A 288,358-nucleotide genomic window follows, 5' to 3' on the forward strand; every position below is an offset into this window, starting at 1 on the left:
CCACTGGCCCGCTTCGTTCCACATGGAATGAGAGTGTGAGTTTTTATTGTATTCATTATTCACACTCACAGACATGGAGATTAGTCCACTTGGAGAGTGTATGCTGCTGAATTTTTAATATCTGAGGAACATGAAAATCCGGCGAAGGTGGATTGGTGACTAAGACGGGCTTATACTCCATTTTCTCTTGCTGACGGTCTGAGCAGAACTTCATATCCTGTGGTTCTGACTCTCCTCATACTTACAACGGGCATTCTCAAATAGGGGTACTTGAAGGTACTTGATTTTTAGATATATCTTTAAAAGTAGTTAAAGCACAGTTACAGTACTTATAGTATACTTGGCGGAACATTTTAGGGTCAGAGTTCTTTCAATTCCCACTATTTTTAACCTCTTTTACTAGGAATTATGAGCTAGATTATTTTTCTATTTTTCCATGAATAAGCAAAATTAGCTAAGAACTGATAGATAATTTTGTTTCTTTTAAGTCTCGGTATTGTCATTTCTACAGAAGCAGATATTGTACTTAAAATGAATTTTCTGCTAATAGGATTAAAATTACGTTTTGCAGTGAGAAGTCATAGATCATATTTAAAGTACTACTTGAGGGGTACTTGTCTAAAGGTGTATTTCTCCAGAGCTAAATAACCGAAAACGGTTGAGAAGCATTGACTTTGAATACTCGCCAAATATACTACCCCACCCCTTTTTTATATAGGTTAGTGGTACTTTGTCTCTACTAGCCACATAAACACCAGCATGTGCACTAGTGTATGCGCACGAAGCTCCGTCCCCCTCCGTCTAAATTCCTTCTTCACTGCCCATCCCCCCTTTCCCACATATATGACGAAAATGCCAACATGGTGGCACTTGCCTTTTTGTCTGTTGACACATCAGCACATTCCTGATAAACATACATGCCAAACCAAACAAGTCATATAACAATCGAGTGAACCATTATTTTTGGTTATATTACGTAATATGAGGTAACTACACATCTCCTCTGCCCTTTGTCTGTCATTGCTGACTGAAACTCCGCCCCTTTGTCCAGGAAAAGACAATTCAATGTTATCTTGAAAGCAATTCAATTGAAAAAGCAGGTCTGTATTTTGGACACAGAAAGATACAGTGCAGGTTTTAAGGCAAACAGAGTTCGAGCAGATGAGCCCTTTATCGTACAACTCTAAGACAATTTGGATTTTTACCTGTGTCAAATAAAATTCACTGCTTTTTCATAGAATTTTCAGTCATACAGTATTATCCACAAAGACTGTGTTCATTTCAATATAAAGGCAATGATAGTTGTATGTATACAATAGATGGACAAGTATCACCAGCTCTATACTCAGGGGCAGTTATGTGCAGTCAAAGGAGGCAGGTGAGACTGTGACTCAACTGTCATAATGAAAATATACAACTTAGAATATATTAAATTGATATATTTATTAACTGGTTAAGTTCTTTCTCATATGACTTTACAATTTGGGGATTTTTCTTTTTCAAAATTGCTATTTTTTCTTATTTTATAATACATACAATTCATATGTAACATACAGTGCATCCGGAAAGTATTCACAGCGCTTCACTTTTTCCACATTTTGTTATGTTACAGCCTCATTCCAAATTGTATTAATTTATTCTCTTATCTCAAAATTCTACACAAAATACTCCATTATGACAATGTGAAAAAGTTTTTTTTAAAATTTTTTGGAATTTATTAAAACTAGAAAACTAAGAAATCACATTTACATAAGTATTCACAGCCTTTGCCATGAAGCTCAAAAATCTTTGGGTCCCAACAGAGATCTATGGGTCCCCAAAATTTAGTGTTATCGAGGTTGAAATTGTAAATCGGCGACAAATATATAATATAAATCTATATATTCATTCAGTTTTAATCATCACAGTTTATTGGTAATACAAATCAGTTATCACTTCAAGATTTTTCAGTTCACAACAATATTTTACATTATACGAAATAATATTGCTAAAATAATTATATTAATCTATATTCTTTTGTTTATTTTCTTTCATCAAATCGTTGGCTTCAACACACTAGTTTTCCTTGCCTCCGCGATCTTCCGAAGAATTTATCTGCCGTTTTTTCCTGTCGAAATTATTGCCGTTGTTATCACTTACTGCATTATGTTTTGACTTATTATTGACACTGAAGAAATTACCAATTTTGTGTTGATTTTCACCTAATACTAACTGTTTTTTTGGGAGGCATACTCATACCTGTCAACCTCCACGGCTACATGCACTTACAAACTGTCATATTTTCCCTTTCAAAATAAAAAAAAATCTTACACCATATTTTTTTTCAAACGTGTTTATGTAGTTTAACATGTTATATTGTTCATGTGTTTCCTTATATCATATATTGTTGATGAACATTTTGAGTTGCTCGACCTGAATGAGGTTTATTATTAAAAAAAGTTCAAAATGAAGTAGCTTAGATGTTCACTGTAGAATGAAAAAAGTATAACAATACATTTTCTTATTCAAATTATTAATTCATTTTCTGCATTAAATTATTGTTGGTAATATACTGATTGAAGGGATAACCACAAACCTGTCTTTTTTTCATTTTCTCCTTTTATACTTCCTTTTTTTCTTAACTTATTTATACAACATCATAATTCGTAATATAATGCATCAAAGCAAGTGAGCCGTTTGAGAGCCGGCTCTCTTGAATGAGTTGAGCCGAAAAAGGCGGTTCTTCCACCACAACAATGACGTAATCTTGTTTTCCGAGATCGGCGTGCAGACGAAAATTCGAACCGCGAGACCAAAACAACAATGGCGTATCTGCCTGACGAAAAGTCAAGTGCGGTAAATCTTTGTTAAAAAAAAGTATCAGGTAATACTGACAATTTTGTGTCAAAAAAGTTGCGTCCCGGAAACGCACGTTGATTTGACACAATGCGTCCCCAGCAAAAATGATGCGTCCAGGACGCAGGGACGCGGGCAAACGAGAACACTGTAAAGATGAACAATTTCTTTCTATGCTACAGTTTAAATATTACTTTCTTGCTCTGCCAATTAAATGATGAATATCATGTGGGTTCTTTCCTTTGTAAATCTGTCTGTGCCTTACCAGACAGAAATCTCACTGCACATTACTGACTCAGGGCTATTAAACCACACACAAAACATATTTTACTCAAATACTATATATTATTTTTCTTCTCAATATTACTCTAATGTGCTGTTTTCGGGTGTTGGGAGGGCGTCACCTGCCAGAAATGCTCCCTCAGGGCACCTGCTAACCTTTAGAGGCGACTTTAAAGTGTCCATCCTGTGGGTAATTGGCAGCGCTATTAGGTCGTTTACTGCCCAAGGAGGCGGCTTCAGGAAAGCGACAAATGCATCAAGTTGTTTATGGCTCCACAAAAAAAAACATTGTCAAAAGGTCATATTTTTCACAGCAAGTATGTGCTTTTCGCATTTTTTTTTCCAAAGAGGACGGCAATATTTCTGATGATTGTCATTGATAATGTCCATGGTAGGATTTAGATCAATTAGACCATGGCAGACGTGCACCATCATGTTGGACCCGCGGGCCCTTTGGGACAGAATTCGATTGTGCTGCACAAATAATAGCATTAGTGTGCATCAAAACGGACAAATTGTGAAGGGAGGAGTCTCTTAAAAAGCACAGATTGGGAGCAGAGAGGAATGATATTCACAACAAGTTGGAGACGCTGTTGAGCTTCCATCACCCGCAAGGACCATTTTAAAGTGAGATACTTTTATAGGAACTTGAAAAAATCTCACAAGTGTTTTTTTTTTGGGGCCATGAGGGTTTTCAGGAAAGAATTCCGCCTTCAGGACGTCACCGTCATGTACTTCACCGCCCTGGCAGCCCTGATGGTCATCCTGGTGGCGTCCTACCAGGCCCCCTCAAACGTGGCGGTGGTGGAGCTGTCCAGGGCCAACGCCGGGTCCTCGGAACTGCGACCCCGGGCTCTGCCCATGCCTTTTCGTGTGCCGCTGGACCCCTTAGGCCGGCTGCGGCTGGCTTGGAACATCAGCTATGCCCGTAAGGAGGTCTACATGGAGCTGGAGCTGGCCGAACTCAAGCACGGCGTGGTCCTGGGGATGTCCGACCGAGGGGAGCTGACCAGAGCCGACCTGGTGCTGCTCTGGGACTCGGGAAGGAAAAGTTACTTTGGGGTGAGGCAATGGACTTACTTACTGTAAAATTTCAATGTGAGTAGTTGAGCTAATTGATATTATTCCTGTTACATTACTGATGTTCTTTCATAGAAACCTGGAGGAACTCCTGCCCATTTTTTAACATGCTAAAATTAAAACTAGTGTTCCAGACATAGATTGAGCAAAACTGAAGAACTAAGTAAATTAAGTTTTGGGTGGTTTGTTTCTGTCAGGGAAAAAAATCCACAGCAAAATGATGTAAAATAACGAATAATCAAAAATTTTAGTCTAAAAATAATCATCTTCTCATACAAATGAAAGAAATAATGGTATTCTAATTTTGAATGTTGTATGAGTATCCCAAAAACTTTTGGTCTCTATTCAAATTATTTTTTTCTTCATATTCAATTACTAACGGTCAAATTATTGTAACATCAGAATTATTATTCTACTATTTTAGTTAATTTAATCATTGTGTTATCTAAACAACGACCTTGTGCATATTTACAGGCTTTCGATTATTTTTAGGAAGCCCGGATATAAAAAAAATAAAAAAAATTTAATTTGCCCATTTAATTTAGTTACGGTCGACTCAGTAAAAATAGATTACGAATGTTCATAGCCATGAATGGTTGTGAATCAGTCAAATAACCATGGATGCAAATCATAATTTTATTTTATAAAAGCAATAATTTTTGTAATCTCCTAAACTTAATGAAAAACAATTGCATTTTCTGTTTGAAAAATAAAGTAAATTAAAAGTGCTGATTCTAGTTTGCAAATGTGATCACTGTGTTTTAATAAATAAATAATTGGGGGTACCAAACTTTCCTAATGTTCCCAAATGTAAAATGCTCACTAAACAGGTCTCTGACTGGAAGATAATGTCATTTCTTCAACAGTGCTCGACCTTAGAACAGAGAGCGTGTTGGATTTGGTAAGCTGAAAATGTGTGAGGGCCAAATATTCAGCTTGGCATTCTTTAAACAGTCTCTAAAAAAATTCACCCTCCATACAAGGTTTGCAGTGCTTGGCGATCAGCTTTGCAACCTCCTAGCTTGCCTTTGTAGCACTTTCTGTTGACTCACAGCTTCCTACGAAAAAGCGCTGATGTGCCAATGAAACAGCTTCCAGTTGCTTCACCTTTTCCCAGCATTCTCTTCCAGTTAGCTTTTTGTAGTCAGCATGTTTCATCTGGCAGTGCCTCTTAATATCAAAAACAGCCACAGTCTCTTGAGCAATTTGGTCGGATTTGGTTGGATTTCAGTGAAAAAATAATCCAACTTCCACTTGTCTTGGAAGCAGCGGCCCTCACAGTCAATTTTCCTTTTTTATTTACAGTTGCCATGTCAGAAATGGGGTACGGCTAAAATTAGCACAAAAAACAAGGGGGTTTATTCTTTTTTTTTTTTTGGTTTGAACAAATTTATTGACACTAATAACAGAAAAGAATCATGACAATCTCAACAGCAATTAAGCACATTCACAATATTATATTTCAATATGACGTTTTTAACAGCAAACAAGTCGCAAAAAAGCTACTGCCATCATCTGGTGAAATGTTTGGTTTTTTTTGTACAAATTTATTTCATACTGCGGTCAACATTATTGGCGGGCCACATATTGATAATGTTATGACAGAGGTCTTGGCCAGTAAAGATTTGATCACAGGTCATAACTGGATCCCGGGCCAGACTGAAATGAAATGAAATGAAATGATCTACATTTATATAGCGCTTTTCAAGTCAATGACTTCCCAAAGCGCTTTACCATGTGCTCCACATTTCCCAATAGCGGCCTTGCAGCCATGTAAGGCGCTAACCTGCTTATTGGGGGTATTAGGGGTTCAGTGTCTTACCCAAGGACACTTCGACATGTAACACGGACGAGCCGGGATTCGAACTGGGATCCCTTGATCCCAAGACGAGCGCTCTACCTCCTGAGCTACTGCCGCCCAAAGACTTTGGACATGCTGCCTTAAAACTTTGTTATTCAGTTATTCTGGTTTTAATACAATGTTTTTAAGTTATGACTAATACTTCATGTATTGGTGTTTTACCTTGCTAATTTGTTGGCTTTCTTGCTATTTATCAAGTAGAAAAAACAAAAACTATATTAATGTAAAGTATTGCAAGGGCTGGAAATGAGAGAGGGGCCATTGGCTAAATGTTCTCCATCCACTGAAATGAGCAGTACATGAAAAAGACTGTCAGGTGGTGGACATCTATCAGGCTCCACGTAACAGTTTGAGATAAATCCATGGCAGAAGGTGCACATGTGGCCTGGCGGCTCGTCACAGGGAGTGCACAGAAATGTGATCTCAACGCCACAGGAGATCTGAGAGCACGGATGGTAGAGAAAAAGGAGCACATCAAGCTCAACAAAATGCTACTGACACTTGTTTATTGTTGACAATGGTGCCGACATGTTTAAGAATGATCCGGTTGCTGGGACTTAACACATCTTCGGTCAGTACGGTAATAAATCTGAAGTTGAATAAGCTTCATTCTTCTAGTGTGTTGGAATCAATCCCCTCAAAAGAGGCGGACTACACGCATGACTGGTTACTGGTTGACGATCATATAATGTGGCCCTAGACCAGAGGGGGGTAATTATCTGGAGTGGTGGGCCGCAATGGGTTGAACAAAATGGCAGGGGGGCAGGCCTGGAGACCTTAAATTTGTTTTTTTAATGGATTAGTTTGATCAGATTGGTTTTGAGATGCTCACATTTGAAGCAAAACAATGTACAGTGGAACCTCGGTTTTCGAACGCTTCTCAGTTCGAACAAATCGGAGTCCAACCAAAAATTCAAATTCTTTCTTCGCTGTTCGGTCAAAAAATCGGAGTTCGAACGCCGGTAATGCGTGAGTGCGTACGCTAGGGTGCGATGCTGAGCGACATACGGGTGTAGATCGCTCTTTTCGTGACCAAATGTTATCGTTGCGGACGTGCTTCGTTTTGCTTTCGCTTTTAATATAGGTGTACGAAGTGTTTTAGCCCCTAATTATGCCTCCGAAGAAAGTCAGTGCAAGTAGCAAAGATGCTACAGGTGAAAAAAGAAAAGTAGTGCGTACAACTATTGCATTTAAGAAAGAAATAATAGCAAAATATGAAGGAGTTGTGCGAGTGTCTGATCTTGCCTGCGCCTTCTGCTGACCACCACAAAGGTAAGAAATCCTATTCATAATTCTTTTCTTTATCCTTTTTTTTTTATTTTTACACGTTCATGTTAGCGTAATCTTTCGTACGGAAGATTACGATAACGCGAACGCACGATTAGCCTGGGTTAGCTTTATGTTTACGCTAAACATCCAAGGTAAACATTTAGGGTGTTGTAACGGAGCCCAACATTGAGGGTGTTGGAACGGAGCCCCCTTTCCAATGAACTGCTTACCACTTGTTGAGGAGACCCGGGTGCTAAATGACTTGTAAACGACCTGATTTTTTTATTTTTACACGTTCATGTTAGCGTAATCTTTCGTACAGAAGATTACGCTAACGCGAACGTACGATTAGCCTGGGTTAGCTTTATGTTTACGTTAAACATTCAAGGTAAACATTCAGGGTGTTGGAACGGATTAAAACGATTTACATTATTTTTAATAGGAAAAATGATTTCGGTGATCGAACAATTCGGTTTTCGAACAGGGTTCTGGAACGGATTATGGTCGAGAACCGAGGTTCCACTGTATTCAATATCAGGTCCCAGATATTTAGTTTTGTAGTGTTACTGCACTATTTCCAAAGTATTTTTTTTTCTTTTCAGAATTCAAGCAAAATAATATATGAAGTCCGTGATTTTGAGAAATATATTTGTAATTGAATTTTGCAGTATTTTCGTTATAGCGATATTATTGTCACCCTGGCACCGCCAGCTTGTACCTGCCCAAGACACACCATGGTAAGTGGTGTCCCTACGACACAGGTGGTTAAGGGATCTGTAAACTGTGTAACTTTTAATGTAGACACACAAAGAGACAACAGGGATATATATTATGTATAACATTTTGAGCACCCACTTTTTCGTTTTTTTTATTTGTTAAAAAAGTTTAAAATATCCAATGAAGTGTGTTCCACTTCATGATTGTGTCCCACTTATTGTTAATGCTTCACAAGAAATTACAGTTATATATCTTTATGTCTGAAATGTGGCAAAAAGTCACAAAGTTCGAAGGGGGCCAAATAGTTTCACAAGCCGCAGGCTGCAGTTTTCCCACCCACCAGGCAACTTTTAACGCAGATATCCAATGCTAAAGTCATGACATTTTTTTAGTCCATTTGGAAATGATCACATTTTTTGCTTCACTGGTTACATTTTACAGTATCTGAGGGTTATTTTTCACATCCTTTTCCTCCCTTATTCTCAAACAAGAATATAAAATGTAAAACCTGAGACATTTTGTCATGTAATTTTGAATTGGGATTGGATGTGATTGAACCAAAAGGGTGAGCTTCTAATTTAGAAAGTTTCAAAACCATGAGTCAGATGTGCGGGAGATTTTTTGCTACTGGAAGATATTTGTGATTCTTGTTGAACATTGGTCTTAGGGAATGTAATGTTTTGCTTTTTTTAGGAGTTTTAGAATTTACATTTTTGTTGTTTGTGACTTAAATAAAAAATAAAACTACCTGTTTTTTCTATTGAAGTCAGAACATCTCTCTTGATATCCCATGAAGCAAAATAAAATTTGGAAACTAAAATGTCAAAAATGTACCTCACTGGAAACAACCCTCACCACATATCATCTTTTACATATTCTTCCTCATGCCATGAGGCTCTTTAACTCCACCCGGCGGAGTAAAGGCCCACATTAAACCACAACCCCTACATTGCATATTACCGTACTTTTATTGCAGTGTGTATTTTATGTAGCACTATTTAAATACTCTATACAACACGCTACAGTGGGTATTAGCACGTCACATTGGGTATTTGTATATTGTATTCCTTTTGCTTTATTATTGTATTGTTCTCAGCGAAGGGATGCTGCTGGAAATGTGAATTCTGCGGGGATGAATAAAGTATCTATCTATCTATCTATCTATCTATCTATCTATCTATCTATCTATCTATCTATCTATCTATCTATATCACTGGTTTTGATATCCAATCATGCCAAATATGATTTTGAAAACATAATGGTAATCAAGTGAGCATTGTGGGTTCAACCCCTCTCAAATTGTACCAATGCGTGGTACTTGATGGAATCTTCTTATCAAGTCAAGTCAAGTCACATTTATTTATATAGCCCTTAATCACAAAAATGTCTCAAAGGACTGCACAGGATTACAATTACACAATTGCACAATTACCTGATCTTAAACTTAAACTTATCTTACTGTTTATTTTCCTCTTCAACTGTGTCAAAAAAAAACGGAACCAATCATCTAACATGATACAGAACAGTAAATCGTTCTTGACAACCTGAAATAGAGCAGTCGATATATGACTAGCGCAAACTGGTTCCTTGTGCGTACATATTTGAGATGGACATAAAAGTGAGATGTGTGCGCGCTTATGTAAGAGGAGCACAGACGAGTATAGCAATAGATCTTGGCTGCTATTCCGGGCTAAAATGCGAAGACAAATGTGAGAAAGATAACACGGGCGGATGGATGCAACTGCTGTAAAGCAAACAAGGCTGTGAGCTGACAATGAGAATCCAGAGACCCCTCGCTACTTAGCCCTTCGGTTATCGCTGGTTCACTCCTTTGCAGATTTTAAATTGAATTATTTTTATTGTCATTGATGTCATTGTATCGTGTATTGTGTTCTGATGGACAGCAGACAACTGGGACAGATTAGGGAGGGCGCTCTGTGTTGGTAGGTGTGACTGTGTGCACGACTGTGATGGGCTTGTGCATGCTGTCAAACAATTGGCGGGCGCTGCCTCCCAAAACAAACTGTGAAATATAGAGACCTCTAGCTTTAAGCAGCTTGTTACATGGAAAACAAATTCATCAATTTAATCATACTTTGATAAAAGTCAGATAAGCGCGAAAAAATGGCGATCACCAGTCGGGTTCGAGAAACGACAAAAGCGGTGCTGCTGGCCCGGCATCCTGCTACAGCTAAGCTACATAGCAACCCTTACAAGGTCCTCCCACGGAGCCTGTATTTCACCAACGCAAGATCCATTACCCATGAAATGGATGACCTGGAGATACAACACTTGGGAAACTGCTATATTCAGGACTTTTGTATTTTAATCATTGCGGAGACCTGGCACAATCCGAGGACACCCAATTCCAGTGCAGTTAGCCAGCCGCTCTCTAAATTGCTTTCTTACACTGAAAGCGAATCCCTCCAATTTAGTTTTGTTTAATGACAATAAAACCATTAAATCTACTTCTATTAAGTGTTGTGTATTATCATTTGTAGATCTATAGTTGTTAGTTGGTTACAGTTGAATACTCTTAGTTGGTAAGGAGGTCATTTCGAAGTTTGCCCCTTGGGGGCTTTTATGAAAGTGCAACCCTGTCAAGACCAGAACGGAAACAGGACTCAATTGTCTCAGTTTTATTAAAGGAAGGAGGAAGGGCTGCGCCCATGATCCGGCGTTCGCTAGGTGTGGGAAGCAAGTCGCTCACGTACACAGTTTCTGATCCGAACACGGAAGTGGATCTTCCGTAGCGAGCTATGGCGGTGTCAAGGACGGAAGAAACCGGTCGATAGCTGGGACAGGATGAGCAAAACCGTGGTGTGGTCAGAAACGGGTCGTAAGCTGGGACGGGAGAGCAGACGTGGTCAGGATAAAAAACGGGTCGTAATTCGGGACGGGTGAGCAGACGTGATCAGAATCAAAACAGGTTGTAGCCGGAGACAGACGGGAGCAAAAACGGGACAGGTGGGAGTCAGGGTCGATAAAAAGCTTGCCAAGTATACACTGAGGTTCGCAGACGGACTGACATCAGGTGACAGATAGGAGTGGGTTTAAATAGGGACAGAATGCCAATCAGAGTCCGAGGCAGTTGGCGTCAAAGGAGCGGGCACAGGTGATTCCACTCAGCAATCATGACAAACGCTACATTTGATAGATGGTTCTGGTCCCTATTACCTGGGATCTCTGTAATGCAGTAACTATGCCGCTTTTCATCAAAATGCTTAAAATAATTCTGACTAAAATAATTCACATACACCATATGTTCTACCCGTTTGCGGATTTTGCCTTCAGGACGCTTGGAGCGACAGCGAGGGCAAAGTGACACTGGACAGCCAGCAGGACTACGAGCTGATCGAAGCCAAATGGAGGTCTGGAGGCTTCTACTTGTTCTTCAAGAGATCCTTTAACACCTGTGACCCCAGAGACTACCTCATTGAGGTGAATAAAACGGATTGGTTGCATTTTACAGTTAAAGGGACAGTGTGTATTAATCAGCGCCTTTTAGTGGTAAAAAAGATTAATCAATATTGGTTAAAATGGAGGAAAATTTTCTAAAAAGGAATATTATAAAGGATTCTTTTTGTTATTTCACCCGAAAAAATATCTAAAAAAATAAATTAAACTTAGGTTGGATGGTAGAAGAGATCATTTAGATCATATTAAGATATTTTTGTTAATTCACATGAAGTATTTCTATTTTACTAGTACATAAACACATTGTATGCCTAAAGAAGTATTTTAAGGATCATTTTTCTTACGTAAACAGAAAAAGAAATTAAAGGTGCAGTGTGATTTATTTAGCGCCTCCTCGTGGTAAAAAAAAAGCAACTTGTTAAAATAACAATATTGATTTTAATAAAAAGAAAATAATTCATAAACTATCTCATTTAGGGCATTTTTAAAATTAATCATAGGTTGAAAAATTTGCATTTATTTGTTATAACATGGGCCTCACCCAAGGGGCTGATATAATTGTCTATTATCTTGCTGCTAAGGGTTCCTAAAAACCCCTAAACCTGGCAAAAGGCTTGAGAAGTTAAATAAGAAGAAAAATGGTGCGGTTTTGTCACTTTGAGTCTCCGTAGTTTGCATCCTTCCTATTTAGCCCACGTTTTCGTTTGCATGGCGCAATACAGTCACATATGGTGGTCAAATAAAGCACACTGTCCCTTTAGGAAGTTCTATAACATATACCACATTAGTAAAACAATTAAGCGGAAGTTAATTTACAGGGGAAGGTATTGATCCGAAAACAAACCATGTAAATGTCAGGACCAGAACAGAGACAGGACCCACTTGTGTACGTTTCTCTCAGTTTTATTGGGACGAAGGGAAAGGATTGCACGCACGATCCGGTGATCGCTGGTCGTGGGAAACAGGTCGCTCTGAACGCGGAAATGGCACTTCCGTGGCAAGCGATGGCGGTGTCGGGAGTGGAAGAAATAGGGCAGTAGCCAGGGCAGAAGAGCAAAAACCTGGTCAGGATCAGCAACGAGTCGAAAGCCAGGAAGGAGAGTAGACGTGGTCAAGATAAAAAAAACGGTCGAAGCCGGTTAACAGACGGGAGCCAAAACAGGAGTGAGTCAGGGTCGAAAAGATTGCTTAGAGTAAACTGAGGTTTGAAGACGGACTGACAACAGGTGACAGATAGACGAGGGTTTAAATAGTGACCGGGAGCCAATCAGAGTCCGAGGCAGTTGGCGCCAAAGGAGCGGGCACAGATGAAGCATATCGGTTATCATGACAGTCAACCCTCATAAGATCATGGTAAAAACAAAAATTATAAATATGTTTCTGGTTAGGACAATGTAGGTAATTAGGCACTCGGCTAAATACTTACAATCAAATTATTTAGTTTGTTAATTCATTAACTAAAGCAAAGCAGGTAACACCCATTTTAATGAATAATAAAAATAAATTCAAAAAGTACCAGTATTTAAAGGTAGGGTGCATTGTTTGAGGTGTTCTTGCAAGGTTGCCCAATTGAGTTCAAACAGCTCTTGTACTTTTTTTCCCCCCACCGGGCCTATCTGTTTTTATCTTATTTTTAGCAACGCTGTTCAAGCAGAACATATTGGGTAGGAAGAATGATGAATAAGGGTGGTAATAGAGTGACTTAATGCTTGTCTGCGCATAATTTATTACTTTCTGTTTGTTAGTGTTGTATGAAAATGTTGAAAGAAGGAAGAGGCCTGTTTAAAGTGCAGTCCAAATGCCAACCCAAAACCCTAGAAAGATGAAAAAATAAGATTTGAATTAGGTGAGTCTCAGAATTGCATCAACTTCCATGCACATCGCAAACAAGCGGACTAAGGCTGCAATGATAACACAAGCCAGGAGATGGAGGCCAAAAGAAAAAGGTTCCAAATTCCGTACAGCTGCTTTAAAAAGCGGAACAATTGAATCTGGTATTACTGTATACAATTTCCTTGACACCACAATGTCCAAAATTGACAATTAACATTGCAGCTAACAGACAAAACTCTCATTTTTGGTCCCCTTGTTTTTACTTCGGTCAGGAGGGAACAGTTCACATCATTTATGGCCTCCTGGAGGAGCCACTTTCCTCACCGGAGCAGCTCAACCTGTCCCGCATCCACACGGGCCTTCAGCGCATCTTGATGCTGCGGCCCGACACGCCGGCCCCGGCGCTACCCCCCGACGTCCAAACGCTGGACGTTCTAGCGCCCGACGTCATCATCCCCTCTCAGGAGACCACCTACTGGTGTTCCATCCACAAGCTGCCCCCAAACATGGCCAAGAACCACATCGTCATGGTAGGAGGGAGTGTCGAGGGGTGGGTACGGTGCTCGGGCTGCAATTATTGTGCCTTTTTTGCTCGCATCTGGAGGAAGCAAACAACAGATGGACTGTCATGCTTGGCAGAAGGAAGCATGCATCAGGGCAAATGCACCGACACTGCAAATTTCGTTCCTGCACAAATCGGTCTGGTTGTGCATTGAGTACAGTGCCTTGTAAAAGTATAGGCCGCCTAAGAACTTCTGTACACATTGCCACATTTCAGGCTTCAAACGAATAGAAAATAAATAAAATACTTAAAATAATCTCTAAGAATCAACAACATGTGAGACACAATCATTTAGAGAAATCTAATGCATTTAATACTTTATATCGTAATAAATAAAATGTGTAAACCGGGGTTGTTGAAAAAATATTGAATCCATTTTGAGTTAATACGTTGGGGTAAAGGTAACATCTTGGGCCCAGGCCCGAATCCGAAATTCGAGCTGGGTTCGGGCTTGTCAAGTCAAGTCAAGTCAAGTCATTTTTATTTGTATAGCCCTTAATCACAATAAGTCTCTAAGGGCTTCACAGATTAGTACACTATGTTACACAGACTATTTTTCAGCCGACAAGAAGAGTAGGTTATTATTCATATGCAATGGAGTAGAAGTGAGTTTTAAGTTTAGATTTAAACATTTCCACTGAGGTTGCAGATCGGATCTCAGGGGGAAGAGCATTCCACAGCACCGGTGCCCGAATGGAGAACGCTCTCGAACCAAGTCAAGTCAAGTCATTTTTATATGTACAGCCCTTAATCACAAAGACTCGAAGGTTCACAGGTTATTACACAGACTATTTTTTCAGACTATTATTACACCATCCCCTGATCTGGAACCAACGTGAGGGCAAGGAAAAACATGAGGAAAATGAAGAAACCTTGAGAAGGGACCGCACATGTGGTATCCCCCTTCCAGGATTACCAGACAGCAAAGTATGTTGCAATCACAAATAATACACAGATATTGTCCACGAAAAGTATAGGTTATTCATATGCTATAGAGTAGAAGTGAGTTTTAAGCTTAGATTTAAACATTTCCACTGAGGTTGCAGATCGGATCTCAAGGGGGAAGAGCATTCCACAGCACCGGTGCCCGGATAGAGAACGCTCTCGAACCAGCGGAACACTTCTTGGCTCTTGGGATCACCAGAGGACCGGCGCTATCAGAACGAAGGCTTCGGACCGGAACATAGGGGGAAATCAGATCTGAAAGATATGAGGGAGCAAGTCCATGAATGATTTTGTATAATACTAAGATAACCTTGAAATCACATCTTAGGCTAACAGGGAGCCAATGCAGGTTAGCCAAAATCGGGGTGATGTGATCGGACTTTTTTGTCCTAGTTAAAAGCCTGGCTGCGGCATTTTGTACCAGCTGAAGACTCTTGATTCTGGACTTTGGGAGACCGCAGAGTAGTGCATAACAGTAATCGAGACGGGAGGTAACAAACGCGTAAATTATCACCCCCGCATCCGACTGAGACAGTATAGGACAAATTTTAGCAATGTTCCGAAGATGGAAGAAAGCGGTTCTAGTAATTTTCTTCACATGTGTTTGAAAGGACAAATCGGGGTCAAATATGACACCTAAATTTTTAACTGAGTCACTCTGTGTGATGTGACATGTGTCAATGTTCACAGCAGTTTTGAGAATAAGTCGCGGCATTTAGATGGACCAATAACTAACATTTCGGTCTTTTCAGAGTTAAGACGCAAGAAATTGAGTGACATCCACTCTTTTATATCAGTGAGGCAGGCCTCCATATTTCCACAATTTAGTGTGGCAGATTCCTCCAACGGAAGATTTATGCATTGCAAAAAACACTTGATTTGAGGGACTCATGACGTTACTTTGGACCTTTCCCGGAAAAGCTGGAAAGGTATCCTGTTTAGCTAAAGCTAAGCTGTGGATATAACAACTACTTTCATTCACCACACATTAATTCTAATATGAAATGTTTTTTGTACCTATCAGTATGAGTCAGTGATATCACCAGGAAACGAGGCCATTGTGCATCACATCGAGGTGTTCGAATGCTCGCCGGACGACGGGGACGTTCCGCAATACAGTGGCTCGTGCGACAACAAAATGGTACCAGCGACGCTCAACTACTGTCGCCACGTGTTGGCTGCCTGGGCTATGGGTGCTGAGGTATGATAGACAATGCATACATCAAGATAAATGTTGTTATTCTGTCAATTTAAAGAGAGAAAATAGGTATTGTGTATCACCTAGGCTGTTAGAGAGAGAAGAAAAGCTAGTGGATGGTTCTAGGTTTGATGAGAGGTAAAATAAATAGAGGAAACACCGGAGTCAAAATCAATTTGAACAAAATCCGGCAATTTTAACGAACAATGGACAATACAATGGACATTTAACAAATATTTTAGTAAAAGAACGCTCTCACTTCCTCTAAATTTCGTTAATCTTTGTTAAATAACCCTGTTTTACTTTGGTTTTATACCAGCTCGGTGGCCTTGGGGGTATGGCACCCGCCCCGAGACTGGGAGGTTGTGGTTCAAGCCTTGGCCGAGTCATACCTAAGACTTACACATTGGTACCCGTTGCCTCCCTGATTGGTGTTCAGCATTAGGGGTTGGAATTGGGGGGTTTGGTCACCTAATAACTCCCAACACAGCAGTTGGGTTGAGAGAGGGGGCTGGGAATCCTCTCCTCTGAATCTCCCAAAAAGAGTCAGAAATGACTCTAGCCACCTCCCACTAGGGGGATATGGCTGTTGTATATATAATAGTGACCAGTCATCTACTCTAATTTTGGTTGATGAACCCATTAGTAGTCGCTAAATGTATTTTTATGGGTACCGATAGGATTTTAGAATCAACCTAAATCTGTTTTTGTGTCAGAATTTAAATACACATAAAATTTAACTGGCAGTTCAAATGAATGACAAGAAGGTTCATCAAATGAGCAAAGACAACACCATTTTGATGTTCTCCAATACAGGAAATCCCAAATCTCTAAATATGTTCTATGTACACACTTTGATGGCCAAAGTTAAGCTGTACACATTCAAGACCAAAGAAATAATCTACTCCCTCCCGCGATCATGATGTGAAGCTCTGTGATGGATTGAATTCCTGGGCCTGGGTAGCTCGCCACAGGGATCACCAAGATTTCCAATGGATCCAATTTCCAATGGATCCAATTTCCAAGGGATCGATACATTTTCCCAGGAGGTAATAAACCTGGTTTAAACTTGTCTAGATTGTGTTCTTTGTTCTTTGTGAATCACGCCATCACCGGGTGGAGTCAAAATTAAGAAACAAGGTACTTTGTTTTCCAATTCCAAGCAATGTTTTGCTATTGAATGCTATGATAAAAGTCAGTAGTCTACGCTGGCGTGCATGTTCTGTCCGCAGCGAGCAATGACGAAAGACGTGCTATCGGTTTTTTCTATTTCTTTTTTCTGCAAGGGAATAACAAATCATGGTTGTTTGCTAATAAAAGTAATTCATTTAATTTGATAATTACGTTATGTGATCAAATAATTACTACTATGTGTTCCCTGTCAAATTCCAATATTTTATTTAAATATCAAATTATCCTTTTTTTAATTTTAATTTCTAACCCACATTTTAACAAGGGTTACAATTTATTATTGTACCACGGCTTTGTAATGGCTCTCCATTGATCAAATGAAGTCCTAAATGCAACGATAGAACACAGTCAAAAAACATGTTTGATTGGAGGAGAACTTGGCACAGAGTTATTTTATTTTATTTATTTTTTGCTGCAATCCTCGACTCTATTCATCAGAGACTGACTCCTACTCAAATAATGTGAAAGCCTGGAATTTCTAAAATGGGTGCGCAGCCAGTCGGTATGTGGGAAGACAATTCACATGCAAGCAGTCACACACAAAAAAGCCAGAAGAAGAAAAAACTGAGAAAAAAACCCTCATAGTGGCCTTAAAAAGGGCATTTAACTGGACCCAAGTGTGAAAGAAGTAAACAATACACGATTGATAAAGAACATCTGAAGTATTATCGGTGGGTGTAAGTCAAATCATGTTTATTTGTATAGCCCTTAATCACAAAGAGTCTCAAAGGGCTGCACAGACCATAGATTATTGCTAACCACAGACTATTATGACACCATCCCTGATCTAAAACCTACATGAGGGCAAGGAAAAACTCAAAAACCTCAACATGAGGAAAATGTAGAAACCTTGAGAAGTGTTAGGGTCTGGTGAGCCTTTATCTACCCAAGGGTGCCTAATCGTATGTAAATGGGACAAGGTGTGTCCGAGGACACCAGACCTGCCTAAACCTTCATAAGGACATTTTGGACAGTACCCATAGTCGGGTCATATTGTTAAGGTTTTGTGGTGGACCCATTAGCAGGAAGCAGAAAGCCAAGCAAGATGCTCAAAAAGATGGCATTTAATAACAAAATCAAGTAATGTAACAAACAAATGTTCAAAATCAACAACAAAACTGTCTGAAGCAGAAAACACAAATCAAACTTCAGAAAGCAGGATGGACCGGAAAAAAGATGATGATGGAAAATGAATGTGGGAAATGAAAATGACCCAACAACAGGTGCCGTTCAAAATGTCCCTATGAAACCTCAGGCTTATTAGGGTCAGGTATGGGTGATTGGACCCAATAACTTAATACAATTAGGCGCCCTCTTGGTAGACGGAGGCGCACCAGACTCGAACATGTAGAATTACTTTATTATTCAAGTTTGAATTTAAAATCCTTACTAAGCTTGTTCTGCCACATTTGTTGGATTCTTAGATTTGCTGTGACACTCATTTATGTTGGTATTTTGCATTTGTCTTTTTCAGCGTTTTGCTCGCGTATTCCACGGATAGAAAATAGTACCAGATACAGTAATCCCTTGGTTATCACCGTTATGGGGACCAGAACCCCCCTGCGAAAAGTTAAAATTCGCAGTTCTCACACCTTCATAAGGCCCCAAGGGTCAAACTTACCCTAAGATAATGTCCTTACTTACTGAGTATAAATTGTCTTTATTGTCATTATAAAAAACAACAACAAAATTGGAGGGCTTTTCCTTTCAGAGTGAAAAAGCAGGTTAGAGTGCAGCTGGCTAACTGCACGCTAGTATCCTGGAATTAAGACAGGTCTCCACGATAATAGAAGTACAACCAACCCTAATATAGAAGTTTCCCACAAGTTGTAGCTCAGGGTCATCCGTTTTGTGGGTAATGAATCTGGCGTTGATTAGATACATGCTCGGCAGGGGTGGCTTGTTATGTAGCCAAAGCAGTTGGCTAAACCTGCAGCCTTGCTAATAGCTTCTCTCCGGATGTTGCATCAGTCGCTTCCCGAATCCGATAACAATCCATGGAGCACCTGCTTGCGATCAACATTTCTATGCGTTCTTCAGGGTCTGTTAGAACTGATGAATGTCTTTTTCAATGTAACGAGCCACTAAAATCTGGCGCAATGCTCTGCACTTTTTTCTGCCACTTTTGTGCCTGTTGTTTGGCTGACCGCATACACCAGCCTATCACAGTCGCGCATACAGGCAGTATACAAAGCCCTCCCTAACTTGCTCCTATGAAAGCATTTGCTGTCTGCTGTCTATGTTATGATTTGACGGCAGGGATGATGAACCCATGTGGGGGTGGCAGCAGGAACTGCAGGCAGAGGTGCTGTAAACAAAGTCGGTATTTATTAAAATCAGGACCAAAGTACCAAAACAACTAACACAATGCCCAAACAAAAACTGCAGGTAGCAAAGTAACAACGATACCTGAAATAAACAAACCTGATGTGGTGGTAAAAGTAACACAAGGAGCATGACAGGAGAACTCAAAATTACTCGACAGTGTTTCCTTAACAAAAATGTCCTTTTAAAGGGTTCAGGACAATTGGGCATAGGTATGTGATAATTTGACTTACCTGTGCTCAGTTCAAAACGCCAGTTGGGGCCCTCTGGTGGTAGTATGTATGCTCGATACTAACAGTCTGCTCAAAACACAATGTTGATATCAATGACATTAAAGACAATTTATTTCGATTCTAAATCCAGGAAGCAGTGAACCAGTGATTAACCAAAGCACAAAGTAACAAAGTGTCTCTGCATATGTAATGGTATTATTTTGCTGTGACACTCATTTCTATTGCTGAATCCTGGCAAAGGTTTTACTGGACGGAAATTTAGTTAACTTGAACAATACTTGCCAACGAGAGATTTTTAGGTTAAAGAAAAAGTGCAGTTTAGCACACTGGCGAGCTGCCATGTTTTGTCTTGCAAGGTTTTCAAGGCATCCAAGATTAGCTGAGGTCTCATAAGATTTGCTGAGGCACATAAATACATTTGCTTTGATGCCAAGTCTTGTTGCAGTCTCATAATTTGCCAGGATCTTAGAAGAAATTAATGGTAATATTCTTGAAAGATCTCATTGGATATCATTTGCTGTGGCTATTGTAAGATTTAAAATGGTCCAGGTAAAATTTCAGAAATGTCATGTTTCATATGATCTGAGACATTCTTGAGCATTAAAATTTGTCTAAATCTCGAGTTCGTTTGGGAATCTGGAATTCATTTGAGTTTGTGAAATTTCTAATACTGATTCAAAAATTTTTACACTTCAATGAAACAAAAAAACCAAAAAACTCATCTTAACCCATTTTAAAAGAGCATGATTTATTTTAGTATAATTATTAAAATGTTGAGACATTTCGACTTTTTCTGTGGAAATAACAGTGACATGCAGCCAGGGTCATATCTGCTGAGGCAGTCGGTTGACAATAAATAAACCTACATCTTATTCATCATTTGATTGGCAGAGCAAGAAAGCAGTATATAAACATAAAAACGTAAGCATTTTATTGTCTTACCTTCACTCATGAACGGGGTCTATGCGCGGCTCCTTTTGAATAAAAGCATTAATAAGTAGTTAATTCTCCATTATGAAAAAAGTCCATGCAACAAGAAACTTGATCTTAGCTTGCTAATACTATCACTTATTCCAGGGGTCACCAACCTTTTTGAAACTGAGAGCTACTTCACGGTTACTGAATCATACGAAGGGCTACCAGTTTGATACGCTCTTCTGAAATAACAAATTTGCTCAGTTTGCCTTTAGTTATACATTATTTATAATGATTAGTAATACTCACCTATGTAAAGACACTGATCATGTTAATGATTTCTAACAATGATTATCAAAAATGACAACAAGGTGGGAAACAGATATCAATATTCAACACTTTATCTCTATTAATCACAGTATTTGTTACATTTTCAGATGATCACTTACATCACTACATTTTAGCAAAAAATATCCCATTTGCACAAGCCACTGACATGCCCTGTTAACAAATCATGAACTATGTTGCAACATGTTTCAAAAAGTTAACAATTATGTAATGTTAAACAAAATCAACTTACATATTTTTAAATATGTAATACATTTTTTATTTCACATTTTGAACTAATGGCCAAGTCTGTGTTATGTTTAACAAAATTATAACTTTTAAATGTCATGAACACACTTTTAAATTGAACACAATTCTTCAATATTTTAATTCAACTTTGCCATGGCACTACCATGTTGTCACTGACTACATCTGGTATCCGTCCTTGGTTAGTGGGAAGACTGGCATTGCATGCTGTTCACCAGTGTGTTGTAATCTGGTGTGTAACTTGACACTGCAACTGTGAGTGAGTCTCTCAGATGTGCATCAGTGAGGCGTGTTCTGTGTTTGTTTTTGATGAAGTTCATGTCAGAAAATGCTGATTCACAGAGATAGGTTGAGCCAAACAGGCTGGCAACCTTCATGGCTGCTGTGCATACTCCACTGTACTTCTCTGTGTCAACAAGGCGCCAAAAGTTTGGTGCAGCCTGGTAGGCTTTGAGATGGAGATCATTTTGCAATGTTATAATTTCAATCTCCACCTGTCCAGCATCCAAGTTGAACGTTGCACTTAACTGCTCAGCAAAGCATGTTGTGTCCCCATTCATGAAAGGGTTGGAAATGAAGAACACACATGGTTCAAGCTGATGAAGGTCACAAAACCTATTCTCAAACTCTTGCCCAAGTCTGTTTATTACTTCAATGTACTTTTCTGCCACTTTTTCAAATGTCTCAGATGCAGAAGCATTGTCTTTCAGCACTGACTGCACAGAGGGAAAGTGCAGAACTTTTTTTCTCTGTAAATCTGCAGAGAATGCATTCATTTTGGCTTTAAATGCATTTAAAGCACTTATCATATCGACAACAGTCTTACCTTTGCCTTGCAGCTGGCAGTTCAGGAGGTTTAATTTCCCAGTAATGTCCACCAAAAATGCAAGGTCAAGTGTCCACTCTGTGTCCTCTAGCAGTGAGACATCTTCGCCTTTGGACTGCATGAACTCTTTGATTTCACGCAAAAGAGACAAAAAACGATGCAAAACTCGTCCTCTGCTGAGCCATCTGATTTCTGTGTGTAGCAGTAGGTCCCCATATTCTGCTGACATCTCCTCTAATAGTACCTTGAAAATCCTGTGCTGCTTTGCTTTGGAGCGGATGTTGTTTATGATTTTCACAACGGGAGTCATCACGTGCCCAAAGCCGATCACTTTCGCACACAACGCCTGCTGGTGAATGATGCAATGGTAATGCAGAAATTTGGGGAAGTCTGGGTCACGTTTACAGTGAGCGATGAAACCTGTCTGTCGGCCGACCATAGCAGGAGCCCCGTCTGTTGTCACCGCTACCAGCTTTTCCAATGGCACCTTTTTCTGCACGAAAAACTCCTTCACCGTGTTATAAATGTCAACTCCTCTCGTAGTTGTCTTTAAGGGCAGTAGTGTCAGGAGTTCTTCTTTTGTGGAGAAATCATTAAACACCATCCGGATAAAAACCAATAACTGCGCTGTACTGCTGCTGTCCACGGACTCATCGCACTGGAGGCTAAACCACTTGCACTTCGCCAGATCCTGCTCCAACTGATCGACCAAGTTACTGGACATAGCTGATACTCGTCTTGCCATCGTAGATGCCCCCAGTTGGACGTCGGAAAGAGTGGAGATTAGGTCGCTTCCATTTTTCTCGTCTTTAAATACAGTGTTAGCAATTAATAACATCGCTTCTTTGACAACTTCTCCATCTGTAAATGCCTTTTTTTTCTTGATCAGAAAATGTGTAGCTCTAAACGAGGCTTCGGTTGCTTTTTGTGAGTTTTTGGCCGGCCTCGTAAAAAAAGACTGTTGCTTACCCAGAGCGGTCTTTAGCTCACGGGCTTTTTCTGCCCGTAGGGCGCTTGCAGGTGGATATTTATCATGGTAGCTTTTGTGACACGTATTGAAATGTCTCTCCACATTGTGCCGTTTTGCTGTCGCCACGGTCGTCCCGCAAATCAGACACACGCAGGTTTCTTTTACAGTCGTAAAAAAGAACTCCTCTTCCCATTCACTGTGAAAGAGATACGTTTTCTTTCTTTTTTCTGCCATGTTTTTGGGGTACGAAAGTGCATACAGCGCCCGCTAGCTTACTCTCCACATCCCACAAGCTCTACTTTACTGCCCATAGGTAAATATTGTGCGCGTTAACCTTAAAGTATTTTTAAGATAGTATTTTTTAAATCTATATACATACAAGTGTGATTAAAAAAATAATAGCAACAGAACAAAATTAATTTTTAGACGCAGCTCTCTATGAGATGTGCTATTTTTGGAACAGGCCCGCGGGCGACTCATGTGGTCCTTGCGGGCGACCGGGTGCCCGCGGGCACCGTGTTGGTGACACCTGCTATTGTTTTGGGCTGATGTGTGCGCCTAGTCAGAATCCTTGGTCTCACTATTTCCTTCTGTCATGAGGCAATGGAATAGGATGCCTCACTCTGCATGTGCAGACACTCATAACCGTAATACATTACATACTTATTGTGTTAACGGTAAAATTATTCATAATATAATGTGAACATTCAGGCAATTTTTCAAAAGAAAAGTGATTTTAAAAGAGAAAGAACTTTAAAACTGAACACATGGAACCATTTAATATATTTCATTTATATTTATATATATTAATAACATGTACACTTGAAAACAGCTAAGCTAGATAAACGTCAATCATTTTGTTAGTTTTAAGTATTTTAAGTATTTTCTGAAAATAAGCAATATCTACTTAGCATTTTGATCTCATTGAATAAATTATAACAAAATATACAAGGAAAATATACATAAAATGGGCATATTTTCCGCTAATTGAGTACATTTTTTTGCAGTGCAAGACAAGTAAAGGTTTTTGAATTCTAATATCTTTTGAAATATGTTCAGGACATTTTTAAACCAATGCACAAATTCTAAATCTTGAACGTTTTGCAACGATTGGCTGAGCTCTTGTGAAATTAGTCCGAGATTTGTTATGCCAGATCAGAAACTTTTCATCCAAGACTTTAAAATTCTTTAATTGATTTTAATTTCTTTACTAGTTAAAAAATAAGCCTTTTCTCATGAAATGAGACTATGCAAATAGCTTACAAGTGCTGCAGCAGACCAATCTTAACTATCAAACAGTCTGTTAGATAGCTATGAAGTCGTGTAAGTGGACCAAGCACTTGCGGGTGTCTCACAAAACAAAAAGGACAGAGGACCAGGGAGCTTGTCACCATATTTCTGCGCTCTCCACTCTCTGATTGGATTACGTGTCAGCCCAAAAACAACAACTCAGTGGCCTCCCTTGCATTGTGTGAGCCGCCGAGACAAGATGAGGTGGGAAATATTCAGGCCCCCTTCATCACCTCGTAATAGCATTGTTCAATTCTCCCCGGCAGCAGCATACAAAGAATTGCGACCTTGCAGAAATTAACCCAAACTTGTGTGTCTTTCCGTGTGCGTGCGTGCAAAGGAGACAGCAAGTCTTCACATGTTTTTTTGTTTTGTTTGGTCGATAAGGCCAGTAACATGATCAAATATATAAAAATAACACCCCTCAATTGGATCAGCGGAAGGGATCTGGGCTTGCATCTGGTGCAAGATGAAATGATGAATTTAGATGGAATCAAGATCTATTGCTGATAGTGAGTAGATAGCCCAAAGGCTTGTAAAATCATGGAAGATGGCAGAGAACTCTTCCGCATCACCAAAATAGAGCTCACTGTTTTCAGAAAAATAGCTTTCTGTAGGCCACTTTCGCAAGCTAAGCAACATTTCCTCCCACAGTATTTAGTCAGAAAATATCAAACACTGCGTTCTTAGACACTGGTTCTTAATTGGTCTGACTTGAGGAGCCACCATTCCACCCTAATCACAAGATGTGACCCATATCACAAATAAATCCACTTCTAAACTGTATCTGATGAAAGGATTGTGCAGTTCAAAGCAGAGATAGGATAATATACCTTTCTTCCTAAACCAAAATGATTTCGAATACTGTATATGCTCTCATGTCGGCAGCCCCCTAAAACTGCTTCCCCCTACTACAAGAAAAGCTAAATAATAATGAATCGTGTACCTAAAGATAATTAACTATTTCACCATGTAATTGAAGATTAATATACCAATAAAAAGCTAAAATTATAACATTTTTCATTTTCTGTGCCTGCCATTGAAGGCAGACACTTTTTTTGTATTTCTCTATCACTTTTTGTTGTTGTTGTTACTGTTTTATACTTTTCCTGCCCCTTATCAATAGCTTTCTCTGGGACCCATTTGTCACGAGGTGGAGTGGAAGGGGGCTGTCACGAGGCGTGGTGGGTGGAAGGGGTGACCGGACCGGAACGGAGGCAGGAGGCAGGAAGGGAGAACTCAATTGCGTAACGATCCAAAACTTTTATTCACCAAAATAAAAGTTGTCCAAAACTCTGGGACATGACAAAACAAACAGTTGTTTCTTCCAACTCAACTAAACAGGACAAGGCATAACAGAACGGACAATGTTTTAAACTAAAACAGGACAAGGCATAACAGACCGGGGAATCTGTATATATAATGAGCCAGCACCCGCAAAGCCCACAATCCAGCCTTAAATAGCAGACACGCAATTAGTTGAACTGCTTCAGCTGGTGCCCAGGGGGCGGGGCAGACCGGTCGCCAAGGCGACCATGACACCCATTATTATGAGAAGAAAAATGAAATTTATCTATCTATCTACCTACCCTGGTCGTATCCCTAGAGAGGGGTGACCGACAGCAAGACAAACACATAAAATAACAACGAAAATAAAAAAAGGGAAAAAGTAGCAAAAACACACACAAATTTTTTTGGACCATGGCCAACCCAAATGCCCAAACACCCAAACAAGTTAAGCACCTCGGCACCCAAGTTGATCATGCTTTCGTCCCTCCAGATGAAACGGGACACAAGAAAGCGGCCATGTCACTCGGGTCAGGGTGACACAACACACTCTTCCATTCAACAGCAGGGCCTGACAGCTTTAACTGGTTTACCCCTGCCGCATCATATGGGTGCCCTGCCCATCCATTAGAACACGTCTAAACATCCCACTATTCTTTTACAACACCTCTCCATTCATTCCTATCACCAACAAAAACGAAATAAAACCAAGAAAATCACAACAAAATGAGATGTGGTCCTTCTCAAATGTGCTGATTGAGTGAAAAGGTAGAAGAGATTGAGCAGGGCATTATAGCCATCTACTGTTAAGGAGTGTAATCGACTCTCTGTTTTTTCTTATTCATAGCATTTTTATTATATTAGGTTTTACCAGCTCAGTAGCCTAGATGGTAGTGTGCCCGCTTTGAGACTGGGAGGTCGCTGGTTCGCGCCTCGGCCGAGACATACCTAATTGGTATAATGGCGGCGCCCTCTGGCTGCGGCTGCATCGACTCGCTACAACGGGTCAGGTGTATCGACATTTCGTTCTGTGTACATTGTTACAAAGAATGACAATACAAAGGAAATTATTATTATTATTATTATTATTATTATATTGGGGGGGAGGAGAGTGATTCCATGCGCGTCGTCGCCGCTTTCTTTTTTTCTACGATAAAAATGGTGAAAAGGAATAATAGAGTCCAAATGCCAACCCAAACCCTCAAAAAGATGAAAAGGGAAGAGTTTATTTGAGCCTGTATAAGAATTTCCCATACTTGCAAGCGGACAAAAAATAGCTGCATGGATGATTTCAGCCAGAAGATGGCGTTAGCAAGTACATTATTTCCAATGTACAGACACCATCTTTATAGACTCAAAACACAAACAGGTAACATCCGACTTATGACCAGGATCGATTCCGACCTCCCAAAGATAAATCCATTACAATAGCACCGGTATCTAGTCACTGTGCGTAGTTGTAGATTGCTTTGCGCCTGCCAAAATGGTCTTACTTGTTCCCAGGCTGCTACGCACTCCGGTGCCAGAGATTGAATTTAAAAAATGCCCATCTGCTGGAAAAAATGAGCATCTGCTGGCCCTAATTAAATATAAGTACTGCTGGTGGTAAGCTGAGCAAGTCATAAGTCGGATGTTACTGTTTGTGCTGTAAATAAATGGATACCGGGTAATGTATGAACGCACATAATCCTACATCACATATAAGCCGAGCCTCTAAAAACGAAGGCAGATATTCATGCATCATTTTCGTATTTCACAATTTTGACTTTAATTTTATCATTGTTGTCTCTGTTTTTCACATTTCTCTCCTCTTATCAGTAACATTCTTGGGACCAATGTTCCCTCTAAGCTGCGCGCGTGCGCAATCGCGCACTGCCTGCACATTCTCAGCGCACAAGAAAATCTAGCCAGCTCACAAAATTCAGGGCTCGAATTTGCCAATTAAGAAGCAAATTAAGTCAAAGTCACAGTGCATGAAGGTAAAAATACACAGGTTCCCCTGACGCTGTTTTCTAAAAGCGGTATTTTGAAGTCAATGTCGAACGAAGTTGAAAAGTAGAGTCAGTAGAGTTTTTCGGGAACCGGTTTCTTCGGCTCGGCTCGCTAAGGAGAACCGGCTCTTTCGGGTCCCAAACGGCTCTTCAGGTTGTTTTTGCTTCTTTAATCCCTACACGTCCAAATATTATGTAAAATTGTGAACAAAATGACTTAAAGGAAGGGGGGAAATAGAAAAAAAAAGAAAAAAATACCAAAATGAAAAAGTAGTGAAAAGCTGAGAAAAAAAAGAAAAAAAGGAAGAGAAAAAAGAAGGAAAAATTCAGAAAAAAAGCCAGAAAAAAGGAAAAGAAAGAAACAAAGGAAAAGTAAATAGAGAACAAAAAGAAAAAAAGTAACAGCTAGGAAAAAATAAACACAATGACATTTTTTTAAAGGAATTAAAAAAAAATAGAAAAAAAGACAGGGAAAAAGAATACAAAGTTTGTGTTGCATTCAAATAATTTCCAATTATACCAAGTCAATCGTGTTGCCAACATTGTACTTCCACTAAAAAAATGTGATTAAATACAGTTCTGTATCTTGCAACCGACTAAATAAGCCCCCAAAAATGTTAGTCAAGTCAGGTCAAGTCATTTTTTTTGTATAGCCCTTAATCACAAAGAGTCTCAAAGGGCTGCACAGGTTATTGCACAGACTATTATTTCAGACTATTATTAGACCATCCCCTGATCTGAAACCAACATGCGTCAAAAGATACCAGGAAAAAAAAAATGAAAATCTTGTGAAAGAATTGTTGTAAAAACAAATGACATTTGTAGGCTGTAAAACCTTTGCAATAATACAATAGTCAATTCATTCAAAAAATAAATTTGCATTGCCGGAAACTCAGCAAAATGTAACTTGATGTCAAGTTTTGGACATGCTTAATAATGATTTAGTTGCCACACTTGGGATTGCCGTGGCTCGCTGTTGTTTCAAGCGTTGCCCACCGATTTTGGGTGAACGCTCAGACCTGTGGAAAATTAGAGGTAACATTGCTCGGGACCCATTAATATAGGAAGAATAGTCATTAAATCACAATAAAATGAGATGGGTTCCCTCTCATACAGAATCGGCACGGTGCCAAATGAACAGGAAGGCAGTTTGGGGGGGCATGAGTTCACAGCTCGGCTATGGGCGATTGGGTGGCTTGGGTGACTATGCCTGTCAAACACCCCCTTGTGTTCATTTTATTTTATACTTGTATGTTTCAGGCGTTTTACTACCCTCCAGATGCAGGCCTCCCATTGGGCGGCCCGGGATCCTCCAGGTTCCTTCGCCTAGAAGTCCATTACCACAACCCTCTCCTCCTATCTGGTACACTCATACCTTCACACACACATGCACGCACACTCCTCAGCAAGCAGCAGGCGAGCGTTCCAAAGAAGCTGCGGGCACATTTCCAGCAGAGCAATTCATTCTAAATGCTCCAGATGACGCTTTTCCTCTTGCCCCCCCGTCAGCGCAATGTCTACACAAGGCCATGTTTACATCATGCATTTGGTCTTTCGTGTTTGAAGACGGCTAGTGTATTCCACAGATAGTAGCATAGAGGAGATCTATGAAGTTCTATGGTTAAAATGAAGGGTACACATGATTTAATAATGTGCTGTAAGATGGTGGCAAACTCCATCAGGGTGGCCTCAACAACCGCTCCGTGGAGTGTGGAACGATGTTGACAAACAAGCAATCATTTCGTGCGGTGGAGATAATTGACTCTCTGCTCTTCCAGCGGAGGAGAATGTCAATCAGCCCAGTGAAGGACTCATTGAGTTCCCACCATGCAAACGCATCTCTAAGGTCCAATTATACCGTTACCGCATGTATTTCCTATGAAACACACAGTTCAATTTCATGCTAGTTCGTTTGAGTAATTTTAGATAAATTTTTTTCAAGTCAAGTCAAGTCATTTTTATTTGTATAGCCCTAAATCACGAAGAGTCTCAAAGGGCTTCACAGATTGTTACACTATATTACACAAACTATTTTCAACCGACAAGAGGAGTAGGTTATTCGTATGCAATGGAGTAGAAGTGAGTTTTAAGTTTAGATTTAAACATTTCCACTGAGGTTGCAGATCGAATCTCAGGGGGAAGAGCATTCCACAGCACCGGTGCCCGGATGGAGAACGCTCTCGAACCAGCAGAAGACTTCTTTGCTCTCGGGATCATCAGAAGACCAGCACTCTCAGATCGTAGGCTTCGGCCCGGGACATAGTGGCAGATCAGATCTGAAAGATAAGAGGGAGCAAGTCCATGTATGATTTTGTACAATACTAAGAGAACTTTGAAGTCACATCTTTGGCTAACTGGGAGCCAATGCAGGTTAGCCAAAATCGGTGTTATGTGATCGTACTTTTTTGTCCTGGTTAAGAGCCTCGCTGCGGCATTTTGTACTAGCTGAAGAGACTTGATTCTGGACTTCGGGAGACCGGAGAGTAGTGCATTGCAGTAATCGAGACGGGAGGTAACAAATGCATGAATTAATGTTTCCGCATCAGACTGAGACAGTATTGAACGGATTTTAGCAATGTTGCGAAGATGGAAGAAGGCAGTTCTAGTAATTTGTTTTACATGCATCTCAAAGGATAGTTCAGGGTCAAATATGACACCTAAATTTTTAACTGAGTCACTCTGTGTGATGTGACATTTGTCAATGTTCACAGCAGTTTTTGAGAATAAGTCCCGGCATTTAGAAGGACCAATGACTAACATTTCAGTCTTTTCAGAGTTAAGACGCAAGAAGTTGAGTGACATCCACTCTTTTATCTCAGTGAGACAGGCCTCCAAATTTCCACAGTTTAGTGTGGAAGATTCCTCCAACGGAAGATATAGTTGAGTGTCGTCTGCATAGCAATGGAAGCTGATATTGTACTTGCGAATAATATCACCTAACGGAAGCATGTAAATGTTGAAAAGTAGGGGGCCGAGCACTGAACCCTGCGGAACACCGCAGGTAACATTAAAGGGCTCAGATGTCGTTTCACCATATTTAACACAGTGTGTCCTATCTGAGAGGTAGGATTTGAACCACGAGAGGACAGCTCCTGAGAGACCAATCCATTTTTCCAACCGTTCTAGTAGGATATTGTGGCGCACTGTGTCAAAAGCAGCACTAAGATCCAGCAGCAGCAAAAGTGATGAAGCGCCAGAATCCATTGACATTAGGAGATCATTTGTTACCTTGATCAGAGCTGTCTCAGTAGAGTGGTTAGCCCTGAATCCTGATTGCATGGATTCAAAAAGGTTATTCTCCGATATGAAAGCATTCAGCTGCTGTGCCACTACTCTTTCGAGTACTTTAGAGAGGAAAGGTAGGTTTGACACAGGTCTGTAATTACTTAATATTTCTGGATCAAGGTTGGGTCGTTTCAGTGTGGGTTTAATAACGGCGGACTTAAAAGCTGCTGGAACTACACCTGAGGAGAGTGATGTATTTATAATATTTAGAACTGAAGGCCCAAGGACGCTAAAAAGACTTTTAATAAGTGAACCTGGGAGCGGGTCGAACTGGCAAGTTGTCGGTTTGGCCGCATTCACCACTTGTTTGAGATCATCAAGTGACAGTTCACTAAAACCGGCCATTTTCCCAGGGCAGCCACCCTGTCGTGCATCTGTAAATTTCAGTCCTTTAATACGTGTGGTACTAACAATATCTTTTGCAATTTCTTCCTGTATGCATTGAATCTTCTTAGTGAAGAAGACCATTAAGTCCTGAGCAGAGTGTGTCGAACTGTCTGCGATAGGCTGTTGCCTTGTAAGCGATGCTACAGTGTCAAAAAGGGCTTTGGGGTTGTTCTTTTGAGACGCAATCACCTTCGAAAGGTAGGCCGATTTTGCAGAGGCAAGGGCCGCTTTATACTTTAACAAGCTGTCACACCAGGTTTGATGGAAAACCTCAAGCTTGGTAGCGCGCCATTTTCTCTCCCATTTCCTGCATTCTTTTTTAAGGGTTCTAGTTTCCTCAGTAAACCAAGGTGTGCGTCTTTTAGGACGTGATTTTAGTTTTATGGGCGCTATTGAATCCAGCACACTAGTCAGGGTGGTATTGAACTCATTCATGAGTGAGTCAATCGAGCCATTGTATTTAGGAAATACATAAGATAAATAAGTGCTCAGTTCAGGATGACGACAGCCCAAATTCAAAGAAATATACTATGTTAAATAAGAAGAAAAAAAAGAGTTATTTGCAGTGCATTTAGTTTTCCAATGTTTTAATTGCGCAACACTAGATGTAAATGCTAGTTGTCAATGCTAAAGGCTAATGCTAGTACATCTAGTAACAGCATTTCTGGTGTCAGCTGCTCAAGCAAAGCCAGTTGCTAATGTTGTGTTAGACGCAGCTAGCGCCCTCCTAAAGCATTCACAATACAGATACTTAAGCTAACGGCTAAAACTAAATCTGTTTTCACCACTTTAAGTAATTATTTTAGTGGTGGATAATTTCCCAAAATGTTTTAATCCGTTCGATTTATCCTAGAAGGTGTCTCAGCGATGATAGTCGCTAGTAATAAATGCTAGTTGTCAATGCCAAAGGCTAATGCTAGTGCATCTAGTTACAGCATTTCTGGTGTCAGCTGCTCAAGCAAAGCCAGTTGCTAATGTTGTGTCAGTCGCAGAAAGCGCCCTCCTAAGGCAATCACAATACAGATACTTAAGCTAACGGCTAAAACTAAATCTGTTTTTACTACTTTAAGTAATTATTTTAGTTGTGGACAATTTCCCAAAATGTTTTAATCCATTCGATTTATCCTAGAAGGTGTTGTCAGCGATGATAGTCGCTAGTAATAAATGCTAGTTGTCAATGCTAAAGGCTAATGCTAGTACATCTAGTTACAACATCTGTGGTGTCAGCTGCTCAAGCAAAGCCAGTTGCTAATGTTGTGTTAGACGCAGCTACCGCCCTCCTAAAGCATTCACAATACAGATACTTAAGCTAACAGCTAATGCTAAATCTGTCTTCACTACTTTAAGTAATTATTTTAGTGGTGTATTATATGTGTTCATTTTCAATTTCCCAAAATGTTTCAATCCATTCGATTTATTCTAGAACGTGTCTCAGCGATGATAGTCGCCAGTATTCAGGGACCATTAGTAGCCTAATGTTTTTATAGAATGGAATAGAATAGAATAGAATAGAATAGAATAGAATAGAATAGACCTTTATTATCATTGTTACAAAATGGGTTGAACATATTTTGACAACGAAATTGGACGTGGCACTCCAGTTACACATTTATCTTAACAAAAGTTGGTGTACAAAGAAAAAAATTGAGGCAATTTCCTTTTATTGGTAAAATGGCGGCGCCCTCTGTTGGCTGCGGCTGCATCGGCTCGCTACAACGGTTCAGGTGTATCGACATTTCGTTCTGTGTACATTGTTACAAAGAATGACAATACAAAGGAAATTATTATTATTATTATTATTATTTATTCACTCAACTGAAATATTTCTTAAAACATCATTGATGTGAGGCCCTTGTGTACTAACGTCACCATCAGGGGGCGCCAGGGTTATTTTTTACCTGATTAGGCAGAACTGGTGCTCATTAGAACTCTAGTGTATATAAGGACAGGTCTGACTAACTTTTAACGTCGATCTCCAAAAAGCTTTTAACGCCTTCTATATTAAGTAATAATAGTAATAATAATAATAATACATTCTACTTCAAAGCGCCTTTCAGACCACCCAAGGTCACTGTGCACAGAGTACAAAACAACAATGTAGCAAGAATAAAAAAAGAATAAAACAAGCAAGTAATACATAGCAGATAAAAACACAGTAGAGTTAAAGGGAGGTAGATGATTATGAAAAGGCAAGTCTGAAGAGGTGGTTTTGAGTCCAGATTTGAAGGTGGACAGTGTGGTGGAATTCCGGAGGTTAGGCAACAATGATTTACAGAGTAGTAAGACTTTGCGTTTATTCAGCCTTCCCTTTATGGACTGTTTTGTTACTCGTTATTCCGTTCCCTTTATCTACGGAGCACCTTTTGTTACATCCCTTGACCCCATTAAAGACTGTCAAACTGACACGTGTTTCCACATTTGGATACTCTCCGCCAATTGGATTGAAAAATAATAAGTGATAAATACATGATACAAGAATCCCTCAAAATCATCTCAGGGGCCATAGAAAAGCTTGTGTCACATTTGGTCTGTGGCTATTTGACAGTCATTTTATTATACTGGGCTTGACTGCCCACCAGTGTTGTGAAGCAGAATTTGAAATGATGTCGTTGTCTTCAACGCTCCGACCCGGTCAAAGACATCCGGCCACTCCTTCCTGAACGTCCTTCAAATAACCCACAAGAGACAAAAAACAACCATCTTAAATCATTCGCCTGTGCACCGCTTAAGAAATTCAAAGCATATTGACAATGCGACCGTGTTTGCGGGCAGGCAAACGTGACTCATCGGGGATCAGGTTGCACTACACCCCAAGTCTGAGGCGCTACGATGCAGGCATCATGGAGCTGGGCTTGGTCTACACGCCCATCATGGCCGTCCCGCCCGGGCAACACGCCTTCCACCTCAGCGGCTACTGCACCTCCGAGTGTACGCGCACTGTAAGCTTGATTCGATCGTTTTTCAAAGAAATCTTTAAGCAGGGTGTCAATTATACTGCCCGCGGGCCTGGTCAGGCCCCACATCAGATTTCATATGGCCTGCGAGACATATCTGAGAGAAGCACAAGAGAAAAATGAGCGACATCACATCAAACAATGACCTAAAGTGAAATAAGCCCACTGAATGTCACCAAAGCCAGGCACCACCCCCAGAGCAAATCATTCACTCTAGCTGTATTTGCTGACGAGTACTACTACCGTTAAATTTGGACTATGGAGCGCACCTGATTATAAGCCGCATGCACTACATTTTACGGGCATTATTGGTTTTGTCCTTACACAGGCCGCACCTGTATTTGCCTGGCATGTGCCTACAATAAAGTCAAAAGCTTATCCCAAGTTTGGCTAAGTGCTGCGTTTGTAAATATAAATATAGTATAATCCATATACCACAATCGGCAACATGAACGGAATATGATACCTGTAATTAGAATTGAATGCAGACCTTTAAAGTCCGGGTCCCGTTGAAAGTAATCCAATGAAAAAAATCTATATTTCCAAAGTTAAAGGTGGGAAAAATATATACCGGTATCCACTATGGTCCGCTGCAACAACAAAGAGATTTAACTCAGCTTCACCCCACTTTCCGTCAGCCCGCGTTTGCTCCGCCCCTTCTTTTTGATTTGCTCGTAGAAAACATATCACAATAAGTCTCTGAAATAAATACATTACAAAAATATACAGTTGCAAATACATATTATACATGGTTACACATATTTACAAAGAAAGACGGTACACCGAGAAAGTTTTCAAAGCTTTGATAATAATAATATAATTTTCATCCCAAACTGTCCCTGTGAAAGGTACCAACGCGCTACTAATAACACGCTCGCAACGCATCATGCATATATGTTTAAAAAAGCCATACCGCAAATGCAAAATTCACGGTTAACCGTCCTCATCTTTCTTCTTATAACTGCTGCCATCAAGGGCGACTTTCTCATTATCGGAAAGAACCTTTGTCAGACTGACAATTCGTACGCTAACTAAGAGGATGCCGAGGTTATTCCACTGGTCTAAATCTTACCTTTTGTTCTCGAGTGCCGCTGGTGGCAGTTAGAAAAATTACATAAATTGGCCGCTTCGCTGAATAAGCCGCAGGGCTGAACATTTGGGGAAAAGAAGTAGCGGCTTACAGTCCGGAATTTATGGTATTTATCAATCAGAGAATATTTGAGAAAACAAAAGATCGTAATATTATTTGACTCAAAAAAGACCAGAGTTTGACACCCGTGCTTTGACCTATTCACTGCTGATGACATTTTAAGCCGACAGCGACAGTAAATGAATCAATCAAAATCTGGTACAGCCGTCAATTGCAATCCATGAGATTGAAATCTATTGGGTTTTTTTCAGGCTTTGCCCAAGGGCGGCATCTTTATATTTGCATCCCAGCTGCACACGCACTTGGCGGGCCGTGGGGTGCGCACCGTGCTGGTGAGGAAGGGCCACGAGATGGAGGTTGTGCAGGAGGACCAACACTTCAGCACACACTACCAGGTGAGCCATAAACAACTCCTGTACTTGTGACGCACTCCAGCCTGGGTGAATAGCATTAAGTCTTGCAGGGAAATGTATCGTGAATTCCGGACTATGGAGCGGAACTAGTATATTTTTAAAGAATAAAACATTTTGTACATACAGTACATAAGCCGCACCTGACTATAAGCCGCATGTGCCCACATTGAAACATGATACCACATATCATTGGAAAGCGTATACTCTAAGGATTCAAGGTACAATGATCATTTTAAAATATTCTCATCAGAGAAACATCACAATCAGTCTGAAACAATATACCTTAAAATCCGGACTATGGAGCGCACCTGATTATAAGCCGCACCCACCACATTTTAAGAGGATAACCGCTTTTGTACTTACACAAGCCGCACCTGTATATAAGCCGCATGCGCCCACTTTAAAACATGTAACACAATCACAAAATTAACCCGAACCCAACTTTGAGTCCCGCAACTGTAACTGAATATAAAGTACACAGTCCAAAATCCACAGCCGGCAAATTGAACGGAAAATGATACCGGTACTTAAGGTTTGATGCAGACCTGCAGAGTCCGGGTACCCGTTGAAACTAATCCAAAAAAAAAGTCTATATTTCCAAAGGTAAGGGTGGGAAAAATATATTTCCACTATTGTCCGCCGCGACATCAGGTCTCACTCACCTTTACCCCACTTCCCGTCAGCCCGCGTTTGCTCCGCCCCTCTTTTTTAATTCGCAAAACATATCAGAATAAGTGTCTCAAATAAATACATTACAAAAATATACAGTTGCAAATACATATTATACATGGTTACACATATTTACAAAGAAAGACGGTACACCGAGAGCGTTTTCAAAGCTTTAATAATAATATTATAACTTTCATCCCAAACCGTGCTTGTGAAGGGTAGCAAAACGCTACTAGGAACATGCTCGCAACACATTTAACAGCTTTGTTAAAAAAACATACCGTACTTGTAGTCATCACAGTAAATCATCCTCATCTTCTTCCTTATAACTGACGTCATCAAAGTCGTCTTCCCCAGTATGGGAAAGAGGCTTTGTCAAATAGACGTCGTTCCACACTCCCTTATTAAAAAAACCGCTAGCAACATGCTCACAAAGTGATGTTTGCGTACAGTAGCTCTGTTTCCTTCTTTATCGGACTGCTCGTTTGCTTTTAGCTTGAAAGCTACGTCATGTGTCTTTCTTTTAGTAATTTGCATGATGAGGATATGTCTACGCTAGTTTAATTTGTGCACAAGCTAAGAAGTTGCAGTCTTCCTCGGCGCATATATTCCACCGGTCTAAATCTTACCTTTTGTACTCGAGCACCGCTGGCGGCTGTTAGAAAAATTATATAAATTAAATCACTGAATAAGCCGCAGGGTTGAACGTTTGGGAAAAAAGTAGCGGCTTATAGTCCGGAATTTACAGTAACCGAAAACCATAAAGCTGGCATAACTCACCACTACGTCCCCTGTCAGTCTTCAACTTCTTCGAATGTCTGCAAAAGCTTCATTCGATCAAGAACAATTCATAGAATCCAAGCGTGTAAAATATGTACTCCAAAACACACGATGATGCTGACAGATAAATAGTGATATGCCTTCTGTTTCGTTGGACGTTGCGTCTTCTTATCTGTTCGTTTCACCACATTATTTACGTTTACAAATGAAAAGACTCGTAAAATTATTCCCAATGCGGTAGTTAGCACTCACTTTCGATTTGACACCTTCTCCATAAGGAGGGTCTGTTCATGGTTGTTTTATTCATGCACAAAGCGCAGTCTACACGTATATTTAACTGGTCTCACTCTCACCTTTATTCCTCAGGCGCCCCTGGTGGCTGTAAAAAATGCATAGATTAGCCGCATCATTGCATAAGCCGCAGGGTTGAAAGCTTGTGATAAAAGTCACGGCTTATAGTCCAAAATTTGTGGTCATTATATTATTTCCTGGTGGTATGTCAGATGCCTGACTCCTGAATTCTTACTGATACTCCCAAAAAACACTACTACTTTCACCATTTTCATCCTAGAACAAAAGAAAAACACTGAGGAAGCACGTAAAATCATTTGTAGCACACTCAATACATGGAAGTTTCAAATTTTTACTTTACATTAACAAATTCCACTGCACAAGATATTTTTAATGAATAACAAAACGCATCTATTTTTTGGCAAAATCATTGATTTTGTGGCGTTCATTTTTGACACAACTACATAACCAAGCATGGATCCCTATTCCTATTCTTTTTTTCTTTTAGACTATCCGAGTTCTAAGAAAGATGGTCAACGTTTTACCCGTGAGTATAAATATTTGCTTTAAAAATCCTGCAGCTATTCAGCATCTTAAAAAAAAACAACAACAAAAAATGTTACATTTTTTCACTCGAATATTTACAAACAATTATTATTTTTTTTATCATGTTTTCTGTTGCATTAAACACTAATGAAAAATAAATATTGTGTTTTTCTTTATACAGGGTGATGTCCTCATAACAAAGTGTACTTATAACACAGAAGATAGAAACAAGCCCACAGTGGTGAGAAGCAATTATACACATACATTTATTTCATATGTCACAGTCTAATGAGTTTGAAATCAACCCTGTAATCCTATCTACCTTAAAAATTGCAGTATCTTATCTTTGTTAGTAATCGGGTAAATATATTATATAATATGCAACTGTATATGTGATTTACAGTGCTGTAGATTTATTCAATATATGAATAAAGATATATGTGATGGACTAAAATAATGTTTTTCTTTGACAGGAGGGAATATTTAGTTTTCCACAAACTATCTTCCAACTGAGTCATTACAGGACAACAAGGGTCAATTATTGAAAAATAACCCAAAAACTATAGACTGAGGGGTGGATATGTTAACGGTAAACCCAAAATTTGACAGTATTTACCTTATTTATACATAATCTACATGACAAAAGACAAAACATCATTGTTTTGATACAGTAGCTCCATTATTGTGGTTACGCCATGTTGCAATAAAAGTAAATGTTTAAATTATTAAAAAATATATTTTTAATTCAAACAAATCTCAATCGTATGCGTTCACATTTTTAAGACTTTGGAAAATTGGATTTAAGACATTTTAATGCCTATTAACGCATATTTTTTAGAATAATTGAATACCTTTTAAGACTTTTCAAATATCCATGGGAACACTCATTATACTCCACAAAGAAAACAGTATTTATGATATATTTTTTCATATACAAGGTGCACTGGACCATAAGGCGCACATATATTAAAACTACAGTAAAAGCTAGGGTTCCATAAAAAAATCGATACATTTTAATTAAGAACATAAATCAACATTTGAAATCTTGTTTCACCACAAAAATTATTTTAGCATCGAACAATTAACATGTTAACCAAAAGAGGCCACTCAAAGACCGTTCAATATGCTTGTCAAAAGCAGAGCAGTTACTGTTGTGGATTAACTGCAAGTCGGCTTGATGGAAAACATCTGGATGTTATGAAACAATGTGAATACAGGAAATACCATGGGGTTGACTGAGCCAAGTCGGGGCGGGAAAGACACTGTCGGTTCGAAAAAAACACGTCACCGTTGACCGATGTTTTTGATCACAGTATAAAAACCCAGCGTCTGAGGAACGTGGATAAAAGTATGGATGAAATAAACAACGTTCCCTGTCAGTCATATCCCGGCTCTGTTTATGTTTTGGGGAGACGCCCAACGACGTCCTTACCAAAATTACCATATACAGTGTAATTTAAACTATGCATTTTCAATTTTATCCAATGTGTTTTCAAGGTATATAAGGCGCACCAGGTTATGAGGCGCACTTTCAAATATCTGGGTGATTATGTTTTTTTTTTGTGTCCCTAATAGTCCGGTATGTCCAAATGGTAGCCCTTTCCGCCAATCAGTAACAGATAGTGGCTCTCAGCTTTAAAAAGGGTTGTGACCTCTTTGCTAAAGAATCTTTTTATTTAAATTTTTGTTGAGTTTTGCTGTAATTTCGACTATTGCATAATCAAGCAATGACAGATCATTTTATTTTATATAAAAAAAATGTCTGTGTCCTTAGGGCGGTTTTGGCATCATGGAAGAAATGTGTGTCAACTATGTCCACTACTACCCACGCACTCAGCTGGAACTTTGCAAGAGTCACGTGGACCTGGATCACCTCCAAAAATACTTCAGTTTCATTAACCGGTATGTGTGTGTGATCATCCACCCATCAATACTTACATAGAAGTCAAATTTTGCCGTTATTGTCAGATTCCAAGGCCAGGATCAGTGCGTTTGTAGCAACGACGGTGTGACGGAGCAGTACTCCAGACTGCAGTGGGACGGCTTCGCCACACAAGTGCTGGACTCGCTTTATAACACGGCACCTATCTCCATGCACTGCAACCAATCCACTGCACGTCTCTTCCCTGTGAGTCTCAAAAGACACTCATTAACATTAGTGATGTGCAGTCAGGGGAGGCTGTTCCATCATGGAAAAATAATGATAATATTTCTATCTATCTATCTATCTATCTATCTATCTATCTATCTACCTTGGTTATATCCCTCAAGAGGGGTGACCGATAGCAAGTCAAACACATACAATAACAAATAAAATAAAAAGGGGAAAAAAAATAGCACAAAACACACACAAAGATTTTAGGACTATGGCCAACCCAAAATGCCCAAACACACAAGCAAGTTAGGCACCTCTGCACCTAAGTTGGTCATGCTTTCGTCCATCCAGATGAAACGGGACACAAGAAAGCGGCCATGTCACTCGGGTCAGGGTGACACAACACACTCTTTTGTTCAACAGCAGGGCCTGACAGCTTTCACTGGTTTACCCCTGCTGCATCATACAGGTGCCCTGCCCATCCCTTAAAACGCGTCTAAACATCCTACTATCCTTTAACAACACCTCTCCACTCTTTCCTACCACCAACAAGAGCTTTAGCTTCCACTATATTTAAACCTCTTTCCTGCAGTGCACCCATAACATCATCCATCCACGTCAATCGCGGCCTTCCTCTTGGTCTCCTTCCATTGACTTCTGCTCTGTAGATCCTCTTCAACATTCGCTCCTCATCCATCCTCTCCATGTGTCCAAACCAACCGAGTACTCTCTTATTCACATGCTTGCTCAGTTCCGCTACTACTCCAGTTCTGTCTCTCACAGTTTCATTTCTCAATCTATCCAATCTTGTCACTCCTAACATACTCCTCAAACACTTCATCTCAAATACATTTAATGATAATATCAATAATAGTAATAATAATAAATTCTACTTCAAAGCACCTTTCAGGACACCGAAGATTGCTGTACGCAGAATACCAAACAACAATAAAGCAAGAATAAAACAAGAATAAAACAAGCAAGTAATACATAGTAATAAAAAAGTAGAGTTAAAGGCGGCGGTATGTGAGGCAGATGATCATGAAAAGGGAAGTCTGAAAAGGTGAGTTTTGAGTCCAGGTTTGAAGTTGGACAGGGTGGCGGATTTCCAGAGGTCAGGCGGCAATGAGTTCCAAAACTGGGGGGCAGAGCAGCTGAAAGCTTTGCTCCCCATGGAGCTGAGTGGGATGGCGTGGGAGTGTGAAGGAGGTCGGAGATGTCGAGAGGGGCAACGTTATTAATTGAATAATAATTCAAATGTTGATACAGTAGGTATTCAGTGTTAAAGTTCTTCGCCATTTTTTGTAAATCACTGAATTTTCACATTGTATTATGATTATTGATGCAGTTAATCTGTAATGTATTATTGCTGAACATCAGCAAATGCAAAGTGAGGCATGCAATTCTCTTGCCTCATGGCAGAGGGTGATAGTGAAACCAAGTATTCTGACTTGGTGCACACCTCAGCCCCAAAGAATAGTATTAGTGATGGTATTATCAGGTTGACAGCAAAACAAGCCATCCAGTATTTTATTTTGTTGCAGGACTTTTTTAATAATGTAGGATTTTACAGATGATCTATTGATGCATTTATTCAAAAGGAGCAGTATGCGATGTACTACTGTGCTGAGCGTCTACAGATGAAGAGTGAGGCGCACAAGAGGGGGATAATAAGACTAAGAACTCTGATTTGGCGCACACCTCAGCCCCAAACAATAAAAATAGTATTACTATCAGTTAGCTAATGGCAAGTCAGGACATTCAGTATTTCATTTCTGTTGCATGGATTTTTTTTCATAATGGAAGATTATCTATATATTGATGCTGTTTTTCCTTTCTCTTCCAAAAGGAGCAGTGCATTTATAAGACAATAAATGTGATATATTTTTTTTCTATGCCACAGTTCATATATTCTCTTTCTCTGGCAATCAAATGACGCATTAGATGTCATTTTTTGTGAATCTGACTGTGCTTCATCAGACATGAACCTAACGGCACATCACTGATTAACCTAAACAATATTTTCAATTTCGGTTTCCATCATACAAAGTAAAAGCATACAACAATGAAATACGACTGGTCCTAAGATTGAGCCTTGGGGAACCCCATATGTATTTGCGGAAGACATCATGAGAACATACACATCTTTATCTTATCTTTTATTATGTCACTTTTTTTTCCAGGGAAAATGGTCCAAACAAACTTTACCAGTGGTAACCTCCACTCTCAAGAAGTCTCCTTACCCATGTGAACTTGGCAGGCACTCCAGCAGTGGCCCTGATGTACCTCCAATCTGAGAAAAGAAGGACGGCCCCCTACACCTGCCCAGGGCAGTTATCATGTTCGAAATCAATTTGGAGCACTATGCTATGTTAAAAAAAAGAAATCTAAGTTTGTTTAATTTTCAAACATATATTTTCATGGCAGTGATGTGTGTTGCTTAATCTTTACTTTTATACAATATCAAAGTTGTTTCACATATTCCAAAGCATGAATATATTTAAGGTTATAAATAAACATTAAAAGAAAAAAAGGAAACTGCTGCGTTTTGATGTATTGTATTTCTATTATCCATAGCACAATGAAATTCATAAAATTTAAAAACTAAATACCCAGAGTGAAAATGTGTAATATTTGACTCCTAGATGTTAAAAACAAGTGTTAAAAAGCACAAAGATGAATACAAACTACGGAGTGTCAAAGTGACCCAAAAGCACCATTTTTATTTTCTTTCGCCCAGCCTTTTGCAAGAATTATCTTGTTTGTTTTAGGTACCCGTAGCAGCAAGATGACAGACAATGATACCAGAATCCTCTAATGTTATGTAAAATTAAGGCAAAATTCTTTTTCATTTTCCACAATAGCATTGTTCATGTCTTTTTCCTTGTTTTATATTTATTTTACACAATGCATGTCAGTGTATATTATTTGTGAGTGTGGAAACACCATTTATGACAATTTTTTTGACTTCCAACAACAATTTATTCATACAGATAGGTTTTTCATTTAGTAAGGGCTTAATTAGTTTTAAAAGAGTAAAAAAGTTATGACAAAAGTTTTTGACTACATGTGATATTTTGAGCGGGACAAATGCAGTTTCCCCCAAAAACTCACAAGTCATGTCACGGTTGCCATGGCGCACAATTGGCCCCGCCCATGTGGTGCCAGCTGCGGCTTGTTGACGGATTGGCTTTCCTTCTATTCAAGCTCAGTGCTCTCACTCGCCTTTTGTCAGTCCGTCAACGGACCTCTGCCCCGCAAGACGTGGGTTTTGACTTGGCCCTATTTCCTGTTGGTATTTCCTGTCCGGTATTGTTCCTGTTTATTTTGTCCTGTTTAATATCCGTTTCCAGTCTCGTTCTCGACTAGTTTGTCCCGTTTAATTTTGATATCAAACCTGTCTGTCCCGTCCTGTATCGACCCCTTCTGTACGATATCTGCTCGGGGAATTGGTATCAATCTCGTCGCCCCCTGGCTTCCTATCATTCCACGCCAGACTGCTGCCTAACATGCATGACTCCCCATTTCCCGTAAAATAAAAGGCTTGTGTGAGAAACGTCACACATTTGGGTCCTGTTTCGGTTCCTGTCAGTGGTTTGCTGGTAAAACTATTATTTGGGCTCTGGCGCCAACAGCTGGTGTAGTGGTATTAGCCCTCAACTTTTTTTTTTACTTTGCATACAAATAACTCCATGACAATGAAGAGAAACATACAATGCATTGAAAAACAACAGGTTTATGATGTGTGTATAGTATGTGGTTGGCTCTTAAATGCACTAAGATATAAATTACAGCACAATACCATTTTGAACATGTACATGTTTACAAAAGCTGGGGAAAATTTGAGCTGTTTACTTTCCAATGCTTTCTTTTATTGAAAATATTTTTGAAAAATCTACATAATCTGTACATGCAGGCTTAATAATACACCTTTTCCCTTTTAACGTTCACATTAAGGCAGGGTCCTCACACTATTATTTCATGGGCCACAATTGGCCCCCAAACCTCAAGTTTGAGAACGCTGCTTTAAGCCTTTCCCTTGACGACTACCGGGCATTTTACAAAAGGGTTTGTACGGGTGCTTGAAGTCCTAGGAAAAATGTTGAATATTAATATTGTGTTTTCAAAGATTGAAAGGTGCTTACAATTTTGGTGACGGCTTGTAAATGCTTTCAATTGTTGCCATGTTTGCCAACAAGTCTGCTTGAAAATGTCACGGACACTGCTCTCTGGTAGCTTCGCTTTGCCATTGCATTTCTTCTTCTCTCGTTATTAACAGTAGCTGGCATTAGTTAGTACAGTGTTGTCCTATGAAGTGTCTCAAAAACAAATACATTTGCAATTTACTCAAGATCTAAAAAACTTATGTCCTGATAAATGCACACGCAAAATAAAAATTCAAATATGTAAATCCCAGATATAATTGGAGCTCTGCAAAATACATGATTCACACTCAATTTCATTTATTTAAATGGTACTGGAGGAATTGGTAAATTGGCTTTGAAAGTCCTTGAAAATTGCTTGAATTTGGCTATGGAAAAGGTATAAACGAACCCTGTATTTTAGGGGTCTCCAACGTGGTACCTGAGGTGAAAAAATCTCACTAGTGCTGGGTCATTGTGATTTTCCAGTAAAATTATATTTCTTTAGTAGTTGACATAGTCTTCTTAACCCTAGTTCCAATTATTTACCTGGTAATAACATAGTAATAACATTGTAATAACACAATAAGTTATTTTAGAAATCTATATTGAACTGAGGGCCTTTTGGGCTAATTAGTATAAAATAAATAGTAGCTCTCAGCTTGATAAACCCTTGCTGTGTATGAATATTTCTTCTCAATGTCAGTGAAATCGGAGTGAGGATTTTTCTCTTTCTCTTTCCATGACGTCACGATTCTCATTATAGACATCAGTCATCGGTAATGCGAGTTGAAGTGCCTGCAGGGATTGTGATGTGTCACTGGAGATTGTAATACCATAAGAAAGCACAAAATGAGCCCGAAACAAGGTTACGTTCAACCGTTTTGAAGTATCCGGGCGCAAGGAGAAAAACCAACACTTGACTGAGAACAGAGATCGCCCTCAACTTCTAAATTGAAAATGTAAAGCAACAAGCTGTCCGACTTTTAGCTTCGTGATTGAATTTGGAAGAGAGGGCTACATCTTGCAATGGCTTCTTTTTATTCAATTAGTAGATGCCGCCAACAAAGCAGTAGTATTGAGCTATTACGCAAAATTCAGCTCTTATTAGTGTCTCAAGAAATGCATGGTCCCAGTTGACTTTTCCAGTGTTTACCGCACTGTCTTAAGATCTTAAAACAATTCATTTTAAACGTCTTCAAAAAAATCAGTGGTTCTCAAATGAGTACTGTACTTAAAAGTCAGTGGGTATAATTTGATCATCAGATGTCACTGTATTGTGTCATCCAACCAAAAACAACTGCTAACAAGCACAAAGAAGAATACAAACTACCGAGACTCAAAGTGACTAAAAAGCACGATTTTTCTTGACCTTTTTTTTCGTGTAGCCTTTTGCAATTTTTAGCAGCAAGATGGCAATTTTTTCAGCTCCCATTATGTGAGTCTTTCGATATTTAAAATAAATGTACATTTTCAACTTAGGGGCATGGCTAAAAATGCATGTTTATATGATAGTTCATGTATGTTTGACTATTATACAATCAACATTTTCTTTACCACTAGGAGGCGTCCCTCTAAAGCCAGTTCAAAGTGTATTTTTTGATGGTAAACTATAGAAAGGTTCCATCAATGCAAAGACAGAGCATTTGTTTCCAGTTCCCAACACTGCAAAAAAAGTCAAATTTGCACAAAATGTGATCATTTTTAGCATTATTAATTGTTTTGGGATACCGTAGTGAATTTTTTTGTAAAAACAAGAAAAGATACATCAGCAAATTGATTATGCGCACTTTAGGGATTATTTTCCTTTAAAAAAATAATTAAAATTATTTTACTAGGAAAATAAGCAAAAACAATGCTACATAAGTTTTTTTAATATGTGTATGTATATGACTTATTGACACACACAAAAAAAAATTATATGTCGAAGTCTCCTTGGGCAAGACACTGAATCCCTAATGCCCCCAATAAGCAGGTAGGCGCCTTGCATGGCTGACTCCCTATTGGTGTGTGAGTGTGTGTGTGTGAATGGGTAAGTGTGAAGCACATTGTAAAGCAGTTACAATTGGAAGGTCTTCATACTTGAAAAGCACTATATAAATGCAGACCATTTACTTAAAAAAGCCAGACTAATTGTTAGCTATATTTGAGGATTATTCTTGTTTTTTATATTTAACTTTTTTTTACTAGTTCAAACAATTCTGTTAAGTATGTTCTTTTATTAGAAATGTGTTTCACACATTAAATATAGAAAAGGTAAAAGGAAAGAACACTTGCAAATGAGTGTTTTATTTTGTTGAAAAATAAAGTAAAATAATACAATATCAGAAAAGCAATTTAAAAAAAGAGAAAAGAAAAAAATAAAGAGAATCCAATTTTTGGGGGGCCGTAAATGTCAAAGACTTTACCTTACAGTTTGCACCATTGTTTCATTAATCAACTTTGAGACATCCCCCTCTGCCTCCCCAAGCGGGACTCCCCAGGTTTGAAAAAACTCATTTATGTCTGCGCACAAGGAAAACTTCTCATTGACATATTACCCGTTTGATATGTCCAAAAAAAAACAAACCCAAATGAAGAAACAATGTCAGAGGACGTGTATTGAATCCTATGCTTTAATTCAACTATTTTTAGTGATAGAATTGTATTCTGTTTCCACAACTGTGTGAAGGTTGATCCAAAGTCATCTCTCATTTGTGAAACAAAGGACATTCAGGGTTTGCATTGGAAACCCTCCCCATAGGAGACCAAAAAGAGTAGTGTGAGCTTGGCTGCTCCATACCCCTAAAGTTCAGTTCTGAATGAGCACGCGGCCAGACGAGTTCTGATCCAGCAAGCCCTGCTTAGCCAGCACCCGCCTAAGTTCTGTCTGATCCAGCGACCTCAAAGATCTAACCTGCACGTTCCTTCACTATTAGGCCTAAATGTAGCGTAGTGATGCTAACCTGGCAGAAAGCGCCTCTCGAAACCAAGTAAGGACCCACCTTACTTCGGCTTCGAAGCACAGCATCCAGTGATTCTGGTCCCGACCGGGCCTCCAAGCTTGAGGACACCGCACTGCAGACCTACTGAACCGGGCTCGAACCATCACCACATCAACGCACTGAAACCAAACTTCATCCAAATGGTTCCAGGTATGGATATGTGTAAATAAAGAGGAATTTCATCAAATTACAATCACGTCCAACTGCCTAAAGTTCAATCTAGCTTAAAATTAAGCTAACTATGTTGTTTTTCTATCCTAATGGTGACAGCCAAGCGCTTAGCCCAGCTTTGTATTTTTTCATATTTGTGTTCTATTCAAACTTCCTTTGTAGATGATTCGTAAATAAAAAAAGTGTGTGTCTTGATTAAAGTATGTTAAACTTTCAAAAACGGTGAAAATAATTCACCTAAAAACGTATAAAGTTCTTCTATCCGATTTCCAGGGTTGGGTAGGGTTACTTTAACTGGATTACTTTCCATTACTTTTGGATTACTCCAATACCAAATATGCTAATAAAATACAAAAGAAACTAAATATGAATAAAATGATGACTCACAACGCGTGGTAAGCTTTCTCTCCTGGCTTTGATCTCTTTGATCTCCGGCAAAACTAACATAAAATGCCACAGAAACAAAATGAAAATAAATCCAAACAGCTTGCCAACATTTTTGCCGTTCCATGTATTCCGTTACTCTGCAAGCCTGCACAAAATGTAGTCATTTTATTCATATTTCGTTTCTTTTGTCTTTTATTAGCATATTTGGTATTGGAGTAATCCAAAAGTAATTGAAAGTAATCCAGTTAAAGTAACCCTAACCAACCCTGACGATTTCCTGATCTTAAAACGTATGTGGGCCGAGACGGGTTTAAAAGACTAAACTAGCCTCTTCAATTTAATCGATCAATCGACTATTTTTTTTCAAATAATTTATTGACAAAATTCATGCACTCCTAATTTGATCACTCTAAACCAATTCCATCAAGTTGCAGGTTTATTGATTTTGAAATATTATTCCCAATAATTTAATAAGTAACCCGCTTTTTAACCACAGAGGGCACACAGAGGACCATCGGCGCTACTCCCTCCCCAACAAATGTCGGAGGCTTTCTGTTTAAGTGATCGCCGAATCCATCACACCCGCATCTGCTCGAAAAAAGTTCAATTTCCTGAGACGAATGAAAGCAGCGTTTTGCCTCCGGCAACATCAATGGTAGATGCCCTTCACGCGCTTGTTTTCGGGGTCAAACGCGGATCGGAGGTGGGCCGTAGCTTTGTACGTCACTCCCATCCTCTCGAGAGTGAACTCGCCACTTTTGATGAAATCGGCGCTCACCTTAAGACATAAACAGGAATCAAGAATTGTTTTCCTCGTCGTTAAAAAAGCCTAATTACCGTTCCTCCGTCGGGATGTCGGACGTATCCGTAACCGATGGTCTTGTCGATGTAGAATCCGTAATCGGCGCGGCGCAGGTGACCAACAGGGACGCCGTTCCGGAAAATCGCCTCTAGGCCGAACATTGGTACTTTTCTGCATTTGGGGAAAAAAAAGGAAAATAATTATTCCTTGGTTGTCTGTACAAAAAAAACAAGATTGTGAGTGAAAAACGAGGTTTATTTGTTTGGAGGACCAGTCCTGCCATCTGTAAAACTAGAAAATACCAAAATATATGACAAATAGTAGTTTATTCATATATTTATCAATCCATCCATTATATGCACTGCTTATCCCCAGTAGGGTCGCGGGGGTGCTGGAGCCCATCCCAGCTATCTTCGGGGGACACCCTGAACTGGTTGCCAGGAAGTAAAGCTTGGGATTTAGAGGTTTCAGGTTCGATTCCCGGCTCCTCCGTATTATATGTCGAAGTGTCCTTGGGCAAGACACTGAATCGCTAATGCCCCGGATAAGCAGTTAGTTTCCTTGAATGGCTGACACCGCTATCGGTCTGTGAGTGTGTGTAGATGGGTAAGTGTGAAGCACATTGTAAAGCGCTTTGGGAGATCTTCAGTGATTTAAAAAGCGTTATATAAATGCAGACCATTTACATTTACTTGCTCATTCACACCTAAGGATAATTTGGACCGGCCAATTAACCTGACATGCATGTTTTTGGAACGTGGGAGGAAACCGGAGTGCCCGGGGGAACACACGCAGGCACGGGGAGAACATGCAAACTCCACACGGGGAGGCTGCGGTAGCTAGACTTGATCCCATGACCCAAGAACTGTTCCGCAGATGCGCTAACCACTCAGCAGCCATGCTGTCCGCATATACCATGCATTTTGCTATTTATTTATGGTATTTGACTATATTGTCAGGTATCTTTTCGTGTATAAAGTCATGTATACTATCACGTATGTTGTATATTGTATTGTTGTGTATTTTGTTGAGTATATTGTCATGTTTACTGTCGTGCATTTTGTCAAATAAATTGTTGTGTATTGTTCGTCGTATATTCAGTTGAGTATACTGTCAAGTGTATAGTGGTGTACATTTTTTTCATATATGTAGGTGAGTATATTGTCGCGTATTTTGTTGAGTATTTAGTCGAGTATATTGTCGTATACTTTTTCTCGTATATTTAGGTTAGTATATTGTCGAGTATATTTAGTTGAGTATATTGTCGAGGATATTGTTGAGTATATTGTCGCGTATTTTGTTGAGTATTTAGTCGAGTATATTGTCGTATACTTTTTCTCGTATATTTAGGTTAGTATATTGTCGAGTATATTTAGTTGAGTATATTGTCGAGGATATTGTTGAGTATATTTTCGTGTATATTGTTGAGCATTTAGTTGAATATATTGTTGATTATATCGTCAGGTATACTGTCATGTATAGTTTTGTGTATTTTGGCAATTATTGTGTAAATTATATAGTTGAGTATATTGTTGAGTATATTGTCATGTATTATGTTGTGTATATTGTGTATTTTGTCGTGTATTTTTTGTACAATAGGCTTCACTTATCGGTGTATCAACATGCAACAGCCGATTTATTCATTAGTGATCAACCAATCGGCATAAATATCAGAACTGCATCCATGCATCCATTACACATTTTCTTCTACAATGGCAGGATAGGCCCTCCATAGAATTCCTTCGTTTACTGACTCGTCGATAGTGAAGGAAACGATGCGCCTCCTGAGGCCCTCCTCCTTCTGCTTCTCCAACCGATGTCGACCCTGAAAGGGGATGGAGGTCTTCAACTTGCAAGTGAAGGCAAGCCCCGCCTCCAGGGGCGTGTCATCTGGACGCAGGTCGGCGTGCCAATGGCGGTAGCCTGGCAAAACAAACAACACACACAAATCTTTTGTAGCAAAAAATCAATTTGCTTTTACTTTTACAGTTAATTGTTTCAGTCACTTTCTCTCAGCTGCTAACGCTTAACCAATAACAACACTGTATTGAGTAGTGCAACCAAAACGAATGCTAAAAACCACAAGGAAGAATATATAACTACCATGACACAAAGTGACCAAAACACACATTTTTACTTCTAATTTTTTGTCCATCCTTATGCCGATTTTGTAGCAGCAAGATGCCGGATAATTATGTCACGTCTCTTTATGTGAGGCTCATAAACGTAAAATAAATATTAATTTCTCAAGTATTTGTATAAATGCATATATTTTATGAAATTTTATGTATTTTGGATTATTATTTAAATAAAAATTGTTCATTAGTTTTTTTCAGGTTTTTATTTTACTTGGAGTTAATACATGATACACACTGTCACTTTAACAATTTGCTTGTGATATGTAAAATTTCATATGGTGTGTATAAGTAAATACCTCCAAAAGTTATATCAAATTATATTAGTATGGGTTGGTCTGGATTGTCCATGTTAAAGTTGTGTGCGACATTTAGGATAAGATACTACCAACACAATTACTCATCGATATCAAGTAATTTATTTGATTTAGAGGCGGCAGTACCTCAGGAGGTAGAGCGCTCGTCTTGGGATCAAGGGATCCCAGTTCGAATCCCGGCTCGTCCGTGTTACATGTCGAAGTGTCCTTGGGTAAGACGCTGAACCCCTAATACCCCCAATAAGCAGGTTAGCGCCTTACATGGCTGCAAGGCCGCTATTGGGAAATGTGGAGCACATTGTAAAGCGCTTTGGGAAGTCATTGACTTGAAAAGCGCTATATAAATGCAGATCATTTCATTTAAAGGGACAGTGTGTATTATTTAGCCCATCCAATTGGTATTTTTTTAAAAAACAATATTGATTTAAATAATAACTAAAAATATATGAACTATTATAAAAATGTGCATTTTCTTAATATAGGAGAGACGTTTGGAGACATAATATAGGAGAGAAATTTGCAGACATAATAGCCTGCCATCTTGCAGCTACGGGTATCCCCAAAACCCTTGAGAAAAGGCTGGGCAGAATAATGAGAAAGAAATTATGAGGTTTAGTCACTTTGAGACTCCTTTAATTTGTAATTTTCCTTGTGATTTTTGGCACTCGTTTTCAGTAGCACGATGCAACACAGCGGCATCTAGTGGTCAACTTATTACAGAGTTCCTTTAGCAATTTGCTGGTAATATTGACATTTCTTATGGTGTGAATGAGTATGAGCCATGTGAAAGTTGTGTGAGCAAGTGTAACAGTTATGCCAGGGATCGGGAAGCTTTTAGACACAAAAAGCCATAATAGCAAACATATTTTGATTTATTTTTAGAGAGCCACACCATTTTTTTTAACAAAATATTCAACTTCACTTTCTGATGCTTGACAAATTGGTAAAATCGATGAAATAAGAATAATTCCAGAGCTGGTGTTCCATATTAGTTTAAATATAACATCTGAAATTCATCTCCCTCCCGCAGTTACTCAAGAGTGTTGAGGCTCTCTCTGACACTAGATAGATAGATAGATAGATAGATAGATAGATAGATAGATAGATAGATAGATAGATAGATAGATAGATAGATAGATAGATACTTTATTCATCCCCTAAGGGAAATTCACATTTACAGCAGCATCCCTGAGCTGAGAACAGTACAATAGATATATCCGGTGACATAATCACACGATGTCGGTCACCATGGCAATTGCGTCCATCATCTTAGAAAAAATAAAAAAAATAAAAATTAACTAAAAACCTCTGTGAAGCGTAAAATGTCTGTACTTTTCCACATCTTCGCTTTCATCACCACACTTTTTCATTGCGCTTCCGCGACATATGGGGCCCCCTCCACGGTTCAATTACTGGATACTGGAAGCAACACTAGGAAGTGGGGATTTTCTGATCAAAGCCACTCCTGCCATATAATGGTGATTTTTAAACTGAAATAATTTGTAGAGGCTTGATATATATACTGACGAGAGGTGCTAAACCCTTTATAACAGTTTTTTTTAATAATGAAACAAGAAATATGTATTTTTACATTTTGGCACTCCGGGACAATGCTTCTGAAAACATTTATATACATTATGGAACCAAATAATAATAATAATAATAATAATTTCCTTTGTATTGTCATTCTTTGTAACAATGTACACAGAACGAAATGTCGATACACCTGACCCGTTGTAGCGAGCCGATGCAGCCGCAGCCAACAGAGGGCAAATGAGTTTGAGAGTGAGATTTCTAAGTGGTTCTTACCCAGGGTTATTTCCACAAGTGTCTCGCAAATGTCATTAATACCCCATAAATGTGGCACAATTGATATTGTCAAGCCTAGAATTAGCTTGATTTTTTTGTTTTTGTTTTTTGATTCCTGTACACCAATGTCCCAAATGATTTTTCAAAACGAAATGCGAAATATGTAATTTATACTTGCGTAGTAAACTATTGGATGTTTGTAGAAATTGGTAGCACTACAATTACTTTACCATACTTTACTTTACTTTTTGCACTACTGGCAGTTCTTTATAGCTTGCCACTCCTTGCACATTTGCTCTCTGCACTATTGTACTTACAGCGTTATTGTTACAGTGTTAATGTTACTGTTTACCTGACTTGTTAACCTGACTGCCCATTTTGCACATCTGGTTAGCTACTCCTCTTGCACTATCGGCACTATGGTAAAATACTATACGTAGCCATAATACAATACAACTTTTATTTATATCTGTACATTCAAGGAAACTGTGCGGGTCAGATGTATCGACATTTCGTTCTGTATACACGTGTACTAGAATGACAATAAAGTAGATCTGAATCTGAATCTGAATAAATCCTTTTTTGAGTCTAAATTTCTCAGAATTCTGGTTCTACTTACCTTTCTCAATACTAAGTGAGTCAATGGCCCTGTAGCCCGAGTTGATGATACCGTGTTTAGCGCCGGCGGCCATGACGGCAGCGTAGACGGGAAGGCACGCGTCTTTGGGAATGTGAAGTTCCCAACCCAGTTCGCCGACAAATGACAGACGCATTGCTCGTACCTGCAAGAGAGAGGAAGACGCCGGGCTTAGAAAGGATGCGGGGAACACACAAACACACATTTTAATCTCCAGGCTCCACATTTTCCTGCATTTGAAAAGCAAAATTGCAGGGGAAAGAAGCCAGGAAGCCGAAAAGGCAAAATGAACCGTAAAAAATCCAAAGCGCAGCAAACCAGCAGGAAAGATGCAATTATTATTTTTATTTTTAGAAATGACGTGTCCTAAAAAGCTCCCAAGGGACATTTAAAAACACGTCAAAATGATAGAGAAACCGAGAGGAAATAACACAAATGAGCTTGAGGCATAAAAAAGCAAAGAGGATAAAGAATTAAAGAGGAAATATAATTTTTACTAGAAAACAGAGCACCTGAAATGTGGCTCTTCCCTCTGTTATCATCATTCTCATCTTGCAATCTGTTGCAGAGATTGCAAGAGTCCCAAAACGCAACGAGGACCCGAGACAAAAATCTCAAAAGCTCTCCATTTGAAAACAGATGCTTCTATGTGGTGCAGTCATTAACACAGAAAACATGAGAGTCTCTCCTATCTAAAGTGCAAAAATGTGAACTGTAAAAACCCAGATGTCGTTTACCACGTCAGCCACCACTGTCACCATAAACTGCAATCTTACTTTTAAAGGGACAGTTTTTAAGGACAGCTGTTAAGTCAAGTCAAGTCATTTTTATTTGTATAGCCCTAAATCACGAAGAGTCTCAAAGGGCTTCACAGATTGTTACACTATATTACACAAACTATTTTCAACCGACAAGAGGAGTAGGTTATTCGTATGCAATGGAGTAGAAGTGAGTTTTAAGTTTAGATTTAAACATTTCCACTGAGGTTGCAGATCGAATCTCAGGGGGAAGAGCATTCCACAGCACCGGTGCCCGGATGGAGAACGCTCTCGAACCAGCAGAAGACTTCTTTGCTCTCGGGATCACCAGAAGACCAGCACTCCCAGATCGTAGGCTTCGGACCGGGACATAGGGGCAAATCAGATCTGAAAGATAAGAGGGAGCAAGTCCATGTATGATTTTGTACAATACTAAGAGAACTTTGAAGTCACATCTTTGGCTAACTGGGAGCCAATGCAGGTTAGCCAAAATCGGTGTTATGTGATCGTACTTTTTTGTCCTAGTTAAAAGCCTCGCTGCGGCATTTTGTACTAGCTGAAGAGACTTGATTCTGGACTTCGGGAGACCGGAGAGTAGTGCATTGCAGTAATCGAGACGGGAGGTAACAAATGCATGAATTATTGTTTCCGCATCAGACTGAGACAGTATTGAACGGATTTTAGCAATGTTGCGAAGATGGAAGAAGGCAGTTCTAGTAATTTGCTTTACATGCATCTCAAAGGATAGATCAGGGTCAAATATGACACCTAAATTTTTAACTGAGTCACTCTGTGTGATGTGACATTTGTCAATGTTCACAGCAGTTTTTGCGAATAAGTCCCGGCATTTAGAAGGACCAATGACTAACATTTCGGTCTTTTCAGAGTTAAGACGCAAGAAATTGAGTGACATCCACTCTTTTATCTCAGTGAGACAGGCCTCCAAATTTCCACAGTTTAGTGTGGAAGATTCCTCCAACGGAAGATATAGTTGAGTGTCGTCTGCGTAGCAGTGGAAGCTGATATTGTACTTGCGAATAATATCACCTAATGGAAGCATGTAAATGTTGAAAAGTAGGGGGCCGAGCACTGAACCCTGCGGAACACCGCAGGTAACATTAAAGGGCTCAGATGTCGTTTCACCATATTTAACACAGTGCGTCCTATCTGAGAGGTAAGATTTGAACCACGAGAGGACGGCTCCTGAGAGACCAATCCATTTTTCCAACCGTTCTAGTAGGATATTGTGGCGCACTGTGTCAAAAGCAGCACTAAGATCCAGTAGCAGCAAAAGTGATGAAGCGCCAGAATCCATTGACATTAGGAGATCATTTGTTACCTTGATCAGAGCTGTCTCAGTAGAGTGGTTAGCCCTGAATCCAGATTGCATGGATTCAAAAAGGTTATTCTCCGATATGAAAGCATTCAGCTGCTGTGCCACTACTCTTTCGAGTACTTTAGAGAGGAAAGGTAGGTTTGACACAGGTCTGTAATTACTTAATATTTCTGGATCAAGGTTGGGTCGTTTCAGTGTGGGTTTAATAACGGCGGACTTAAAAGCTGCTGGAACTACACCTGAGGAGAGTGATGTATTTATAATATTTAGAACTGAAGGCCCAAGGACGCTAAAAAGACTTTTAATAAGTGAACCTGGGAGAGGGTCGAACTGGCAAGTTGTCGGTTTGGCCGCATTCACCACTTGTTTGAGATCATCAAGTGACAGTTCACTAAAACCGGCCATTTTCCCAGGGCAGCCACCCTGTCGTGCATCTGTAAATTTCAGTCCTTTAATACGTGTGGTACTAACAATATCTTTTGCAATTTCTTCCTGTATGCATTGAATCTTCTTAGTGAAGAAGACCATTAAGTCCTGAGCAGAGTGTGTCGAACTGTCTGCGATAGCCTGTTGCCTTGTAAGCGATGCTACAGTGTCAAAAAGGGCTTTGGGGTTGTTCTTTTGAGACGCAATCACCTTCGAAAGGTAGGCCGATTTTGCAGAGGCAAGGGCCACTTTATACTTTAACAAGCTGTCACACCAGGTTTGATGGAAAACCTCAAGCTTGGTAGCGCGCCATTTTCTCTCCCATTTCCTGCATTCTTTTTTAAGGGCTCTAGTTTCATCAGTAAACCAAGGTGTGCGTCTTTTAGGACGTGATTTTAGTTTTATGGGCGCTATTGAATCCAGCACACTAGTCAGGGTGGTATTGAACTCATTCATGAGTGAGTCAATCGAGCCATTGTATTTAGGAAAGAACTGCTCCAGGAAGGAGTTCAAAGAGCTCAGAAACTGTGCCAGTGCTTATATTGCGTCCGCTAAATCCCTCAGCTATATTAAGTCTACATTTAGTTAGCACCTCAAATGTCACTAAATAATGATCAGAGATAACAGTAGTACACGGTAGAACCATAATGTTTGAGGTTAAAACTCCTCGAGTCAGAATCAAATCTAGCGTGTTCCCATTTTTATGGGTTGGCAAGTCAACCAGTTGAGTAAAACCAAATGCATCAATTAGAGAACTAAACGCAATAGTAAGTGAACTGTGTGGGGAGTTCATATGAATGTTAAAGTCTCCCATAATTATAATTTTGTCTGCATAGGTTACTAGTTCAGACAAAAGTTCAGCAAATTCGTCTAAGAAAGTTGTGTATGGCCCAGGTGCACGATAGATAGTTATTACATCAATTGACAATTGAGGGGACCGCATCACAAGAGCCTCAAACGTTTTGTAATTATTAGAGGTACGTGTATTAAATTTGAGCGATTTTTCAGAGATTAGCGCAACACCACCACCTCTTTTCAGCGTGCGTGCTATATGACTACTCTCGTAGTCTGGGGGAGAGGCATAATTTAGAGCTAAGTGCTCATCCGGGCGTAACCACGTTTCACAAAGACCCATACAGTTAAGTTTATAATCACGAATAATGTTATCAACAAGTAAAGCTTTTGGAGCAAGCGATCTAATATTTAACAGACCAAATTTCAGCTTTGCTGAATCATTTGACTTAGCTGAACTCTTTGTAGTCTTTGTCGAGATCTTCAAAAGCTCCCGGCGTTGTGGCCGCTCGTGAGCGCTGAGTTTAAAGCGTCGGTTGTCCGGCGAGGAATGAATGGTGGAATTAGTTACATCCTCGCGTCCATCCTCGCGTCCATCTTGCTGCTTGGACTTCACACGTTTCACACATCTACCTGCACGGCAACCACGCTTCTTTGTCCTTTCTTTACGGCGCCGTCGGCGACGTTTATTAAGAGGAATAGTTGTCCACAAGGATGCCGGGTCTCTTTGAAGTTCGCTCGGTATATCATGGGCGGTATAAAAAGTGCCCGAAAAATCGAAATTTAGACGCCCACCCAACCGAATAAGTTCGTCCCTACTGTAAGTGTTTTTGGCCACACATGTGTCCAAAAGTGAAAGCAAAAAAGACAAGAGAACGGCAATAAATAGAAGATTAGCTGGAGAGCTAGCCGCAAGCATGTATCCATGCGCAGCCGCCATCTTGATCGCATCGATCTGTTCAGATTAATGCAGGCACACAAAATAACTTGACATTTTATGGTAAGGCAGCACACTGCGGCTGAGTGGTTAGCGCATCTGCGGCAAAGATCTGAGGTCACGGAGTCAACTCCAGCTACCAGCCTTTCTGTGCGAGGTTTGCATGTTCTCCCTCGTGCCTTCTTAGGTGTCTTCGAGGCACTCTGTTTTCCTCCCACATTCCAAAAACATGAATGGTAGGTTAGTTGGTGCCTCCGAATTGTCCCTAGGTATGAGTGAGCGTATGAGTGGTTGTGTTTCTGTGCGCCCTGTGACTGACTAGCAACTAGTTCACAGTGTCCCCTGCCTACTCCCCTGAGATGGCTGCGTTGGCTCCAGCACCCTCGATGCCCTAGTGAGTATAAGTGGTGCAGATAATGGATGAATGGATGTATGATAAGACACCAGCTAGGATTAAATCATAAGTAAATAACAGAACCCTAAAAGCTACAAAGGGTAAAAACATAGCATTCCTACTATTAGAGTTGGCAAGCATAATAGACAGTATGGTTGCTAATGATAATAGCCAGCAGCACTCAGGAGGTCGCAGCACGGTAAATAACTAAAGCTGCTAATGTGGCCGGGCATATTGGCGGCTAGACTCACTGATGTCAGCAGCAGGTGGCACTCAGTAGATTTGAGGGCCATATACGACTGCAGCTCAACTGCCTCTACTGCTAATGTGACCGGAGTTTTAAGAGAAATTGCTTTCCTTCCTCTGCAAGTCAGTTTTCATATCTGGGTTATGAGATGATATGTTGGTCAAAATAAGAGCTAAAGATGAGCAGTTCTGTAAAGGTTTTATTACAGAATATTCTGGGCACAAATGAGCTGCAGGTGATGGTTGTAGAACTTCACAACTGTCAACTGAGGTGGTTTACCATCATTCCTACACAAGAAGTGTAATCCATAAGTGGATTGTAAATCTATTACAAATATGAATAATAAACATCGAATAAATTGTACAGTTAGATGGAGCACTGCCCTGATGAGGATTGCCTCATCATCTTTGGGGAAATTCGCTCAAACTGCTCGACATTTGCCTGAGAATATCGATTATATTTTGTTAACAGGGATGAAAGCTGGACTTTTTTGGGGGTCTAACTCAGTCCTAACCAAAAGAAAGGAGTATCGCTCAATATAGTTAATACAACATCCTAACAAACATTATATGCATCAATAACCACATATACCCAATGTAATCTGAGACATCATTTACTTCATTTTGTAACATTGAAATGGGTCCCTGGAGACCTTAACACCACACAAGGGTTAATATTATACCCTGTCCTTTTGCGCATACTATATGAAGATGAATGGATGTATGGACTGATGGTTAGTATGAGAATGCAATGTTGGGAAGGAAAACATATATTTATGTAAATAAACTTAAATAGATTTCCAATTTGTCACTGTTAACTTAAAAAAAATACATACAGTATTGATGTTTAAATCAACTATACGCTGAACTCATAACAAAAAGAAAATCTGACGTCATACACTTTGCCTTATGGGAAATTAATATGAACAAATCTGTGGTCAACCAGCATCCTAAGATAGATTGTGTTTGTCCTTGGAGGTTCGAATGCATTAGAATAATGCTTTGATAAGAAGGCAATGTTCAGGAGAAAGATAGTGGAAGTACGCAAACAAGTGTGAAGTGAGGAGAGAAACGAATGTCTCCGACAGTTTCCCCAGTGGGCGCTGTGACAGCCGGGCCATCTGGAGCGCCGCGGTTCACCCCGGCCCCATATGCACATGTCGCCGTGCACACTCACTAAACCGCAGACATGTGGGACGTGCATCGATCTCATGCTGCATATCAGTTTGCATAGCATTTTCAGACAATGAAATGCAACGCAAACTGCTGTACAAAAATGTTCAATCTCACGGTTCACAGTTCACCTTAACCGCCTGAGTCGGCAGGGAACCACAGAGGATGCAACTCTGGACGGCTACATCCACTGCTTATGGTTCCTGGCCTGGATTAGAGCCTGTCCATTTCTTAATGTTGTTGGCTCTGTTCATTTTCCATTTTGCCCTTCTTCTGTGCCCTGGAGAATTATTTTAGCCAATCCTGATGATCTTGTGACGTGACCATACCACTGCAGTTTTTGTCTACCCACAGTTGACAACAGTTCTTTGTGAGGTCCAATGTGCTCTCTGATGTTGTTGTGCACCTTTCATTTGCCACATGGACCATGCAGCGCAGGGGTGTCAAACTCATTTTAACTCGGGGGCCACACGATAGAACAAACATTCTGTTGGGGGCCGGACTAGTAGATTAAAGAGAAAGAAATCCAAAGATAAAGAAATAAGAGAAAGAGGGAGGGAAAAGGAGAGAGGGCTGGACAAAGAAAGAGAGCATGAGAACCAAAAGATAAAAAGAAGTCGTGAGAGAGGGGGAAAGAAAGGGAGAGGAAGAAAGAATTCCAAAGAGAAATAGAAAGACAGAAGGAGAGAAAAGAAAGCGCGAAGGGTAGGAAGTGAGAAATAGAAAAGAGAGAATAGGAAAAAAGGAAGTTAGAGCAAAAGACGTAAAAAAGACACAGAGAGAGAAAGAGACAAAGAGTAACAAAGGAAGAGAAAAAGAGAGACACAGAGAGTGAAAGAGACAGAGACAGAGAATGGGAGAAAAGGGAGAGAAAAAGGAGAGAGAGAGAGAGAGAGATACACAAGTACAGTGTCTTTATGAGAGGCACCTGGCTTTGGCAACATCCAGTTGACATATTTCAACCTGCAGCTTGTTTTTCTCTTGCACTTCTCTGAGTGGTGTCTCGCGGGCCGGATTCAATCCCTTAGTGGGGGCCTGATCTGGCCCGCGGGCAGCCTGTTTGACACCTGTGATGTAGCAGATGCCTTATAGTTCTCTGTAGCAACACATCTCCATAGCCTAGATTTTCCTTTCCAGGTTTGGTGCAAAAGTCCATATCTTGCTAGCATAAAGGAAGATGGAAGTTATCAGCGCTTGCAAAAGTACATTTTTTTTTTATTTTCAATGAGATGTTTTCATCCGTCCAGATGCGTTTAAAGGAGCTGTACGGAATTTGGCACTTTTTTAAATTGCTGCAGTCATCTCATGGCTTGTATCATCATTTCAGCCTCTTACCGGCGCCTTATGTTGCGCGTACAAGTACATGCATTTCTTAGATGGGCTTGGATAAACTATTTTTGGGGTTTTGGTTGGTGTTGGAACTGGAGTTGGAAGAGGCCTTTTCTTACTTTCACCGTTTTAATTTGATATTTACAAATAAAAACAAAAAAAACCTAGGGATGAGGATGATGAATCTAAGCTCTTGTTGGCTGATGGTGAAGTTTGTGGAGATACCTTGGGTGTTGTTGGTCATTACCTTTTTATCTGTGCAGATTTTCATCATATAGAGGGTTTAAAAAATTTACAGGCAATTGACTAGAAGTCTGAGTACCTGTTCTTCTCCTGCCAGTGCAGCAATATCATTGGCAAACCAGAGTTTATGAAGTTATGTGCCCCAATGCTGACTGTACTTTCATCTAAATCTAGTTTCTCAATCATGATCCTCTCCAGGAAGCCATAGATAACATTAAGAATATTTTCTCCTTTGTTTTTCTACTCAAACACCCATAATGCCAAATGCAAAGACACAATGCGCAAATTGGGCAAGGCACGGACTGTGAGGAAAGAGACTTAAGGGAAGCTCATCCATCCTGATTTGGCAGCAGGCGGCCACAGGAAAGAGTGTAAAGCCAGGCTCCAATAACCCAGCTAACCAGACACTACCAGTGCGGTGAACCCTAGGTGGGGAAACACTGAAATATAAAAAAACTAGAGAACAGCAAGATAAGAGTCAAATATTCAAGTCAAATGCAATACAGCGAACATTTAGAAGTAAAAAAAACAAAGTAAACAAAGACAATCAATTAAAAGCCATATCAGAAATGTGTCTTGAAGCTCCTCTTAAAAATATCAAGGGTTCCCTCAAACCTGATGTCCTCCGGAAGACTGTTCCATAGGCAGGGTTGGGTAGGGTTACTTTAACTGGCTTACTTTCAATTACTTTTGGATTACTCCAATACCAAATATGCTAATAAAAGACAAAAGAAACTAAATATGAATACAATTACTAAATTTTGTGCAGGCTTGGGGAGTAACGGAATACATGGAACGGCAAAAATGATGTTGGCAAGCTGTTTGGATTTATTTTCATTTTGTTTCTGTCGCATTTTATGTTCGTTTTGCCGGAGATCAAAGAGATCAAAGCCAGGAGAGAAAGCTTACCACGTGTTGTGAGTCATAATTTTATTCATATTTAGTTTCTTTTGTCTTTTATTAGCATATTTGGTATTGGAGTAATCCAAAAGTAATTGAAAGTAATCCAGTTAAAGTAACCCTACCCAACCCTGTCCATAGGCTGAATGCAGTTAACAAACCGCTGCTAGAGAATTTCAAGGCCTGCAATGGCTGATTTAGTAAAAGCAGATCAGACAAATCAGACAGCCCAAGACCATTTTGAAACTAGTAGAGGAACCATAATAATCAATCCTGAAACACACGTGGAGCCAACGCAGCGATTTTAAAACAAGTATAATGTGAGCAGCCCTAATCACACGTTCTGCGGAATTTTGAAACAGCTGCAGGTTTGTGATACCCCATTTTGGGAGACTGGCGAACAGCGAATGACAATAATTTTAACAAGAGGAAATAAAAGCATTAGTCATATTTGTGATATGTGGAAAAAAAAATCGCTCAGAGTGAAAATCAAGCCTTGAGAGATTGTGAGTGTCTAAAATTTTTCAGAAGAATTCAAATGTAACACCAGGCCGAACAACACATTTTAGAAGCGAAGGCAGGCGGTATTGTGTTCTCGCAACACTGCATCCATTAAAATGTCACCCGGACGAAACGAGTAAGCAGCACCATCACTGCACAAGCGACACACTGGCGGTTCAGCGCAGGCGCTGCAGGAGAGATGCCGTCTGCGGTCACTTGTGCCTTGAATAATTCACGCAAGAGCAACTAAGACAGAGGGCTCGGGCATGTGTTGCTCGCCGCATGAGCCGGAACGACACGCTTGCTTTGGTCGCGGGCCAGTGATCGTGTTGGACAGGCTCAAAAAACAGAGTTGCCGTCATTCTCACACTTGTTAAAAGAATACAGAGCAGTTGCAGCTGGGAGTTTAGCACAAACACAAAAAAATTAAAGAATATGTATGTACATATGTATTTTTATATATATATACAGTGGGACCTCGCTACTTCGCGGTTCAACGTTTGCGGATTCAGAGCTTCGCGGTCTGTAATGGTTAAAAAAAAAAAAAAAAAAAGGGGGCGTCGCTACTTTGCAGATTTTCAGATTTTCACTTTTTGCAGGAATCCCCCTCGGCCGACGACCCTAGCACGGCGCGCCGTTCTCGTTTCCCGGCACGTGGTTTCGGTGCGGCTTCCGCTTCACCGCCCCCCCCTAACTCCACAGGCCCCCCCAGCTACCCCTTACCCCTGCGGCCGCCCGTCCGTCCGCCGGAGCCATCGAGGGCCGTGTAGCGCCATGTAGAGCCATCGCGGCCCGGGCGGGAGACGCCGGGCGCCGGCCTCCGCGCCAAGCGCCCGACCCGCTCGGCTTGTCGCGGTGTCGTGCGTATCGCGCCTGAAAGTACCCGCGCCGCGGGTTAGGGGCTCGCTCGCGGGAGCGACCGAACGGCACCCGCGGTGCGGCGCAAGTACAAACCCTGTCGTGAATTTGTCTCCAATCGTCCCGGGCGGACGTAAAATCACCCAGCTGTACGACTCTTAGCGGTGGATCACTCGGCTCGTGCGTCGATGAAGAATGCAGCTAGCTGCAAGAACTAATGTGATTTGCAGCAGCGATTGGCTGGCAACCAGTTCAGGGTGTCCCCTGCCCACTACCCGGAGATGGCTGAGATGGGCTCCAGCCCCCCGCGACCCTAATAAGGATAAGTGGTGCAGATAATGAGATGAGATTTTTATTTTTTTTGAAGGGGCGTAGCTACTTCGCAGATTTTCACTTTTTGCGGGTGGTTTTGCTTCCAATTAACCGGGTCTAAAAAAATAATACAAAACAAAAAAAACTTCTTTTTTTTTTTTTTGTGGAACGTGTGCCGCTACTTCGCGGATTTTCACTTTTTGGTCCCCATTAACCGCGATAACCGAGGTCCTACTGTATATTCAGTAATTAGTATTAAAACATTTGCATTTGCTCAACAACTAAGACAATTCTTTATCACAGTTGTGGGGGGACCACTTCCTGAGGTGTGTTTTGGGCAATTACGCCTGGCACCGCCCATCCCTCTCCAGGCTGTTTTTTTACTGGTAGGGGTTTGCTCCTCCTCATGCTCCTGATCTCACTCACATACAACACCTTCATCATCTTGTCACCAATGGTTTTCGGTGTAAAGCCTCATCCCGCTCTTAGTTACATAGATTCATTACATTTTCAATTGCAGTAAATTCTTCCAATTACAATTTACCACTGGGAAACACTACCTTGCATCGCCCATTATCAATGTCCATTATTGATATGTAAAACTTGCACTAATACAAATTTCATAGTGCCCTGTTTACAGGGTCCCTACAGCTCAAGGCAGGTTAAACTCGAGACTTTTAAATACTTTTTTAATACCTTCAAATTTAAGACCAAGTCGACAAAAACACCCGCGAATAAACAAAAAAAAACACAAATATGTCTTACACTCAATACATCGTGCCTCTTACACATTAACTGGCATAACAAACTCTTAGCCATGGAGAAAAACATTGGTTGGACAGACACTTCTCATTGAATGTTCACTTACCAGGCATGATCCAAAGTCCAAGGTTGCTATGTGTTTTGTGCATATACCAAAGACATGCCCATGCTCTGAAAGGCCCGACTGAAACCAAATCACCATTTTGACAGTTCTGTTGTTGTGGTTACACAATGTTGCCACAAAAGTAAATCGTGAATTATTAAAAAAGACAATTGATAAACGTCACTAAATCACTTTAGCTCAAACAAATACAAATCTTATTATTGTGTTCATAGTTTTAAGACTTTTGAAAATTGGATTCAAGACATTTTAATACCAATTAAGGCCTTACTTTTAGAATAATAAATTCAATGCTTTTTAAGACCTTTCAAGGATCCGCGGGAACCCTGTGCTTAGGGGGCGATGACGCTTCATAGGGCAGTGCCATACAAACTGATGCCAGATCCCGGTAATCATAAAGGAAGAAGAAACGCAATAGCAAAGCAAAGCCACCAGAGAGCTGTGTCTGCACCATGTTTCAGCAAACTTGTTAAAAACATGGCAACAATTTCAACCATTTGCACACACTACACCCAAAATTAAAGAACTTTTCAATCTTTGAAAACACAACTTCAAAATTCAAGCATTTTGAAGGATATCAATCACCCGTACAAACTCTAATAAGAAAAAAAGTGCTGCCACTTACTGATATGGACTGCTTCTCTCCACTAATTATATTTTTCATTTCAGTCAAGCCACTGGGATTGCTTAAAGTTTAAATGAAGGCCTCCAATTACAAAGTCAAGCAACAGAAAGTATGTAAAGTGAGTGTGTGGAGTCCACTTCAGGTGTGTGTTCTCACCTGATGACCGGCAGCCTTGACAACTTTATGGGTGGAGAAGGGGAACGCTTCGTTGCTGAGGTCTGTGTCCAACACCTCCTGTAGCACCTCCCGACTGCACAGGACCACAAAGCAAGTAAAATAATATTTCAGAACAACAGTATGTTTAGAACTAGAAAATATGGAAATAAAGGGGTCGGCTTGTATGTGCATAAAACAAAATCAATTACAAGGGGGTGAGGAGGACAGGCAGAGCCACCTGAGCCGTAAAATGGCCCAGGGCCGTGCCGTGTCCTAGAGTTCCCCTCTCATCTGAGCTCCTCTCCCTGTTGATTCAATTTGTGCCATCCTGATTATGTTTGATAGGGAACACATCTAATTTTGTTGTGACTGAGTGTGTTTTATTACACGTTTTGCCCTGGGTCCTCAGAAAGTTAGTGATAAGAGGAAGAAAAAGGCGAAAGCAGCGACAACAACAATCTAGTCGAAGCAAATTATTGCGAAATATGAAAATGGAGTAAGAGTGTCTTTTAACGAAGCACTGTTAGAGGTAAAATTGTGTTTTTTTAATCTTTACAAGTAGTATTACTTCATTTACTAGTGTATTAATCTTTATTATCTACAAATTTCAACAATTTTTGTTTTATAGGTACACATTTTTAATATTTTGGGTATTGCTTTTAGTATGTCACCGTTTTAAAGCAGTTTTAGGAGGTCAGCTTATATGGGACATAGGCTTATATTCGAGTATATTCAGCAATTAGATATTTATTATAAAAAAAAGAAGAAAAGTCATACTTACATGACCAATTTCAAATATCAATGTGAAATCAAATAACAAGTGTTGTTATTCTTTGTTACAGAAATTGTAGTTTGTTGGAAGATTTGTTTCTTATGTTTCTATCATCCCCCTGCAAAATTGGAGAAAATCGGCAATTTTTAACATAATCCATACAATGTTCCACCTGCCACGTAATAGTTTTTCTCATTTTATCTATTTTTGCCAAATAAAAATAGAAACATTAGTAGCTAACAATAAACAAGATAACAAATAGATTAAAGTTGATTACTTTGACCTCTAATCAACACAGTTCCTACCTACCATCTAATAGTTTTGTTCATATTAACAATTTTTTTTAATCCTTTCAAAACGAAATAAACAAAAACAAAATAAAGAATAATGTAAGATAAATACTCAAATTACAAAAATGATGGAAATCATTTTTTAAGATTGTATTCTCTTAAAAATATAAACAAACAATTGCTGGAATCATGACAGAAGATTGCCTTAGTAAAGAACATCAATATTTCATTAATGGGAACCTGCTGGGCACAATAGTATGTTTCAAATACAGATGTTATATTTTTAAACCACAAAATCTAACAGCTATAAGGCTTGATTTTTCTGGTCCCTATATTGAGAGCAGAGACACGTCATGGACTCTTTGGCTTCTTGAGAAGCTGCCATGAAAAGGATTTGCACAAAATGTTCAGATAGTAATATAAAAAGCGGCTTTTAGGGCCACCACATTGTGCTACACTTCCTGCTTCCTTAGAAGATGTATTACACCAAGATAGATGAGATAAGAAGACTACAGATTTAAAAAAAGCTCATTGCTCACAAGAAATCTAAAAAGGTGCCTCTGAGATAACCTCTCCCACAAGCGTGCACAATCGATATTACATAAAAATGAGTCAGCAAGGGAAAAAGCGCCAAGTTAAGCTTACTTTTGCTTCTTGTACTGTACACTTATAAGGGTATCAGCACCGTTAGAACTTCGCAAGGATATTTCGCAGGGGCAAAAACACAACTCAGGAAGGAACAAGTGAAATTCAGCAAACATTTTCTTTATTTTTCTCACGCAATCAATATATTTGCCGTCTTTCGTCCTCCTACGAGACAAGCTTTGTTCTTCAACTCGAGTAAAATATGTTTTACTCTAACCTTACAGAAAGCTAGTTTGTTTTCTGTATGTGGCCTTTAGGATAAAAGGTCTTCCCCCAAGTGTTTTTACTTGATCTTAAAATATCCAACTCAAATCACTATCTATCTACCCTGGTTGTATCCCTAGAGAGGGGTGACCAACAACAAGACAACACATACAAAAAAAATAAAATAAAAGGGAAAAAGTAGCAAAAAAACACACACAAAATTTTTTGGACCATGGCCAACCAAAATGCCCAAACAAGTTAAGCACCTCTGCACCCAAGTCAGTCATACTTTCGTCCCTCCAGATGAAACGGGACACAAGAGAGTGTCACTCGGGTCAGGGTGACACAACACACTTCTGTTCAACAGCAGGGCCCGACAGCTTTCACTGGTTTACCCCTGCCGCATCATACGGGTGCCCTGCCCATCCCTTAGAAAGCGTCCAAGCATCCCACTATCCTTTCACAACCCCTCTCCACTCATTCCTCAAAGACTACTCAAATCACAACAATGAAAAATCTGAATATAGTTCCAAGGCCAAATTTTGCTTAAAAGGTCAGGTATATTATTTAGTGCCTCCTAGTGAAAAGAAAAGATATAGAACAATAAAATTGTCAAAGTTCTTAGCGCGAATGTTTACACATGAACTAGGAATAGGAAGCGGATTTCTACTTCAGGATGGATGGTGGGTGACCTATCACAGCGCCACCACATGCCGGTAGTGGCGGAAAGAAACACTACAGTACTTTCCTGTACTCAGAAAAGGTGCACACAATACAAAACCGATCTTACAGTAATGTCTGTGTATTTTTCGAAATCCCGATTTCGTAAGTCGAATGGTCGTAAGTAGGGGAGGGTCTGTATTTACAGCAATGTCCCTATTGGCCACTCATGTTGCTGTTCTTTGTTCTTCAGACCCCTTAGGACTGATCATCTTTTTGTACCATTGCAGATTTTTTTTTAAAAAAAGGGCTCAGGGGAAGGCTTTTAGAACAGGTTGCACTTTCTTATCTTAAGGTGTTTCTCCTTACTTTGAGTCTCCACTAAAGTTTAAACTTAACAGCATGGCTTTGAGAAAAATATATACCGTGTACATATTTTTTTTTACGTGATTCCATTCTATTAGATGTACAATACTGTATGTACATAGATCAAATTAGTCCAATTCCCTTGATGACCGTAAAGACCAAAAACCTGCACAGTAAGGTTCACTAGTATTATTAATAGGCCAATTCCAACAGAACTTACTACTTCGCTCTGCCCCCTTCCCAAATCTCGAGAGACTCGATCAGAACTGATTGAAGGCGGCCCGGCAGAATTCCAGGAATTGCAAGTACTGAAATGTTCTCTCACTGGATTTTAAGTGTGCCTTAATTAGCTCGTGTGGTCAGAGGAACCAAGAACCACTCAATTATCCCTACAATCAGCATCCAATTAGTGCGTGAGTGTTCAGGATGAAACTAGCACACACACTTATGTTTAGTGTAATAGGCTCCCTGAGCTAGTGACGCACTCCAAACTTCTTTGACGCAAGCGTTCACAGTGAGAAGAGAAGGAGGCGGGAGCTTGGGAGGGGAGAAGATTCTAAGAGTTGGTTGAGGATGAAAGAAAATGAGGATAAAAGAAACGTGTCGGGGAATAAGTTCGATACCAATTATTACTCAAAATGGATATGTCAACCTCAAACTGTATTTTCCGGACTATAAGGCATATTCAAAAATCCCAAATTGGTCAGAAATGTTAACTCACGCCTTATACATGCGGACAAAATTGAAAATGCGTAACAATATTTGTGCAATTATTTATCAGTTGATACATTTATTGCATAACAATGGTGGCAACGGGTATGGAACCGGATAGCAATGGTAAGGACACCAAATCCTAACCACCAGGCTGCTAGGGACATGGATGGTTGTTCACAAATGTATAACATTGAATCCAACGGGAATCAAACCCGGATCGTGGAGGGAGATCTTGACCACTAGGGTTACAGACCACATATAGAAAAGCATGAGCTCTAATCTTATTATGGCACTATTTTTAATAATGCTACCAGATAAGTTAGAGAAATGAGGAAAAAAAAGGGATTTAAAATCAATACATCATTATGTTTCATTTTTTTCTCAGCTCAAACAAAGCCTTTTTGTACAAGCAAATTATATCCCACAATGCCTTTCTCTTCATTCAGTTCAGATTATTGTTCACAAATGCATCACATTGGATCCAACGGGAATCAAACCCAGACTGTGGAGAGAGTTCTTGACGACTGGACCACTAAGGTTACAGACCACATATTAAAAGGTATTAGATCTAATCTTATTACACTATTTTTAGTAACAAACCAGATAAGTTAAAGAAATGAGAAAACCGAAAGTAAATTAAAATTGGTATACCATTTTGTTTCACTTTTTCTCAACTCGAACTAAGCATTTTTGTACGAATGAATTATACCCCACAATGCCTTTCCCTTCATTCTGTTCAGAATGTTGTGTGCTTTGTAAAGACTTTGTGGGTGTGCAATAGAGTACTGTATTTTAATGGTCCTCAAGTTTTTCTGTACTTAAGACTGATTTTATGTCCGACAATATTCTCGCAGCATGGCCCGATAATAACGTCAACAATTTGGTACTGTGACTAAAAATAGTGTGATGATGAAATAAAAACCAATTTCTTTTCATGTGTCATCTGTATCCCAAGTGGTCTAGTAGATAGGATCCAGCACGCTCCCCGCCGCAATCCGGGCTCGTTTCCCATTGCATCCAATGTTTTGCAACCGTAATCAGTTATTTATCTTAACTGATGAATCAAATCAAAACTATGACACTTTTTTAGTTTTTGTTCAACCTAGCCCTCATTAAGGTTTTAATTTCGTGTGTCTTCTAGTCCAAGTGTGCCTTATATATGAAAAAATACTTTAAAAGACAATTTTTATGGGGTGTGCCTTATACGTTGCATTCAAAATACGTGGCATTCAATGTGAATCATGGAAAATGATGGAGGCCTTAGAACTGTATGTATATTTTGAACACAACCCAAAGGCTGAATTATGTTTCTGTCAGACGTACCTCTTCGGCCCCTGGATGCTGATCATGCCCATGTCCTCAGAGTGGTCCGTTAGCTGGCAACGGAAGCCCTGGTCCTGGAGCGTTGTGCGAATGTGGTTCCAATTGTGCTCAGCGACACCGCCTCCAATGGCCAGATAGTAAGCGTCACCTCGAGTCAAACAGTGAGAATACCATTAACTACAACACAAAATTATTTCAATCAGGAGCAGGTTCAGCAAGATAAAAACTGCAAATAAACAGTCAACAATTTGAAAACAACGATTATGATTTAAAGGGACACTGTGTAATATTTGAGCACAAGATGTTGCTGTATTGTGTGGTGCAAACGAAAATGATTACTACAAACCACAAGGAAGAATACAAACTATGTTGTTGTTTTGTTTTGGGTATAGCCGTAGCAGCAAGTTAAGGCACAATCGAGTCAGCTCCTTATAGGTCAGGGGTCAGAAATGTATGGCTTGTGAGCAAGTTATGTCTTTCTTTAGGAGTACATCTGGCTTGGAGATAAAGTACTGACACGCTCATCTTCTCTATATGAGACCAATTTTGGCATATGCGAAGCCAAAACAACACATCAATTCCAGGATAAACAGGGCAGAGTCCCAACTATGGTTTACAGTCCTTACACCAACAGACCCCGTTTTGGCTGTATGTCTACATGGAACCTCATCGAACGATGTACAGTATGTCACAAAAGTGAGCAAGCCCCTCACATTTCTGCAGAGATTTCATCAATATGTTTAATTAAACAACATTGAAAAAACATGGCTTTGACACAATGAAAGATAGTATGTGTAAAGCTTATAAAAAACTCAAAATATAGCCATTAGTGGGGATCCCTCCTTGCTCCAGTATTTCACAGTACATGCTTGAGTACATGTTTTCCTCAATGAAATGCAACTCCCCAACTCCAGTTGCACTCATGCAGCCCCAAACCATGACATTCCCAACACCGTGCTTGATTTTAGGCACGACACAAACATGTTTGTACTCCTCACCTGTTTGCCACCACACATACTTCACACCATCTTAGCTGAAAAAAATTAATCTTTTTCTTTTCAGACCAGAGGATATTTTTCCAGTAAGCCATGGTCTTTGTTAACAGACTTCATTGTGTCAAAGCGATGTATCTTTATTGATGTCCTATAAAACATTATAATAAAATTTCTGCAGAAATGTAAGGGGTGAACTCACATACTGCATGTGCTCACTTTTGAGACAGTTTATGAGAAATGTAAACGCTCTAGTTTGAAGTTTTTGTGACATTTTTTTACAAAAGAACTCTGCTGGCACCTTGTTTTAAAACCATTATTAACGACAAAAACGACTGTCAAAATGAGCCTCAATGATCTTAAGTAACTGCAGGACAGACAAATTATAAGTGGTAAATTTGTTGATATGGGACACGAGCTCTGGTATTATTTCATAGATTTGATTGAATCATCAAATGTCACACAGCGAAATCAAATGCGCTGAAGAATTAGCTTTTGTCTGGTGAGCCTTAGGCGGTTTCGTTGAACAGTCTGTTGTGGCTCTGGAAAAAAAAAAGGAAAAACAAATTGCTTTCGTGGATGGCTCTTTGAGTCAAAAAGGTTCCCAACCCCTGCTCAAGGTGAACCTCATCTCTCTCTAGGTCAGGGGTTTTGAAGCTATTGCTCTGCGAGGGAGGTTTGGCTCTTTTCATAAGTACACCTGGCTCACTGAAAGAAAAAAAAATCACTAGTTTAACGCAGTTAGGCCAGGAGTGCAATATCGTATTTCTACCACTAAAGGCAGTAGCACTATTCTACCTTTTAAGCAGAGTGTGACATGTGAGTGTGACATCCACCGTCTATCATTTCCTTGCCATTTTTTCCAATCGTAGAATTTGCGCATGAAGACTTAAAATAAATGGTTGTAGATTTCAAAATGTCGAACATTTGCATCGATAAAACAAAATGGAGGTTAAAATAATGACAACCAGATTCAACAAGTTTTATTTTTTTAAATGCACATTTATATGATGTTACTGTATTTTTGTTTATTATTCAAGTCAAGTTTGTTCTTTTTTTTAATAATTGAAGACTTTCTTTACAGCTAAGAGGTGCTAAATAACACACAACATCCCTTTAAAGTACGTAGCAACTTGCATCACAATTGCATGTAGAAATATGACATTCAGGAAAATAAAAATATTCACATTAAAACAACTAAAGGATGCAAAAAGTGGAAGACAAAATTGACTTGTTTTAATAGCTCGGGGCCTGCAAACATTGTTGATGCATGTCGATTTTCAAAATATATTTAGAAATCATATTCATTGAGATTACTATCATACATTTTAATACTGAATTGAATTTGCCTAACCCACAGAACCTCATATATATATATATATATATATATATATATATATATATATTTGTTTGTCTGTTTATTTCTCTGTACCTAAGGGCAAAGGATGAAGGAGGTTCGATATGACCACCATATATCACAGACAGTCAGGTAGGTTACCCTAGATGTGAAAAATGCCCAAAAAGTTGACTTAGCACTTTTGTTTTTTTTTTGATCCAGCATTTCTCCTAGAAATTCATTCCACTTTCCGAGGCCAGGACGACATTCAATATCAACACCAGGGAGTCAGTCTCAAACCGAACGTTGCTCTAATGGTGCACAGCCATTCTGGCTTATGTATGTATTTATCTGATAAAGGTACACACTGCTGCTCACCATTGGATTCTGGGGCCAGCGGGAGGTTGGCAGCTCCAGCCTCCAGTCTGCTCACCGTTAGATCAGCTTCCGTGCCTCCTCTTGTATTCAGCATGCAGGTGTATACAGTGGAACCTAAAACACGCCAACACACTCAGAAATAACCATATAAAATGATGGGCAAGACAGCAATTTATTCAAAGAGCTGAGTCAAATCCCAAAGGAGAACACACAAGATGTGCCCCGTTTTGGTTCCTTTCGCTGTACACGCTCTTGAAGTTTACTAGCAGCAGCGTTTGCCAGGCTGTCGGAAGATATACCAACACGTAAACGTGAACCCCATTAAAAGTAAAATGTCAAACGGGCGCATGACTGGCAGAAACAGTCACCACCGGACCGCTGGCGACGTGGTGTCGGATGGCATCTGTGTACGATTTCAAGGGATGGAAAACCGGAAACGTGTCTGTTCCCCGGTTGGCCAGGGGACATAGGAAACTGCGGCTGTCCTTCAGTCGTCACACAAGGCAACCGATGATTGACATGAGACATCGGTATGAAAGCATCCTTAGTCTATGTGTTAACAGATATTTTTTATGTGTGTCTTTGCATGATGGGCAGCTACATCTCTTGGCCTTTAACAATTTTAAACAAGGACAGATGGAATTGTCATTTGGTCCACTTGAATTTATCGCTACAATAAAATCTCAACTGATTCAATTACTTACAATAGAGCAAGCACTAAGTACTAGAGTTAAGTATTTGCATTTTTATGTAACATTACCATGTCAAAAGGATTGGAGAGTAAAAAAAAAAAAGCTAGAATGCGATTAAATACTTAGCCAAGGTCAATTTGTATTCAGTTGAGTAGATATCAAATTAAAGGATTGAAACTAAAACACAATACAAATGAATTCACGTCAATACATCATCATGTCAAGGGCATTACCATAATAAAACAGGCTCAGTAGTATCTATCGACGATAGGAACACTTTAAAGAACTAACAAGACAAGATACGAAATGTAAAATCCCATACTCGCCGTTAACATTTGGGCTAGTCAAAATTCTGTTGGTATGATATCAGTTAGTCAATGTCTGATATTGGTATTGATCAAAAATCAGCCCCCCAAAAACAAGGATCTTATTTTATCGGATTCTGTCTAAAATCCATGATATGGGCTTTGATATTGATGTACAAGCAGTCCATTCATCCAATTAGCGTCGGCAGTGTAAGAACACATATTCGTAACTAAAATTAATGTTGAGATTACTGATCCATGATCGTTCAAATTCAAACAGCGTTGTGCACATTTTGGATTTAGAAAAACAACCTAGAACTCATTTTTTTTCTAAAATTAGATAATTTTATAATAGGGCTATTTGACGGCACAAAAGGCTGCAATATCGGTATTGAGTAGTGGGTGAAAAACGAGTATCTGAAAATTTCTAATATTAGTGAGCAACAATTTGTTACAGAGGTGTGTGTGATAACAAATTTCATAATGTTAACACATTTGTTCTGTTTTAAATCGTTGTTGGTGTTCAATTTCTGATGAGTATTTTTAGAAGAGGTCCAAACACTACTCATATTATCCCTGGGGGCAAAAAAAGTACCCTCTGGAATATTCTTTTTTTATAGCTGCAAGTGAACGCTAGTTTTGGACAGTCTCCAGTGATGTTGCGACAGAAAAACATGAACTAAGCTGAACTTCAGATTACGAGATCGATTACGATATTTTTCATCTGTTCTCATGATAAAACTATATTAAAAAACAGATGTGATCCCTCGAGAGACGAGAGGATCTTAGTAGAAATAGTAAACTTGTCCCTCTGTATTAATTCCGCAATAATTAATCATAAAAATAAATCAGTTATTCAAATAGATTTTGATCCCTAAAGTTGCTACAAAGTCGATGTGTCTTTGGTTGGCAAATGTCAAGAAAACGTCTTTCAAATGTCTGGTGAACATTAGCGACTCTGAATAAAACCTGACAGGGGATTTGTGAGTACCAGAGTGTTGAGTTAGGTCTGGATGAATCATACGTCTGATTAAAAAAAATTGCCAACACAATATTTGTTACAAATACAATCACCATTGTGCCAAAGGTAAAACAGTTTGTCATTATAATTATTATATCATTAGTAGCTGTATTATTGTAAGAAGAATAGGAACAACAAGACAAATATCAAGAAGAAAAACAAGAGGAAAGACCAGATAAAGAAGAACAAGAACAAAAAGAACAAGAAGAACAACAAGTAGAAGACCAAGAAGAAGAGGAAGAACAACAACCAAAAGAAGACTAAAAAGAACAATCGAAAGAGAAAGTCTTTACCTTTTTGTAAATACATGTTTTATTTTATTGTGTTTAAACTTCTTTTATAAACACTGTACACACAATAAAGACAATCTTAAATCTTGAAGAAGAACATGGCAAAATGGCAGGAGGAACCAGAAGAAAAACAAAAAAACACGGAGAAAAACAACAAAAGAAAAAAGAATACAAAGAAGAATGAGAACAAAAACAACAAGGACAAAAAGAAAACAAAGGAGATCAAAGATAACAAAAGCAAGAAAAGTAACGAGAACAAGGAGAAGAAGGACGAGAAGAACAAGAAGAACAACGAGTAGAAGACCAACAAGAAGAGGAAGAACAACAAAAAGAAGACCAAAAAGAACAATTGAAAGAGAAAGTCTTTACCTTTTTCTATATACAAATTGTATTTTATAGTCTCCTGTTTCAAACTTCTTTTATAAGCACTGTACACTGGGGTTGCAATGTAAAGGTTATTAGAATTCTCTTTTAATGACAATAAAGACAATCTTAAATGTTGAAAAAGAACAAGAACAAAAATATAGAGTAAAATGAGAAAAACAACAAAGGAAAAAGAAGAAAAAGAAAAAAAGAACAATGACAAAAAGAAGAACATGAAGAAGAAACAGAATAACAAAAACTAGAAAAGCAAGGAGAACAAGGAGAAGGACAAGAAGAACAAGAAGGACAACAACAAGGACATTAACAAAGACAAGAAGAAGAGTAGAAAAGCCTCATGTATTGAATAAATACCTAAAAGTGATCCTATTTTGTGTCAAGGGTATATAACTTTCAAATTATTGTGCTGGTATGTGTTTTTACTGGACAACACAATTCTAAATCATTAAAATTTATGTGCAACTTTATGACCCATTCTCTTTTGGCAGTGAAGAATCGACAACACTTGCCAAAATAAGAAATCCGACAACACAAAGCCAGCATCCAACTGTTGGCCACAATCCCTGTCTTGTATCTCTTGCCGTCATTACGGATAATAAAACATAAAGTGAGGAAGCTTCATTCCCAAAAACGCGTTATCGTAGCTGACAAAATTCGCCGCTCGTTTCAAAGTCTCTCATCTCATCCGGCATTCCTTCGACTAACTGTCAATCATTTTCCGCCATTGCTGTATGCATGCAAATTTGAACTTGGGCGGCATTCGCACTGACCTGGCTTCTTGTTAACGTCAGCGGTGAACAGCCAATCAGCGGCTTTCTTGGCATCTGGGCCAGAGAGATAAAACTTTCCAAAGTAAGACATGTCGAACACGGCCACGCCGTGCCTGCATGACAGGCATTCGCTCTTTATCTGCATCGAAAATAAAAAATAATCATCTAATAACCATCCAGAACACTCATTCACAGCCAGTGTTGGAAAGAACGTGTTACGAAAGAACCAATTTTCTTGGTAACGAGTACTAAAACGTGTGATTAATAAAATTTTGTAAATCAACTGTCGTTAAAACAGAGTGCGTTACTCTGCTACTTACGATATATTTGATATACATTTCTTCCTCATGCCCTGAGGCTCTTTAACTCTACCCGGGGAGTAAAAGCCCGCATTAAACCCCACATTTGCATATTACCCTATTTTCATTAAAATGTGTATTTCCGTAGCACTATTCAAATACTCTATATCAACACGTTATATTGGGTATTTTGGTATTCTATATCTTTTGTTTTATTATTTCATTTTTCAACACAAGGATACTGCTGGAAGTATGAATTTTCCTATGGGGATGAATAAAGTATCTATCTATCTATCTATCTATCTACAAAGTTCTCCATTTGCTAGCTATCCCACCTTGGCTCCTTTATGTAACATACAACTGTCAATCCACCAGCAACACATGTTTATATTTACCTACAAAGTACTACTGAATACAGTTCTGGTGGTCTCAAGGGCAGAGTACAAGAACGCTGAATTTCTCCTCATGGAGATATTCTCCCTATATATACTCGCATCAACGCCTTATTTACAACAATAAAGTAAAATGAAGTCAATTTATGTGCGCAAATTTGGTTGTATGTCACCAGTAGCAAATGGAAGGCAGCGCGTGGGGAGGGGCTCTGGGTTATAGAGGAATAACAAGCCAGAGCAATCATTAAGTCAAACATGAGGACAGAATTTATGGTAAAAGTGTACTGGATTTTAGTCTTTTTATTTGTAAAACTATTTTTTACCATACACCATGCCGAGAGGAAAAAGAAAACGTTTTGATCAGTACCTAGAAATGGATGATGAATTCTTCAAAATCCTTGAAATGGATATGGAGTCTATTGGCTGCTTTAATTAGCAAGATTTCAAGTTTGCACAAGCCAAGAAAGGGTTCACTGCTTCCACAGGTAGGTGGACACCAGGGGTCTCCAACCTTTTTCAAGCTGAGAGCTCCTTTTTGTTACCAATTAGCTTAAAGCGCACCCAGTTTTATATGCAATTCTACAATAAGAATGTCTCCTGTTACTGCTTTGTTGTTAGTATGTTATTACCAGGTTTATATTGTTTTTTATAAGTGTGGTTAAATTGACCTAGTCAACCATTAAAACATATTTTACTTAAAAATCACAATGACCAAGCAATGGTGCACTGTTTTCAAGACAGGACCCATTTCAGCTGCCCTTGGTGGGTACATTGGAGACCCCTGGTGTACACATTTTCATCTATTTAGTGATTGTTTTGAAGAAGTTTTAGGAGGTTGGCTTCAATGCGAGTATACACAGTAATTTGTAACTAAATAGTTATTTTAGAGTAACGTGCTACTTTTGGGTTCAGTCATCTAGGGTGTAACGGAATTACTTCTTAAATGAACTATTAACCGCAACTAGTAACTATTATTCAGTAACACGCCCAACACTGACCACAGCAGGCATTTTGGTGTGGTCAACCCTTACCATGTCATGATGTGGCGGGAAATCAAAGGTGTACTCTTTGCCCAGCAGCTCATTGTATTTGTACTGGTGATTCTTCTTGATGTCGTAAGCTCCATAATAATCATAGTCTTTAACCTTTGCCATAACACACACAGAAAGCAAATGAGTTTTTCTTCCTTTAACATTTTCGATTTTGCAGTGCAAGTGCACTTAAAGAAGTGGTTTATGCATGCGTCTCACGGGAGCCTGTCCGTCCTTGGTGAACCAGCCTGGTCTCTCCCAGCCGTGTCTCTCCTGAAATACGCAGCCCTGCTCTGTCAGCGCCTACAAAACGCACAAGGAAAAGGCGTTTGGAGATATCAGACGTTTACATTACAACCATTAGACAAGGAAAATAAATGAAATCCCCCGAAATGTCCTTATAATACTCCAAATATGGTATTATGATTCATTTTTTAATTGATGAAATTCATGTCAAAGGTGGGGTGTGCGCGACACGGCGGATGGGTGGTTAGCGCGCAGCTCTTCGGTGCAGAGGTTCAGGGTTCAAGTCCAGCTACCGCAACCTCCCCATGTGGAGTTTGCATGTTCTGCCCGTGCCTGCGTGGGTAAATCTGACTGTGCCTCACTAGACACAAACCTCACCGTATGTCACTATGTATAATAAAGCAACAAAAAGTGTCTTTAAACATGCACTACGATTTAAACTAAAATGAATCTTTGACGGCTTTACCTGTCAATGGCAGCGAATGAGTAATTTCTTTTTCTGACGGAGCACATTGAAAAAAGATGCTTGGCCTCCCATCCTCCTCCCCCTAGATAGGATTGACAGTCGCCCACGGTTGCCACTGTAGGTACGCGCTTCGCTAGCTGACTCCTGCCAAACCTTCCCACACCAAGCTATATTTATCGGTATGTTCTACCAAGTAAAAGTGCGATTTGCCTCGTCAAAAAGGCCCCTCTGAGCATTGGAAAAGAAGATACGGGTTCCTTCTAAATATTAGTGCGTCCAATTAGTTTCAAAGGGACAAAAGAACCTCTCAGGCCAGGTTAAAAAAAACGACTTTAGTTTTCTAGTGCTGCGGCTAAAAACATTATGAAAAGCACTCTGTCGCCAGTTGCTAGGTGATCGTCCTTATTGAGTTGATATTGGAAACAAAAATCGAAAGAAGCCAGCCACGCAGGATAGTAATGTATTAGCTGAAAATAGATATATGCCTATTAGGGTGGAAAATAGCGTAACAGAATCTAAAATTCAATTACCTACTAAGCGGCATTAGTTATCAATGTTTTAAAACTATTGCGGCTGTATTTGTGTATAACGCACATTTTTTTAAAATCATACCAATAGCTTAATTTTTGAATGCTCATTATACATGAAGTTTTACGGAAGTATATCTTCGAATTTGTGCAATGATTAATCAGTCATAAATATCGCTGACCAAAATTGCGAGACATTGAATGCAATGGGAATTGAACCTGGGTCACGGCGGTGAGAGCACTGAATACTTAGCCATAGACCACCAGTGATAAAAATGAAATACGAAAAGGCGTTTGCGGACAACAGCGAGTTTCTCTTTTTTATCTTGAATGGACTAACTACAATACACCGTGGTGACGTCTGGAAACATTTATGATCCCTTTTGAGAGTAATTAGTCCATGTTTTTTGCCAACATTATTCATATTATACTTAACAAAAGTAAAACTGGAGATTTGACAGTACTTTACAAAAGAATCACTATATTTCAAGCACAAATCAAGTCTTTATACATCCGAATTGAACAACAATGGAAGTTATCAATCAAAAACACTCCACTTCTCTTTCCATATCATCAGTGTCAGGTCACTAGAATTTCCTTTAATTTTCAAGGAACGATGACAAGAGAATGCAATTTGGTTAATTACCGCGAAAACCACCAATGACAACACTACAAAAAGATATACATGGATACATATTTTTGGAAAGAGCAATTTGGCGTTTTGCAGTTATTTTCATGTACCACAGAAATGGGCAGTCAAAAAGTAAAAACATTACCAACTGCTTTTTAAAATAAACAGTTAAAAGTAAGAATTGTTAACGTTAACACAAATCCCTTGTGTGCATGAGCAAGGACGTGGCCCGTCAGACCGTGTGCCAAGTGAAATGAAGTCACAACAAGAAGAAGCAAGACTAAGTGGGCCATTAATGTTTAAATACGGCGGCGGGGACCCATTAGGAATTTGTGTCAGGCGTAAGGAAAAATTAAACGAGGTGCGAGACAAGGCGACCGGAGATAAGTGTATCATTTAGAGTCACGGCGGCAGGCGTAGCATTAATAAATGCAGTCGGCGGAGAGGAGTGACGCGGCTAACGGCCTTGCCATAGCCTCCATCGCTTATTTGACCGCATGAAGCGGCAGCAAAAAAGAAGGTTGGAGAAGCGACAATGACAAAAGTCTTAACCAGACGCCTGCAAGGCAATGAAAATAACTCGACATTGAAATGAGAGCACACATGGTTGCGCTTCAAACGTTTTCCCAATACAGTAACCCTCGCTAATTTGCGCTTCAGTTATTGATGGTTCACTCTTTTGTTTTGAGTTGAATTGTCTTTGTTTTCATTGATATCAACGTATCGTGCATTGTGTTCTGCAGCAGACAGTAAATTCTACCAGGAGGCAAGTTGTATGTGTGTGTGTTGGGTGGGCGTGATTGCCTGTGTGCGCGACTGTGAGAGGCTTGTGTATGCTGTCAGTCAAACAGCTGGGCGGGTGCACAAGTCAATGTGGCCACCAAAACAAACTACAAAGTAAGGCGACAGATAGCTTTTAGCATCTTGTTACATTGAGAATGAATTCATTAAATAAATTGGACTCTGAGGAGAGTCAGAACAGCGCAAAGAAATGGTGATCACCAACGGGTGCTCTGCGGATTATTATTGAGTTCGGGAAGCAACTGAGGCGTCGGGGATAGACGGAAATAAAAGTGCTGCAGGTCCGGCATACTGCTACGGCTACGTAACAAGCCATCCCTATTAAGCCTGTATCTCCTAACGCCAGATCCATTAATCAGGGAACCGATGACCTGAAGCTACAACTTGTGGGAAACTTCTACATTAAGGACGATTGTATTTTCGGACCAGACTATTTTGAGGGTACAGCTTTCGAAATCTCTTACACTATAAGGAGAAGCCGTACAATTTTGTTCAACTTTTTTATGATGACAATAAAGATTTTAGAAGTCGCTAAATGATGCACACTATCCCTTTAAAGGGATTACTGTAACAGACTCTCCTCGCAACTTCGCACTTCAGTTATCACTGGTTCACTGATTTGCAGATTTTGAAATGTCTGCATAGGTATGATATCAATGCATCATCCATTGTGTTCTGACAAAGCAAATGTGATCACTAAGGGCAGTTAAGAGAGGGATTTGTTTGTTGAGTGGGTGCGACAGTTGTGTGCGTGCCACTGTGATAGGCTGGTGTATGCTGTCAGTCAAACAGTGGGGCGGGCACACAAGTGGCTACCAAAACAAACAGCAGAGCATGGTGCCAGATTGCTCATTATATTGAAAAGCAATTCTTCAATCTAATCATACTCTGAGGAAAGTCTATAGGGCACAAGGAAATTTTGATAAACAGAAGGTGGTCCATGGATTATTATCTGGTTCGGGAAGCGACTGAGGCGGCGTCGGGAGAGAAGGCATTAGCTGCAGATCTGGCCTACTGCTACAGCTAGGTTAACAAATCTCTTATGCCAGCCCTGTGGAGCCTGTATCTCACCATCGACAGGTCCATTACCAATTAAATGGATGACCTGGAGCTACAACTCATAAAAAACACTACATTTGTGACCCCTTGTATTTGAATCATCACAAAGACCTGGATCAACTTGGGTATCCCCGCTGCTAGTGTGCAGCTAGGCATCCGCTCTCTACATTGTTTTCCAACACTGAAAGGAGAAGCCCTCCAAATGTATTGTACTTTTGTATAATGGAAATAAAACCATTCAGCCATCCATCCCTTATCTGCACCGCTTACCCTCAGTACGATTGCAGGGGTGATGGAGCCCATCTCAGCTACACAGACAGAAAACCATAAGCTCACACATACCTAGGGACAATTTGAAGTCACAGATTAACCTGCCATGCATGTTTTTAGGGAGGAACCCAGAGTGGAGGCACAGGAAGAACATGCAAACTCAGCACAGCAAGGCTGGTAGTTGGATTTGAAGCCATGACCTCAGAACTGTGCCACAGACGCGGTAACCACTTAGTCACCGCGCTGCAAAAAAACATTTATTCAACTGCAATTCTGTGTTCTGTGTTTTTATTTGTAGATCTATAGTTGTTATTTTGTTACAGTTGTATACTCTCAGTTAGCAAGGATGTCATCTTAAGCTAAGTTTGACCCTTTGAGGCTTTTATTAAGGTGCGACGTTTCATTTTTCACTGGTGGTTCTGGTCCCCATTAAACGCAATAACCGAGGGGTCTCTGACCTCAATTTTCCTGGTCATTTTGTTGAAAAAAAAAAAAACCTTTATGTATTCGACTATCGCTGGTTTGAACTGCACAATCTTTTCATTCAACACATATGAGAGGTGGATTATTTTTCATGATTTGGGTTGCGGCTTGTAATTTGGGTGGAAGGCTGGGTCCTCAATTCAAACGAGTTGAGAACCACTGCTTTGGAAAGCCCCAATCAAATCACCTGATGGAACGGATCCTTCCTCATGTTTCTGCTCGCCAATGGCTCATCGAACGGGAACACCACCGAGTAATTCTTGGCGTACGACTCGTGGCTGCGCTCTCTGATCCAGCGTTGATTTGCCGTCAGTGAGTGGTGGAAACGTCTGAGGTAGGAAGGTGAGACAATTCAGACGACTGTTGCACAATTTAGGGCTATTCATTTGTTTTCACAAGTCTTAGGACATTCTGGTTCTTAGACATACAGTGGCTTGTGAAACTATTTGGCCACATTTCAGACTTTGAACATAAAGATATAAAACTGTAATTTCTTGTGAAGCATCAACAATAAGTGGGACACAATCATGGAGTGGAACACACTTTATTGGATATTTTAAACTTTTTCAACAAATAAAAAATGAAAAAGTTGGTGTGCAAAATTATTCAGCCCCATTGAGTTTAAAGCTTGGGAAATCTTTTTGTATACAAATCCAGCTTTAAACCTCTACACAACAGTATCTAGGACCTGCCTTGTGTGTTCCTCGGTCTTCATGATGCTCTCTGCACTTTAAACAGAAATCTGGGACTATCACAGTGCAGGTGCATTTATACAGAGACTTGACTACACACAGGTGGATTCCATTTCACCCCCCTCCGGAGGAAAACAAAGCCTGCAACAAGGACAGTACAAACATCTTCTTCTTTGTTCCTTTATCTTCTTTGTTTTCTTTATCCTCACTGTAAAACGCGGACCTGGAGTGCCACGTCCAATTTCGTTGTCACAATATATTCAACCCATTTTGTAACAATGACAATAAAGGTATATTCTATTCTATTCATTTATCATCGTTAGTCATTTAGATCAACATTGAATCATTCAGAGATCCTCACTGAACTTTTGGACAGGGTTTGCTGCACTGAAAGTAAAGGGGCTGAATAATTTTGCACACCCACTTTTTGTTTTTTTATTTGTAAAAAATATCCAATAAAGTGTGTTCCACTTCATGATTGTGTCCCACTTATTGTTGATGCTTCACAAGAAATTACAGTTTTATATCTTGATGTTTGAAGTCTGAAATGTGGCAAAAAGTCACAAAGATCAAGGGGGCCAAATAGTTTCGCAAGCCACTGTAATTAAATAAATTCTCCAATGATCCACGCACCCCTCCAAGACATTAAGTAAAGTACATTTTTGTTGGCTATCAATTTTATTTAGCTAGATAATAATAGCTCTTTTGGATGCATCACACCGATAAAGATGGCGGTTTATTAAAAGGAAAAAAAACAAAGTACATAGTTATTAATTGCTACTTCAAAATAAAGTTGCGATTGTGACTTCCTGTTTCTTGTATTTTATCTGCTCGGTTGGGATTTAAAGGGACATTGTGTATCATTTAGCACCTCCCAGTGGTAAAAAAAAAGCTAATTTTATTAAAAAGAACATGATTCATTTTAATAATAAGCCACAATACATAAACGATCATTTCAACAGTCTTATTTTATTATGGCATTTTTACACAATTTCGTAATATTATTTTTATTCTAGTAACGCTTGTTCCCACTTTTTCTTAAAGCGACAGTGTGTATCATATAGCGTGTCCTAGTGGTGAAAAATAACTTTATTAAAAGAAAAAAAACAATATTGGTTAAAATAAACTTTAAACATACATGAAAGATTATATAGGTGTGATTTGTTTTTTTAAATCCTAATAGGTCGAGAGATTTTTTTTTAAAAATTGATTTTAAATCCTCACCTAGAGGAAGCTGTTGCTGCAAAAGTATTTCTCCCCATCACTTTGAGTCTCTATAGCTCGTATTCTTCCTGGTGCTTTGTAGCACTCATTTTCGGGTACATTACAAAATCCAGCGAAATCTAGTGGTCAACTATTAGACAGTGTTCCTTTGAGCAACACATCTGTTTAGTCGACATATTTGCTTTTTGATCGTCTTTGAGTCCAAAACAAAACTACAAAGTTCCCGAATATGGAACTGCCACAATAATAATAATAATAATAATTTCCTTGTATTGTCATTCTGTGTAACAATGTACACAGAACGAAATGTCGATTGCACCTGACCCGTTGTAGCAAGCCGATGCAGCCGCAGCCAACAGAGGGCGCCGCCGACCACTTTTTAAGTCTTAGGAATGACTCGGCCGGGGCGCGAACCACCGACCTCCCAGTCTCAAAGCGGGCGCCTTACCATCTAGGCTACTGAGCTGGTAACTATGTCAAGTCATGTTTATTTGTATAGCCCTTAATCACAGAGAGTCAAAGGGCTGCGCAGACTATGGCAAACCACAGACTATTATGACACCATCCCCTGATCTAAAACCAACATGATGGCAAGGAAAAACAAGAAAAAAATGTCATAAAAATGATTATATTTTATATGTTGATTTCAAAATCACCTTGCAGTGTAAGCACTAAGTCTCATCAGAGCACGTAACCCTCAAAGATCTAGGCTGTGTTCAATTATATTTTCTAACATGTACCTTATGTCGTATCCATACATGTCCTTCTCGGGACGTCCGTGGATAATCCAATGAGCGAGCTCGCGACCGCAGCCACCGCCCAGCATCATACCTGGAAAAAATAACAATGGCACAGCACATAAAAATAGAATTGCAATCAGATCTAAGTTTACAAAAGACTTTAAAGGAATTCCAACAATGTACTATGACAGCACTGTAAAAGTAAGCACAGATAATATCAAAGGAATAATTTAGGGTTGTCACAATACCAAATGGTCTAAATGGGCTAATGGTCTGCTTTTATATAGCGCTTTTCAAGTCAATGAAGACCTCCCAAAGCGCTTTACCATGTGCTTCACACTTACCCATTCACACACACACGCACACACCAATAGCAGCCATGCAGCCATGCAAGGCGCCCACCTGCTTATTGGGGGCATTAGGGACTCAGTGTCTTGCCCAAGGACACTTCGACATATAAGCCGGGAATCGAACCTGCGATCTCTTGATCCCAAGACGAGCGATCTACCTCCTAATGCCACCCAATACTTTCTGTTGGTTTACGCATCTGCATACCAGACTTTTGATGAGTTTTTCCATCAATTTTCTATTAATAATGAGATATGTCAATAACGGCAACATCTAGATCCCAAAATTGTCACAAAAATGATAAGCAAGAACAACTGTTAAAAAGACAATTAATAAAGTTCTGGTGACTAGTTCATTAGTACAGTTTATTCAATGTAGGACAGTTTGGCCACTGAGGGTTTGTAGAATTCTGATGAATCGATTATACCAGCAAAGATTTTTTTCAGAGAATATCCACTAAAAATAACTGTTCTACTGCCGAATATAGATCGGAGATGAGGAATGTCAAACTTAGATTGGCTATGGATCTAGACTTTTTGTTCTGAGGTGGGTGGGATTAGTAAAAGAATCACGACTCCAAATTTTTAGCTTTATTTTTCAGCATTATGCTTTATGATTCCGTCTACATTAGTAACCGATAGTAGCCAAACTGAGTACAACAATTCTTCAGATATAATTTTTTCAATCACGTTTAATCATGTTCCAGGATGAAAATGGTGAAAGTAAGAAAATGACCGTTTCAAATACAGTCCAAAAGCAAACCAAAACCCCAAATAAAATTAAAAAGTAGGGTTTAATCAAGCATATTTAAGACGTACATGCACGCGCCATTCAAGCAACTTGACAGCGGCTGCAATGATGATTTCAAATAGAAGATGGCGACAGCAATTAGAATACTTTCAAGTCAAGGACAACACCTTTAATGACACACAGATACACTCTCTGTTACTTTTAGTCATTTAGGTCACCATTGGATCATTCAAAAGTCTTTAGAGAACTTATAGAGTCAGTTGGCTGAGTTGAGAGAACAGGGGGTCAATATTGTTGCAACACCTACTATTCCATTTTTTGTGGTAAATATAATATAAAATGTTGAAATAATTCAGTTCCACGTCACAATTGTGTCTCTCATGTTGTTAATTCTTAGAACATATTTTATTTTTCATAGGTTTAAGTTTGAAGCCTAAAATATGGCAATGACAAAAAGTTCTTGTGGGTTTAGGGGTTAGTTGGGGTGCAGTAGGCACTGTAACACGCACATTTCAAATTTATCTTCTCCCCCTTGCTCATTGGGATCCTTTTTTTGAAAATTTGAATCCAGTGCGATCGAATGTGTCGCCACACATCATCAATATTCAGCGGCGCTACCATAGCGGCCTTGTATCGTTCGTTTTATCCAGCCATCACTCATACTCTCCATCTCCCATCATTTCACACATCGTCGGGCGTCGCATTCGTCGAGGGCCCGCCGGATGTGGACGTCTGAGTGGATGGATGAGAAGAAAAGCGGGTGTCCTGAGACATTTGGGCAAGGGAATGCTGGCAGACGCCGCTCCGGATAAAGGCGCAGACATGTGAAGGCATCTGCGTTTCCGATTAGCTTGTCGGTCTCCTTGCTACCACTTCCTCCTTTCCGCCGGCGCTATCTACTGTGAATTCTTACTGCACAAACATTTGTTACCCGTGTTTGCTGTCAAACCTCCCTCTCCTCCTTTCCCAGAATTAAATTGTTTTTTATAGCCCCAAAGCGCTTTAAAATGTGCTTCACACTTACCCATTCAAACACACTCATGCAAGGGTACCTGTAGGTACTGACCTGCTTATTGGGGGTTTAGTGTCTTGCCCAAGGACACTTTGACATACAAAAGAACCGGGAATCGAACCTAAGACTATCCATACAAGCGCTCAACCTCCGGAGCTACTGATGCCCCGAGGAGCATAACACCTTTTTCAGATTTACAGAAAGTAATCAAATTAGCGCAGACAATTATTGGCTGCTCTCTGCTCAGTCTGAAGGACATTGCTAGCTTGCAATACCGCAGCATAGCCAACAACATTATAAAGGACCTTTCCCAACACCTCTTTGACCAGCAGCCATATGGTAGGCACCGCGGGTCCCTTAAAACAAGGACTAACAGGTCATGAGACAATGTCTTTCCCAGTGCCATCACCGGTGTTGGGATTAATGCATGGTAAATTAATTTGGTGGAACGTTATTAATTTTGGCGGTAACAAGTACTGTAACGCGTAATTAATCAATGGTTGTGACTCAACTGTCGTTACAACAAGAAGCGCTACTCCGTTACTTAATAAAAAGCAGATCAAAGACTATTTTTCAGAGGGTGCGCCTTGTAATCCAATGCGCCTTATAGTGAGGAAAATATAGTAATTGGTTACTTCTTGGACGCAGGACGGCTGGGATGTTATCGGGAGCCCCACCGTGCAGAGGTTCAGGGTTAAGTGCAGCTATCGCAGCTTCCCTGTGTGGAGTTTGCATGTTCTCCCTCTGCCTGCGTGGGTTTCTTCCGGGCACTCCGGTTTCCTCTCACATTCCAATACCATGTATGTCAGGTTAATTGGCCGGTCTAAATTGTCCTTAGGTGTCAATGAGCGAGTGAGTTGTCCCTCCCTGAGTGCCCTGCGACTGTCTGGCAACCAGTTCAGGGTGTCCCCTGCCCACTGCCCGAGGACAGCTGGGATTGGCTCCAGCACCCCCGCGACCCTAATGAGGATAAGCGGGCCAGATAATGGATGTTTTTTTCTTATAGGGACAATTCATTCGCGATACAAACTTGATCCAGGAAGTTATGTATGTAGAGGGGCCACTGTATACACTTTCATGCTTTTCCCCTTAGTGAACTAAAATCTGTGTAATTACAGCTACACTAATGACTTTTTTTAGAACCGACTCATTGTATACTCCATTAAACACAGGCAATTTTTAGTCCAGTGCTAAATATCACCTCGATGAAGGTACCGATTATCGCGATTATGGAAAAGAGGCCAACTCGGCGTCTCCAAAAGCAATTATCGGCCTGCAATCATCGGAACAAACAAACACAGTTCAGGCTTCTGACTGATGTTCTGACATTGGGGAATGAACGTTGCCTGGCAACGATTGCAAAAAAACAAAAGGAAGCACTCATAACAATCGCACAACTTCAGCCCGGCGGTCTCACTTGAGCCGAGTGAGCTGCTGGGTGTCGTGAACGTGTTTTGAGCGATAAGAGATGAAAGATGAGACAGTGGCGGGAATAGTGGGGTAGGTGGGAGGCTAGGGGGGCATCACAGGGCCAAGGATTTTCTAACAATACTTCAGCTTTTAGGGGACACTTGATGTTTTTCACAGGAGGCTCAAGACCCACTTTTTAACTTTTTAAAACTTAAATTTTAAACCCAAAGAAATTTGATCTCAAATAACATTTTTTCTTATTTATTTAGGTTCCAGAAATTTACATTTATCCAAATCATCTTATTTTGTCTTCAACAATAATCCCAAAGCACAAAGTAATCAGGTGTATGGAGAACCAATCCTGCAATATGTAGAAATAAATGTATGAATAAATAAATACCGACAAATATATGCCATATGAATAAATAAATCACATATTACTTTCGTAAATGACATTAATGCAAGTTTTCGACCTATTGGTTGATTGATGAGAGCACGGATTGTTCATCACTGATCAACCAATGGATGAAAAGCTCAGCCAGTTTGACCCACCCCCTCATTTGAATAACAATGTATTGCGACAAAATACACGACAAAATTCACAAGATACACGACAAAATACATGAGAAAATAAATACCGGAATAAATAAATGACAAAATGCCTAACTAAAGTATTATTATTTTATATATATTTATGTGTTGCGTAATCTATTTACGTCAATTCTTTTATATGGAAAGCAAACAAAATGGCTCGGCGCGCGGGGTTGATAGAAGATTGGATTTAGCTGCTTGGAGTGGTCAGTGGTCTGGAGCTGCAGTACACCATTTGGCTGCCACGGCAACCCCGATAAAAAACAAAAGTATTTGTTTTAAATAAAACAAATACCCGATAAAAAACAAAAGTATTTGTTTTTTATCGGGTTTGCCTTTATTCAAAACCTAGCTAAAGACACTTCCGTAGTTGCCTTAGGTACAACTATGTGAATGTTTCTAAATATCGAATGAGCTATTTTGGAGCCTATAAACATACAAACACACAAACAGTTAAGTTTTGGATTGGGAAGGGGAGAGAGGGAGGCAGAGGGGGAGATATAGAGTATATAGATATATAGAGTATTTTATATAGAGATAGATAGACAAAGAGAAAGAAAGATAGAGGGAGGGATAGCCCGAGGGAGAGAAGGATGGATATAGTAATAGAGAGCTAGAGACAGAGTATATCATTTTTTTTAGGATATATAGGTATTTCTTCATTTACACATTTCTAAATATGGCAGGATCGGTCTGTCATATAGGTAAGGTTGCCAGGAAAGACACAAAAGATAAAATCTTGACCAAGAAAAATAAAAAAAACTTGATGACTTTAACATTTACACCTCCTCGCTATGTACATTATGAGACACTTAGATGCTGACATTTCTTTATGCCTTAAGTGAGGGGTGAACTCTGTCAGGTCAGTTAATGGAAAGAAATGTTGGATCTGAGGTACTTGACATCCTTTTTCGCCTGAGAGCATCTAGATTTGATAGTGAGGAAGGTCAACGGCCATTAGTTACGTAACGTGTACTCTTTAGGATTCTGTTGGGTTTATTTTGTACCACGCAAGGGTTAAAAGGTGAATGATAAATTGAAGGATATTTTAAGAAAACTATTCTTTTAAATATAATTTAAGATAATGTTACAATATAAAGATCCATGTATAAACAATTAAATAACAACAACAAAGATAAACATTTTTGGAAATAAAAAAATATACATGAATTATTTAGGATTAAACAAGCTCAAAGAAATTTCTCAATGTTTTACTGCAGCCACTGTGTCAAACTCCACCAAAAGACTTTATAGTGCACGTATGTCAAAGTCATGGCCCATAATCCCGATTTGGTCCGCAAGAAGGTTTTCTATAGCCTCTGAAATCCTCGATTCGTTATCATATCGTGCAACCAGGAATCGTTGTGTATTTATTTTTACTGTGAGTTACTTGAATAGACGTTGACTTTTTATTTTATTATTTTAGAAATGTTTCAGTGCAATGATAAAAAGATGCCATCATTTTTGAGGAAGTACATTTACAAAAACAGAAACCTCCATCTAATCGTGGTCTCTGAATTTTAAGCGCTTCTTATAAGTCAACTCAAGTTTATTCGTATAGCCCTTAATCACAAGAAGTCTCAAAGGGCTGTACAGACTACAGACTATTATGACACCATACCCTGATCTAAGACCTACATGAGGGCAAGGAAATAAATCAATGTTTCTACTTATATTAAGAAAGAACAGTCTGAGTCATTAGACCACTAGATATCACTATGTTGTGTAGTGAAACTGAAGCAGAGTGCTACAGAGCCAAGGAAGAATGCAAACTACGGGGGCTCAAAGTGACCAAACTGCACCATTTTTCTTCTCACGTTTTTGGGGTACACGTAGATGCAGGATGGCAGACAGTTGTGTCAGCTCCTGCTGGGTGAGGCTTATGTAATGTAAGATAAACCCAAATTTTTCAACCTATGATGACAAATGCACGTTTATTTCATGTATATTTGCTTGTTACCAGTTTTAAAATCAATAGTTTTTTTACAGGTACAAAGTGAAATATTTGACTCAATGGCAATGTATTGTCCAACACAAACAAAAACCAGTGCCAAATGCAAAGCGTAGGAGCAGGTGCCAGAGAAAACATGGCGGAGACTGCTAATGAATTCCGCAATGTAAAAGGAATCCAAATTTCTTAAACCATGAATATTTATAGAAATTAACATTGGTATGATAGTTCATGTATTTTTTGCCTGTAATTCAAATCAATTTGTTTTAACAAAGATTTACCGCACTCCAAACTTTTTCGTCAGGCAGATCCGGCAGATGTTGTTCTGGTATCGCGGTTCGAGTTTTCGTCTCCACGCCGATCTCGAGTTGTGTGGTGAAAAGTCCGTCTCTTTTTAGAGAACCGGCTTTTTTGGCTCAACTCATTCAAGAGAGCCGGCTCTTAAACGGCTCACTTGCTTTGATGCATTATATTACGAATTATTATGTTGCATAAAGAAGTTAAGAAAAAAAGGAAGCATAAAAGGAGAAAATGAAAAAAAGACGGGTTTGTGGTTATCCCTTGAATCGGTATATTACCAAGAGTAATTTGATGCAGAAAATGAATTAATAATTTGATGATAAAAACTGAATGAATATATAGGTTTTTATTATATATTTGTCACCGATTTACAATTTCAACCACGATAACATAAAATTTTGGGGACCCATAGATCTCTGTTGGGACCCATAGATTTTTGAGCATGCGAGTCCCCGGGACTCCTCATTTTTCAGAGGTAAATGAAAACACTGCCTTCTGACCGTTTGACTTTGACACGCTCGTTTTAGTGTGTTGGACCACAAAATTGTAAGCTGATCGGGGAGCTCGTGATCAGAAAATCTAAACATGTTCAGAAAATCTGTACAGTAGAACAATTCGAATTGGGATATAACTTACCAGCACTGTTGAAGCCGCAGCCCAAAAAGAAACCTCTGACCTCGGGGGCTTCTCCCATCAGCGGCTTGTGGTCAGCTGTGAAGGATTCTATGAGAGAAACAAAATAATTTCAAGCACAACAAAACAAGCGCTGATTCATTCTAAAAAAAAACTACCCTGTAAAAAAAATAGATCTAAACCCATTGGCATATGATGTCATTTTTAGAATAAGTCTTTTCTTGATCATCAAATAAAATAAGAAAAATCACCCATAAAATGAGCCAAATTATCTTATCTCGTGATGGTAGATCACCTTGCTCCTTTTAAAGCCCCAGTGTGTAACATTTGAACACTAAATGGCACTGTATAGTGTAATAGGAACAAAAATCAGTGCCACAGAGTACAGCAGAACAGCAAGCTGCCAGACAAACATGGCGGTGACCTTAGGTAGGGATTCCATGATGCAAAAGAAATCCACATTTCTCGACCTTTTTAATAAAAATGACCATTGTTATGATGGTTCCCCCAAAGGCGAAGTAGTCCGCGGTGTATGCTGGGATTTATATACCGGTGTTTCATTTCCTAACCAATGTGTCAATCATCATTTGAATCAGTCACTATTGGCTAAAGTTATTCGGAGGTAAAGGGGGCGGATCCTTTTTATCATTTACAGGCTCGCATAGGCTAAAGGGGCGAAACAAAGCCTGCAATTGTCCGAAAAAGACGAATGTGAATCACACGTTGGGTTGCACTACGGCATAGAGAAAACATTTTTTACTATTCTGTATTTGTAAATATTTTACTCTCCTGGGTTTACTACACTCATGGTTGTAAGAAGACCATGGTTATGTATCATTATTGAAAGTGATGGCTGCAAGAGAACTTAGGTGAGCTATGCGGCTTTATATTTTCCCGGTATCTTGTTTTAGAACGATCTTGATGTTTCTGTGATGAGTCTGTTTTTAAACTAAATTCAATTCAAAGTGTTTATTGTCATATGCACAGTAAAGAACCCCGTTTCCCTGCACAATAAAATTCTTACTTTGCTGTCCACACAGTTGCCAGCAAAAAATAAAACTAAGAAATGATATTTGGAATGATGCATTTGAGTGATTGGTGACATTGTACAGACACTGTTTCCGTACATGTCTGAGACACGTATTTGCTTCTTTGCAAGCTTTCGGAATGTTAAGGGGTTAATAAGTTTGACTGACCTATCTGACTGTTTTGTCGACGTTCCCATTGTAGCGCCCTATAACCCGGTGCGCCTTATGGTGCGGAAAATACGGTATTTTTGCCTAGTATTTTAATCAACCACCTCGGTGGCAGGGTGCCTGCCCCAAGTCTGGGAGGTTGCCGGTTCAAGCCTCGCCTGGGTCATTCCTAAGACTTGGTTGGCATTGGGGGTTTGAATTGGGCTTTTTGAACCCTGCTTCTCGTACATAACAATGACATTATAACATCTCGCTGCTACGCTTTGCTATTGCATTAGACAGTGCCATTTAGTGGTCAAATGTTACACACAGAGAAAAATAGCTGTGACGTATCGACATTGGCTAACTTTTCCCTTTGTATTTAAATCATCTGATGAGATATCAACGTGGACACAAAAAACTACCATCTACAAATTATGTTAAATAATTTAAATTGTACTACTTATGATTATTATTATGCAAAGACAATACAATGATAAAGATGAATAAGAAATCTTAACATTATATTTAATAGAAGACACAATACATTATGAAATTTGAGAACAATGAAATATAATCGGCTGCACAGTAGTTGAGTGGTTAGCATGTCCATGGCACAGTTCTGTTCTCCCTGTGCTTGCGTGGGTTTCCTCCCACATGTCAGGTTAATTGGCCAGTTAAAATTGTCCCTACGTGGGAATGAGCGAGTGACTGGATGTCTGTCTCTGTGTGCCCTGCAACTGGCTGGGAACCAGTTCAGGGTGTCCCCTGCCCACTGCCTGAAGATAGCTGGGATGGTCTCTAGCACCCCAGCAACCCTACTGAGGATAAGCGGCGCAGATAATGGATGGGAAGTTCCTCTTCCAGAAATACATTTCAAACCGGTAGCCCTTTGTGGTAATCAGTAACAAAAAAATTTGCTCTCATGTTCAAAAAAGTATGTGACCCCTGTCCTAAATGAACCAATGATGTACTCTTGTAACACATTGATCTGATTTCTTAAAGTCTGAGTACATGTGTGTAAGAGAGTGTGTGTACCTGGTCCACAGACAGTGGATTTAATACCAGTCTGCTCCAGAACTGGAACTCTGTTGATAGCGCCCTCTATATGTTGCATGAATACATCCCAGTCCAAGTCAAACAGGCTGAAGGCAAACTTATCAGAGACCTATAAACAACAACAAAAACACACATTTTGTAATAGCTTACAAGTGTCAGAACATGACAGCATCATCAGCAATATAACATTGAAGCTCTTCCCATACCAAAAATTCTGGACTGGAGGGCACCTCATAGCTGCATTAGCAGGTTAAAGATCGAAACTCAATTTTGTCTTTGTACAAGCCTAAACGGATTTTGAGCTGCAAGCTTAAAGTTAGAGTGCTTGATTTGAGGTGTTAGATTTGATATATATATATAAAAATACGGGCAGCATGGCGGCGCAGTGGTTAGCGCATGTGCGGCACAGTTCTAAGGTCTTGGTAACCTCCTGTGTGGGTTCAAATCCAGCTACCGGACTTCCTGTGCGGAGTTTGTATGTTCTCCCCGTGCTTGTGTGGGTTTCCTTCGGGCACTTTCCAAAAACATGCATTTCAGGTGGATTGGCCGGTCCAAATTGTCCCTAGGTGTGAATGAGCAAGCGAGTTGTCTGTCCCTGTGTGCCCTGCAATTGGCTGGCAACCAGTTCAGGGTGTCCCCTGCCCACTGCCCGATAATTGCTGGGATGGGCTCCAGCACCCCCGCGACCCTACTGAGGATAAGCGCTGCAGCTAATGAGATGAGATGAGATAAATAAATACTTGTTATCCTATTAAGTATGTAATAACAATGCCCAACTGAATTTTAACAGCCCTAATACTTTTTTTTCCACAGCGCCTATATGCTTTTATCTTACTTTTTGGAGGGACATTCGGGGCAAACTCATTAACTAGGAGGAATGAGGGATGGGGAAGTGGTATGTTTTAGTTGCACAGTTTTTCTCTTCCCGATCACAAAGGCGAGCATGAGAATGAGGGCTGCATCACAAGCGCGTTTTTTTTGGGGGGGGAGGTTGCTACGCTAATGGAAAAAATTGCATTTGCTTGACATCGTTCCACGTGGATTAAAGGAAACTCACGCAACCTGAAATTGACTTCGATAATACGGAGAGAGAAGTGTAGCCTGCTTAAGTAGATAACTTCCACTGCTGTTCAATTTAGATGTATAGATTAAGGACTTGCTATAAGGGTACAAAAGTTAAAATATTGTGAGCATTTTGTAAATATTGAATTCAAGTAGTGCATCACGGCGGCACAGTTCTGAGGTCACGAGATCGAACCTCCAGTGTGGAGTTTGCATGTTCTCCCCGTGCTTGCTTGGGTTTCCTCCGGGCACTACGATTTCCTCCCACATTCTAAAAACATGCATGTTGGGTTAATTGGCCGTCCAAAATTGTCCCTAGGTGTGAATGAGCGAGTGAATTGTCTGTCCCTGTGTGCCCTGCGACTGGCTGGCAACCAGTTCAGGGTGTACCCTGCCCACTGCCCGAAGACAGCTGAGATGGGCTCCAGCACCCCTGCGACCAGGGTTGGGTAGGGTTACTTTAACTGGATTACTTTCAATTACTTTTGGATTACTCCAATACCAAATATGCTCATAAAAGACAAAAGAAACTAAATATGAATAAAATTACTAAATTTTGTGCAGGCTTGGGGATTAACGGAATACATGGAACGGCAAAAATGATGTTGGCAAGCTGTTTGGATTTATTTTCATTTTGTTTCTGTCGCATTTTATGTTAGTTTTGCCGGAGATCAAAGAGATCAAAGCCAGGAGAGAAAGCTTACCACGCGTTATGAGTCATCATTTTATTCATATTTAGTTTCTTTTGTCTTTTATTAGTATATTCAGTATTGGAGTAATCAAAAAGTAATTGAAAGTAATCCAGTTTAAGTAACCCTACCCAACCCTGCCCGCGACCCTACTGAGGATAAGCGGTGCAGATAATGGATGGATGAATTCAAGTACCTACTGCCAAACCTCCAGTTTTGCCCCAATTATGTATTAAAAATAATGTTGGAAATTTTTTTTATCTCTGAGACTTGTTTTTACACGTCATCACAGTGTTTTTATGCGTATGTGTATGCTCGCCATTTTCATAAGTATTGCTCAGCTATTTACGAGAAAAGATATTACAGGTTAGGTTTTTTTCTTTTTCTTTAAAGAACAAGCTGCATCATATTTAAAGCCGCAGTGTTTAAAATGTAGGAAAAACGCGGCGACTTGTAGTCCAAAAATTACAGTAGTTCCACAGCACCGACAAGCAAGAAATAGGTTAATTTGAATACCATTCGAACATTTACAAAATGTTTAAGGTCACAGAGACTGTGTTAGAACTACAGACGCCCTAACTAGACATTCCAATTTAGCAAAGTCCTCCACATCCCTCCTAAGACGCCAATCCTTCTTATTCTGCCCTATCCTCCCCTCGCTCACTCGCTCTCCGCTTTTGACTAATTCTCATCTCTTCTTTCTCCTCCGATCAAAGCCGCCGTGCAACAAGGAGAATAGATCAAGGGGGTGGCTTCGCCGTGTCTGAATCATGTCAGAGCTGCGGAGACGCAAAGTCACGGACGCGTGAATGATGTCGTCCGAGCGTTTGATCGAGTCGTTGCTGAAACTTGACAACAGGAGCAAGGTCGTTTGCACGTTACGTAGACTTGCATAAATGCAATAGACAATCAGGTAGCAGGAAAAGACTGAGTTTCTTAAGCCTACCTTAGAACTAGAACTGCAGAATGAATAACATACCGTACTTATCGGTGTACAGAGATCCATTGAATTTTGCGCTTAATGGGGACAAGAAACGACCACGAAAATTGAAATTTCACAAAAAAGTGTCGCAACTTTTTTATTTCTTTTTGGGCGGCCTTCATTACAGTGACTTACCAAATGAGCAAGAAAACCAATAGAAAACAGTTTGATTTTCAAGTTATACAGTATTTTGAATTAGTCAATGTTTTTTGGGGGCATGCCTTCATTAAAGGGACTTGCAGAGAGAGAGAGAGAAAGAGAGAGAGAGAGAGAGAGAGAGAAAGAAAGAACAAATTAAAACCCAGTACGTATTTTGAATTAGTCGATGTTCTAGGGTTTTTCTAGGTTCTCTTGATCAAAGCACTGTCAATTGGCATAGTGAGAGAGAGAGAAAGAGCGAAAGAGCAAGAACAAAAGGTTTGGTGGATGCATCGGGTCGGTGGTGTGACAAAGGTGCGGGACACAAAATTCTCTCAGCCAGATGCATTGGAACGCAGAGCAGGTGTCTGGTCACAGTACAGTATAAAAGACGCTATAGTAATAATTGGCTAATCGGCATCAGAGATTTAAAGTCAAGAGGTAAATCTGTAGTCTGTACAGCCCTTTGAAACTTCCTGTGTTGAAGGGCTATACATATAAACATGATATGACTTTACTTGAGAAAAGGTGCTGGACAATCGGCATGAATCTGAAACGTTCCTCCGTGGTGCAGGAATCATTCGTTGTCTTGTTTTTTATGTTATACCCAATCAGCTTGAATCTTGGCTGCTCAAAACATTTCCCAATGATGCAGGAAGCATCCGTTGTTTTTTCCTGTTCGATATTTTTTCTTTTTCTTTTTTTTTTCTTTTTTGCGAAGTAGACAACCAGAAATTTTGAAAGCGTGAAGAAGTGAGGGATCTCTGTAGATCATGTGTGCAATGATTGAGCCGTCAAAAAATATCTCTGAACACAATCGCAAAAATGGAATGCAATAGGATTTGAATTTGAATCCTAACCATTGGAGCCCCAGAGATGTAGATGACATGCAAAAAGGCATTAGGTTTTATATCATTATCACTATTTTTAGTCACAGTACCAGAGAATGGAGAAAACAGAAAGTCATCCTGAAAGATAAATAAACACACACAAGCACGAGGTAAACATCTCTTTGATTAATCGAACTTTAGGACATTAAATAAAAACATTGTTAATTTTATGTTCGTATTGTGTTCACAGTTAACGTTGTCGATAAATTATTTCAATCGTGGCCACACATATGTCACTTACAATACTTCAGGCATGGAAATGGGTCAGGGCTTAAAAGGGTTAGAAGAAAAATACCATATTATAAAATACCTTATTTATTTGTGTATCACGCGCATCCTTAATTTATAATTAAAACTCGGTATAAAATTTTGTTTGACCTTTTCTCAGTTCAAAATAAGTATTGAAAGTGACTAACGTTGTTGAATACATGTGGCCATGATTCAAATCATTTATTGACAACTATAAACACAATACCAACATAAAATTTTGAAAATATGCATTTCATGTCTTCAAAGTCCGATTCATCATAAGGTACATCAAAGAGTTTATTTACATCTTTCAAGACGACTCTGTTTTCTGCAGTCTCCAACATTTGTCTCTGGTACCATAAATAAAGGTAGCTTGATGAGATCACATCTAAAGAGCGTAACACACGAATAAGTACACATACCTGCGCAAAGTACGCAGATTCTAATAAAATGCATCACTTTACACGCCTGATTCACTCTGGGAATTCTCACAATAACCCAACTCCACACCTCAAAAAAGTTCACAATTTCTTTTTGACTTCAAAATAATGAATTTCTCCTAAAGGTGACACTTTAATGCCTGTAGAATAGAATACAAAAATAAGATAGATTTGTCCTTGTTACATGTCAAATGCACAAACATTATGATATTGAATCTACTGCCTTTTTATATGTCATCTATACGACTGGTGGTCCTGTCGTAAGGTTTAGGGGCTCTCATCGCTGCCACACCAGTTTGATCCCTGTTGCATCCAACCTCAATGTTTCAGGAGTAAAAAGGTTTATACTGGTTTCTAACCCAAATGAATACACGAGTGCACGTCACCTACAAATAAATATTGTATAAAATCAAAAGAATGAGCTGCCTGATTTGCTTACTGGTACTTAGATCAAAAACCATTAGTGTAAATAGTCTCCCCTAAGTTTTTTGCAATTCCAAAATATTGACAAAATTGCATGGGGTATGCTAAAAGGTAAGCTTTGTATCAAATATATTGCACATATAACATCACTGCTCAAAGATTACTCAATCCAAGTCACGTTTATTTGTATAGCCCATAATCATGAAATGTCTTAAATAACTGACCCTGATTACAATGACACCATCCCCTGATCTTAAACCAACATACTTGCAAGGAAAAAGTCAAGACCCCAGCACGAGGAAAACAAAACACAAAGATGATATCATCAAACAGATAACAGTAACACAACCGGAGGCTTACCTCATCCCAAAAGATCGGATTTTGTTCGTAGCCGCCCACTGACAGGGCGTCGCCTTGCAGACGCAGGTACACGGATGCGTCGTGGTCTCTCACATTCGGCATATTCTGCAAAAAAAGGATGAAATACATCAACAGTGCTTATCTGGATAGTGACTGTGATTGGCTTCACACTCGGTATCCCTGATGTTATCATGGGAATCACCTTCCTGGCTGCAGGAACCAGTGTCCCAGACTGCATTGCCAGTGTTATAGTTGCAAGGCAGGGTATGAAATCAGAAATAAAATAGTCGTCCCCATCTTTTCCTTTTCTCTCTGATAAAAAAAAAACAATTGTGGTTCCCCTGTGGGGATATGTGTACTGTACTGTCCCATTGACTTTGGGCAGTGGTCAGCCATTTAAGTATTCTTATCAAAACGATTAAAACAATTACGAAATCTTCACATTTTTCTCTGAGAATATAAGTACTGTACATACAATGAATGTGTTGATTCTTTCAGTTAACAATTTCACTTTTATAATAGATAAATCACAGATAGATGGATAGAGATAGAGATAGAGATAGAGATAGGGATAGAGATAGACATACAGTATAGAGACAGACAGAAAGACAGACAGACTCCTGAACGGCCCAAAAAAGACACACACAAAGAACATTTGTCATCTTCCCTAAAGACAATTTTCTCTTTTTGGGTGAGATTTATTTTTTATGCTGCTAGAAAAATTGTTTTAAAATAGTTGATAAGTGCTGTGGAATGCTCTACTCTCTGAGATTTGATCTGCAACCTCAGTAGAACGGTTTAAATCTAGGCTTAAAACACACTTATATTCTATAGCTATATGTTTCATGTTATGATATCTGTGTACATCCATTGCAGCCTGGTCACTTTGGAAGGGGGATTACCTCATGTGCGCTCCCTTCGCAAGGTTTCTTCATTTTCCTCATGTTGAGGTTTTTGACTTTTTCCTTGCCCTCATGTAGGTTTTAGATCAGCGAATGGTGTAATAATTGTCTGTAGTCTGTACAGCCCTGGGATTAGCAAATTGGGTAAATTGTGATTAAGGGCTATACAAGTAAAAATGACTTGACTATCTTAAAATAATGGCTTGATATGACAAGCTCTGCATTCATGTAGCGCTTTTCAAGTCACTGAAGACTTCCCAAAAATATTAAAATTGCATCAAGTGTTTTTCCACAGCGGTGGCAACTAGTCACCTTGCTGCGTCCTCATTGAAGTGCGGGAACAAAACAGCTAATAAAGTGCATCTTGTTGTGCCTTCCTGAATTGCTCTGCGAGGTGCCTTTACTCCTTTTATCAAGACCGTTTGGATGACAGTGCTGGGACACCAAAGCCGGATAAAAACTTAATCAAGCATGGAAAACGTGTACAAAAAAGCGCTGTGCTACTTTCTGCTTTTGCATGACTTATTTACGCAGACAATTTTGCTACACTGTATTTGAAGTACCGTATTTTCCGCACTATAAGGTGCACCTCAAAGCATTCAATTTTTTCCAAAGCTGACCATGCGCCTTATATATAGAACGATATTGAGTTGCTAGAGGTGTTAAGATGTGTTAGGAAAATACTAATGCTTTACCTCGGAGAAAATTATAAGACAGACAAAGACAAAAATCGGTTTTTTAATCTATTAATAAAGTCTGACCTATCTGACTGTTTTGTTGATGATCCCTTTAGCGCAGCACCATATAATGCTTAACGTATTGTAACTGTAGTGCCTTATAGTGCGTTGCGTCTTATGTACGGAAATATATGACAGAAGACTATTTTTGGGGGTAATCCAGTGCGCCTTACAGTGCAGAAAATACGGTATTTGTTCTCATTTTACTCAGGGCTGTTGCTAGCCATTTGGGTGCCCTAAGCACAAATGCTTTATGGTCACCTTATCAATCGAAAACTTTCAATGACGGTCTGACACTGAATGAAAGCACGCCTCCTAGTGACACGTTTTACTGTCTGCCCAACACTATCAACCACTATCTAAATTTGAGGGCTTTGTTTCAGAAAATTTGATTATGAAACTGTTTGGTCACCACAATCAAATTTGGTTTTGTACCCGGTATTTGTTTTGGTATTAAACGCGGTTGCGTTAAACTCGCATCTAATAGGCCAGTGCGCCAAATGAGCCATCAACAAAATTATTCTAACCAAGGAGAGTGCGCCCTTTAAAACAGTGCGCCAAACTGGTGTGGAAATTACATTACATTAACATTTAAAATCGGCACGCGACGCATGAGCGTCATCTCGTTTCTTCTTGTTTTTTGTTTTCTCTGTATTGGACTCGTTGCCGTTTCCAAGCCATGCTCACCAAATTGCGAACCGGGCATAGTCGGACATACCACTGGGAGCTGAGGGGGCACCGTGAGACTGGAGATAGGCACATTCACCCTTTTTGGGTTTATGTTGCTTTTGTACTGTTTAACCATAGAAGTGCATATTATTAATACTTTTAAACACTTTACACTTTTTTTTTCCACAACCCTGATTTCCTTTGGTGCCCTCCTGGGCACTTGATGCCCTACGCAGTGCGTGTTATGTGCGTTTGCGGGGCTACGTGCCTGATTTTACTATATTTTTTCAACTTTTACAAGGGTTATAGCAGTTTGAAGCTTCAATGTGTGAGAAAAGTTAAATATGAAACAGTAGTTAGCACATTCCCATAATACGCGAAAGGTCCCCGGTTCAAGACTGGGTGGAAACATATGTTGGCATAGAGAGGCATGGGCGCCAACAGGCTTTACTTGCCCAAGACACACCACAGAAAACAGTGCCCGTGTGGTTAAGGGACCAAACCAAAACAACATGAGCAAACTGATCTGCCAACAAACAAAAACTTTGTTTTCTTACTTTAATACATTTTAAATGTATTATTGCTGGGCAGCATGGCGGCGCAGTGGTTAGCGCGTGTGTGGCACATTTCTGATGTTATGAGATCGAACCTCCTGTGTGGAGTTTGCATGTTCTCCCCGTGCTTGCGTGGGTTTCCTACGGGCACTCCGGTTTCCTCCCACATTCCAAAAACATGCATGTCAGGTTAACTGGCCGGTCCGAATTGTCCCTAGGTGTGGACGAGCGAGTGAGTGGTCTGTCCAGTGTGTGCCCTGCGACTGACTGGCAACCAGTTTAGGGTATCCCCTGCCCACTACCCGAAGATAGCTGGGCTCCAGCACCCCTGCGACCCTACTGAGGATAAGCGGTGCAGATAATGTATGGATTGATGGATGTATTATTGCTGTGTGGAAATGCAAAATTGAAGCCGAAAAACTTGCATTGGAAAGAAAAAAAACGTCTTCTTATTTCATCACATTTTTTTTAACCAAATATTTACTTTTTAAATTTAGATTTCCTTTTTCAATACTTTAAAAAAAAAACAATCAAATGGATGCTGCTGTGTGGAGATACAAGAATTCAGGAAAAAAAAACTTTATTTTAATAGAATATTATTTTGCCCATTTTATTATATTTTAAAAGATGTAAAAAGGTAAAAATCCTTAAAAATTGAGTTTGTTTTCTTTTATGACATCATTCTTTTATTTTTTTAATGAATGGATGACCAGACTGCAATGTTGCATTACAAACAATAAAATACTAGTTTTGAGGGACCTGTAACGCCTAACAGAAGACAACAGGTCAAACGGGTGGTGGACAGGATTGGAATTGTTTTTTATAATGTTTATGGTTCTGCTACAATATCGCAAGCCGGTTATGTCTTGTAAACTGGGCAGAGAGCAGCCTAGGATATTTTGGGCTGTGTTTATTACTCTCTGTATGCTTTTCCTGTCCGCTGCTGTGCTTCCAGCATGCTTTCCAATGTGGCTTTATATAAGCACACCAGCAACTTATGCTCCAGGTTGTTCCTCATGAAGACCCTTGAAGTGAAATTGCTGCTAAGCCTTCCCCACCACAGCCCTGGTGTTGGCAGACCAGGAGAGTCCCTCAGGCTGAGGTTTTTGAGTTTTTCCTTGCCTTAATGTCGCTTTTAGATCAAGGGATGGTGTAATAATAGTCTGTAGTTTGCAATAGTATGTGGTCTGTGCAGCCCTTTGAGATTCCTTGTGATTAAAGGCAATACAAATAAACAGGACTCTACTGTGTGACATTGAAAGCATAGAGACAAAAACACTTTCATGCATAACAGTTTTTATTGTACTTAATTTTTAAATACTTTTTAATTGTTTTTTTCTTATTTTACTTTTTTAAATTTTTTATAATTTCTTATGGGGATGAAAGAATTTAAAGAAGAAACAATCTTTACTTGGAAGAAATGTCAAATTAAGTTAAAAAAATATATATATATAATAAATATTATATAAACCAAGAAAAAAACTATTACAATGATCCACCATGAGAGGAATAAATCGTTTTAACTTTTTCTTTAAGAGGACTTTTTGCATTGCAGTCATAACACTTCAATGAGAGTCTAACACCACAATGCAGATGAGTAACATCAACACCCACACTTTAAAATGGCCTTGCTCTCTTGCATCCATCAAGTTTTGTTGAACGCAAGTGAAATCATCTCAGCAACAACTGGGAAGTAGAAATCAAAAGCTACAGGAACAGGTAAAAAGCATGTTGCAGATATTTTAAATTGCCGGGGGAGATTTTTGTAATGAAAGAACACTTGCTTTTCAGAAAGAATTCATAAAACTTATTTCAAGCGGATAATGCCCTATTTGAGTTTTCCCTTGCCCGCATACTGGTTTAAGATCGGGGGATGGTGTGAATGTAATCCTGTGCAGTCCTTTGAGACAGCTTGTGATTAAGGGCTATACAAATAAATGTGACTTGACTATTAACTTGTCAAAACTTGTTTGTAGTATTAAAATGGTTCACTGCATATAAAGTCATGATTTATAACTTCTTCATTCATTTAACAGAATTAATTAACTTCATTATCTTCAAACTCCGGGCGGCACGGCAGCGCAGTGGTTAGCGCGTGTGCGGCACAGTTCTGAGGTCGTGAGATCAAAACCCCCTGTGTGGAGTTTGCATGTTCTCCCCGTGCTTGCGTGGGTTTCCTGCGAGCACTCCGGTTTCCTCCCACATTCCAAAAACATGCTCGTCAGGTTAATTGGCAAGTCCAAATTGTCCCTGGGAGCGAATGAGCGAATGAGTTGTCTGTCCCTGTGTGCTCTGCGATTGGCTGGAAACCAGTTCAGGGTGTCCCCTGCCCACTGCCCGAAGATAGCTGGGATGGACTCCAGCACCCCCGCGACCCTACTGAGGATCTTCAAACTCCTTGAATAACAAGGCTAAATATGTAATCTGTGTGTGTCTGTATGTGACTTTTAGGCTCGAATACTGCGAAACCGATTTTCATCGAACATTTACACAGTTGTACTTTAGGCCTCTGCAAGTGTTTTTAGCTAGGTTTTGTGTCAAGGCACACCCATTAACTCATTCAATGCCAGACATTTTTTTAAATGGGAAGAGCTGGTGGCAGCTAGTTTTTGCCATTTTGAAAGAAAAATTTGATTGAAAAATTGTAGTTCAGTAGCTATATAAGCATAGGTAGATAGATAGATAGATAGATAGATAGATAGATAGATAGATACTTTATTCATCCCCTAAGGGAAATTCACATTTCCAGCAGCATCCCTGAGCTGAGAACAATACAATAATAAAGCCAAAAGAATACAATATACAAATACCCAGTGTGACGTGCAAATGCCCACTTTAGCATGTTATATAGAGTAACTAAATAGTGCTACACAGAATACATAATGCAGTAAGATTCGGTAATATCCAATGTAGGTGGTGTGGTTTAATGTGGGCCTTTACTCTGCCGGGTGGAGTTAAAGAGCCTCATGGCATGAGGAAGAAAAGATCTCTTCAGTCTGTCCGTAGTACAAGACAGTGACAGCAGTCTGCCACTGAAACTGCTCTTCTGTCCGGAGATAATGCTGTGAAGCGGATGCGATGGATTGTCCATGATTGACCTCAGCTTTTTCAGTGCCTGTCTCTCAGCTACTGTTGTTAGGCTGTCCAGCTCTTTGCCCACAACAGAGCTCGCTTTCCTAGCCAGTTTATTGAGACGAGAGGCATCCTTCTTCTTGACGCTGCCTCCCCAACACGCTGCCGCATAGAAGAGGGCGCTTGCCACTACTGTCTCATAGAATATTTTCAGGAGCTTTTTGCAGATGTTGAAGGAGGCCAGCCTTCTGAGGAAGTAAAGTCGGCTTTGCCCTTTCCTACATAGAGCTTCTGTGTTGGCAGTCCAGTCCAGTTTGTTGTCCAGCTGCACACCCAGGTATTTGTAGGTCTGGACAAATTCTACACATTCTCCCTTGATGGTTACAGGAACCGGGTGAGTTCTGGTTCTCCTGAAGTCCACCACCATCTCTCTGGTCTTGGTGGTGTTTAGGTGCAGGTGGTTTGCGTCGCTCCATCGGACAAAGTCCGGTCATATCAAAGTTTCAACCCTCAGCTTTCATAGGAAAAATTGATGTTTTTACCTTTTACCATTGTTGAGTAAACAACAGTTTAACGTTGCTAAGTTTCTTGAAGATACTCGTTTCCAAGAAAACTATTGAGAAAAACGGATTTTGGTGAAAAGATGCATTTCAAGCAGAACTTTCACTTTGGTGCTGTTTATTATATAGGGCACTTTGCTTGCAAAATAACATTTTATTGCAAGAACAGTGAACTTGTGCATGAACCTTTCAGCCCGCGATGTTTTCATCCCCCGATGAAGGTATCACATGATTCGGATTGCCATGCCAATCGCAAACGTGCACGAAACATCATACTTCTCTGCACTGACGATGACGAAGGGACTTTGTCATCTTTCTTTTTAGAAAAAATAAAGCGTTGAAGCATAAAATGTCTCTACTTATATCGTTGCTTTTCTCACCACACTGCGCCTGCTCACCAAATGGGCCACCTCCACTCTGTTATACGGTGTCATAATGTGGATACACAAAGCAAAACTAGGCAGTAGGTGTGTTGACAACGATCTGATGAAAACCATTCCTGCCATCTAGTGGTAATTTATCATCCTGAATTCATTCACCGAGACTTAATACTGATTGGCAGCGCGAAAGCCTTTATCATTTTTTTTTAAAATAAAACAAAAATGCTTTTTAAATTTGTTTTACTTTATGGCACTCAAGGACAAAGCTTATGATAACTTACGTATAAGTTATGGCACTGAATGGAGTAAATACCAACAAAATTGATAAACATCCTATTTTGTGTAGTCTTTCTAAGACCAGTTGGTGGCCAAACTAGGTACCACAGCTCCCTACAACCAACCACTCCAAGCAGTCGAATCCTATCCTCTACTGGAACTAACACCTTGATTAATACAATTGTTAATCATGCACAGGTTTCAACAAACCACGCCCCCAACAACGTCACCCAATTAAAAAGCCCGACCAATATGCCCGTGTTCCTATATTTTAATTGGAAGCTACACAAACTCTTCCCGATACAGCAAGGAAAGCCGCATTCATCATTTCCCTTTAAACCGCGACAGGATTTACAACTGATAATATGACAGACGACAAAACAATGTGTTGTGATTCAAACTATAAACTGACGAGGAAAACACTTACAACCCTCATCAATCAAGTGAGCGTCGCCAGCAAATAATTCTTCCCGGGCGGAATGGAATTGCTTGAGGCGCCCCCTCTTGGTCATTAGAACAAAAGCCAGTTCCGGTGATTGAGCCTTTCTCTCCTTACATCCCACACTAGAGGTGTGTTTGTGTGCAACATGGAGCAGTAACGCTACTTAAGCACCTCTTAAACTAAAGAAAAGAGACAAATTTTGGCTTAGCAAAAGAGTCAGCCTCTAGAGGATGAGCACGGCTGCACATGCGCCCACTGGCTGCGAGCACATTCACTAATTTGATTCACATGACGGAATTAAGTTGTGCCACTTAAGATAGGCCTTGCACATACTCAGGCAGCCTAATACAATTACAACAAAGACACTAAACCCACACACAGAAGCAGCTGAGCTGTTTGCAAGCTTGAGTTTAAACTCAAGGGTCACAGTGCCCCCTGCTGGTTACATTGAATGGGACTCATCGTTTCCCAACCTTTTTTGAGCCAATGCATATTTTGTTTCATCCAAAAATCCAGAGGATGACGGTCCGTCAAAAATGTTTAAAAAATTATTCCTGGCAACAGTTACATGTCGTTTTAAAACTCAGTCAATGCCAGGCGTTTGAGCTGGTGCCAGCCATTTTGACTCATTTTTAAAAGCCTACAGAAAATTATTCCAACAAGCACGCATCACAAACAAACGTTGGGCGCACACTTCAAATCATAAATTAGATACATTTAATTATTCATGGATTTTTTTTTAGGAGAAGCGTCTTTTGATGGCATTGAGGCTACAAAATAACAGTTAGCTGCAACTAATAAAATAACAAAATACCTTGACGATATAATAAGTAATATGAACTCCATAGCCCCCGCAACCCTACTGAGGATAAGCGGTGCAGATAATGGATGGATGGAACTCCACAGCAACAATTATAAGTGTTTAATTTATCATACATGATATGAAGAGCGCTGCAAACCCCAGCATTTTCAATGAGTGCCTCGGTCCAATCTTTTCGCTTTAATGCATTTAACTACAACTCTTCCTTCAAACGTTTTTTCTCCGATTCTGGCACCCAGTTTAACATCGCACTAGCAGAAACGAAAGCTTAATTTTTTCAATGTTTCCACCAGCGCAGAGTATTGTTTTGCCTCCAGCTTCAACTGTGACGTCAGACATGACATGACGCATGCTATGAAAGGATCTATAGAAGAAAGCAAAAGTACTAAACAATGGCATACTTTATTTGCTCAGACGAAATTGGGCCATTTATTTCATCACCCTATACAAGGTCTCACGGCACAGTGTGCCCACCACACTGGTTGAAAAACACTGTCTAGACGGTTGACTGACCTGAATGCCTTCGATCCTTTCTGTTACCACGTATGCGTGATGCATGGCGATGAGGGGCACCTTCACTCCAGCCATTTGCCCTAACTTGGTGGCCCACACACCTGCAGCAGGTGCACAACACAGCAACATTCTTATATATAGAAGGTAAACCTCTAGTCTGCATATGAACAAGATTGAGGCTAATAACCAAAAAAACAATACAAACGCTGCCCTACTTATGAAAGGAACGATTGTTCGTAAGTTGAATTTGTTCATAAGTTGCTTCAGTTCTATATTTTTTATGAATGTATGTTTAAGGTTTATATAAGTATGTTTTAGGCTTGTATAAGTAACCTATATTGTGTTGTACTAAAAAATAAACATTTCATAAAAAGATAAAATAAAGTTTAACATACTTTTGGAAGATGGGCTTCAAGAGGTCCTCCTGCGTGGTAAAAAGTTGCCAAAACAAAGCGTTCCGACCATTTTCTCAACCGCATCAAGCTTTCTTATTCCACTTTCATTTCAAAAGAAATGGCTCTCCTCTTCTTTACGCCAACCATAGTGAATGGATGCACGACATATTAAACTATAAAAATGAAAAAGTTCTTAGCGCGCCGGATATTTTTTGTTATTCCGAAAAAAATGTTCATACCCACTGTCGATTGGTCGTAACTAGGGGAGCGTCTGTATTGATTCAAATAATAAGCAAAAATACATGAACAATCATATAAACATGCATTCTTCGAAATGCTTGTAGGTTGAAAATTTTCGCTTTTATTATACATATAATGAGCCTCACCTAAAGGGGGCTGACATAATTGTCTGCCATCTTGATGGTATGGGTACCCAAAAACCTCAAAAAGTCTGGGCAAAGAAATAAACTGCAAAAAAGATGTGATTTGGTCACTTTAAGTCTCTGTAGTTTGTATTCTTTGTATGCTTTTTAGCACTCCTCTTTGGTTACACTACATAACACAATTACATCTAGTAGTCAAATATTATACAGTTTCCTTTTTAAATGCAAACATATATGTTTTTTAATCTTAGACAAATACAATCAAAATCTTATATCTTAAATGTTTTGAAGATCATTTTGCAAATTGTTTTTCTAAACCACTCAATTTTTACTTGTTTGCTGAGCATTTTATTGTTTTCTTATTTTGAATTATTCTCATTTTCAAATCAGAAAGAATTGCTAATAAGCATAATACCGTATTTTCCGCACTATAAGGCGCACCTAAAAGTCTTAATTTTTTTCAAAAGCTGACCATGCGCCTTATAATACAGTGCACCTTATATATGGCTCAATATTAAATTCGCAAGGTCTCGCAACTTACGCAACAGCCGCCGACTCGATTTCCCCCCGAACGTGGAGTAGTCCGTGGTGTATGCTGGGATTTATATACCTGCGTTTCATTGGCTAACTAATGCGTCAATCATCATTTGAATCGATCGCTATTGGCTAAAGTTATTCGGAGCCTCGGATTGGCTAGAGGGCCGAAACAAACCCTGCAATTGGCCGAAAAAAATGTGTCAATCATCCGTTAAATAGATCGCTATTGGCTGAAGTTATTCAGAGCCTTGGATACGCTAGAGGGCCAAAACAAACCCTGCAATTGGCCGAAAAAGATGTGTCAATCATCCGTTAAATCGATCGCTATTGGCTGAAGTTATTCGGAGCCTCGGATATGCTAGAGGGCCAAAACAAACCCTGCAATTGGCCGAAAAAGATGTGTCAATCATCCGTTACATCGATCGCTATTGGCTGAAGTTATTCGGAGCCTCGGATACACTAGAGGGCCAAAACAAACCCTGCAATTGGCCGAAAAAGATGACTGAATAGCAAGCTTGCTAAAGTACGCCATAAAGAAACATGTTTCATTAGTCTGTATTTGTAAATATTTTACTCTCCTGGATTTACTACACCCACGGTTGTAAGAAGACCATGATTGCGTATCATTATTGAACGTGAGAACTTAGGTGAGTTATGCGGCTTTATATTTTCCCGGTATCTTGTTTTAGAACGATCTTGATGTTGCTGTGATGAGTTGAGTGAATTAAACTCAATTCCAAGTGTTTATTGTCATATGCACAGTAAAGTTGCGAGCGAAAAAGAAAATAGAAAGTAAGGAATGGTTGGCATTTCTTGAATTCCAAGACTTTAACCTTCCGAATGATATTTGAAATGACGCATTTAAGTGACATCGTACGGACACCGCATCCGCACGTGTCTACGACACGTATTTGCTTCTTTGTAAGCTTTGGGAATGTTAAGGGGGTAATCAGTTTGACTGAATCATCTGATTGTTTTGTCCACGTTCCCATTGTAGCGCCTTATAATCCGGTGCGCCTTATTTATTGAAGATATAGGACCAAAAACTATTTTTTGGGGGTGCGCCCTATAACCTGGTGCGCCCTATAGTGCGGAAAATACGGTACTTTATTTTGACTATGCAGTAATCCCGCGGTTTACTTTTCACAGCTTCGCTACTTCACGGATTTACAGCGAGCATTGTGTTCTGCCTTCTGATTGGATAGAACCTCTCTACGCATTTTATTATTTGATGGTAATGTAGTCAATGGAAATAAATGCATAAATGAATAAACATTGTTAAGGTAAAAGGGAAGCAACTTCTCCAGGGGTACAATTACTAGTACAGGACTGGTATCTATACAGATACCTCGTCTGATTTCCAGCACATTCCTTTCAGTAATGTTGAAAACAATAACAATAAGAACAATGATAACAACAATAATATTTTTTCATAAACATTAGTAGTAAGTTAGCTTATTTGTTCAATAGATGATAGATCACGAAACAAAGGATGCAACGGGAATCTGACCAGAGTAGCCGTGGTGAGAGCGCCAAATCCAAACCACAAGGCCACCAGTGATACAGATGATATATGAAAAGGCATTTGCTTTTATCTCATTATTACACTCTCTATATTCATGGTACCAGAGACGAATGTTGGAGAAGGAAGAAAACATAAAGTCGCCCTCAGAGATAAACGCAAAAGAGCACGACGAGGGAAACAACTATGGTTTTGAAGGACATTAAATAAAGGTATTGTAAATTGTTTGCTAGTTTGTTTTTTCAAAAAATATTTTAATCACGGCTGCACATATTTCACAACATTTTCCACTCACAATGCTTAGTTTGAGCAGAGAAAAAGTGAAATAAAATTGTTTGCCAATTTCTTAAAGAATGAGGGGTGTAATTATGGTATTAAAAAGGAACATTTACATAGATTCACTTTTAAAATCTTTTGTGTTATTGGTATTTTCCCTGACCTGCACAGTTGACCACACAAGGAGTCTCAATGGTGCCGTGCGGGGTCTCCACCGCCTTGACCCTCTTCACTCCGAGGTCATCCGTCCTCACTTTGATACCAGTAACAGGGCAGTTCTCGATTACCTGTTCGACAAGTAGATATTTAATCAATTATGCTTAGACAAGAATCTGATATCAAAATTTCATGTAAGTATGGTAAATAATACCGTAGCTCCCCTGGCAGTGGCCGCTCTGCTCAGAGTTGTGCAGGTGCCCGCAGGATCCATGGTGCCGTCTTTAGGTACGTAAAGAGTCCCATATAGGTCGTCGACGTTCATCAGAGGGTAAAGATCTTTTGTCTCGGCGGGTGACAGCACATGGGACTCGATACCGTAAACCTTACCCAGCTGGAAAAGAGCAGCAGTTCTGGGTTTCAATGTTTCCCATACATAGGAAGATCCTGCCGGATTGCCAGGTTTTGATTGTTTTCCGCCAGAGTCTCATAAACTTGCATTGTAATCAAAATTGTCAGGTTCAAAGAGATGTCAGGTTGAAATAAGAGACTCTTTTTGAGTCACAAAACAGCACTTATTTATGAAAGAAAAGTGAGCATAAAACACAAGACCATTGCACTCTTAGATTACCATAAAACAAATCCCACGGAAAGAAGCATGAGCGCCTTTCTTATTCTGTTAGCAGGACTCTGATGGGAGGATAAAATAAATCATGTGCAGGTAAGAGGCATTCTGATTGGACACTGCTGACCACTAGAGGGCACTCTAACTTAATAATAAGCATGGAAAAAAAGAGAGTACACTCCTCCACTAGGAGACAAGCGTACATAACAATGTACATCGAAGGCTGTATCCTTTAACCCAGATATATAGCTGGCGGATCACAGACTTCCTTTGTCTGTTCCTTTCCTAGGAGTGAGAAAAGAAAAATGGTTTATGTGATAGGCTAGCATGAGAAGCCTTGGACACCAAAGTAGTTCATTGTTTGATAAGCACCCGGAATTTCCTTTTAACAATAAGCTAGCACGAGGAGTAACCTTAGGAAACTGTTGGTGGCCTTTCAAGTTTTAGCTTTTTAATGGAAGACACATAGTTGTTGTCTACGAATTAATCTTTTGACCTCTGAACACAACTCAAATTCGTAAAACCACACACTTAATGAGTATACTATAAAAGTATAAATGTATAAAGATATAAGCGTACAAGAGTATAAGAATATATAAAAGTATAAGAGTACAAAAGTATAAAAGGCCCATTGAGACCATAATTTCCCTTACTAAAATAACTTTTACATTTCTCATTAAATAAATGATCGCAAACGCCATAGAATGTATTTGTGTTATGTATTTCTGTCAGTCAGAAGGAATCTTGGTCAGTCAGTCTCTGCCTCCGTGCTAAAACATGCTCTCTCACAGACAAGGATAATCTGATATGAGCTGTATTCATTTTTCTTCCATTATTTCTTTGGCTGTTGCTCCAGACTTGCAAGGATGACATTTGGTTGTTGTGACATTTGTCCCGCCTTGCCTGCACAGTGATTAGCAAGCTAGGTAAGTTGTGACATTGACGAGCATCCCATTTTCCATAAATTGAAAATTCTTCAACTCTCTGTAACTGGAGAAAATGGTTCAGCGCGGGAAAAACCTGCCCGGCGCCTCGTCGCACTGATGCATTTTCAAAAGAGGATAAACGCAGCGCTGCCATTTCAAGAAATTAGAAAATTTCGCTTAGAGAAAGAAAAAGCTTTGGAGCACACTGGACATAACTGTAGCTCAAGTTGTGCGTTACAATAACCTCCTGTAAACCATCAAAGAAGAAATGTCATCCTGTCAATCACAAAAGTAGCCGTACTGCTGTTTAATAGTAAGTTCCACAGATTCGAGTATCAAATTTAATTAAATTGAAAATTCAGTGATTTGGTACCTTAACGTAATACAGCTTAAGAATCGTAACAACACTAGTTTTTTGGCATTAAACTGCTGTGTCGTTTACCATCCTTTGTTGGTGTGACTTGTTTGATCTGTCATTGCCTTTTATAACTAGTGTATTTACGATTCAATAGATTACAAGGGTACACAATCATCATAAATCTAGCTTCTTGATTTTGCTCTTAAAATGCACCAGATGTAAATGTAAATGCGCTTTTCAAGTCACTGAAGACCTCCCAAAGCGCTTTTCATTGTGCTTCACACTTACTCATTCACACACACTCACACATCGATAGCAGAGTCAGCCATGCAAGGCAACTACTTGCTAATCGGGGGCATTAGGGATACAGTATCTTGCCCATGGACACTTCAACATTTAACACAGAGGAGCTGGGAATCGAACCTGCGATTTCTTGATCCCAAGACGAGTGCTTTACCACCCCAAATCTATGGATTTGATTTTAAAACATCCAACATTTTCTTTGGGGCCTTGCTTTCCAGACCCCTAATAGACTCATCTCATTAGCTGCACTGCTTATCCTCAGTAGGGTCGCTGGGGTGCTGGAGCCCATCCCAGCAATCATCGGGCAGTGGGCAGGGGACACCCTGAACTGGTTGCCAGCCAATCGCAGGGCACACAGGGACAGACAACTCGCTCGCTCAGTCACACCTAGGGACAATTTGGACCGGCCAATCCACCTGAAATGCATGTCTTTGGAATGTCGGAGGAAGCCCACGCAAGCACGGGGAGAACATACAAACTCAGCACAGGAAGTCTGGTAGCTGGATTTGAACCCAAACAGGAGGTTCCCAAGACCTTAGAACTGTGCCGCACACGCGCTAACCACTGCGCCGCCGTGCTGCCCAATAGACTGTCGCACAAAATTTTATGGGAAACCCTGGGTTAAGTATTAGTGATCTGGACAATCCAAACAAACATTTCTAACATCTAGTGTTTCTTTGGTGGAAGTGACTTGACACTTGGCAATCAGATAACTAAAGTCAACACGGAGCAGACTGGCCTATGACCAGGGTTGGGTAGGGTTACTTTAACTGGATTACTTTCAATTAATTTTAGATTACTCAATACCAAATATGATAATAAAAGACAAAATAAACTAAATATGAATAAAATTACTAAATTTTGTGCAGGCTTGGGGAGTAACGGAATACATGGAACGGCAAAAATGATGTTGGCAAGCTGTTTGGATTTATTTTCATTTTGTTTCTGTCGCATTTTATGTTAGTTTTGCCGGAGATCAAAGAGATCAAAGCCAGGAGAGAAAGCTTACCACGTGTTGTGAGTCATCATTTTATTCATATTTAGTTTATTTTGTCTTTCATTAGCATATTTGGTATTGGAGTAATCCAAAAGTAATTGAAAGTAATCCAGTTAAAGTAACCCTACCCAACCCTGCCTATGACCATATTAAGTAAACTAGACAGGAAAGACTGAAATTTCAAGTCAATGCTCGTTCAGTGCATAAAATATAAATATTTTAGTGTCCTATTGGTAGATAACGTGCATTAAGAGTCCTATTTTAAAATTATTTAAAACTTTTTTTCACAGTAAATGAGAAATAAAAACTACGAATTGGCAAAATTGCTCAATATGGAAATATACAGATAAATATACTCCATTTAAGCATATTTTATATCTATTGTTAAAATAATGAATACAAGTTATCTATATTATAAAATATATATCCTGTTTTCAGGTGGAAAAAAAACGTATCACTTGGAGAAGGTATTTTTTTTTAAATATTTTTTTTTAGTTTAAGATGGACAGATTTAGAACCAATTACAAAACAATCAAATAATGAACGTACAAAATTTGGGATATTTTTTTTCTCACATGACAGAAATAAATACAAGTAGTTAACTTTGCTCGTTTTTAAGTGTTTTATTCATGTGATTTTACTATATTTTTTACTAAATGAAATACAAAATATATTGTTTGAATGAGCTAAATTACTTGCTATCTGTCACTTCAGATAATGTAAATTGCCTTGCATGGCTGTCGCTGCTATCGGTGTGTGAGTGTGTATGTAAATGGGTAAGTGTGAAGCACATTGTAAAGCGCTTTGGGAGGTCTTTAGTTACTTGAAAAGCGCCATATGAATGCAGACCATTTACCGTTTATCTTATGAAAAAGGAGGAAAAATATAATTATGAAAAACAATTAGAATAAATAAAATAGAATAAGGTAGAACAAAATAAAATAGAATAAAATAAATAAAGTAGAATAAAATAAAATCAAATAAAATAGGATAAAATAAAATAAAAATAAAAAACTACAACCCCAAAAAAATCAAAATAAAATAATTATTTTTTCCTATTTATTGGAAAAAAGTAACAAAACAAAATAAAAATAATCAATGCAGTAAATAAAAATCAGCATTTGCTGTCTTATTTCATAAGGAAAACAAGTAAAAAATATAGTAAAAGTAAAAATGATACTTAAAGTTATTAAAGGTTCTCAATAGGGGGAGATTTTTGGTGTGTGTTGCTAATCAGAAATTTTAAAAAAAGGATTGTAATGACTTCTACTATTCACTATCCCTGTGAAAAACATGATTTTTGTCTGCCCTCCAGAGGCTAAGAGAAGCATCGCATCATCACGTTGCAATAAGGTTGGCTTCTTACCGACATGAGACGCTTGTACTCATCCAGTCGCTGCTTGTTGGAGGCTATGAAGAGTCCCCCGTTTTGGATCCAGCCGGTGTGGAGGCCCGTTTCCTCCTCCAGGTCTTTGCTGATCACGTTCCGAGTGTGGGCCAGGAGCTCCACCTCCACGTCGCTGGGCCGTAGTTGCCACAGGAGACCTGAAAGGGAATAAGAAAAGCTTTACAAGCTTTCAATGTACCGTGCATTCCGGATTAAAAAAACATACTTGCTTGAATTTCAAAACGAAGCTCGATTTTGTATTCATGTGAGCTTCACCTGATTTAAAGCCCCAAGCCAAAAAAAGCCATAAGAATAAAGTCATTCACATCCGTTTCTTACATGTCAAGCCCGGCGCATTCCTAGAACCAACCGCATGGGGGATTTGGCTGCAGAATGCCATTGGCGCAGAACCCCTAAACACCTGAGGCAGTTTTCAGCTGTGAGGGTTTTTCAGTTCTGCTCAATGTTGTTTACATCACGTGTTTTCAGATCATGTGACCATTCAAGATGACAATAACAAAGAAAACGCAAAAATGTAAGCCCTATCTTTCTAGACGACAGTGCCAGGGCAACCGTACTGTGGAGAATAGTGCCAGATTGCAAGACAGATGTGTCTTTTCGTGTTGTTATCAATGTTGGTTGCCAAGGTAATGGACCAAATTGCCTTCACTTGTTATCGTTCCTCAAATATTAAAAGAAACTACAGCGACCTGACATACGCCGATAATTCGAAAATAGAGGTGTAGCGTTTTTGATAGATAACATCCACTGATGTTGATTTTGGAGGCATAAATTCAGGACCTAATTTGTAAATAATGTAAATATTAAATAACGTACAGGCATGAAAATGGATCAGGACTATAAAAAGTGTATTTGCGTGTTATTATCATTCCTACTTTGGGTTCAAAAATCAGTATACATTTTCCGTTACATTTTTTTAGCTCAAACTAGCCATTGAGTCGGACAACCCTTGTTAAATACATGCGACCATAATTCGACAATCAAAAGAAAGTTCTTTAAAGCTCAATAATGTATTTAATATAACAATGTCCTAGAAAACCCTCATAGTTTTCTTTTCTTTTCAATATTTGATACAATAAGAAACAAAACATTAAATTTTTTATCATTGAAGTAATATTATTCAGTGTTGGTTTTCAGTTTAATTTGGAAACTTTTTATTTAAGATATTCCAATATATTTGTGAGTGAATAATTATATAATTGATTTTGATCAGTTTCGATATGAAATAATAATAATTTTGAATAAATTGCATAGTCAATGACCTGCGATGTATGAAGATGGAGATTTTTCGTTTTCCGTAGTTCCGTTTAGCGGAGTGGATCGTCACACGCTAAGCCGGGAATCGGAGAGGAGGTTAGCTCCGGTAGCTACCGGTTGCTCCAGTTAGCTACACGTTAGCGTCCGAGATGCTACACGTGAGCCACGTTTCCGTAAAACACAGCAAACTGCACTCCCTGTGCACTTTGATGTTTTTACCAGCACAGCCAGTTCGTCGGTCTCATTTGGTAAAGAGTTCACATTTACCATGATTACGGACTGTACAGAAGACTTATAACGCCGCTAGCTGCTTAGCCTTAGCTCCAGCACTGCATCCACGATAGGGCCCCCTCATCACGCCGGCGCGAGAATACTTCAGGGCAAGGAGTTGATTCCTCGGATAAACGCATTTTTGTGCGTTAAACCCCATAACGATATGATAGAAAGTAATCCAAAGTGTACGGACGGCACGGGAGACTTATAAAACAAAAAACTTAGTTTTTGTGACCCAACCGTAATACCGTAGCGGGTTCAAGAAAACCATACTCATTACGGCAAAACTGTCGTATTTGGCAGGTATGCTGATACACCCTGGAAAACCTCACAATGCCCCCTTTCAACCTCAAAACATTTTCTCCTCAGATCTATACAATTCACGTAGGTCACCATGTTTTACTTCAGAACGATGAATTAAATGAGGATCTTATGGTTCAGATCCTTCCTCTCACTGTGTTAAATATGGTGAAATGACCTCTGAGCCCTTTAGTGTTACCTGTGGTGTTCCGCAGGGTTCAGTGTTTGGCCCCCTCCTTTTCAGCATTGACATGGTTTCATTAGGTGATGTTATTCCCCATCATGGTAATAATAATAATAAGAAGAAGAAGAAGAATATCACTAGAACAGCTTGTTTCCATCTTCGCAAAAAATTTGCTAAAATTCGCCCTATGCTGTCCTAGTCGGATGCAGAGATTATAGTTCGTGCGTTTGTTACCTCCAGTCTCGATTATTGTAATGCACTACTCTCCGGTCTCCCGAAGTCCAAAATCAAGAGCCTGCAGCTGGTTCAAAATGCTGCAGCAAGGCTTTTAACACATACAAGAAAGTTTGATCACATTACCCCGATTTTAGCTAACCTGCATTGGCTCCCTGTTAGCTTAAGATGTGATTTTAAGATTCTGTTGGTAATATACAAAATGGACTTGCTCCTTCTCAAGGTTTCTTCATTTTTCTCATGTTGAGGTTTTTAAGTTTTTACTTGCCCTCATGTAGGTTTCAGGTCAGGGGATGGTGTAATAATAGTCTTTAGTTTGCAATCATCTGTGGTCTGTGCAGCCCTTTAAGACTCCTTGTGATTAAGGACTTCACAAATAAACATGACTTGTCTTGACTTGACTTAAAAGGTGAGAGCTTGTCCCGCCTGATAAGGTACTTTTAAACCTCCCATTTTTCTCCTGTGGAGTATTATATCTGAATAATAATGGAGAAAACATTGACTAATTTCTCTCGAAGGGCTTCATAAATGTCTCCAGACGTCAACATGGTGTTTTGTATTTAGAGCGCATGCGTTGCAGAAAAGAGCAGCTCGACGTTTTCCTTGTTACTGCCAAAAAAAAAAAGAAGAAGAAGAAGTAGCCGCACTGAAATTGAAGCTGAAATGTTTGTAGTCAGGAATTAAGGTTATGTCAGACGATCGCGTAGTTTAGATTCCAAATTCTTCTTTTGCGTCACCAGTTCTGGAACCTGACCAACATACTTCATCCGACCTTTCTTATGCAGTACCTGCTGTGTGCCAAGTGGTCCCGGCCGTGAGTCGGTCCCTCTCCAGCAGAACCACATTGGTCATGCCCATTTTAGCGAGGTGGTAGACGGTCTGACATCCCAGGCTGCCTCCACCAATCACCACCACGTCTGCGGACCTAAACCAGGAGGTTAATGCCACTGTCGTCATGGTGATTCAACATCGGACAAAAGCACTACGGTGGACCCAATCTGACATATGTAGAAATAAATGGACAAATAAATACCTATCCTGTAAATGTATGTCATAAATAAATGAATACATTAATAAATCACATAATACCTGCATATATGACATAAATGAAGTGTATTCATATATTTATGCATTTTGTAAATTATTTCGGTATTCGTTTTGTCATTTAGTTTGTTGTGTTCTTTTTCATGCATTTTGTCGTGAATTTCGTGGTGCATTTTGTCATTTATTAATTTCAATATTTAAGAGGGTATTTATTTTGTGGAGTATTCTCTCATGTACTTTGTCGTGTATTTTCTCGTGCATTTTGTCATGCGGTTTGTCGTGTCTTTTGAAAGGTATTTTGTCATCCATTTATTTTGGTATTTGTCATGTACGTTTTGGTGTACTTTGTTGCTTACTTTGTCATGTATTTTGTTGTGTATTCTGTCGTGTATTCTGTCGTGTATTCTGTCGTGTATTCTGTCGTGTATTCTGTCGTGTATTTCGTCGTGTATTTCGTCGTTACTTCGTCGTTACTTCGTCGTTACTTCGTCGTTACTTCGTCGTTACTTCGTCGTTACTTTGTCAATAATTCTGGCTGTATTTTGTCATTAATTCTGCGTGTATTTTGTCGTTAATTCTGTGTGTATTTCGGCATGTATTTCGGCGTGTATTTTGTCGTGTATTTTGTCGTATATTTTGCCATGTATTTTGACGTGTATTTTGTCGTGTATTTCGTGGTATATATCGTTGTGTGTATTGTCGTGTACATCGTCGTTGATTCTGCGTCTATTTCGTCGTTAATTCTGCGTCTATTTCGTCGTTATTTGGCCGCTATTTGGGCGTTATTTCTGCATGTATTTTATTGTGTATTTCGTCGTGTATTTCGTCGTGTATTTCGTCGTGTATTTCGTCGTGTATTTCGTCGTTAATTCTGCGTGTATTTCAGCATGTATTTCGGCGTGCATTTCGGCGTTAATTCTGCATGTATTTTGTCGTGTATTTCGTCATGTATTTCGTCGTTATTTGGCGTTACGTGCCGTTATTTCATCGTTATTTCATCGTTATTTCGGCGTGTATTTTATTGTACATTTCATCGTGTATTTTGTCGTGTATTTCAGCGTATATTTTGTCGTTATTTCGTCATTAATTCGTCGTGTATATCGTCGTGTATTTCTTCATGTATTTTATCGTTATTTCGTCGTGTATTTTGTCACTAAAAATGTTATTCAAAAAAGGAGGTAAGGCAGTTGAATAACTTTTTCACCTACCTTTTGATCATTGATGAACTAAATGGCTGTTGCCAGGTGAAAAGCTCAGCCAGTTCGACACACCCTCTCATTTGAATAACATTTTGTTGGGACAAAATAATAATATAATAATAATAATAATAATGAAGTTAAAAAACTAGAAAAGCATACATAATGAAAACGTTGCATTCACTTCATATATTTAAGTATTCATTAATCAATGTATGCGTTAATTTATTTATATGACATATATTCATAGTAATTTATTTATTTATACCTTGATTTCTACATATGGCAAGATCAATAGTCCATAAAGCAAAACCTGTTAAAATACGTTCGAGACCAGACAAAATTGGACCTGGGCTTTATCATCATCTAACCTCGGCAAAGGTTTGGTCGGGCCAGATGTGGCCGCATCGTCCTGCTTGAGCGTCTTTTCGTAGGGGACATTCTTCTCTGTAGTGGGCTCCGAACTGTAAGCCCGGGAGCTTACCCGGCATGGTGGGGCGCATAGCAGGCGCCGTGCCGCCAATCGTCTGACCACGCTCCCGAAGAAGGCCATGGCCCCTGGAAAAGAAACATTTGACGCGCTGCTTATCAGAGGCTCAAAATAATAAAATAAAAAATACATATTTTACTGAAGAAAAGAAACAATTAAAGGGACAATGTGTACTACTGGATGAATAAATGTCACAGGATAGACCGCTTTCCACCCTATGATATTAGCATATTATAACCCAAAACAATGAGAGTAGAAGTACGAGTTTGAATAGAGCAAGGGAAGATTCTTATGTTGAGTTGTGTTTTCAGAGTCACAATTTACAAAAACGACATGCCCGGTTGTGTGTGCCAGTGCACAAATCGCAGTTTTAAGAACACAAGTTTATGGAAATTCCCAAAAGCACAGGAAGATCCTGTGGCTGCGAGCAGTTAAAAGAACTGACTGTACCGAAGACATTATTGGGAATGTCTGCATTTGCCCTGCCCATTTCATATCTGTTATTGTAGAGATCTGGTTTGATTCACTTCAAAGCAGAATGCCTTAATAAGAGTAAGTAGGATAAGTGTTGGGAAATTGTGTTTGCAACCAATCCATACGATAGACTCTTTTGCTACTACTGGTGCTAGCCAGTGTTGGAAATAACGCCCTTACTTAACAGTGTTATTTTTCAGGAACGGGGTAATCTAACTTAATTTTTTTCAGTATTTATTTTACATAACTTGAGGCTCACCTAGAGGGGCCACTGCTACCCCCAAATACCGATAACATTGGCAAAGGCTTGACAAAAGAATGAGAAGAAAAATAGTGCTTAGAAGACTTATACAGCATACTTTTTCTAAAATTAAAATTAACTGTAAGAGTCATGGAATATATTTGGTTCCCTCCAATTTAGCAAGTTCACTATACAGTATAGATGAAATAAATAGTGATATCAATTACCTTTTTGGAGGTGGGGTAGATAAAAGGTATGTGTTTTACACCTTGCTTATGGACCAAGGTCCAAAGAGTGGTTTGAAAACACTATAAAAACTCAAAATATGACAAATACAAAGACAGACAACTTCTCTTGGGGGCATACTCACATTTGTTGCCAAAATCGAAGCATTTAATGAAAGCCAGTATTTCAAGTTCTTCGGAGGGCATGATCATTTAAACGATTAATTATCGGCTTAGTTTGCATTGTTTCAAAGTGAATTATTCTCAGAAATGTTCGGGACTGTACTAAACCAAACAACTAAAACAAACTAAATGGCCTGACTAAAACAAATACGATAAGAAGTTAAATGCAAAACGACTCGGGACATGTATCCGGGGGGGGGGGTAATGGGGGCAATGCCTCACCTCTCGTCATGGAATATAAAATGAATATATTAAATCAGGGGCAAACACGCAGCCCGTGGGCAAACTGCGGCCCACAGGATAACAGTTTGTGGCTCCCGTCTGAAAAAATGACAGTGCCCTGAAAAAGTATTTGCTTCCTGAATTCCGTGTTGTTTGCATACGTATCAATTACAAAGGTTTCATATCAACAAACCAATTTAGATATCACAGAGAGACACCCCAAGGAAATACAAAAAGCAGTTTTTAAATCCTGATTCCATTTAATTAGGCACAAAAAAATGTAATCTATCCTGTCCTATGTGGAAAAAGAACCCCTGTTCCCCCTTGTTTAAAACAAACGTGACCACAGTTTTAGGAAAGCTGAGCAACACCTAAAATCAAAGCCACAAGCTGTATTGAATCAAGAAAAGAGAATCAAATCACTTAAATTGAATCTGTTAGACAAAGTGAAAAAGGCTACAAACTCTCAAGAAAATTGACATGCCACAATACAAAACAATCCACAAGATAATAAGAAAAAAGTGATTGAAATCCATGAGTCCAGGAAAGGTCAAAAGGCTGTATGGCTTTAGTGAACCACTGGTAGAGCCATTATCCACAAATAGAGAAATATGGGAACAGAGGCAAACATTCCCAGGTGTGGCCAACCAAGTAAGATTTCTCTAAGAGTGCAATGACAGTCTATCCAGGAGGTCACAAAAGAACTTCAGAAAACATCAAAGGAACTGCAGGCCTCGCTGGCCTAGGTTAAGGTCAGTGTTCATGACTCCACTATAACAAAGACACTGACCAAAAATGGCAACTGTGGGAGAGTTCCCAGGTGAAAACCACTGCTGTCACCAAAGAACACAAAGAGTTGTCTCATATTTGCCAAAAAGCATTTGTATTATCCTCAGGACTTTTGTAGAAATATTCTGTGAACTCGTGAGTCAAAATGTGAACTCTTTGGAAGGTGTGTTATATCTGGCGTAAAAAAGACACATCATTTGAAAAAAAGAACATGTCGCAAACAGTAACACATGGTAGTTTGCTGCCTCAGGAACAGGACAATGAATTCTGGTGTTTACCAGACTCAAGCAAACTCAAGCATTCATGGATCATGCGGCAGGACAACGATACAAAACACACCAGAAAGTCCAACTCTGAATTGCTCAAAAAGCAAAAATGATGGTTCTGGAGTCAAATTCCGGATTTCAACCCAATTGTGATGCTGTAGTGTGAACTAAATCGGGCAGTTAATAGTAGAAAATCATCCAATACGGCAGATTTGGAACAGTTTTGCGAAGGAGAGTGGGCCAAAAATCCTTTACAGCAAAACACCCATTACCAATTATTGTAAACGTTTGATTTCTGTTATCACTGCCAAAGGTGGTCCTACTCGCCATTACGTTCAGGGGGCAATAGGTTTTGATTTTTTGAATCAACTTTACAATTTCTTTGGTACCATTAAAAGACATTTTTTTTGGGTGTGAAACCTTTCCTTTTCAGAGCCACAAATGTATCTGCAATTTACATACGTGATGTTGCGCGTGAATTTATCAAGACATACGATTTTTGAAGTAAATCACGAATATGTTTGTTTTTGAGACAACACTCTCCCCATTAAGTTCTAGGGTAAAAATGACAGTAATACACAGGTTATATTTTCAGTTGCAGGAAGGGATTACAATTACAATTTATCACTGCAAAGCGCTACCTTATTTTTGTATATATTTTTTTTTAAATTCATCACATCCACTACACAGCATTATATCCAGACAGAAGAGCAGCTTTAGCGACAGACTGCTGTCACTGTCTTGTACCACGGACAGACTGAAGAGATATTTTCTTCCTCATGCCGTGAGGCTCTTTAACTACACCCGGCAGAGTATAGGCCCACATTAAACCACACCCCCTATATTGCATTCTGTGTAGCACTATCTAGATACTCTATAGAACACGCTACAGTGGGTATAAGCACGTCACATTGGGTATTTGTATATTGTATTCTTTTTGCTTTATTATTGTATTGTTTTCTCAGCATAGGGATGCTGCTGGAAATGTAAATTTCTCTGCGGGGATGAATAAAGTATCTATCTATCTATCTCTCTATCTATAGCCCATATTAGATGTCCATAGTGCATATGTAATCCTGAACAGCGGAAAAGGTCATTAGTTGAGCCAAATCACCCATGTCACAGCCTCTTCAAAATCCTGCAAAGTCCAGAACCAGCAGGCTCAAGAACAGTTACCTCCATAAGGCTGTTTGGAGTGAATTCTCGACCATTCAAATGATAAATACGATGTAGTCATTATTAGGAAATCAGTCTGCCTCACCAGACACGAACCGCATCGCACGTCACTTACTTGGAAATTGCAATGCCAATTTTTTTCGGACTTTTAGTTTTATTTTTTTTTAAAAACAGACACGAAGAAAAGCTGTCCGTGAGACGCTATGACGTCATCACTATTTTTGACACTCGACAGTAAACATACGGAGAGTTATGTTCTGCGTTATTGCTCACTTAATCCCTCCAGAAACGGGTTTAAATCATTCTCAGTGGATTGTTAATCATTAGGCGAGATTTGCAAAAAAGGAATGTTGATTAGTAGAACGCGTACTGCAACTGCAGCACAAACAAGCGAGAGGGTATTTATGTTGCTTCAAAACTAGCAGTAGCCATGGTATTAACATTTACCGGAATTTTCCCCCAAAATAAGAGAAGCGGTTCCGACGAATTCCGGTAGCGGTAAGGGGTCCAAAAGAAGTATGTTCCAAAGCAAAATATCCGAAACTTCCTGACAAGTCAAATGGACATTTGAACACAACGTGGAGCTGAGTTCTCATTGGCCACGCCCCTTACAGCCCGCGAAAGAGCCTGTGTTCAGCCTGTGGCCGGCGGACCCATACCGTCTCGTCTGACCCGGTGCATTTAGACTTTTGATGTTGTGTTTTCTACGTTTTTTGGACGATTTAAAAATATTTTATGCCATATAATTATTGTAAAAATGAAAATATACTGTTATGTTGAATAAGCAACACTAAATTTACTGCAAGTGGAGAAAGAATTAAGAAAGATGTTGAAATAATTGTGTTGCTTGTTTTTATCTTATCTTATATTATCTTTTTTATTCTACATAGTATCATAGCAGTATTTTTCTTACTGTTTTCATAGTACAGTGGAACCTCGGTTTTCGAACGCCTCTCAGTTCGGACAAATCGGTGGTGTTCGACCAAAAATTTCGAGAAATTCTTGCTTTGCTGTTCGGTCAAAAAATCGGAGTTCGAACGCCGGTACACTAGGGTGCGATGCTGAGCGGCGTACGGGTGTTTTAGCCCCTAACTATGCCTCCGAGGAAGGTCGGTGCAAGCAGGACAGGTAAAAAAAGACAAGTTGTTCGTAAAACTATTGCTTTTAAGAAAGACATAAAGGCTAAATATGAAAGAGGTGTGTGAATTTCCGATCTTGCTAGTGAATACAGCATGGCTAAATCTACTATCAGTGGGGGTTTTTAAGGGTTATTGATCTATCTTCGTTATTCATTATCCATTATCCGTTACCGGTCAGTTCATAATACGCTACAAAGCCTAGGAGCCGGATCACTTACTCTCAGCCAAAAGGCCAAGCTAAGGTCCTAGCCCTAAAGCCTTGCTGCAATCATTGCGAATGCACCGTTCCCGGAGGTACTGCAATACCGGGCCGATGCGTGGAGTGGACAGAGCAAGCTCATATTCCATCTCCAAAATGCAAAAATCAAAGAGGTCAGGCTGACAACGGAACTACAAAGATGTCGGCATTTTGTAGTACGATAGTAAAGAATAAGGAGGCTGTGAAATCGAGTGATGCGGCTAAGGAGATTAGCGCTATAAGCAAGCAACTGCCGCAGGTTTTGGAAGAGGTTGAAAAACTTTTGATGATTTTTCTCTCCCTGCCGTCCACCACAAAGGTAAGAAATCCTATTCATAATCCTTTTTTTTATTTTTACACGTTCATGTTAGCGTAATCTTTCGTACGGAAGATTACGCTAACGCGAACGTACGATTAGCCTGGGTTAGCTTCATGTTTACGTTCATGGTAAACATTCAGGGTGTTGGAACGGATTAAAACGATTTTACATTACTTTTAATGGGAAAAACGATTTTGGTGATTGAACAAATCGGTTTTCGAACAGGGCTCTGGAACGGATTATGGTCGAGAACCGAGGTTCCACTGTAGTAGTTTTGTAGTGTATCTGTAGTATTGTTGGAGTATGTTTGCAGTATTCTTGTCGTATTTTTACAGTTTTTCCGTGTAAGGATTCTTGTAGTATTTCTACAGTGGTATTTTTGTAGTATTCTTGTAGTATCTCTGCAGTTGTACATTTGTAGTATTTCTACAGTAGTATTTTTGTATTGTATTATATTTCAGTAGTAAAGAACTAAGAAAGATGTTGAATGTGTTGTTTGTTTTGTTTACTTGGTGAATCAACTTGTTTACAAAAATAACTTTTTTTATTCTATACAGTCTCTCTTACTGTGAATAAATAGGTGCCGCGTTGTGTTTGTAAGGTTTATTATCGTTTAACAAGGGGAATTACAAGCATTAATAGTGTAGACGTTTTCATATTCTTGTTGTGTGTCTGTTGCAGTATTTTTAGCAGGATGTTTGTAGTATTTTTGTAGTATTTCCATAATCAAATATTTTAGTAGTATTGTTGTATTTCTTCTGCAGTTGTATTTCTTGGTATTTCTGCATTAGTATTTTTGTAATATGAATTTTAATAGTATTTTTGTAGTATTTCTGTTGTAGGATATTTTAGTATTATTTTTGTCGTATTCTTGTAGTATTTTTAAAGTATTTTTTAGCATATATCTTGTATTATTTCCACAGTAACATATGTTGGCCTGGAGAGGGACGGGCGACTCCAGGCCGTACTTGCCCAAGACACACCACAGCAAATGGTGCCCCTATGACCCTAGTGGTTAAGGGATCCAACCAATATTTTTGCAGTATTGTTGTTGTATTTTCGCAGTAGTATTTTTGTAGTATTCTTGTCTTTTTTCTGCGGCTGTATATTTGCAGTATTTTCATAGTAAACAACGTAAAAATAATTGTTTATGTTGTTTACTCAGTAAATAAACTTGTTTACAAAAAATGATCTTAGTTTTTATTTTACAAGGTCTCTCTCGCTGTGAGTAAATAGGTGCTGTGTTGTGTTTGTAAGGTATTTTATTGCTTAGTAATAGGAGTTGCAATCTTTAATAAGGGGAGCAATTGGGTCAGGTTGACAGCAATGAAAACTAATAAACAATCTCTAAAAAGGAATTCTCACTGAGGATGACCTCAAAGCTCTGCCATTTTTATGAATCAGATCAATAACGGCGCCTTTGATTTGACCAGTAGTTACTAAGGTTATTTCTTTCCAATTGGCAGATAGTTTTGCCTCATTTTAAAGATTTTAGTTTTAAATATGTATTTATTTTTTCTCATTCAAAAGTATAATGAGCAAACTTGAGCAAGTTTATAGGTCATACACAAAACTGTTAAAGGAATTGTGTGTAATATCTGACCACTATGTCAGGACCAGAACGGAAACAGGACCCAATTGCGTTGCGTTTCTCACAAGTTTTATTGAAGGAAAGAGGAATGGCTGCGCCCTCGATCTGGTGTCCACTGGACGCAGGAGGCAAATCTCTTTCGTACTCTGATTGTGATCCGAGGACGGAAGTGGATCTTCCGTAGCGAGCGATGGCGGTGTCAGGGGCGGAAAAACGGGTCGGTAGCCGGGACTGGGAGAGCAAGGCGTGGTTGGGGTCAAAAACGAGTCGGAAGCCAGAACGGGAGAGTAGACGTAGTCGGGGACAAAAGAGGACGTAAGCCGGGACGGGAGAGCAGACGTGGTCGGGATCAAAACAGGTCGTAGCTGGAGACAGACGGGAACAAGAACTGGACAGGTGGGAGTCAGGGTCGAAAAAGGCTTGCCGAGTATACAATGAGGTTCGCAGATTATATTTTTATTATATTATTATTTCGCTTTAGTAGTCTGGCCCGCATGAGACTGCGTTTGTGTGTGTGGCCTCTGATTTAAATGAATTGACAACGCTGCACTGAAAGTTGATTCCAGAAACATTTTATAAAATAAAAGTCAGTGAACACCCAGTTTTGTAAGCCCCATAAAAGTATGCCAGGAGGCTAAATGTAGTCAAACTCTGCCTCCAAACCCGTAAGCCAATAAGGAGCCTCCTTTAGGAAACCTCCTCCAGAAAGAGCTTCTTTTTTTCCTTCCATTGCTGCCTTAGACAACAGCAGGAGAATCTCACAATCATTGGCCGCATTTACACCTTGGAACCTTGTGAAAATTAACCCGAACGAGGAACCTTTGAACGGGAAATCCGTTGAATTCAGGCCATGGTCTTGGATAATGGAATCTGATCTAGCTGGACTATAGTCAGGGTTGCGTAGGGTTACTTTAACTTGATTACTTTCAATTACTTTTGGATTACTCCAATACCAAATATGCTAATAAAAGACAAAAGAAACTAAATATGGATAAAATTACTACATTTTGTGCAGGCTTGGGGAGTAACGGAATACATGGAACGGCAAAAATGATGTTGGCAAGCTGTTTGGATTTATTTTTATTTTTTTTCTGTCGCATTTTATGTTAGTTTTGCCGGCGATCAAAGAAATCAAAGCCAGGAGAGAAAGCTTACCACGTGTTGTGAGTCATAATTTCATTCATATTTAGTTTCTTTTGTCTTTTATTAGCATATTTGGTATTGGAGTAATCCAAAAGTAATTGAAAGTAATCAAGTTAAAGTAACCCTACCCAACCCTGACTATAGAAGATCAAGCATGCTGCAAGTGGAGAAAAAAAAACAATTCAGATCTTTGAGTTTGATAAATCATTTAGCAGTTTCAACAAAACAGCGGAACATTTTGTGCAACTTTATCCTGGAAATAGAAACTGTTACTGAGACTAGCAAATTTCCGTGCTAACAACCCAGGCTAAACTTAGCACTACCATCTAATAGGATTTGCTGCTATCTTGTGGTGATTTTAGTCAGTTATTACTGTTGACAGCTACTGGTCGCTACTGATTTGAACTGTAGCAAAATATTCAAGCGTTCCAAAAAGAACTGTAAAAAATAAAAATAATAACTGAAATTGGAGACAATTCCACCATGAAAACTAGTCCTATAAATTGTAGTATCTGTAATAGTTCCACACCACTTTTTTTCCCAGACAAAACAGATCCTAATATCAAAAAATATCAAGTACCGTCTTGTTTTATTCAGTTGTTGTCTCAAACAATCAGTTCATTTGGTCAATATACAGTCTTGATATCAAGGGTCTCCAAAATGGTGGTGGTGACTTACGTCAGCAGCCCCCTAAGATCACCTAAGTAGCCCGCAGAAGAGTTTCTGGAAGTAGCTGGAAGGAGCCATTGTAATTTTCTAGTAAATTTGACATGTTATCGTGGTTGACTTAACTTCCAATAATTACAACCTGGTCATATCAAAGTGACAACATAATAATGACAAAAGTTGTTATTTTAGAACTGTAAATGAAAATGGTAGCATTCGCACCAATCAGTAACCAAAAGTAGCTCTCAGCTTCTAAAAGGTTGGTGACTGTCATGATTACTCATTGCCCTCACCTGTGCCCGCTCGTTTGCCGCCAGCTGCTGCTCGTTGCCTGATTGATTCCCCTCCTATTTAAACTTAGTACTCCAGTCACTCCTTGTCAGTCCGTCAGCGAACCTCCGCATACGCAAGGCAAGCGCTTTGACTCTGGCTCCCGGTTGTCCAATCCTCATCCGTATCCTGCTCCTGATTTCCCGATTGTCTCCGGCTCCCTGATTTTTCCTTCCCTCGACACGTTCTGATCTCCCGCTCCGGCTATCGACCCGTTTTGCCCATTGACCACCCTCCGATCTCCAGCCCCGGCAAATCCACTCACTTCTGCATTCCGCTGCTGGCTCCTCCTGTCCAGTGAGCACCAGATCGCTGGCGTTTGTTTCCCCACACCTGACTTCCTTGATATCCCTATATACTTTTGTGTGAAACGTTACGCGTTTGGGTCTACCATCTGTTCCACAGTGTTCAGAGTGATGTTCTGATTTACTGTTGGTAAGTCCAGCCTGCCTGGTAGCTTGGATCTACCAGCACTCCATTCTACCCAGAGTCTTGTGGCCTCTCTTAGTCAATGCAGTCCCGCTAACCAACTGCGGAGTCAAAAGAAAAATCAGTGGCTTTCTTCAGAATTGGCTGGGAGTTTTCCAGGTTCCAGAGAGAGAAAGTCCAGATCCTCAATCCTCTTGATCAGCCGTGTTTCACTCTGATATGGGAGACTCCTTTTATTTTAAAAAATACTTTACAATTAGTCCAGGTGTCTATGCGTCAAGACCAGAACAGGAGGAGGACCCAGATGCGTAACGTTACTCCCAAGTTTATTGAGGTATAGAGGAAAAACCAGCGCCAGCGATCCGGTGTTTATTGTATGTAGGAAGCAAGCCGCTCACGGGATTGGAGCGTGTTCGGAATGCGGAAGCGGATCTTCTGGAGCGGGAGATCGTAGCGTGGTTAAACGGGGAAAACAGGTCGTTAGCCGGGATGGGAGACCAGAACGTGGTCGGTGGTCAAAAACAGGTTGTTAGCCGGGACGGGAGACCAGAACGTGGTCAGGGGTCAAAAACAGGTCGTAGCCGGAGACAAACGGGGAATCAGGAACTGACGAGTGGGGTACAGGTGACAAAACGGGACTGACGGGAGTCAGAGTCAAAATGCTTTTCTTGTGTAAACAGAGGTTCGCTGACGGACTGACAAAGGGCGAGTGAATGCATTGAGCTTAAATAGGAGGGGGAATTAATCTGGTAACCAGCAGCAGTTGGCGCCAAATGAGCGGACACAGGTGAGTGCAATGAGTAATCATGACACTATCAGTCCATTTTTTTCATGACTTCCAGGAAATTTTAACATTAATTTTCCTTGTTATAGATTTAATGGCCCTTTAATTGATGAACTTGCTATGAAATACCACGTTTCTTCATTGGGTTATAAACCGTGTAGCAAAACAGATAAAGGGGCGGCAGTAGCTCAGGAGGTAGAGCGCTCGTCTTGGGATCAAGGGATCCCAGTTCGAATCCCGGCTTGTCTGTGTTACATGCCGAAGTGTCCTTGGGTAAGACACTGAACCCCTAAGACCCCCAATAAGCAGGTTAGCGCCTTACATGGCTGCACGGCCGCTATTGGGAAATGTGAAGCACATTGTAAAGCGCTTTGGGAAGTCATTGACTTGAAAAGCGCTATAGAAATGCAGATCATTTCATTTCATTTCATAAAGGTGTATTTATTCTCGATGGTAACCGATCAAAAGGACATCATGATTGTTATGTTATGTTGAAGTTCTTGATTTGAAAAATTGTCTGTTGATCTTGTTTTTGTTTGGGTTTGTATTTCTTGCACATGGCTGAACTTTTTAGTCCTGTAAGTATTAAATTATTGAGAAGAGCACATTGTTTGAAATCATCTGCCTTATGTTGTAGTGTTTTAATCTTCTCTTCCATTTCTTTGTTTAATTATTGATATTCTTTGATACGCTGTCAATTTGGCTGAATTATCACGTTCCTTCTCCGTTTTCACTGAGTTGTTCTTAAGTCCCATGAAATCTTTCTTGATCTTTTCAAAACCCTCTTTTATGGCTGATTTTATCGAGTCCATCTCATCTGCTTTCCTTGTTTTGGACATTTTTGTGTGTTTGGTGAATGTAGGTTCTGTCAAAAGCCAAACAGACGGTGGACCCAGCCGCGTAACGTTTTCAAGCTTTATTTTACGGGAACGGGGCAGCCATCCGGGGGAAAGCAAACGCCAGCGATTTGGTGATTGCTGGGCGGAAGAGATCGAAACAGGACAGGACAGACGTGATCGATACAAGATACAGGATACACGAGCAGATACCGGACAGGGCGGGACAAAAGGGATCGATATTGGACACTGGATACACGAGCAAGATACCAGACAGGATGGGACAGACGGGATCGATACCGGATACAACAGCAAGATACGGGACAGACGGGATCAATACCGGATACTGGTTACACGAGCAGGATACCAGACAGGACAAGATAGACGGGATCGATACCTGATACTAGATACATAAGCAAGATACCGGACAGGACAGGACAGACGGGATGGACACTGGTGCAAGATACAGGACAGGACAGACGGGATGGACACTGGTGCAAGATACCGGACAGGACGGGACAGACGAGATCGATACCGGATACTGGTTACACGAGCAGGATACCGGATAGGACAAGACAGATGGGATTGATACCGGATACTGGAGACTGGAGCAAGATACCGGACGGAGTCAAAATACAAGTTTTGCAAGTGCAGAGGTTCGTTGAAGGACTGACAAGGAGTGAATGAGAGCACCGAGTTTAAACAGGAGGGAAGCCAATCAGGCAATGAGCAGCAGCTGGCACCAAACAGGTGGGCCCAAGTGAGGGCAATGAGCAACCGTGACAGGTTTGCAGGAAAGGAGTAAAAAAAAAAAAAACAGCAACAGCAGAAACAAAAATAACAAATGTCAAAGCCATAAAAAGGGAGTGCGGAAGAGAATAAAAAAATCCAGAGGAGTCTGAGGAAGTGTCTGTTCTCGTGAGACTCTGGAAGAAAAGTAGGTGTGGACAAAGATCTGATCAAACCCACTCCTGCCATTCCCAGAGGCTTGATACTTACTGATGAGCAGCTCCAAACCCTTTGTAATATCCATCCATTTTCAGCACCGCTTATCCACAATAGGGTCGCGGGGGTGCTGGAGCCCATCCCAGCTATCTTCAGGCAGTGGGCAGGGGACACCCTGAACTGGTTGCCAGCCAGTTGCAGGGCCCCTTTGTAATAGTTCTTTAAAATAAAACAAAAAAACCAACAACTTATTTTTACGTTTTGGTACTCAGGGACTTTGCTTCTGGAAACATATTTATACATTATGGCACTTAATAAGTTCAATCACAGAAATACATTTCAAAACTAGTTTAATTTGTAGAGGACTCTCATTTGATATCGTTGGAGTCCCTTTGGTCCAGATTTAATATAGGTCATGCAAACTGGAGGGGTGGGGTGGATTGTGGTGGAGCAGTGTCATTTTTGCAGCTGGGCTCCAACTTGTGCAAAGCTAATTACATTTTTCAACCAACCAAACCATGATTCATGCACATGAACATGGATTTAAATACAAAATTATCATGCCCAATGCAAGTTAACACTCTGTGTCATGTAAAATGCAATACAACACACAACACATGCACTAAAAATAATTGGAAATGTATCCAAAGTACCTAGCACACATCCTAGTTCACATTTACATTGAAAAAAAAAATGCAATACTAGTTTAAGGCTGTGGCACCTGGCTACATGGTCCACAAAAACAGTCCAACGTTAACTTTGGAATGCGGCCAGTTAACTCAAGCAGGCTGCCAAATGTGTTCTGACGAGTTCAAATTTCACCATCGCAGATACGACCCATGGAGAAGGAACAGCGAGATCAAATTTGAGTCACTAACTGAACAATTTCACTGAATCAACCCTAAAACCCCGCATTGCTTTGCACAATCATTAACATCGCAATGTCAAATAGAGCAGGCCACTTTTACAGCATTCGATTGGTCAAATTTTTGCAATAACACTCTCACGCGCGGACTTACAAAAAGTAAATACTTTTAAAAGATGGGAAATTTTAGGAAATGTGAAATTGGTAGTTCCCGCCCAAATAGTTGAGTTGAGGTTTTGAGTAGGTCAGTGCAATTGTAATTCAATTGAAGTTAATAGCAGTATTTTAAAATGAAATTGTTGTTATGATGACTAATTTGGATCACCTGTGCCCGCTCGTTTGGCGCCAGCTGCTGCGGGATACCTGATTGGTTCCCTGTCCTTTTTAAGCCCAGTCCTTTCTCTCGCCTGTTGTCAGTCCGTCAGCGCACCTCTGTTTCTACAAGGCAAGCATTTTGATGCTGACTAGCGTCGGTACCGCTTTTTGCACCCGTCTGTTCTTGATCTCCCCGTTAGTCTCCGGCTACGACCTGTTTTGACCCTGACCATGTTTTTGTTCTCCTGTCCCGGCTATCGACCCATTTTTCCGTCCTTGACACAGCCATCTCCCGCTCCGGAAGATCCACTTCTGTATTTGGATCACGATCCGATTGTGTGAGCGGCTTGCTTCCCACGTCCAGAGAGCACCGTATCGCGGGCGCTGCCCTTCCTCTTTCTATCAATAAACTTGTGGTTAACGCTACGCATTTGGGTCCTGATTCTGTTCTGGTCGTGACAATTATTAGTGCAACCTGAAGGGACAGTGTGTACTATTAAGTGCCTCCTAGTGGCCAAAAAATGAATTACCGGGTAATTAAAAAACAACGACAACGATTTAAACAGTCAGGAAAAATCTATGAACTATCATACAAGTGTACATTTTTCTAAAACACTCAGAGGTGGAGAAATTTGCATTAGGATTACATAAAATCAAGCTCAACTCAAAGGGACTAATATAATTGTCCACTATTTTGCTGCTACGGATAACCAAAACCCTTAAAAATGCTTGGCAAAAATGGTCAGTTTGTTCACTTTAAGTCTCCATAGTCTGTGTTCAGCCTTGTGCATTTTAGCACTCATTTTTAATTGCACTACACGATACAGTGACATCAAGTGGTGAAATGATACAGTTAAAATATATATAGCTTTCACGGCATTAAAATTGACTTTCCGACAAAAAATATATATCTCATTTTATGAATGTATGATTTCTGAAGCAATTATATGATTTAATAAATACTCTTGAAAATACGTTTGAATGAATGATATATTCTAAACTTGTTTTTCAATCTCACCTCCATTTGAGAACTATTAATAAACCTGGTAAATACAAAACCTTAATAAGAATATTGTCCACAACTGATGAGTTTAAATGTGGTTCTCTCATTTTATGAGTAAGCTCTCTAGACTTCTGAAAACAAATTCTTGTTCATTGTATTAGCTGTGTCTGAATAAGGAGACCATTGTTAGCTGTGTTGGAGACATTAACTATAGCGCTTAGGGTTCACTATTAATATATTTGTGCTAAAACAGATCTATCAGATGATGCTTCTTTAGAATATAGAATGGTCATATAATCTGTAACCAAATACATAGAGTATAATATCACAAATGAGTATGGTAGTAGTAAATGAAATGAAATGATCTGCATTTATATAGCGCTTTTCAAGTCAATGACTTCCCAAAAGCGCTTTACAATGTGCTCCACATTTCCCAATAGCAGCCTTGCAGCCATTAAAGGCGCTAACCTGCTTATTGGGGGTATTATGGGTTCAGTGTCTTACCCAAGGACACTTCGACATGTAACACGAACGAGTCGGGATTCGAACCGGGATCCCTTGATCCCAAGACGAGCGCTCTACCTCCTGAGCTACTGCCGCCCCAGGATGATATTTAACCCTTGCATATCCGTAGAAAACTTCATCCACCAATTTCATTCATATCACTAAGATGCATGCATAGACATTGGTGAAAAACATACATAAATATGTTTTACTTTTCTTTATGATCACAAACGATGCAAAGCTCCCCTTGGCTTCCTCTTGTGGTCATCTTGTGTAAATACCACTTCAAACAAAGTAGACAAATGATCAGAAAAAAATACCCAAAAAAACACAAAAAATATTACCATATTACCGAGTACACTCTCATCCACACGCTTGCTCAGTTCCACTACTACTCCAGTTCTGTCTCTCACAGTTTCATTTCTCAATCTATCCAATCTTGTCACTCCTCAAACACTTCATCTCAAAAACATTTAATTTCCTTCTCAAATCTGTGTTCAGGCCCCAAGTCTCTGCACCATACAACACAATGGGCACAATCCCACTCTCATACAGTCCCCTCTTAACATCCGTACTCATACTCTTGTTGCTCATCACTCTCCTCAGAGCACCCAATGTCAGGACCAGAACAGAGACAGGACCCACTTGCATTGTGTTTCCCACAAGTTTTATTGGAAGAATCCAGCAGTTGCTGGACGCGGAAAGCACGTCGCTCCGAATGCGGAAGTGGATCTTCCGTGACGACCGATGGCTGTGTCAGGAACGGAAAAATGGGGCAGTAGCCAGGACACGAGAGCAAAAACGTGGTTGGGGTCTGAAGCAAGTTGTAAGCCAGGAAAGGAGAGTAGACGTGGTCAAGGACAAAAGAGGTCGAAAGCCAGGACGGGAGAGAAGACCTGGTCAGGATCAAAATCGGGTCAAAGCCGGGGGACAGACGGGAGCAAAAAACAGGTGGGAGTCAGGGTCGAAAAAGGCTTGCCTAGTGTTAACTGAGGTTCGCAGACGGACTGACAAACGGGGACAAAAAGGAGTGGGTTCAAATAGGGACAGAGAGCCAATCAGAGTCCGAGGCAGTTGGCGCCAAAGGAGCGGGCACAGGTGATCATGGCACCCAAAACCTTGCTTACTTGATTCACTCTGTGCAATACCTCGCACTCCATTTCACCAATTGCAGGTAGTTCTGTGGTGAGGGGCCCTCTCCCTCTGGTAGGTGTGAGACGGACAACAGATCACACACAGTTAATGTTTTTATTTTTCTTTGGAATTTTTTTTCTTTAAAAGAAAATGCAGGATGTACAGAAGAGAGAAGACACAGGTCAAGGAAAAGTTGAGATGAGAAATAATTTAAGATACATTCGGACAAACAATTCAGGTAGAGGCAACTGTCAGTTTCCCTGACTTGCATGTGCAGCAATTGCATTTGGAAATCCATCTTGAAACATCATGAAATAGTCACTTGAAGTGTAACCCCGTCGAGATTAATTTGAAAAATAATGATGATGATTATGATGATGCAGTAGGGACATTGTGGCTAGTTTGTTATGAGGTGTTATTTTTTTTATAAATCATTTAAAATAAAATTTAAAAAACACAGGTGCAGTTTTGCAAGTTGAATTCCACATTTTTACACAAGTAGGAATGGGAAGTACACTTTTGGTCAGAAAAAAACACTTTCTCTGGCAAAGCAACCTCGCAGCCTGGCATCCTTATAAACAAAATCCATTAACCTAAACCTAAGTCAAGTCATGTTTATTTGTATAGCCCTTAATCACAAGGAGTCTCAACAGGCTGCACAGACAACACACTATCGAAAACTACAGACTATTATTACACCATCCCCTGATCTAAAACCTACATGAGGGCAAGGAAAAACTCAAAAACCACAGCATGAGGAAAATGAAGAAACCTAAGGATCTCTAATACCAATTTATCCAAACCAATACCAGATACCAAATCTTCAAAGCAAAATATGATTCCCTCCTCCCTAAAAAAATCAATGGAAATGTACTATTTATGGAATTTTCAAGTTCCAACCATGAAACAACCACAAGGAGGGCAGCCAATACCGATAACTGTCACGAGTAATAAAGCTGGTAATAGTATACCAATACGATATCAGGATTGGCACTTGCTCAGCGTTAATTCAAACTCCTGAAAAATATGTAGAAAAATATATATAAAAAGAAAAAAACAACATACCGGATCTGAACTAGACTGCACCCTAAAATTGTGAAGTGTATTTTTTGGGAATATTCCCGTTAGCAGAATGTGTCATACTTGCACTGTCCTGCAGTGTCCAAAACACCTCAAGAAATAAAACAACCCCTCATCCCCATCGTTACTATTATGGATCTTTGATACGTTTTAAAGCCAAGAATGAGAAAAACTCGAGTATCAATTGACAGAAAACCAGACTCCAAAAAGCCCATGAGAAAAGATTTTTTTAACAACTGCTCAAACAATAATCTCAATATCCCTACAATTTTCCTCCGAGTGTAAAACGTCCACTAGAGGGCATCCAACGCAAGTTTCATCCACCATTGCTTTAACCGATACTTTCAAGCAGGGGTCTCAAACTCATTTGACTCGGGGGGCGCAGGAGCTAGGGCCTTGGTGAGGTTGGGCCGAATTGGGTTTTCAGCAAGAACCCACTGTTCCCAAATATCTTTTAAAAAATGCGACTTAAAAAAGATCTAAAATGTTTCATCAAAAATAGACCAATCAGTAATAAATGAATCCATAATTTACATGGGCTGCACTAATATCAAAGGGACAGTGACTATCATTCGAAGACTAGATGTTGTTTTATTGTGCCCGGCAACCGAAAACGAGTGCTAAAAAGAAAGAAGACAAACTACAGAGACTTAAAGTGACCAAACCACGACATTTTTCTTCTTTTTTTGCCTTTTGCAAAGAAAGGATAAAAAAGGAATAGAGAAAAAACATGAAAAAAAGGAAAAGGGAAAAAAATTGAAAATGAAAAAGATAAAAAAAGAAAGAAAACATTTGAGGAAAAGAGCTTGGCAAAAAAAGGTCAAAAAAGGGAAAAAGACCATTATTTGTTTTGTTTTGGGTGGTATCAGTTATGTTATGTAATATAAATGCTAATTTTTCTACCTATCAGTATTTTAAAACATGGACGTTTATTTCATAGTTCGTGTGTTTTTGCTTATTGTTTTTAACCAGTAATTGTTTTTTTAAATGAATCATATTTTACCACCAGAATGCGCTTAATAATACACACTGTCCCTTTAGACTTTCATAATAAGGCTGGGGCCTTAAACTATCACCCAATGGGCCACAATTGGCCCCCGGGCCGCGAGTTTGAGACACTTGCCTTAAAGGGACAGTGTGTATTATTGAGGCATGAAAAGCTCTTACTCTTTGGAGAAAATCACACTTTCAAGTCAAAAAGGGTGCTCTACGTGAATTGTGGAGATCCAAGGAGAAAATTATTTGAGGGTTAATTAGAAGTGCCAGATGTATCTCTGGGGATAATCTTAGCTTAGTTGTTAGCCTGATCAGGAGCAAACTAGCTATAGAGAATAAACCACCACAGTAACTAAGCCAAGCAAAATTTAACCTACTTTCATGCAAGCGACTTGAGTCTAAATTCAGCCAAGATAATAAACGCAACAATATCTTTTTAGGTTGTACAGTGTACCGAAACATATCTCCTCCACACCCTTCTCGCATTTTGAACCATTGACCCACTTTCATGCCTGATTATTTGACCACTAGATGTCGCTATATTGTGTCGTGCAACCAAAAACGAGTGGTAAAAATCACAAGGGAAAATACAAACGGAGACTGAAAGTGATCAAACTGCACCGTTTTCTTCTGAATTTCGGCCTAGCCTTTGGCGAGCTTTTGGGGTTTTTTGGGGGTACCTGTAGCAGCAAGATGGCTAGCAATTATGTCAGCTCCCTCTAGGTGAGGCTCATGTTCTTGGGTTGGTGGAGCCATTACCCATTAAGGTTGTCGGGGCACCATTTTATGTGGTGTGTCATGGGCAAGTACAGCCTGGTGGCCCTCATCCCTCTTTCCACCCGGTCTCGAACTGGGCACCTTTCTGGTGTTAGGCGATTGTGTTTCTTAACCTATGACTATTGTTTTTAAAAGGCAAGTTAACATGATAGATTATGTATTTTTGCTCATCATTTAAATAAATGTTGTATTTTTTTATGTAAAGAATTTTTAACCACTAGGAAGCACTGAATAACACTCACTGTCCCTTTATAATAAAGATGGCATCAGCACCAATACTAATACCTTTGTATCAATGTTCATCCATGCAAAATTATGTTTTCTAAAGCTTTACTTCGAAATGTCTCTCAGATTGTCAATGCGCACCCGATAAAGTGTCCATTTGGTACATCCAAACTCTTAATGAGGTACATTTGGTTAACAATGAAATGAATACACATTCTTTATGTTTTCCTCTTTCTTGTGCCAGAACCAAACCAGTCCCTGAAAAACCCGAAAAAAATCCCCCAACCCGTTCTCTCCCGAGCCATGCCATCGAAACGCGCTTTGTGTGAAAGTCTGCCTTGAATTGGCACTGGCGGTCCCTGGTGGCAAACGGTGGGATTACAACGCTTTTTCCAGTATTCACTTTGCGGTGCCCCTCTAGAGTTCGTCTCTGTATGAGGCAGAGAGCATCTCGGCTGGGGGGACGCCCCCTTTGAGGGTTTTGTGGGACCCTCGCCAATCCGTGCGCACAGCATCATCGTCCCACAATGTTGAAGTCTCCGTGTCGCTCACCCACTGCGGGTCGCCGGCGTAATGGCACGGCTGCACCAACAGGGGGCGTGTGCTGAAAGCTTCTAAGTTTCTGTTGGGGAAGTGGGACTTGTAGTCCTCACTGAGGGAAGAAAGGCAACAAGTACAAATTGAGTCAATGGGAGGGACACAATGAAGAGAAAAATAATTATAAAAATTGACAGGTATGGTACTGTTTGGGGTTGAAGCAAACAATAACACAACAATTTTTTCCGGAGTTCAAACATTGAAGGAGCTATATGGAATTTGGAACATTATTACTCTCTGGCGTCACCTCCTGACTTGTGTCATCATTGCAGCCTCAGTCAACTCGTTCATGATGTGCGTGCAAGTAAGTGCAATTCTTAGATACGCTTGGATAAACTCTTTTTTTCATCCTTCTTGAGGTTTGGGTTGGGGATTGGGCTGTACTTGAAATAGGCCTTTTCTTACTTTCACATGTTTCAAGCTACACTGAGAAGTATATTTTTTAAAAAAGAATCTGCCGGGAGAATGTGTTCGGCCCCGAACAGCTTTACTAAAAGTAAGATAAAAGCAAAAAGACAGTTTAAAATAAAAATAAGGGATTTTTGAACTCAGTGGGGCATTGCTAACACATACTCAATAAAGAAAATAATCATATTTCAACTTTTAAAAGGTGCTTTCCGGAATTTGAAAACCTGTTACTCTTTGCCGCCATCTCCTGGATAAATTTCATGATCGCAGCCTCCGTCAGATCATCCCTGATGCATATCTTACACGCGTCTTAATAAACTCTTCCTTTTTCATCATTTTGGGGCTTTGGGTTGGCATTTAGACTGAAAGTGAAACATATATTTTTTTACCTTTACCATTTTCTTGCTACACATACACATTGTCCCTTTACTTTTTCTTACAAATGTACTGAGCAAAAATTGTGATTTATTACCTTTAAGACGAAATTACAAAATTGTGTTCTAATTCTCTTATTTTAACATGTTTTCCAGTTTTGCTACAACAAATCGTTTTATTTTTTATCAGTGAAATGAGAAAATAAAGATACTGAAAGGGACAGTGTGTAATATTTAATGCTTCCTAGTGGTCCAAAAAAACTTTAATTCAGTAAAAAAAACACATTTATTTGAATACTAGGCAAAAATACATGGACTATCATACCATTGTTATTCCATTAAAAGAATAACCTAGTCGAGAAACTAGATGATGCTGCCATCTTTGTCTGGCATCTTGCTGTTCCGCTGTGCTCTGTGGCACTTGTTTTCATTCACATTCGACCATAAAGTTCCATCTATTGGTCAAATATTACACACTGGAGCTTTAAAGGTGGGGTGCGTAGTTTGAGGTGTTGAAAGTCCGTCATTTTCCGTATTAAGCATGTGTTAACAATGCCCAACTGAGTTCAAAGAGCCTTTTTCCCCTCCCACCGAGCCTATCTGCTTTTAGCCTTCTTTTAGCAACGCTGTTCCGGGACTTGCAACACATTAAGTAGAAGGAAAGTGGGGGAGGGGAGTTTGGATGATGATTGAGCTCAGTTTTGTTTTTGCTTGTGAAGCATGGGAGTGGTCAAATCAATAAAAGGCCTGTTTTAAACACAGTCCAAACACCAACCCAAACACCCCAAACAATGAAAAAACAGTTGATTTGAGTGTGTCTCAGAAAGTACTTGATGGATGAGCTGATGGAGGCTGCAATCATGATTTTAAGCCAGGAGGTGGCGGCAGAGAGTAACGAAGTTTTGAATTCCGGACAGCGCCTTTGAATTACAAAATTATCGGCCAGTGGATTCCCACGTTTTCAGTTAAGATTAAACAATTTCCTGCGGCACACCAAACAAGGTCTGATGAAACATTGTGTGACGCAGCAGACCGGTTGAGAATCACTGACTTGTTACACTTAAAAGCATGGAGTCCAGATGTGGAAACGTTGTGTAATCATTGATTCTTAGTGGAATGAGAATCTCAGAGGCGCTTGGCTCGAATCCCGCACATGTTCGAGCACATGGACACAGCCAAGATGTCTGCTGTGCAGGCCTGCAAATATTTCCCCTCACAAAGTCTGTATGTTACATATTATGTCCTATACGTGGCCAACACATGAGGACCACATGTGTAAACTTGACATTCATACAAAACCCAAAAGCTCCACGTACATCCTAATGCAGTGTTTTTCAAACTTTTGAGCCAAGGAACACCTTTTGAGGGAACTTAAACGCAACACGCGACAGAAAAACGTTGAAAATTAATTTCTGTTGTCCTTTTAAACCTTAAATGATCGTGTTGTAGAAATTGACAGTACAAAGTTTTCCTTTCTTTTGCGCTCCCTGTGGCCCAGGAGGTCATACAAGTAATTCATTTGTATGCTGTAATTTCCAATTTTACAACATCCTTAACTTAGTTATATTATGTTTGTCTCCTTTTTCTAGAAAACAAAATCACTTAAAGAGACAGTGTGTAACATTTAACAACTGCAACGCATCGATTATCAAAGAAAACCAATATTGTTTAAATAATCAGCAAAAAATGCATGGACTACATATAATCGTACCTTTTTTAAAACACTCGTCGTGTCACGGTTGCCAATTGGCCCCGCCCGTTTGGCGCGAGCTGCGGCTCATTGACAGATTGGCTTCCCCCCTATTTAAGCTCAGTGCTCTCACTCTTCCTTCGTCAGTCTGTCGACGGACCTCTGCACCCGCAAGACCTGTGTTTTTGACTCTGTCCGGTTTCATACTTGTGTTTCCTCTCCTCACCGTTTCTGTCTATTTTGTCTGTTTAATATCAATCTCTAGTGTCTAGTTTTGTTTCCGTCTATTTTTCCTGTTTAATATCGATCTCCAGTGTCTGGTTTCGTTCCCGTCTATTTTGTCCTGTTTAGTATCGATCTCCAGTGTCTGGTATCGTTCCCTTCTATTTTGTTCTGTTTAATATCGATCTCCAGTGTCTGGTATCGTTCCAGTCTATTTTGTCCTGTTTAATATCAATCTCCAGTGTCTGGTCTCGTTCCCGTCTATTTTGTCCTGTTTAGTATCATCTCCAGTGTCTGGTATCGTTCCTGTCTATTTTGTCCTGTTTAGTATCGATCTCCAGTGTCTGGTAACGTTCCCGTCTATGTTGTCCTGTTTAGTATCATCTCCAGTGTCTGGTATCGTTCCTGTCTATTTTGTCCTGTTTAGGAACCGATCTCCAGTGTCTGGTATCGTTCCCGTCTATTTTGTCCTGTTTAATATCAATCTCCAGTGTCTGGTCTCGTTCCCGTCTATTTTGTCCTGTTTAGTATCATTTCCAGTGTCTGGTATCATTCCTGTCTATTTTGTCCTGTTTAGTATCGATCTCCAGTGTCTGGTATCGTTCCCGTCTATTTTGTCCTGTTTAATATCGATCTCGTAGAAATTTGCATTAATTTTACATAACAAGAGCCTCACTTAGAGGGAGCCATCTTGCTGCTATGTGTACTGCAAAAAAACAAAAACCTTGTGAAAAGCTGGCTATAGAAAAATAAAGAAAAATTGTGATTTTTGGTTACTCTGAGTCTCCGTAGTTTGAATTCTTCCTTGTGCTTTTTGGCGCTCGTTTTCAGTTGCACGACACAGAAAGACGACATCTGGTGGTCAAATATTACACACTGTCTCTTTAAAATGAGCAAAACATCTACAACATTGTTTTATTTTATTTTGTAAAATAAGAACATAATAATTAAAATCAGCAGAATAAGACATCAAACAAAAATAGAGTTAATTAAAGGTGGTTTTATTTGACCTCAAGATGCTGCTGTATGCTGTAGTGCAGGGGTCGGGAACCTTTTTGACTCAAAGAGCCATAAAAGCAAAATATATTAATTTTATTTTGGGAAAGAGCCACACCATATATTATGAGACAAATTTACTAAATTGCTAAACCCGCGCCACAGACAAAAGCTTAGTCTTCAGTACATTTATTTTTGATGATTTGATAAAAATTATGAAAAGAGAATAATGCCAGAGCCCGTGTCCCAAAATCAACAAACATACCACTTTAAACTTGTGTCTTTTTTGCAATTACTTAAGATCGGTTAAACTCATTTTGACCCTTTTTTTTTCCACACATATTGGTTTCAAAACCAGATGTAAGCAGTTATTTTGTAAAAATGTCACAACATTCTGCAAACAGGGAGCCTGATGTGCTTATCTATGGCGCAGACGGCGTAGGGCGAGAGATGGGAGGGAGTGCTTGCACTTTTTGCATAGCTCCACCCATCCCTCCCACTCACCCAATCAAAAAACTTTAAGTTCTCTTCCGGTGTTTTGGCGTATTTACAGTGTGTTCTGTGGATTCATCATAAGGTATCTGAACACTGAAGACAGATAATATAGTGAGGTTTTATATAACGGATTCTTTAGCGATGTACAGCCAGAACGAGTTTTTTTTTTTTTTTTCGTGCAACACCTTGACTGTAAGTTGTAGTGAAAAACGTGCCCTATATATAGTGCCAAGCACAACTTTCATGTCAGCTTTGGTTTGGCTTTGTGAGTCTTTGAACAGGATTAATAGCTTACATTTTGGACGAGATGGAGAAAATTTGCATGCAATCAAATTTGTCTCCGAGCCACAGGTACTCATAGAAAGAGCCATATATGGCTTGCGAGCCATAGATTCCCGACCCCTGCTGTAGTGCAACTGAAAAAGAGTGCTAGGAAGCACAAGGAAGAATATAAACTACAGTGACTCAAACACTAAAACACACAAGTTTTCTTCTTATTTTTTTGGACCAGCATTTGTGAGTTTTTTGTGTGGCCGTAGCAGAAAGATGGCAAACAAATATCTCAGCTCCCTCTGGGTCACTGATGTCAAACTACTGGCCAGGGGTCCGATTGTGGCACACCACATCATTTTAAAACCTACAATGCCTGTCGAAGATGATATGATCACTAAGTGACAGGTCAGCGCAACTACAGTGTTTTCACCATACCAAAGAGTGGAATGGAGGAAAAATGTTCCCCAAAATTTCCAATTTATTTTCAAAAATAAATAAAATTTGATTGATTTTTCTTCATAATTTTTTTTGTATTTTAATTATTTCTTATTCTTCCTTTATTTGACTTTTTCTGATCGGATTTTGCTACATTTTTAACATATATATGTGGCTTAATCTTTTTAATATAAATGTAATATTTTTGATATGAGTCATATATTCAGTTATTTAACATGAAGAAATCGTTATTTATTTTACATACCATTCAATGACATTTCATGTGTTCACGTGATGGGTCGGCATGGCGTTAGAAATAAGGTTGCTTGGACAGGTGTTGGATGAAGTTCAAAGCTTTAGGTACTTGGGTTGTGATGTGGCTGCAGTTGGTGGAATGGAGTGCAAGGTATTGCACAGAGTCAATCAAGGAAGCAAGGTTTTGGGTGCTCTGAGGAGAGTGATGCAACATGAGTATGAGTATGGATGTTAAAAGGGGACCGTATGAGAGTCTGATTGTGCCGATTGTGTTGTATGGTGCAGAAAGTTGGAGCCTGAACACAGATTTGAGAAGGAAATAAAATGTTTTTGAGATGAAGTGTTTAAGGAGTATATTAGGAGAGACAAGATTGGATAGATTGAGACATGAAGTTGTGAAGGACAGAACTGGAGTAGTCTTGGAACTGAGCAAGCGTGTGGATAAGAGAGTACTCGGTTGGTTTGGACAGATGCAGAGGATGGATGAGGAGCGAATGTTGAAGAGGATCTACAGAGCAGAAGTAAATAGAAGGAGACCAGGTGGAAGGCCGCGATTGATGTGGATGGATGGTGTTATGAGTGCACTGCAGGAAAGAGGTCTAAATATAATGGAAGCTAAATCTCTTGTTGGTGATAGGAATGATGGAGAGGTTTTGTGAAAGGATAGTAGGATGTTTAGACGTGTTCTAAGGGATGGGCAGGGCACCCATAAGATGCGGCAGGGGTAAACCAGTGAAAGTTGTCAGGCCCTGCTGTTGAACAGAAGAGTGTATTGTGTCAACTTTTTCCCTTTTTTAAAATTTTCTTTATTTTTGTGTGTATTTGTCTTGCTGTCGATAGATAGAAGTGACATAAGTCACCCTTTGAGGGCAGCCATTGCTCTGATGTGGCTCTCTGTGAAAATGAATTTGACACCCGTGCTCTAGGTGATGCCCATGGTATGTAAAATGAACACATTTCTCAACTTACTGATTAAAAATGATAGTTTGTGTATTTTTGCATATAATTTGAAATAATACAGTTTATTTTTTTTTACCACTATGAGGTGATAAATAATACCCACTGTCCTTTTCCTGTCCATACCTCAGAAGAAAATAATTAGTGTATCGAGATAAAAAAAAAATAGTGATGAGCTGGCACCTTATGGCTAAATATTACAGTTACTCAGATGATCCCTGGAATAAATCAAAGCTACTGAACAATGGCTAAATCTTTGCAAAGATAAAATTGGAAAATTTCCTGCAGCACAGTAGACAAGGTCTCGTGGCACACTGGTTGAAAAACACCTTTCTAGTAAACCTCAGCCGCGTACAACTGCAATCCGACACCCGATTACCTACTTGGGATGCTTGTCGTACATGATGGGGAGGAACTCGTCGACGGGCAGCATCTTTGAGAGAGGCTCGGCGTTGAGCAGCTTCTGCGCCCCCTGCTGGGAAATGGCGTACGACAGCGTCCAGTAGGAATAGTCGGCAACCACTAGGTTCTGGACTTGGTCGACAGCTTCCTCCTTCGCCGGGTTCACCTGCTTCCGGCCGAAGTATCTGAGGCGGCAATAGAACGGTTATCACATCCGTCTGTTAAGTTTCCTTGGGAAGCAAATTCTCTAAGAGCGTTCTTCATTCGCGCCCTAGTGCTGTGGAATGCTCTGTCCTCTGAGATAAGTAATGCAACCTCAGTGGAAGTGTTGGAATCTAGACCGAAAACACATTTAGAGTTTGGGGTCATTCAGAAAATGTTGTGTTTTCCGTTAGCACTTTTTTTTATTAAATGAGTTTTCCAGTGGCTGTTTTTTCTGGTCCATATTAATCTTCTCCTTCGGTTTGCCAGTTTCAGATCTGGATTTTTCTTTGCCACTGTGCCAGATGTTGACACTGGTGTTTTGCGGGCGCCATTTAACCAATGTACTAGTTGAGAACCTATAAAGCTCCTCTTGCTCAGTTGTTGCTCTCACTTCTTTTTCTACTTTGGTTAGAGCCTGTTTGTGCAGGGGTCAGGGACCTTTTTGACCCAAAGAGCCATAAAAGCGAAACATGTTTTAAAAAGAAATTGAGAAAGCCATACCATATATTTTTAGACAAAATTAAAAAAACTGCCAAACACACTCTCTAGACAAAAGTTAATTCTTCAGCACATTATATTTCACTGTGTATCATTGATGATTTGATCAAATGTATGAAATGATAATAGTGCCAAATCCTGTGTCCCAAATTAATGTAAATATGCCATTTACAATTTGTCTTCCAACTTCAATTAAGAGTGTTGAGGCAATTTTTTCCCATAAAATGTGTCCTTAATAACGTTTTTTTAAAACAATGTGCATGCAAAGTTCTTTGTAAAAATGTCACAAATTACTGCAAACGATAAACATATCGTCATATTCACTTTTGGTGTAGACTGCACTGAGCAAGAGAGAGAGAGAGAGAGAGAGGGGGAAGTGCCTTGCGCTGTTTGCAGGGATCCGCCCACCTGTACTGCTCACCCAATCAAAGTCTTTGCCAGCGTTTTTATTTATCAGTTTAAATGGTTTCTTATTGAACTTCTGCATTAAGTTGCTTCGGCGTTATATGGAACAAAATCGGGATGAAATCACTTGACTTTGGAACGCCACAGAGAGATGTGCAATAGTTACATTTTATTTCGGAGCCATACGTACTCATGAAAAGAGCCTTATATGGCTCCCGAGCCGTAGGTTCCCTACCCCTGCTCTAAAGGGAGCAGTACACATTATTGCAGGAGATCTTCAGTTTCTTGGCATTGGAATAGCTTTTATTTCGTAGAATACAGAGGAACTGATGAGTTTCCCATAACAGTACTCTTTTGATGGCTATTCTGAAAGTTTAATCACACCCACAAATGTGATGCTTCAGATACTTGACTAACTCAAAGAGATCAGGGGATGTTGTAATGGTTGTCTGTGGAGTCTTATGACTATTTGTGATTAAAAAAATGAGACTTACATGAGATCCCAGTCCAGCTCCACCTGCTCCACCTCCTCCATGAGCCGCAGAACTCGTCGCTTGAAGTTGGGCTGGAAGCGAACGTCGTCCTCCAGCACCAAAGCCTTGTCTAGCTGCATGTCCACCATCTGAAAAGCAGCACGTCAGAAGCAGCGCGGCCGACCCGGCACCGGAGATTACCATAATTCCAGACTATAGATTTTACACGATTAAAAGCCACAAGCCCAAATTTAGGGACAAAACTGAAACAGCCATAAAAATAAACCAAATCACGTCAATTTCTTACACTTTGAAAAAAAAAAACAGTGGGGAAATGTCCAATACAGAAAAACAACAAATTGTGCCATGATTAAGAGACTTGTTTGCGCACTATGTCAGTTTTAATTAACTAGAGTGCAGTAAATAATAATAAATAAATGAACACTAACACATACGCAAGAGTGTAATAAAGACATTCCCAAAACAAAACTCAATGTACTTTACCAACCAAAATTCAGACACCTGTAAAATCACAATAGCCTGTACACACGCAGAGCCATGTGACTGATCTTGAGCTCTCCCTTCCCATGCCTGCCTGATAGAGTGATGAAATGAAAATGAAATGAAAGGAAATGAAAAATGAAATGATCTGCATTTTTCAAGTCAATGACTTCCCAAAGCGCTTTACAATGTGCTCCACATTTCCCAATAGTGGCCTTGCAGCCATGTAAGGCGCTAATCTGCTTATTGGGGGTATTAGGGGTTCAGTGTCTTACCCAAAGAGACTTCGACATGTAACACGGACGAGCCGGGATTCGAACTGGGATCCCTTGATCCCAAGATGAGCACTCTACCTCCTGAGCCACTGCCGCCCCTGAGCTACTACCACATAAGGAAATTGTCATATATAAATGCTGATTAAATATGTTGGTGTGGAACCCTACTTACGAAAGTTCGTAAGTTGAATTTGGTTATAAATTGTTTCAGTGCTAGATTTTGTATGGAATGTATGTTTAAGGCTTGTACAAGTAACCTGTATTGTCTTGTAGTGAAAAATAAACATTTAATCAAATTATATGCTCTATAAAGATGAATAAAGTGAAGTTTAACTTTCTTTTGGAAGATGAGCTTTAAGAGTTCCTCCTCCGTGGAAGAAAGTGGCCGAAAAAAAGCGATAAAACCATTTTCTCAACCGCATTAAGCTTCCATATTCCACTCCCATTTCAAATGAAACGGTTCGTCTATTCTTTAGAATAGAATAGAATAGAATATACCTTTATTGTCATTGTTACAAAATGGGTTAACATATTGTGACAACGAAATTGGGCATGACACTCCAGTTTTACACATTCACAATGAGGTATGAGCCAAGAAGATAAAGGAACAGAGAAGATAAGGTTATAAAACAAGGGGGATAAGGCTATAGTTATAATTTACATGGTATTTACACAAGAAATGTCGGCATGTGGGATGTTACATACAGTGTTGTCGTGATACCGTTGGTATCGTAAGGGTTGTGCAATATTGCATTTGGTGCAAAGTCATCATAGTGCAACAAATAGTCAGCATATGCATTGGTGCAAACATAGACAACATAGTGCAGAAAAAAGGAAATGGTCAGACATTGTGCAAGGTGAGCAGTAAACGTAGTGCAGTCGACATGTGCAAGAACATAGACATTAGTACCATTATATACGTATGAGGTAGTGTTGGCACATGTTTTCAGGTTTTTTGTGCTGTGTCTGTTTTGAGCAGTGAACAAACATAGTGCAGACAGCATGTACGTGAGTACCATTTTACATTCGTGTGAGGTAGTTTTTTGCAACAGTTTTCAGTTTTTTTGTGCGGTGTCTGTTTAGGGTGGTAATGGCTGTGGGGAAGAAGCTGTCTCTGAGTCTGTTTGTTTTTGCTTTGTGTGACCTGTAGCGCTTGCCGGAAGGCAGCAGGTCGAAGAGGTGGTGGCCGGGGTGAGAAAAGTCCATGATGATGTTTTCTGCTCTGCTGAGGTAGCGAGAGCAGGCAATGTCCTCCAGACTGGGCAGAGAGCAGCCGACGATTCTCTGGGCTGTTTTGATGATCCTCTGGAGCTTTTTCCTGTCTGCTGCTGTGCACCCAGCATACCACACCGTGATGCAGTATGTTAGGATGCTCTCCACTGTGGCTTTGTAGAAGGACACCTGCAGCTGCTGTTTTAGGTTATTTTTCCTGAGCAATCTCAGGAAGTGCAGTCGCTGCTGGGCCTTCCCTACCACCGCTCTGGTGTTTGCAGACCAGGAGAGGTCGTCGGATATGTGCACACCCAGAAATTTGAAAGAGTGGACTCTCTCTACACAGTCTCCTTTTATGGTGAGTGGTGCTGGATTCCTGCCATTCCTTCTGAAATCCAGAATCAGTTCTTTTGTTTTTGTGGTGTTCAATATGAGGTGGTTTTCCGAACACCATGTTGAAAGTGACTCCACCTCATCCCTGTATGCCGCCTCGTCCCCTTCAGAGATGAGGCCGATCAAGGTGGTATCGTCAGCGAACTTAATTATAGTGTTTGTGGGGTGGGTCGGTGAGCAGTCGGAGCTGTAGAGGGTGAAAAGCAGGGGGCTCAGTGCACAACCTTGGGGGGAGCCAGTGTTCAGTGTTAGGGTGGGAGAGACGTGGGTACCGAGTTTCACCGACTGTGGGCGGTTGGAGAGGAAGTCCATTATCCAGTGGCAGATGGAGGGAGAGAGTCCTAGGTGTGCAAGTTTCTCCACCAGGATCTCCGGGATAATGGTGTTGAAGGCTGAGCTGAAGTCCAGAAAGAGCATTCTGACGTAGCTCCCCCGGTGGTCCAGGTGTTTCAGCACGGTGTGAAGTGCTGTGTTTATGGCGTCGTCAGTGGAGCGGTTTGCCCTGTAGGCAAACTGGTGGGGGTCCAGTGTGAGTGGCAGGGAGTTTTTGATGTGCCGGGACACTAACCTCTCGAAGCACTTCATGACCACAGGCGTAAGAGCTACAGGCCTGTAGTCGTTGAGGCTTTCCACTGCTGACTTTTTGGGGATGGGAATGATGGTGGAGGTTTTGAGGCAAGGTGGGACGGTCGCCTGTGACAGGGACCGGTTGAAGATGGTGGTGAAGACCCCAGCCAGCGGATTGGAACAGTCCCTGAGTACCCTCCCTGGTACTCCATCCGGGCCAGTTGCCTTCCTGGGGTTTATGGTATTCAGCGCACGCCTAACTTCGTGCTCCTGAAATGTGAGAGAGTTGCTGCTGGTTGTTGGTAGGTGTGATGTGGCTGTTTGTGGCCTACCAGCTTCAAAGCGAGCGAAGAACTGATTAACACTCTACACCAACCACATCAAATGGATGCACAAGATATTAAACAATAAAAATGTCAAAGTTCTTAGCGTGCTGGAGATACAGTATAGAGAATGTTTACACACAAACCAGGAAGTAGCCGTATTTCTTCTTCGGGATGGATGCTGGGTGACCTCTCAAAGCGCCACCACACGCCGGTAGTGGCGGAAAGAAGCACTACTGTACTGTCCTGTACTTGGAAAAAGGTCCACAATACAAAATCTAACTCACAGCAATGTCTGAATAATTTTTAATATCCCGAAAAAAATGTTCGCTTTTCGAATGGTCGTAAGTAGGGGAGCGTCTGTTGTGTCAGCATGCATAGTGTTTTTTCTGTGTAGTAGCAGCAATACTTAGTCACCTCTCTATCACTTTGTCATGTCCGCAAGGGATGGGAGAGCTTAAGATCAGTCTATGGGTCAGCATGTTTACATACCCGTTGTGATCGTATGGGTTTCAGTACAGTATATTGAGTTTAGCTTTGAGAACGTTTTTGGTACTTTGCTGACGTTACCTCCTTCCAGATGTGGAAGTGGCTGAGGAAGCAGCCAACCTCCCCTTTCGTTAGAGTTCTTCCCGAGAAGGGGTCGTAGTAACCCGGAAGTAAGCCCACGCCAAGGATCTTGATGTCGCTGCTGTTCAGCGCACTGCACACACACAGGATTTTTTTTTTTTTTCATCGAGGTGCAACTAATTGTCTTGTTATATTTCCGACAATTTTTCAGGGTCCTCACTTTCCATCCACAGCATCGACGACCTTGACGTCGATCTCCAGCTCGTTCAGGGAGAACAACATTCGTTCTCTGCGGTCGGGGCGTCGGCGCAGATTTATCAGGTAAATCTAAGGAAGGGGAAAAGTAAGAAAAATATTCCACCCAAAAATGAATATTCACAATTTTTTCATGCTTAAGAGTGTGTATTATTCGACCACTAGATAATTGGTGTATTGCAACTGAAAACAAGTCCTAAAAAGAACAGGGAATAATAAAAATTACAAACTCATTTTTTGCCCAGATATTTTGAGGATTTTGGGTACCTGTAGCAGCAAGATAGTGGACAATGATATCAGCTCCCTTTAATTAATCTAATTCATCTAAAATAACTGCAATTTTCTCGACCTACAAATATCTTAAAAAATGCGAGTTTATATTTATATATTTTTGCTTGTTATTCAAATTATTTTTTATCACCACTAGGAGGTGCTTAACATAACACAATGACCCTTTAAGTGGAGTAAATAAAAACAAGCAAATAAGGAGAAAACATTTATTCACTTGTAGAAGATTTAAATAAAAGTTTTTCAGATATTTCTTGATGCCCCCTGGGGACATTTGCCCCCCTACTTTCTTTTTTCACCTCCAAAATCGTGGTGCTTTTTCTAGTCAAGTCAAGTCGTGTTTTTTGTATTGCCCTTAATCACAAGAAGTCTTAAAGGGCTGTATAAATTACAGACTAATCAAAATAAATTTGAAGAATACATATAGCAATTTAATAAACAATGGACAATAGACACAATTTCAAAGAGTACAGTAGAAGACTCTTACTTGGTTTAAAGGGGCAGTGTTTAGTACCTTCATTCAGTAAAAAAAAAAATATCAATTTGAAAAACGGGCAATCCACCCATTATCTGCCACGCCTATCCTCAGTAGGGTTGCGGGTGTGCTGGAGCCCATCCCCTTTATCTTCAGGCAGTGGGCAGGGGACACCCTGAAATGGTTGCCAGCCAGAGAGAAACAACTAACTCGCCTATTCACACCTAGGGATAATTTGAACCGGCCAAATAACATGCTTTTGGAATGTGGGAGGTAACCGCAGTGCCTGGAGGAAACCTACGCAAGAACAGGGAGAACATATATACTCCTCACAGAAAGGCTGGTAGCAGGATTTGATCCCATGACCTCAGAACTGTGCCGCAGAAGCGCTAACCACTCATCCGCCGTGCCGCTGAACTATCATACCAATGTTAATTTCTACAGATATAGGTTGATGAATTTGTACTTCTTCTACGCAGCGAAATCCATACCTAGTCGTCGCTGCCATTTTTGTCCGGCATCTTGCTGCTACGTTGTGCTTATTTGGGACTGGTTTTCGTTCACATTCGACAATGTAATGGTCTGATTTTACCTCTAATCAAGACACAGGTCTGATAGGATTGGGTATGTTCTACTGATTTAAGATCCATAAAAATGTGCCCCAACACAATAAAACAAAGATCAGGAACCTATGGCTTGCAATCAATATACAGGTATGGCTCTTTTCACAAGTACATCCGGTTCGGAGAAAGAATGGAAATTGCACAATAATTTAATTTAGTTTTACATTCTTTTGACATGTAAAGACATCCTTTGGACATGCGAAGCCAGGTCAACATTCTGATCGATATTCAGTTTGGACCAGTATGTACAGTTTACAGTCAACAGACCCACGGACTTCATTTTGGCTGTAGGTCACAAAATAATCTTTTATATGGAAGCTCATTAAATAATCTCTGTTAACTGTTGAGACACTTCATGATGTAAACCCACTGAACAAACTGACAACACCCAGAGCAATTTCATTGGCTGAGCGGTAGGAAAGGGCGGAGCTATACACACAGTGCAGGCACTCTTTCTCCCCTTCGTCCAGGGCCGTCTGCACCCATGGTAAATAAGCCCGTAGCCTCGTTTGCACCATTTTGTGACATTTTTACTAAAGAACTTTGCTCGCACCTTGTTTGGAAACTTTAGGATCAAAATGCCGGTCAAAATGAGCCTCAACACTCACAAGTAACAACGGGAGGGAGAGACATTTCAAGTGGTATATTTATGTTAATATGGGACACAGGCTCTGGCATTACTATTATTTCATAGATTTAGTCAAATCATAAAACGTCACAGAGTGAAAACAATATCTGGAGAGCAAATTTGCTGGTTTTATTGGATTTAGAAATATTTCTGCTTTTATGGCTCTTTGGGTCAAAAAGGTTCCCGACCCCTGGAATAGAGTGTGGAGTGGAATGTGCTTACCTCATCAAAGCCCATGAGGTCTCTTTGCTTAGGGAACATGTGAACGTATTTAGAGGGTTTCATCGGGGGTCCGTCAACTGTTGGAAAACAACAAGAGAAGAGTTTTTGTAAGATGCAAAAAAAGCAGCGTTACCTCATATTTGTAAAATGATCTTACTCATGGACTCCAAGTGGACGTGAACGAAGTTAAGGCGATCGTCCTCCAGGGTGTGCTGAGGTTTGGTCGGGATATTCAAGTAGCCGTAGCGCTGCTTGTTACACAAGTACATCTGAATTTCTGCAATCAGTTCAAACACAATCACAACAGAAAGTTGTAAATTGACTGATTGACTTCATATCCCCTAGACCTGTGATGTCACCGGATGACAACAAAGACTCATGACAATGGCGGGTCCCATTAAAAGACAGACGGCGATTGTAGTAATCGGCGAATGCATAGCGCTTATTTCTGCTAGAAGTTGAACTTCGGACTGCTTCGTCCGAGTTGCGTGCTTTGAGCATTAAAAGCTGCGTGAGGTTAGTTTACCTGCCGCCATCTACAGCGCGTGTTCCCTTTTTTGCCTTTGTCTATTTTTAGGTAGGTGATTGTGACTTTTCCTCTGTGGTATTCACCGCGTGTCTTGCAATTAGTATAATATTGTACAAATAGCTCCACGTTAGCGTCCGGGCTAAGGCTTCCAGTTTTAGTTGGTCCAGGTTAATCCCATTAGCAGTTGGCTGACTGGCTAGCCTGCGCTGATCATTTGGTATATTTACGGCTTGGTTCATGTTTGTTCTTGTGGCCTCTTTTTGTCTTTGGCTCCCAGTTATCCTGGCTGATTACTGCATGCTTTTGCTCGGCCAGCCTCCCGTTTTCTGCCGATTGGTCTCAGTAAGCCCTTTTTGGCAGCTGGCTAGCCTGTCGTGTCATGGCTAGTTTAGCCCCTGTTAGCGCTCTGTGTGTTATTTTTGCCAGTTTGCCCAATTTTGGCTGCTAGCCATTTGTTGTACCATTGCTGCACCCACATGTGACACAATGCCTCGGCATTATCCGCAAAAACTACCTACTAATATGGTGACTGGCTTGCTAGGATGCTTGTGTTCCTCACATGATGTCGAGGGCCAAAATGCATTATTTTGGAAAACAATTGGAATATATCCAATGAAATAGATATAGATGTTATGCAAGATCATGTAATATTCTGTCACATTTTGTATCTTGTAAGATTAGAGTTCCCCTTTAAAAACATGGCACACTGGGAGCTTTTTCTGTTATGTTCATTAATGAGTGCCAACACAAAATACGTTAGATCAGAAGGTTTGCAAACCTGCGGCCCGGCAGGAGAAGGCAAAGACAATGATATCGTCGTAGGGCCAGGAGTACTCTTCATGTGGTGGGAAGAAAGCCAATTTCCTCATGCCCTCTTTCCTCAAGTCCAGCAACATAGTAGAGTGCACCATGGGAACCGGGTAGCAGCCCAAGCGGTGGCGGTGGCGGGTTGGGAAATACTCGGCAGTTCTTCGATAATACCCCTAAAAATAAAACAATCGAGAATGAATGTTAAGTTTTCAGCAGAAAATGCCTTTCGACTTGCAGCTGACCTGCGGCGTTATTCCACACCAGTAGTTGGAATATGCTCCCTGAGAGTCCAGCATGGGCGCTATGACAGACTTGTTCTCAGCTATAAGCAGGTTGAGGGTGTCCGGGTTGGTAAGGATGTTGTCCGTGTCGGCGTACTGGGATCGGGAGAAAATAGATAAGAGTTATTTTTTTGTTAATACAAAGAACCCTTGCTGGTTCACTGCTTTTCGGATTTTGAATGGAATTGTCTTTATTGTCATTGATAACAAGTATCGTGCGTTGTGTTCAGAGTAGACACCAATTGTTATCACGGGCGCAAGTGAGGGAGGGTTTTGTGTGTCGGGTGGGCGTGAATATGTGCTGTGACAGGCTGGTGTATGCTGTTAGTCAAACAACTGGGGGAGACAAGTTTTTAGCGGCTCGTTCCATTGAAAATGTATTCAGCAATTAAATCGGACTCAGAGGAAAGTCAGAAGAGCACAAATAAATGCTCATCACTAGCGGTTGCTCCGTACATTTTTATTGTGTTCAGGAATCAACTGAGGTGGCGTTCGGAGAATATCTAAAAGCGAGGATGCAAGTCCGGCCTACTGCCACGGCTAAGTAAAAAGCCAGCCCCTGTGACGCAACAACACCAGATCGATTACCCATAAAATGGATGACCTGAAGCTATAACTCCCGGTAAACCGCTACATTTGAGAAGTTGTATTTTAATCATTGCAGAGAACTGGCTCAACTTGAGGAACATCTAGCCAGCGGCTTTCTAAATCGCTTTCTTACACTGAAAGGAGAAGCCCCCGCTAATTTCCTTGTACTTTTGTATAATGACAATAAATTAATTCAACTGCAGGTCTGTGTGCTGATTTGTAGAACTATAGTTGTCAATTTGTTAAAGTTGTTTACTCTCAGTTGGTAACGTCAACACGCGGTAAGTTCTACCCTTGGGGGCTTTCATAAAAGTGCAATGCTAGTTTGCAGAATTTCAAGTTGTTCCCAAACAACTGCGTTAATCGATGGATGTCTGGATGATCAGTTGCATTTTAGTATAGGACAGTGGTTCTCAACAGGTCTAACTTAAGGAATCTCCATCATTACAAACCCTAATTAAAGTGTTTTTCTATAAGGCGCATCAGACTATAAGGCGCACGCCCCGAAAAAGCATTTTATGATAGGTTTCATATATTAGGCATAATGGACTATAAGGCGCATAAGATTCAAAGTGCAAATAAATAAGTAAATAAATAAAAAAGTTGAAATTCAAATAATTTATTTCATAGAACATATCTTTATTTTATTTTGCTACACAAGGATACTGCTGAAAGTGTAAATTTCCCTACGGGGATGAATAAAGTATCTATCTATCTATCTATCTATTTATCATAAGTTAACATTACGACATCATGTTTCACCATTAAAATTAATGAATCAATTCATAAATGGTTCATGTGTTATCCTCACACTAAATGATACCCTCTATTGCCAGCTAGACTGCTACATCAAAAAATAATTTGCAACTAAAGTTCTGTGTTTTTGTTTTTTGTTTCTTTTAGTAACAGTTAATATTTTGACCAAGACTCTCCAAGACCACTCTTTAGGTTTCTCAAAGGCAGAACAGTGAACTCATACTGTCACAAATGATTTTGCACCAAACATCATTTAAATCTATTTGATCAAACATACACATTAAAAAAAATACAAATAATACTATTATAGCACATATGGTTAGTAGAAAAAAATATTTTATCATTAATTGAAATATAGAAAGGATTTTCACACAATTACCATCATAACCACAAGAGGGTACTTGAACACTACATGTTTCTCAAAGGCAGAACAGTTACTGTATGAAGTATCATTTAATTGTAACTATGTATTTCCAATGTTATCAAGCGTATGTACTTGTATTAAAGTTGCACAGGATTATTACACTTTTAAACCCACATTTAAAAAACATTGTAGAATAAACTAGCAAATAAATATTATCGCAAAAAACAAAGGATCACTGTGTTTTAACGAAGATCCGTCCATACTTGGAAAAAGTGTTTTTGCTCCTGAAAGGTGTTTTTGTGTTCCTTACCAAGATGTAGTCAGCCCAGCGTTTTCTGGCGAAGTTGAGTGCTGCCTGCTTTAGCTTCATCACATACTCGTATCTGCTGTTGGGCCAATGTTTTGGTCCAAGTTCTCCCGCGTAGGACCTGAAACGGACCATTGTATGAACTCACTTTTCCAGTGGGAGAGGATTCATGCATGCAAAAAAATTTAAATCAAATGCTTCACAATTGGCACGTAATTCTGCTGATTTTAAAGGGACAGTGTGTATTAACTAGCACCTTATATTGCTACTAAAACTATTTATATAAAATATAAGCAAAAATGAGTAAGCTATCACATTACTTTGCATTTTTTAAAATACTCGGTCGAGAAATGAGAATTGATTTAACATAACATGAGCCCCACCTAAAAGGGAGCTGAGATAATTCTCTGCCATCTTGCTGCTAAGGATACCCAAAAACGTCACAAAGGCTGAGCAGAAAATAAAAAGTAGAATGATGCATTTTGGTAACTTTGAGTCGTAGTGTGTATTCTTTCTTATGCTTTTTAGCGCTCGTTTTTGGTTGCATCATACTATGCAACGGTCAAATAATACACCGTGTCCTCTTCAGACGTAATTTTCTTATCTTACAAGAAAAGTATGGTATAGGGGTCTGCTCTGGATTCCGGCCTTATTTGTCTGCATGGTACCAGGGGGCAAAGGCCAACTTTTCGGAAAATTTTTAGATTTTAAGTAAAACAATAAATCAAACAATACAATTCCAAATAATGCTTAAATTCTGCAATTTTATCTTTAAAAACAAGTTTAAAAGAAAAGAAAAACTAAGACTTAAATTAATCAAATTTCTGTTAAAGAGAAGCAAGATTTTTCTATCCATTTTAGTTTGTTTCCCGTGTATTAGAAATCGAAGCGGTTAAGGTTATTTAACATGCACAGAACTTTGAAACTCACACAGGTTGCTCCATGGGTCTCCATTCCACATAATGATAGAATTTCTGCATGACAGTGAGCCATTCTTTCAGTATTGCTGTGGTGTTATCTGCATTGTGATCTGTGGCTGCCCTGTAAAGCACAGAAAAAGGCTTGATGAAAAAAAGACACACTTCTTTCTTATATCATTTTTTTAATACTATCCAGACCCATTATTAGGATATAACCTTTCATAGCCTGACGTCACAGTCCAAGCTGGAGGCAAAATGATACTCGCTGGTCAAAACACTGAGTAAACAAACCTGTCGTTTCTGGTCATTCGGTGTAAAATGTCGTCATATTGTGTGTTTGGGTGCCAGAATCGGAAAAAATCGCAACAAAATCCCAGCAGACACTCCATGTCAAAGAAAAAAAAGAGAGTTGTGGTCAAAGCGTGAAGATTGGACCGGGGCACTCATCAAAAATGCTTAGGTTTGCAGCGCACACTTCATATCAGGTAAGAGAAAGTAAACGGGTATGATTGTTGCCATCGAGTCCATATTACATATTATATCGGTAAAGTATCTTGTTATTTTCTCAGCTAACTGTTAGCGTGTAGCCTCAATGGCTTCAAGAGATGCTTCTTCTACAGGAGATATGGAATGTGTGCCCAATGATTGTTTGCAATGTGTGGCTGTTTTTATTTTTGATTACAGGGCTACCATTGGAATTTAGGCTACATGCTAATAGTTAGCTGAAGCTAAGAAAACAACAAGATATTTTGCCAATCTAATAAGTAATATAGACTTGGTTGTAAAAATCATAAATGATTCATTTCTCTTACCTGATATGAAGTGCACGCTGCATACCCGAGAGTTTTTGATGAGTGCCTGGGTCCAATCTTTTCGCTCTCCTCTCTTTCTTAGCTCAGGAGTGTCCCCTGGGATCCTTTAAAACTTCAATTTACGATCACTTAAGTCTATTTCTCCAATTCTGGCACCCTTACATACAACATGACAATAACTTGAATCAACAACAGCTTTCTTTTCTTCAGTCTTTTGACCAGTGCGAGTTTCCAAAGCGAGAAATCACAATTTAGTCCCCATGACGTAAAAAAAAGAAAAATCTAGCATGAAACTTCTCTCCCCCTTGCCAACAAGTGAGTCACTAGTTCACTCTTGACAGATTGTAGCCGCAGACATCTGCTGTTTATCACTATGACGGCTCCGATGCAACTTGTTGTTCTGTGCATTTAAGTGGACAATAGATACTAAAATAGAACTTGATAAATGAATCGACTTTTCTTCCTCCACGTGTTTGTTTTTTTTCCAGGCTACAAAAGCAGAGCAGTGTTTCCCATACCATAGAAAGTGTCTCGGGGGCTGCCAGGTTTAATTGGTCCTGCCAGAGTCTCATAAACTTGTATTATTAAAACATATATATATATATATATATATATATATATACATTTATATAATATATATCCATCCATTATCTGCACCGCTTATCATCAGTAGGGTCGCGGGGGTGCTGGAACCCATCCCAGCTATCTTCGGGCAGTGGGCAGGGGACACCCTAAACTGGTTGCCAGCCAGACGCGGGACACACAGGGACAGACATTTCACTCGCTCATTCACACCTAGGGAAAATTTTGACTGGAGTGCCCAGAGAACAACCAGGCAAGCACTGGGGAGAACATGCAAACCCCACACAGGTGGGTTCGATCTGCCTTGATACCGTTTCTATAAAAAAATTCTTAGATTAAAAAACAAACTGGCTGGCAACCAGTTCAGGGTGCCCCCTGCCCACTGCCCGAGGATAGCTGAGATAGGCTCCAGCACCCCCGCGACCCTACTGAGGATAAGCGGTGCCGATAATGGATGGTATCAAGACACTCTTTTCTGGACCAAAGTGTTACTATAACCCTACAACTTCACAACGAGATCCAACACACTTATTTGCATTGATTAACATGCTTAGTGGCTTGTCACAGCCCTAATATATGAAATATATACGTTGGTGACCTCTGGTGTACACAATGAGGCAAATTCAAAACGCCTAGCCTAGATTGAGTCAAAGGTGACCTGGGGCCTCTCACAAGACTTTGGGTTGGAGAGCACCAAACAGACACAGACTCCACATTTTTGGACTGTCACAGGAGGTTGGCTGAAATAACCAGTAATTTAGACACAGTTGCTTAAAAAAGGACCTCAAAGCTGCATGACGGACCTCCAAAAACCATTGGCCCACAATAACGCATGCCCAAATCTGTGGTATGTTACGAAAGGATAATTTGAGGTTGGAATTCCCAGAGGCAAATTGCCTCATCTTAATGACAAAGATGAACAAAAAGCACCAATTTTCCTGCAAACAGTAATCCAAAAGACCTTTTCTTAAAATGAAATCCAAGGTAAGTGATTTTTCCACAGGGTTTGAAGCTTCAAGCTAGAAAATGGCCAGTCATTATTTTATAGTGCAAAAACAATAATTATAAGTAAAAAAAAATCCTAGTTGGCAAATAATTTTGCCTTTTTTAAACTATAAAAGTTTAATTTGTCCATAAGTTGCTTCGGTGCTATATTTTGTATGGAATGTATGTTCAGGATTTATATAAGTATGTTTAAGGGTTGTATAAGTAACTTGTATTGCTTTGAAACTGAAAAATAAACATTTGATAAAATAATATGCTCTATAAAGTTAAGTTCAACTTACTTTTGGAAGATGAGCTTCAATAGGTAGGCACCTTCCTTCTCCGTAATAAAAAGTGGCCCAACCGCGTCAAGCTTTCTTATTCCAATTTCATTTCAAAAGAAACGGCTCGCCTCTTTTTTATACTTTACATCAACCATATTGAATGGATGCACGAGATATTAAACAAAAAAATGTCAAAGTTTGAAAGCGTCTGTATTTATAAATTAGTTTGTAGTAGTAAGCATAGTATATAGTACCTGTGGATCCACACTGCAGAAATTCCAGTTATTTTTGTATTTCTATTATGAACATTTTATGAATAACTTGATTTAGGTACTGTAAACAGTTCCTGTGCCAATAACAGCTTGTTTCAAGTTATCGGTACTGTTGCATTATTAAAATATGTCACTGTCCAGATTAAGTCCTCATACAATCCGTTCATTTATAACATCTTTAATTATTTAGTCATAATTATGTAACTTCTGTTGTATTTTATTTTGTAGTCAGAAGTGGCCTTGAATCTAACTGCAGTCTATCACTTTACTTCATTAAATGGAATACACAATGCAAGACAGGAAACAAATATTTCAGCGATCACATTAAGTAAATTCCAGCTTGATTTCCTCAAGCAAATGATGAGCGGCTTGAGCAAGATTTCCCCAAGTATGACAAGGCTATCATCAAAAGAAGAGTGCTCCGTTTAACTTTAATCTTTAACTTTGTAATAGATTTACAATCAGCCTTTAGACTACCCTTTTTGTGTAAGGATAATGTTAAACCACCTCAGCCTTGGCATTTGTGAATTCCTACAGCCATTGCCTGAAGCTCATTTATGTCCAGAATATTCAGTAAAAAAATGTGGGAGATATATATAAGTTACAACAGTACTCACGATAACGGCTGAAACCAGTATTGAAGGCCTTCAAGCAGCCTTTTAAAAATCAGGCATCCAAAATTACGAAGTTACTGACATGGTTTCCGTAAGTTCAAAATATTCCAGTTACTGATGGTAATATCTGGCTGAAATCATCATTGCGTAAATGTACGTGCCTCTCTTGGACGCGCTTGAAAAAACTGTTCTTTCATATTTTTTGTGGTTTCTGTTGGCATTTGGACTGTGTTTAAAACACTCCTTTTCTTAATTTCACCATTTTCATCCTAGAAAAAGGAAAGCTTCAAGCACGCGTGTAAAATCACTCTCCTCACCGCCTCCCTTCTTCCAGCCTAATGCGCTCCGTAGCAGGGATACTGAGTTAAAAAATGAAAGCAAATAGGCGCGGTTCACAAAAATATATAAACTCTTTGACCTCAGTTTGGCATTGTTAACACATACTTGATAAAGAAAATGGAGAATTTTCAACTTTCGAGGACACCTCAAACTACACACCCCACCTTTAATGCCCACAGCTCTATACTGAAAACGTTAAAGGGACACTGTGCAATCCTTGACCAGTAGATGTCACCGTATTGTGTAGTGCGACCGAAAACAATTGCTACAAAGCACAAGAAAGTATGCAAACTATGACAACTCAAAAGTGATCAAAGGTTTTCTGGTTTACCCATAGCAGCAAAATTGTGGACAATCATGTCAGCCCCCTCTAGGCGAGCATCATGTTATGTAAAACAAATACAAATCTCTTGTCAAGTCAAGTCATATTTATTTGTACAGCTCTTAATCACAAGATGTCTTAAACGTGTAAAGAACCGAAACAGGAGGAGGACCCAGATGTGTGTCGTTTCTCACACAAGCTTTATTTTACGGGAATGGGGCAGTCATGCACGTTAAGCCAAAATGCCAGTGATTCGGCAATTGTTGGACGGAAGACGCAAGGCAGCAGTATGGCGTGGAATGACAGGAAGCCAGAGGCCGACGAGATCGATACCAATTGCATAAGCAGGTATTGGACAGATGGGGTCTATACCGGACAGGACGGGACATACAGGATTGATATCAGGCACTGGAGACTGGAGTCCGATAACAAGCAGGACGAGATAGACGGAAACGAGACCAGACACTGGAGATCGAAATTAAACAGGACAAATTAGACAGGAACACTACCAGGCACTGGAGATCCATAGAACAAAATAGCCGGGAACGAAACTGGAGATGGATATTAAACAGGACAAAATAGACAGGAACGATACCGGACAGGAAACACAAGCAGAAAACCGGACAGGGTGAAAACCCACGTCTTGCAGGTGCAGAGGTTCGTTGACGGAATGACAACAAGTGAGTGAGAGCACTGAGCTTAAATAGAAGGGAAGCCAATCGGGCAACGAGCCCCAGCTGGCGCCACACGGGCCGGGCCAATTGGGCGCTATGGCAACAGTGGCAAAACGACTGCACAGGATTACAATGACACCATCCCCTGATCTTAAACCAACATGCGGGCAAGGAAAAACTCAAAACCTCAGCACAAGGAATATAAGAAGCCTTGAAAAGTGGTAATCACCCTTCCAGGATGGCCAGGGTGCAATGAGTATTTTAAAAATGCACGTTTATGATAGTTTGCCTATTTTTGCAAAACATTAAAATTAATAGTTTTTTTAATGAATGAGGGTTGTTTTTTTTAAGTCAAGGCGGCTTTAAATGATACACAGTGTCCCTTTAAAAGAAAACAAAATATATAAATAAAGGGTATTACGGCGGCGCAGTGCTTAGCGCGCGTGAGGCACACTTCTGAGGTCATGAGATCGAACCTCCTAGGTAGAGTTTGCATGTTCTCCCCAGTGCTCGCCTGGTTTTTCTCTGGGCACTCCGGTCCAAATTGTCCCTAGGTGCGAATGAGCGAGCGAATTGTCTGTCCCTGTGTGACCTGCGACTGGCTGGCAACCAGTTCAGGGTGTCCCCTGCCAACTGCCCGAAGACAGCTGGGATGGGCTCCAGCACCCCCGCGACCCTACTGAGGATAAGCGGTGCAGATAATAGATGGATGGATGGATAAATACAGAAAAAAAAACTGTGAAACAAGAGGATCTATCACTTGCCAACAGAACATTTATCTCCTTAGTGTGGGCCTCGAAGTTAGACAAACTCGTGTAGAGACAAAAGCGAACGAATATGAATCTTTCCTATGATCAGACGACTTAGTTCATTTTCCAAAAGAGAATTAATCGTCATAACTCACCAAATGGAGATGCGATCTTTGGGGTAGCTGAGCCTCTCCAGCGCTCCGAGGTAGTAAGGCAGCGAGTGAGCAGCGTTCCTGGCTATGATGGCGACCACCACCGTCGGGGGCTGCATTCGCGACTCTTCGGCCGATCTCTCCTCGGAGAAATAACACCGGGACGGCCGCGACAACAAGCCCAAAATGCACGCCAAGTAGCCCAGCAACATGGTGAGATCCCCCGGTCTTCTCCTGCAAGGGAGCAAAGGAGGGGAGATGTCGGACGCGTCAGCAGTCCAACTAACTTAAAACACACCCAAGAAAAAAAAAGAAAGGAAAAAAAAAAAGCCGAGGACATTCCAAAGTTTCCAAGCCCCTTTTTCCTTTTTCAGTGTACAAGTTGGACAAATTCCCCTCCTCTAGTTTGACAACTTCCGCTCATGTAGGATCCAAAAATATTAGGTTTGGGTGGGGGAAAAGTTACAGATATCATGTCCAACGAATTTCGTTTTCCCGAGGTAACTATAACTATAAACAAAGTTTTTTTTAAAAAGCCAACATTTTAAAAAGCATGACGTTTGTAATCAAAGCCGCGGTTGCAGAAATCCACCACACGAGGACGTTGTTTGACCAATTTAAAATCATCCATGGTGCTGCAGTTGCAGTAGCTTGATGACGAATGTACCATTGGACAGTAATCCCTCGTTTTTCACGGGGATTGCGTTAAATGAAGTCAAATCATGTTTATTTGTGACGCCCCTGATCACAAGGAATCTCAAAGGGCTGCACAGACCACAAATTTTATGAACTTTCAAAAATAATTTTCAAATGTATCCACTACAAATAAAAGAAGAAATGTATTACAGTATTATACTGTTACGAATAATAATTACTGATTAATTGTTATTATCATTATTATTATTATTGATCCCACCAACACTAATGATGCATACCTGCCAATATTAACACTGTAAGTGATAGACTACTGCTTCAACCCCTTAAAAACGAAGGATTTTACATATTTTACTATTAAGGATTTTATATGATTAAATACAAGTTACATTTATCGAGTGCAATGAAGATTTTCACTGAGTGGGCTTCAGGTCACGCTGTTCCAAATTCGGAATGTTTTGGCTGGGGAATTTTGATAACAGGACTCTGACGAAGGACGTCAGGCATTGTTTTGACAAACGCTCGGTGTTGTTTTGAGTTTCTCCAGACATCGAGGCGAGGGGGTGGACCCCACGTGGGGGCTTTCATTGACACGCCCATGGGAGGAGCCGGCACACCAGCTTGTGGAAAAAACGTGGGCAGAGGTAAAGAGGCAGAAGATCGAGAGAGGAGGCTTGACAGAGACTTGAGCAACACTAGTTCGGCTAATTCGATGGAGTTCACTTAGTTAAATTGTTTAAGAAATTAAATTTGCCCCCGTGTGAAAATGTCAGCTATTCTTGTCCATCTTTTCCCATCAAGAAACGAGCGCGCATTGTTAGGAGAATGTAGGTTGTGTTTGGTTAATGGAGTCAGATAACTAATTTGAACAATTTGGTAAACGGTACATTTTAATATTTATTTCCTAACGTGCTTAAAACAATTATAGAGCAGGGTTATAAGGAGCATTTTTAAGCAGACTTGTTTTATTCTTCTTCATTTAAACGCGTGGTCTATTAAGTCAAACTGCAGAGAAACATTGCAACAATTTCAAGCATTTCCAAGCACTTCACCCAAAACTCAAGCACTTTCTGAACCTGTGCGTACAACTATTGCATTTAAGAAAGAAATAATAGCCAAATATGAAGGAGGTGTGCGAGCGCCTTCTGTTGACCACCACAAAGGTAAGAAATCCTATTCATAAGATTACGATAACGCGAACGCACGATTAGCCTGGGTTAGCTTTAAGTTTACACTAAACATTCAGGGTGTTGGAACAGAGCCCGACATTCAGGGTGTTGGAACGGAGCCCCCTTTCCAATGAACCGCTCACCACTTGTTGTGGAGACCCGGGTGCTAAATGACTTGTAAACGACCTGATTTTTTTATTTTTACACGTTCATGTAAGCGTAATCTTTCGTACGGAAGATTACGATAACACGGACGTACGATTAGCCTGGGTTAGCTTTATGTTTACATTAAACATTCAGGGTAAACATTCAGGGTGTTGGAACGGATTAAAACGATTTCCATTATTTTTAATGGGAACAATTATTTCGGTGATCGAACAAATCGGTTTTCGAACAGGGTTCTGGAATGGATTATGGTCGAGAACCGAGCTTCCACTGTAACTGCATTTTATTGCAGCGACCTTCCCCCATGATAGCCAGTGTGCTGTTTTCCCTCATCTTAGGGCCTGCAAATCTGCTTGTGAAGGCCTCTGTGCAGATTTCTGAGCCTGGTAACAATTAGTGGCTGAAATGTGGTTGAATAAATGCTTAAATATGAAAGCGCACATCTGGAAGCAGCACAATCAAAAGGGGAAAGCAATGAAAGGAAGCTGGCAGACAATTTTTAATTATTTAATCAGTATTCATTGACAAATTCTGAAGCTCATTGGAATTAATAAAGAGAGCAATACACTAAATCTGAAAGGTATGTGCTCTGTTGCAACCATTATTTATATTATTTGATTTCCGGTTTGAAAAAAGGTACTCAAATTACATTCCCTTCATTTAGCCACAAATGTTGTATTTTGATTGTGTTTATACATTCTTATTACCAAAAACCGTTTGTGAACTTCAGTCGTGACAATATTTGTGACTACTGCATTCCGTTTTTCAGAGTTCTGTTTTATTCATTCATTTTGCCAGATAACTAAATATCATAAGTATTCTGCTCGGGAGGTTTAGAAAATTCTATTTTTTCTTCAATTTGTAAAAAAATACTCATTTAAGTATATTAGTTCTCCATCCATTTTAGGCATAAAATATTAAATCAATAATTTGTTTTCACCAAATATTACAATTTAGTTCTTATTTTACAGGTCTATTGCCATTGCTGTTCCTTAAAAAAACAAAACAATTTACAGTAATTATAATGATAGAACAGATAAAATTGTGTCAGGACCAGAATGGAGACAGGACCCACTTGCGTTACGTTTCTCTCAATTTTATTGGAAGAAAGGAAAGGTTTGCACCCACGATCCGGTGAACGCGGGAAGCAGGTTGCTCCGAACGTGGAAGTGGGACTTCTGTGGCGAGCGATGGCGGTGTCGGGAACGGAAAAAACGGTTCAGTGGCCGGGACAAGTGAGCAAAAAATGTGTTCGGGATCAGAAACGAGTCGAAAGCCAGGAGAGGAGAGTAGACGAGGTTAGTATCAAAAAAACGGGTTGAAGCCGGGGAACAGACGGGAGCAAAAACAGAGGTGTGAGTCAGGGTCAAAAAAACTTGCCTGGAGTAAACTGAGGTTCGCAGATGGACTGACAACAGGTGACCGAAAGACGTGGGTTTAAATAGTGACAGGGAGCCAATCAGAGTCCGAGGCAGTTAGCGCCAAAGGAGCGGACACAGGTGCATCACATCAGTAATCATGACAAATTGCAACTTCTTCTGCCATAATTAATTAAAAAATGTATGTTTCCTTTGAACATTCAAATACCTCTTATATTTCATTTTAAAATATAAAGAGTATTGCTTTGCTTTTGTTTTATGCTTTTTTAAATTCTTCTTATTGCTTACAATTTTTCCAAAATTCTTGTTAGTATATAAATTTCCTTTACAATTTCTTTCTCTAATAAATAATTTTGTTTTTGTAATTTTTGCATATCTTAACACAAAAACCTCACATTTTTAAGTCATAAAACAGTTTCACAATCTGATTTTTTTTCTAAGAATGCTAGCTCCTACTTTTTCTTTAAGGTCCACTGTTTATTATTCAGGGGCCCCTAGTGGTTTAAACTTCATTTATTACAAAACACGACTGATTTTAATAAGAATGTACTATCATACAAACGTACAGACAATCATGTCTAAACGTGATTTTCACGTAAAGTAAATTAAGCACAAACTTCTTGAACTACTAGTAAAAATGCGCAATTATATGATACTTTTTTATTGCTGATCATTCAAATCAATGCTTTTAAATGAATGACGCTTTATCACCAGTAGAGGGCACTAAATATACACGATGTCCATTTTCAGATTAGTAGTTTAAAATGGCCATCAGAAGGCAGTCGCGAGCACCAATACCTTTTCAATGAAGCCGGCTGGTATCAGCACCGTTTTCAATACCTAGTTTATTTTCTGGGGGCCAATGTTATGACAACTTTAGTCATAAAACTTGATTCCTTTTTCCTTTTATATTAGACTGGGCACATTTAGTTTTCCGAATGACCTCCGTTGTCCTTCAAAGCGTCCTCAACTCTGCAAAAGTGCGGCTGCAGGCATGAGCCCGCCACGGCGGACAATAGAAGCATCGGGCATTAGGAGGGTCATTTGCGTGGACGGGTCAGGGGTCAAGGGTCAAAACTGCGCTTTTCAGGAACCTCAGAGTGTCGCCACGCTCGCTCCAACTCGTGGGGGCCACGACACGGGGGCCACTTTCCCAGCGTTGGGCGGCCGACAGTGAGCTGGGAGAGTTCAAGCTAACTTTTCACAGCGAGGTCAAGGGTGGCATTGCCGTGGGTGGAGAAAGGGGGCTGGGGGTGTCAAGGAAAAGGGAGAAAAAGTCGGGGGGGAGGCTTTCCACAAAAAGAAATTCATCATTGTTGAGCTGAAAAAATTGTTCAGGCTTTACTTGACCTCACACTGCAGGTTTGAAGGGAACGATTCGCTAAATTACACACTTTGCAATTTGCTGTGAAAAATGTGAATACGCCACACAATTTGAACAAAATGTGAAGCAAATCTAAATGAAATTGTCTTCAGTTACTACCAGGGTTGGGTAGGGTTACTTTAACTGGATTACTTTCAATTACTTTTGGATTACTCCAATACCAAATATGCTAATAAAAGACAAAAGAAACTATATATGAATACAATTATGACTCACAACACGTGGTAAGCTTTCTCTCCTGGCTTTGATCTCTTTGATCGCCGGCAAAACTAACAGAAACAAAGTGAAAATAAATCCAAACAGCTTGCCAACATCATTTTTGCCGTTCCATGTATTCCGTTACTCCGGAAGCCTGCACAAAATTTATTAATTTTATTCATATTTAGTTTCTTTTGTCTTTTATTAGCATATTTGGTATTGGAGTAATCCAAAAGTAATTGAAAGTAATCAAGTTAAAGTAACCCTTATAGTATTTTTTTTATTTGTTTTTTAAATTGTAATCTTACACATTTCATCTACTCTTCTGCAATTCTGTTTACAACCACAAAATAAAAACCCTACGTTAACAGTTGGATTTTCATGTGACATTAAAGAGACAGTGTGTAGCATTTAGCACCATCTAACTGCTTACCTACAGCTCAAATGTAAGTAAAGAGCATAGTAGTCTCACTAAGACGCCATGTGATTACAAAGGCTTGCAAAAAGTTGCTCTGTATTTCTTCTTAAAGCTACGGAAGCACAAATGACAATTTTTTTAGGGTAACGTGTCCCAGTGTTGCTTTTAGCACCTACCTCCACGCCTTTTTGTTCATACATTGGGAATTGCGCCTTAACTCTGAAAAGACCGAAATGTTAGTTATTGGTCCATCTAATTGCAGTGACTTGTTCTCAAAAACTGCTCTGAACATTGACAAATGTAATATCACCCAGAGTGACTCAGTCAAAAATATAGGTGTCATATTTGACGAATATTACTAGAACAGCTTTTTTCCATCTTTGCAACATTGCCAGAATTCGCCCTACGCTGTCTCAAGTCGGATGCGGAGATTATAATTCATGCGTTTGTTACCTCCCATTTCGATTACTGTAATGCACTACTCTCCGGTCTCCCGAAGTCCAAAATCAAGAGCCTTCAGCTAGTACAAAATGCTGCAGCAAGGCTTTTAACTAAGACAAGAAAGTTTGATCACATTATCCCAATTTTGGCTAACCTCCATTGGCTTCCTGTTAGCTTAAGATGTGATTGTAAGGTTCTGTTGGTAGTATACAAAATCATGCACAGACTTGCTCCGTCATATCTTATTATTATTTACAACAGATTAACCTAAAACAAATGCAGGATGTTTCCCTAGTGCAATGGTTAGCACATTCACCTAACTCGTGAAAGGTCCCGGTTTGAGACCGGCTGAGCGCCGGCAAGGTGTACTTGCCCAAGACACACCACCGGAACTGATGCCCCTATGACCCTAGTGGTTAAGAGATCTGTGAGCAAAATGTAAACTACTGACTGACAGGCCAGCTAGATTGACTTTTGACTCTTCTAGTAGAAGGTAATCATGTCAGAAGAGGGGTCAGAACCAGAAATTGTAACCAGGATAGCTAAAACCACAGCCCCATATGCCAAACTTAAACAAATCTGGAGAGACATGAATAATGCAGTAAAAGTAAAGATCAGAACCATGCAAGCGCTGGTAAATTTGATCTTTCTCTATGCTAGTGAAACTTTCTGGCTCCCAGTCCACTTAAGATGTCACTTTAAGGTTCTCTTACTAACATACAAATGCTTGCAAGGACTTGCCCCCTCTTGTCTCTCCAATTTGATTTTCCCCTATGTTCCTGGAAATGCCGGTCCACTTGTGACTCAGAGAGCCAAGAAAAAGTCGGCAGGCTCGAGAGCGTTCTCCATCAGGGCCCCGGTGCTGTGGAATACTCTGCCTGCGGAGATAAGATCTGCAACTTCAGTTGAAGTTTTTAAATCTAGACTTAAGACCCACTTCTATTCAATAGCTTATGATTGATGCCCACCTCATTCTATTCTTTTTCTGTCTTTTTCCGACAGCCACGCTGGTGGTGATATGAGGGAGAAGGACAATCTGAGATGAGTCAGCAGACCAGCATCTGGACCTGAAGCATGTCAACGCCTGCATCGACAAGCCGGCAGAAATGGGAAGCTGCGTCGTTGCTGTTACGGACTTTTTTGACTATTTTACAGACTTGAGGTGTCGCTGCTGTCATGCACTATCCGGACAAATTTCAACATGTTACCTAGTTCTCTTGTATTGATGTTCACTATTTTTGTGTAGTGTTACCCAATGCCAGATCTATTCCACCCTGGTCATCCTGGAGGGGGGATTTACACTTGTGAGGCCCCTTCTCTGTCACGGTTGCCCATTGCCCTCACTTGCCTAATTGGCTTCCCTCCTATTTAAACTCAGTGCTCTCATTCACTCCTTGTCAGTCCGTCAACAAACCTCTGCAAGTGCAAGACTTGTATTTTGACTCTGGGTGGTATCCTGCTCGTGTATCCAGTATCCAGTATCCGGTATCGATCCCGCCTGTCTTGTCCTGTCGGGTATCTTGCTCCAGTCTCCGATATCGATCCCGTCTGTCTCGTCCTGTCCGGTATATTGCTCCAGTCTCCAGTATCCGGTATAGATCCCGTCTGTCCTGTCCTGTTTGGTATCTTGCTCGTGGATCCAGTATCCGTATCGATCTCGTCTGTCCTGTCTGGTATCTTGCTCGTGTATCCAGTAGCCAGTATCGATTTCGTCTGTCCTGCCTTGTCCGGTGTCTTGCTCCAGTATCCGATATCGATCCCGTCTGTCCCGTCCCGTCCGGTATCTGCTCGTATATCCAGTATCCGGTATCGATTCTGTCCATCCTGCTCTGTCTGGTATCTTGCTCGTGTATCCAGTATCCGGTATCGATTCCGTCTGTCCTGCTTTGTCCGGTATCTTGCTCCAGTATCCGGTATTGATCCCGTCTGTCCCGTCCCGTCCGGTATCTGCTCGTATATCCAGTATCGATTCTGTCTGTCCTGCCTTGTCCGGTATCTTGCTCCAGTATCCGGTAGCGATCCCGTCTGTCCCGTCCCTTCCGGTATCTGCTCGTATATCAAGCATCCGGTATTGATCCTGTCTGTCACGTCCTGTCCAGTCTCTTGCTGTTGTATCCAGTATCCGGTATCGATCCTGTCAGTCCCGTCTTGTGTGTGAAAACGTTACGCGTCTGGGTCCTCTATCTGTTCGGGTTCTGACATTCTCACGGTTTCCTTTTTCCTCATGCTGAGGTTTTGAGTTTTTCCTTGCCCGCATGTTGGTTTAAGATCAGGGAATGGTGTGATTGTAATTTGTGCAATCCTTCGAGACATCCTGTGATTAAGGGCTATAGAAAGAAATGTGACTTGACTTGATTTGACATGGACTTTCACAACAAAGCTAGGAAATACAATTCAGGCCATGGAGATGTGATGCTGTAGTTAACTTCATGGCTTTCGCTTTATAGACCACGAGACAAATAAAATGCGCACCACCATCAGGAGCACATTGGACCCTACAAAGAACTGTTGTGAACTGTTTGTAGACGAATTGGACAGAATTGGTATGGTGACGTCACAAGATCCTCAGGACTGGACAAGATGATGCTCCAGGGATCAGTCCAGAGGGACAGAAGGAGAGGAAGAAAGACAAAGAACTGGGTAAGCAACATCAAGAAATTGACTGGTGCTAACTTTGCCACAACCCAAACTCAGGCCAGAAACCACCAGCAGTCGAGAGAGCTGTCCAGAGTGTTGTCCTCAGTGGTATCCCGATTACCAGGACAGTTAAGGGATCCCTGAACTGTGAACAGAACATATTGTGAACTCATATATTATTACTTATTGTACGTATCACAAAAATATTCTATAAATGTTACTCTTTTTCTTTAAAAATATAACTTGATTCACCCCAAACAGGGTAAGGTATCACGATTCAGATCGCAACGTGACCCAAGTGTGTTCTCCCAATCCCGCTATCTCAGTATACCCCTTTTTTTTAAAATATGTCAAAAGTTCCCCGCATGTGGTCAAGATGGACGTCTGAGACATGTGACATTCTCCTGAGCTTCCAGGACCTTTATTGCCTCGGCGATAATCAATAGCGTTCCCACAGAGACGCCTTTTTGGCCAGGGTGGGTCAATAGCTGTCACTCCGGGTCCGAGCCCAAGCACGTATCCTCTTACTCAGCAGCTAAGGAGCGCTTGCTTTGGTCTGCCCAGGCTATAACCCCGCCCAACAACAGCCCAGCAGGCATCTCGGTCGTGTCATGTTTGCACAATTTAAAGAATCACAAACTGTAATCGTGTACTGCATCAAGTGTCAAAGTGCCTCTAGTCAATTCAGAGGTGGGTCGCTGAATTATTTATCCTCCAAACATGACAGGACAGTATTTTAGTTTTTCTGAATTTTTTTGGTGCGGGCGTGAATAAAATGGCGCACAGTGGAGTCCTCCACCAAAAATGTAGTCCCTTTAAAGCAGGGGTGTCAAACTCCTTTTAACTCAGGGGCCACATGATAAAACAAACATTCTGTCAGGGGCCGGACTAGTAGATTAAAGAGAAAGAAAGAGAGGGATGAAGAAATAGCAGAAAAAGGGAGGGAAAAGGAGAGAGGTTGGGACAAAGAAAGAAAAAGAGAGAGAGGGAGAGAGATGGAGAAACAAAAGATAAAAAGTCGTGAGAGAGGGGGAAAAGAAAGGGAGGGGAAGAAAGAAATCCAAAGAGAAATAGAAAGACAGAAGGAGAGAAAAGAGAAAAGAAAACGCAAAGGGTATGAAGAGAGAAAGAGAATAGAGAGAAAAGGAAAAAAGGAAGTTAGAGCAAAAGAGGTTCAAAGGCACAGAGAGAAAGAGACAAAGAGCAACAAAGGAAGAGAAAAAGAGAGACATAGAGAGTGAAAGAGACAGAGACAGAGTGGGAGAAAAGGGGTGGAAAAGGAAGAGAGAGAGAAAGAAATAAATACAAGTACATTGTCTTTGTGAGAGGCACCTGGCTTTGGCAACATCAAATTGACATATCTCAACCTGCAGCTTGTTTTTCTCTTGCGCTTCTCTGAGTGTTGTCTCGCGCGCCGGATTCAATCCCTTAGCGGGCCTGATCTGGCCCGCGGGCCGCCTGTTTGACTCTTGTGCTTTAAAGGGACTCTCTGTGTTATTCCGCACCATCTAGTGGTAAAAGAAACTTCATTCATTAAAAAAAAGCAAAAGAACATTTACTATCATATAAACATACCTTTTTAAAAATATTCATACGTTGAGAAATTTGTATTTATTTGACATAAAAATGAGGCTGCCGTCTTGCTGCTATGGGTACCCAAAAACCTTGAAAAGGCTGGGCAAAAAATGAGAAGTAAAATGGTGCAGTTTGGTAAGTTAACAGTTTGTAGTTTGCTTATGCTTCGTAGTACTCATTTTACATTGTGCTACACAGTAAAGTGACATCGAGCTGTCCAATATTACACAGTGTCCCTTTAACCAATCAAATTTACAGAACAGTTTGCTATACCATATATACCTTTAAAGCTCATTATGTTATAATACCAGTCGACCTCCTGCATATTAATAAAACGTCTTTCATATATTGGCCACACGAGAATATACACAAAGGATAAATAAACAGTGGGGCAATTAAGTGTCTTGTCAACCACTAAAGGTAGTCTCAGTTGAAAATATTAGCGAGGCCTGAAATCATCAACATGAATAAACCTCAACCCCCAGAGACAGAACGTGGAAGAAAAAACAGAAAGTTACATTGTTTGATTTTTAAAGAATTTATCTGCAAATCATGTCTGAAAATAAGTATTTGGTCAATACCAATACGCAATACTCAATACTTTGTTATGTACCCGTTGTTGGCAATAACAGAGGCCAAACCTTTTCTGTATTTCTTCACAAGCTTTCCACACACTGTCGCTGGTATTTTGGCCCATACCTCCATGCAGTTGGTGGTTTGGGGCTGTCGTTGGGCAACATATACTTTCAACTTCATCCACATAGTTTCTATAGGGAGATCTGGAGACTGGCTAAGGCACTCAAGGCGCTTAAAAATGCTTCTAATGAAGCCACTCCTTTGTTGCCCTGGTTGTGTGTTTTGGGATCATTGTCATGCTGAAAGACCCAGCCAGGCCTCACCTTCGATGCCCTTGCAGATGGAAAACATTTTCACTCAAAATCTCTCACTACATGGCCCCATTCATTATTTTCTTCACACAGATCAGTTGTCATAGTCCCTTTGCAGGATATAAAGTAAAAATATATAAAAATAAATAAAAATCAAAAAAAAAAATATATATATACTATTACATACACTTCTAATCAGTGCAACTTCTGCAGTCACCCGAACAGTGACTGTAGCCTTCAACCAGGAGAAGATGTCGTCAGTTGGTGTCCAACAGTCACTGGGCGTTTCGACCCTTAACCACAACGCCCTCGAGTTGGCGGGCCGGCAGTGATGGCCAGTCACTGCCCATCTTCCCCTGGTCCCCAGCTAAACTCCTCTCTCCTACTCCAGAGCCAACAAGAGGCTCTCTCCGCGGCTTCCCCACCCTTTTGGCAGCTGCCTTCCTCTCCCTTCCACTTATTCCCAGAGATGTTAATGTGTCCCATACAGACTGTGCTGGGAAGCCCCTGCACCCGACCTCCACTGGGAATAGCCAGGTCTGCCATCCCCTGTCCCTGCACTGTTGGACCAACTCTTGATATTTGGTGTTTTTCCTTTCATGGGCTTCGCCGCATCCTTCTTCCCATGGTACAGTTAGCTCAATCAGGATGATTTTCTTCGCCTCTTCTGACCAAATCACAATGTCTGGCCTCAAGGAAGTTTGGACTACCTGGGGAAAGCGTAATTTCCTTCCCAGGTCTACCCTCATCTCCCACGCTGGTGCTGTCTGCAGGAGGCTCTTTTTGGTCTTCTTGGAGGATGCTGGTTTCTCCCCTTCCCTGACGAACTGGATGGAATGTGTTAGACCGGGTTGAGGTTGGTGCTTCTTCCGCCTTTCCTGCTCCAAGATGTAAGCCACTGCACCGAGGACCTTGTCATGGCGCCAGCGGTATCTGCCCTGGCTAAGAGCAATCTGGCATCCTGCCAGAATATGCGCCAGTGTCCCTCTCCCACCACATAGCCTGCACGTTGGGTCCTCCCTCAACCCCCACCTGTACAGGTTGGTTGGTGTTGGAAGAGTATCGTACACTGACCGGAGCAAGAAAGAGATCCGGAACGGTTCCAACCTCCAGAGTTCTGGCGATCCTTCGCTTGGTAGGTCCCACTTTGTCCAGGCTCCTTGGAGACTTTTCAACCTCAGCCTACCTTCTGCCTGATGAACTTGGCTGTCTGCTGCCCATTTACGCCCCGATCTTGTAATCACGCCCGCGCCCCTAACCATCTCGTCGCTAGAATCTTTGAGCATCATGACCGCCCTACACATGGCCACCTTGAACTCTTCCACTACCGTAGACAAGGGAAACTGCAGCTGCCCCGACCTGATGTAAAGCACACCAAGCCACCTGCGGAGATGTTTATTTGCGCTCCTCTCTATTCCTTTGACCACAGTCATAGAGATTTCATAGATTGTTAGCAGCCACAGCAGTCTTGGTAGCAGACCATACTGGAACAACCAAGTCTTGAACTTGCCTGGTAGTCCTGATCGCTCAATCCTTTGCAGCCACTCATTAGCCTGCTCCACTGACCTGAGAACGCTGCCCCTCTCGCCCAGAGATGAATCGTACCACTTTCCGAGGCATTTTATTGGGTTATCTTTGATTGATGGTATGTTTTCTCCTTGGATTCGAAGTTGAAACCTGCTTATGACCTTCCCGCTCCTGATCACCATGCTTCTTGACTTTCTAGACTTCTATCTCATCCGAGCCCAGGTTGCTACCTTGTCAAGTGCCTTCAGGATCCATCTTGCTTGCACATGGGTCACTGTTGTAATAGTGAGGTCGTCCATAAAGCATCTTAACGGAGGTTGGCATATGCCAGACCTCGTCATTGGCCCTCTGGTCTCCTTCACCGCGGCAGTGATGAGTAGAATCATGCTCATAACAAACGGGATGGGGGAGATGGTGCACCCAGTGACGATCCCCTTCTCCAAGTCTTGCCACTAGGTTGTAAACTGGGTGGTTTGGAACCAAAACTTGAATCCACTGAAGTAGGAAGTGATCATTCCCCTTATGTGCTGTGGGATATGGTAATGCTCCATCGCAGTGTTGATGAGATCATGGGGAATTGACCCATATGCATTGGCCAAGTCTAGCCAGACGACTGTTAAGTCACCTTTACTTTCCTTGGCCTCGCGGATCAACTGGCTGATGATGCTTGTGTGCTCCAGACATCCAGAGGACCCTGGGATGCCACCTTTCTGGATTGAAGTGTCGATATATTTTTTGGCACATCAATCCAGAAAGGATTATATATATATATATATATATATATATATATATATATATATATATATATATATATATATATATATATATATGATAACAGTCATGAGTTGGGTCATTTCTAAGACTTTATACCAGGGGTGTCAAACTCATTTTAACTTGGGGGCCGGACTTTATACCAGGGGTGTCAAACATTCTCGAAGGGGGCCGGACTAGTAGATTGAGGAGAAAGAGAGAAAGAAATAAAAGAAAGAGAGGGAGAGAAAAAGAGAGTGTGGGACAAGGAAAGAGAGAAAGGGAGAGAGAGAGATAGAGAGAGCCTGAGAAACTAAAGAGGTAAGAAGACAAATAGTGAGAGAAGGGGGCGAGAGAGAAGGGGAAAGAGAGAGAGAGGGAGAAAAGAGAGAGAAAAGGAAAAAGGAAGAGAGAGCAAAAGAAGGTAAAAAGACACAGAGAGAGAAAGAGACAAAGAGGAACAAAGAAAGAGAAAAAGAGAGACAGAGAGGGTGAAAGAGAGAGAGAGATAGAGAGTCAGAGAAAAAGGTAGGAAGAGAGAGAGAGAGAGAGAATGAGAGAGAGAGAGAGAACCTGAGAAACAAAAGAGATAAAAAGGGAAATAGTGAGAGAGGGGGAGAGGGAGAAGGGGAAAGCAAGAGAGAAAGAGAGAGAGAAAAGAGAGAAAAAAGGAAAAAGGAAGAGAGAGCAAAAGAATGTAAAATGACCCATAGAAAGAAAGAGACAAAGAGGAATAAAGAAAGAGAAAAAGAGAGATAGAGGGCGAAAGAGAGATAGAAAGTCCGAGAAAAAGATAGGAAGAGAGAGAGAGAGAGAAAGAGAGAGAGAGAAAGAAATACGACAACAGCGTCTTTGGCAACATCAAGTGGACATATTTTGACCTGCAGCCCGTTTTTTTCTTGCGCTTTCCTCAGCGTTGTCTCGCTGGCAGGATTCGATCCCTTAGCGGGCCTTGTACGGCCCGCGGGCTGACTGTTTGAAACCCCTGTTTTATACAAAAGGCGATGCAAGACGTGGGTTTAAGTCCTTTCTCTGTCTTAAGCGATTTACATTACATTACAAGTGCCCTAGACACATCGTCGAACCATTTTTATAGTAAGTGCATTGTTTGAGATACAAAAATGGTCGGCCTACATCAGCAGCCACCGGTTGTTGTCCGCCTCACGCTCTGATTGGCTGAAAACAACCGCTGTCCAATGTATGAATTGTTTACAGGCCATTTCACAGTTCTTTTGAGGCTCGCACGTTGCCACTTCTAAGAAAAGATGCAAGGAGAAGAAGAATTTGCAACAGGCCACCTAAAATACAGTCGAGAAGGCAATGCCGGCTGGCGATACCATAGCAGAACCATCAACATTTTAAAAGACAGTTCCGACCTCGACCACCACCTCTTTGTCCTGTTGCCCTCTGGTAGGCGCTAGAAGTCCCTCAAAACAAGGAAAAACAGGAATCTTTCCTAAGGCCATAACCACCCTAAACAAGGACACATAACTGTAAAAACAGATCTTGCCACTTTATTTTGGGTTTTGTTCTTTTTTTGTTGCTACTACCGTAAAATCCGGACTATAAGCCACTACTTTCTCCCAAACTTTCAACCCTGCGGCTTATTCAGTGATGCGGCCAATTTATGTAATTTTTCTAACGGCAGCCAGCGGCGCTCGAGTACAAGAGGTAAGATTTAGACTGCAACTTTTTAGCTTGTGCACAAATTAAATTAGCGTAGACATATCTTCATCATGCAAATTGCAAAAAGAAAGGCACATGACGCAACATTCTAGCTAAACGCAATCGGGCAGTCCGATATAGAAGGAAACAGAGTTATCGCGGGCAAACTTTACCTTGCAAGCGTGATGCTAGCGTGTTTTTGAGTAAGGGAGCGTGGGACGACGTCTTTATGACATAGTCTCTTTCCCAGACTAAAGGAAGACAACCTTTGATGACATCAGCTATAAGAGAGAAGACAAGGACGGCTTACTGTGATCACTACAAGAACGGTATGTTTTTTTAACAGAGCTGTTTGCTGTGTTGCAAGCATGTTGCTAGTAGCGTTTTGCTACCCTTCACAGGCACGGTTTGGGATGAAAGTTATAATATTATTATTAAAGCTTTGAAAACTCTCTCAGTGTACCGTCTTTCTTTGTAACTATGTGTAACCATGTATAAAATGTATTTGCAACTGTATAGTTTTGTAATGTATTTATTTTAGAAACTTATTCTGATATGTTTTGTACGAGCAAATGAGAAAGAAGGGGCGGGGCAAACGCGGGCTGACGGGAAGTGGAGTAAAGGTGAGATGTGTTTGTGAATGCGGCTGACAATAGTGGATATATATTTTTCCCATCCTTACCTTTGGAAATATATACTTTTTTCCTTGGATTACTTTCAACGGGCACCTGGACTCTGCAGGTCTGCATTAAATGTTAAGCACCGGTATCATTTTCCGTTCATTTTGACGGCTGTGTTTCTTGGACTGTATTGCGTTTTTTTCAATGTGGGCACATGAGGCTAATATACAGGTGCGGCTTGTGTATGTACAAAATCGGTTTTCCCCCCGAAATGTGGTGGATGCGGCTTACAATCAAGTGCGCTCTATAGTCCGGAATTTACGGCAAATGTTATTGCTCTTCGTTTAATCACGCTTTTGTTACAATGCACTCTTAACAATAGTTACATTCAACTATACTTAAAACTCAGGCCAGTCAGCACTAAGCACTACAACTAAGCATTAAGTGTTTTTTTCTGCCTTTTGTACTTATAGTCTTTTAATCATGTCTTTATTACATTTTCATCCTGGAGTGCCATGTCCAATCTCATTTCATACAAAGTTTCACTATGTTTTTATCAATGACAATAGCATTGATTGATTCAATTCAATTTCACATGATTGGCTTCACCAATCACATTTACTGTTTCAATAATTTGTGTTAGAGATACTCAAATTAATAAAGCATATGCACGTGCATATTTTGTTAAAGTAATAATTGCACACATTCTTTACATTTTAAAAACTGAATTGGGACGATGGGACGCATTAGGTAACAATTTTACTATTGGATTGATGTGTGTCACATGACCAGAAGTGGGTAGAGTAGTAGAGTACTGAGTAACTGTAGCATCATCGTATTTATTTATTTGATAACCAATCAGATTATTAAATTATCAAAGTCCATCCAATCAACAGAAAAAACATTTAATTTAAAAGTAGATTGAAATAATGTCAGGACCAGAACGGAGACAGGACCTACTTGCGTTGCGTTTCTCACAAGTTTTATTGGAAGAAAGAGACAGGGTTGTGTCCACGATCCGGTGGTTGCTGGACGCGGGAAGCAGGTCGCTCTGAACACAGAAGTGGACTGATGAGCGATGGCGGTGTTGGGAACGGAAAAACGGGTCAGTAGTCGGGACAGGAGAGCAAAAACGTGGTCGGGGTCGAAAGCGAGTCGTAAGCTAGGAAAGGAGAGTAGATGTGGTCGGGGAGAAAAAGAGGTCGAAAGCCAGGACGGGAGAGTAGACGTGGTCAGGATCAAAAACAGGTCGAGGCCGGGGGACAGACAGGAGCAAAAACAGGTGGGAGTCAAGGTCGAAAAAGGCTTGCCTAGTTTTAACTGAGGTTCGCAGACGGACTGACAAAAGGGGACAGATAGAAGTGGGTTTAAATAGGGGCCGAGAGCCAATCAGAGACCAAAGCAGTTGGAGCGAAAGGAGCGGGCACAGGTGATGCATATTGGTAATCTTGACAAATAATCAACGTAAATTCAAGTGCTTTTAAAAAATGGTATCAATCAAATAAATAAATAAAGCACATGTAGTACCAAGTGGCACATTTAAAGCCCCAATACTTTTCTAAACAGGCTCTGCAAACAAAACGATAAGCTAGCTCATGAACTCGAACAAAGGAGACATTGCATATTGTAGCTGGTGTTTTCGCAGCTTTCTTAGGGGACCATGCTTTTGATGCGTTTTCACAGTCTGTATTGCTAAGCAAAATTTTCGATCTGTTTCAATTGTGAGGAACTTTTCCCCCGCTGAAGTTGAATATGGTCACGTGACGAAGCTGCTACGTTCGATTGGTTAAACATGGTAGAGCCTGACGGAGTTCTGCGTCAAAATAAATTCGCCTTAGCGGAGACAGACAGACGCATACTTACATGGAGGGGACTTACTAAGTAACAAGTAACGACTTCAATGCTGCCTAATGTAGCGGAGTAAAAGTACCGTGTTTTCCAAACACATTTACTCAAGTAAAAGTATAGGGATTTAGAAAAACTCCCATAAGTAAAACTTTTTCCAAATCACACTCTACTCAACTAAATGTAAAGGAGTATGTACTCCATTACTACCCACCTCTGCGCTTGACCAATTGTGCTCACACTGAAAATCTATGAACATTACATGTAAAATTGAGATCACCGGCTTTCTTAATTTACTAGATGTGTTCTTATATCCTTAAAATTTTGCGAGATATTCAAAGTGAAAATGTGCCCAAAACAGGGTTGGGTAGGGTTACTTTAACTTGATTACTTTCAATTACTTTTGGATTACTCCAATACCAAATATGCTAATAAAAGACAAAAGAAACTAAATATGAATAAAATGATGACTCACAACACGTGGTAAGGTTTCTCTCCTGGCTTTGATCCCTGTCATGTCCTGCACGGTTGTCATGGCGCCCAGCTGGCCCCGCCCCTTGACACCGGCTGAGACGCATTGGACTGATTGCTTTTGGAGTACTTAAACGCTCCTTTTGGGACTGCCCGTTGCCAGGACATTGTTTAACCCTCGTTGAAACCCTGTTCATGCCTGTTTGATCTGAGTAATGCCTAGTTTGTAATTTTGATTGCTTTTGAACCTGTTTTGTTTTGTTTTTGGTCCGTTTGTGTGTTGGACAACTTTTCTTTCCTAATTAAAGTGACAGATCGTCTACGCGACTTCTTGCTTCCCGGTCCGTTTCCTGGCAATCTCTTTGATCTCCGGCAAAACGAACATAAAATGCGACAGAAACAAAATGAAAATAAATCCAAACAGCTTGCCAACGTCATTTTTGCCCTTCCATGTGTTTCGTTACTCTCCAAGTCTGCACAAAATTTAGTAATTTTATTCATATTTAGTTTCTTTTGTCTTTTATTAGCATATTTGGTATTGGAGTAATCCAAAAGTAATTGAAAGTAATCAGGTCAAAGTAACCCTACCCAACCCTGATTTTACCATATAAATAAATAAATAAGAGATTTAGGATGTAAACGTGATCTATAATGGCAGCTTTACATTCCCCCTGTTACTCCCTGGATGAGGCTGTCCATCCAACGCTGGTTGCCAGGCAACAGCGCAGTCAACGTCAAAGAATTCTGGGGGACGTTTAGGCAGCGGCATGCGAGTGAGTTGGGGGAGGAAGGTTGGGAGGAGCAGAGGGTGGAGGAGAGAGTCACTTTATAATCCTTTTATTTGAGACCTGATGCCATGAGCTGATTCGTCCTGGATTGCTTTGGCAGACACTAGAGGCCGCTGTTTTGCCTCCCGGATCCACTTTATATTTAACAAGCAGAACGGCCTGGTATTGCGGGCTGTAGTTTTGCATTGTAGTTGAGCATTATAAATATTTGCATGAATCAAGTTGATAGTTCCGATATAAGATTGGATTCGGCTGCTTGGAGTGGTCAATTTGGCAGCCAAAGGGCGTTAGAGACCCAACAAAAGCAGACACCTCGAAAGCAGATGTTTATCGATTTTGTTGGTATTTATGAGGGGGTCCCATGGCACAAAACCTAGCATAGACACTCGCAGAGGCATAAAAAAACTGCGTACATTTTCACAAAAATCGGTTAAGAAGTTAGGTGCCTGCACACACACATACACACACACTCAAACACCAACACAAATCATGATTTCTAAAGTAGTTTTGATTCAGATAGATGTTTACATTTAAATTACTTAGATTATTATTTAGATTGAAATAGATTAGATGGATTGCAATAGATAGACAGATTAGATAGTGTAGATCAGGGGTGTCAAACAGGCGGCTCGCGGACCGGATCAGGCCCGCTAAGGGATTGAATCCGGACCGCGAGACAATGCTCAGAGAAGATGCAAGAGAACAACAAGCTGCAGGTGGAGATATGTCAATTTGATGTTGCCAAAGCCAGGTGCCTCTAACAAACGCTGTACTTGTATTTGTTTCTCTCTCTCTCTCTCTCGCTCTCTCTCTTGCTCTATCTCTCTCTCCCCTTTTCTCTCACTCGCTATCTCCCTCTCTTTCACTCTCTCTGTCTCTCTTTTTCTATTTCTTTATTTCTATTTGTCTCTTTCTCTGTGTCTTTTTACCTTCTTTTGCTCTCTCTTCCTATTTTCCTGTTCTCTCTCTTTTATCTCTTTCTCTCTCTCGCTGTCTTGCTTTCCCCTTCTCTCTCTACCCTTCTCTCTTTCTCTCCTTCTCTTTCTTTTTCTCATTGGATTTTGTTAATTCTCTCTTTTCCCCTCTCTAACTATTTCTCTTTTAATTTATTTTGTTTCTCACTCTCTCTCTCTCTCTACTTCTCTTTTCTCTGTCTCTCTTTCTTTGTCTCCCCCTCTACTTTTCTCTCCCTCACTTCCTCTTATTTCTTTCTCCCTTTTTTTCTTTCTCTAATCTACTAGTCCAGACCCCGAGAAATTGTTTGTTCTATCGTGTGGCCCGTGAAATTTCCAAACCGAACGAACATTTTGGAATCGGAATAAAGCAAACATTTGATTTAAAAAAAATCTCTTTTTTCTTTTTCTTGAAAAAGTTGTCAGCCACCCGGGCAGAGACGTTGCGTAAGTTGTACGCTCGACATAAAAGATGCACACTCCGGGCGTCCGGGCAGACGTTATCTCAGACATTGATATTTAGATTTAAAAATATTATAGTTTTTAGTAATGCAAGTACATGAGACTCTGGCGGGAATACTTAGATCAGAGCGGCCTGCCAGAATCTTCCCATTTATGGGAAACACTGCTAATCTGCTACAGAAGTTAGCTGAGATGTAGCAACGAGGAAGTGCTAACCAAGCTAGCCTCACCCTTGGATGCTTTAGGCCTGGGAATTCAAACAGAGCTTTGAGCCCCCATAGCTTTCTTTCTCCCTCTCTTCCATGGCGGGAAGGTACGACAACCCACCCTTCCGATTGGGCTTCGCTCTCCCCTCCTCAAGCCTTTTGGCTTTCGGGTTAAACAATAATTTGTGAATGAGGTGAGGAAGAGTGATCCCTGCGTAGAGTACAGTGCTCCCCTGCTGCTTGTGTGCGCGCACACACATACACACTAGGAGTAGGCAATACTATGATTTTTGGTATCAATCCGATTCAAGGGCCGTATTTTTTTCATTATAAAACAGAGTTTTTTTCATGGTTTAACCCAGGGGTGTCAAACTCATTTTAACACGGGGGCCACATGACAGAACAAACATTCTGTCGGGGGCCGGACTAGTAGATTAAAGAGAAAGAAACAGAGAGATAAAGAAATAAGAGAAAGAGGGAGGGAAAAGGACAGAGGGCGGGAGGAAGAAAGAAAAAGAGACAGAGGGAGAGTGCTTGAGAAACAAAAGACATAAAAGGTCATGAGAGAGGGGGAAAAGAAAGGAAGAGGAAGAAACAAATCCAAAGAGAAATAGAAAGACAGAAGGAGAGAATAGAGAAAAGAAAGCGCAAAGCGTATTAAGAGAGAAAGAGAAAAGAAAGACAATGAAAAAAGGAAATTAGCGCAAAATAAGTTAAAAAGACAGAGAGAGAAGAGACAAAAAGCAACAAAGGAAGAGAAAAAGAGAGACACAGAAAGTGAGAGACAGAGAGGGAGAAAAGGGGTGGAAAAGAAAGAAAGAAAGAAAGAAAGAAAGAAAGAAAGAAAGAAAGAAAGAAAGAGAGAGAGAGAGAGAGAGAGAGAGAGAGAGAGAGAGAGAGAGAGAGAGAGAGAGAGAGAGAGAGAGAGAGAGAGAGAGAGAGAGAGAGAGAGAGAGAGAGAGAGAGAGAGAGAGAGAGAAATAAAAATACAAGTACAGTGTCTTTGTGAGAGGCATAACATGATTACACATTTTATTTTCAGACTAAACCACAAGAGGGCACTCTAGGCCTATGTTGAAAATTTCAACATTAGAACAAATGAATATTTAATTGGATTTGGTGACTTGGCGTCATGATTACCGATGTGACTCAGCTGTGCCTGCTCCTTTGGCGCCAACTGCCGCGGGTTCTGATTGGCAGCCGATCAGTATTTGAACCTAGTCCTGTCGGTCCCCTTTTGTCAGTCCGTCTGCGAACCTCAGTGAACACTAGGCAAGCCTTTTTCGACCCTGACTCCCACCTGTCACGTTTTTTGCTCTCGTCTGTCCCCGGCATCGACCCGTTTTTTATCCTGACCACGTCAGTTCTCCCGTCCTGGCTTTTGACCTCTTTTTGTCCCCGACTACGTCTTCTCTCCTTTTCTGGCTTACGACTCGCTTCCGACCATGACCACGTTTTTGCTCTCTGCGTCGTAATTGACATACATTAGCAGGCATTTCAGTCATGTAACGTTAGCATACCGCTGGTTTAATCAGCCAGTTGTTCTTTTCTTTTTTCTATTTTTTTAAATTGCCTTTCAATATAAAATGTATGTTACTTTTATTTCTTATTTAATGGCTGGTGCGACTTTTAATCCTAAGCGAACTATAATTCGAAAAATACGTTAAATACATGGTAATATCGAATACTTTTTGCTCTGAAATCTCATGATCATTGAATAATTGAACGCCCCACCGAGTTAGTTCATAATTATGTTTAAACAGGCTATAAATTGTTTTATTCTTGTCAAATGAGTACAATGAAAACTTTAACAGTACGAAATAAATTTATAAATATTTGTATTACAACTGTTTCGGATTAAAAGTCAAGAGAGTCAAACCAAATAATGAAAATACCATATAACAAAGTCAACGTGACAAATGTAACACCTTCAATTACACACTATTTTGAAAATGAAAGTGCAAATAGTGTAAACAATATGATAAGCAGTAACAGTATAAAAATTCAAATACTTCAGTGCCAACAACTGTTTCAGAACAAAAGTCAAGCGAGTCAATGCACAAAAGCACAAATACTGTGTAACAATGTCAACAAGATAACCAAAACACCATATTTTCCGAATTCTGAGACGTACCCAAAAACCCTAAATTTAGGAGGGATTCGAAAGTACACTAGCCCTTATTATCCAGTGCACCTTTTATGGAGATAGAAATACGCATAGGACCATAAGTCTAGGCCAAACTAAGAAAAATACTTGTAAATTCCGCACAGCTCCTTTAATGTAGCTGTGCGACAAAACCTCAGTATGTGGAAGCCTCTTAACTTACTGGGTTTTTCCCAGTAAGTCAAGAGAGATTGGAAAGTATGCTTTATTATCCAGTGCACCTTTATAGAGCTAGAAATACGGTAAATAAATTAATCAATGTAGCCTAAAATTATAACAAAATGCATTTACATACAGTAACCAGTTATGAATGAATCAATTCATTTTAGTTGTGAAACTCAATAAAATAATGTGTTCATAATATCATACAAAAGGTTTATTGTGAAAATAACATGTAAAATAATATAATACAGACACTCCCCTACTTGCGACCATTCAACTCACGACAAATGGTAGATACGAACATTTTTTTCGGGACGTTGAAAATAAACCGGACATTGCTGAAAGTCAGATTTTGTATTGTGTGCACCATTTTCCGAGTACAGGACAGTACTGTAGTGCTTCTTTCTGCCGCTACTGGAGTGTGGCGCTGTGAGAGGTCACCCAGCATCCACCCCGAAAAAGAAATCGGCTTCCTCTTCCTAGTTCATGTGTAAACATTCTATACTGTATCTCCAGCGCTAAGAACTTTGACATTTTTATAGTTTAATATCTCGTGCATCCATTCAATATGGTTGGTGTAAAGTTTAAAGAAGAGGCAAGCCATTTCTTTTGAAATGAAAGTGGAATAAGAAAGCTTGATGCGGTTGAGGAAATGGTTCGATAGCTTTTTTTCGGCTACTTTTTACCACGGAGGAGGACCTCTTAACGCGCATCTTCCAAAAGTAAGTTAAACGTAACTTTATTTATCTTTACAGAGCACATTATTTCATGAAATGTTTATTTTTTAGTGCAAAAACAATACAGGTTACTTATACAAGCCTTAAACATACATCTATAAACCTTAAACATACAAAATATAGCACTGAAGCAATTTACGAAAAAATTCAACTTATGAACGATCATCCAGATCTCGTTTGTAAGAAGGGCAGCGTCTGTAATGTGTTCATAATTTTGCACATAAGGTCTAGTGTGAAAATAAAATGTGAAATGATATAATAATGTGTTCATAATTACACACATAAGTCGCACAGGACTATGAGTCTTGGCCAAAATGAAAAATACTGTTACTTATAGTCCGAAAAATACGGTACTTGCACGGAACATAAGGAGCTTAACAGAGGCTGCAATGACAAGCCAGGAGATGGCGGCAGCAAGTAAAAAAGTTCTAAATTCCGTACAGCTCCTTTAATGTAGCTGCGAAACAAAACCTCGATAAGTGGAAGCCTCTTGACTTACTGGGTTTTTCCCGTCTAAGGAAGAGTCGACCCTTGAAAAGAAGGGAGGGGGTCTCAAGCTGGGAAGGAGAGGATGCATTTTTTTGTTTTCTTTTGGGGGGGTTCAGCACTTTTGCAACTCTCCGAAAAAGAGCAATGAATGAGCGAGCGGCCGGATGAATGAGAGGCGGGTGTAGGTCGGAGTGGGGCACCGGCCCCGCGGATCAGCGGAGGTTAACTCGGTTTCTTTACGAAGATGAAAAGAGAATGGGGGAGGCGGAGGAGGTGCTGGATGGAGCTTTAAAGAGGAGGACCCCCTGCGCCCAGGGCGGGATCAGTCACCATGATTTATTAGAGACACAAGAGAGAAAAGAGAAGAAGAAATCGACGGATGGAGGGGAAAGAGAGAAATTTGTACGCATCAGACAAACTCGACCACGAGAATGAGAAAGTTCCAAATTTCGTACAGCTCCTTTCATAATCGACAAATATAACCATTTAATCTATTTTTAATTTTATATCTCTGTTAAGAAAAATAAGTAATGTTTAATGAAAAAATGGAACAATTTAAAATACAGAACAGATTAATCCCGTTTGCATCCTGTATCCGGTATCAATCTTGTCTGTCCCGTCCTGTCCGGTATCTTGCCCATGTATCCGGTATCGATCCCGTCTGTCCGGTATTCTGCTTGTGTATTCAGTATCCAGTATCCGTCCTGTTCGGTATCTTGCTCATGTATCCTGTATCTGGTATCGATCCCGTCTGTCCTGTCCAGTTTCGATCTCATTTTCCAGCGCCTTCTCTGTCCCACTTCTTCTACCCAGCGGTCTCCGAATCGCTGGCGTTTGTGTTCCCGTGCAGGACTGCCCCTTTTCCGTAAAATCAAGCTTGATGTGAAAACGTTACTCGTTTGGGTCCACCATCTGTTCGGGTTCTGACAAGTACCTATATAATATAAAGAACAAAGATAAATGAAAACGTGTATTTATAATATATTATAATGTATTAATAATATAATTTTTCTGGTGAAAATATTTTTGTTACCATGCCAGTTTTTATTTACTTTTTAAAAAATAAATTACGAACAAATAAGCAAGAAAACAAACAAGTAAATACATAAATCAATTCCACTCAAGTCATTCATTTTGTATTTACTACTGTATAGAATAAGTAATTATGATATACAGATATAAATATCCAATTTGCTGCAGGGTTTATTTTCCCCTTATAACATTTTGTGAAACACTTTATTATGAGAAAATATAGCTTTAAACATTACATTTGAAATAATTGTTGAAATATTGACCTTTTAAAATTATATTTCTTAATTGTTTTTCACTTTTATTTTAAACAAATTTTTTGGAAGATACAATTTTTGTATCACTAAGATTTCTTCTACATTGATTATCAACAGTCTTTGGAAATGATTAAGGTTCAAGTGAAATTTAGTATATATCTTTTTTAAATCAGTTTGTACACTATTCAGTATTGGTTCTTGAGTTTTTCTGACATTGTTATTATCATATTGTTGCACTGACTACCCAATAATTTCATTCCAGCTGAGTACATTTGTAACAGCTGATCCATTTTATTAGTTTTGCATAAAACATAATATTCTGTCAAAATTATAATGGCGCAAATCGATGTAAAATCTGTGTATTACGTATTTGGATTTTTTTTTTTTTTCATTTTAATTCCTTGTAGTTTTCTTGTTCAAACGTTGTATGATGTTAGAGTTATTTAGGGTTTTTTGTCCAAGTTTTGTATGAAATTATTATTATTTAATTTCTTTTGGACCCCCACATAGAAGTCAAGGCCCGCGGGCCCCATAGTGCCCCGAGAAGGTTTTCTTAGGTCCCTGAAATGATCATTACTGTATCATACCCCAGGAATCTTTGTGGATTTGTGTTCACTCTACTGCACTTTATTTTATTGTAATGTAGTGAATGATGAAAATTAAATTTAGAAAATATATATTTTAGCCCACTTTTGCTAAAATATCAAAAATAGGCTACTGATGGTGCCTGAATAATATCAGCTTTTAGGCTTGTAGCTTAGGCTAATTTGGCCCTTCTACTTGTTGGACTTTGACACTTTGTTTTAGACTAACGATAGATTTATTATTATTGTGAATGATGTTATAGAGGCATGGAATAATCTATAATACTGTAGTTTTTAAAGAATGTTGTTTTCCCTCAAAAAATTTGAGTGGGTTTTATTGGCCAATTATTACCAATTACTATGAAGGACCTATACTGCTATATGTGGTAATACATGTATAAATACATGAATAAATGAATACAAAACACAAATACTAACCGTAGTTAACGTTATTAAATTGAGTAACACCTAAATCTCTGACATAAAAGCAATTTAATCGTGTATCTATGCATTTTGTCACTTCATTTGTCTTTTATTTTTGCGGGAAATTTATTTTGTCCTGTATTTTGTTGTGTATTGTCATGCGTTTTTTCACAACAAAACCTCATTCAAATGAGAAAGCCGCCCAGTTATGTCAAGTCAAGTCATGTTTATTTGTGACGCCCTTAATCACAAAGAGTCTCAAAGGGCTGCACAGACCACAGATTATTGCAAACCACAGACTATTAGGACACCATCCCCTGATCTAAAACCTACATGAGGGCAAAGAAAAACTCAAAAACCTCAACATGATGAAGAAACCTTGAGAATTGACCGCACATTTGCCTGATCTTTTCACCTAATTGTTGAGCGACGAGTGCATTGATCGTTCATCGCTGATCAACCAATCCGTGCAAAGCTCAGGACATCACAACATACATGACAAAATACATGAATAAATACACAACAAAACATGTGAAGAAATACACAACAAAATACCTTCAAAAATAAACAAAAACATATGCAACAGATGAAATGATTAAAAAATACTGGAATAAATAAATGACATATATGAACAAATTGCATTTCTGACATATATTTAGGTATTTATGTGGTCAATTATATACATGGCATATGTTTGAACGCAGTAAAATAACCGGTGTTCATTTAACACTTAAAGAGTCCATTTTAACACTACTCCTGTAAATATATGTTATTTTGTACGAAAAAGTACACCAAATGTAGAGTTACATTTTTCTCTTATAAGAGTTATTAATTTACACTACACTGCGCTAAGGAGTGTTAGCTCTAAAGAGTCGAATATTTGCTTAACTTTCAACAGTCTATTATTTTTTTACAAAAGTATTTTGTTGTTGCAATAACTCTAAGATGAATATGTGAACCCTATTTTTTTTACCAACATTGGAGAATTTTTCTTTCCTTTTACGCTACGGCTTGTTGGAAAAAGACCAGAGGAGTGAAAACACTCTCAACAAAGTATCATTCAATGCCATAACCTGTAATTAGGTTTTCAGAAGCATTGTCCCTGAGGGCTAGAATGTAAAAATATGTTTTTTTTGGTTCTGTTTAACTTATTTTAAAGTGTTTGGCGCTGGTCATCAATGAGTATCAAAGCTCTGGGAATGATTTCAGTATAAAAAATCACCATTATATGTCAGGAGTGGCACGTTTAGGGAGCCCCTACCTCCTAGTGTTGCTTCCTGTACCCAGCGATAGAGAGTGTGTAGGGGGCCCCATATGGCATGTAGTTGTAGTAGCAGTAGAGAAGCTGTGTGGTGAGAACATAAGTACAGACCGGAAACTCTTCAACAGAGCTTTTTTTTCTTTATAAATAAATGACAAACTCCAACCATCATCGTCAGAGGAGAAAGGGATACCGTTGCGTACACACCCACAGGAGCACGATCGTCATGGTGACCAAAATCATGTCATCACTTCATCGGAAATATCGCACGCTGAAAATTATTTGCAAAGTTCATGCATAGGTTCAGTGTTTTTGTCATAAAATGATTATTATTTTGCAAGCAAAGTGCATTGTTTAGATATCGGAGGTGTCACAAATGAAAAATATAAAAAAGCAACAAAGTGAAAGTTCTGCTTGAAATGCCTCCTATCACGAAAAGCATTTTTTTCTCAGACGTTTTCTTGGAAACAAGTATTTCCAAGAAACATATTAATGTTCAAATGTTGTTTACTAAATCATGGTAAAATCTGAAAACATACTTCAAATGAAAGATGAGGGTTCAAGCTTTCTTTTGATATGTCCTATGCCTATATAGCAGACCTGGGCACTCTGGTCCTAGAAGGCCGCATGTAATGCTTGGTTTTTGAGGTTTCTCGACTCCAATAGAGGTGATTCCAAGCTCCTGCCACCTTGCTAACAAGCTGATAATCGGTTATACCTGAGTTGAAGAAGAGAAACCGCCAAAATAATGCAGGACATGAGACTGGAATCCCCAGGTCTGCTGTATAATCCTTTACAGAAGTAAATTTTCTGTAGAGCAAAACTATACGGAGAACATGTCATTTCTGCACAATAATAAATACTTTTGTGGAATTGTCTTGGCAGCTGCACGTGGCGCCATCAAACTTTCTCGATTTGACAACACGTCTTCTGTCAGCTCCCATAATGCACTTGTTCTCTCGCCAACAAGGAGTACAAATCTCCTCTTTTCTGCGCAGAATGGGCGCACATGGCGCTTGAAGGCGCCACTTTATGTGGCAAGTGCCTGGCTGCAAGAGGCACGCTTACGCGTCATGCGGCTAAACACACTCACGATTGTGATCTCGTCTTTTAAAAGGAAAAAAAGGGAAATGAGCAAAGAGAGGGTGAAGAGAAAACCGTTGTTGTGTCTTTAAGAGAAGCTGCCGGTTTTCTCATCGCAGCTGGCGGGCGTGCGCGCGCAACACAGAGGACAGCCGAGATTCATGACTTAAGCAGTACAATGAACATTTATCACCCCGTGGTGATATTCAAATTCAGTACCAAGCGAGGAGGCTCTCCGCGCTCCTCCCTGCGTCGTTTTTTTTTTCATCCCCCTTTTCCCCCTTTACACACACTCTCTCTCTTTTCCTCTCTCGTATTGTTGAAGTGAAGAAATAGTGATGGGGATTCCGGCTCTTTTGAGAGACCCGGCTCTTTCGGCTCGGATCATTTTAAGGTATCCCAAATTCTTAAAAATGCAAAATATGAGGAAACAGTACAAGGTTTTTGCACAAAATCTATGAGCAGGGTTCACACACCTTTTTTCGTAGCCAAATTCAAGCACTTATAAAGCCTTTTTTCTAATTTCTTCAAGAAACAAATCCGGTGGAAATTATTTATTTTGCAGAGCCAAATACATATCTTCAATTAACATACGCTATTTTTACCAATGCATTTGTTCTTGAGACAAACCACTCCCCATATAGGTGTTGGGTAAAAATGACATTTTCAGTTGCAGGAAGTTCTCTCGATTACAATTTACCATTAGGAAATGCTACCTTGATTTTTGGCATAGTCCATGATAAATGACCATAATTGAAACAGTATCCTAGCACTGATAAATATTTCATAGTGCCCTATTTAGGTGTAGCATGCACCTGCCCGCTTGGTGGCCATGACGCTTCAAAGGACAAAGGGGTACAAACTAATGCCAACTGCAGTGAATCACAATGTAAGAAGAACTGCAATGGCAAAGCGAACCCACAAGAGAGCAGTCTTGATGGAATTTTTAAGCAGACTGAGGAAACAGGGCAACAATTTCAAGCATTTACAAGCAATGCACCCAAACTCCAAGCGCTTTTCAATCCTTGACTAATCTCTTTGGGAATACCTCAAAGGGGCCGACTTTGAAATCCCAAACGGCTCTTCAGATTTTGTTGCTTTAATCCAGGTGTTCTTAAAAATATTCCTGTGAGGGCAACATAACCTTTCCCTTCTCTGATAAAGAAAAAGTGTTTTGATTGCAGTAGTGCTTAAATATAAAAATAATTAATATTATTTTCCAGAAATCCGCAATCAAATAACCCTTTGTGTTTCACAGAACAAAACTCGGAAAATTAATAATTACCAAACCACCCATTCTGGATTCTTAACAGAACAAAAGTCATGGTACCAGAGACACATTTTAATTTTGTTGTGCATTTCTGCATTTCACATGTTACACTGACAATAAATCTAAACTATTTTTCAAATCCCGATTCTGATTTGTTTGTGTGTGTGTGTGTGTGTGTGTGTGTGTGTGTGTGTGTGTGTGTGTGTGTGTGTGTGTGTGTGTGTGTGTGTGTGTGTGTGTGTGTGTGTGTGACTTGTAGGATCCAAAACGGCTGAACCAATTTTTGTCAAAATGTACACAGTAGTACTTTAAGCCTGCGCGTGTCTTTAGCAGGATTTCATGTCAAGGGAGCACCAATAAATACTTACAAAATCGCTAAACATCTGCTGTCATGGGGTCTGCTTTTGTGGGGTCTCAAACGCCATCTGGCGGCCAAATTGGGTCTTGCAGCTCCTAACCACTCCAAGTAGACGAATCCAATCTTCTATCAGAACTAACACTTTGATTGGTGCAATTGTTTCTTGTGCACACGTTTCAAAAAATAATGCCCTAACAACCTCGCGCAGGTACAATTCCCAGCAATGCCGAGCCATTTGCCTGCTCTATTCCAGTCTTGTTTCCAAAGCATGTTAAGTGTCAAATGTATTATTATTATTAACAATAATATTTATATCACTGGTAGACCAGTAGTAAGAATTTGTCACTCTAACCGACACAACCCGGGTTCAAGTCCCATCACAACCAAAAACATGGACCCAGATGTTGAGGTAATAATTTTCAGGTAAAAAAAAAAATGTTTATACATAAATAAATACACTATATGAAAAAAATTAGAATGCTCTCTGGTATATTCCAGAAGCTGGACCAATTGTGGAATTGTGGAGGCAGGCCGCAATTTGGGGACCACTGCTTTAAATCCTATATTACCAATTATTATGTAACACTATGCACAAAATGATGTTAAAAAAGGAAAAAAAAGGAAAAAAAGAGGGAGTAAAGAAATAAAAGTAAAAATAAAGGGAATAAAGGGAAAAAAGAGATCGGATAAAAAGGAAAAATCAACAGGCTTTTGGGGTCCCTTTGATCGCCATTTTACCAATAACAATGAAATGTAAAATAGAATAGAATAGAATAGAATAGAATAGAATAGAATAGAATAGAATGATTTGTCATGGTAACAAGTGCAATGCACCATTAAACTAAAAAAGGGTGCAAAGACATTTCCAAGCTAAAATGACAAAGTTTAAAAAATAACTCAAGGGTAATAGCATTGAGGGTGATTATTGTCTAAGAACCAAATGTATTTTTTCAATCTACTCGTTCTAACATGCACAAAACGAATTAATTAATATTATTCTGCTACATTAAAACAGCAATTAAAGTTTCACTCCCCCAGTGAACTATTAACTCATTTAGATCTTGAATCTTTTTGTAATTGAGCGCGACCAGTTGGGGTTGATAAAGCTTCGTAGGACAATGCGGTACAAACTAATGCCAACTGTGTTTAATCACAATGGAAAAAGAAATGCAATGGCAAAGCGAACCAACAACAGAGCAGTCTCGGCGTAATTTTTAAGCAGAATTGTTGAGAAAAATGGCAACAATCTCAAGCATTTACCAGCAATTTACACTTCAAAAGTCAAGCAACTTAGTATATCTGTAAACACACAAGACCAAAAAATATAAATTAAATGTATCAACCTTTCAGCGCAACAACAGGTAAACTATAAAGTAAAAGAATCAACTTTATATTTTTATAGAAACAAAAGGTAATATTGAAACACATTATCCCTGAAAAACACAGGAAACATAAATTAAAATATTTAAAGAGCGACCACAAAAGGATAAAATACACGAAATAATTCATACTTATCAATCAGAGAAAAAACAGCGTCTCTAAAGGAGACTGATTGGTGGCAAACCGGCTCCGGTCGTTCATTTCCAAGAGTCGGCACATAAACCCGCTTCGTTCACGAAGGACACATGACTACAAGAAAAAGGCAGCGGTGCTCACGGACACGCACCCAGTTACAGCTCGACAACAACAGGGGAAGGACTGCGTGCAAGGAAGAAGAAATAAGGAGAAAGGGGAAAAGGCATCTGCAAGGACGAAGCCGCAGCTTTTTTTTCTACCTGACAGACGTCCGAACGCGCCGACGCACGAGGGGGGCACTTGAACGCAGCAGGGAAGCGAGGCAAGGACGCGCTCGAAAAGGGAGCTATAAACACAGAGTATAATATTTTTCTTTTCACTCGTGACATTTTGGGGTTGCAGTCCCGCAGAAAACTGCAGCGAGTATTCTCCTTTAAACGAGAGAAGGATTTTTTTTCTTCTTTTACTGGAAATGAACCAATGAGCAGGTGCACAAATGGCGTCCTCGAAATGGACTTCTGGAGGGTGCACTTTTTTGGGTTGCATATTTCAAATTGAAGAGGAAAATATGATATGTGTGATTTTGCAAAAAGGTGGAAAGCTGTTGCTTAACTTTATACAAAAGTCTCTGTGCTTATGTGGTAGAATGTTAACTCCAAATTTCCGTTACCTACCCGTGAAGACAAGTGGGGTCTTTTAGCGACTGATTGTCCAAACGCAATTCTTGCGTCCACTCCAGTACGACCACCAAGAATTGTGTATGGACATCTGTTGCTGCTGACTCGCATTCATCACGTCACGCACGTCACATCACGACCTTCCTTATTTTCCATATAGTGTCACTGCAGGTAAGAAGAGAACAAAAATGAGTGGGCCCAAAGGGATGAGCTTTTAATGGACGGACGAAGGTCTCGCGATGCGTTCAGGGGCAAACGTCGTGACATCCCTTCCTCCATCACTCCGATTAGTATTTACACTTTGTCGAACATCTAATCAAGGCTGTTTGCTTTTAAATGGCAAATATCGAGCGAAGGAGCGTCGATGTATCGACTCTGTTTGGGCAAATAGTACAAAAGCTATAAGTTGAGTGCTGACAGGCCGCAACTGTGACGCACGTTAAGAAGCGCCACGAAACCTCAGCAGCATTCTGCAAAATTGGATAGCGATCGAGACCTAACGAGAAAAATGCAATATTTACAACACTAGCGTGATTTGTATTCTTTAAATCATTGAGAGCTGGTGCAACAAGAACAAACATAACACGTCAATCTTTTTGCGTTTTTATACTAACATTATTTTATCCTTTTTTAAATTTTTATATTTTATTACGTGTTTATCACGGAGTGCCATGTCTGATCTCGTTGTGAACAATTTTCTCTACGTTGTTATCAATGACAATAAAGACATTTTTCATTCTAATTCCACCATAGGGAGAAGGCCTGACTAGAGCATTTGTTGGTAATTTTGTTTATTTTAAATTTCCTGTGATGAATGGATTTTTTGTAACCTTAAAAAATGACAACTGTGAAAAATAAACTGCATGGGAGACAATTTTTGAATTTAGAGTTTGGTTTCAGCACATATACACGCACGCCCACACAAATACACACTTGCGAATTGCTTAATGATTAAATGTGGATTCTATTTTGCATATCCGTCAACTTGAATGATAGATCATTTGATAATTTCGAATTCTGTACGCCGTAGAACATTTTTTTCAATAAGCAACACAAAATTTACTTCAAGGGGTAGAAAAAATAAGAAAGACGCTGAGACAATTGTGTTTTTTTAATTCGTAAATAAAATAAAGTTATTTTAACAAATCATATTGTCTTATACTAGATAGTCGGTCTAGCTTTGAAAGAATAGGTGATGTGTGGTGTTTGTAAGGTGTATTATCCCTTCATGAGGGGAATTGCAGTCATTAACGAGAGGAGCAATTTGCCGAGGTTGACATATGTATATTTAGTCATATTTGGCGAGTAGTATTTGTAAAATCGCTTTCCTTTCATTCTTTTCAAACTACGCATGTTTCTCTGTGCAATGTGTGTGTAGAATGTTTACATTGATGCGAAACTCCCACGCGCGGACATTAAGTAAGGTACACTAGTTTCACCTTAATTAAAACGGTACCTAAAATAATTTAGGCGAATATAATTTAACGACCATACTTACAACTGCCACTGTGAATATGCACGTATTTATTAAATATATCAATAATTTGTTGTGCTTGTAACGTGTTTATCCTTTTGCACATGTTTACCTTTTTAATGTTTTACTTGCCCAGGAGGAAGCCCTACAACTTCGTTAGACCTGAATAATGACAATAAAGGCCATTTATTCAATCATTACTTATGTTTTTTTAATTGACATAATAAACCTGTGACGTGTGTCAATCCTCCACGATAATGTACAAAAAGCATGTCACCAATTTAAACAATGCATGATTGTTTTTAAAAGGCTACAGTTAGAGGAAATGACCCCCCTATTCGTCTTCCCCTCTTTGAAATTGACACAAATCATCTTTGTGAAGGTCTAATTGTAAAAGTATCCTTTTTTAGTCTCCAATGAGGCCCTTTGCAGGCCAATTTGCATTTCCTTTTCCAGCTTGTCCTGCACGCTTACTCGTTGCAAAAAGGGACGTTAGAAGAGGGGGGCCGGGAAGAAGGGGGAGAGTTTTTAGGTCGCCAGGGGCGCTTGCAGGAGCGGGCAAGCCAGAGGCGACTCCTCAGACCTCCCGCAATGATCATGAAATACATCCGCACACACAGGGGAGCGCACCTCCAATTTCTCAGACCTAGCATACAAAAAAGTCCTCCAGTGATGACTCAAAAGCCTTAAAAATGATCACCAGTTTAGCTATTTTACAGAAAACGGGTAATTATGAAACTGAAAATTTTCAGACAAATTCGTTTATCACCAAGTGCATACATGCGGGATTTTTAAGTAAACACAACATGCATTGATCTGGTGAAATCATTTGAACACAAAAATAACGCCTTATTTTTAAAATCATATTAGAAATCGGTTGTTGTTTTGTTGTAATTGTCAGGTTATATCTAGGTAAAGCCAATTTAAGAGATGCTGTACGTAAATGAAAAAGGAGACAGTAATTAATTTTACTTCTAATTCGAGACACTGCAAAATGAAGGCATAGAACAAAAAACTATTGAGGGCTATGAAACACGAGCGTAGTGACTAATCGAAGCTTTTCCATTAATGTTCTAATTTGACTTAAAAAGAAAAAAGGCGAAAGAAATAACATATAAAAAAGAAATGTACTATTCGTTTTTGTTCATTTAAATGGAGATAGCACACTTGTGAAAAACAACACTCCTCCCAGTGGTATACTTGAAGTTAAAACCTCATGCATTTAAAAAACGACACTAAAAACAGGAGTGTGTGTTTAAACATTATGACAGAAACGTTTTGGTGTACAGACGCTTTTTATTAATGCACCACAAAAACAGCCCGTGGCTAAGTTTACCTTGTAAATCCAAAGTAAATGTTTTTAAAAAGTGGGGGAAATAAATTAACATAGAAGAAACAATCACCAGAAATGTGCTTTATTGATGATATATTTATTCAATGAGAGGCATATATATAATACTATTGCTAAATGGCACCACTGTGATAACAAACACATATCCGCCTATGACTAGATTTAATAATGAAATATCCTGAAACTTATCCTTTTTTTTCCAACAACCATAAATCGAACCATCTTAAAAATTGTGACGAGAGCAAGGATGACACTTTTACGATCGTTCAAAGCAAGATCCTCAGCTTTTGAAAAGAAAATATAGTTGCAAATTTGAAAATGGAGATATATTACAAAATGACATTTTTATAAAAGAACATTTATTATGTATTAGAGCAATAATAAAAGCAAGACATGTTTTGATATTGTATCATTGCAAAAATATGAACATTCTTCAAAAGGATACATAATGAAGTTGTTGAGAATAGGTATATGGGCGCATGATTGCAGCTTACCATTAACAAGTTAAAAAAAATTAGCCCATGATTATTTTTTTTTATGTAAAAACAATAAAACCAACTGAAAAAAAAAATCATCCTCAAGAGCTTGACTTGGCTGTAACTGACATCCCCTCCGGCTCCTCGAGGACCATCCATCACCCTGGCGTTGGGACGAGTCGTCCAATGGGCTTCAGCTTTGTTGGGATGCGATTGAGGAAAGAACGTTGTAATTGCGTGCGCGTGTGTGTTCTATCCTCCATGCAGAGTGGAAATAAACACGACGTTGTCTCGTTCTTGCAGGCAGTAGTCCAACTCGCCCTGGAGGCCCCACAACACAACACAGGAGATATCCTTGTGTCAATACAAACAGAGTCTCCGTGAATGAGGCTCGTGCACACTGAAGCCTTTAAGCGGCGTGTGTGTGTGTCTACAAGGTCAGGCATCAAATGTGCTCGACCTATAGGGATCACAATGAAAGCCCTCCGCCAGTGTACAGATTAGCCTTGGCGCTCATCTTTTAATTGTGACACGCACGCATACTGTGAGGCAGACAAAATGTAGGCGGTGTGCCATTGTTAATCCACCCAAAAACTAAAAATGTATAAAAATTATGGAAATTAGTCCATTCGGGCATTAAAATGGGTTAAAAAGGTGAGAAGGGTGTGGAGGAAATACCACATCTGTGTATAGCGCGAAACACAAAATTTTCCGTTAAAATCTGGCATAGAATTTTGACTTTTTCTCAGCTCAAACTAAGGAATTGAAAGAGACAAACATTGTAGATTACACTCGGCTGTCATTCAAATAATTCAATGACAAATACGAACACAATACAAACAGAAAATTTGCAATGTATTCAGTTCACGTCCTTTAAAATTCAATTCCTCATCGAATACACCAAAGAGTTGTTTCTCTCATCTGGCTTTTTTGCATTTATATCTTTTAGGACAACTTTCCATTTTCTCCATTCTGTAACATTCCTCTCTGATACTGTGAATAAAATTAGTGTACTAATGAGAGGTAAATGAATGTGCGTTACACAAGAATAAATAGTTATCGTGCCTGTGCGAAGTACACTGATTGTAATTCAAACACCCGATTCACTCTGGGAAATCTTACAATACTCCATCCCCCGCCTCAAAATATTTTCTCTTCGGATCTATACAAGTCACGTAAGTCACCCTTGTTGAATTCAAAACAGGGGATTTTTCCTTATTGTGAGAGACTTTCATGCCTGTAACTAAATGGTTACGGTTTTTTAGGTGGTCCACAACAACCATGCAGCAGGGCCACGTAACGACCCACGTGCTGCGTTTTTGTTCACCCCGGCAACCAGATGTGAGCGGTGGCGTCAAATATGGCGGCTGCTCACCATCAGTCCCCAGTCTGCTTCGTTGATCAGCACCAATATCCCCGGTCGCCTGCAAAGGGACGGACAATGGCCGTTGTGGGCCGAGTCACAAAACATTCGGGTCATGACAATGCTAAAAAGGTCTGCAAGCTATAAAGCACAATAAACAAAAAGTGGAAACATCGATGCGAGAAGACATTTTTATATCTATGATATATGCACACATAGATAACAGATACAACACAAAAAAAATGAAATCTTTAAATTCGATTTGTCCACGTTATTTTATGAACAGTTTTCAATTTATTTTGTTACTAAGACATTTTTTAAATCTCTATTGACACAATATTTTAAAATATATATATCATGAAAGTTATTCGTTTAATCAGGGGTGCCAAACTCATTCTCACCAAGGGCCACGTCAGCGTAATGCCTGTCCTCTAGGGGCCTTATGTAACTTACAAATGTATTTGAAATAAAATCCCTCTTTTTCATGTCCTAAACATGAAAATTACATTCAAACACACACACTCTCACACACACACACACAATATAACACAATCTTCATGGACATTTTGGCATTTATATGAAAACATTGCAACGTGGTAATCGTCAGGCAGTGCGCCAAATGTACTTTTTGGTCAAAACGGTCTTAAACCGTTTATTCCAAGACACTCAAACATTTTAAGTCCCTGCAGAACATATAAAATGATGTGGCGTGCCCCAGTGGCATGAGTTTGAAAACATATATGTATGTTTAAGTTATATTTCTATGTCAATATGATTATTACCAAGGTGTGTTGGATGAAAGGAAATGTGAAACCCCCATAATAAAATATCTTGCACAGCAATGTATTAATTGCATAACCTTAATCTGATTTGAATCTTCTTCCTTGACACATTTGATGAATATTGTACTATTCCAATAGTAAAATGCATTACAATAGAATTTTTAGTTTACAAATTTCCCCTTTTTTCATTTAATATTTACCAATAATATAAATGTTTATTCTCCAAATAATTAAAACCCAATTGAAAACATATTTGATAAGTTGCAGACCCCCATCATCTCCTTTATCCCGTGTTCCCCCAACTCCGCATAGGGGCATCCCTTTTCTTCATGTGTGTGGTCTGCTTCTTTCTGGGGTGTAAAGAAGGAAACACAGGAGCTGAGCACACACACGAGCATAGGGGGAACCTCCAAAGTTGAACGCAATCTGTTCGGTGATGTTGATTTCCTCTTTTGGTCTTTCCATTATCCCCTCCTGCCCCACCCATTATACTGAATTATTTAGTTTTCGTACTTGAATAAGATTTTTGCATTCAAGTACACAAACTAAAGCTGGCTAAAATATGCCCAGATTTTAACACATTTTTGTAAGCCGGAACAAATCAAGAAAATATGTTTCTATTTATTTCTTTTTTGTTTAGAGTGTAGACTTTATGGTTGCAAGTTCCTTGTCACTCTAATGTCTCCCTTTAACAATCTGGGACAAGTCTTAACGGCGGAGGGTAAATATAGAGATTATGAAGGAAATCAAAATGTCAGATGAAATTAATGGAGAGCCGGGAGCGTCAGCCACATCCTGATAAGGCTTCCGAGCAAGTGTCCAGGAGAGAGCAGGCCACGGAAACGGAAATGACGGACAAGTGACACACACAAGACAAAAGCGTGTGTATTGATTAAAAAAAAAATTATAGTGATGGTAAAAAATGCAGGTCAGGTGACACTCTAAATCAGTGGTCAGCAACCTTTTCTGTACCACGGGCCGGTTAAATGTCTGACAGTATTCTTGCAGCCTGGCTCAATAATAACATTAGTAATAAAAACATTAATAATAAGCCTGATAGAGCCACGAGACCCAGCATTCAGAAAGCTTTTTGAAGGCCAAATTCAAGAAATTTTTAAGGACTTTCAAAGCTAATTTTCCATACTTTTCATGGCTACTATTTCAAGCATTTACAAGCACTCCACCCAATAAAAATAACTTATCAATCCTTGAAAACATTAAAATTCAGGAATTTTCAAGGATTCCAAGCACCTATACAAACCCTGTAGACCACTAGGGATCTGGATGGCATAGGAAAAGGCTACCTTTATTCACGGTAACACATTGTACGACATTGTTTTGGCTGAACTCTTTCCCATAATGCTCGATTACATAATATGACACAGTGAGTAAGAAATACTCTGAAGATGAGATCAAATGCCTTTTGCTTTGCCATCTACATTCCTAGTGGGTAGGAATTGGCACTCTCACAGCCGCGAATCAGGTTTAATTCCGGTTGCATCTGATGCTGAACAAACGTGGTCAGCGGTAATTGTCGATCAATCATTGCTCAAATACGGTAATATGCTACCTGAAGACCTCGAGTATAATGCGTAACCAAAATTTTGAGTTTTTCGGGGATAAAAAAAAGTGTATTTACAAAGAAAAATATGGTATAAGCTAAATATAAGGCAAATCATTTTCTTTCTTTGCTGCCTGGTACCAAATGATCCACCGCCTGGTAAGGCTCGATGGTTGCTTGCTGACCACTGCTCTAAATGACCAACCGTATTTCGGACCTATACATGGCTTTCAGACATTATTTTTTTCTCTGACCAATCTTTCAAGGAACACTAAAAAATGACAATACGCCGGACACTCACACGGAATCGCCCTGGACAAAGAGCTCAGGCCGTTCCTTCAGCAGGTTTTGTCGGATCCACACCAGCAGCTGCTTCATGTCCCCTGCAAAAAAAAAAAAAAAAAAGGCAGACAACGGAGGTCAGGGGTGAGAGGTCAAGGTGCGTGCTTTGCAGCCCTCTGGTCGATGTGACGCGACGGGACGCAGACGTGACTGCATGTATATGTATGAGTTTATGTGATGGCGTTGTTGAGGGGGGGAAGGACTAGAAGGCTAATGTCAATGGCCAAGGGTGACATTGATCACCTTGCTCGGACTACAATAGAATAGACAAGGCTTTGGTAGTCCCACAAAGGAGAGTTTTCCACGTTTACAGCAGCCAAGTGCATGATATGAGGCAGCTCGTGAGAATAATAAAAAATGACACAGCCGCTAATATTATTGTATGCGTTTAGAACAGCAGTGAGACTGACAAGAATAAGAAGAGCTATGACTGTGGTATCAGTACTTTATGACAAAATGCGGTGAAAAACTCTGATAGTGATTGTTTTCAAAGTTAAAGCTTTTTTTAGCTCGAGAAAAAGCTTTAAAGCTGCTTTGACTTAACACATGTTCATATGTAAGTGGTTGGGGAGAAAATAAACAACGGCAATAGTAAATATTAGCAGTAACCTGACAAAAACATCAATACTAGAGTTTTGACACAAATAAATATTAAGAGCAGCAAAAGTATCCAGAAACGTATCAGAATTAAAACATAAAGATCTATGGCAGCAGTCTGCAACCTTTTCTGTACCATGAACCAGTTTAAATGGCTGATTATTTTCACGTGGCCAGGACGAATAATAACATTAGTAATGACGACAATAACAATAATATTTACAATAATAAAAAGCCCAAATACACAGCGTAAACCACCACGGATCTTAATGCCATAAGAAAAAGCATTAGCTTTCATCTCATCACACTATTTTTACTCACGGTACTATGTTTTACAACATTGTTTGGCTGAACTCTTTCCAATAACTCTCCATTGCAACAGTGTAGGACGTGGCCCCATGAGTTAATTAATATGATAAAAGAAAATCCAAAGCCTTTTCTTTGTCAGCTACAATCTTAGTGAACTAATGGACTGGATTTGGGTACGTTCAATCTGGGAACGATTCCAGTTGTATCAAATGCAGAGCAAATGTGGTCAGCGATGACTGGTCAAACATTACTTGATTACGGTGCCGTACTACCGCTAAACCTCAGTATTATGCAATACCAAACTTTTAGTAATTTGCACTAATAAATACGGCATGAGCAAATAAATTAAGCATTTTTTTTCTGTTTGGCCCGCAACGAAAAAACTCACGGCCCAGTAACGATTCCTGAGACCGGTGGTTGCCGACCACCGGTCCATAGGACAGTCTCAAAATAATAACAAAAAATAATCGATTGCAGCATACGCCAGAAACACTTTATGGACAATTTAATAAAACTCGGAGAAAGCACATAACGTGATACTAACAGCATTACTTCGCGATACTAACCAATATCTATGGGAAACTATTGTGATTTTATCTGGCATGGATCAGGTATAGATACTGGGCCAATAAAACGATTTTGCAATGTATCGTATCAATAGATGGCTACATATTCTGGAGATGTATCAATTAAGGAATTGCCAATGGGATTTATGCCTAAGGCCTTGATTAAAATAACATTTTTTAATACATCCAACAGGAAAAAGCAAACTGAAAAACACCTTAGAAAATTGTAATTGAGTTAATTCAATCTAGAAAAAATGTTATATGGGTTATTTCTTTGAAATCATCTTTTGTTTTTTGATTTATTGTTTTGATATTTTAATGTTCCGGTTCACTACCTACGTAGTGGACGCTATTTGTTCTGATGTCCCAGATTTACAATGAATTATAAACACACATTTACATTTAATCAATTACATTGAAATAAATTGAAAATTTGGAAAACATAGTGAAATATTGCTCAAAGAGTAAACATAAAGTAAGGTTACATTAAGAAAAAAACTTCAAGTAAATTGCTTAAATGTTGCATTTTAGTGGAAGATTATCCTCAACTGAAAAAGGAAACAATATTACTATTATTTTATTTTTTTCTTAAAGGTTACAATACTAAAATGTGTGTTTTAATTCTCATTCCATTTAGGAGTAAGAACAAAACGACATGGGGCACAGGATTACTCAGTGCCGTTGACGGCAATAGATGCCAATGGCACTGACTAATAGGCTGGCTGTGAATGAGTTTTAAATATTTAATCAATAAATAATTATCCCTTAGAGGTGCTGTACGGAATTTGGAACTTTAATCTCCGCCGCCATCACCTGGCTTAAAGTCATAATCGCAGCCTCAGTCAGCTCATTCATGATGCGGGTGCAGGTACGTGCATTATTTAGACAAGATCGAATAGACTCGTTTAATCTTTTCGGGGGTTCGGGTTGGGACTCCAGTATAAGTAGGATTTTTCTTTCCTAACCCATTTTCATGCTAAACTGAAGAATACAAATTAAAAACAAAACCTGTGGGAACGAGCATGACATCTCCGGCACTCCGCCCAGCCACCATTCCTACAACCAAGTGGGTCCAGCCGCAAACTGCTCGGATAAAATTAAGATAAAAGCAGATAGGCACAGTGGAAATTAAAGCATAAGGGCTCTTTGAACTCAGTTGGGCATTGTTAACACATAATAGAAAAAATATACAACTTTCAACTTAAAGGACACCTCAAATGACACACCCCACCTTTAAGTGAATGGGAACTGCCAAAGGATAGAGAATCCAACTGTTTCCATGTACAACCAAATAAGCATTAACAAAAACATTTGTAGGAATGCATCTAAGTTTCTATTTTCGTAAAGATGCTGATCTAGAGTGATGGTTTCAAAGACGTTGGATTTTGAAACGCTGCCCGGCATTGAATGAGCGTGACCTCGTCTGTGGCGACGCTGACCTCGTCGACAAAGGGCTAAGCCGGGCGACAATGAGCACTTTTGGGATCATCGCAAACCCCCACCGCCGGCTAAACATGATCACACAATGAATACATTACTCTGAATAAGACTGTTTTCTTGTTTAAATTGAAGTTAGTGCAAGTCATATCATATTTGTTTTGCAGAGATTTCTTTGAAGTCTTCTATCATATATCAGGAGAATTTACGTGACAAGATCAAATTCCAACCTGGGCTTTATGTGGCCCAAGGGCTGCAGGTTGCCCACCCATGAAAATACCCCGAAGATAAAAAATGAAGGTAATGTAAAGTAATGATAAGGTCAGATGGAGGTAAGCGTGTATCCATGCTGTGACGCTGTAGTAATGAAACGCAAATGGCAGAAAAAATATCAGTCTGTGAAAACTGCTAAAACGTTTGTTCAGTTTTTTTTAATCAACACTTCATTTCTTACTTAAATAACGAATCTGCTTCAAAATGTGGTTAAAGGTGTGAAAACAGTTCTTTGTTGCAAAAATGGAGCAGAAAAGATTTGGAATGTTACCTGTCAGGTCAAAGTCTGTGTTTCATTGATAGTGTTAGTGAATTGGATTGTCTTCATTGACATTGATAACAACGTAGTGAGCATTGTTTGCAACAAGATAAGACAAAAACACTCCTGGATAAACACGTAGTAAAGAGAAAAATAAGAAAAAAGAATGTATAGTGCAGTGTGTGTGTGTGTGTGTGTGTTAGTGCACGTTAAGCATGGATCTAAGTGAATAATCTCCAGAGCTAACAATGATGCAAATCTTTTAGGGCCTTAAAAAACATTTACTTATATAAAGATAGCCACAGATACACACTTATATAGCAACAAATATATTGCATACAATTTTGGAGTGACACTCTAAGCTAAGTATTCAGAAAAAAACCAACAATATATTTATACTACAACCACTACTATATTTTACTATGAATGGGCAGGTACCAATAGCAGATTTTGGAATCTGTACTCATATCGGCCTCATTATTGGGTGTGAGCACTCTTCACAGTGGCTGACACCAATACTACCTGCTCTCTAGAGGCCATTTAAGATGAGGAAGTAAAATGAACAAATTAGATGAATATTATATGATCATTTTCTTTAATTCCCTGCAATCTTGGAGAAAACTATGTTGGTATGAATAAAGTAGTTCTTTAAAAATACGAGTTTGAGTTTGAATGACTACTAAAGAGTCAGAGAATTAGTATTTGCTTGAAAAAAGGGGGTATAGTCAGATTTCCAATATTATGAAATATTTTTTTTTTCAAATGCACCCTTGTAGTTTTAATTTAATGTGCCTTATACACAGGTGCACCTTGTATATGAAATAAAAAGCTCACAGAGGAATATTTGGGGGTGCGCCTTATAATAAGGTGTGCCCTATATTCCAGAAAATACAAAATATTAGATTGCTATTTATAGCGTGTTATAATGGTGTTTTTAGATTAATCACCACTCAAAATTTGCATCTGTCTCTCTCTTTCTGAAAAAAGAGGGTACAACGTACATGCGACAATAACCAGTCCTATTATATACAATATATTCTTAATTTTAATTTGATTTTTTTTTTTGATAGAGGACATTACAGTAAATTCTGCAGGTTATAACAAGAGCTAAACACCAACATATTTTCACCCGCATGCTTAAAACTGAAGTAATCAGCTGAAAAGTGCAAACAGCGCAGACATTCTCTTTCTCTTCACTTATCCCGTTATCGACTGTAAGCGCCACCCCTCTTCCCACATACCCCATTTTACTTCTCCTTCGGCCTCCCCCAATAAAACCTTCTCTCCACCTCCCGCCTGCAAACAGGAAGACGAGGCAATCACTCAAAGTGTGACCGAAATTAGAAACAAGCCACCGAGGAGCTTTTTGTGCCATTGCTCGTAAAAAACAACCTAGTTAAGGTTAACCAGGTATAACCTAGCTGGTGTTAGGTCAATGTACGTGCGGTCACGACGAAAAACTGTGCGTCATGCAGGAAGAACGAGGACGTTATCTCGGTCGTTGAATGCGAGCGCCGATGAAACAAAATGGACCTGAGCGGTGAGCAAAAGAGGGGAAAGTGCGTCACGTCTTTGCAGTGCATCCTGGGATTCCGTTGACAGAAGGGAGGGAGAGGGCGCCGTTTTGACACTGATTTGAACAGGCCAGTTTTGTTTTGTTTTTTAAAAAATGGCGCCCCTTTTTTCTCTGAGCAATTATGACAATCGGGTGACTGGGGAGTAGGTGGGTGAGTGATCCATCTTTCGGTTGATGTGAAAACGGTGAGACCCCCAGACCGCTGGGGGTTTTCGCCCGTGTGTGTGTGTTGGTAGGAGTGAGTGGGGCGGGGTCTTTCAGTCGAGGGTCATCAATCACCGGCTGGGGTCAGAGAGAAATAAGAATGATTCAGAAGCAATTATATTTGCCCAAACCTACCTCACGCCTCAACTAAACCCACCCCAACTATCCACGGACGCTACAAAATAATCAAGATTAGCCTTGAGCCTCACAGTTGTGCAGCATAAATGATCCCAATATGGCTAAACAGTAAATGTCAAAATGAGTATTGGCAAAATAAAACAGGAAGTGTAGCAAATCATTTAACTATACAAATAAAAAAAACTTTTAACGTGGTCATTGGGGTCGTTACTTATCTTTTCTGTTTTAAAGTATTTAAAAGTGAATTGTCTATCAACAAAATTGAAGCAGACAAAGTCAGACGCAATTTGTACAAACAGACAAGTACTTATACTTGGTATCCATAATTTTACAATTTTAAAATCAGGAATTATAAATTAGAATCGGAATGGGTGCGGACTAATATCTTGGCTGATATCAATATCTCCAGCACACAGAAATAGAAATGTGAAATTGGAGGAATATCTACCCTATTTTACATAAACATAGCAGACTACGATCACGAAACATTGGATACAAAGCTAATCAAACCTAATGACTAGACCAAAATGGGTATTGAGATTCAGGGTTCCTACAGTTTAAGGCAAGTTAAATTTAAGACATTGAAGGATTTTTAATACCTTTTGAAATCAAATTTAAGAAGCAATTGAGACAAACGAAACAAAAGAACACAAATATTTCATGCACACAATATAAGGTGCCTCATACACATTACCAGGCAGAGCTTTTACCCATGGCGGAAAACATTCATCGGACAGCCACTTCTCATTAAATTTATACTTTCCCATTGTCCATTGTAAACGTCTCTGTCCGTAGTTGCTATGTGTTTTTGTGGGAAGACCCAAGACATGCATCTGCTCAGAAAGGTCCGACTGAAACCACATCCCCGTTTTGATACTTCCGTTATTGTGGTCGCGCAATCTTGCCACAAAAGACAATCTTTTTAGTTCAAACTAATATAAATCTTGTCAATGTGTTCATATGTTTAAGAATTTTGAAAACTGGATTTAGGACACTCTAATGCCAATTAAGGGCTTATTTTAAAAATAATGAATTCAATACCTTTAAAGACGTTTCAAGGATGTGCAGGAACCCTGAGATTACATACTAAAAGGCTTATATTTTATCTTAGTAAAACACAATTATACGTCATGGTGCAAGAGAAGAATGTTAGAGAACGGGTAAAACAAGGTTGTCCTGAAAGATATAAATAAACGCAAAAATCCAGTGATGTGTGATGATGAATCTTAACATTAAATAAATACATTGTCAATTTTATGTTAGTATAGTGTTCTTAATCATTGCCGCACGCATTACAACAACATGCGTCACCTATAATGCTTAATTTGAACTGAGAAAAAGTTAAAACAAAATTTAATACTGATTTTTAGTAAAAAATAATGGGTGATGGTAATACGTAAAAAATATGGCAATTGTAAATAATTACATGTAATTTTAAGGAGAAATGTTTTGCACAACGGGTTCCGGTATTCTACTCCAAAGTTGAATAGTTGTTAGAAAAAAAATGGTATACAGTATTTCTAAGTTACAACGACTCGGTAATTAAAAACTGAAGAATCTCAAGCAGTTTTGAATGAAATGCTGAATAGCATAAAGATTTTAAGATCTCTCATAAAATGATGACTCTTAAATTTTCTGGGATTTTTAATATTAAAAGTCATCAGTTATGTGTCGCAATTATATTTATAACTATTACCATCAACAAAAATGTGATAAAACTTTACATCTGTGAGTAGTATATGACCCACCCATGGGTGGTGTGGAGAGGTGAAGTAAGGTCACATCTTCTTTAACATTCCCTTCTCTGGTCAACTTTTGTGCCTTGGTCACCGTGGTAACTCGGGCGTCACGGCCACTACTCCTTTGTTTAGTCTAAAACCGATAGGACTCTTATTTTTCCCTGCTTGGTTTTAACCTGTGAGGAAACTACCACTTAGATGCCCTGTTAATGAGCAAGGTCCTGACTTTAGTTTCCGGGAATTCCCTCTGGTGTTTTCTTTTTTTAAATCTCCCTTTAGTTGTACAGTAGAAAAATAAAAGATAAAATAAGAAGACTAGGAGGAGGAACCCTAATTGCACTCTTGTAAAGCCCCTCTAGCCCTTTGAGCTTCCTTTACCGCCTCTTTTACTGCCTCTGGACACCGCTCAAGGGACAATTGGAGAAGGATACAAAACGATAAAAGTCAAAGATGGACATGAGAAACATAGGTGTGTCGCTTTAGATTTAATATGAAAGATGAGTTTCATACACACGTAAAAAATGCATAGGGCCAGCATCTTTAATGGGAGGGGGCTGCAATTGGGCCTTTTTTACAGCCTGTGATTGGCTGAACAACAATTAATGGCCTCGACTTTCACCTAAATTCAATTGAGTTAGGGTTCAGCTTACCTGTGACCAGTCTTGTAATAATGAATTTACATTAGTGCCCTCCAACTCGCTTGATAGATAATCTCATTATAATTTACAAGTATTAGTAGTACCTCTACTTAAGAATGTATCTACATACAGGTAGGTTACAAAGAACGTGAACGGGAAAATATTGCCTCTAGTTACAAAGGCGTTTCAGAAAACGAAGACAAAAAGTACAGTACGCCCCGCTATTAGTCGCTACCAGTTTCCCGAAGGTAAACAAACCAACTATCGCTTAAAATCTGCCTGGCAACACAGTGCGCATGCGTAATCCCAGCATGCTCTTCGCGTCACCGTCACAGTTCTGGGCTCAGAGCAGAGGAGGAAGAGGGGTTCCGGCAAGAGAGCAGGGAGGTGGACGTAGCTGTCATTAAATAAGCCGAAAGTATAGACTTTTTAGCAAAATTCCATGAAGTTTCGGAATTTGTGGAAAGGAATCACCCGGAAAAAGTATTAAGAAGACGGGCTATCGCTCAATATTATGTCTGCCGAGGTCATTTCCAATGGATTGTCAAAAGCTGACGTCATTAGATTCGTTTTTAGAGAAACACGAGGCAAAAAGGTAAATGAATATGTTTAGCATTTTCTCAATTCTGTGCTTTTTTTTTTACATTATGTGCCTCTCGTTTCATCTTTATTGTGCGGTGATCTTATTCAAACGTGTGTTTGTTTCATGTTCTGATGCTCTTTTATTATCTATTTAAAAAATATACTGTACTTTTGCGGGGCTTGGAACGGATTAGCGCATTTACTTTTACAATGCCTCTCTAATTACAAAGTTTTCAGGTTACTAAGCCACTCCCAGAAGAGATTAAATTCGTAAATTAAGGTACCACTGTAGTTATCAATGTTATGCATCCATCTACCCATCCAACCTTCATTCCATCCACCCATAGTGGGTAATAGATTTTTTCAAACCAAAGGGTTTTTAGAAAAAAATGCTGAAATGCTTACAATAATAATAAACTGTGGTTTGCAACACCCACCCAAAATATGAATAAATATCTAAATCAAAATTATGAATCAATAATAAGTGAATCAGCAAGTGACAAACCCCAGATTGCACGCGAGTCCACTTAAAAAAGTATACACTAGGCCTTAGGTGGGGGACCCAAAGTTGTTGGTGTGGTCTTCTAAACAATTTGGGACATGTGAAACATGATTTACTTAAGCCCAATTTGTTTGTTTACCCTTTAAAGTCCTCCGATTGGGTGGACATTTTACCTCTTGCTGTCAAGTGGAAAAATACATCACAGGTAACGACTTTTGTAATTTTCAAGTGAGGTAACTTAACAGTCGCAAGACGTAGTTTTAGTCCACGTGTAATTCAAGCAAAAGGTGGATTTTGTTCTTTCATTCATAATCAAGAAAAAACTAATAATCAAAGTGCCTGATTGAGGGAAATTATGTCAATTTAAACATATATTGAAAAAAAAAACACATTTAATAACTGTGATTTTGACATGTCTCACCATGACAGAACATCGATACTCACAAGGTTTTGTGTGGCTTGGAAGAGTGATATCATGTTCCTTCACGCCATCAAAAAGAAGCTCAGCTCCTCCACTGCATTGAAGAAAATGAAAATGGAACTTTTGGCAAGTTGAACTGATTGATTTTATAGAACTAGTAAACTTAATAGAATGAAAACCAAATAAAAGATAAAAAAACAGATAAATTAACTAATTCTAAACAAAGTGTATGCATTTTTCACTTGTTTTAAGAGAACAGGAAGAAGGACAAGACATTTCTAGTCCTACCACTCAAATGCATACAATTACACTAAAACAATAATTAATATTAAAGAATATATCAAATATAATGAAAACGTAAATTTAAAAGCGCAAACTGAATTTCCTGAATGGCCCCAAAAAGCACCCCCAGTCCATATTCCAATTAAGCCAAATCAAAAGTGGAAACATTAAAGTAAAATATTGAAAATGTTTTAAGATAAAACCACAGTGGAAATTAAGCATGGCTATACTGGACTGTCTCAGAAAATTAGAATATTGTGATAAAGTTCTTTATTTTCTGTAATGCAATTAAAAAAACAAAAATGTCATACATTCTGGATTCATTACACATCAACTGAACTATTTCAAGCCTTTTATTATTTTAATATTGCTGAATTTGGCTTACAGCTTAAGAAAACTCAAAAATCCTATCTCAAAATATTAGAATATCATGAAAAAGTATTCAAGTAGGCTATTCAACTAATCACCTGAATCATCTAATTAACTCGAAACACCTTGCGAGGGTTTCCTGAGCCTTAAAAACACTCAGCTTGGTTCAGTAAACTAAATCACAAGTATGGGGAAGACTGCTGTCCATAGGACCATCATTGATACCCTCCATCAGGAGGGTAAGACACAAAAGGAAAATTCTCAAAGAGCAGGCTGTTCACAGAGTGCAGTTTCAAAGCATATCCACAAAAGGTCTGTTGGAAGGGAAAAATGTGGCCGGAAACGCTCCACAACCAAGAGAGATGACCGCAGCCTTAACAAAATTGTGACGAAGAGCCGCTTCCAGAATTTGAGGGAGCTTCAAAGACAGTGGGCTGAAGCTGGAGTCCAGGTATCAAAAGCCACAGTTCACAGACGTGTCCGGGAAATGGGCTACAATAGCCGTATTCCCATGGTCAAGCCACTTCTGAACTCAAGACAACGGGAGAAGCGTCTGACTTGGGCTATGGAGAAGAAGCACTGGACAGTTGCAGAGTGGTCCAAAGTCCTCTTTTCAGACGAAAGCAAGTTTTGAATTTCATTTGGGAGTCAAGGCTCCAGAGTCTGGAGAAAGGCTGGAGAGGAGCAAAATCCAAGTTGCTTGAAATCCAGTGTGAAGTTCCCACAGTCAGCAATGGTTTGGGGAGCCATGTCAGCTGCTGGTGTTGGTCCACTGTGTTTCATCAAGTCCAGAGTAAATGCAACTGTGTACCAAGAGATTTTAGAGCACTACATGCTTCCATCTGCTGAAAAGCTCTATGGAGATGAGGATTTCATTTTCCAGCATGATCTGGCACCTGCCCACAGTGCCAAAACCACCAGTAACTGGTGCACTGACCATGGCATCACTGTCCTTGATTGGCCTGCTAATTCCCCTGACCTGAACCCCATCGTGAATTTGTGGGGTAGTTAAGAAGATGATAAAAGACACCAGACCTACAAATGCAAATGAGCTGAAGGCCGCTATTGAAGCATCCTGGGCATCAATAACACCTCAGCAATGCCACAGGCTGATTGCCTCCATGCCACGCCGGATTGATGCAGTAATCCGTGCAAAAGGATTCCCAACCAAGTACTGAGTGCATCAATGGACATTTTCAAATGTTTGATTTAGTTTTGCTGTTATAAAATTATTTTTTTACTTGGTCTAAGGAAGTATTCTAATATTTTGAGATAGGATTTTTGAGTTTTTTTCAGCTGTAAGCCAAAATCAGCAATATTCAAATAATAAAAGGCTTGAAATAGTTCAGTTGATGTGTAATGAATCCAGAATGTATGACATTTTTGTTTTTTTAATTGCATTACAGAAAATAAAGAACTTTATCACAATATTCTAATTTTCTGAGACAGTCCAGTATAACTAAGCTGATTTTACGTGATCCCCAAGTTGTCCGGATAAAATCATTATTCTATTCCACATAACACGGTCTGCAGGCCACATTTGGCCCCTGAAAAGGTTACTTTGGTTCCTAAAATGATCTGAATTCATTATTGTATCATACTGCAGATGGGCCTTTTTACAGCCTGTGATTGGCTTAACAACAATTCATGGTCCTGTCTCTCGCCAGGAATCTTTTTCACTGTGCATTACTTTTCTTGCATTTTATTTTATCCAGTGGTTCTTAACCTGGGATGGATCAAACCCTAGGTGTTCAGTGGAGCCTCTGCCACGGAGATCAAGACATCATGTCAATACGTGATGAAATGCCCAGGTTGGCATTACTGTCTGCAGATAATCACATGACATTGCTTGGCCAGTCCGTGATGTGTGGAATTTAGAGCAAGCATGGGTGTGAATGTCATCGTTGTACAAGGTATAATTACTTTTTTACATTTAAATACACACTAACCAAGTCCAGCAAAAAAATGGATTAAATGAATGGATTCTCAGGTCTCACAGAACAGGAGTCAGCTTCCTATCTGCATGATTGGCAAAGCCAAGTTGAGAAACTATACTTGCACCAGCAAAACGAAAGGAACAATCTGAAAGTTTTTCAGAAACTTTATTGTGAGTTCATGCACTGTGTTGGTTTTGTTTTGCGCGGTTCAATTTTGCACAAGCAAAAAAAAAATGAATTTTTTTTTAAAAGAATCATTTTATTTTACACAATACTAGGGTTTGGTGAATGCTTATGTGAAACTGGTGGGGTTTGGTAGCTCCAATTAGGTTAAGAACCACTGTTTTATTGTAGTTTAGTAAATGATGAAAAATTCATATTTTTACTTTAAAGTTATTTTAGCCAATTTTAGCCAAGGCTACTAACGGTGCCTGGATAATATCGGCTTCTTCAATTTAATGTTCATGTAATGGGGAATTTTATATCAGGGACATCTATATTGGCTGTTGAAAATGAAAGATTACTGACACAGCCATAAGAAAATATTGCTTCATTTAACTGATCATATTGGAATATATTTGTTAGTGTTTCTTTAAATTCAATTATGTCAGCTAGACTTTATGTGTCATTTTAAAAAATGATCAACATTGCATTTCTAAATGAACATGTTATTACTATGTCGTTACTATGTTATTACCAGGTTGTCATTATTAGAGGATGAAATAGGCTCACAGTCAACCATTAAATGTCAACCACCTCTTTGTTTCCTTATCCTCACTGTAAATGTTGAACTGGAGTCGTCCAATTTCGTTGTCACAGCATATCCCATGTTGTAACAATGACAATAAAGGCATATTCTATTCTATTCTAAACATCATGCCAGTTAGAAATTAAATTTCATAGAAATGAACCTTTATATATATTTTCATCACTAGTCCACTGGCTACTCAGGTGGTCTTAAGGGGCTACATCTTCCCCGCGGGTTGTGACCCCCTATTTAAAGGGGATTGATAACTTTGAGCTTTAGTGTTCTCGTACAACAGTAAAAAAAAAAACATTGTGCCACCATAAAAGGTATTTAGTTATGGAATGATTTAAATGACCATAAAAAAATCCATCATTTACATTAATTTTAAAAATTGTATACGATACGTATTTTAGGTAAATACACTAATATATCAATAGTTTCTTTGGGTATTGTGTTTCAAACGTGTACCTAGCGGGATAGTTGTAGGCATAAAACTTCATTTCATTGATTTTAAATTTCCTTTTGTGGGGTAAGTTTCTGATTTCTGTGTCACTGAGTATGTTGGCACTATCCCATGAGTTTTCCAGCTATATTACTTTTATCATTTCATCTTAAAATTATTACTTTGATGATCACATTATTCATTTAGTTGTTATACATGCACATCATATTTTAATGAAGCACTTACTCTCTACTCTATTTTTTTCATACCAGTGTACTTTCCCAGCAAGGATCTTATCGAAGACCCTTGAAGATTCAACTGTGTGCAGTTCTAATCTAATTTACAGGGACTTCTTTATGCATTGTAATGTGAGTTCTGAGTGTCTATTAGTGAGCGCTTCATGGTCCATTTTATTTTAAATCTTCCACACTATAAGAGAGAGGCACAAAGATTCTTGTGTGCCTCAGGTGGGAGAGCTTCTCCATTCAATCGGTCCAGAGTGCACTCTGTTTTACCTTTAACTATTTTGTAACTTTGTAATAAATGTCCTCAACTGAACTGATACTGTCAGGTGGCTGTCCTTTGGGCATTCTATGTAGCACAGCCAAATAGCTTGGCTCTGTTACTTTTAATGTTAAGATTAACACACTGTGAATTGCCCTTTGAGACTCCTTGTGATAAAGGGCTATACAAAAAAACATTGCTTGACTTATCTTAACTGCATCCCCTGCTCGTTTTTTCTACGTCCCAAAAAAAACTGGTCCCGCAAATTAAACAAGCAGCGAGACACGGATTAGCTCAGGAGGGAGAGTGCTCGTCTTGGGATCAAGAGGTCGCAGGTTCGATTACCGGCTTCTCTGTGTTATATATCAAAGTGTCCTTGGGCAAGACACTGAATCCCTAAAGCCCCCAATAAGCAGGTAAGCGCCTTCCATGGCTATTGGTGTTTGAGTGTGTGTCTGAATGAGTGTGAAGCACATTGTAAAGCGCTTTGAGAGGTCTTCATTGACTTGAAAAGCACTATATAAATAATAATAATAATAATAATAATTTCCTTTGTATTGTCATTCTTTGTAACAATGTACACAGAACGAAATGTCGATACACCTGACCCGTTGTAGCGAGTCGGTGCAGCCGCAGCCAGAGGGCGCCGCCATTATACCAATTAGGTATGTGTCGGTCGAGGCGCGAACCAGCGACCTCCCAGTCTCAAAGCCGGCACACTATGCAGACCATTTACCATTTATTTATTGTACAGTAGTTTTTAGGGGGCGCGCGAATATTTTGTTGATTCTTTTTGTTATTTATTGTTTGATAATGTTTTTGTGCTGTGCCTAAATAAAAAGCTAGAAACAAACCTTAAAAAAAGACATTCTAATATTGCTTATTATTAGTGTATACCAGAACATAAATGTAATCCAGCGTCATAATAATAATAATAATAATAATTTCCTTGTATTGTCATTCTGTGTAACAATGTACACAGAACGAAATGTCGATTGCATCTGACCCGATGCAGCCGCAGCCAAGAGAGGGCGCCGCCGACCACTTTTTAAGTCTTAGGAATGACTCGGCCGGGGCGCGAACCCGAACGTCCCAGTCTCAAAGCGGGCGCCTTACCATCTAGGCTACTGAGAGGATACTGTATATTTTAAATCATTTAATTTGTTAGAATATTTAAAAAAAACGTGGACGCAATTACAGTGTATCTTATATTTTCAACCGAGCAAGACAGCGTGACAGGAACAGCACAAGGCTACAAACATGGCTAACTTCAATCTAGCTGCTTCTTCGGTTCCCCTCTTCTTACACGGCACAGAAAGGTAACCAAGTAACAAAAACTTATTGAAACGCCACGTAATGTCGTAACGCCGCTTATATAAACGTATGGGAGCGTTTCGAGACAGTGTGAAGAGCCACGAAGGGTTTGAAATCACCTACCCAAACTCCAGATGGACAGCAAGGGGTGCAGCCATCTTGCCGGCACATACAGGAAGTGCTGGAAGGGAGGGGGCGTGGAAAAAGAAAGAAAAAAACTGAGAGGGCGGGGCTGGTGCTGTCTGAAGGGGACGCCATGCTGGCCTTCGTTTTCGCTTTTTGACTACATTTTTAGAAATAACTTTGGATCCAAAAACTGTCACATAATGAGGAAAACAAATAACATGTAAGCAGAGGGGTTAAAAATAACAAAAAAGTTATTATTTTAACCTAGTTTCGCGTCTCTTTATCATTATTTAAGAAAATTTGATACATTAAAGAAAATTCGGTTTCAACCTTTGAATCTCAAAATATAGCCCAAACAAAACCCTTACACATTGAAAGTTCAAAAAATGCTTTACCAATAACATTTTTTTTTCAAATAACAATCCATTTGACTTTAATTCATACTAAAATAACCCTTTAAATTATTTCATACAAGACGTGTGCCAAAAAGCACAGGAGCAGTGTTCATTTTACCTCTGAAAAGTGATGGATCCGGGGACTCGCATGCTCAAAAATCTATGGGTCCCAACAGAGATCTATGGGTCCCCAAAATTTAGGGTTATCGGGGTTGAAATTGTAAATCGGCGACAAATATATAATATAAATCCATATATTCATTCAGTTTTAATCAACACAGTTTATTGGTAATACAAATCACTTCAAGATTTTTCAGTTCACAACAATATTGTACATTATACAAAATAATATTGCTGAAATAATTATATTAATCTATATTTTGATTCAGTTTTAATCATCACAGTTAATTGGTAATACAAAGCAAGTTATCACTTCTGATTTTGCAGTTCATATATTCTCCGTAGTTTGCTGTCCCGCCACAGTTGTAATGCCTTCTCAAGGTCTAATCCATTATCATCCTCCTCATAGCGTAACCAGGAATATAATTTAGTCAATTTTGGCAGAAAAGTCATTTTCTTGCTAGGAGTATTCTTTTGTTTATTTTCTTTCGTCGAATCGTTCGCTTCAACACACGTGTTTTCCTGCCTCCGCGATCTTCCGAAGAATTTCTCCGCAGTTTTTTCAAGCTGGAAATATTGCCGTTGTTATCACTTTCTGCATTATGTTTCGACTTATTACTGACACTGAAGAAATTACCAATTTGTGTTGATTTTCACCTTCCCTCGACGACAAGCACCACAACAATGACGTAATCTCTAAGCAACGAGATCTCGTTTGCCGAGATCGGCGCGCAGACGAAAACTCGAACCGCGAGACCAAAACAACAATGGCGGATCTGCCTGACGAAAAGTTTGTAGTCCGGTAAAAAAGTAATCGGGTAATAATGACAATTTTGTGTCAAAAGGTTGCGCCCCGGGGACGCACGTTGATTTGAGACTATGCGTCCCCAGAAAAATGATGCGTCTAGGACACAGGGACGCACGCAAACGAGAACACTGCAGGAGGGATTACAAACTACAGAGACTCAAACTGACCACACTGCAGTTTTTCTTCTTTTTCTTTTTTTTTTTCCAAGCCTTCCACAAGGGTTTTTGTTATTGGGAGTCCCTCTAGGAGAGCTGCATGCCATCTCCAAAAAAATTCCAATTGTATTTGACATTTGAAAAAAAAAATGCAAGTTTGAGAAGTTTGGCGACACATAAAGTTTAAAAGACATAGGTGGGGTTGGCAAAGAGAGTGGTCTCCGTTTTTTATTATGCCTCCCACCGTGCTCCGTAAAATGTATAAATGTTGCAAAATTTCTCGTATCCGGTTTTTCGGTTGTAAATTTTATATAAAATTTTGAAATAATTTTGTTCCACTTCACGATTGTGTCTCATATGTTGTTGATTCTTAGAAAATATTTTCTATTGTTGTGCTTTAAGTTTGAAGCCTGAAATGTGGCTTTTCAACAAAAAGTTATTGGGGGGGGGCAATAGTTTTTCCAGGCGCAGTGTATATGTTAATATTATATAAATGTTTGATCGAATGATTTAAAACTCTTGTTCTGCTTTTTATTTAAATCTTTTAGGCAAACGTTTAACTGAATCTGGGAACTTCAATGCTAGATTTTTTTTTTTAACTTCTGCAAATACACCCAGGGGCTATTTTCCAGGGGAGTGCAATCATAGTGCCTTAAACAGCGCATCTGTGACTTCTATTTTAAGTAAAATAACACCAGAATGGTTTATTTCCTAAATGTTCTCTGGTTGATAAATGATATTGGGGATATACCTCTTTGGGAGTGATAATGTAAATTAAAACTGCACATCAGCAGTTCATTTTTCTGTTTTGCTTCTATCAACTTTGTCTCACAGGCCAGATAATATCCGCTGGTGGGCTTGATACGGACCACGAATCATAGTTTGCCCACTCCTGCTCTAGTTCTTTATTATCTTGTACTAAAAAATGAGTGACGTGAACCTGGTCAGTATGACTTGACTGTGTGAATCCGCACCTGTCTCTGGCCGACTCTCCCGTATAAAGATGCTCAATCATATGGTAACGGTTGTGGCCCCATATATAGGCGAGCAGGGTGTGTATGTGAGTGCGTGTAGGGGTCGGTCAGAGGTTTGAATTGCAAATGTTCTAGCCTTCTGTTGGCGTCCGTGCCTTCGCCAGGCTCTTTCCTCCCAAGCATTCATGTGTTAATGAGAAGTCAGCGCAGGGCCACATAGACAGATCGACCAGGGGCCCAGCAGGGGCCAGGGGGAGGACACATGAAGGGTTGCGCGGTAAATTGAGCAGACCCCAAGGATGGCGGTTTGGATTATAATGAAGACGTGATAAGTATCTGCGCTAGTGAACGGCGTATTACAGGTATATTCATATAGGCTTCACGGTTGCAGGATGACCCCACAAAGCTTCGACAACCGTCATGGGTGCCGCCTCAAATTGCTAAGCTGCCATGTCATTTGTTAACAATTGCGGTGTGGATCTACTGCATTATTCAGAATAAGTAATGAAGAACTTTCCTTAGTTTTCGATATCACTGGTCGGCAACCACCAGGCCACGGACCGGTATCGGGCCGCACAGAAAGAAAAATATCTCATCTCATCTCATTAGCTGCACCGCTTATCCTCAGTAGGGTCTCGGGGGTGCCAGAGCCCATCCCAGCAATCATCGGGCAGTGGGCAGGAGACACCCTCAACTGGTTGCCAGCCAATCGCAGGGCACACAGGGACAGACAACTCGCTCGCTCATTCACACCTGGGCCAATCAACCTGAAATGCATGTCTTTGGAATGTGGGAGTAAACCGGAGTGCCCTGAAGAAAGCCACGCAAGCACTGGGAGAACATACAAACTCCGCACAGGAAGTCCGGTAGCTGGATTTGAACCCACACAGGAGGTTCCCAAGACCTTGGTACTGTGCTGCACACGCGCTAACCACTGCGCCGCCGTGCTGCCGTAAAAGAAAAATATATGTTCCAATTTTTTTTTTACCTCTGCTCACACAGACTGAACTTGAACCGGGGCTTTGAGGTAGTATGTTTGAAGTAAATTTATTGTGGTTTGGACAGGTGGGTGCGGTTGCTTGTCGGGCGGTGCAGCTGTCACGTTCCCACCCGCCGAAGGTACAGTGAAGGATGAATCTAACCAACTTTTGCTCTTACAGCCAATCAGCATGTAAAATGGGCAACTGCAGCCCATCATGTCATGCTAGAAAGGTTTTAAAAAAAAAACTTTTGGAAACAGAGTTGGAAGATTCATGGATCCTTTAGTCAAGACCACAACACCGGGACCAGGGTTGGGTAGGGTTACTTTAACTTGATTACTTTCAATTACTTTTGGATTACTCCAATAACAAATATGCTAATTAAAGACAAAAGAAACTAAATATGAATAAAATGACTAAATTTTGTGCAGGCTTGGGGAGTAACGGAATACATGGAACGGCAAAAATGATGTTGGCAAGCTGTTTGGATTTATTTTCATTTTGTTTCTGTCGCATTTTATATTGGTTTTGCCGGAGATCAAAGCCAGGAGAGAAAGCTTACCACGTGTTGTGAGTCATAATTTTATTCATATTTAGTTTCTTGTGTGTTTTATTAGCATATTTGGTATTGGAGTAATCCAAAAGTAATTGAAAGTAATCAAGTTAAAGTAACCCTACCCAACCCTGACCGGGACTACATAACACCGACAAGCTTTTTGCGGGGTGGTTTCATTGGGTGAGTTTGTATTATTAGTTACTTGGCACGCGGATTGACATGTTTTCCCTTAAACGATATGATAACAACCAAAGTGTGTTGCTAATAGAACGTTCGCCTCAAAGTTCAGAACTCCCAGGTTACATTTCAGCTTTTGGCCTCCTTGTCTGGAGTTTGCATGTTCTCTTCATGCCCTTGGGCACATCGATTTCCTCCCACTTTCCTAAAACTTGCTTGTGATTGGCCCAGCACCCCAGGTTCCCTCTTAAGGGTAAACAGTTCTGAAATGGAATATAATTATGGTTTCGGTAAATTTGGATTTTAGTCTGGTGTTACAAGGACATGTAAATGTTCCACATGACGACACAGTGGGCCAGGGAACAGTCCAAGGAGGCAGAGGAAGACCGACAAATAATTGGTGCCAACTTTGCCACGACCCAAGAACAGGCCAGCAACTGTCAACAGTGGAGAAAGCTGTCCAGAGTTGCATCTTCATTGGTGCCCTAACGAGCCATGTGGTTGAGGGATCTGTAAACCATGAACTGTGTTATCAATGTTGTTATGATTATAGATATTATGATTGTTGTTATTGTTATCATTGTTATGGAAAAAAAACCAAATGTGTTTAATGCCACCCTTGGGCATGGCCGTGAAAATATTGTCAGACAATTAACCGGTCCGTGGTACAGAACAGGTCGCGGACCACTGCTTTGTAGCATGCGCTTGGTTCCTGAAGGATTTCCAAATTTTTTGTGAAACTACCACCAGAATGGCTATGAACAATGAATAATTATTTGACAGTATTGGTTCCAAAACTCAGTTTTGAAGGACCCAAACTGAATTGTTCCATGAAAAGTGAAAGATTACCAACGTCTTCTGCAGCAGGAAGTCAGAAAAAGTCAGCGTTACGGCGGCTTGGGTCACAAATGACCAGGACTAACACAATGGACGATCAGAATAAAGGGAGGAGGGGCAAGCCGAGATTGGCGACCGGCGGTCGGCCCGGCTGGTTTGCAGCCATAGCCTGTGAGATCTCGCGCCCGTTTCATTAAAATGAACACATTCCAAGATATCAAGCAGGGAGAATCCTCTTAGAGATTACATCCATAACATGTTCCGCCTATGGAACTGTATGGGCGGCGGAGACAAAGCACAGCCAATGATGATTGTGTTGGTGGCAGATGGTACGCCGGCCCGATTCACCCATTGTGTTCGCTTCTTTTTCACTCCTAAATCATAGATGTCATTAGTTACACTGACTCCATTTATGGGAGACAATTGCAAAACTATGAAGCTGAAAAATCCGAAAGAAATAGGAGTTCTTGCAAATATTTTATTACAGGAGTGGGCAAATTTTGATTCAGGGGCCTTTTCGAGGTTAAACAAAAATAGCAGAGGGGCCAGGAGGTGGAATAAATAATGTATTTCATTCGGCTACCTTTAGAAAAAGAGTCTTGAATCTAATACATTGAGAAATACATGAGCAAAATAACTAATAATAAGGCTGTATCATTTTTGCATAATTTTTCCAATACAGTAGTCCCTCGCTACTTCGTGCTTCGGTTATCGCTGGTTCAGTGCTCCACGGATTTTGAATGTATCAACGTATTTTGCATTGTGTTGTACAGCAGACACCACACAACAAAATTTATCACGGGGGCAGGTTGTATATGTGTGTGTGTGTGTGTGTGTTGGGTGGCTTTGACTGCGTAGAGGACTGTGATAGTGTACACCAGCCTGTCAATCACACAGCAAGGCTGGCGCTTCAGTAAATGTGGCCTAAAAAAAAACTGACAAGCACGGTGACAGCTAGCTTTTAGCGGCTCGTTAGAGGCCCTGAATTTGTCGGGTCCAGGAAGGGACTGAGATTAAAAAAAGGTTAAAAAAAAAAAGCAATATGCGGTCTGAGATCCGGCCTTTTTGAAATAAGCAATGTAACAACTCTTGCAAGCTAGCCCTGACACGCTTGTATCAAAACAACACCAGATCCATTAGCCATGAAACAGCAGGCCCGGAGCTACAAGTCATGGAAAACCGCTACATTCGGGGACGGTTTTGTTTTAATTATCACATAGACCTGGGGCATTTTAAGGATACCTGATACTAGCGTGCAGTTAGCCAGCTGCTCTTTAAATCGCTTTTTTATACCGTGAGAAGCCCTCCAATTTTGTTTTACTTTTGTATAATGAAAATGAAGACCAATCAACTGCAATTCTGTGTTTTTTTGTAGATTTATTGTTTTCATTCTGATACAGTTGTATACGCTCAGTCAAGTCAAGTCAAGTCAAATTCATTTATATAGCCCTTAATTACAAAAATGTCTCAAAGGACTGCACAAGATTACAATGGCACAATAACCTGATCTTAAACCAACATGCGGGCAAGGAACAACTCAAAACCTCAGCGTGAGGAAAAAGAGAAACCTTGAGAAGGGACCTCAAAAGTGGTATCCCCCTTTCAGGATGACCAGGATGAATTACATTTAGCATTACAGTACACAAACATAGTAAACACTGGGTAACATGTTGAAAATTTGTCCGGAAAGTGCATGACAGCAACGACGCCCCCAGCCTGTAAACTAGTCCAGAAAGTCTATGACGGCCACGACGCAGCTTCCCATCTCTGCCAGCTGGTCCATGCAGGCGTTCACATGCTTCAGGTCAAACGCTGGTCCGCTGACTCATCTCAAATCGTCCTTCTCCTTCGTATAACAACCAAGCAGGCAGTCGGAAAAAGACAGGACAATACAGAATGTGAGGTGGGCATCAATCATAAGCTTTGGAACAGAAGTGTGTCTTAAACCTTGATTTAAAAAGTCAGTCTATAAGGACGTCATCTTGATGTAAGTTTGACTCTTGGGGGCTCTCATGAAGCGTCGTTGCAACTTCAGATTTTCACGTTTCGCGGACGGTTCTGTTCTCTATTAACTGCAATAACTAATTACTGTATGCATTTATGAATGTGCATACAAGCAAACATCAAATATGAGTTACAGTATATTTCCTTTCATATTTGTTTGTAATTAAACAATTTTTAAAAATTGGTTTGAAAGTTAAAGCAAAGCAAGTATGTCAGTTTTTCAAGAAGATTATGACATGCTCTGAAAAAAGAGGTCTTTAAATGCCCTTTGAAGGCTAACATGGTAATTGTTAAGAAGAAGCGCAGAATTGTGACAGCAGCTCAGATGCCAACTTTTAAACATTCATTGCAAATCCTCTGTTGTTTTTGTTGTCCATAGGAATTTGATGTCATTGGACTGTGACACAAGATATGCTTTAGCGTGTTTGACAGGAGCTGGATTACCGACTTGACATATGCCGTGTCTCAGGCGGTGCGCATATTGAACAGTTGTGATATTGTTCACATCATCCACACGGTTTTAACTTTCTCATTCAGATTTGGAATCATGAATTTTATGATCTTCAAAATTATTCTGTGCCATTTACATCTTAAAGCTGAGCGCTACTTCTTGCTACATGTTGACTGCACTATGTTTACTGCTCACCTTGCACAATGCTGACTATTTTTTTTGCACTATGACTATTTTTTGCACCAAATGCATATGTTGACTATTTTTTGCAGCAAATGTATAATTGCACAAACCCTTACGATACCAAACTGTATTACGATACCAAACTGTATGTAACATCCTACATGCCGACATTTCTTGTGTAAATATTGTGTAAATTATAACTATAACCATATCCTCCTTGTTTTATAACCTTATCTTCTCTGTTCCTTTATCTTCTTGGCTTTTTACCTCACTGTGAATGTGTGAAACTGGAGTGTCGTGCCCAATTTTGTTGTCACAATATGTTAACCCATTTTGTAACAATGACAATAAAGGTAAATTCTATTATATTCTATTCTGTTCTAATTATCGCAAAGGGCACCCAGTTTTACATGCGTTGCTCAAATTTCTACTTAGCCTAATTGCTTGCTAAATAGCTTAACAGGAAGGACGATAACTAACTAAAAAGCTAAAAAAGCTAGCCAGATAGCCATCTTAAACAAAATGGCACGTTGTTTTCTCATTCGCTTTAAAAACCCATATATTGGAATTTTATCTGTTGTATTTCCTGTAAAATAAACCAATAAAAACATGGATGAATCAATTTTTTTGGTACACAAATAGATTCTCATTCTACTCTTTTAATTGCTTAAAAATCATGAACTGGAATTTATTTTTAATTGAATATCTAAAATAACAATTTATCATGTTATTGCTATGTTGGTTCTACTTTATTACCAGGGTAATTAAAAAATAGGGTTTATAGACTAAGTCAACTAATTATTTTTTACTAGAAAATAACAATTACTCAGCACTGGTGAGCTATTTTCAGAACAGGTACGCGGGCACCTCAACGGTTCTTGGGGGCACTACGTTGCAGACCCCTGTCTTAAAGAATACAAATTCTTTGAAACACTGTGTTTTTTAAACATTTTTGTCTGGCGGGCCGGATTTGAAAAGCATGAAAAGCCATATGTGGTCATGAGCCATATTTTGGCCACCCATTCTTTATGGTGATCAGTTTCCATTGGTTTTGGTCATCTTGCAAAAATCAGGACAGTACGGTTTGTGGCACAAGCAATGATTTTATTTGTAAAAGAGTTGATCGCTATTTACAATAAGTAGAAAAGAAAACAAGCAAACAACCAAAATCATCACATTGTCTCTTCGCCTTTTGCGCCACGCCGTCATCAGGGCATCAACGTTCATCCAAAATAAAAAACAAATATTTTTCCCTTCCAGCAGCAGTGCTGAAAGCAGGTTCTAGACCTGAATCCCAAGGTTTTAATCCACTCACATCAGTTGGGCGCTTGTCTGAAAGAAGGTTGCCCCCTGCTGGGCAATTATGGGCAATTAGTTATTTTTCTTGTGCATGGCCTGACCCTTACTTGCTAAATAAACCCCATAAACATTTCACACTACGTAGGACAAACAAACACTCATGTGAAGATCCGATCAGACTAAAACTCGTTCACTATCGATTGATATCTGACAGTCGTGGATAATACAGTGTTTTTATTCCCTTTAGAGGTCGACAACAAGGATATGAGATTTACCTGCAAACTCATTTTTAGCGTTGCCCTTTAATTAAAATAACTGCATAGCGCCGAAACGGGTGTTATTTTCCAAAAAATTCACAACCTTCAGGGATGATTTTTAAATGAGCTGTCAAATGATGGGATGTCAACGCTAGTTACCGCACATTTAAGAACAAACGATAATGTGTACTACTGTTCAAAATTTGGTGTCCGACAGAAAATATTATGTTTTCCCTGAAAAACTCACACTTTTATTTATCAATTGAGTAAAACGATGTCTGTTCCTTTGCCCATATGAATCACTTCCTTTAGTTGGCCAGTCTCAGATATGGCTTTTCTGTGCCACTCAGTCTTGAAGCCCAGCATCTCAGAGTCGCCTCTTCAATGTTAAGTTTGACACTGGTGTTTCAGGATATTTAACCAAGCTGCAAGTTGAGGACCGAAAATGCGTCTAGTGTTCAAACTAGAGAGTCTAATGTAATTGTCTTATTGCTTGGTCATCTCTTCCACTTCTCCTTCTCCTCTAGTTAGAGCCGATTCGTGCTGTTCTCTGAAGGGAGTAGTACACACCTTTGTAGGAGATCTTCAGTTTCTTTGCAATGGAATCACTTTTATTTCTTAGAACAAACATAGACTGTCTAGTTTATCATGGACGTTCTCCTTTTCTTTTTTCCAGTGGGAAAGTATAATCACACCCTCAAATGTGATTCTCCAGATACCCAACTAGCTCAAAAGGAAGGTCAGCTTTATGGATTCTCTGACAGCTAAACGGTTTTAGCTGTTCTAACATAAATGCCAACTGTTTTTCTAATCATCCATTATCCTTCTAACACAGCTGAAAAGGCAATATACTATTAGAACACTGGAGTGCTGGTTGCTAGAAATGGGCCCTTATCCACGTAAGAAGACATTGTATTTTTTTTTTTAAAAAAAAAAGACATTTGCAGCGAGAACAGTATTTCACCAGGGTAACAATGTATGGGGGCGTATTTCTGATTCCTTTTATATTACGTTCATTGAGGAAAAACAGTCCTTTTTCTCTGAAAACAAGGAAGTTTCTAAGTGACCCCAAACTTTTGAATGGTAGTCTTCCAGTTGTCAATATGACAATTCAAAGCTAAAGTGAAATTCAGTCCTGGCGTTTTGTATATTTAACTAGCATGACGAGCAGGGTTGGGTAGGGTTACTTTCACTGGATTACTTTCAATTACTTTTGGATTACTCCAATACCAAATGTGCTTATAAAAGACAAAAGAAACTAAATATGAATAAAATGACTAAATTTTGTGCAGGCTTGGGGATTAACAGAATACATGGAAGGGCAAAAATGATTTTGGCAAGCTGTTTGGATTTATTTTCATTTTGTTTTTGTCGCATTTTATGTTAGTTTTGCCGGAGATCAAAGAGATCAAAACCAGGAAAGAACGCTTACCGCGTGTTGTGAGTCATAATTGTATTCATATTTAGTTTCTTTTGTCTTTTATTAGGATATTTGGTATTGGAGTTATCCAAAAGTAATTGAAAGTAATCCAGTTAAAGTAACCCTACCCAACCCTGGTGACGAGATATTAGTCATGTCTTTCTTAGCAGGGGAACTTAACGAGAAGGCGTGGAGCCGACAAAACTTGAACCACAGCTCCCTCTTTCGTTGTATTGTGTAAGTGCAATTCCTTCTCATTTCGAGTATTGGACATGAATGTAAGCAGAGCTAAATGGAGCAGTTATTGAGCTAGAAATGACGTCTGTGGCATCCATTCCATTAGTATCTGGTAGTACTGTATACACTCGTAGAAAGCCATATACAGTAGACTGTGTTCTTCAAGTATTGGGATAAAGCTGGGGAGAAAAGTGACCTATGACAATTTTGGCAAATCCATATCAAGACACAGGCGATGGTTATTTTAAAGCCATGGAAAATCCCTCCCTACTTGTTTGTAATCATAAATGAGGTAAACAAGATATCCTTTAGTGTTGGGTTTGTTACTAATTGTCTCTCTCCTTAATCTGCTCAGCAGCCAACGCTGTTCAATATCTTACGGTTATATTTATGATCAGAGGTCTAAATATAGTGGAAGCTAGAGCTCTTGTTGGTGATAGGAATGAGTGGAGAGGTGTTGATAGTGGGATGTTTGGGCGCTTTCTAAGGTATGGGCAGGGCACCTGTATGATGCGGCAGGGGTAAACCAGTGAAAGCTGTCAGGCCCTGCTGTTAAACAGAAGAGTGTGTTGTGTCACCCTGACCCGAGTGACATGGCCGCTTTCTTGCGTCCCGTTTCATCTGGAGGGACGAAAGCATGACCGACTTGGGTGCCGAGGTGCTTAACTTGTTTGGGTGATTGGGCATTTCGGTCGGCCATGGTCCAAAAATGTTTGTGTGTGTTTTTTGCAATTTTTTCCCTTTTCATTTTCTTTGTTTTTGTATGTGTTTGTCTTGCTGTCGGTCACCCCCTTGCGAGGGATATGACCAGGGTGGGTCGGTCGGTAGGTAGATAGGTAGGTAGGTAGGTAGGTAGGTAGTTAGGTATAGAGGAGAGAAAGGAAGGAAGGTAGGTAGGTAGGTAGGTATGAATGGATAGAGATAGAGATAGAGATAGATAAAAATAGATAGATATAGAAAGATTAAGAGATATAGAGATAGAGAGATAGATATATATGATGGGAGGACCAAATTTTGAATTCCCCAATGGAGAAAATTGAATACCGTCCAACCAATGCCCGAAGATGACAAAAGTTCATAACGTTTACAGAGTGATGAATTGATTTTTCCGTCAATCCAGCAAATGACCGTCCTTATCGCTCATTAATAAATCAAAATGCCCTGAGAGTATTTATTAATAAAGCTGGGGGAAAAAAGGGAAATCATGATGTAACCTGACAGATCTTTAACCCTTATTTTGAAATTATACACATTAATTAAAATATTTAATGCCCTAAAATTTATTTTAAAATAACATTAAATTACAAATATATTAAAAATAGTATTGGTTTTATTCTGTGATTTATTCTAATAATTATTTTACAGTAAAAATACAACACTTAGTGGAACAGCGTCTGCAAGATTTTACTTGAAATTATGATTACTTGGTTAACTACATTTTCTCTTCTCATCTCATCTCATCATCTGCACCGCTTATCCTCAGTAGGGTCGCGGGGGTGCTGGAGCCCATCCCAGCAATCATCGGGCAGTGGGCAGGGGACACCCTGAACTGGTTGCCAGCCAATTGCAGGGTACACGGGGACAGACAACTCACTCGCTCAGTCACACCTAGGGACAATTTGGACCGGCCAATTCACCTGAAATGCATGTTTTTGGAATGTGGTAGGAAACCGGAGTGCCCGGAGGAAACCCACGCAAGCACGGGGAGAACATACAAACTCCGCACAGTAAGGCCGGGAGCTGGATTTGAACCCACGCAGGAGGTTCCCACGACCTCAGAACTGTGCGCCTCACACGCGCTAATCACTGCGCCGCCGTGCTTTTCTATTTCTTAAAAATGTTGCTGTGACTTTTTGTTACGAGGAGTTAAGAACATTCAGGAAAATATCTACCTCTGTAAATAAACAACTGTTGAGGATTTCACCCAATTTCATGAAGCTTTTGATTATGCAACTTAGACACAAACTGGCTTGACACTATACGCGGCTGACATCAAACTGCTTTTAGAAACGTTTAAAGTAAAGCCATGAGCAAACCTGACTGTTTTCCTCAACGATTCCCTTTTTTCTTCTTGATTCGCACGTATTAAATGAGTGGCTGGTACATATTTGATGTGACCGCTCCGTCTAGTATGAGCTTTTATGGCTCCTTTCCGCTTGCCCTGAACAAATGCAGCGCCTCTAAAATATAAATAAGAAAAAAGGAATGTTCACATGATTTACACACACACACATAGAAAAAGAGATGTACATTTTGATCTAATTCAGACCAGTTTTTTGCACTACAGCTGGGAAGCATTTCAGTGTGCGCAAAGTCAACTGTGGCGATTGAACCTCAGAGGACACCGTACTCATCCAGTGTCTTCTTGTAGACATTCCGCAGATAAGTGAGGATGTCCGCAGTCTTATTTGAGTTTGTGTTGTGTAGCAAGTGACATCCTGCTGTACTTGAAGCTGCCTCTCCCCTAACTCCACCGTTTTTATTTCAAGGCCTGTCTGTGGTAAGAACGCTCGCTATAGCTCGCTTTGGCGCATCGGAGGCTCCAGCTTGTGTGAGAGGGCAGTGAGGACCTTGTCAAATTTCTGGTAGCGCTCCAGCTGGCTTCCCTCCGAGCCTCGGCATCCCCACAGCAGTCGCATCTGGAACTCCGTCTGGAAGATCTCGTGGAGGTCGGCTTGGACCTGGAAGCCTGCCCCGGACGGCGAAAAGGAGAATTAAGATCGGATTTACTTTTTGGATCACAATTTAATGGATTTGTCTTTCTTGTCATGGGTATCAACATTGTTAAACATTGTCAGGATAAATGTAATGAAAAGAAGAGCAATAATACTTTGTAGAAACAAATATACCGGGACCCAAGCGAGTCCCAAGGTATATATTTTTCACAGTTTTGCGCAATAACATTTAGCAGCAGCAAAAAAACAAAAAAAATATCTTGCAATATATACGTTTTCACCGTTTTGTGCAATCATTTAGGGTGGTGATGGCCCTGGGGAAGAAGCTGTCTCTGAGTCAGTTTGTCCTTGTTTTAAGGGACCTATTGCAAACCAGCAATGGTCTTTAGACTGAGCAAAGAGCAGCCAATGATCTTCTTGCCTGTGTTGATTATATGTTTTTGCGCACCCAGCTTAGCTAAGTCGCACTTGTTTACAAACACAGAAAATGTCCATAGTAATGCTGCCATCATTGGGAAAAAAGGCTTAAACATCCATCTGTCCATTATCTGCACCGCTTATCCTCAGTGGAGTCGCGGGTGTGCTGGAGCCCATCCCAGTCATCCTCGGGCAGTGGGCAGCGGACACCCTGAACTGGTTGCCAGCCAGTCGCAGGGCACACCGGGACGGACGACCCACTTACTGGTTCACACCTAGGGACAATTTGGACCGGCTAATTAACCTGAAGTGCATGTTTTTGTAATGTAGGAGGATATTGGAGTGCCCGGAGGAAACCCACGCAAGCACAGGGAGAACATGCAAACTCTGCACGGGGAGGCTGCAGTAACTGGACTTGAACCCTGAACCTTTGTTCCGTGGGGCTGTGCTCTAACCACCCAGCCGCCATGCTACTTATAAGAATGACAGTGCTTGAAAAATACAATTAAAACTAGCATTGAAGATGAATACTAAAAGGTCACTTTAAGAGGTTGTAATACAAAAAGCTCTCTTTTCTTATTCAGTTTAGTCACCCGGATTAACCAGGGTTAACAGGTTTAATGGCTTAGTGATCAATACAGCCAACAATCAATTGCTAATCATGGCAAACAAATGCATGCTGCGACTGCCTAGAAGGGTGCAGCGGGATGTGAGCGCAAATGGAGTTAGATGCAGCGGTCGGCAAGTTTTACATACCCTGCAATTTGCTTTCCACGTTGCTCCTGTAGACCGCTCCGTGATGTGCGATAGTGCGAGCCGCCTCCAGGTGGTGCATGACCACGTCCACGCCCACTTCTGCGCTCTCCCACGGCTCCGGGACCTCCCCGAGAGCCAGACCTCGCTCCAGCAAAGACAAAACGGGGATGATGTGTGGGAAAGTCGTGCCGGAAACTATGCTTGATTCTAAAAGCAAATAAATTAAAAACATGAATAAGTCACTTTTTTTTTCTTCTTCGGTGTGCTCAATTCATCATTTGGGTCGCGAGACGAGACGGGTAAAAACATGTGCTGGGGGAGCGGTTTTGTTTATGTTTTTTTTTTACAACAAAACAAAATAAGAAAAGCAGAACTTGTCGTGCTTGTGAGTACAAAACCAGGCTGTGCGGTGTCACAAGTGAGCTGACACAATGGCTTACATATGTATCTACCATAGGGGCAGGATCTGAAAAAAAAAAACTTAAGTCAGTGGAAAATCCCTAAAATGCCAGCTTCACAACAGTCCTCTGTCCAGACTGCGTCTGGCTAGTACTGATCAAACTTACAGAATTCTAAAACACCACGTGAATGTCAAGATTCGTCAACTGCCCTCACCTGCGCTCACCCTTTCAGCCCCCGCTGCCACTCGTTCCCTAATTAGTCCTCCTATTTAAGCACGTCATTCTTGTTCACTCCTGGTCAGACCGTCTGCGAACCTCAGCGCATGCAAGGCAAGCACTTTTGACTCCGGCTCCCATTTTGATCCCAACCTGTTTCCTGTATCGATCCCCGATCCAAGCTCCGTTCTCCTGTCCCGGCTACCCGTATCCTGATTCTATTTCCTGTATCGATCCCCAATCCAAGCTCTGTTCTCCTGTCCCGGCTACTCGTATCCTGATTCTGTCTCCAGTAGCGATCCCCGATCCAAGCTCCGTTCTTCTGTCCTGGCTACCCGTATCCTGATTTTGTTTCCTGTATCCATACCTGGTCCAAGCTCTGTTTTCTTGTACCGGCTAGCCGTATCCTGCCCGATTCACTTTCCAGTATCAATCCCTGATCCATGGCTTTCCGCTCATCCCGGCTACCCGTATCCTGCCCGATTCTGTTTCCTGTATCAATCCCCGATCCCTGGCTTACCGCTCGTCCCGGCTACCCGACTTGTTCCGATCACTTACCACCTTCCGTTTCCTGCATAATTATAAGCTAATGGAGCAACAAAATTTGACTTAATAGTTTTATAGATTTGACTAAACCTACTACAAAAATTACACGCTGAGCGAGCAAACATAACTGAAAAAATATACATTTATTTGGGAATTTGTATTGCTGCAAAATGTGATTGCACTACTGTTCATTACACTATTTTTACGATGCACAGTTTCTTTCATTGAACTATTTTTATAACTTGGGCCAGTCTATGCACTACGTTGTAAACACTGCCTATTTTCTTCTGACAGTCTTTTGACTTACAGTGGCTTGCGAAACTATTTGGCCCCTTGAACCTTTTGCCACATTTCAGACTTCAAACATAAAGATATAAAACTAATTTCTTGTGAAGAATCAACAATAAGTGGGACACAATCATGAAGTGGAACACACTTTATTGGATACTTTAAACTTTTTTAACAAATAAAAATCGAAAAAGGGTGTGCAAAACTATTCAGCCCCATTGAGTTAATACTTTGTAGCGCCACCTTTTGCTGCGATGACAGCTGCAAGTTGCTTTGGGTATGTCTCTATCAGTTTTGCACATCGAAAATCTGATATTTTTGCCCATTCCTCCTTGCAAAACAGCTCAAGCTCAGTGTTGCCAAAAAGTTCAATTTTTGTCTCATCTGACCAGAGCACATTCTTCCACGTGTTTGGTGTGTCTCCCATGTGGCTTGTGGCAAACTTTAAACGCCACCTTTAATGGATTCCTTTTTTAAATGGCTTCCTTTGTGCATTTTAGGACTGATTGTTGTCCTACGGACAGATTCTCCCACCTCAGCTGTAGACCTCTGCAGTTCATCCAGATTGATTATGGGCCTCTTGGCTGCATCTCTGATCAGTTTTTTCCTTGTATGAGCTGAAGGTTTAGGGGACGGCCCGATCTTGGTAGATTTGCAGTGGCCTGATACTCCTTCCATTTCAATATGATTGCTTGCACAATGCTCCTTGGGATGTTTAAAGCTTGGGAAATCTTTTTGTATCCAAATCCAGCTTTAAACTTCTCCACAAAAGTATATCGGACCTGCCAGGTGTGTTCCTCGTTCTTCATGATGCTCTCTGCGCTTTAAACAGACCTTTGAGACTATCACAGTGTAGGTGCATTTAATACAAGACTTGATTACACACAGGTGGATTTCATTTATCATCGTTAGTCATTTAGATCAACATTGAATCATTCAGAGATCATCGCTGAACTTCTGGAGTTTGCTGCACTGAAAGTAAAGGGGCTGAATAATTTTGCACACCCACTTTTTTTGTTTTTTTATTTGTTAAAAAAGTTTAAAATATCAAATAAAGTGTGTTCCACTTCATGATTGTGTCCCACTTATTGTTGATGCTTCTCAAGAAATTACAGTTTTATATCTTGGAGTTTGAAGTCTGAAGTGTGGAAAAAGGTCACAAAGTTCAAACGGGCCAAATAGTTTCGCAAGCCACTGTATTTTCAACATCAAAGCCTTTAATACATGTGTATAAAAATATATGTTTATCTTGAAGTGCCATGTCTCCTTTTGTTGAATACGTTTCACAACGTTATTATCAATGACAAAGACAGTTCAATTCAAATTTCAAAAAAATATCAAAAGATCTATAATTGTATATATGCAAAACACCTACCCTTGCCGTCATTTAAATTCTTGAGAAAAGGTTTGAGCTTCTTCTCATAGAGGATGGCGCCCTCTGTATGCCTCTGGCGTAACGTCACCCACGTCTGCTCCAGCCTTGAAATCTGTCGCACAATCACAAACATTTAAAAACTAAACTGAGAGGAAGCGGGTTAAAAACGTGAGCAATGGAGACCCTTTTCAACATACCTGCGGCAGCTCCAAGGCCCTCATCACAGCGGCGAAACCAAACATGTTCCCCAGGTTGCTCTTGAGTTCTGCCGCCAACTGGATGGTTTTGTGGAGTAGGGCAGCCCGCTCCTCCGTGCTTCCCGTGCAGCCCAACAAGTCCACGGCAGTCATGATGGACATGGTGTAAAACCTGAAACAAGACAGACCACAATCGGGTGAGAATAGGAGACACTGTTCTTAAGGAAACTGAAATATCCCATATTTCCATTATGGAAAGAAGGACCTCCTTCTGTCATTGATGACTTTCCTTTTTACATTGTGTTTGAGCCCTTTGACTTACACTTAAAGGTGGGATTCCTACATGAATGGCTTTAGAAGGTCTTCAGTGACTTGAAAAGCGCTATATACCGTAAATTCCGGACTATAAGCCGCTACTTTTTCCCCAAACTTTCAACCCTGCGGCTTATTCAGTGATGCGGCCAATTTATGTATTTTTTCTAACGGCCGCCAGCGGCGCCCGAGTACAAAAGGTAAGATTTAGACCGGTGGAATATATGCGCCGAGGAAGACTGCAACTTCTTGGCTTGTGCATACATTAAATTAGCGTAAACATACCCTCATCATGCAAAATGCAAAAAGAAAGGCACATCAAAAAATCCACCATCACCAACGGGTTCCAAAAATCCGGTCTGCTGCGTGACGGACAGGAGGCCTCAGAATCATGAGTGGATGAGAGTTCCAGCGACAGTGACAGCACGAGTGAGGCTGCGGGAGCGTGGGACGACGTCCATATGACAAAGTTTCTTTCCGACACTGAGGAAGACGACTTTGTTGGCTTCAGTTCTAAGCGGACGGTTTACCGTGATTTTTACAAGTATGGTGTGTTTTTTTAACAGACCCGTTTACTGTGTTGCGAGCGTGTTGCTACCATTAACTGCCCTGTCACAGGCACCATTTGGGATGAAAGTTATATTATTATTATTAAAGCTTTGAAAACTCTCTCTGTGTACCGTCTTTCTTTGTAAATATGTGTTATGTATAATATGTATTTGCAACTGTATATTTTTGTAATGTATTTATTTGTATTCATTTTAGATACTTATTCTAAAATGTTTTGCACGGGCGAATGAAAAAGAAGGGGTGGAACAAACGCGGGGTGACGGGAAGTGAAACCTGTTTGTGGACGCGGCGGACGATAGTGGATATATATTTTTCCTACCCTTACCTTTGGAAATATACACTTGTTTCCTTGATTACTTTCAACGGGACCCGGACTCTGCAGGTCTGCATCAAACCTTAAGTACCGGTATCATTTTCCGTTCACTTTGCGGACTGTGATTTTTGGACTGTGTACTTTAATGAAGGACATTCAGTTTCAATCGCGGGACTTAAAATCGGGTTTGGGTTAATTTTGTGTTTGTGTTACATTTTTTAATGTGGGCGCATGCGGCATATATACAGGTGCGGCTTGTGTACGTACAAAATCGGTTTTCCTCTTAAAGTGTGGTGGGTGTGGCTTATAATCAGGTGCGCTCTACTGTATAGTCCGGAATTTACGGTAAATGCAAACCATCATCATCATCACCTTCAGTTATTACAAGTCTTTCCAATGAAAGAACTTACCGTATTTTCCAGACTATACCTCACAGTTTTTTTTTAATAGTTTGGCCGGGGCTGCGACTTATACTATGGTGAGATCTACGTGTGAACACATTATATCATTGAGTTTTATTTTTCTTACTATAAAATTTCACATGTTTTCTCTTACACTAAACCACAAGAGGGCGCTCTAGGCCTGTGTTGATATTTACAATGTTTCTGGTAATGTACAAAAACAACTAAAAAGGACTGAACAAAAATACCACGGAAAAAAAAATCATATTCTTCAGACTACAAGCAGCAAATAGTGAAATATGCAGCTGAAAACAGTAATTGAGCAGAAGAAAGAAAGTTTGGAGTTAGCGAGAAACTTGTGACCACGTGGCGCGTCGTCTACCTCCCGAGTTGGGGGAGTTGTTTAGGAGGATGAAGATTTTATATGATTTTATTGATTTGGAGTAAAACTAATAAACCTGTTAGCATGTTCTTTATGCCAGAGTTATCTGAAGAACTCTTAATATGTTACGTCGACACCGACATTACCAGACATTCTTAGTCATGTAACATTTGTATATCATGCCCTTTTCAGCCTGTGGTTGTTCTCTATTTTATTTATACAATTTTAAATTGCCTTTCAAGACGACATGACGTGTTTCTGGTGTTGAATTTAATCAAATACATTTCCCCCAAAAATGAGACTTATACTCTAGTGCGACATATGTTTCTTACTTGTTGATTATGAATTTTATGGTGCAATTTATAATCCAGAGCGACTTGTAGTCCGGAAAATATGGTATACCTTTGCAACCCTCTTAAATTTTTCGGCGTATTTTCCACATTACAGGGCGCACGAGTTTATAAGATGCACCCCCAAAGAATAGTCTTTTGTCAATATAGTTTCATACGTAATATGCACTGGACTTTAAGGGGCGTGAAATTAAAACTTGAGTAAGAGTTACCGTATATATTCGTGTATAACCGTTGCAGTATAAAATATGTGTGCAGAGCTTACTGTAGCCTCACAAAAAACAAGATCTGGCCCTTAAGTATTAATAAAAATGTTGAGTTCAAATCCAATTGGATATTAAGGCCTTTTTTCCATCTGTTTTTTGAGCTCACTCAAATCATGATGATATGGGAGGATCATATTCGTGTACACAGGCGCCGCCAAGTCGCAAAGATGCTTGTACTTGTAACTGATAACTTGAAATTCCTGAAAATCATTAAAGATTTAAATCTGGGAATAAGATTGTGACATCCCATATGAAACTACTAGATGTTTAGGTGCTGCTGTTTTGTTTAGCAAATCAGGGATTGTTACGTGTCAATTGAAGTCTGTCTTTCAATAATGAATGGTAGATCATTGAAGTAGAAGACAACAGACCTCTCCAGTAGGTCAAGTCTCAGCTGGTGTCCATGAGGTAGTGTGAGTAACTCCAAACCCGAGGACACTCCCATCATCCTTTGCATCTCGGAGTTGACACCAAGTATTCTCGCAATCTGCTCAAGAGTGGGAAATCCGGTTAATCACACACCACATTACTGCATCTTTGTGTTTATGTACCGTGCAGTCCACCAAAGTAATGTGTTTTGCAGCAGTCCTCGCGTCCACTTCGGCCAGCAGCTCTTTGACTCTCTTCAGCACCGACATCTCTAGAGGTTTATTGTCAGCCGGCATGATGCAAGACTCATACCTGGGAAGGAAATATTCAGTCAAAAAAGAAAAAAAAATAAAGTGGCTGACTTTAATGGCTGTGCGCCAACAGAGCATCACCCGCATTGAGATGCGAAACCATTTTTAGGAAGCATTTCCCTATTTTGCACGGTCATTCAATTCAAGAATGATATTCCTGATTATTTATAAAGGATTGTCATCTTGGCCACACTTGTTTTGCCCTGAGAGAGTAGAATGTCTTTCTTGAAAAGCTTCTGTGCCAACAAAACTCTTTTTATGCGAGTTTTCTCATCCGGGGTAACATCTAACATCCTGTAAAAAAATAGTGTTGACATTCAATGTCATTCCGCCGCGGGAGAGTGGAACGTCTTTTTGGGAAACAACAAAACCAAATTTGGTGAGTCAACTTTTTGGGGGGCATTTTTTCACATCTAGGGTAACCTATATTACTGCCTGTGAAAGATGACAATCATATCTAAACTCCTTCCCCCTTGGGTGGACACACACAAACACAAACAAACATACAAAAAACATTGATCATTTATTTATCATTATTTATTATTATTATTAATTATTGAACCCGTTCACTATAATTAACAGATATGGACGTCAAATATCTGCTTTGAAAATAAATTTTGAAATGATTCTTAAAGAATCAATATGTAAAATTTGACCACTACATGTCCCAGTACTGTCTAGTGTAACAGAAAAACGAGTGCTACAAAGCACAAGGAACAACACAAACTACAGAGGCTCAAAACTGACCAAACAGCACAATTTATTTTCTTGTTCCCACCCCGCCTATATTTTTTTGGGGTGAGTGGAGTACCCTTAGCAGCAAGATGGCTGACAATCATGTCTGCTCTCGTGTTATGCAAAATAAACACAATGTTTGGCGACATTAAGTGGACATATTTAAAATTGCAGCTCGCTTTTCTCGGTGTTGTCTCTCGGGCCGGATTCAATCCCTCGGCGGGCCTGATTCAGAACAAAGCCCGCATGTTTGACACCGCTGATGCAATTTGAGGCTAAAGTGCTCCCTTTCTCTCTCTCCTCTCCGGCTCTCTTTCGATTACAGCCACTGGTACACTTGAGCAGCATCCTTTTACAAGCGTTATCAGGCGTGTCGCCCGGGGGTGTTGTAAGTGTGGTAAAATACAGCATCCGCAGTATCTGTGGCTAAACGTCAACACCTCACTTTGGGCTACTTAAGACTGGAACCCCGTAATGGAATGCACTGCAAAAGAATAATTAGTAATTTAGGGGGGGGAAATGAAAAAAAGAGTAAAAAAATCATCTTTTCGAGTGAAATTATCTTGTTCCACTGGCAAATACTTTAATGAATCCTCTTGCTGTCCCATCACTAAGTTGTTAAACACCCAGAATTATATATAAGTACGTATAAATGTTTTATACACCTTTCAATGTCAGCTGTATGAGAAAAGTACAAAGATGGTCTTTATATTAAGGACAATATTATTCATCTTGTTTTACACAATAAAAATCTTAAAAGAAAAACATGAGAAAAACATACATAAAGCAAGCAAAAAAAAATCTGTTCTCTAGCACAAATTATTTTATTTGTTTATTTATTGATTTAATAGTCAAAATATACCAAATTTAGAAAAGACAGTATTATTTCTCTTACACAAAAACAATGATACAAATATAGTAAACTAATATAAATACAAAAATGATCTGCTATAATAATAATATATCGCTTGCTATTTACTTATTCCTGTATTGATTTTTTTTTCAGTTAATTAATTGATAAGCTCTATTGTTTATATGATTTTAGCAGAATGAGGAGCAAATATCACGACATTTGAACCCAAATGTTCATTAGTTAATTAATTAGCCGTATTGCTCATTTCATTTTTTCAGAAAAAAAGTCAATATGTAGCAAAATTATAAAATTATAACATTATATATATATATATATATATACATATATATATATTATCATTAGGGCAGCATGGCGATGCAGTGGTTAGCGCGTGTGCGGCACAGTTCTGAGGTTGTGGGAACCTCCTGCGTGGGTTCAAATCCAGCTCCCGGCCTTACTGTGCGGAGTTTGTATGTTCTCCCCGTGCTTGCGTGGGTTTCCTCCGAGCACTCCGGTTTCCTCCCACATTCCAAAGACATGCATTTCAGGTGAATTGGCCGGTCCACATTGTCCCTAGGTGTGACTGAGTGAGTGAGTTGTCTGTCCCCGTGTGCCCTGCGATTGGCTGGCAACCAGTTCAGGGTGTCCCCTGCCCACTGCCCGATGATTGCTGGGATGGGCTCCAGCACCCCCGCGACCCTACTGAGGATAAGCGGTGCAGCTAATGAGATGAGATGAGATATTATCATTAGGTGACCAAACCCCGCAATTCCAACCCCTAATGCCAAGCGCCAAGTAGAGCGCCAATGTTGTAAGTGAGGCTCAAACCAGCAACCTCCTAGTCTCGGGGCGGGCGCCCTACCCCCAAGGCCACCGGGCTGGTATCTAAAGTCATAGATTATATATTTTTATAATTCATATAATTATAAATTTTAAAGACAAAGCAGAAAGTCACTAATTTACTATGTAAAACAAGAACAATTTTATTTAATAATAAAGAAGTTATCTGTGCGTAGAAAAATATTTTTAGGGGGGCGGTGTACAAAATAGAAACCATTATGTAAAAAAACAAAACAAAAAAACTTATATCTGAAAACGTAACCACGTTAAATTATGTTAGGAGTACATAAATTATTTTGTTATTTTTATATTATAAATGTAAAATTGTAATTCAATAACTCCAATGAGTATACATTAGGAAAAAAATCCTGTAATGAGCAAACTTCAAGAAAATAAGTATATACAGGCCAAAATTCAGCCTTAAAAATCTGGTTTCCTAATTAATCATTTGCCTAAAGGGACAGTGTGTATTGTTTAGCATCCTAAAAGTAAAAAAAGTCACACATTAAAAATAACATTGATTTAAATAATAAGCAAAAATATTCTAACTATCATACAAATGTTCATTTTTAAAGATTCATAGGCCGAGAAATTTGGATTTATTTTTCATAACCTGCGCCTCACCTTGAGCAACTGGTGGATTGGACTTTGCCCCGGCAAAATAATGTTAAGGAGAAGCAAAACAAGTAGAAGAGAAATGCCCTGCTTGATTGCTTCTTCCTATTCAGTCAGTGGGCGTTTAAGAGGGACTACATCTCATTTTATTGTGATTTTGTTGGTTCTATTTCCTTTTTCTGCCCATAATAATGGATCCCAATAAAGTTAGTCATAAGGCAAAGGAAAAGTGGAAAACTGTGACGACAACGATCGGATCAAAGAAGGAAACTATTGCAAAATATGAAAATGGTGTGTGAGTGCCCGCCATTAAAACACTGCTTGAAGGTACAGTAAATGATTAAAAAATGTTATATTTCTAGCTTTTCTACCAGTATGTTGATCTTGATTATGTACACAATTTAGTAATTATCTTTGTTTTGATACAGTATTTGACTTCATTGTATAAAGTTTTGTTTTTACCACTAGGAGGAACAAAACGATACACAATGTTCCATTTAATGTACCATTGACACAAAATTCTTGCTTACCTAGATGGCCGGAACAAGGAAGTGGTCTCCACTTGAGGAGCGCTGCACATCCCGTCTCCTTCCTCCCTCACGCCCTCGTTCCTCCCCTCCTCCGTCCGCAAGCGCTCCACGTAACCCTTGGTGGGAGGTTTTGGTGGTCCGGCCGGGCCAGTTCGGAGGTCGCAGTAGCTGCATGACGTCTCAGAGGAGTTCGAATTAAAGGCGGGCCGGTGGGCTGGAGAGCAGTTGGCCGAGAGGGAGGCGTTTCCGGGGTGCCCCGGAGGATTTTTGCCGGTAGAAGGGCTGAGTTGAGGGTCGCTGGAGCGCCGTGTGACCGGGGAAGGGGGTACTATGGCCAGCGCCCGCCCACCTGAGTGGGCTCTCTGTCGGGTGACTTTAGAAAGCACAGCAAAGTTTTAATATGTGACAGATTTAAAATACTGTGTATTACACACTATAAGGCGTAAAGGATTATCTGGCGTACCCCCATTAAATAGTCTTTTGTCAAATATTTTCGATATGTTACTGCAATGACTGATTTATATTAGTTCAGTGTTTCCAAAGTGGTGGATCGCAGACCCATTTTCTGTGGTTCGCAGGCGTATGCCCTGGTAAAATAATGCCAAGCTGTAGAAAAATTGTAGGGTCAATTACACAGTAAATGGTGCTAATGCCCTGCTCAATCTCTTCTTCCTGTTCTGTCAATCAGCGCGTTCGTACGGGACCTCACACTTTATGTCATGAGTATTGATTAGTATCACCTGTGCCTGCTCATTTGGCGCCAGCTGCTGCGGGCTGATTGGTTCCCTGTCCCTTTTTAAGGCCATTCCTTTTACTCTCCGGTTGTCAGTCCGTCAGCAAACCTCTGTTGTTACAAGGCAAGCAGTTTGACCCCGACTCCCGCCTGTCCCGTTTTTGCACCCGTTCTGGTCTCCCCGTTTGCCTCTGGCTCCGACCTGTTTTTGATTTCGACCACGTTTGCTCCCCTGTCCCAGCTTACGACCTATTTTTTCTGTCCTTGACACAGGCATCTCCCGCTACGGAAGATCCACGTCCGCATTCGGTTCACAATCCGATTGCATGAGTGGGTTTCTTACCGCGTCCAACGAGCACCGGATCGCGGGCGCTGCACTTCCTCTTTCTATCAATAAACTTGTGGTTAACGCTACGCAAACAACTGGATTCCTGGGTCCTGATTCCGTTCTGGTCGTGACACTTTATAGTCATTTTGTTGGTTTTGTTTTCTATTTTTCCCATGAAAATGGGTGCCAAGAAAGTGAGTGTAATAGAAAGGAAAATTGGAAAACAGTGACAACGATCAAGCTGAGAAAGGAAATGATAAATAGGAAAATATATCACACGTGTATGCCATTAAAGCACTGCTTGAAGGTTCAATAAACGGTTTGAAAAGGTTATATTTCTAGCTTTTTTAATGATCTGTATGATTCAGTAATTATTGTTGTTTAGGTACATGTTTTATTAAAATTTTGGGTGCGGACTTCTTTTAGTATGTGGCTATTTTAAAGCAGTTTTAGGGGGTCGCTTATATGCAATGTAGGCTTATATGCGAGTGTACATATTCTGTCAATGTTATTTCAAGTTTTTTTGGTTTTGATGGTCATTTTGTTTTTTGAATACAGTTAATATATTCTACTATCTCTGCTTTAAACTACACAATCCTTAGATTTGATACACTTAAGAAGTGGATATTTTTCCTTGACATGTGTCACAGATTCTCATTAGTGGGGAATAGTGGGTCCTCAAATCAGACCAGTTGACAACCACTGTATTCGTGCAATGATTAATCAGTCAAAAAGTGTTGCTGATAAAAACCACAAAACACCGTCTGCAACAGGATTCGAGCCTGGGTTACGCCGGTGAAAGCACCGATACTTTAACACTAGAGCAGCAGTGGTAAGGATGACATTTAAAAAGGCATTAGAGCTCATCTCATTATTACACTATTTTTACTCTCAAACAATGATTTGCATTTTGTTCTGTATTCAGATACTGTAAGTTAAATAGACTCTTGACTTTACCATTGCGTTAATAATGTTGCGGTTCAAGCTGTATGCGTACGTAGAAAAGCCTTTATAGTATTTTGCTAAAAGACTTTTGTTTCTTTCGTAACATTAATAAGATAAGCTCTAATGCCTTTTCACCTACTTTGCACACTTTTTATCCTAAACCTGATATAGTTCTGTTATATATGCTTACTTTTTTTTAATTTATATTTTGTGACTTATTTATTACATGTTATTTCACCAGCACCTTGTTGTGCACTGGTGGTTTAGTGGTAAAATGTCACAGCTTTCCCTGCCACAGCCCAGGTTCTAACCCTGTTTAATACGCCGTATAATGGGCTTGGATTATCAATTAAGCAATCATTGCTCATTTATGGCAGTACACTGTATATTTGTAAGGTACCGCTGCGTTTTGTGAAAATACTTTATTGTGTCCTTTTGTTAATTAATGATTGATGTTGCTTTTTTGTGCTGTACTGAAATAAAAAGCCACAAATAAACCTCCTGTAGTCACCCAAACCAAGAATTACTCTTTGCATTTCCAATTATCCATTGTATTCTGCGGTATACAAGGTGCACTGGATTATAAGGCGTACTTTTACATTTCTGGCCAATTTGGGGTTGTAGGTGCGCCTTATAGTCTGGAAAATACAGTACATGGAATTTTTTCACCAGTTTTGCTTTGATGCTGGCTTACTTGCGCAATAAGCAGGAGACATAGGCGACTCCCCGACGGGTGAAAGGGGGCATCGGTACTCTTGAATCTGGTCCATACTCATGGCGCAGTTCCTCATGGCATCCTTGTGGTGATGGATGGTGGAGGGACTGCAAACACGATCGTAAATTGTTACAATCCTCACTTTGATTAAGATGTGGCAAGAGGTGGTGTCACATGACAGGAAGGGGTGTGGGTAGAGGTACTTAGTGGGTGACATAATATGCATTTTAAAGGGCGTGACCTAAGAGGAGTGTTTTATGTTCCATTCAAGTAAGGTGAGTTATTATGTTATGTCTATTTATTTGTCTTTGTTGTACATTAAGAAATTTTAGTCATTTGCTTGATCAGTGATGCAAAACACAGGAGTAAAGAAATATATGAAAGTATAAAAATGTATAGTTCCGTTATACACCAAAAATGAGGTAACAAAAAACGCTATGATTGTCATCATATTCATTGCTCCTGGTGTGTCCTCTATTGGCCACCAGGAGGCAACTTACCCTTTGCTGGCTTTGCATAACGTAGGTGTATCATTTTTCGGTATAAATGCACGAATTCTACTGTAAACATTGTAGACATTTACATTGTTAACATCCATTGCATGTCTACATGTGTTGCTCTAAGGCAGAAGTGGGGAAACTATTGTTCTTTTTTAGGTAAAAAAGAAAAAAACATGTTATGCACAAAAAATTGTCTAATTAATATTATCTATCTGACATTGTGTTATGTGGTGCTGATCGAAATCACAATCCATTTTGTGCGGATGAAGTGAAGGAACAACAGGGCTGGTGCAGGTGCACTAGTTCTATATGAGAGGCTATTTTGAGAAGTAAATCCTACTTGCTTCGAATATTACATCAAACTCTCACACATACTACTATACTCACACACACAACCATACTCTGTCACAACACTCTTATAATCTCTCACACATATTACAATAGTCTCACACATATTACTATACTCTCATACACACACATCTATACTCTCCCTTCCACATATTACTATACTATTACACACATATATACTACTATGCTGTCTTGCAAATAGTACTTTGATCTCTCACAAACATTCTACTATGATCTCTCGCATATATTAAGATACTCTCTCGCACACATTTCTATACTGGGTATAACTCCGGTTTGAGGTCAAATTGTAAAACATATACTTTACACACAATCAGTGTGCATCGCCATGGTTACTACAAATACTCAAAGTAAAACAACACCAAGGGGAGGTGATCAGTACCCTAGGTGTGAAAAAACCCTATAGTAAAAACGTTTTAATGGTGTGTGTGAGAGTATAATAGCGCGTGAGAGTCTATACTAGTGTGTGTGTGGGAGTATTCTAGTGTGTATGAGAATATAAAATAGTGCGTGAGAGTATAGTAGCTGTGGGAAGATACAGAATGTGTGTAAGAGCATGATATTATGTGTGAAAAAAGCATAGTAGTTTGTGAATGCGAGTATGGAAGTATGTGTGTGAAAGCATCAGTGTGTGTATAAGAGCATAGTTGCATGAGTGAGAGCATAATTGCGTGAGTTTGAGAGAATAAGAATACGTGTGAGAGAGTATAGTAGTGTGTCAGAGAGAATAGTATTGTTTTTGCCTGGGTATGACTATGTCTGTATGCGAGCAAGGTTGTGCATGTGTGAAAATATGGTGTTAAATTTGAGAGCAAGTATAATTTACTACTCAAACGGTCTCTCATATTTCTACACACTTGTGTCTCACACACACGTATGATACACAGACCAGCTGCATTTGGGCGCAGGTTGCGGCTGAGCTTCCAGTAGTACCGCCGCTGTCTCGACTGGGCTGGGGCTGTCTGAGTCACTGATTGCGTGTATGACAAAAAGCAATAAAACAACATGATGTACAAGAAAGAGTGAAGAAATGTCAACCGAGAGTTTTGATGTAGCAAAGTAAGCATTTGGGTCTAGGAGTTTATGCGAGAGTTCTGTTCCTATGGATTTACCATGAAAACGGCTATAAGAAATGAAATGAAACAAGCTATAAGAAATACTTTGATTTCTGGACTATTGACCCCTTTCTGTGTTTGTATACAAGTATGATGTAGCCAATCTGCGCGAGCATAATTGAGGCTGAACGTAGAATTCATGTCAGTTTATACCAGCCAATTATTGGCAGACAAAGATCGTGGATCGTAGATAGTAACAATTCAAAAAAGCACAAAGCAGTGCGACTTTTAATGATCAAAGTTAAGAAAATAAAAACAGACAATAGCTGGGCACTATGCAACTCAACATAAAAATCTTCAGTCTCTTTATACAAAGTTCTACTGCTACTCCCCTTGATTTGAGTCAACAATACACATCTGATCTGATCTTGTGATGACATAGGCTGGAAAGGGTCCTGTGGAAACATCTTAGCCATCTCCTCACCGCGCGTTCACCCTGCCCTAAAGAATGTGTTCCACTTCCAGCTGCCCCTTTTTTTACCCCTGAAACTTTGACTTTTTACACTGCATGCTCCCAGACCCCTAGAGACTGTCCACCTACCAGGGTCTCATAAAATTCTATGGGAAAAACAGATAATGAGAGATGGTGGTTGGGACTCACCTGTGAGGCATCAACTTCTCCGTGGTGAGCCCGTCCATCATGGTGACGCTCCGCCTCTTGATGTACGCCCCCCTCTGATTGGACGGCGAGTAAGCGCAGCCGTGTTTGCCTGCAGAGTGGGCGAATGTGGCCTCCAGGTAGCGCAGCGGCAATGTCCGGCTCACGGGACAGTAAATGTGAACGCCGCTGGCCTGCGAGATGACTTTGCGCTGGCTGGCGTAGTAGCGCACCAGATCCTGAACCGAGTCGAAGCTCTCAGACTCTAACACGTACTGCACCTAAAATGGATAATGCAGGAGAGCTGAGTGCTTACGATAACGTACGCTTTATGATTAGGCAGACAGTAAGTACCTTGGTGTCGCTGGACTTGACCAGGACTTTGCTGATCTTGAAATGCAAAACCTCATTGTCCCACCGACAGGTGAGCACGTAGTCGCTTGCATTGACCAGGGAGTCGCGCACCAAGAAGTCTCCGTGAGTCTGCACCAGGGTCTCTGATACCTGCATGCAGACAACGGAGATACAGAAACATTTTTTTCCCTCATGTTTTAAGCAAGAGGTCTACAGCCCGCCTCCACGTTAAGGTGGTCCAGCCACCTTAACTACACCAGAGAACATAGCACATAGTTTTTTTTACCTAAAAGAGAACTCAAATTCTTGGTGCACATTTTTGGTTGTCAAATCAGTGACTGTGAAAGAGACAAACTCTTACCACTGGACTACCAGTGATATAGATTACATATGAAAAGGCATCACATTTTATCTCTTATGAAATACTCGAAGGTTGAGAAATTTGTATTTGTTTTACATAACATGAGCCTCACTGAGAGGGTGCTGACATAATTGTCTGGCATCCTGTTGCCCCAGGTACCTCCAAAAACCAAAAACCCTGTGATAGGCTGAGCAAAAAAATGAGAATGAAATTGTGTGGTTTGGTCACTTTGAGTCTATAGTTTGTATTCTTCATTGTGCTTTGCAGCAGCTCTTTTTAATTCGAACATTTTGAAAATTAAGTAAAACACTAAATCATATTTAAATGAAAATAAAATAATAATAATGAAATACTGTATGAACATAATACTCGAAAATGAGCACATTAAAAAAATATTGCAAGCAGTCATCTACTTAGCTTAACAGTGAGCTAGCTAGCTTGCAGCATTGCACTTTGAAATGTTCATTTAAAATACCTGAAAAACATAAAATATAATTAGAAAATAATAAACAATGATATTTGACCAAATAACAATACATTACTTAAAATGAGGTAAATCAACTACCAAGAAAACATTTTTAATATGTAGCAACTTGGCTACTTAATATTCACCAAGGTGGCATTTCAAGTATATAGAACACCAAAATGATCGTAATTCCAGTTGTTTGACTTTTAATCCACATTGTGTCTCGGAGTATATAATTAAATGAAATAAAAACATAACATGGCCTCCACTAATCTAAGTCATACTTTTTCACACCACTCATCAATACGAAACAGTTTTGCATAAAAACACTGGTCTACTAGTGGTCCCAAGAGCCAAAAAGAAATCCGTAGGTTTGAGAAAATTCTCAATTCGGGCTGTGGAATGATCTGCCATTTTAGATTTGATCTGCAACCTCTGTGGAGATGTTTAAATCTAGGCTCAAAACACACTTATATTCAATAGTTTATTAATTGAGTTGACCTCATTAAGATATTACATATATTTCATGTTAATGATGTCTGTGTAATGTCTATTGATACCCTTGCAACATCCATTGCAGCTCGGCCATCCAGGAAGCGGTATTACCTTAAGGTTTCTTCATTTTCCTCATGCTAAGGTTTTTGAGTTTTTCCTTGCCCTCATGTAGGTTTAAGATCAGGGGACGGTGTGATGGTAGACAGTACAGCCCTTTTAAAATTCTTGTGATTAAGGGCTAAAGAAATAAATATGACTTGACAGTTATACTGTGGGGATTTAGTCTATCAGGATTAATTACACAACTGCCTGAGGACATTTTTTGTCGCAAAACAATTTTTTTTTAAAAGCTGACAAAACGCATCTGGTGAGCTGTTGAAGCTGACAGAGTCAAACAGCTAGCCAGCAGTGACTGCTGACTGAGAAAAGCTGTTTTCCTCGGTCGAAGAACTGCATTGTGTTCAAGACTATTGTATTAAAAGTGCTTTGTTTTGAGTATTACAAAGGAGACGCAATCCATGAAATTCTTTTTTTTTAATCACAAAGGGGAAGCAGTCCATGCACTATGACTAACAGTGTACAGGATTTCTTAAAAAAAAATCTTTTTTTTAAATAAGAGAAATAGATGAATGACATGGCTAAGATGTGTACGCACAGAATATCACCAGCAGGCGGCAGTAAACCATAGATAAAATGCATACCTCAATGCCTCACCACCGCAACATTGAGTTAATAAAAGAAAACTAAAAACAATCTTACAGGATTAAAAAAGAATATGTTATGTTAACAAATTAAATGGTTTAAGTGTTGCCTAAGATTATGGGTTGAAAACAAAACTCAAACTCTTGTGTGGAGTATGTAAATGTTCATGCACTCTTTCAGGGCACGCCAGTTCATTCTTCATTCAAAACTGGGCAACGAGGGTCTGTCTGTTCATGTTATCGACAAACACATTATTTTACACAAAAAAGAACAACACATTAGTTTTGAATGACATTTTAAATATTAATTTTTGCATTATACTATATAGTATTTTCCGAACTACAAGGCACATCTAAAAAACTATATTTTTCTAGAAATGTGCAGGTGCACCAGGGTGAATTATAGGCCTTAAAGTATGGTAACTAAAATCTCAAATTCATAATTACATTGAAATGCTCCTTATAAGTTTAAAGTTGTGTGGACACTCAATATAAGGAGAGAAGATGTCAATGGATTTTGAACTGAGAAAGGGAGATCATGACTAACAAAAACCCTCACAATAACTAATTCCAAATCTATTCTGAAAGCCTTGTTTTTATTACTGTATTTTCTGCACTATTAGGCGCACCAGGTTGTACGGCACCCCCCCAAAATTTGTCTTTTGTCATATATTTTCCATACATAAGGGCCACCGGACTATAAGGCGCTACAGTGGGAATGTCAACAAAACAGTCGGATAGGTCAGTCAAACCCCTTAATATTTTATATATATTTTTTTAATTTTACAATATGTTAAATATTACAATATGTTTATTTCTTGTGCATTAATCAAAATAAAAAATGAAAAGAAGTGAATTTGCAAGTAATTTATTTAAACATGTGCAAAATAATCTCTGACTTGTATTTTTTTGCTCAATTAAAGGATTGTTTTTTTTACCCTGATTTTTTGTGAAAAAAGTTAAATAAGCTAAATTGTTTTTCCTTATGTACAAGAAAGAAAGTGGCAAAATAAGAAAAATAATACTTAAAGGGATCCAATTTAATATTTGACCACTGAATATTGCCAAACTGGAAACGAGTGTTACAAAGCACAAGCAAGAACACAAACTCTGACCAAACTGCACCATTTTTATTCTTGTTTTTTTACCCAGCTTTCCTCAAGGTTTTTGGTTTTTGGGGGTACATCTAGCAGCAAAATAGCAGACAATCATGTTAGCTTCCTCTAGGTAAGCCTCATGTTACGGAAAGTTCTTCCCTTTACAATTGACCACTGGGAAACTCTACTCTAATTTTTTTGCATTGCCCATAATAAATATCCATAATTGATACGTTATCATTGCACTAATACATATTTCATAGTGCCCTGTTTGGGTGTGGCATGCACCAGAAATGCAATAGCAAAGCTAAGCCACGAGAGCATTGTCAGTGTCATTTGAAGCAGACTTGTTGAGAAACATGGCAATCATTTCAAGCATTTACAATTACTTCATCCAAAATGCAAACACTTTTAAATCTTTAAAAATAAAATATTTAAATTCAAGCATTTTCAAGGATTTAAAGCAAACGTGCGAACACAGTAAAAAGATGGGACCATGTGAGGCAGTTTATGATGGTCAAGACAAGTTTTATGGTACTATATTAACGTATACAGAGCTGAACTAAATGGAAGGAGACAAAGAGGAAGGCCGCAATTGACGTGGATGGATGGTGTTAGGAGTGCACTGCAGGAATGAGGTCTAAATATAGTGGAAGCTAGAGCTCTTGTTGGTGGTAGGAATGAGTGGAGAGGTGTTGTAAAAGGGTAGTGGGATGTTTAGACGCGTTCTAAGGGATGGGCAGGGCACCCGTATGATGCGGCAGGGGTAAACCAGTGAAAGCTGTCGGGCCCTGCTCTTACACAGAAGAGTGTGTTGTGTCACCCTGACTTGAGTGACTCGGCCGCTTTCTCGTGTCCCGTTTCATCTGGAGGGACGAAAGCATGACCGACTTGGGTGACGAGGTGCTTAACTTGTTTAGGTGTTGGCATTTGGGTTGGCCATGGTCCAAAAATGTTTGTGTGCGTTTTTTGCAATATTTTTCCCTATTTTTTTTCTTTGTTTTTGTATGTGTTTGTCTTGCTATTGTTTACCCCTCTCGAGGGATATGAGCAGGGTAGAGATAGATAGCTATATATCTATCTTTATCTCGCTAGCTAGTAAGCTAGCTATATATCTATCTTGCTCTATCTACCTAGCTAGCTAGATATTCACGTATATGTGCCATAATTGAAATATCGCTGACCACAATCACAACATTTTAGATATGATTCCTAAACGTGCCGTTAGGTAAATTTGATGTTGCTTTTTGGTTCATAATTTACGTTGTGGAAAATCGATTTTAACCATGGCCGCACGTATTCAACAACGCTGGTCCCTTACAATGTTTAGTATGAGCTGAGAAAAGGTTACGCAAATTTGATTCCAATCGAATAAATCGAAAATTTTTTTTTTTACACACGAGTGCGCGTTATACACAAATAAATACATACAACTACATTTAGTTTTATATCGTTTGGTGCCATGTTTGTGTCTGTGGTAAACAGAGATGTTTACAGTGGGATAGTCCTATGAATAATTTATGATATTCAAAATAGAAGAAAAGAAAACCTTCAGACAGCATAATTGAGAGTGTCCGAGGACGACACCATCGCTTTCGTGTGAGAGCACACGTTGATGTTCGGGGGAAACTGAATATTTTTCCAAAATGATACCTCGTTAGAATGCGCATTCATCAAGAATTCCAAATCAGTGGTGGACATGACCTGGAATATAAATATCAACTCGGATGCCAAGGCCTACAGTCCCTCCCTTGCCCAACCCACTGGTGTGTGCATTCATGTGGTTGATGCGCGTTTGTGGCCATCTGCAAACCCCGAACGCATATCTGGAACCCAGCTGTCTGCTTGGTGCGATGAAAGTCATTAATCCGTGTCATAAAGTGTTTGCGCTGGCAAAAAGCTGCTGAAGTGAGCGCTTAAATAGAACGGCCGCTCGAAGATACGTCAAGACACACTTTTGTCCTGTTTAATTACCTGCGCCTCGGCGCGAGTTCGTTGTCTGAGCTCAACTTTCGGACTCCTTTTTCATGAAATGTACAGTGTTTGTCACGAGACCGGACCGGATCGAAGGCAGGAGGCAGGAAGGATGAACTCAATCGCGTAACGACCAGTTACTTATATTTAGCAAAATAAAAGTTGTCCAACACTCAGGGACAAAACAAAACAAAAACAGGCTTACAGGCAAACAGGAACTCAGACTAGGAATACTCACAAAACAGGCTTTTACTCAGATTGGGAAAACACAGGTTTCCTCAAGCCAAACAGAACAGATTAATGCAGAACAGAAAACGCAATGAACCAGCCACCGGCAATCCCAAAAACCCGCCTTTAAGAAGCACACAAGCAAATTAGACGATCTGCTACAGCCGGTGCCCAGGGGGCGGGGCCAGCCGGTCGCCACGGCGACCATGCTGGACATGACAGTGTTACCTCTCTAGACAAGCACCTCTAAACAAAATCAATTCGATATGCAAGTTCTATTTGGAACAAATATCTTGCTCTTATACAAAGAGAAATCCAAATCACGGGCAATCCCAAAACCTACCACTGGCAAACGCTCGCCACTCACAGAGGTGTGTGGTACATTTACTCTGTTACCTTTACTTGGGTACGTTTCGGGAAAATTTGTACTTCTAGTAGTATTTGTAAATCCCAATAGTTTTACTTGAGTAAATTTGTGAAGAAAAATAACAGTACTTTTACTCAGCTACATTAGGCAACGTTGAAGTCGTTACTTCATTACTTAATATATCCCCTCCACCCAAGTAAGCGTCCGTCTGTCTCCGCTCTACCATGTTTAACCAATCAAACATGGCAGTCCTGTCACATGGCCATATTTAACTTAACTTTGTTTACGGATGAAACAGATGGAAAATGTTGCTTAGCAATACCGACTATGAAAACACAGAAGAGGAGGAGCCTGGCCGCACATCTCCTTTGTTCGAGTTCATGGGCTAGCTTGTTGTTCTGCTTGCAGAGCCTGTTAAGATACATATTGGGGCTTTAAATGTGCCTAATTTATTTATTTAATTTATAATATTTTTATTTTAGGCAGCACGGCGGCGCAGTGGTTAGCGCATGTGCGGCACAGTTCATGTCATGGGAACCTCCTGCGTGGGTTCAAATCACGCTCCAGACTTCCTGTGCGGAGTTTGTATGTTCTCCCCGTGCTTGCGTGGGTTTCCTCCGGGCACTCCGGTTTCCTCCCACATTCCAAAAACATGCATTTCAGGTGAATTGGCCGGTCCAAATTGTCCCTAAGTGTGAATGAGCGAGTGAGTTGTCTGTCCCCGTGTGCCCTGCGATTGGCTGGCAACCAGTTCAGGGTGTCCCCTGCCCACTGCCCGATGATTGCTGGGATGGGCTCCAGCACCCCCGCGACCCTACTGAGGATAAGCGGTGCAGCTGATGAGATGAGATGAGATTTTTATTTTATTGTTTATTAAAGCACTTGAATTTATGTTGATTATTACAATCTTCTTTTAAATGAAATTTATTTTTTGCTGATTGGATGGACTATGCTATGATCTGATTTTTTTGAGGTTTTTTTTTTAAATATATATTTACTTTTGCTACCAATGTAAATTTTGTAACAAATGTAAATATTGACATTTTAGGCTCTGGATGGGCTCAAGCTTAAAATCTTACCTCTAAGCTATGGTGATACAGTGACTTCTCAATTCCAGGGATAGTTTTATCTACATTAGGAAAAAGACTGATTCCAATCAGATTACAAAAATTGGGATGATGTCACTCGAAGCTTAACATCTTGACACATCTGTTTCACCTAACATCTGTCAAATAGCATTAGATCAGTAGCGCTTAGAATTGAGAACAGCTTAACTTTATGGAGCTACAGCGATTGTGAGTACAATGTCATGCACTACAAATAAAACAAATATTCAAGGTTAAGGGTGGCATCATAGACTACGCTGCACTTTGGGGCTGCAGTAGCTCAGGCGGTAAAGAGCTCGTCTTGGGATTAAGAGGTCGCAGGTTCGATTCCTCTGTGTTATATGTCGAAGGGTCCTGCTATCGTTTATTTAGTGTGTGTAAAAAGGGAAAGTGGCCAAGGGTTTTGGCGCCCGCCCCGAGACTGGGAGGTTGTGGTTCAAGCCTCGGCCGAGTCATACCTAAGACTTAAACATTGGTACCCGTTGCCTCCCTGCTTGGCGTTCAGCATTAGGGGTTGGAATTGGGGGGTTTGGTCACCTAATGACTCCCCTCAGTTGGGCTGAGCGAGGGGGCTGGGAATCCCCTTCTCTGTATCAATCTCCCAAAAAGAGTCAGAAATGACTCTAGCCACCTCCCTCTAGGGGGATATGGCTGCGGTATATATATATAATAAAAAGGGAAAGTGTAAAGCAAATTGTAAAGCGCTTTGAGAGCTCTTCATTGACTTGAAAAGCGCTGTATAAATGCAGACCATTTACACTCGAATTTATTGTCATTGTAAAATGTGAAAGCACAAGGAAATTAAATACGTAGTGCCATTCTCATCGTGCAAGATAGTTTACAACAAGACAAAATACCACAGTGAAACAAAATAAGGTAATAGCATAAAAATGCATAAAGTCAAGTTAAATACAAAAGATGGCTTGTGGGCCACAAACGGCAGCCATTATTTTGTAACACGGAGCAAGTATTTTTATGATAAACAGTCCTTTCATTTGATTACGCGGTTATTCCTCTGAAATTGGTGTTTATCGAATTGTAAACTTTGAATACATATATTCAATCTGACAAATTTGAAATGCATTTATCAAATTGCATGTATGATCTGATTAATTGAAATATGATCAAATGAAAAATACGCAATTAAATGTAAAATCTAAAAAAAAAAAAATCTGCATCAATTTGAATTATAATGTCAATTCCTAATTACACTTTAAAATAAATGAGATACTGTAGACATACTGTAGAAATTTTTATTTTTATTATTCGATTATAAGAAAAATGTGATATTGAGTTTAATAGTATTTTTTTACTGTGTTTTTAAATGGTCCTTTATTCAATCCAAGAAAACCAATTCTTAAATGCTATATTTAGGTATTCCTTTCGTACTACAATAAAATGAATTGGAAAGATTTGTATTTTTTTCTTATTTTACACAGTTTTACCCTTTGTCTTTCTAAAAATCAATAATAATTAATAATTCAACCCATTTGTTTTTTAACTTAGTAACAAAAATTCTTGATTGGAACAAATTTCCAACAATTGTTTTAATTCATTTTTTTTAAACTAAATTAAGCTCAAATCCAGCGCTATTTAAAAAAATAATTAAAATAAAATCAAATAAAAGAAATTGTCTTTCATTTTTAATGACCTTTAATGTTTTTATTTCCTATTTTCCCTTATTTGAATTTGCTTTTAAAAATATGTTGCCTGTTTTTAATTAAAGAAAATGTTTTAAACCAAATTATTTGACATCTTCCCTATTTATATTTTTATGAAGCCTCTGTAATAACCTGAGGCATCATATACGGACCTTAAGAGCACAGGCTTGTGCGTTCCTGCATTGGGAAATGAAAGAACAAACTTTATTTATTCATGGTGCAGCTCTTAATAGCATTAGTGATATGTACGCATTATGCACTCTAAATGGCTTTTTCTGACGTTTTATTTCTTCTCGTTTCAAAGCAACACAATGCAACTAACCCTGCCACACAGTTTTGAAATTCTGGGTTAGAATCTATTCTGTAAATAAAAATATAAGTGTGCATACATGCTAAGACTAAAAATGAACATTTGCTCCATGTACCTCTCGGGGTATGTGTCCGTGGTACCAGCCATGGCTCCTGATGTCAGCAGGACTCAGTTTAAGTTCCTCCTCCAGCTCCTTTCGCAGCTTCTCGGGAGGGGATTCCAGCAGGTACTTGTCTTTGGAAAACTGAACAACACAGAATGAAAAATAAAATTAAAAAAATAACAAACTAACTGACTACTATGGACAAGTATAACAGTAGTGTTGCGTTGGTTGAATAGTCAAGTCATGTCATGTTTATTTGTATAGCCCTTGATCACAAAGAGTCTCAAAGGGTTGCACAGACCACAGATTATTGCAAACTACAGACTATTGTGACACCATCCCCTGAGCTAAAACCTACATGAGGTCAAATAATACACAGATATTGTCAACATAAAATATAGGTTATTCATATGCTATAGAATAGAAGTGTGTTTTAAGCTTAGATTTAAACATTTCCACAGAGGTCGCAGATCAAATCTCAGGGGGTAGAGCATTCCACAGCACCGGGGCCCGAATGGAGAACGCTCTGGAACCTGCAGATCTATTCTTGGCTCTTGGGATCACTAGTAGACCAGAATTTTCAGAGCGAAGGCTCCGGACCGAGAACATAGGGGGGAATTAAATCTGAAAGATATGAGGGAGCAAGTCCATGCATGATTTTGTATAATCCCAACAGAACCTTAAAATCACATCTTAAGCGAACACGGAGCCAATGCAGGTTAGCTAAAACAGGGATAATGTGATCAAACTTGTCTTAGTTAAATGCCTCGCTGTAGCATTTTGTACCAGCTGAAGGCTCTTGATTTTGGACTTCACCGGAGACCGGAGAGTAGTGCATTACAGTAATCGAGACGGGAGGTAACAAACGCATGAATTACAGGGAGTGCAGAATTATTAGGCAAATGAGTATTTTGACCACATCATCCTCTTTATGCATGTTGTCTTACTCCAAGCTGTATAGGCTCGAAAGCCTACTACCAATTAAGCATATCAGGTGATGTGCATCTCTGTAATGAGAAGGGGTGTGGTCTAATGACATCAACACCCTATATCAGGTGTGCATAATTATTAGGCAACTTCCTTTCCTTTGGCAAAATGGGTCAGAAGAGGGACTTGACAGGCTCTGAAAAGTCAAAAATAGTGAGATATCTTGCAGAGGGATGCAGCACTCTTTAAATTGCCAAGCTTCTGAAGCGTGATCATCGAACAATCAAGCGTTACATTCAAAATAGTCAACAGGGTCGCAAGAAGCGTGTAGAAAAACCAAGGCGCAAAATAACTCCCCGTGAACTGAGAAAAGTCAAGCGTACAACTGCCAAGATGCCACTTGCCACCAGTTTTGCCATATTTCAGAGCTGCAACATCACTGGAGTGCCCAAAAGCACAAGGTGTGCAATACTCAGAGACATGGCCAAGGTAAGAAAGGCTGAAAAACAACCACCACTGAACAAGACACACAAGCTGAAACGTCAAGACTGGGCCAAGAAAAATCTCAAGACGGATTTTTCTAAGGTTTTATGGAGTGATGAAATGAGAGTGAGTCTTGATGGGCCCGTGGCTGGATCGGTAAACGGCAGAGAGCTCCAGTCCGCCTCAGACGCCAGCAAGGTGGAGGTGGGGTACTGGTATGGGCTGGTATCATCAAAGATGAGCTTGTGGGGCCTTTTCGGGTTGAGGATGGACTCAAGCTCAACTCCCAGTCCTACTGCCAGTTTCTGGAAGACACCTTCTTCAAGCAGTGGTACAGGAAGAAGTCCGCATCCTTCAAGAAAAATATGATTTTCATGCAGGACAACGCTCCATCACACGCATCCAAGTACTCCAGAGCGTGGCTGGCAAGAAAGGGTCTAAAAGAAGAAAAACTAATGACATGGCCTCCTTGTTCACCTGATCTGAACCCCATAGAGAACCTGTGGTACCTCATCAAATGTGAGATTTACAAGGAGGGAAAACAGTACACCTCTCTGAACAGTGTCTGGGAGGCTGTGGTCGCTGCTGCACGCAATGTTGATCGTGAACAGATCAAAGCACTGACAGAATCCATGGATGGCAGGCTTTTGAGTGTCCTTGCAAAGAAAGGTGGCTATATTGGTCACTGATTTGTTTTTGTTTTGTTTTTGAATGTCAGAAATGTATATTTGTGAATGTTGAGCTGTTATATTGGTTTCCCTGATGAAAATAAATAATTGAAATGGGTATACATTTGTTTTTTGTTAAGTTGCCTAATAATTATGCACAGTAATAGTCACCTGCACACACATATATCCTCCTAAAATAGCTAAAACTAAAAAAGCCCCACTCCAACTTCCAAAATATTCAGCTTTGATATTAATGAGACTTTTGGGTTCATTAAGAACATGGTTGTTGTTCAATAATAAAATTAATCCTCAAAAACACAACTTGCCTAATAATTCTGCACTCCCTGTATAATCTCCGCAACCGACAATATTACAATATTCTAATCTCTGAGACAGTCCTGTATATACGACTGGGACAGCATAGGGCGAATTTTAGCAGTGTTTCTAAGATGGAAAAATGCTGTTCTAGTAATATTCTTAACGTGTGTTTGAAAGGACAGATCGGGGTCAAATATGACACCTAACTTTTTGACTGAGTCACTCTGGGTGATATTACATTTGTCTATATTCAGAACAGTTTTTGAGAACAAGTCATGGCATTTAGATGGACCAATAACTAACATTTCAGTCTTTTCAGAGTTAAGGCGCAAGAAGTTGAGTGACATCCATTCTATTATCTCAGCGAGGCTGGCCTTCGAATTTCCACAGTTTAGAGTGGCTGATTCCTCCATCGAAAGATATAATTGAGTGGAAACTGATATTATACTTGCAAATAATATCACCTAATGGAAGCATGTGAATGCTGAAAAGAAGGGGGCCAAGTACTGAACCCTGCGGGTAGAACTATCTAGAATAATCTGTTGCCTCGTTAACGATGCTACAGTGTCGAAAAGGATTTTGGGTTTATTCTTTGGTGCTGCAATCACCTTCGAAAAATAGGCTGATTTTGCAGAGGCAATGGCTGCTCTATACTTTAACAAGCTGTCACACCAGGTTTGACAGAAAACCTAACCACTAAGGTCGTAGGGGCACCATTTACTGTGGTGTGTCTTGGGCAAATACAGCCTGGTGGCGGCCATCCCCCTCCAGGCCAACACTCAAAATTTGGAGCGAAGACATAAATGGATTTTGAGCTTGCAGATAGAACAGGAGAGGACTGTACAAAAACTTTCAAAAATTACATGTTCTAAAGGTCCTCCCCCATGACTTTCATTATTTATCAAATATCCTAGTTTACACAAAGCAGATCACCCCTAAAGGGTGTGGAAACAATGAACAGGATCATAAACAGTGCATAACGGTTTAAAAAAAAACAACAGTGAGCAATCAGTCAAAATACGGAGCAACATTGGCTTCCGGTGCAATCTCGCTTGAAGGTGTTGAATAGTAAAACAAAAGAATAACATTTTTCTTACAAGCAAGCAGATTAAACTTATCAGACATCTTGAGCCATGAATGGCAGTAAATTAGTTAATGCCAACAACATCTTCAGGTTAATTTGCTTTACAGGTAAATATTCCAAGGATGACAAGGGATTATTTTTCATGAGGATCCAAGACCATTAGAGATTACTTTTGGAAGAAAAAAAAAACGGTAAATGGTGTTCTCAAATGCAAACTGTATTCACAAAGATATGCTACCATTTAAGAGTAAAGGAAATCATTTAACGTATGTTCACATTTGTTTTCATTCCACTTGCTTACAATAAAGAATGTAGTACTGTTTTTATTGTTAGACACCTGCAAGTAGATTGTTAAAGATGTCAGAGTTTTGCATTATTTTGGCTAATATTGCGCACTGTTCGTTATTTAGGCTCACTGTTCGTTATTTTGACTATCATGTTGCTTTTCTTTGATTCCACACTCTTTAGAGCTGCATTTTGTAACCTAGGAATTGTCATAAAAATAAAAATAAATTTGGAACATAATAATAATAATAATAATTTCCTTGTATTGTCATTCTGTGTAACAATGTACACAGAACGAAATGTCGATTGCACCTGACCCGTTGTAGCGAGCCGATGCAGCCGCAGCCAACAGAGGGCGCCGCCGACCACTTTTTAAGTCTTAGGAATGACTCGGCCGGGGCGCGAACCACCGACCTCCCAGTCTCAAAGCGGGCGCCTTACCATCTAGGCTACTGAGAACATGGTGGAATTTTTATCATCTTGAGGGTACAGTCCTTTTCTGTTCTTTAGAAGCTCAAAATTCATTGATGTCTTCTCACTTTATTCCGAGTGTCTACCAAACTAATGTTTCCGGGTCAAATTATGTAAAAGTAAAAAATAAAACCATCATAAACACAGAAAAGGCAAACAAGCATTATGAATGGAAAGAGTATCAGGCAAACACAAATGTCACGGCTGCCCATTGCCCTCACTTGCCCCCGCCCGTTTGGCGCCAGCTGTGGCTCGTTGCCTGATTGGCTTGCCTCCTATTTAAGCTCAGTGCTCTCACTCACTCCTTGTCAGTCTGTCAACGAAACTCTGCACCCGCAAGAAGAGTGTTTTGACTCTGTGTATCCTGTCCGGTATCAATCCCGTCTATCTCATCCTGTATCATATCCGACTTCAGCCTTCAGTGTCTGGTATCGATCCAGTCTGTCTCGTCCTGTCTGATATCTTGCTACAGTCTCCGGTATCCGGTACCGATTCCGCCTGTCTCATCCTGTCCGATATCTTGCGCCAGTTTCCAGTGTCCGGTATCGATCCTGTCTGTCTCGTCCTGTCTGATATGTGCTTGTGTATCTGGTATCGAGCCTGTCTGTCCCATCCTGTCCGGTATCGACCCCGTCTGTCCGTTATCTGTTATCGATCTTGTCAGCCTCTGGCTTCCTGTTTTACCACGCCGGACTTCTGTCTTACTTCTTCCACCCAGCGATCGCCGAATCACTGGCGTTCGTGTTTAAGCGCATGACTGCCCTATTCCCGTAAAATAAAGCTTGTGTGAAAACGTTACGCATCTGGGTCCTCCTCCTGTTCTGGTTCTGGTAACAAATGTACACGCAGCAATCCTATTGACCCCGATTACCAAGGTGGGAGAAATCATCACAAGTCCGTTTTTATTTTTCTTCTTATGAATGACCTATATTTCATCCTGACAATATCTGTGTAATATTTGTTATTGCAACCTCCGTTGCAACCTGTTCATCCTGGAAGGGGGATTACCTCACGTGCGGTCCCTTCTCAAGGTTTCTTCATTTTCCCCATGTTGAGGCTTTTGAGTTTTTCCTTGCCCTCAGGTAGGTTTAAGATCAGGGGATGGTGCAATAATTGTCTGTGGTCTGCAATAATGTGTGGTCTCTGCAGTCCTTTGAGACTACTAGTGATTAAGGGCTAAACAGATAAACATGACGTGACTTGAGGTACTACGGAGGCCTTCAGTATAATTCTACAACCCATATACGCACACATGCGCAAAAAAACAAAACAAAAAAAAGAAACCACTTCTCTTAGCCACAAACAAGAGGATCATGTTTCAGATATCAAAGCTTTCGGCATGCTGCTCGCTTGCACAAATAAGCGACACTCTTGGGAAATATGTGCTTGTAATACATGAAAATAAATTCCGGCAAATATTTTCATGCCTATTTACCTTCAAAGACTCTCAAGCTGTGAAAGAATCAAATAAGCCAAGCTGCTTTTGAGACATTTTCTGCTCAATTTCTTGAGCCCAGTATGCAAATGTGTGCAAATGATTGTGTTTTCATATTTATTGATTGATTTTTTTTGTGCTATATTTTAGTTTATTTGAAACTAATTCTATGCTAGTTCAATTGCTGCTCTTTAGTGATCTATATTGTTATTTTTTTAAATTGCTGCCGCTTGATGTTGTTGCAATTTTTTTGCACTATTGTGACTATGCACTATTTTTTCCCATTGCATTATTATTATCAAAACTAAGGCCTGTTTTATAAGCACTACGTTGTATTATTTTTATTTTTTTGCCTTTTTATCATGATAGTTTTTTCAAAGTATTTATTACATGTTTAACCCTGCAGTATCATGTCTAATCTCGTGGCATACGATGTTTGATAACGTTGACATCAATGACAAAAGAGACAATTCAATTCAATTCAATTTCTAATGTTAGTTAGTTTTACTCGACTGAGTTGTAATAGGTAGCAATTACGATTTTTTTTTATGCCTGGCTAATGATCGTTACTGCCTTTACAGGACTAGATCTTGTGATGATAATTTCTAATCGCAATTCTATACGCCAAAAACTCGTCAGTATTTCAAAAGTATATTGACCCCGTTTAAATATAAATGTTTGAAGGAGAAATTGAATATGTGGCATGAATTTTTCATTGTTGTCTCCTTAAATTTGTGTTAATAATATTTAGAGTTGAAATTTAATTTTTTTTTTTTAATTTGTTTTGTATTTTATCTGTCAGAACCCGAATAGACAGTGGACCCAGACGCATAACGTTTTCACACAAGCTTTATTTTACGGAAACGGGGGCAGTCATGCGCTGGATCACAAATGTTAGCGATTCGGCGATCGCTGGGCAGAAGAAGTGAGACAGAGAAGTCAGGCACAGGAAACAGGAAGCCAAGGGCAGACGAGATTGAAACCAGACAGGACAGAAGGGATCGATACCAGATACTGGATACACGAGCAAGATACTGGACAGGATCGATACCGGATACTGGTTACTAGAGCAAGATACCAGACAGGACGGGACAAACGGGATAGATACCGTATACACGAGCAAGATACCGGACAGGGCGGGGCAGACGGGATCGATAAAGGATACTGGAAACACGAGCAAAATACCGCACAGGGCAGGACAGACGGAATCGATACCGGATACTGGAAACACGAGCAAGATAGCGGACAGGACGGGATATACGGGATCGATACCGGATACTGGAAACACGAGCAAGATACCAGGCGAGGCAGGACAGAAATGATACCGGATACTGGAAACACGAGCAAGATACCGGACAGGACTGGACGGACGGGATCTATACCGGATACTGTATACACGAGCAAGATACCAGACGAGGCAGGACAGAAGGGATCGATACCGGATACTGGATGTTTAACTACGTTGTTATGATAACAATAAAGCCAACTCAATTACATTACATTCATAAAAGATAGTGACTGTAAATTGGTTTGGTAACTAAAATACACAGATTTTGTTTGCTATTTTAAATTAAGGACCGTACTATTGTAAGATCAGAAAAAAAAATTATATCAATTGAACAGCATGTTCAAAACTACAACATTACCAACATAAACAGCCCCCCCAACAAAATATAGGACCTTTGAGCAAGAAAGGGTCAACTTTACAGCAAAGGCATGCAAAAATAATGGTAAACTTGAGTTTGAAGTTTTAATAGACTTGGGGACAAAATATTTACTTTCAATTGTCAGAGTTGTGGATATTGCTTATTGTGGGTACCCAAGTGCAGGGCAGTTTGCCTCAATTAATTATATAAAAAAATAAATGTAACAAACAACACCAAACATAATAAGGAACTAGTACTACCAAAATCAGACCAGCTTTTTATACAGTAAGGCAAACAGTATTCTGCTTGCTGATCTTTTAGCCCAATTCTGTCCGTATGAGAGAAAGCAGTGAATTACTACTCTTGTGTCTTCCCCATCAGGATGATTTGAATGCGTGTGTGCGGTTACGGTGATACAAGGTGACTAGAAGAAGAATACAATTGATGCAGTCCTCCCCGGGTCAAAGGAAAATGAAATTATTAACTTCCTGGTGTCTTCACCCCATTCTCCCTGTCTTCCAGTCCTGGGGGTGAAAGATGGAAGAAAATCGCCTCCGAGGCGCTCTTTTCCCAGATTAGATTTGAGGTGTGTGTGCCGAGACCAATAAGAGAGTGGCAGGGTCAAGTGTGCGCTTATTGCTTCTGCTCGTCTCTGTGGAAACCCAGAGGAGGCCTTCTACTGATTCTCAACAATGAACCTGTTGTGTGTGTGCGGGTTTGCGGGTGTCTACGAGCCGTTACGGGGAAAATTGAAAATTGAGTGAAGGTCAACTTTTCATGGATTTTTCGGGAGGTTGAGAAATTGACAAAGAATGAAAAACAAATCCAAATAAATGAAGACATCACACATCTATTTCGACATCCAATAGGTTATAGATGAAGTTTATATTACAAGAAGCAATGTTCTATAAAACTATAAGGTGCACCTAAAAACCACAATTCGGCCAGAAATGTCAAACTGCGCCTTACAACCCGGTGCGCCTTATATACCGCAAATACAGTGTATAAGATTGAAAATGTATACGGTATTTTTACGTGTGCGTTACTACAAAAGGTTTTATGGGACACTACTGTATTTGTGCAATAATTCATCAAACGAAATGCAAATCTGTGACCCAAATCGCAACACATTGTATGCAACTGGAATCGAACTTGAGTATAGGTGGTGCAAGGACAGACACTTAACCACTTGACAAACAGTGACACAGATAACATATGAAAAGGCATTCAATTTTATCTCACCATCACTATTTATTGCAGTCGCAGAAACAAATATTAGAGATTTAGGAAAACAAAATATGAATTTGAAATGACTTGAATAAACGTTTGATTTATCATTAGATACACTAATGTGCTTTTCTGCATTTATTTATAACTTTCAGGACTACTTTTTTGTCATATCCATTCTCTAATATTCGTTTCTGGCACTGTGAAGAAAAAATTGTGTGATAATGAGATACAATTGAATGCTCTTTCGTATGCCATCTGTATCATTAGTGCTCTAGTGGTTAGGTCTCGACACTCTCACCGCCGTGACCCAAGTTCATTTCCTGTTACATAAAATGTTTTGTGATTTTGGTCAGTGAGTTTTTTCGACTGATGCATCATTGCTCCAATATATACTGTAAGAAAATGTGCAACAGTTGAACACAAATGATAACAGTAGCTCTTATTGTAGTTTTTATTCCATGTGCTTTATAGTTAGTTGTGCCTTATATATTAAAAGTATATGACAACATACTATTTTTAGGGGAGGGCTTAAAATACGGTGTGCCTTGTAGTGCGGAAAAAATGGAAGCTGATATTTCTTTTTGACCCGACTGTCATGATTACTGATTAGCATCACCTGTGCCCGCTCATTTGGCGCCAGCCGCTGCGTGCTACCTGATTGGTTCCCTGTCCCTTTTTAAGCCCAGTCCTTTCACTCTCCGGTTGTCAGTCTGTCAGCGAACCTCTGTTGTTACAAGGCAAGCATTTTGACCCTGACACCCGCCTGTCCCATTTTCGCACCCGTTTTTCCACCTGTCCGTTCCTGATCTCCCCGTTTGTCTCCGGCTCCGACCTGTTTTTGATTCCGATCACGTTTGCTCTCCCGTCCCGGCTTACGATTTGTTTTTGATCCCAACCACATTTATTGCTCTCCTGTCCCGGCTATAGACCTGTTTTTCTGTCCTTGACACCGCCATCTCCTGCTCCGGAAGATCCACTTCCGTATTCGGATCATGATACGATTGCTTGAGAGGCTTGCTTATCGCGTCCAGCGAGCACCGGATCGCGGGTGCTGCCCGTCCCCTGTCAATAAACCTGTGGTTAACGCTGCGCATTTGGGTCCTGATTCCGTTCTGGTCATGACACCGACAGACACAGAACTTCTGTGCACAAAAGAGTACCGGTAATAGTTTTGAGTAGTCACTTTGATACTTGGTAGCAAGTAGTCAAGAGAAAAAAAACATTCAAGTCAATTAGTTAGCTTTCTTAAGCCCTGCACATACTAGATGTCATTTGCATTGCGAATTTGACACTAATAGCTGCTGAATGCTTACATCCTTTACATCCCAGTTCAAAAGTACCCAGGTTGTGTGTTTTCAGATCATGTGACTGTTCAAAATGGAGACAACAGCAAAGGGTGACTACGAAGAAAGTAATGTAGAGTTATGCCTTTCACCACTGTGCAAAAGGAAAAGACAAATGAGTGCTGCGTTAGATAGAATGTGGTGTAAACCCTATATTTCGAGACTGAAGCGTCAGGGCACTATCAACATCCCCACAATGAACTATATCGTGGAGAATAAGGCAACATATTGCATCACAGACATGAGAAGTTATACTTTCTGTTGTTTTCATAGGTGGTTGCTAAGGTTACTGACCAAATTGCATTCACTTGTCATCGTTCATTGAGGATTATAGGGAATTCTACCAAATGGACAATGACTCATATTATACTGATAGTTAACTTTAGCACGTTTTATAGATGACTTTACCTGCTGCTCAATTTATACATGTAAATTGAGGAAATCATTTGATTTGTTGGTGAAAACTTATATAATTAATATTGAATAATGTACCATCAAACCTACCATTTTGCCCCTGTCATAAATAGTACGAGTAGAGTTGGCAAAATTACAAAATAATGGTTCTTCCAGAAGAGCATCTAGGTCAAAGCAGTGTTTGGTATTCAGTACTCATGCATTGTGGAAAAGAGGACCAAAATAAGATCAATTTTTGGGCTTTTTTTAATGACAACTAGCAATGGCTTCACGGGATTGTGCGTTATTCACCTTAAAAATGTGAAATATATGGCAAAAAGGTGACAATAATGTTTAAAAAAAATGTATAAAAATAAGATAAAGGTTTTGTCTGTTTTACTGTAATTAACGCTTAAAAAAAATATTAATTTAAAGTCTTTTTGAAAAATAGGAAATTTAAATGATTTCTTTTTTCAACTATAATATTCTCGATAAATTAATTTAAAAATAATTACAGCAATGTAAACAAAAAATAACTTTTGTTTTCACAAATTTCCAATTAATCTATTGTAGTCCAATGTGTATAATAATTTTAAAAACAGCAAGAAAAAAAACAAGAGAAATGCCAAAAGAGCAAAAAAAATTTCCCTGGAAAAATCTGTATTTTACTCATTTTACAAAATATAATCAAAAGTAAAAACTTTATATTTCAGAATGAAAGCATTTTCCCCCAGTGATTTAGAATGTAGTAGCAGTGTTGTCGCATTCCGCTGACAGTCAGTGTCAAAGTCTGGCTCATCTCTTATGAGTGGGATGACGCTTGACACCAAATAACAACGGCAACCAGATGATGAAGGTGCTGTATCTGACTCAGATCAGGAGGCCTTTCATGCTACTAGTAGCCATGGAAATCAGTGTTATCTGGTTCATGCGGTGGAGCAAACCCCTACCCCAAAAAACCTCCGCCTGGAGAGGGATGGGCACCACCAGGCTTTACTTGCCCAAGACTCAACACTGGAAGTGGTGCCCCTATGACCCAGGTAGTTAAGGGAACTGTGAACTATGAACCCTATCCTCTTCAACTTTGAGTTTTAGTGTGCCACAATAAGAATGCCAACTCTGTTGAAAATTTCAGTAGGAGCCACGGACTAGTGCATTTGAATCTGGAGAGAAAAAAAACATAAATAATGGATCAGTGGTACATGCCATTGTTAAACTAAACAGTCTTGCTGTATTCTTACATGCAACCAAATAATTACTGGTCTCTATAGCAACATACTGCAAGGAGAATCCTATTACTGCTTTTGTCGATCACAGCATCCATTCCATTGTCATTTGGATGAGGAATGTTATTGTTGGAAAATGAGCAGCACGGTAGGCTAGTGGTACCTTAGTTAGTTTTGAGTTAAAATGCCTTTCTGGAGAAGATTTTTTCTTCAAGCAGTTCACCACATCAAAAAATCTTTCGCTATCATTGCAATGAATGATCATGAGAAAGTGTCTTTCATTTTGCAAAGCTAAGTAGAACCATTGCCGAATTCCAATGAGGGCAGCATCAAATTGCAAACAAGACAAACCAAGGAAAGGACACGCTATGTGAACTTCAAGACAACAGAAAGAGCCAACCAAAGTCAGACAGACGGAACCTCATTAAATGTAGACAGTGAGGCTGAAAGGCGGAGAGCACGGCCATCACATTAGCAACTGTTTGAGTTAAGGCAATTTAACAGCTGATGCTGGGCTTTGCTTCCCCTAGGCCTCGAGCACGGTATGTATGTGTGTGTGATTGACTATTGATTGATGGGTTCAATATTTAGTTGATGGTTCGACAGGCAGTAAGAACAGGTCATCAAAGATGAGCACCGTTATCACATGAGCAGGCGTGTATAGTACGCACGAGCTATACTGCAACAAGAACAATACCTCAAGGACATCACTGCACACAGAAACGCACATAACTTTTGTGTGGGGATTAGGCTGGGTATTAAGTTGTAATCCGTTTGTGCTGTCCCAGCACCCTCTGTTTTTTAGTTTACCAGTTCAACTTGACTTTACCAAGGAGTGTTTTGGCCAATGTGGAAGTTAGCAGTTTGGTATATGGGACAGTGAAAGCTGCACAGCGCATCATTGCCTGCCCTTTCCTCTCCCTGATAGACATCTACTCCACTAAGTGCCTCAGCAAAGCCCACAACATCATCACGGACCTGTTACTTCCAGGTGCCCGGCTGCTTGAACTACTGCATTCGGTGAGGTGCTACAGGTGCATCATTGCAAAGACAAAAATCATTAGGAACAGCTTCTTCCCAAGAGCTATTACCACTCTCACCTCCCATCTGCCACTGTGATTTTTTTTTTTTAGATGAATGCTGCCCGTAGGAAAAAGTATGAGAAAGTTTGATAAATCATGCTCATGCTGGCAAGGATTATAATTGTGAAAGTAAGAAAAGGACTGTTTCAAAGACAGTCCAAATGCCAAACCAAACCCCAAAAGATAAAAAAGAAAGAGTTCATTTGAGTCCACCTAAGAATTTCAAATACTTGCATGCGTAACAAAAGGACCTTGATAGAGGCTGTATTATAATAATTTCAGTCAGAAGATGGCCTCAGCAAGTAGAATACATCGAAATTATGGACACCACTGTTAATCCACCTATCAGTATTCATGGCCAGACTTTCAAAACAAACAAAAAAATTAAACAACCAGCAAAAAAAAAGTGTCGACAATACAAGAAAATAGTCTGAGGAATCTTCACCATTCGTAAAAATACTTCAGACATTGCTCAGCATATACACAAATGAACAAAGTGGAATACCAAAAAAACAGGGCATGCTTTCAAAACAGACCCAAGGCCACCTTTTCTGTTTTCAGCCCACGGGGCTTGCTGCTGACCCGGTTGTCATGGTAACGCCTAAAGTGCTGCCATTGGCTGTGGGGGTGGAAAATTGGGGGAAGGCTTTGGGAGTAGATGGGGGAATCCCACCAAAAATGCTGTGAATGGCTGGTCTGCGATCAGCTACTCCACTCTCCCTTACCCACTCTTTTTTTGGGGGGTGGGCAGATACAGACCAGGATTATGTGAATTACATTAAAGAGGGGGGCACTGCGGGTTTGCACGCATGTACGTGTCTAGTATCGTTGCTCTCCAGACTTGTATAATCCTTTTGTGTATCCCAAACCTGTCTTCTACTGATACGTTCTGACTGGTTCACACGGGTATAATGGTTTCCAAGTCACCAGTACTGTAATGGCGCGCTGACCTCATACTACATGCATAATTCAGATTTCCTCCATTGGACAGGATTTGTACACCTTTTTCATGGGAAAATCAAATACTTTTGAAGGACTTTGAAAGCCAATTTTTCAATTTCTCTAATACCAAGCATCTGGTGTCATTCATGTATTTTGCAGAGGCATAAATATATCTGTGATTTACACATGTGATTTTTTTTCTTGCATGTGCATTTATCTGGACATATGTTTTTTAGATCTTGCGTAAATCGCAAAGATATTTGTGTTTGAGATGTTGGTGTTGGGTTAACATGACAGTTAGATGTAGCTTCCATTTTTTTCGTTTCCCATGATAATTTCCCACTGGGAACGCTACCTTAATTTTTGCAAAGCCCATCATGAATGTCCATGAATGATGCACTAAAACACATTTCATAGTGCCCTGTATAGGTGTAGAATACACCTGTCCTCTTGGGCGCAACCTGTAGGAAGCGATGATACTTCATAAGACAATGCCGTACGAGCTAATGCCAGCTGACGTTAATCACGAGGGAAGAAGAAATGCCACAATAGAGCAGGTGAGGGTCATGAAAATAAATGTTTTTTGTGTTACTTTATCCCAAGTATTTTTAAAAAATGTAAGTTTGAAGGGATATTGTGTGTCACTTAGCACCTCCTAATAGTAAAAATAACTTAATCCACGCAAAAAAACCACATTGATTTAAATATTGAGCAAACATACATTAACTATTTTCTGAACATATACATATATACATATATATATATATATATATATACATCTCTATCAATATATTATCCATCAAAAAATATATATATATATATATATACATATATATATATATATATATATATATTTATTTTTTTTTTTAAATACTTACGAGACGAGAAATTTCTATTTATTTTATATAGAATGAGGCTCACATAGAGGGAGCTGACTTAATTTTACACCATCTTGCTGCTATAGGTAACCCCAAAAACCCTAAACTTTGTCAAACAATGAGCAAAAAAATGAAAAGATAAATGGTGTGGTTTGGTCACGTTGAGTACCTGTAGTTTGTATTCATCCTTGTGCTTTGTCGCACTACACAATACAGTGATATCTAGTGGTCAAATATTAAACAGTGTCTCTAAAATTTTGTAAATATGATGGCAAACGATCAATAAAGAAATTAAGAAATTAATGGTGAAAATCTACTGTACTTTACCCGTCCTTTTTCGTCTTTTTGGGAGTTGGGGTTGGCGTTTGGACGAGTATGACGTCACTCTCTAGCACTCCCACCAGCCCCCATTCCTTGAACCAAATATGATCCGCCCCGAACAGCTCTGATAATAGTAAAATCAAAGCAGATGAAGTGAAAAAAAATTATAGCGGGCTCTTTGAACTCAGTTGGGTACAACAAATCTTTAAAACAGAAAATCTTTCAATGTATACTATTAAAGGACACCTCAAATGCATTCTAACTTTAATTCAGCAAGTGGTGGCTTAGCAATAGGTAAGCAGAGTTAGTTTAACCACTTTCAGACCTTACTGGGTAAAATAAATGCCTCATCTCCAATGTAATAAAGACAAATAAGAAAATAAAAGGAAACCATATAAATAGGTTTTGCTGTGATGACAATAGAGAAGAACAAAGAGACACAATGTGACCCACAAACAGCGAAACTGAACCCACGAGTCTAATATTAACTCTGAACTTCTGCTGTACTCAAATTAAGAATGACAACAAATACAGATGAGCGCAATAGTTTTTGCTGGGCAGTTCACGAGGTAGATGCTGATGTTCACTTCCCATTTCTGCACACGAGGCGCAGCATCACTACGCATAATGTGTGCAAACAGACCTCTGGGACTAACTGACAGCTGGTGGGAAAAATGTGACATCCAGCAACACTCCCACTGAGGGAGTAGCAGACGCAAACTGCATGTTCTTCTTTACATTCAACTGTCCCCTGGCGATCAGGAAATGTGAGGATCGTAGTTCCGATTTTGCAAGTTGCCTAATAATTTTTGTTTTGACTGACAGGAAAATTGAACATGCAAATAGTTTACATCCCTGCAGACTTTAATTGCAATTTACACACAAAATTATAGCATTCTACAGTCAACACTAAAGCACTGTTTTTTTAACAGTTTACATTATCTTCCATCCATCCATGATCTGCGTGGCTTATCCTCAGTAGGGTCGCGGGGGTCCTGGAGCCCATCCCAGCTATCTTCTGGCAGTGGACAGGGGACATCCTGAACTGGTTGCCAGCCAGTCGCAGGGCACACAGGGACAGACAACTGACTTGCTCTTTCACACCTAGGGAAAATTTGGACCAGACAGCTAACATGCATGTTTTTGTAATGTGGGAGGAAACCGGAGTGCTGCATTTACATTATCTGCGTTTTTCGAATTGATTTCCAGGCATTTCATATGCATTTTGCCGCCAACACAGCAGCACATAAGTATGACTCAAAATATGACACAACTAGAAGTAAAAAGCAGTCATCTGAATAATTATTTGAGTTATTGAGCATGCAGATCCTCCACGAAGGGGGGAAAAATAGTGAGAGAGAAGCCCGACTTAATGATTGACAGCCAAAGATCTTACCACCAAGTAAAATACTAACATTCAACAAATTTATTCATGATTCTTTTGAATTTGCAATAACTCTAAATTAAATTCAATTTAGGCAGCACGGCGGGGCAGTGGTTAGCGTGTGTGCGGCAGAGATCGAACCTCCTGTGTGGAGTTTGCATGTTCTCCCGTGCTTGCGTAGGTTTCTAGAGGGCACTCCGTTTTCCTCCCACAAAAACATGCATGTTAGGTTAATTGGCCAGTCCAAATTGTCCCTAAGTGAGAATGAGCGAGCGAATTGTCTGTCCCTGTGTGCCCTGCGACTGGCTGGCAACCAGTTCGGGGTGTCCCCTGTCCACTGCCCGAAGGTGGCTGGGATGGGCTCCAGCACCCCCGTGACCTTACTGACGATAAGCGGTGCAGATAATGGATGGATGGATGGATACATTCAATTTAATGTGGAAATTGAACTCCTGACACAGGCCTTTTGATCTATGACAAAAGTGTCTCATCATTGTGTAGCATTATTTCCCAAACTTTCTTGATAACTTCAAAATTAAACCAGGAAAAAAAAAAGATTACTTTTTAATAATGTCAAAATAAAAGCTAAATCAATCAATCGCAATGGAGCAAAAGCCAGGACCAATCGGGTTGAACGGGAGGTTGCTCTTGCAGCAACTCGACAGATTTGACTAATGTATTTTTAAAGCTCCCCCTGCAGGTTAAGAAAGCAGTAGGACATATTCATTTGTGTGTCAGGAGGTGTCGTACATCATCATTATGCAATTGTTGAAATATTCAACATGCTCTTTGTGCCTTGCTCCCTGGCATCTGCAGCAGAGAAAATGAAGGCTCAAAATGTACATCTGCAGAACAGACCACACATATTTGGCATAATGGTGGACAATCACAGTGTTCACGCTGAAAACGCTTTTTGTTCTTTTCATAACTATTGGAAATTATTGTGAGTGACTCATCAGACAGAGGGATGAGTGCACCGCTGTGGGAGTGAACAAAACACCCAACCTGATACCTGATTACCCAAGTTCTTGCCCCATATTGCCCCCCATGTATTTGACACCCATCATCTTGTGTCCCTTTGTTCTCTCCAGAAACTGCCTTTGAATCAGAAAGTGATCCTTTTGATTCAAAGCAGGATTGTCAATCCAGTCCTCGCAAGGTCAATTATCTGCGTTTCTATCGATCGTTCTTTCGTCATTTTCCTCTTAACAAATTACGCGTTGAGATCAATAAAGATGTTCAACTGGAATATTGAATTTTAAAGTTACGTGTGTGTGTGTGTGTGTGTGTGTGTGGCTGAGGTGCTCTCCAAACCGTGCATTGTACATCTAAAACAAAGAAAAAGCATTTTTGGTGGGGCACATTAAAAATGCTAAGATCCGATTCATTAAACTTTGGAGCTTGATAGGTGAGATTCTCTAAATCTTTTGAAATTCTAAAAAAAAGACACGAAAACAATACTTAAATAAAGCGTTTCATACACATAAAATTGATGGTTACACATTCTTACAAAAAGTACTTAAGCCGGTCTCAAAGTACTACTTTAGAAACATTTTTGCATATTTATTTTGACATTCTTTTATCTTAATTTTCTCTTTTAAGTCTTGATGTCAAGTTTATCCTGGAATGCCTCGTCTATTCTGGTTGCAAAATACAGTATGATGATTACATTGTTGTCAATGTCTATTTCACTCACTTCAATTCAAATATATGCATATTTCCGTTACGTTAGTAAAATAAAATAAGTGAAAAATAGCTGAAATTAAGAAGGTTTTGTATATTTTTGGAGAGTCTGCAAGAGACCTGAGAAGTTGGGGCGAGTTCACCTTCAAACAAGATAACGATCCTAAACACGATCTTGAGGAACTTGATCTGTTTTTAAGGAAGAATGGGCAAAGATCTTTGTTTGAAGATGTGCAAAACGTATAGAGATATACCTAAAAAGACTAGTGGTTGTGATTTCAGCAAAAGGAGGTCGTGCAAAGGGGTCAATATTTTTGCAACGTCTACTTTTCAATTTTGGGGGGTTTGCACACTATAAAACGTTGAATAAAGGTGTTTTTCTTGATAGTGTCTCACATGTTGCTGATCTTAAACAATATTTTGATTTTTTTTTTTATCTATAATTTTAAAGCGTACAAAATGGCAGTATGTCAAAAAGTTCTTGGAGGGCAGATACTTTCGCAAGGCACCGTAGCCCCTGATATTCCTCTGCATTTGCATTTGACATTTACTGTTCTAAATTATAATGACCACCAAAAATATGATGTACTAACATTTTTTTTTTTGCGATGAACTACATGACGAGAATATTTATATTCCTACATTCCTCTGTGATTCATCCGTATGGCTCTGATCTACCTGGCAACCGAAACTCATCATTAGTTTTAATGACGATATAATGAAATGTAAAGGAGACGCAAGTGTGTCCGTGCGTATAATCGCTGCTGAAGATATACGCGATGACCTCGGCTGCCAGAAGGCCTCAATGTCCTCTGCACTGAGTGTGAGAGCACACTTTCATATCTGAATCCCGAAGGCCGCCCTTGCTGCCATTTAGATCCATAGCGTACAGGCGGCAGTTTGAGAAGTCAATCATACTTGCTCTCACATATGACATCATACTCTCACACACAACAATACTCTTGTACAGACACAGTCATACTAACACTACTATGCTCTCTGACACACACTACTATACTCTCATATACACACACTACTATACTTACCCCCCACAAACACATGCAGTATGATACTTGAAACGGATTAGCGCATTTACATTCAAAATGTGTCTCAACTTACAGAGTTTTCAGGTAGTCAAGCTACTCTCAGAACAAATTAAATTCGTATCAAAAAGGTACCACTATATTTCGGGTAGGAGAGTATGGTAGTGTGTGTACTAGAGTATAGTAGAATGTGTGAGAGTGTTGTAGTGAGTGTGAGTATAGTAATATGTATGGCAGACTGTCCTAGTGGAGGCCCACGGAAATCAAACCACTGCTCATCAGAAGCAGATTAAATGCAGGGTTCATACACCTTCAAGTTCAAGCACTCTTTAAGGCCTTCCAATGCCGATTTTCCAATTTCTCCAGTACCATTAAAAGAAAAAAATATGGGAACAATAACTTAAAAAAAATTTTTCTTGCGTGTGTATTTATTATAGCATATAATTTTTAGATCTTGAGTAAATCGCAAATATACTAGTTTTCGAGACAAATCTCCCCCCATGTATGAGCTGGGTAAAAATGACATAATGTGTAGCTTGTATTTTCAGTTGCTGGAAGTTCTTTCCATTACAATTTACCACTGGGAAACCTTACCTTATTTTTTTGCATTGCCCATAAAAATGTTCATAATGGATATGTAATCCTTACACTAATAAACATTTCATAGTGCCTTGTTTAGGTGCAGCATGCACCTGCCCTCTCGGGCGTGACCTGTAGGAGGCGATGGCGCTTTATAGGTCAGTGCCACACTAACAAATGGCAGAATAAATGCAATGGCAAAAGCACCAGAGAGCAATCATCGCAAAGCAGACTTGTCGAGAAAAATGGCAACAATTTCAAGCATTTACAAGCACTTCACCCAAAATTCACTGGAACGAGCCCTGTGAATGACAATGAGCAAAACAGAACACTTAGAAATAAACATAAACATTTTTTCGTGCCCATTTTTTGGAAAGGTGTACAATAATCACTCACACAAACACACTCATCTCCATTGCCATCACGCAAGCAACGCCACGCCTTTGGATGCTGTTACTATGGCAACATCAAACGCGCCAGCTGGTACATTGCCTTAAGAAAACATTTTAGGTGACGTATAAGAGGTTAATGTGCCCCATGTGTGCACTGCTCTGTCATGTGCAATGGTGTGAACTGGTGAGGAAAACAGGCCAGGTTGAGGGGATCATTACCGCATCCCGTTTCACGGACGGTTTTGTGTGTTCCTCGATATCTGGCACTGCTGGTTCAGCAGTTTTGAGTGGCACAGGCAGATGTTAGACACATACATTTCAGAAATCGCCAAATTGTAAAAATGCAGGTAAAGATTGTTACAAAACAGCCATGCTATGCGATTCTTTGAGATACAATGACTAATCCTATGCATTTTTGAGATACAATCTGGTTATTGAGACATTCTCTGCAACCAAGTATTCAAACTTGGATTTTAACAGCATAGTCAAAGGCAGAGTGCCAAACATGGGGACCGCAGGACAGATCACACCCTCGAAGGGTTGTTTTCCGGGAGAAGCGCAAGAGAACAATTAGCTGCAGTTTTAATTATGTACACTTAAAGTCATCAAAAGCCAGGCGCCACTATCTTTCGTTCTTTCTTTTTGTCACCTTCTCTCTTTCCTTCTCTCTCTGTCTGTCTCACTCTGTCTTGGTTTGTTAGATAGCATCCAGAAGAGGACTGGGAGAAAGTGTTATGGTCAGATGAAAGCAAAATAGAACTTTTTGTTAGAAACACAGGTTCTCGTGTTTGGAAGACAAAGAACACCGAATTGCACACCACACCTATTGTGAAGCATGCGGGTGAAAACATCATGTTTTCGGGCCCTTTATCTGAAAAGAGACCAGGACTACTGATCTGTGTAAAGGGAAGAATGAATAGGACCATTTATCAAGAAATTTGGAGTAAAGATTTCTATCCATCAGCAAGTGCATCCAAGATGAGACATGGCTGGGTCTTTCAGCATGACAATGATCCCAAACACAAAGCAGGGAGTGGCTTTGTAAGAAGAATTTCAAGGTCCTGAAATGGCCAACCCAGTCTTAAGATTTAAACCACGTAGAAAATCTGTGAAGGGAATTGAAAATATGTGTTCAACGACAGACCCCCCCACCCTCAAAAAAAAAAAAAAATCCCCTCTAGAGGAGATCTGCATAATAGAATGGGTCAAAATAACAGCAACAGAGTGTAAACTGTTTTTGAAGAGTTACAGAAAACGTTTGGCCTCCGTTATTGCCAAGGGTACGGAACAAAGTATTGAGATGGACATTTGGAAATGACCAAATACGTATTTTCCACCATGATTTGCAAATTAATTCTTTAAAAATCAAAAATGTGATTATTTGTTTTTTCCCCCCCGCCCACATTCTGAGTCTCATGGGTGATGTTCACCCATGTTGACAATTACAGGCCTCTCCAATATTTTCAAGTGGGAGAACTTTCACAATTAGGGGTTGACTAAATACTTATTTGCCCCACTGTGTATATTTATCCTGTTTTCAACTTGCTGTTCACCGCCCTGCTGTGTAACATGTCACTTTACAAGGCACAGCAGGAACTATTGTGATAAATACATGTATGGCAGTAAGCCATCTCACTTTATCTTTTTTAAACATCCACAGCTATTCATCACAGCTCTTTCCTATCGTGATTTTTATTCTCCCTCACCTTCTATCAAGTTATTTCTCTTTTTCTATCTCTCTCGTTCCAGGTTATTTTCTTGCTGAAAGATCATCTCACTCACCAGCCCCCACCCTGGCGTAACTGGCCTTCTTCCGACATATCGCATCGTTCCCCATCACTTACTAATGCACTCTGCCACGGTGTGTGCGCAAAGGAAGCGACATCCGCTTCCACCAGCGTGACACAGACATGATGCATGGAGGAGACTAAAAATAAAATACTGTACTTCCTCTAACAGCAGCCAGGGATGTTGATGTACATGACAAAAGATGGCAATGGTAATCCATTAGGCCAGTGTTTTTCTAAACTTTTTATTTGTGTACTCCCTCTGACATATTTAACTAATGTAAGGCATTTTGGGTTTGAAATATTCGATAATAGGGATAATATTATTTCAATAAATCATGAAATACACTCTAAAACATGCATGTCAAATTCAGTTTGGCTATGGGGCCGGATCCAGATCATGTTCTCAGGTGGGTCGGACTGGTAAAAATATTATCAACGCCAAATATTTAGCTTTGTTTTTCAGTAGTATGCTATATCATTTAGCTTACATTTGTAGCTTACCCTACAAGTTATAATCACGTACTAAAATGGATATTTTCTAAACAAAACACACTCATCAGGAATAATGGAAAAATATGATATTCATGCAGCTTAGCATGTGAACCAACTCACCACAAACATCACAATCATAAACAAACTTAAGTATGAAAAAATATGCTCGCCTCAATAGAGTTTAAACAGCACTCAAAGTACTAATATTTTTTGGACATAACATGAGGCTCACCTCGAGGGAAATGACATTATTGTCTGCCATCTTGCAGTTACAGGAGCCACAAAAACTTCACAATAGCTTTTGGAAGAAAATAAGAAAAAAACATGGTGGTTTGGTCAGTCTCTGTAGTTTTATTTCTTCCTTGTGCTTTGTAGCACTTGTCTTTGTTTGCACTTCATAATGCAGGGGTGCTCCTACTGGTAATAGATCTAGTAGATCACGGGAAAGTGTACTCAGTGCATTGCATTTGTTGGTATACGCTGCATCTCATAGTTAAATGCAGCATATGAGAATGAACGTCACATTGCTCATCCTGCAGTAACAAATTGGAGGAAACCAAATTTCAATGATCAATGAACTGTATAATTTTTTCCAAATTAAATGCTTTCAAAACGGTATTGATTTTTTACGTCTGAATCATTTGGATTCGGCCATTTTGTAAATGGTTGCATGCTGAAAAAAGTTTGAGTACCCCAGACATAATGCAATGACATCTAGTAGTGTTATAGAGTGTCACTTGGAAGGAAACAAATTGTTTCCTGGTTTAAAACTGCATTGTTTTAATACATCTACAAGAAAAGCAACATCAATAATTCTTCATTGTAGGGTAGAAACGATAGACACGTCTATAACCCCAGTATGACATATAAGTTCATTATAGCGTTATCAATATTAATAGCCAAAAAGCCCACAAGACGGCAAAACACCTAAGGCCGTGTCCAGTCCGGTCATCAATTTTCTTCTTTTATGGGACACACATTGACACAAATTCACACATCCACCTGGGGCCCTTGCCACTCCCTGACAACCCCTTTCTCTGGGGGATGAGCAATTAACGGCTAATTTGCAGACTTCTGGAGGTAAAAGGTCGCCATGTGGGCGTATGGATGGTCTGAGGTCTCATCAATACTCGCCACCCAAACGCTAAAAACCCCCCGACGAGTGGGTTTGGCCAAGACGTGTAATTCCCCTGAAAAAACACACATACACACAGTCTGTTCCGTATTTCCATTTAGAGGCAAGGCTCAAGTATTACCATCCATACTAGTACCATCCATCTTGACTGTGACAAGTGTGATAACCCCCCCAGCCCCCCCGTACCCAAAACACATTTCTTTTCTGTGTTCTGCCTAAATGGAAGCTGCCACACTTTGATGATGAACAGCAGCAATGTGAACGGAAAGGATGTGGATATTCAGAGAGTAAACAATCTACGGCATCTCATAAGTTTAAATCACAGATATGTAAGCAAAGTCATGGATTTCAGCAGCGTCATCCGTGTTTCTTTATTTGCAGCTCTGGATGCAAACCGCATATGGTGACACGCCATCGGATGAATTAATCAATGAGCGACGAAGGGGACTTCATCAGCTTTGATGGTTGGAAGCACGCCAGGATGTAAAACACCACCCGTGGATGCTGTCACAACAAGCGCCAGCACTCACTTGAAACCCGTTTTAAAGATCCTCTAAAGGTTTTGGCAAAATAAGAAAATCAAGATTCGCTCGTTTATTGGGACCAATCACGATGGTGACCAAGCATTATGGTGACAACAATGGCTGCTGGCAACGGTTTGTCGCATATAATCGATTAAAAGACAAAAGCAAGACCACACAGGCTGCCAAAAAATGTAATTAACTGGCGTATCCTAATTTTGGAGAACGCAAGTTCTCACGGGGAATCTACCTACACTTGCAAAGTATTTCATCGTCAATAAAAGCAAACAATATAGGTCATTAATGTTATATCAAGGGCAGCACGGCGGCTGAGTGGTTAGCGCGTCGGCTGCATCTTTTCTAGATCATGGGACGAATCCTCCTGTACGGATTTTGCATGTTCTCCCCCTGCTTGCGTGGGTTTCCTCCGGCCACGCCCACGTTCCAAAACACATGCATGTCAGGTTGATCGGCCAGCACCCCCGTGACTCTACTGAGGCTAAGCACTGCAGATAATGGATGGATGGATGTTATATCAAATGAGGACATGGAACTGGTTTCCAATAACAGGTAACAACAAGATACATTTTTTTTTTTTCAAATAAAATTACATTATTTTGGGGGTTTTAAGTTTAAATCGGAGTATTAGGGGGATGTAGAAAAATGTGAGAATTATAAGCGCTGGTTAAAAATATGAAAGTAAATCTATTTTGAGTGGTTGAATTTTTCCTTTCTACAAAAGATAGCATATGTGATGGAGGCTGGTGTTTGGATGTTGAAACACAAGAATGGTAAAATTAACCAGAGTAAGAAATATATTCACTCTTGATCCTTCGACTACAATTGGGTTTTATTTGACTCAACAGTTCTTAGAGTGATATCCATCCTCTCTGATACCCAAAACCTCATGGACTGAAGGTGAAAAAAAGCTTCATTTGTGGTATATTGTGCTAAAGTATATAAAGGTATATTCTCGTCTCAATAAACTGGTGAGGAAAGCAAGCTCTGTTGTGGGCACAGAGCTGGACAGCCTGACAACAGTAGCTGAGAGACGGGCACTGGAAAAGCTGCGGTCAATCATGGACAATTCATCGCATCCACTACACAGCATTATCTCCTGACAGAAGAGTAGCTTCAGCGACAGACTGCTGTCACAGTCTTGTACCACAGACAGACTGAGGAGATCTTTTCTTCCTCATGCCATGAGGCTCTTTAACTCCACCCAGCGGAGTAAAGGCCCACATTAAACCACACCCCCCCACATTGCATATTACCGTATTTTTATTGCAGTGTGTATTCTGTGTAGCACTATCTAGATACTCTATATAACACGCTACATTGGGTATCAACACGTCACACTTGCTATTTGTGTATTGTATTCTTTTTGCTTTATTATTGTTTGTTCTCCAGCGCAGGGATGCTGCTGGAAGTGTGAATTTCCCTGCGGGGATGAATAAAGTATCTATCCATCTATCTATCTAAAGATAAACAAAAATACAGACGGCTGATATCACTATCAACTACTATCCCAGGAATCAGAATTTAGCTAACAAAGGGATATTGCCACATATCTCCTGCTATTCTAAGAGAAAATATGGATTATGGATTTTTAAGCTTTTTTTGGGTGGGATTTATCAGTCTGTTCTGCGGGATCGTTATCTGTATCGACATCGATAACGACCGATGAATTGAGTCAGTCTTCAAAAAATGGTATCGAGCTCTAAGTTATTAGTAGGCCTGGGTGATTTCAAACACTATTTTTGGGTTGCAATAAAATAAGAAAGTTACCAGTTTCAGGCCGGTACCCAAAATTATTTTAAGGTATATGTACTCACAACTTCCTTTGGTTATTTACTGTAAAACCAACAAAAATTAATTTAAAAAGTCGAAAATTGGTGTTCAGTTTATGTAATTTTAAGAAAAGACTTTAAATCTGTATGTGTTTGTTGTTCTTTAAACAATTTACCTGCAACCACTTTTCCAGGAAATATTATGTATCCAAACTTCTAGTCGTTTTGGTATAAGGCAGGGATGTCAAACATACGGCCCGCGGGCTGGATCCGACCAGCTTGATATTTCAATCTGGCCCGCCATAAATATCTGAGTTTGTCAAAAATAGTCTCCGGGTCATTTCCATCAAAATTTTTGATTTTTTTACATAAATAAGAGCCAGATGTGCTCTGCGGCCGCTCGAGGACAGTACTGAGTTTGTATAGCGTGGTGAGTTGTTTCAGGTGAAAAACTGCCTTCACTCAACTGTTAAAAAAAAAAACAGTTAACCTATTCAATGCCAAACTTCATTTTCCCCATTTTTGGTGAAGAATTTTGTTGCGTTCAGAAAAGATCCCTTGTCATCCGTGATTATAAGATCTAGGGTAGGTTACTGATGTACTGAAAAACAAACCTAAAAATGTGGACATTGTTTTACTGATAAGTCATGTCTCAGAACCGAAAGTCTGGATTTGGCCTCGGAGCCAAACAGAGTTTGACAGCTCTGGTATAGTTTATGATTAAACATTTTGATAGCACAATTTTACTTGGAGATAGTTGATGTTAGCTTAGCTTGAAGTAGATTTACACAAGAACCAAGGATACAGAGCACAATATGGCTTGCTTATTAAAAAATTATTTGGTTTTAGCCTCAATGAAACATTTCATTGCATTTTAACAAGACAAATGCTGTTCGCAATGCTCTAAGGCCCACATAAGCACATGGAAACTCCCGCCCAGGCTTAAATAACAAAACAAAACACTCAAGACAGATGATTAGCTTAATAAAGGAGCAATTTGTGATTGCCCAGAATAGCGTTGGCTTATCACAAAACTGACTTCTTGAGACTCGTTTTAATAAACTGACAACATAATAACCGCGTTGGAACAGGCCATAACTCTTGCGGCGTGACAAGAGAATTGATGATGCAAAGACTCATTTGGATCGAAGGTCTTCGTTGAGAAGGTTGTCATAGAAACATTTATCCGTGCCACAAGCCACACATGCGCACACACAAGCGCATCTTGCTTAGTCACAATAGTAAACAATGATCTATTGACTAGCCTTGGAACTTAAGACGAAGGGTTGGATCGATCCAAATATCAATTTTATTGATATACTAAGCAAGTTTTTGGATCGGATCCGTTTTATTTTTCCTGGGATTGATACTTTGCTTCTCTACCAATATAGAGAGCGCAGCCCTTCTCTCCCTCACCCAGTGGTCTCTGACACTTTCTAAGTTGATGCCTGAGTGTTGCACACAGTTAGCACCTCTTCTTACCGGTTCTGCTGCTGCAAAAACCTGTAAATTTGTCGTCACCATGGCAACAAAGCCAGTGTGAGACAATATTTCATTTCCACCGGTGACTTAATATCAAACTAGTGTGAAATGGAAGGTACTTTAGTTAGTGTTTTTGACATTGTTAAATAGTAATTAGATTTGTTTTACATTGATGCTCTTGTCTGAAACAGTTGTGACAAAAATATTCCCGTTTTTTCATGCTTTTAAAGTTTGCAGTGTAATTATTTAAAAGTGCTGTACAGAATTCGAAGCGTTTTGACTAGCTTGACAAAGGGTGTAAAGATGACTTAAGCCAGAAAATGGCTTAAGTCATCTTTACACCCTTTGTTAAGCTCCTTATGCAATGCATGCAAGAATGTGCATTTCTTAGATGCGCTCGTATAAACTATTACTTTTATATTTTATGGGGTTTGGGTTGACATTTGGACTGTACTTGAAACTGGCCATTTCTTACTTCAACCCATGTACGTGCTAAACTAACAAAAGAAAAACGCGGGGACGAGCATAAAATCACTCTCCACCCACCCTACCCCTTCGTCCCCCCTTTCCTGCTTCCTAATGTGTTGCGGGTCACGAGCAGCGATTTTAAAAGAAATACAGAAAGGCGCAGTGAAAACAAAAAATACAAATGCTCTTTGAACTCAGTTGAGCATTGTTAACACATACCTAATCAAGGACTTTAATAAAAAAAAACATTTTTAGTGTCAAATTGTCATGCCGTGTTTATTGAAATATAGAAAAGGTTCAATTATTCAATGATCATGCCATTTCTAAGCAAAAGAGTATCGTATTGGATCAGTATCGATCGATACTACCGTGTATTTACCCGGATTGCATCGGTATCGCCCACCCCTACTTAAGGCACACACCTCAAGTAAGAGATGATGATTATGATGGCAAGTGCATAGCAAAGAAGGCAAGCAGAGTTCATAGAGGGAAAGAAACGATCACTATTTGAACCCATGAGGACCCTTAGAAAGCATATAAATTCGTTTTATCACTGCCGACCATGAAAAGGAGCACGCCCTTAAAACCCTGTTTCATTGGCCGACGATGATGTCATCCCTTTGTGGAGGTTGGCGAGTCGAGCGTCGCTATTGGCCGGCTGCTGAGGTATCGCCTTGATTCGCGTGTGCGTCTACATGTGCGTGTTCCGAGAGGCTTTTAGGGTCTTGCTCGTCATCATGTGACCTGCTCCCTAATGGATGCTCTCCTGCAAGCCCACACTCAAAGTGATCATCCACGTGCAAGCCGAAGAAGGATGGAGGGGGTTGGGGAAAAAATGGGTGTTGTCTCCTTGTTGTTACTGGGTGGTTGTCATGGTAATGCAAATGGAGCTGGGACTCTCACTTGCCACTTTCGTATTGATGTAAGCACACCTTGAGAGAGGCAACTCTGCCCTTGTGACAGCTTTCAAGCGGGCATGACGGGAGGCAGGGCAAAATAGTAATTCCCGCCGTGTGGAAGGTGCGTGTACGTAAACACTCCCAGGAGAGTCGCTTGTAGCATATGGGAAATTAGCTTGTGATGTGCCGTTAGGAAGCAGTTTCTCACTCTCTAGTCTCCCTTCACCAACTCCTCACTCCTTCCCCCCATCTTTCCCAGTGCATGATGTCACCTGCCGGCTCGTAATTGACAGTCTGGCTTTTTCCAGGATTTCACGTGAGAACGGGAGATGCCAGCAAGCCAGTCACTCATACTATTTGAGGGTCTTTCTGTGCCTGCCGGATGCAAAGTAGAATTCAGTAAACCAAGAGTGTC

At 39.8% G+C, this 288,358-nt stretch overlaps 6 protein-coding genes and 1 pseudogene across 10 annotated transcripts in view; 1 reads left to right on the plus strand and 6 right to left on the minus strand.

Annotated features, from left to right (window-relative positions):
- The first annotated feature begins 3,754 nt into the window (after positions 1–3,754).
- dbh (dopamine beta-hydroxylase (dopamine beta-monooxygenase)) lies at positions 3,755–42,686 on the plus strand. Its single transcript, XM_088356262.1, has 12 exons — positions 3,755–4,179; positions 11,339–11,485; positions 13,567–13,824; positions 15,826–16,002; positions 28,882–28,984; positions 34,066–34,232; positions 35,649–35,792; positions 38,059–38,097; positions 38,278–38,337; positions 39,871–39,998; positions 40,065–40,224; positions 42,375–42,686. The coding sequence occupies exons 1-12, from the start codon at positions 3,802–3,804 to the stop codon at positions 42,486–42,488; spliced, it is 1,875 nt and encodes a 624-aa protein (XP_088212388.1). The 5' UTR covers positions 3,755–3,801; the 3' UTR covers positions 42,489–42,686.
- On the minus strand, positions 20,831–23,577 carry LOC148350489 (general transcription factor II-I repeat domain-containing protein 2A-like). 2 transcript variants are annotated; one of them, XM_088320002.1, is made up of 2 exons: positions 23,053–23,577; positions 20,831–22,890 (listed from the first exon to the last, which is right to left on the minus strand). In XM_088320002.1, exons 1-2 carry the CDS (start codon positions 23,285–23,287, stop codon positions 21,440–21,442), a joined length of 1,686 nt encoding a protein of 561 aa, XP_088176128.1. In that variant the 5' UTR covers positions 23,288–23,577; the 3' UTR covers positions 20,831–21,439. The 2 variants fall into 2 exon arrangements, with proteins under 2 accessions (XP_088176128.1, XP_088176127.1); XM_088320001.1 differs by having other exon boundaries at positions 20,831–22,014; positions 22,084–23,577.
- A 4,243-nt stretch (positions 42,687–46,929) lies between the features above and the next one.
- On the minus strand, positions 46,930–125,853 carry sardh (sarcosine dehydrogenase). Its single transcript, XM_088319670.1, has 22 exons — positions 125,718–125,853; positions 121,577–121,763; positions 119,754–119,890; positions 116,676–116,854; positions 112,315–112,494; positions 112,108–112,231; positions 108,832–108,932; positions 99,907–100,011; positions 94,653–94,782; positions 92,443–92,529; positions 85,445–85,535; positions 82,976–83,117; positions 78,525–78,608; positions 78,306–78,419; positions 76,584–76,722; positions 73,125–73,238; positions 70,419–70,566; positions 65,445–65,538; positions 53,558–53,720; positions 50,432–50,600; positions 48,713–48,848; positions 46,930–48,653 (listed from the first exon to the last, which is right to left on the minus strand). The coding sequence occupies exons 2-22, from the start codon at positions 121,756–121,758 to the stop codon at positions 48,525–48,527; spliced, it is 2,748 nt and encodes a 915-aa protein (XP_088175796.1). The 5' UTR covers positions 121,759–121,763; positions 125,718–125,853; the 3' UTR covers positions 46,930–48,524.
- An 835-nt stretch (positions 125,854–126,688) lies between these two features.
- LOC148350491 (U2 spliceosomal RNA) lies at positions 126,689–126,778 on the minus strand (annotated as a pseudogene).
- Positions 126,779–139,550: 12,772 nt separating this feature from the next.
- On the minus strand, positions 139,551–166,326 carry cercam (cerebral endothelial cell adhesion molecule). The gene is made up of 12 exons (XM_088356278.1): positions 165,948–166,326; positions 160,171–160,281; positions 159,244–159,361; positions 157,187–157,321; positions 156,913–157,117; positions 155,763–155,882; positions 155,606–155,682; positions 153,335–153,441; positions 153,115–153,247; positions 149,295–149,422; positions 147,675–147,878; positions 139,551–141,241 (listed from the first exon to the last, which is right to left on the minus strand). Exons 1-12 carry the CDS (start codon positions 166,154–166,156, stop codon positions 141,007–141,009), a joined length of 1,782 nt encoding a protein of 593 aa, XP_088212404.1. The 5' UTR covers positions 166,157–166,326; the 3' UTR covers positions 139,551–141,006.
- A 34,694-nt stretch (positions 166,327–201,020) lies between these two features.
- Positions 201,021–220,576, minus strand: urm1 (ubiquitin related modifier 1). The gene is made up of 5 exons (XM_088355888.1): positions 220,457–220,576; positions 214,761–214,831; positions 205,456–205,537; positions 202,824–202,872; positions 201,021–201,769 (listed from the first exon to the last, which is right to left on the minus strand). The coding sequence occupies exons 1-5, from the start codon at positions 220,489–220,491 to the stop codon at positions 201,701–201,703; spliced, it is 306 nt and encodes a 101-aa protein (XP_088212014.1). The 5' UTR covers positions 220,492–220,576; the 3' UTR covers positions 201,021–201,700.
- Positions 220,577–233,551: 12,975 nt separating this feature from the next.
- The window catches only part of sh2d3ca (SH2 domain containing 3Ca), a 73,417-nt gene continuing 18,610 nt past the window's right edge, over positions 233,552–288,358 (minus strand). For 3 of the 4 annotated variants that reach the window (XM_088355885.1, XM_088355883.1, XM_088355886.1), the window contains 11 exons: positions 259,566–259,694; positions 250,685–250,834; positions 250,334–250,611; positions 247,731–247,858; positions 245,031–245,403; positions 241,329–241,458; positions 241,149–241,264; positions 238,184–238,355; positions 237,987–238,098; positions 235,161–235,367; positions 233,552–234,001 (listed from right to left, as the gene is read on the minus strand). In XM_088355885.1, the coding sequence (XP_088212011.1) occupies positions 233,826–234,001; positions 235,161–235,367; positions 237,987–238,098; positions 238,184–238,355; positions 241,149–241,264; positions 241,329–241,458; positions 245,031–245,403; positions 247,731–247,858; positions 250,334–250,611; positions 250,685–250,834; positions 259,566–259,694 (1,971 nt within the window). In that variant the 3' untranslated portion in view covers positions 233,552–233,825. Of the gene's footprint in view, positions 234,002–235,160; positions 235,368–237,986; positions 238,099–238,183; positions 238,356–241,148; positions 241,265–241,328; positions 241,459–245,030; positions 245,404–247,730; positions 247,859–249,506; positions 249,588–250,333; positions 250,612–250,684; positions 250,835–259,565; positions 259,695–288,358 lie in introns of all 4 variants that reach the window. The other variant, XM_088355887.1, reaches the window with a different exon arrangement.

The sequence above is a fragment of the Urocampus carinirostris genome, chromosome 16, assembly GCF_059441175.1.
Source record: "Urocampus carinirostris isolate Australia breed hairy pipefish chromosome 16, RoL_Ucar_1.0, whole genome shotgun sequence".
Classification (NCBI taxonomy): domain Eukaryota; kingdom Metazoa; phylum Chordata; class Actinopteri; order Syngnathiformes; family Syngnathidae; genus Urocampus; species Urocampus carinirostris.

Bases quoted from the DNA above. Each gene is read 5' to 3' on its own strand.
- dbh (XM_088356262.1), top strand. From the start codon at position 3,802: ATGAGGGTTTTCAGGAAAGAATTCCGCCTTCAGGACGTCACCGTCATG. The intron at 16,003-28,881 runs GTATGATAGACA...TGTATGTTTCAG, and splicing joins CCTGGGCTATGGGTGCTGAG to GCGTTTTACTACCCTCCAGA. The intron at 35,793-38,058 runs GTGAGCCATAAA...TTTTTCTTTTAG, and splicing joins ACTTCAGCACACACTACCAG to ACTATCCGAGTTCTAAGAAA.
- LOC148350489 (XM_088320001.1), bottom strand. From the start codon at position 23,287: ATGGCAGAAAAAAGAAAGAAAACGTATCTCTTTCACAGTGAATGGGAA. The intron at 22,015-22,083 runs GTAAGACTGTTG...CATTCTCTGCAG, and splicing joins CTGCCAGCTGCAAGGCAAAG to ATTTACAGAGAAAAAAAGTT.
- sardh (XM_088319670.1), bottom strand. From the start codon at position 121,758: ATGGCCTTCTTCGGGAGCGTGGTCAGACGATTGGCGGCACGGCGCCTG. The intron at 70,567-73,124 runs GTGAGCAGCAGT...GTTTGACTCGAG, and splicing joins GCTGGCCCCAGAATCCAATG to GTGACGCTTACTATCTGGCC. The intron at 48,849-50,431 runs GTCAGTAAACGA...CCCCAAATGCAG, and splicing joins GTTTCCTTCACTATCGACGA to AAAAGTACCAATGTTCGGCC.
- cercam (XM_088356278.1), bottom strand. From the start codon at position 166,156: ATGTTGCTGGGCTACTTGGCGTGCATTTTGGGCTTGTTGTCGCGGCCG. The intron at 159,362-160,170 runs GTGAGTTTCAAA...GGTCCGTTTCAG, and splicing joins AGACCCATGGAGCAACCTGT to GTCCTACGCGGGAGAACTTG. The intron at 141,242-147,674 runs GTAGGTAATCGG...TTCTTCCCTCAG, and splicing joins ATGTACGACAAGCATCCCAA to TGAGGACTACAAGTCCCACT.
- urm1 (XM_088355888.1), bottom strand. From the start codon at position 220,491: ATGGCTGCACCCCTTGCTGTCCATCTGGAGTTTGG. The intron at 205,538-214,760 runs GTGAGTATCGAT...TTTTTTTTGCAG, and splicing joins TCCAAGCCACACAAAACCTT to GGGACATGAAGCAGCTGCTG. The intron at 202,873-205,455 runs GTGAGTGTCCGG...GTCCCTTTGCAG, and splicing joins TTTGTCCAGGGCGATTCCGT to GCGACCGGGGATATTGGTGC.